At 38.3% G+C, this 215287-nt stretch overlaps 2 protein-coding genes across 11 annotated transcripts; one reads left to right on the top strand and one right to left on the bottom strand.

Annotated features, from left to right (window-relative positions):
- The first annotated feature begins 2696 nt into the window (after positions 1–2696).
- On the top strand, positions 2697–18852 carry CC2D1B (coiled-coil and C2 domain containing 1B). 4 transcript variants are annotated; one of them, XM_057710801.1, is made up of 24 exons: positions 2715–2854; positions 4392–4477; positions 5626–5770; positions 6928–7031; positions 7415–7573; positions 8015–8140; positions 8342–8501; positions 8687–8868; positions 9050–9125; positions 9217–9327; positions 9408–9538; positions 9747–9819; positions 9947–10083; positions 10476–10611; positions 10695–10867; positions 11263–11388; positions 11977–12035; positions 12123–12239; positions 12600–12673; positions 12820–12878; positions 13106–13157; positions 13630–13729; positions 13895–13985; positions 15197–18845. In XM_057710801.1, exons 2-24 carry the CDS (start codon positions 4412–4414, stop codon positions 15323–15325), a joined length of 2586 nt encoding a protein of 861 aa, XP_057566784.1. In that variant the 5' UTR covers positions 2715–2854; positions 4392–4411; the 3' UTR covers positions 15326–18845. The 4 variants fall into 4 exon arrangements, with proteins under 4 accessions (XP_057566805.1, XP_057566784.1, XP_057566799.1 ...); XM_057710816.1 differs by having other exon boundaries at positions 10494–10611; positions 15197–18842; XM_057710811.1 differs by having other exon boundaries at positions 2720–2854; positions 4395–4477; positions 15197–18846.
- Positions 18853–21259: 2407 nt separating this feature from the next.
- Positions 21260–214745, bottom strand: ZFYVE9 (zinc finger FYVE-type containing 9). Of its 7 annotated transcripts, none has more exons than XM_057710762.1 (19): positions 214255–214745; positions 161249–161354; positions 143096–143201; positions 136762–138860; positions 101148–101247; positions 98548–98724; positions 96752–96921; positions 92010–92130; positions 87635–87757; positions 85577–85732; positions 66934–67158; positions 65291–65373; positions 58359–58463; positions 33550–33700; positions 31369–31449; positions 28757–28919; positions 25268–25373; positions 23019–23195; positions 21260–21589 (listed from the first exon to the last, which is right to left on the bottom strand). In XM_057710762.1, exons 3-19 carry the CDS (start codon positions 143163–143165, stop codon positions 21428–21430), a joined length of 4269 nt encoding a protein of 1422 aa, XP_057566745.1. In that variant the 5' UTR covers positions 143166–143201; positions 161249–161354; positions 214255–214745; the 3' UTR covers positions 21260–21427. The 7 variants fall into 7 exon arrangements, 3 of the variants coding, with proteins under 3 accessions (XP_057566745.1, XP_057566736.1, XP_057566755.1); XM_057710753.1 differs by lacking the exon at positions 214255–214745 and adding an exon at positions 192630–192718; XM_057710772.1 differs by lacking the exons at positions 98548–98724; positions 214255–214745 and adding an exon at positions 192630–192718.
- Between the last annotated feature and the right edge of the window lie 542 nt (positions 214746–215287).

Raw genomic sequence — 215287 nt, 5'->3', positions numbered from 1 at the left:
TGCAAGTTAATTCTCATAAACCAACAATGGAACAAACTGACATCTAAAACCTCATGTCAGGTACTGAGAAAAACACATCATCCACGTCATATCCCTGCCAGAAAGGATTGCCCCGAATCTACTGATGAGGAAAATTATCAGGTAAATCAAAATTGAGGGAAAAATATTCACAAAGCAGTAGTTCCTCTTCAAAAATATTCACATCACAAAAGAAGAAAAAAATGGAGAAACTATTCTAAACTAACTAAATAGCTAAGTAGACTATAAGAAACTTGGTTGGGTCATGGATTTAAGAGATACAAACAGTTGTAAGCATTATTATGGACTATTTTCATATTCGGTAATAGGATTATGTAAATGTTAGATTTTGTGAGTGTGATAAATTGTGGTTGTGTAGGAGAATGTCTGTTCTAGAGACTCAAGACATTTATGAGTGAGATAACATCTGCAACTAAATAGCTCAGAAAAAAATACATAGATACACATATTTATAACTGCATGTAAGGATCAGTATCAGAATATTTTAAAGAATTATGCAATAAGAAAAAGGGAAAACGGGTAAATAAGGCATCTACAGAATAAGAAATATGAATGGCCAACAAAATGGAAACACAGTGAAAGGTGTGCAAGTCAAAACACTTTCACATCTATTAAAAAATCTTTCCATGGTGATATGGAACAACTGGAACCCAAATGTCCCATTGATGGTAAGTTTAAACTAGAACAACTTCATTGGAGATAATTTGGTAATATTTAGTCTATACAACCATATGAGCCAGCAGTTCCACTGCTAGGAATATACCCTAGAGAAACATGTATACACCAGGAATTACATACAAGAATATTATAGCACTGTAGTGGCAAGCCATTGGAAAAGTGAATTATTTTCATACTATGCGATAACACAGAGAAATGAAAAAGTAATTATCAATGGATGAAGCGTTAAAAACAAGGTGGAGTAAGAAAAGGAGTTGAAGAATATTTGCAGTGATAACAATGATACACTGTTTAAGGCTTGCAAAAAAAAAAATACTGTGGATTGCTTAAGGATATACACATACAGAGCAGAAATAGAAATGCTCAGGAATAACAAACACCAAATTCGGGAGAGTGGATATCTCTTTGGGAAAGGGTTGCAATGTGAGAGGTGAACAGGTGACTCCAACTGTATTGTACTGGTTTTGCTTCAACTTGTCGTAAGTGCCCATGTATTTGTTAATTCACACAAGAAATAGCAACTATTTATTTATTGCCTACTATGTACCATGCACTGCTCTAGACACTGGAGATAAAGAACAAACAAAAATGTCTGCCTTTATGGAGTTTGCATTCTAGCAAATGTGAAATAGTGTATTTTTGTATATCAAATATTTCATTATAAAATCTAAAATTTAATAAGAAGAAATGGGAGGGCTTCCTAGGTGGTGCAGTGGTTAAGAATCTGCCTGCCAATGCAGGGAATATGGTTTCGAGCCCTGCTCTGGGAAGATTCCACATGCCATGGAGCAACAAAGCCCGTGAGGCACAACTATTGAGCCCGTGCCCTAGAGCCCGCGAGCCACAACTGTTGAGCCCATGTCCTGCAACTATTGAAGCCCACGCGCCTAGAGCCCCTGCTCCACAAGATAAGCCACTACAATGAGCCCTCCCACCACAATGAAGAGTAGCCCCCCGCTTGCAGCAACTAGAGATGACCCATATGCAGTAACGAAGACCCAATGCAGCCAATAAATAAATTTATTAAAAAAAAAAAAAGAAATGGGAGTGAAACTTCCATTTTTATTTATTTTCAACATTTTGGTTTTTTTGGCCGCGCCACAGTGTGGCTTGCGGGATCTTAGTTCCCCAACCAAGGATTGAACCGTGAGCCCCAGCAGTAGGAGCGCAAGGTTCTAACCTTTGGACCACCAGGGGGTTCCCCTAAGTTCCATTTTAAAAATAATAAAGACGGGCTCTTCGGGAAATCATAAAAAACCAATAAGGAGGTGGAAAAGCTCTTTGTCCAAGGAAACTGGAAGATAACTTAAAAGTTTAGGAAATAGGCAGGAGGAAGTGATTTGCAAGTCTTTAGATGGAAATCGCCCCCCCCCCCGCATTGCATTGCATTGCATTGCATTGCATTGCATTGCATTGCATTGCATTGCATTGCACTGCATTGCCCTGCAGGGTAGGGGAGTAAGACCTTAGTGTTATACTGTCTGAAGTGACTTTATAAAGAGGTGCAATGAGCACTGCCTTTCAAATCTTAAGTATTCAACCCGCCTTCTGATCGGAAAAGATGCTGAATGCTTAGGAAGAATATGGTGAGCCTCATTTCCCTTTCTCTAGAGACTGAGTTATACGCGGCACAGAAGAAGATGGTAAGCAGGGAAACCGCTCCTCTAGGGCGGAGCCTGCACCATCCTCACCTCCAAGCCGAGAAGGGCGGGACGAGGACTCGAGGCTAGATACGCGAGCTTGCGCCCGGGCAGCTTCGGAGTGGGAGTGAGGGAGGAAGCTTGGAAGGGAAACTGTATTGCTAAACGGACAAGGACAGGGGGCGCACCTGCTGCGTAAGCTGCTGGACAACCCGGAACCGCCCAGAAACCCTCCCAGAGAGCTTCGCGCTACCTGCTCGAAGGCGCCTGCGCGCTGAGAAGCCCACCCTTGGAGTCACCTGTTGGAGCGGCACGCCCGTTTCGCCTTGCGCATGCGTAACACGCGCCACACCGGCCGTGGAGTCACGTGTGAGAGCGCGAGGCGTGTCCCGCCGGGGCGCTTCCTGTCACGGCTACCTCGGCTGCCCGGTGGCCGCGGGAGGCCTGGGCGGTGCCGGGCGGGTGAAGGCCCGGGTCGGTTTCGGATCTGCCGCGAGGTATGCCGCGAACCCGCCCTCTGGCGAGGGAAGAGGAGGGGACGGCGGGGGAGATGGAGGCGGCTAGGCAGGGCAGGGCGGCGCGTGCTGCCGTGCGGGAGCGGGGCCCCTGGCTGCGCCTCCCCTGCGCACTCCCTGTCCTCCTCTCTCCTGAGCCCGGGCCTGGGTCCAGCACCGGTGCCCCCGGAACCGCAGACTTGGCGCGTCTCGCTCACCCTCTCACTCCATGTCCCCCGCTCAGTTGACCCCGCGCAGTTCACCCAAGTCACTGAAATCTGACGCCTGTGGTCACCCTAAGCGCCGCCTCCTGTGCGCGCACGTCTAGTTAACCTCCGAGCCCTGTTGATTTTACCCCCTAAGTCTGGAATCGGTCCACTTCTCTCCATCCCCAACGCCGCTTCCATGTTCCCTCAGCTTCTCCCCTTTCGTCGAGACCGTTGCAAGATACTCGGTGCCGAACCGGCTTCCAGCCTGGTTTCTTCCTCCTACTTCCTTTCTGCAGCAGGAGGGATGCTTCTGAATCGCCAGCCTGTTCCCATCACGTCCATTGCCTTCAGAATATGCTCAAACTCCTTTCTCTTTTGCCCCTTGCTCACATTTCCAGCTTCGCTGGTACCATTTCTTGTCTGATACTTTACGCCCCGCTAATTCCAGTTTAGTTTCCCTGTGCAGGTCAAGCTGTTGTCACATCAGAACCATTATCAGGTTGTTTCCTATGTTTGGAATGCTGTTCCCCTTCCTCCCCCACAACATCTTTATGACTCAGCATAGGCATCACCTACTCCAAGAAGCCTTTTCTCTGTGTGCTGGATAAGGGGCCGCCCTGGGCACCCATGGTCCCTTGCGCAGCGCTGTGTGGGTTTTGTCCAGTGATGAGGGGCTCTCCACCATGTAATTGTTCTTTGAGGGCTGAAACCATGTCAGAGTCATTCCTGCTCTCCCAGTGCCCGGGACAGTGTCTGATACATACTAGGTCCTAAGAATGGTTGTGAGATCTCTGAGAGAAGCAGAATGCTGAGTTAGATTTCTCTAGAGCAGAACTGTCCAATAGAACTTTATGCACGATGAAAGTGTTCATTATTTGTGCTGGCTGATGGTAGCCACTAGCTGAGGAACAGGATTTTTAACTCAATTTAAATTTAAACATAAACAGCCACATATGTCTACCATGTTTAACAGCACAGTTTTAGAGCCTTTATGAATCCTGCGTAGACTTATACCCACCCTGTACCCAGAGTTACTTCCCTGAATCTGCCTTCTTAGGCCACTCATCACTCAACCTCTTGGGTTTGATCCACATTTGTCAGTTCAGTAACTTTTTACGGTGTTCACACTGCCCCCTTAAACCCATTAACAGGTGGTCCTGTCCCTTCCCTCTTCCATGTTGCTTGCTTCAGTGCTATACTTCCAGGGATAGTATTTCAGCTCTGGGTGTTAAGCATTGCCTTCCTTCTCTGAGCTGGGAGTTTACTAACCACACCCGTTGTGGGCGAGGCTTGTAGGCTGCTCCAGTCTGAGTCTCTTCCACTCCCGACAGCAGGTATCCAGGCTGCCAAGATGCCAGGGCCAAGACCTCGGAAAGGCCCTCAGGGCAGTGGCCAGGGTGTGGCAGCTGCCAAACAGGTATGGATATAGCCTTCACCTTCACCTCTGGGTCAGTCTAAGGGGGAGGGTCTCTGACTACTTCGGCAAACTGTGTCACCTGTGTGGTTTCCCTGTCAGTCTGGAGACTTTGAGCCATGCCTCCTGGAGTTGGCAGAACCCTTAGAGATCCTCTGACCAGCCCCTGCCACACACATGAGGAAGATGAGGCCTGAACTCTCTTGTGTTTCAACCCAGGCGTCCTCTTGCCATATGAATGATCTGGATGGTTCAGGAACCACCAAAGTTTAGGGTGTTCTCATGGGGCCTCAGTGTTCTTATGGGTTCCTCATTTAGGGCCACAGCTTTGCTTGCCCACAACTTGGGCTGAGGCCCAAGTGGGAGACTGATGGGGTCTGCCCTCTAATTTTCTCCCTTTATTTCTTCTGGTGCAAATTCTGAGTCTTCTTAACCCATTTTTATTGTCTTAAAAGAGGCAGAGAAGGGAGGTGGTAGGATAAAGGGCACAGACTCAAGTCACAAGACCTTATTTTAAATTCTACCTCCGCCACTTACAAGGCTGTCTCAGTTTCATCTGAACATGGAGATAAAAATAGGACCTACTTTTACCTAGCGTAGTCACATTTGTAGAGAGAGAAAACAGAATAGTGGTTACCAGGGGGTGGGAGAAGGGGAAAATGGGGAGTTGTTTAATGGGTACAGAGTTTCAGTTTTGTAAGATAAGAAGTGTTCTGTGGATGGATGGTGGTGATGGCTGCACAACAGTGTGGATGTACTTAATGACACTGAACTCTATACTTAAAAATTGTTAAGAAGGTAATTTTCATGCAACATGTGTTTTACCACAATTTAAAAGAAAATAGGACCTATCTCAGGATTATGAGAAGTAACTGAGATATGCATGGAGAGTGCGAAGTACCCTGCCCGGCAGCTAGTGCTGTTATTGTTGTTAATAGTAATAATGGCAGTATGGTCTTACTGTGTTCTTTGTAGAGTCACCAGGGAGATAAGTGGCCCAAGGGGTAATGTTGCTGGCCTCACTTTCCTTTTCTGCACATTCAGCCCCACAGACACTGAAGGAGCCACTGAGCTCCTGGAGACTGGCTTTGGGGCTGGGCTCCACCCTCTGCCTCATTGTGTGGTTCCTAAGAAAACTTCTCTGCTCTCAGCTCGGGCTCTTTGTGGAGTTCAGCCCTGAGGACATGCTGCTGGGGATGGAGGAGACTGAAGATGACGGGGACCTGGAGGCTGAGCTGCTGGCCCTCACTGGGGAAGCAGGGAACACAGGCAGGAAGCCAGCACCCAAGGGGCGGGGTGAGTTTGCAGCCCTTGGTGCTGGGACCAGGTGGGCTCAGGCAGGTGGTGGGGAGGGTCCTCTCCTCACAGCTGGGGGGAGCCAGCCAGATCACCCAATCCTTCTGATATCCATGTTCCTTCTGCAGCGCTCCCACCACGGGGCCATCTTGCCCTGCTTACCGCTTGTGTGATGGGGAGCTCACTCCTTCCTGGACTGCGCCCTCTCCCTTGTGGACAGTCAGCAGCCTGAATCTCAGGCTGACTCAGGTCCTTATCCTTAGCCCTAGCCAGGGTCTGGTATAGACTAGGGGCTCAGCACAGACTGAATTGGGCACATGAGTGCACAGAAATTGTGTCAGATGAATGAATCAGTGGTATCTCCCTCCCCAGCCTGGAAGAGGACAGAGACCTGAAGCCTGGGAGGGTCAGAGGGTCTAAACCAGGAACCCTCAGAGGGAATCATCTCCCATCCCATGTGCCCCTGAGCTGAAGACAAGGAGAGGACCTAGGAAGGGGCTCACTGGTCTGGCAAAACTATGGCCATCACTTCTCTCTCAGTCCAAACCTGCTTTGGGTTTGATGAGCCTGGGTTTGCTTATTGGCTCTGCCATTTACCAGGATTGCAATGTTAGGAAAATTAATAAAGTTCTCAGTTACTCATATATAAAATAGGGATAATATTACCTTTTCTTTTTTCTTTCTTTTTTTTTTTTTTGGCTCGTGTGGCTTGTGGGATCTTTAGTTCCCTGACCAGAGATCGAACCCAGACTCTCAGCAGTGAAAGTGCAGAGTCCTAAACTCTGGACAGCCAGGGAATTCCCAATATTACTTATCTTTCAGAATTATTGTGACGCTCAAATGAATGTTAAAAAGTTGTTATGTATGTGAAAGTTGTAGTTAGGGAGAATGGATAGACACGTCTGTGAGTAACTACCACAGCAAAAGTGCCGAGAAGGGAGCAGCTTGTTGCCTGTTGGAGGGCCTGGAAAGCTTTCCCTGCTGAGGGTCTTCTTCACTGGTTCATTAAGGAAGAGCAGAGGTGGGACTTCGGCTATGGAAGGGAAGGAGTATTTCCATCTGGGTGTGTCTGCCAGTGCAGTGGATTGAAGACCCTCCTTTACTCCTTGGGAACCTTTTCTGAGTTGCTCTGACCCTCTGTGACCCTCTTCCCCCAGCCCCCCTGCCTATGGCCCACATCGAGAAGTTGGCAGCGGACTGTATGCAGGATGTGGAGGAGGAGGAGGAGGAGGAAGGGCTGGAGGAGGATGCAGACTTGCTGGTGCGTCTGCCAGGCTGGTGTCGGAGGGCTTTGTGGTCAAGCCTGTGGAGGTGGCCTTGGGTTTGTCTTTCTGTGTGCTCTGACTTTGAGTGAGTGCCCTGTCCTTCTTTGGCCCTTTTCCTGACTCTACGGTTTCAGATGTTTCTCCTTTGATGTCTGGTCTGAGCTCAGTACTTGGGGATTCTCAGGTTTGGAGGCTTCACTGTTTTCAAGGCTTTTTTTTTTTTTTTCTTAGATTAAAGGAGTGTTTTGGTAAAGGGGACTTTAAGGAACAGTGAATAATATTGGGAAATACTGCTGGGGGAGAATGTCCTTTATTCTCAAGTCCTGTCGTGGGGTATGGTCGGGAGGCTCCCGAGCTCCTGGGACTCGTGTCTCTCCAGACTGAGCTGCAGGAGGTCCTGGGTGCAGATGAGGAGGCTGGGACCCTAGATGGCGATGAGACAGCCAGCCCGGGTGGCTCTGAGGAGGAGAAGGAACAGGAAAACAGTGAACCTCCAGTGCAGACAGCTCTCCTAACAGCTTCAGTCCCAGCACCTCAGGTAGGTTTTGAAGGGGTCCAATTTGCTTTTGTCTGTATCCTTTGTGCCTTCCCGTCCACGTATAACACACGTAGAGCGTGGCTTGCCTAGGAAGGCTGCGGTAACCCTTTCCAGGGTCCTCCTCCAGCAGCTGCCCCAAGCAGAGACTTGAGCGTGAGAAACTCCTTGGTGGCTGCCAGCCTCAAAGGCCTCTCTGTTCTCCCAGACCGCCCCCTGCAGCCATTTCCTGGCCTCTACAGATTGTTTGGGCTTCTGTGTTTGCCTCTGACATGGCTTCTGGCCTCTCCAGTGAGTCTTTGTCTCCCACCTTGAGGCTTTTAGGCTCTTCCTTCTCCTTGAATCCAAGAGCTTCATTTTCTGGGGCAGCTTCCTTGCAGGGAGGGAGCAGCAAGGGCCTAGCAGGCCCTGGAGTGGCCAGGCCCTGAACTGAAGTATCTACAGGCTGGAGGGCCTCAGGGGCTGCAGGCTCTGCTGGAGGATCGGATCCACAACTACCAGGAGGCTGCGGCCAGTGCCAAGGAGGCAGGTGAAGCCGCCAAAGCCAGGCGCTGTGAGCGCGGCCTGAAGGTGGGTTGGTTTCGGGTGGGGAACAGTTGGGAGGAGTGGGGTTCAGGGCAGTGAGGGCAGAGGGTGAGGCACGGGAGGAGCCTGGACCCGCGTGGGGGGAGCCTCCCCACCAGCCTGCGGAGGTGAAGGATCCCTGGCCTGTCTTTGAGCAGGGTCCAGGCCGGGGTGGCTAGCTAAGTTTCTGGTTCTTCTCTCCCTCAGACTCTGGAGTCCCAGCTGGCTGCTGTGAGGAAAGGCAGGAAGATCAGTGAGGATGAGATCCCACCTCCAGTGGCCTTGGGCAAGAGGCCCCTGGTTCCCCAGGAAACAACCAACAGGAGCCTTGAAGCAGAACCCACAGCTGCCCCCTCCACAGAGCCAGGTATTTGGAGACAGTCCCGTCCCGTCCTCGTTCCCATCGTCAGAGCCCGTGACCTGCCTTCCCATCCTGCCGTTGTCCGTCGCCGTCAGTCACTTTGCCCTGGTTCCAGGCTGACCAGACCTGAACGCACGGGGAACCTTCTTTGACCTTCATGTTCTCTCTGCGGACTTTTTGTTTCTCCATAGACACCCCCTCCCAGCCTGAGACAAGCCTCTTGGGCAGCCCTAGTATTCCTGCCTCACCTGATTCAGACCCAGACCCACGGGCCCTGCTGTTGGCCCGACAGAAAGAGTACAGAGTAGCTGCCCTGAATGCCAAGCGGGCTGGAGACCTAGACCGTGCCCGAGAGCTCATGAGGATTGGGAAGGTATGGCATCGGGTTCAGAGGCCCTGTGTCCAACCCCTCATTTCACCGATTGGGGCAGTGACCTGCTCAGGGTCACACAGCGCGACAGCTTCAGTGAGACTGGCCTGAGGGGGAGTTTCTTCAGCCCACCGCCTTGGGGTTCGCTGGCTTATGCCCACACCTGCTTCTCTTCCTACTGCAGAAATTTGGTGCTGTCCTGGAGGCCCTGGAGAAGGGGCAGCCTGTGGACCTGAGTGCCATGCCCCCAGCACCCGCAGGTCAGTATGGGAATGGTGGCGGGAGCCTACTCAGGCTGGGGCTGGCAAGGCACCCCTGCCTACACCTGCACCTCCGCCCTGGGTCCCCCAGACCTGAAGCCCCTCCCGCAGGCGCCCAGGGCCCCTACAGCACCCTCCGACGCGCCCCCAGCAGTGGAGCGAGTGCAGCCAGTGATGGCCGCCGACATCCCCACAGCCCCAGGTAGGACCAGGTGATGAGACTGGAGTAGGGACCTGGGGGGAGGCAGGCAGAGCTGATGCCATCTGCTTTCTCCTTTCAAGTGGCCCCTACTGAGCCACAGACAGTGCTAGACGCCCTGCAGCAGAGGCTGAACAAGTACCGTGAGGCAGGCACCCAGGCCCGGGGCAGTGGGGACCAGCGCAAGGCCCGGATGCACGAGCGTATTGCTAAGGTGGGCCTGCAGCCTCTCTCCTGGGCAGGCTGCCGTCTGTCTGCTCCCTGGTCTTTGCGTCTTCATCTCTGCCTCTCTCTGGAGCTCTTGCTGCCTCAGGGGCTCTTTTTCCTCCTGGGGCTGCTGTCTTTGTCTTCTTCCTGTCTCTCCCCGAGTGGAGCCTGCAGACTGCTGCCCACCATAGGTCCCTCCCTTCCTTCCCTTGCAGCAATATCAAGATGCCATTCGAGCCCACCGAGCAGGAAGGAAAGTTGACTTTGCTGAGTTGCCTGTTCCTCCAGGTGAGTGGGGTTTGGCCTGGGGGCCTATGAGGTCTCTGAGCAGAATGAGGGGAAGGGGAAATGATTCCTCGCAGATCTGTCTCCCCAGGGCTACCCAAACCCTCTCCCAGTTGTCTCTCTTCTACAGGATTCCCCCCTATACCTGGCCTGGAGCCCACTGTGGGTACTGAGGAGGATGTGGTGGCAGCTACTTTAGCAGCTGCCCAGAAACTGGCTTCCGCTGAGGATACAGCCCCTGCAGAGGAAGATGAGGATAAGGACAAGGTTTGGCTGAGGGCCCGAGACTCCAGGGGTTGGTGGGGGGGGGAAACAGCAGATGAGGGGTAAACCCAGACACTGGTGTCCATACTAACAAACCCAGCGAGGTAGATAGTCTTTCTTCTAGTTTATAGAGAGAAAACTTGGGCAAGGGCACCCAGCTAGGATTCAGACCAAGGCAGAGCTAGGTTCAGACCAAGATCTTTCCGACTCCAGAGCCCAGGTCCGATTCCCATTACCCTGCTGTCTCGTGTTGGGAGGTTAGCTCAGAGACACTCCAGGGCCCAGGAGGGAAAGCCGTTCATCTCAGGTCACATTGTGAGCAGTGCAGTGTTAGGAAGAGAGGCTGAAGTCTGGGAACTGCCATGGCTAGGGTGGGAACAGATGGCCTGTGACAGCCTCCTGGGCACCTGCAGGATGAGCCCTCAGTCCAGGCGCCAGTGGCCAAGAAGCCAGCACAGCCTCTGGTCCCTTCATCCCGGCCCCTGCCTGAGCCCAAAGCCTCGAGTTCTAAGGAGTCACTGAGTCCATCTGGTGAGTTGGGGAGAAGAGGGATGGAGGAGTGCAGTCTCTAGTGAGAGGCAGGCACGGCTCTAACCAGTGTCCCCTCCCTCCAGTGCGAGAGCAGCTGGCCCTGCTGGAGGCACGGAAACTACAGTACCAGAGGGCAGCCCTGCAGGCCAAGCGTAGCCAGGACCTGGAGCAGGCCAAAGCCCATCTGCGTGTTGCCAAATCCCTAGAGGCTCAGATCATCCAGGTGCGAGCTGGCCGACCTGTGGACCTTTCCAAGGTGAGTGTCGCCTGGTTAAGTAGCAGGACTTCTCAGGCAGAGAGGTGGTGGTAGGCTTGACAAGCAGACTGTGAACAGGTTGCTGCTTGAAGGAGGTGAGACTTGAATAGGATGTGGTGACAGCTGAGAAAGCCTTTTACTTATGCATCTCTCTGTCCCATGATCCCAAGAGAGGCCAGGGGGGCTGCCTGTGGTGAGAGCTGACCAGGCCGGGCAAGGCCAGTGGAAAGCAGAGCATGGCAGCAGCCTGGGGTAGGATGGCAGGCAATGAGTTTCCATCACTGGAGGTTACTAGAAGCTAGAGAAACATTTAGTTTGGATTCCTGTGTCTGTTAGGCTCAGTAGAGGAATAATCTGACTCTTGAGGCCCCTGAGGGGCCTTGTGACCTGGGCAGGTGCCTTCACCCTTAACGGATGAGGAGGGTGACTTCATCCTGATCCACCATGAGGACCTTCGACTCTCTCAGAAGGCTGAGGAGGTGTATGCCCAGCTACAAAAAATGCTTCTGGAGCAACATGAGGTCAGTAGATTGCTTGTCTGTCCTCCCCTTTCAGTGTCCACAGCCTCACCTTGACGAAAGGCAAGGTAGGATTCAAATTCTAGTTCTTCTACTTACTGGCTGTGTGATCTTGGGTAAGGCACTTCCCCTCTCTGAACCACATTTTCCTCATCTGTAAAATGGGATGATTAATACCTCTCTTGCAGGGTGGTTATGAAGTTCAAACAACAGAGTGGAGGGGGAATTACTTTGAAGATGGGAGGAAGATGTGTTTGGGGAGACAGATGTGTGTGTATATATATGTAAGATATACATATATGTATACTTGGGTGTGTGTGTATCTGAATGGCTGCCTGCAAGTCTGCTTTCTAAAACGATGTTCTATTCGGTTTTGAAGGAAGAATAGGTTTGCTAAAGGAATTTAGGGGAATGGCTATCCTCAGGAGAGGAGACAGCAAAAACTGAAAAAAGTGCAGTGGGACCTGGGAACAGTGACCTTGGGGTATGTGTTGGAGGAGAGGGGAGGAGCTTCCAGAAGTCAGACCTCGAAGGCCTACCTAGATGGGTCCTGCTCTGGACTCTGGAGTGACTCTAAGCCCCTATTTTTAGAAGTGTCTGCTGTTCTCCAAGCAGTTCATGCACCAGGGCAACGTGGCCGAGACTACCCGGTAAGTGCAGGTCTGGGGCTGGAACTTGTGGAGTGGGGAGCAGAAAATGAGCCCTGCCATGCTGATGTGCCCACCTTTCCCTGTCAGGTTTGAGAAGCTTGCTCAGGACCGAAAGAAGCAGCTTGAGATCCTGCAGCTGGCCCAGGCCCAGGGCCTTGACCCTCCCAGCCACCACTTTGAGTTGAAGACATTCCAGACTGTGAGGTGCCAAAGCCTAAGGGAGACCGTGGCTCCATGCAGGGACTGAGCAAGAGGCTGGGAGCCAGGGATGAAGACTTGGGCCCCTTGAGTGAGGCTTCCCAGGCTTGGCCCTGACATAGGCCCTGGGGCTGGGGAGGAGTAGGACATGGTGCCTATCTGTGAGGAGGGGCTCAAAGCTGTGTGGTGACTGGGGAAGGAGGTCTGCATGCCAGCTCTGTTGCTTCTGCTCAGATAAGCTTTGCCTCCCTGGGCTCACTTTCCTCTTGGCCACCACCCAGCTGGGTAGGCAGGCACTGGAAGAGGGGACCTTTTCGCACTGCTCTCCTTCACTTTGGGTTCTTTCTCCTTACTTCCTGGCTCTAGGATCTTCGCAGAACTCAACAGCACAGAAATGCATCTGATTATTGTCCGGGGAATGAACCTCCCAGCCCCTCCAGGTAGCCCTAGAGCCACCCCTACTCTAGGAGGCACTTGTCCAGACACTCCACCCCTGGCCGGTAGGGTGGCACTGGCTCTCCCTCTGCATCAGATGCTAGGCTTCTGGCTACTGTCTCTGACCCTGACTCCTGCTTCTCCTTCATAGGGGTGACCCCTGATGACTTGGATGCTTTTGTGCGGTTTGAGTTCCACTACCCTAATTCGGTGAGGTTCAGGTAGCAATAGAATCCTGTGAACCCCATCTTCCCTTTCAGGGCCCTGTGCTCTATTTCTCCCCATCCCTGGAGTCTGGCTGTAGTGAGGGGTTTGAAGACCCTTGAGCCCATTCCCTCTATGGATCCCTTCCCTCAGCATTGATGTAGCCCAGAGTTCGTGGCCCTGTATCTCCATTTTTTCAAGCTGTCCTGACTTCTCTATTCTCCCTGCTTTAGGACCAGGCTCAAAAAAACAAAACAGCTGTGGTGAAAAACACAAACTCTCCAGGTGAGGACCCACATGAGGGCTGCTTTCTCTTCCCTCTCACCTTCTGATGTATGTGTGCAGCACTTGTGTTTCCAGAGTGCTTTCAGGTGTTATCTCACTTGGTCTTCTCAACTTGGGAGATAAAGGCAGGTATTACTACTACTCCTCTAATGTAGCTGGGGAAGCTGAAGCTCAAAGAGGTAAAGGGAATTGCCTCAGCCCTCATAGCAAGGAGGTGGTGGAAATGGGACTTGAATCAAGGAATCCTGACTCCAAATTCCGATCCTTTCCCAATTTGGTATGATCTGTGTCTAACAAGAACTATCCAAGTGGACCTCAAGGCCAGGACTTTGATACTCTACCTCCCTCTGGTGGCAGTGAATCTGAATTGCAGGCAGAAAGATTGAAATGGGAGGCTAACCCACGGCCAGTTTCCACTTCACCAGGAAATTCTTGGGAGCCAAGTCCCTCTATCTTCTCCTCTTTCTTGCAGAATATGATCAACTCTTCAAACTAAACATCAACCGAAACCACCGGGGCTTCAGGAGGGTGATTCAAAGCAAAGGAATCAAGTTTGAAATCTTCCACAAAGGGTGAGGGCCCCCATCGGTCAGACTGCCAGGGTGGGCTGGGAGGAGGACTGGCTTCTGTTGCTGCTGCTGTCCCTGCTACTACTCAGTTTTCTTGTGCTGCGTTTAGCCAGCTCATTTCTGCCTTCCCTGCCCAGTCCAATCCTCTGCTGACTCTTGGCTTTCCAGATCTTTCTTCAGGAGTGACAAGCTGGTCGGCACAGCCCACCTGAAACTGGAGCGGCTGGAGAATGAGTGTGAGATCAGAGAGATTGTGGAGGTAGGGTGGACAAACTGGAGGACTTGGCAAGAAAAGAGTCAATATTCAGTGAACATCAGTCCCTGTTGTGGGGTTTTTGTGCCCATTATTTAAAAACATCCATAACTGTGGTGTAGAGTATTCCCATTTCACAAATGAAGAGATTCAGAGGGTCTTATAAAATTTCATAGCGGCACCCAGAAAGGAAGTAGCTACACTCTTTCCACAACAACTCTGGGCTACTTAGGTTCCTAGGGATGGTGGGTTAGGGGGCCCTTGGCGGGGCATGATCATGGCTGTCAGCTTGGAACACACAAATTCCTAGGTGTCTGGGGCAGGTTACGATTGAGGCAATTGCCTGGCAACATGATGAAGTGTAGAACAAGCTCTGGACACAAAGCTGATAAGGTATTTCCAGATGAAGGACCCACCAGAACGCAGCTAGTCTGTGTTTAGGAGTCAGCCCCAGATAGCTCCTTAAGCTCTCCTGAACTCACTGAGCTTCACAGGGACTCTTAAGGGCTTTCCCCTGACGACGAGGCAACTAAGGTCCACAGAGGAGAAGGGTGTTCCACAAGCTCACACAGGGCATCGCTGGCAGAGCTGGGCCCTGGCTGGTGCCTTCATAGGCTGGGGCTTTCCCCGCTACATTGCCTCTGCCGATCTGGGGGAGTTCTGAAGTGGGGCCTGCTTTGTATCAGCCCCAGTGAGGTTGGTCAGGCTTTTTGAGCCTGTGGCACTGCTTTGACCTCCAGCTGCCCCCTCTCCTGCACAGGAGGGAAGCAGCATGGTGGGTGGAAAGGCAAGCAAATCCTGGCCTTGCTGCACAGTGGCTGTGTGACTGTTATCATTCACTTCTCTCTGGGCCCTCTCTGTGAACTGAGGGTTTGGGCTCAGTGGTTTTCAGGCTGTACCTTGAAGCCAGAGCACTTCTTCTAGGAGTTGCCATGGGGAATGTGGGGGAAATGAGTGAGCAGAGCTCTAGGTTTCTCACCTCCACTTCAGAGCAGTGGTGTTTATTTGGATTTACGTATTACTTTTTTAATAAGACTTACCTAAAACCACCACCACCAAACAGCAGGAGGATGGGGTTGTCCTGAAATGGAGACTATTGTTGACATGCAAGATGCTTTAGATGCTCTCTCTCCTTGCCTGTGAGCATGGGGAGCTGCCCCCACGCCGCCCCACCCCTTCCCCCTCAGTTACCATCTCCCTCTCCGCGGTCCTCACAGGTCCTGGATGGAAGGAAGCCCACTGGGGGCAAGCTGGAGGTGAAAGTGAGGCTGCGGGAGCCTCTGAGTGGCCAGGACGTGCAGATGGTCACCGAGAACTGGCTGGTCCTGGAGCCCAGGGGCCTGTGAGGTGGGCAGCTCTCTGGGCCCTTAGAACCTCAGTCCCCTGCTCACTGCCTGGGACCCACAGGGACCCTTCCGGTACTCAGTTCATATCTAAGGAGAAAGCCTAGGAATTTGTCATCTGTGAGGAAGACCAAGAGACAAAACTGTTGCGTAGGGCTCAGGCTGAGTGTCTCATGATCTTTAGTAGAACTGGGGAAGGAAGTTAACCTTCCTAGGTCTGCCTTCATGAAACCCTTTCTAAAATCTACGTGTACATTCACTGCAGTTTAGACTTCCTGTGCTTTGTGTCCTTGTGCAACAGAGGGTCAACGTAGGGAGTGGAGTCAGGCCAGCAATTACTCTTCAGCTTTTTCCACTCCAGCTTTGCTGGCTACAGAAGTCTTTGTACATAAAGGAGACGCTGCTACACAAGCACCAAAGACCTCTTAAGTACTTGTATTATTGACCATGGCCCTGGTCTTTCCTGTTGCTGGCCCCTCCACAGGCTTCCACCAAAGCAGGCTGGATTCCAGGATTCCCCCTCCCCCTCCATCTGGGGGAAGGCAAGGACAGCCTCATTGCTCTGCCACGGAATCGTGTAAGCCCTTAACCCCTGTGTAGCAACTGTTTGCAGCTTACCCCAGCCCCCAGTTGCACCATTTCTAGATGTGCCTTTAAAAGATAAAATTGTAAGGGATGGGAGAACTCGAGTGTGGTCTGGACCCCAACCTCCCACCCCCGCTTAGGGTGGGGGCAGGGTTCTATGACTCCAGTTGGTCAGTGGCAGCCTATCCCACACAACTTGGTTTACCCCAGCCCTGCCTGTGCCTGTGCCTTGGTTTCTGACAGCTGCTGCACTAGCCTCCCTGCTTCCCAAAGCTCTCAGTAGAAGTTTGTTCAGGACTGTGTGGTGGGAAGTAAGGGCAAGGTTGTCGTGGGTTTAGTCCATGTACCTAACTAAGACTGAAAGACTGTTATGTTAACTAAGAAAGAAAAAAAATATGTATATATATAGATAGATAGATATATACACACATATATAATGTAACTGATTTTATTTAAGAAACTAGGTCTAATTCATTGTAGGGGATTTACACTCTCCTCACAAAGTAACCAACAAAGTCCTACATAAAAGCCCTGTTGCTCCCTGTCACTTATTAAAAGCCACAGTGGCAGTAACATTTGTTAACTGATGGAAACTGCTGCTGTGGTTTCCTCTTTTGAGATAGGGCAGGGGAAGCCTTGCCTCTTCAGCTAATCACCTAGGGAAATCCCTTAGTTTTTTCCCAAGAAATTCTCCTTTGGCTTTGTTTTTCTGAATGGATGGAGATAATGGAGGAATTTATAGTTGCAATAGATTTAATGTTCAAAACTGCAATATTCTACATCTCTTAGAAATAAACTTTAACACCCTATCATCTTTTTTCCCCCTTTTTTTGAAGCATTAAGTTCAACAAAGCATTCCTGAAGATCATTTCTTAAGGCTCTACGTGAAGCAGATACATTCAACTTACTGATACTATAGTATTGCAAATGCACAGCTCGGGGATTGAGCATGTGTGTGTGCATCTTTTTCTGGGATGAAGCTGGACCATGCTTCCCTGCCCTTAAGAGCAGAGCTTATAGTGGGTAACAGAGCAGGGACAACAAATGACTGTTCTAAGAGCTTTCTGGCCAGTCTTACTTACCTATCAGGGTGAACTACCAAAAATTCCATAGATGTGAGCCTTAACACTTAAATGCATATCTATGTGTCATACAAGCAGCCATTTAGAATGGAAAGGGGTTGTGAGCCCTCATAAGGTGGCCTAGAGCAAAGAGGGGTGGTGAAGAGGGTTCCTGACTCAACCTAGTCTTCCCCTCCGGATTTGCACCCAACTCACCAGTGCCCATTAAGAGGGCCTGACGTTTCCACCAGTGCTAGGAATTTCTAAACTCAGGCCTCTGCTAGAAATTTGATAGGAAGTTTTCTGTGGCTCAGAGATTTCCCATCATAACCTGTTCAGTTTCATTCTGCTTCACTGCCCTTTGGCTTTTTAGAAAACAGAACCTCCAGGCTGAGAGAGGCAACACAAAGCCGCCCACTGGACTTAGAGACTGAGGTTCTTAAAAGGCCTTTGTTGTAGCCACGGCATGCAGGGGTCACTGGCATGGGAGGAGCCTGCCCAGCCTCATCTTGTCCTCAGATTTATTCAAATGCAGCAACTCAGCATCGCAGATTAGTGATTGCAGGCAGCAGGGAACCAGCCACAGCCCAAATCACTTTTAAATTTTAAAATTTCTTTTCAATTTAGTGCAAGGCACACTTTCTTCTGAATTAGTGAACTGAATACAGTATGGAAGAAATTTATCTCATAATCAGGAAGTCTTGCTCACAATTAAAGGGCAGACTGGTTTGTGTTTTATTATTTTCCTTTCTGATAGCACTATTCTGAAACCTGCATTGTTGGTTCCCAATTTTTGAGTGCTTGTTTTCCAAATATTTGTGGGTGGCTCTTAAAAGATCTTGCACCTTAAGTAAAGGCAAATGCTTTTAAGATGAAACTGTGGGGCTGAAACTAGTAAAAGGTAGAGCCAGCAAGCTTGCACCTGGTCCAGTTCCATCACAGATTCTTCCCTTCTCTGGGCCTCAGCTTACTGAGCTCTGAAATGGGTATTATCATTCCTATTCTGCTCCTTATCCCTTCTGGCTACATTACAGTCCTCCAAACCTTTACTGTCATTATTAAAATTACTTTAACATTATTATTAAAACAGAAACCACTATCACATACTTGCTCTACAAACAGTGTTCGGCAGATTGCTTGATTGTTGTCTGAAATGCATTAAATGCATAAATTATTTCCCAGATGACTAGTTATGACAGAAGTAAATTTAGTTGGAATTCTGGGCTCACCAGCATTCAGGAACCACTGTGGATGAGGGAAGACACTAAGTGGGAACTTATATAGGGCAAAGTTCCATATTTCTGCAGCCCCAGAGTCCAGTAGGTGCTCAGGTAGTGTTAACAAAAAGAAATGGAGAAACTACATTGCTTAGCATTTGGTAAGAGTTTAGTAGTTTTTAAAAATTTAATGTTACCAGAATGGCAATTCTCTTCCTCTTTATAAGGATCTCTATATCTCAATCTGAATTTACATTATAGAAGAATCTGCCTTATTTAGAAATGTGATGTTTCAGTTCTATACAATATACAGTGTATAGAAACAAAAATGAAACAAGAGAAAACAGTAGACTAGCCTTGGCTATTTTATGCCCAATTCCACAAGATTTTGCTAAACATAAAGGACATTTTATGCAATTGAGAATGGACCTGACTATGCAGGGCCAGAGTCTCTCCTTAGTAGGAGAATTTAAAAGCTTGCACTGATCCAGAAGATATATGTACAGCTGCAAGATCTACTTAGCTGAGCAGGAAGAAAGATAACTTCTATAGGAAAACAGAACCAAGAGAACTAGCTTATGTGGAAGCTCCAGTGTATATTTAGACCAAACTAGATATTACACCCAAATACCTACTACCCCCGTTAACGTATGTACCCTGTGCCTGTCAGGTCTCGGGGGGGGAGGGGGTGACAGTCCCTGGGCTCAGTTCTTACAAGCTGGTGTTTGGTGGGTACCCATTCTTTTCTTGCCTTAGAAGCTCCAAGTCTACAGGAAAGGGCACAATCCTAGCTCTATATGCAGCCACCATCCACGAGGCCTATGGAGAGGCAGGCGTAGAATGTGGATTCCCCCACAGAAGAGGGATAAACCTAGCTAGACACAATTTGAAGGCCAGGTCTTTGGGCCTCAGAAAACAGCTGTTCCCCTAAGTGTAGTTCCACAGCCTGTAATTGCCAAGTGCTAATAAGCCCAGCTCTAGTCAGTGGGGAGCAGCCTCTCACTGTCTCAGAGCCTGCACTAGCTTCCAGGGGATTCTTAGAGTTGTGCTACCATTGCAGAGGGACCAACCTCTTGCTTGGCTTGGGCTTTTAGAAGATGCCAGTGACAAGGAAGTGAGTTGCCCTAAGGCAGTGTTTTTCGAACTGTGGGTTGTGAAATCTACTTGGTCTGTGACCAAAAAAAAATTCTTAATGGAGAAAATGATCAGAGTGTATCACATATATCATAGGTAAACCAAATCTTGGCTTCTAATATCACTTCCACTTAAAAAGACTGGGACAGGGTAAGCACAAGATGGCCCTGGAGCATCTTGTTAGGCCAGAAAAGGAAGTGTTTAGAAAAATGTTAGGAGCATGTCACAAGGACGTGGAAGCTCGCCTTAAGGGGTTCTGTCAGGCCAAAGCTGAGACCATTTGAGCACCAAAATAATGAATGAGAACCATTCAAAAAGTAATCCCAAGTCCATAATGAAAATTAACCAAATGAATAAGAAGCACTTTTGCATACAGATAATAAAGTGCAACTGATAAAGGTAGAGGAAGTGCTGAAATTGAAACATCGTTTGTAGCCATCATAGTAAAAGACCGATTCAGATAGGACACATCAGAGAATACTAAATCTAAGTGGAAATTTCAGGGAGCAAGATATCTTCATGATTTGAAAGTATCTCTACATGTATTGGTTATTTGTTCCAAGGGGGAAAATATACAGAAGAGGAACAACACCTTGACTAGGTGATGAAAATTTACCATCAATGAGGGGCAGAAAGACATTAAGTGATCCCTGATGTGGTGTCCTAAGAAGGCCACAACATCACTTAGGTAGCATTCTGGCAAGAATGCATAATTCACCTAATTATGAGGAAATACCAACCAAATTCAAAATGAGGCATTTTCTATTAAAAACTGAGTTGGGGGAACCTATATTCACCAAAAATATCAATGACATAAAAAAAGGTGAGTCACAACAGCAACTTACCATGTCTGTGTTATCATGCTGCAAGCTTCACTGGAGGGGAAAGATGCTGTGAAGGACATTATTGGACAGATGCTAGGTTAACGTATCATACCAAAGTTGAGAACTGTCCTGTGGTTATATAAGAGGATGTGCTTATTTTTAGGAAATGAGCATTAAAGTATTTAGGGATAAAGGGCTATGATGTATGCAACTTACTCTTAAGTGCCTCAGTTTTTTATGGAGAGAAAAGAAGAACACTGATAAAGCAAATGAGTTAATGTGTGACCAATAGCTGAATCTGGGTACACCATACATGGGTGGTTGTTTTTTTAACTTGCCACTTTCCTGGAAGTTTAAATTATTTCTCAATAAAATATTTTTTAAAATACCTCTAGTGTAGGGAATTCCCTGGTGGTCCTGTGGTTAGGACTTGGTGCTTTCACTGCTGGAGCCTGGGTTTGATCCCTGGTCAGGGAACTAAGATCCTGCATGCGTGGCGCAGCCAAAAATAAGTAAATAAAATAAAGTAAAATAAAATAAAATACCTCTGGTGTATATTTTAACTAAAAATGTCTTGGGTATTTTCTGTCAGCTTCCACAGAAAGGCCCAATTCAGTGTCTCATCCACTCCGGCAGATCTTGAGAGATCCTGAATGCAGCTCTACTATCCAAGTGACCTCATTTATCCTGAGTTGCCCTTCCTTGGACAGAAGAGAGATAATCCTTTGGGTGTTTGATTCACTTCAATAAATCTAGTAAAAACAAAAAAATCTAATTGTGACTTTCACCTGAAGTCACTGTGATGTAACTGGGACAAGATCACCGTTAAACTGTCCTTTTTATATCAATTCTGTACAGAGTTCAAGACTGATGCTTCATTTTTTATTTCCCCTCTGCCCTCCCACCCCACCCTTGGTGATGGCTATACCCATTTCAGTATTTCTGAGCACGAGACCAAAAGTAAGTCTTAAAACAGAGGAGCAGAATTCTTGTCTAAACAGTAAGAGAAGGGGATTAGCTGCAAGGATAGCGTAACTGTTGTGCAGTAACAGAAGCTGCCCAGATCTTCTTGGTGGACAATGCATAGAAGACTTAGAATTACGGAACATCTGTCCCCCAACCACCCCCTCCCATCCCTGTCCCCCAGACCCCAACTCCCAACCCACCCCACCCCCCATTAATAGTGTTAACAAAAGCTTAATTTTCCAGTTCTAAAGTGCAAATGATTTGGGTATGACTGCTGTTGCAACAGGTCTGAACAGAAGAAAATGAAGTCCTCTCTGTCTATGCGATGTTTTCCAGAATATAAAAGATGAGTTCCATGACGACGGGGCCTTCGCTGAGCTGACAGGCCCCTCCGTGGATCACCGGCACCAAAGCGCTGTCCAGATCATTCATGTACTGTGAGGGCAGGGGCTGGCCATTGCTTCCTGCTTGATAGCCAACCTACACCGCAGAAAGAAGGGGATGACAGGTTACTGGACAGAGAAGATCTCTCCAGAGGGCTGAGGGCCAAGGAGGCTGAGCAGGAAAGGAGATGTCCTTCTTGGACAGGGGCTAGACACTGGCAGTAGGCACAAATTTCTTCTTTTCCCCGAATTGCCAAGTATCATCCTATCATTTATTCATCCTGCCCCTACCACTTGGTAGCTGTGAGACCTTGTGCAAGACACTTAATCTGTCAGGGACTTAGTTTCCCAGGAAGGGCGTGGTGGGACACAGAGAGTTATGGAATGTCAGCAATAACACATAAACCTTTGGTTGTGAAAATTAACTAACTCCCTAACAGCAGGAACTGAACACTTGTTCTTCCATCCATTCCTCCACACACCATTTTCTGAACACTTATAAACATAGGAATTCAAGGATGAATGTAAACGGGGCCCCTGCCCTCGAGAGCCCCACATTATCTAGCAGAAAAATGCTTGTTCTTAAATTGTTTTATGTGAGGTAGTTCTCTCTCCAGCCAGATTATCAGTACCATTTGAGGAAGGACCATAATATCTCATTTGTATTACCCTGACGTGCTTAGTACAGCATTGGGCAAGACCTTTAGTAGAAAACAGCTATCTTGATTGATGACTAGTCAGGAAATGGAGCCAAATATATATAACCTTTCACATTTTCCCTGATAACGACACAACTCTGCATCAAAGCAGGAGCACCGGAACATGTCACATGGATCTAAAATCCAAAAGAAATATAGAGAAATTAAGAGTGCTGGGCCACAGGAGAGAGACACTGGGACAAGAAAGTGGGGGTGGGGTGCACTAGGACTGGATTGTGACTACAAACAGAATACAAAAAGGTTAAGACAGGGAGGGAAGCCCAGCCACAGGAGACTTGAACTGACAGAAAACTAATGGGGAAGTAGTTCAAGTCCTATCCACTAACTAGCATGGAAATGTTGACAGTAAGAAAACCATAAGGAGTGGGAGCTGCAGAGGCCAGTTGGCACAGCCTGCTGTAGTTTGTTTAAGAAAACAACAGGATACGGGACAGCTTGCAACCTGCTCTCTAAAGGAGGCAGAATGATTCCTGAAGGGTGGGGCTTGGGAATCTCAAAGGGTGGCTCCGATGTCATTCACACAGAGGTGGCAGGTCCTCACACACACTTCTTACCCCACACACACTTCTTACCCCACACTAAAAAGAAAAGCCCTTGCAAGACATTCAGGTGAGGAAGCCAGAGTTCAAATGGTTCAGAGTCTGAGCAAGCAGCACGTCCAATGTATTACCAATAGAGGGAAGGCCAAATACTACATCTGGTCAGGCCCAAGGTCCAGAAACTTGTACTCTGGGTTGTGGCAGGAAAACTCGCCGGTCAGAAAAGAGACACTGCCCAAGGCCCACTTCAAAGGCTGGGACTCTTTACCTGATCTGAGTCAAGTGTTACACGTAGTCCCAGCTTAGTCATTCCATCTTCCTTCAGAAGCTTCAGGTGGGGACACAGAGCAAGACAAAAAGCCTTGGCAACATGCTCAGTCAGTCGGCTGTGATCTGCAGGATCACTCAGGCAATTGTGCTGGTCATCATTTTCTAGGAAAAATACCTGTTCCCCAAACAAAAGAGACTTTTAAACTTGTGCCCAGGAGATGTGGGAAGAAATGAGTGCACTAGCTCACATGTGTGAGCACCCTGATTCCCTGAGATGTGCGGGAAGACCTCACACATCGAGGTCCTTGGGCCAAGAAAAGTAGGGCATTGACGTCTTACATCTAAGAAACAGCCTCTGCCTCTCACAGTCTCTGCATCTGCACAATGGTAGCTGCCACCTGCCTATCTCCCTGAAAGCCATGGCCATGGTCACAATGGAATGTTCTACTCAGAACCAGGAAAAGCTTACATTTTGCACTGTGTACTTCTAAAAGGAATCCCTAATATGTGGACAACTTTCTACGGAAATGATCTTAGAATCTAAGAGAACGATCCTTATAGGTCACGTCACCCAACACCTTCATATTACTGATTACTCATAAAAGGGAGGTGACTCGCTCAGGGCCTAGGCCAAAATCTGAGTCTTCTGCCTCTTTTCACAGAGCTTTTCCCACCACACGGCTCTGCCACTGCTGAGGCAAGAGCTGTGTCAATGTCCTTGAAGTGAGCACTGCACTGGGTGCAGGCAGAAGCATCACAGATTTGGAACTGAGACCTGAGTCCTAGTCACATAGAGGAGGGTCATGAGCAAGTCCTTTGGCTTCTTAATGCCCAATTTGCCTCTGTAAAATGGGAAGCACCTCTCCTCTCTGGTTATTGTAAAAATTAAATGATATAAAAGCAAAACCTAAAAGATATAGATATGTAAATACACAGTGTTTCTATATACCAGCCCCTAGCTTACTGCTTAAGCAGCAGCTTATACTAAGAATGCTGCAAGGGGGCAGCTCTGAAGCCCTGTACCGGAAGCACTAGTGAGAATGGCAGCATGAAGTGATGGAAAGAGATCTGGCCCCTGCTCTGCCAACAACCAGCATTAGGCAAGTCACAAAGTCACCCAGTCTCTCTGAGATTTTCTCATTATGTAATTTCTCATTTCTCATCTCCCTACCTCAGTGGCTTATTACTGGGCAGCAAAAAGGAGGGAACAGAGGTCAAACTACTTTGTAAGCAATAAAGACATTTACATGTTCCAGACCCTGCATTACTCAAAATACGTAAATATGCCAAAGGGATAATCATTACAAAGCAAGCAGATAAAACCACTCGGCCACATATAAAAACACCAAGGCTGGTATGAAAGATAAGTCACTTGGAACAACAGCTCAAGAACTGAAGAACCTCTAGTCTCTGTGTTGTCAGGAACCAGCTAGTAAACTTGGGTTACTAGGCACTTAACCTCCCTTGGCCTCGGTTACCTTGTGTGTAAAATGGAAAAGCTAGAAGTCATAGAACTTCTTAGATTTAAAAAAAAAATTAAGACTTTTAAAGCTGTCAGAAATCCTAGAGATCTTATTTAATACTTTATTTTATAGACAAATATGAGGTTCAAAAGAAATTAAGAGACCTCGGACCTACCTGTTTATTTTCAGAAAATAAACTTTCTGATTTGCCTGACATGTACACATATACAGGGTCCCTGGCCTGCTTCTCTCATTCCCAGGTTAGCCTCTAATACAGCTTTCACATTAAAGAACAATACAGTGGAAAAGAGCTCAGGAGTTGGCCAGACCTGGGTTTGAATCAGGACTCTGCCATTACTTATTTACCATGTAACTTGGACAAGTTAGTTTCTGAGCTTTAGTTTCCTTATTGGTGAGATAAGTCTATTTTTTAAAGACTGTGTTATCTAAGTCAGCTATAACTGAGTGCAGTATAACCAGCCCAGCTTTCTGAAGAATCCAGCAAAGATGGTAATTACCCTTCAGAAATCCACCCTTCTTGAGTTCCAATGTGAACAAATCTTTAGAAGCTACTTCACAGGGCAGAGATGTCAGACTGCTACAGGCTGCACTTGGTGCATTTCTTCCCAGTAAGCTAAGACAGACCACAGGAAATTGGAGTATGGAAGGTAAACACAGTTTTTTTTTTTTTTTTTCTCATCTTCCAGAATCAGCCCAGAATCTCTGGGTCAAGCAAAAAGCTGTCTTCAAAGGGGGCCAAGGATGCCAAGTTTCATTTCCTTACCTCTGTCCATCTGATGACTTTTCCATTTGCTTTATACTCTGATCCATGGAATATCTTCACACTTGTTATAGACTCCATGGACTTCCCATCAATGGGACTTATGACACTAAAACAGAGACAAAGGAAAGAGATGGAAGTGGCTCTTAAAGTTAGAAGAATCACTTCTCTTATCAAGTCTTGCTGCTAAGTACACTGGGTGCCTTGCTGAACACATCCATGCAAAACATTACCAAAGAAGAAGCCACTGCACGAAAATGTACAGAACTCTCAGGAAAGGGCCTATGCACTGAAATAATTCAGAGAACACACATATGAAAAAGGAGTCCCGATTCCAGGAGCTGGTTATTTAATGTAAAGAAACTGTTAACTCAAGCCTGCTCTCCTCCTCTAGTATTCCTGCCTTCAGTGACTGTGCAGGCCCCACCCAATACTGCTCTCCCCCTGCTCTGCCACAGCATTCTGCTCCTGACTGTAACAACACTCATCACATCATACTCTCCATATGTTTGCGTATCTGCCTCACAAATGAACTTCCTAAGGGGAGGGTATATGATATACTCACCTCTGTGTGCTATATTTCCAGTTCTGACACACTGCTTGGAATATAGGAGTTTAATAAGTGTTTACTGATTAAAGGAATTATTTGACCAAGTATGTTAATTATGACAGTGCTGGTGTGAACTGATGAACATGCATCTATATTATCTATCACAACAAATTCCCTTTAGTGCTACATTATCACTCCTAGATTCCTGAATAGAAAGGCCACATTTTATGGTCTTGTCCTCTCCAAAATACAGCAAGTATAAATATGTGGAGATACACACTCATTCCATGAGGATTCAAAATAACTGTCACAAAGATTCCAAACTTTTCCTACCAATTTTCAAACCTGTTTATGTTTTTGAATCTCTATGTATAAAAAAGTCAAAATTTAACCTAAACTTGAATATCAGGGATTTGCTTCATTTGACTGAATTAAAATTATTTAAACAATGTCTAATTTAATTTCTAACTCATCAGACAATGTCAAAGATAGAGCAGCCTCAGTTGATTAGTACTCTTTTGAGAAAGGATACCCTGACACTGCGGGACAAGCTGGAAAACATTCAGTCTACACACTACAAACTAAACTCCTGGGTTTGAGAGTCTTCCCTGACTAGTTCTTGTCCTTTTTTCTAAGATGCATATGCTGTAGGAAGGGGCAACCTACTTGTTAGTTACCAATACTTGTGGCATCAGATTTCCAGATTATCAATTTTTTTGTCCTAATAACCATGGAATTGTTTTGACAGATAATATACATGCTTGTTCATCAATTTACATATCTACCTAATAAGCAACTATAAAAGAGAATTAAACACAAATTGATTTTGAAGTTAAATTTTCCAGGAAGTATGGGAAGATAAAGGATTATTTGTAAAGCAGGCAAACACACTCATCAATTTAGCAACTGCTTCCTTTTGTTCAATAACAAAAGTTTTAAAACCATTTAAAAAAAATCTGGTATGCCATGTTGTAAATGCTCTCTATCTGCCTCTGCTCCTGCTAGTCCCTCAGAATGGAATGCCCACTCTGCCATAGCTACTCGGCAAATGTTCACTCATCTTACCAGACTCAGCTCAAGCAGCAGCCTTTCCTCTAGGAAGTTGTTCCTGAATACTGCCCTATCACCTCTACTGAGTTCCTCATTTCTTTTTTATCTTCACTCTCCTATAGAGTTTCCTATGAGCATCTTCCATACTTTGGTGCACTTATTTATAACTATCTTCAAAAGCAGACTGAGTCACCTGTCAGCAAGGACCATGTGGAATTCATTTTCGTATTTTCAGAAGCCCAAACAGAATTATTGCCTGAAGGATGAATGGGAGAAAGCTTAATACAATGAAGTATGACATATTTATTCAATTAATCAGTTTTTAAAGAACCTACTAGGTGCTGGACAGTGTTTTAGGTGCTGGTGACACAGCAGTAAATAAACCAGCAAAAATTCCTGCTCTCATGCAGCTTACATTCCAGGGACAATATAATAAAATAAGTAAAAATATATTGTATATTAGAGAATTATAGGTCCTCTTAAATATAATGTGGGGAAGGGGAATAGGAAGTATTTGGTGGCGATGGGGGAGGGAAAAATTTGTATGGGAGGCTTATAATGTAGTAGGCTGGCTAGGGAAGGCCTTATTGAGAAAGTGACATTTTAGAAAACACTTGAGGGACTTCCCTGGTAGCGCTGTGGTTAAGAATCCACCTGCCAAAGTAGGGGACATGGGTTCAATCCCTGGTCTGGGAAGATCCCACATGTCACGGAGCAACTAAGCCTGTGTGCCACAACTACTGAGCCCACATGCTGCAACTACTGAAGCCTGCACGTCTAGAGCCCGTGCCTTTCAACAAGAGAATCCGCGGCAACGAGAAGCTTGCACACCATAACGAAGAGTAACTCCCACCCACCGCAACTAGAAAAAGTCCATGCACAGCAATGAAGACCCAACTCAGCCAAAAAATAAATAATCAATTAATTTTAAAAAAAAAGAAAAAGAAAAAACTTGAAGGCAGGGAGGGAATAACTTATGTGACTATATAGGAATAGGGTCTAAGCTGAGAAAACAGAAGGTACAAAATTCTAAGGGCAAAAGTACAGCTGATGTCTTCAAGCAAGAAGCCAGGTGTTGCTTCTAAAAAGTAAGAGAGTGGGCAGAAGGATCGTGTAAGGCCTTGTAAGTTGTAAAAGACTTTGGCTTTTACCCTGAACGACACTGGAAGCCAGTGGTGGGTTTTGAGCAAAGAAGTGACATTGCTCTGGCTGCTGTACTGGAAACTGATTAGGCTGAGGGCAGGGAGGAGGCCAAGACTAGAAACAAGGAAATCAATTAGGAGGCTACTGCAATAATGCAGACCAAATGATGGTAGTAGAGGTAATGAGAAGTACAATTCTGGATATATTTTAAAGTAAAGCTAATAGGATTTACTGCTGGATTTAGGTGTAGGGTGTGAGACAAAAGTGTCAAAGATGGCTCCAAGGTTTTAGGTTGAATCATCAGAATAGAGTTGCCATGTACTAGAGAAGACTATAGGATTTGAAGCCCAAGGAGGTGGTTTTAAGTCCTAGCTCTGCCACTTCCTAGCTTTATGGGGTCATTTATCCTTTTGGTGTTTATTTACTCATCTGTAATATAGAAATAACAATACTAGTTGTTATATCAAATGAAACAATATTAGCAAAAGTGTTTTGTAAACCAAAAAAGGCTTAGGTTTTACTATTATCTCAATGACTTTAGAGGGATTGTTTTTTTCATCAATTCCTTCCTGCCTCTTCCTTTCAAAAATATGCACAGAAACTCCTTCAGAAATTAAGCCAAGAAACCAGAATTGTAAAATTCCATGTTATCATACAAAGCAGTCCTTTTTCTTAGGCAGGGCTTTCAGTAAAGTTATAAAACACCAATATAGACAAAACCCAGAAAAGAGGTAGTTCTCTGCATTTACCCCTTGTTGACATTCTTGTCATCCTCCACCCACTGGATGTGGATGTGCTCTTGGGGATCCTCGGCATCTGCCTTGCCACAGGTGATGGTAAAGTCCTTCATCTCCCGCAGCGCCTGCCTCAAGGCATCCATGTTCTCTGCCATGATCTGGACCATAACGCCATCTGAGAATCAGCACCAAGACATACTGATGGAAACAATGCAAAGCCAAGGAGAGGGGAGATGAAACCCCTACCTGGCATCTAGCAAATCCCTCTAGGATTAAATGTAAAACTCTGTTCTGTTTTCTAAAGCTGACAGATACAAAGAGGTTTTGTTCTTTAAGCTGAACCTCTTACTTACTGAAAGTGTTATGAGGAGCAAATGCCAAGGTGGATTCTGCTTAAAACACTTGTCTATTGATCTCACTTCAGGAACAACGAAGTTTGTCCTGGGACCGCTCAAAGGGAAAACTTACACATGGTCACATCCTCTTTTGGACTCACAGAGCATTTTGTTTTTGTGTTTCCACTGCTGCATCTATCGTGCTCTAATCATATTTATTTGCTTGCATCTCTCACCTTACTATGACTGCATACAGTGAATGTCAGTAAATGTTTGTTAAATAAATCACTGGCTAAACAACAGCAGTGGGATGGGGAAATAAATCCATTTATTGACTAGCAGTAAGGCAAACCTACCACATGTGTTTTATGTGGGCGACCATGTAGCCAACAGATGATAACTATTTTGGGCAAACATTGAAATTGAGGGAGAAAGTTGTCACATGCTGAGCAATTACCCTGCTTCGTTGACACAAAATTTTGTCAGCTGAAATAATTTCTAAAGAGCTTCAATAAAAATTTCATAAATAGGCAGCTAATTGCTCTATTGACACACACAGTGAAATGTAACACCTAAGAAATTCTCAACTCAAAGACATAAATATAACTTTTAAATACATTGCTTTGCATCTGTAAGGATCTGTGTCAGTTCAAGTTATCATTTTGACAACACTTAAGGGGTGCTTTTTAATCATCGTGTAAAGACACAGTTTCAAAGGTAGTCAATATTTGATCACATAGGCGTTAACTAGTCATTTAGGACCAAACAACTGTTTAACTCCTAGATTTCTTAATTTCTTAATAGAGTGTTTCTGCTTTGTAGTTAGAGTTGTAAAATTAAGTTGTGAAATAACAGCATACTTTGCTCTTCACCTGCTGTTTTATTAAGTTTACCAGTAAATGAGATCAAAGTCAATCTCTACTAACACTCATAAGATTATCTATGTATTTCAATTAACACAATGGAATCCACCCTCAGGAAGAACTGCTCTTAGGGTGCTGGAGTGAGCTACCATGGAAATGAAAACCTATCACTGTGTGTGCAGACTGTATTTTCCAAAGATGACCACAATATGTCCCACCTCACATGCTTTTCTACAGTGCTACCTTTCCATTTCCCCATCAAGAAATGGAGTCTAACTCCTCTCCCCTTGAGCAAACTTATGACCACTTCCAACACTAGAGGATGGTGGAAGTGACACTGTGTGACTTTCAAGGCTGGATCATAAAAACACATAAAAAAATGTTCTGCCTTGTGCTGGAACACTTGTACTTGGGAGTTCTGAGCCACCATGTAAGAAGTCTAAATGTCCCAAGACTGCATTCTAACAAGTCCAATGGTAAGGACTCCAGTCATCACTCCTAGTCTTTAAATCATCCCAGGAGAGGCCCCAGACATGTGAGTCAACAAACTTTCAGATAATTTTAGCTCCCAGCCATCAAGTAACCACCAACCTTCAAGTCATCCCAACTGAGGCCCCAGACATCACTGAGCAGGGTCAAGTCATCCCGGCATTGCCCTGTCAAGGGCATACCCAGAAGAATCAGTGAGTGTGATAAAATAGCTGTTTTAAGCCATCAAATTCTGGTTTAATTTGTTATACAAAAAGAGTAACTACATCAAAATACAGTGAAGAATAGTTGACAAAGAAAATAAATATCCTGTGATAAATCATAATGGAAAACACTATGAAAAAGAATATATGTATGTATAACTGAATCACTTTGCTGTATAGCAGAAATTAACTCAATTTTATAAATCAACTATACTTCAATAACATAAATTTAAAAAACCAATTTAAGAAAATAAATAGTATACTTGTTAGCCTTTCATTAACTCTCATTTTATTAACTTTTGTCAGGATATGTGTCGGGTCTAATCACAGCAAACCAGCAGCAAACTCATCCCATTCTGTACAACAAATGGTGATTGCAGTATTCTCGATGCACAAGTGGGGCTGAACGTCATCCATATGTTTACAGATTTGCATGCAGTGATATATCTGAACTCAGACTACGTCCCCTTGGTTACTTTACTGCAGAACTCTGTAAAGCCATCTCAACTTTTATGTCAGAGTCCCATGGTATCTCTACCACTTACTCCCTTCTTTGGAGAGCTAGGCACCCTTATGACAGTTTTAATTAGCTGTAGAGTGAGATGCTATTGAATAAACAATAGGAGTCAGAAGTCTATGGCAAAAGTAACAAGGCTTCCTTTAATGTCCCTTATTTTTCAGTTGTACAATTAGGACTGAACTAATGTACATGCAGTAAATAACTCATTCTTTACCTTCCACAATACTGGACTTGGCAAGATATCCTGAAGAGGATTTCAGAGCGCCACTGAACACAAAGAAACTGGCACCAGTCACTAAAATAGCAATAGAAATAGTTCAGTGAAGAAAGACTCTGAGATGGAGGGATTGAAAATAATAATGAAATACTTGGTAGTTGGGAACTCCAACCATCATTGTACAGAAAACAAAAAACACTGATTCTATACACCATAATATACAAGTAACCAATAATTCAAATAATAATGATAGCTTAGAGAATGAGGTTTTAAGATATACTCTCCCATTTATTCAGCGCTTTCTTCAAACAAGAAGCAAGGAAATCTTTGTGATCAAGACTAAGGCTTGGTCTGCAGCTTGTTTTTGTAAATAAAATTTTATTGGAAAACAGCCATATCCATTCATTTACATACTGTCTATGGCAGTTTTTGAAGTATGATGCCAAAGTGTTGGAGACAAAGGCCATAGGCCTGCAAAGCCTAAAATATTTATCATAGACCCATTCACAGAAAAAGTCTGCTGACTCCTGATCTAATTCACTGCTTTTTTTTTTTTACATCAAATATATTTTGAATATGGAGATATGGTTGCCAACTATTTTACTTACCAAGTGGAGCTATTACAAAACCAAAAACCTATTTAAAAGACAAATATCTCTTCATAAAAGAAAGGATATTTAATTATATTTAGCTTTATGAAAACTGTACCACATGTTTTATTTCTCCACATCTTAAATTGGACTTAGCTATTCCAACTTCCGACCCACTGGCCCTAAAGTGTCTCTAATGGGTAGGTCATCCAGCCTTTGTCAGAGACTCCTAGTGACAGGGAGCCCACAATAGCACAAGGCAACTGTCTCTATTTCTGGATAGCTCTCAGTGTCACAGAGTGTGCTCTCACATTGAGCCCAAATCTAGATCCTTGTAGCTTTTACCCGTTGGTGCTGGTTTTGGTCTTTTGTAGCTAGCTATAGAGAGTAAGTTGAATATTATTTCCACATAATAGAAAACCTTAAAAATAGAGATAGCTATTTTTCACCCTCTTTCAATCTATACTTTTCCAGGTTTAACATTTATACTTTATTCAAGAGGTCTTCCTTTGACCTAGTTTCCAAACTTCTCACAGACCTTGAATCATCCTCTGAAGACCCTCTAGTTTTATCAATGGATATCATCAATTACATTAATGATATCCAGAACTTATTCAAATATTATAGATATGATTTGACAAACAGGGAGCATAGTGGATTTATCACCTACCTATTTTAGATATTATATTTGAATATATATGTGCTCAGTACCTTTTGTGCCTTTACTAAAATAAACAACTGATTTTAAAAATATACTGAAGACAATGACCTACAGCATACCTACTAATAAAGCATACTGAAGTAAGCTAATTTTAGCAGATATTCTGAGGGAAAAAAAGATTCATGGTCAAATAAATTTGAGAAGATCTAGGCACTATCCTCCTTTTGGAAAATCAAAACACACATCAGTTTGTGAAAGGCTCTGAAAAGTCCCGCAGCAAATAATTTGCTTAAACTTATTTAACACAGGATTTCTCAGTCTAATATAATAACAAAACTTTTATTTACTTATGTGAATATTTTAAAAAATCATAGAAGCTGATAAGACACTTTAGGAAATGGCACACTGAGCAGTGCTTCTTAAATTCTAATGTGTACTTGAATCACACAGCAATTCTGTTAAAATGCAAATTCTGATTTAGCAGATCTGGGATATGGAGTCTTCACTTCTAACAATCGCCTAAGTGATGAGACCACATTCTGAGTACCACCAAAACTAGAAGGCTTCCTTCAGAATCCTGTCAATCTATTAATTAACATTCTTTGGGTATGGTCATTCAAAAAGCTCTAAATCTACCCAAGCATATTCTCACTATGGGGCCTAGTCTTCTACCTTCATATATCAATGCTGACCCTGTCAGTATTCTGAGGCAGTATTTTCAAGATGCTCCCCTCAATAACAGAGATCCCATTTGCAACTCTCAGTCTGGGTAGTCAACATACTCCTGCAGAATAAGCTTGGAAAGGTTACTTTAATCAAATTGTGGCCACCTGGTGTGACAGTGAGTGTTATGGGGCTAAGATATCCAACTCTCCAGTTTCAGTACAATCTTCCATTCTCATAACCTCAATCAGCTCAAATACTCACCCTTTCTGGGCTGATTGTGAATACTGATAGCCTGGGTCTGATAGTTGCCATCATCATTCTGTACACATACAAGATGAGAATCTGCCTTCTCATTGAAGCAGGCACCTCCTGCCAGGACATGCTCATTGGACTTGTTCATGGCTTTCATCATCTGCAATCAAAGAAGAGGGCTAACTTTCTTATTCTGCCAAGAATGGGCATATTTTGGTGTGTCTGACATGGCACAACTCCTTCACCTTCTCAAAGACAAAAGAGAACATTATTATTTATTAAAGTGACAAAGGAGCTACCAAATAATGAAAACAAAGTGAAAAATCAGTCACTATTAATAAAAATTCAACATACACAAAAATTCTCTCTATAGTTTATAGGTGATTTGTATTATAACCCAAGCACATGACACATTTTGCATTAATTTTCTGTCTTTTTATTGCTGCACTGAACTCAAGTAACTAAAATTAGTTTAGCTAATTATAGTAGTTTCCCCTTTCCACTGGATTCTCTGAGAATATACACTGAAATTCTAAGTCAAAAGATTGTCCCATACTTAAGTGTATCTGCCTTCTTTTTCTACATCCATACAAACAAGTGCTTTCCTCTACAAATATATGAACTCCATTATTTCTTAGTTTTACTAACTTACATTTGATACCTTCAATGAAATCACTTACTGATGTTTTGCTTTGTTCTTATCAAGAGATTTAAGGTGATAATTCTGAACCTAACCTGGAAAAACTCATCAGCCACCATTTTGTATCCAGTAAATGAATCTGAGCTTATACCATCTTGATGCTAAAATCTGGCTTGTGGTTGAAATAGGCTCTTGATAATTTATTTGTTTTTAATTCCAATTTTTTCCTTCATGTCATCATTTATTAAACTTTCTAATCCAACCTTTTAAAACGGCTTTGCTTTTTTGAAACTCTAGTTTAAAACTTTTATTTTGTTTCACTCCCTTCTTCCTCTCACATTATAAACTGCAGTGTGAAAAAGAGCAGATGAGTTTTCTGATACCTTTTATCACTATACTCAAAAAAATTTACTGCAATGAAATTCACATGACATAAAATTAACCATTTTAAAGTGAACAACTCAGTGGCATTTAGTACATTCCTAATGTTCTTCAACCACCACTCTTATCTAGTTCCAAAACATTTCCATCATTCATTCCAAGGTAAAATCCCTTACTCATTAACCAGTTTCTTCCCACTCCCCCCTCCAACCACCAATCTGCATTCTGTATATTTCATATAAATGGAACCATATAATATGTGACTACTGTGTCTGGCTTCTTTCACTTAGCATAATGTTTTGGGAGCTCATTCATGGTACAGCATGTATCAGTACTTCACTCCCTTTTGTGGATGAATAATATTTCATTGTGCTCATACACCACAATTTGTTTAACCATCCATCCATGAACATGTGTGCTATGTCCACCTTTTGGCTATTGTGAATAGTGCCACTATGAAAATGCATGTACATGTACTTCTTATGAGTACCTGTTTTCAATACTTTGGAGTATATATTAGGGACAGAATTACAAGGTCATATGGAAATTCTACGTTTAACTTTTTGAGGAGCTGCCAGAATGTTTTTCATAGTGGATGAACCATTTAAAATTTCTATCAGCAATGTACTCGGTTTCTAATTTCTCTGCAACTTTGTCAACACTTGTTATTTTCCACTGTTGTTTTTTATAGCCATCCCAGTAGGTGTGAAGGAGTACCTCCTTGTGGTTTTGATGTGCATTTCCCTAGTGACTAATGACATTAAGCATCTTTTCAAGTGCTTGTTGGCTATTTGTATATCTTCTTTGGAGAAATGTCTCTTCAAGTCCTCTGGCTCATTTTTAAATTTGTCTTTTGTGTTAAGTTGTAAGAGTGCTTTACATATTCTAGATCTAGAGACCAGATCCTTATCAGATATATAGATTACAAATACTTTCTCCCATTGTATTGGTTATCTTTTCACTTTCTTGTTAGTGTCCTTGGATGCACAAAAGGTTTTAATTTTTATTAAGTCCAATTTATGTATTTTTTTCTTTCTTTACTTTGCTTTTGGTGTCATATCTAAAAATCCACTGCCAAATCCAAGGTCATGAAAATTTACCCTCACTTTTTTTTCCAAGAGTTTTATGGATTTAGGTCTTATTTTTAGGTCATTGATCCATTTTGAGTTAAACTTTGTTTATGGTTTGAAATAAGGGTACAACTTAATTCTTATTACATGTGGATATTCAGCTGTCCCAGTACCATTTGTTGAAGACTGTTCTTTCACCATTAAAGAGTCTTGGCACCCTTGTCAAAATCAACTGGCCATAAATGTGTGAATTTATTTCTGAGACCTTAATTCTATTCCATACCAATGCTACACTATTTTGATTACTGTAGCCTTGCAGTAAGTTTTGATATTGGGAAGTGTGAAGGCTTCAATTTTGTTCTTTTACAAGATTATTTTGGGCTCAGTGGTTAAGAACCTGCCTGCCAATGCAGGGGACACGGGTTCAATCCCTAGTCTGGGAAGATTCCACATGCTGCAGAGCAACTAAGCCCATGTGCCACAACTACTGAAGCCCGAGTGCCTAGAGCCTGTGCTCTGCAACAAGAGAAGCCACTGCACTGAGAAGCCCACACACTGCAAGGAAGAGTAGCCCCCGCTTGCCGCAACTAGAGAAAGCCCTCAAGCAGCAACAAAGACCCAATGCAGTGAATAAAAAATAAAACATTATTTTGGCTTCAGAGTCCCTTGCAATTCCAAATGAATTTGAGTACGGGCTTTCCATTTCTACAAAAAAACAAACAAACAAAAAGGCCACTGGAATTCTGATAGGGCTTGTGCTGGATCTGTAGGTCACTTTGAGTAGTAGTGACATGTTAACAACACTAAGTCTTCCAATACATTAACATGAGATGTCTTCCCATTTATTTAGGTCTTCTTCAAGTTCTTTCAACAAGTTTTATAGTTTTCAGGTTTCAAGTCTTTTACCTTCTTGGTAAATTTATTTCTAGGTACTATAGCAATACAATTCTGAAATATCATCATCTCCTGGTTTGATTTTGTTATGTTTATAACTCTTACAAAGTTAATATTTTAATATATAGCTGTATTGCCAGAGGCATCCAAACAATAAATATTCCTCTTACACTAACTTTTGTCAACCCTTTAAAATAAACCAGTTATATCAGGGTTTTCCAAAGATTACTTTTTGTTTTTAATTTAAAATTTATTTACTTATTTATTTATTTTGGCTGTGTTGGGTCTTCATTGCCGCGCATGGGTTTTCTCTAGTTGTGGTGAGCAGGGGCTACTCTTTACTGTGGTGCATGGGCTTCTCAGTGCGGTGGCTTCTCCTGTTGCAGAGCACAGGCTCTAGGTGCCCAGGCTTCAGTAGTTGTGGCACATGGGCTCAGTAGCTGTGGCACTCAGGCTCTAGAGCAAAGGCTCAGTAGTTGTAGTGCACGGGCTTAGTTGCTCTGTGGCATGTGGGATCTTCCTGGCCCAGGGATCAAATCTGTGTCCCTGCATTGGCAGGTGGATTCTTAACCACTGCGCCACCAAGGAAGTCCCCCAAAGATTACTTTTAAGTAAGTTTTTGCAAATAAGATAAGCCGACTAGAAGATTCCTACTTATGGAAGTCAACAGATAGACTAATTTAGGTTCTCAACTGCAATTTACATTTGTATCACATGAAAAAAAAAGGATACAATCATATACAGCAATTCTAAAAAAAATATACACCCATCATTTCTTCCAAATCATTAGGCTAAAGTGGTTTCTAATTTTGTCTGTGTTGAAATGATCAAAAATATTTTCGGGAAGTCCCTAGTGGTCCAGTGCTTAGGACTCAGTGCTCTCACTGCCAGGGCCCAGGTTCAATCCCTGGTCGGGGAACTAAGATCCTGCAAGCTACACAGCATGGCCAAAAAAAAATTAAAAATAAATATTTTCAATTCAGACATTCTGAATAAATTAGCCTCTAAGAAAATCATTTCCCTGAATGTCAATTTTAAGCCCAATGGGATATTTCTTTAGAAATGAATGGATTTTTTTCTCTTAAAATCATGTTCATTTATATCAAAAGGAGAATTTCCCAGATATGCAACGGATCTTACTGAACATAAAATAAACTTACACTTGTTATATGATGATATAAATATTAGATTTTCCATTTTAGTTGTGCCATTTCTGCTCTGTCAATTCAAATTCTGTAATATCTCTTGATCTATCACTATTGTCACTGTAGTTCAAGACCAATTACCTCTTTTCTTGATATAACAACTTTATAACTGTTTTATCTATAGTCAGTCTCTAGCAGCACTGACTCATGCCACATGTGAAATAAAATTTATATTTTATGGCACAACAAGAAAAATGTAAACATAAAAAATTCTCTCTGCCTTTTGGCTTCCTCTCTTCCCTTTACTGTGCATTGTGAATCTGCATTATGCAGCCACCAAACCTCCTCATTGGCAGAAATGCCTGCTTAAATAACCATGAATGCAACATTCTCCTGGCTCCAAAAAGACCACTTAAAAGATAATATTCCTTCTGGATCTTGTAAGAGGGCCATTTCTTGCAGATCTGGATTGTGTAAACTGTCAATAATACGTCACTCTATGGCACTCTGTCTCAAAAAACTTATAACTGTGCTTTGACTTCTAATGGGCATAACAGTTCGCAGAGCTTTCTGAGGTGCTGTTCTGGGTTATAATCCTCAGTTTGGCTCAAATAAAATTTTTCTTTTCTTTCTTAGACTGACTAATTTTTAGTCTACATAGAATGTTCCCATATTTACTAAAGCACAGATCTGATCACATCACATCTTCCCCACTTTGTTCTCCATTCAAATCACAAGCCCCCTATGCTCTAACCCCAAACCAGCTTTCTTGTCTTGTCTTCCTTCCTACTATATATCCTTACAAGCAGGACTACTTCCTGATGTGCTACCATTTTCCATCTCTGACCTTTAGCATATGCTATTATTTAGCTCCCTTTTCTTCTCCCATATCCAAGCACCTGAAAAAGCTGACCCCAAATAAAGGCTTAGGAAAAACACCAATTCCTGCATGTAGCCTTCTTTAATTCCCTATCAGACACTAATGTGACCACTCCCTTTGAACTGCTATAGCATATTCTTTGTATTTCTTATATGGCATCATCCACATTCAGCCCTGGATCTGATTAATAGCAAGGATTCAAGCCAGACTGCTTGTATTTCAATCCTGGCTTTGCTACTAACTTGCTCTATGTCATTGGGCAAGTTACTTGATTTCTCTGTGTCCCAATTTCCTCCTCTGTAAAATGGGATAATAAAAGTAACTATTTCTTAAGTTATGAGGATTAAATAAATATTAATAAAGTGCTTAGAACAGCAGCAAGAGCATAAGCTTAAGTGTTTGTTAAATAAAATTTGTATGCTCGTCTCCTCCACCCTGCTTATAAAATTGTAAAGCAACCTTAAAGTCAGCAGCAAATAATTCAATTGAGTACATCTTATGAGAAAATGGAATTCAGAACTTTCTAAGAGCTCACAAATTAGTGACAATGACACAGTGATAAAAGGCAGGGAAACAACTTCTGTAACAACAGTATGTGCAAAATAGATAACATCTATGAAGTACCAACCATGAGCCAGGCACTGAGCTAAATTCTACATTGGTCTTATCTCAAAAAAACCATTTTAATATGGCAAGTGAATTAGTACATAAGCTTTATTTTCCTGTGTTTCCCACCCCCTGAGTCTAACCATTCACACAATCATAAAAACCAATTTAAAAAATATATAGTTCTAGGGGAATTCCCTGGTGATCTAGTGGTTAGGACTTGGTGATTTCACTGTTGCGGTCTGGGTTTGATCCCTAGTTGGGGAACTAAGATCCTGCAAGCCTTATAGCATGGCAAAGAAAAAGAAAAAAAAAAAAAAAAAAAAAAAAAGATGGGAAACAGGAAAGAAGAAGCGATACTGTCTGGAAAATGGAGAATTCTAGGAAGGTTTCCTAAAAGGTTTAACATTTGAATTGGCTTTGAAATCAGGTACAGAGGAAGAACACTTTGGATAAAGAAAAAGCATGAGTAAAGGAAGAGAAACAGAACTGAGAAAGGAACACTGAGTTGAATAACAATGGGATAGGTAAAGGAATATCCTTTCCTGGAGATATTTAGGGAAGATACAAATATTTGTCCTTCCAGTTAGCTGGGGTTCACTTGTGGCTAGAAGCTGGCATCCACCTTCCAGGCCTATGAGTCTACATATCATGAGCCATGAACCTTCACTCATTCGTGCAGCAAATACTCAACGAGCATCTAATGTGTACCAGGCACTGTGTTAGTACTTGGTTTATTCAGTAGTGAACAAACAAATCTTCCCTCATAGAACTTATATTCTTGTGTGTAGAGAGGGAGAAAATAAATAAATAAGTAAAATACATTAACTGTTAGACATTGATAAGTGCCATTCAGAAAAATAAAGCATGAAGGAGGACTAGGAGTGCTGGTGGGGTGCCATGTAATATTGGATACTTAGGAGAGGTCTTACTGAAAAGTGAGGGAAAAGCCATGGGAATATCTAAGGAAGAGCCTAACAGGCATTAGAATAGCTGGTGCAATGGCCATGTGGTTGTACATGTTAGCAAGCCAGGCAGTTTCAAGGAACATTAATTAAGGGCAGTGTGACTGAAAGGGAGAGGTATAAGAATTTAGGTTAGACAGGTAGTGGGTTGAGTACAAATGGTATAGAGGACTTCAGTTACAGTTCTGACTGGTATGAAAGATCTTCAGAGAATTTTGAGCAGAGGAGTGACATGATTTGACTTAGTTTTAACAGGATCACTTGGGCTGCTGTGTTGAGAATACCTGATGCGGGAAAGGCTACCAACAAGAAGACCAGTTAGGATACCACTACACAAACCCAAGACTAACTTACACCAAGATTGGCCCAAGGATTGAGAGGTGGTTGGGTTCTAGATATATGTGGAAGGTAGAGCCAGCAGAATTTCCTAACAGACTGGACATAGGATATGAAAGAAGACTTAAAGATGACTCCAAAGTTTTGGGCCTGTTAACTGGAAGGATGGCACTGCCATTAACTTAGGGAAGACTGCAAGAAGAGATTTTGTGGGAAAATCAGGGGGTCAGAATTGAACTTGCTAAGCTTGAGATGCCTATGTAAGTAGAGATGTCCAGTGGGCAATAAGACACTCAAGTTGGGGAGTTTCCTGGTTGCCTGGTGGTTAGGATTCCAGGCTTTCACTGCCCTGGCCCAGGTTCAATCCCTGGTCAGGGAACTGAGATCTTGCAGGGAAGAGAGTCAGGCTAAAGAAGATATTTGGAAGACATCAGTATAGAGACAGTATTTAAGGCCAGGGGACTGGATAGATCACCAAGGAAATGGATAGAGACAAAACTTACAGGGACTAGGCCCTTTGAGTTTTTCAAAATGAGTGAAAAATGGGATCGGAAAGGGGGATGTACAGAGATGGAAATTAACTTGTGGGAAGTGAAGGATGCCAAAGGAGTCCAGGATTTCTTGTGGTGCTTGAACACAATGAGATGAGAGCTGGTGGTCTCAAAGCCAAAAGTGGCAGCAAGCTTGTGAGTGCTGGAAGATAGAGAAAGCCAAGGGTTTGGCTAGGAACAGTCTTCTGAAGCCATTCTTCACCCCTATCAATGGACATGCAGTGACATTGTGTGTGTGTGGTGGGGGAGACAATCTTACTCTGAACATGCAGTGTTCAGCAGTGACCTCCTGCTGTAGTCACTGGAGGGATAGCAGCCAGGGCTCCTTCTTGGGATTCCTTATATTTTCATTTAACCTGTGGTTAAATACTGTCTTCCATGTATAACACTAGGAACAGTTATGCTAATAATAAATGGAACATCATCTCCTTCCTCTGCACTATTTTCCAGAGCACCTTTCACCAACTCCTCTTATTCTTTTGAAAAGAAGACTACCAGTTCCTCCTCCCTAAGAGAAAAGAAATGTATTCCTTGAAGGCCAGAAAATAAAACATCCCTCAAGCATATTTTAGGGCCATCTGTTCTTACTTGTGCTACAATGAACCTTTAAAATTATGCTTTTGTAACTTCACATTTCTCTGAAGAATACGTGTAGCTTTGAACTAAAATAAACCGAAACCCTATTTTAGGATTGTACAAGGAAAAAGAATCTCAAGAGGCCATTCAGCCTAAATTATACAAGATGGGGACTGCATGGATATACAATTTCACAGATTCTCGCATTATATCACAGTTAACACAAATTTCTCTATTTCTCTCTGGTTTTGAGTAGAGAATACAATTTTGTTTCTTTTTGCTTAAAACTTTGACATGAGGTTAACTCTTTGGTTCTATTCCCCTCCATGACGTGATGAAAGTTTGAATGTCCACTACATTTCTTGAAAAATTTTGTGCTTTTAGATATATTTAAAATAATTGACAAAATGTACATAAAGTGTACAATCTGAAAAATTTGGTATGTGAATATACCCATATAAACAGCACTTGAAACCACTCTACTCTGTTCCACCAATCTTGACATACATATTACAACAAAACAATACTGTCTTAAAACAAACAAAAAAACCCAATACTGTCTTGATTAACCTACCGTTAAAATAAGTCTTAACATCAGGTAGTGTTAAGTCTCTGAATTATGTTCTTTTTCAAAGTTGTTTCAGCTAGTCTAGTTTCTTTGCATCTCCATATACATTTTAGAATCAGTGTCTCAATTTCTATTTTAAAATAGCCTACTGGTATTTTGATTGGGATTGCATTGAAGTTATGAATCAATTTCAAGAGAAATGACATCTTAACAATATTGAGTCTTCTGATTCATAAATATAGTGTACCTCTTCATTTACTTCGGTCTTCAATTTCTCTTAGCAATGTTTTGTAGTTTGCAGTGTATAGGTATTGCAGATCATCTGTCAGATTCACCCCTAAGTATATTATGATGCTATCGCATTATTTTTAAATTTCAATTTCTGACTGTCAGTATACAGAAATACAGTTGATTTTTACACAATCATCTTGCAACTCTGATAAGTTCATTGATTAGATCTAGTACTATTTTGTAAATTCTTTAGGATTTCCTACATAGACAATCATGTTATCTGGAAATAAAAACAATCTTACTTCTTTTTTTCCATGTGTATTCCTCTAATTTTGTTTTCTTGCCTTATTACATTGACTAGAAGATCCGCTGAAATGCTGACCAGAAATAAGAGTAGACATCATCTCCTTGTTCCTAATCTTAAAGCACCAATCAATCAGTCACTGTTAGATACATTGTTTTTCATAAATTCCCTTTATTAGATTATAAACGTTCTCTTCTATTTTTAAACTGCTGATATACATATATATGTATATATATAGAGAGAGACAGAGAGAGAGGGAGACATACACATATCTTGAATGGAAGTATGGTTTCATCAAATGCTTTTTCTGCAGCTTTTTCTTTTAATATGTTTTTCCTTTCTATCCTGTTAATATGTTGAGTTACATATTGATTTTTGAACGTTAAACCAATTTATCATTCTTGGAATAAACCCCATTTAGTCATGAAGTACCTTATTATTTTGTGTATTACTGAACTGGATACACTGAAAACTTATGTATTTATGCAACCATCTATGAGGGATATAGGTCTGTAGTTTTAATTTCTTACAATATTTTTCTGGTTTTGATACTAGTGTAATGAAAGCCTCATTACTAGTGTAATGAAAGCCTACATGTAAAAGAATTTCATTCTTTTACATGTAGCTGACCAATTTTCCCAGGACCACTTATTAAAGAGGCTGCCTTTTCTCCATTGTATATCCTTGCCTCTTTTGTCATAAGATTAGTTGACCGTAGTTTATCTCTGGGTTTTCTATCCTGTTCCATTGATCTATATTTCTGTTTTCGTGCTAGTACCATACGTCTTGATCACCGTAGCCTTGTCGTATAGCCTGAAGTCAGGAAGCCTGATTCTACCAATTCTGTCTTTCCTTCTCAAGATTGCTTTGGCTATTCAGGGTCTTTTGCATTTCCATACAAATCATAAGATTTCTTGTTCTAGTTCTGTGAAAAATGCCATTGGTAATTTGATCAGGATTGCATTGAATCTGTAAATTGCTTTGGATAGTATAGTCATTTTCACAATGTTGATTCTTCCAATCCAAGAACATGGTATGTCCCTCCATCTGTTTGTGTTGTCTTTGATTTCTTTCATGAGTGTCTTATAGTTTTCTGAGTACAGGTCTTTTACCTCCTTGGTTAGGTTTATTCCTAGGTATTTTATTCTTTTTGTTGCAATGGTGAATGGGATTGTTTCCTTAATTTCTCTTTCTCTATACACTAACAATGAAAGATCAGAAAGACCTGGGCTTTTCTTTGTGAAAAGGTTTATAATAATAAATTCAACTCTTTCAATGGATGCAGGGCTATTCCAGTTACCTATTTCTTCTTGACAGAGGTATGAAAATTGTTGTTCAAAGAACTTGTCCATTTTGTCCAAGTTGGACATGTATTAGCATAAATGTGTTCATAATATGCCCTGTTGTCTTTTTACTATTTATAGGATCTATAATGATATCCCTCTCTCTCATATCTCATAATGGTAATTTGTGTTTTCACTGTTTTTTAATTGAAGTATAGGTAATTTACAATATTAGTTTCAGGTGTACAACACAGTGATTCAATATTTTTATAAATTATACTGCATTTAAGTTTATAAAATAATGACTATATTTCCCTGTGCTGTACAACATATCCTTCTAGTTTTTTTTATTTTATAGATAGTAGTTTGTACCTTCTTACTCCCCTACCCATATATTGCTGCTCACCACTGGTAATCACTAATTTAATTTCTATATCTGAGAGTCTGTTTCTGTTTGGTTATTTATTTATTTATTTATTTTTATTTTTTTATTTTTTTGGGGGTACACCAGGTTCAATCATCTGTTTTTATACACATATCCCCGTATTCCCTCCCTTCCTTGACTCCCCCCACCTCGAGTCCCCCCCACCCTCCCTGCCCCAGTCCTCTAAGGCATCTTCCATCCTCAAGTTGGACTCCCTTTGTTATACAACAACTTCCCACTGACTATCTATTTTACAGTTGGTAGTATATATATTGTTTGGTTATATTCATTGGTTTGTTTTACTTTTTAGATTCCACATATAAGTGATAGCATTACAGTATTTGTCTTTTTCTGTCTAACTTATTTCACTAAGATGGACCTTCTAGGTCCATCCATGTTGTTGTAAATGGCAGAATTTCATTCTTTTTTATGGATGAGTAATACTCCATTGCAGATAGATAGATAGATAGATAGATAGACAGACAGACAGATAGATAGATAGATAGATAGATAGATAGATAGATAGATAGATAGATAGATAGATATAGATGTAGGTATAAATCTATACCTATAGATAGATACAGATGTAGGTATAAATCTATACTTACATCTATGTCTATATATCACATCTTCTTTATCCATTCATCTGCTGATGGACACTTAGGTTGCTTCTATATCTTGGCTATTTTAAGTTATGCTGTTGTGAACTTTGAGGTACATGTACGTTTTCAAATTACTGTTTTTATTTTCTTCGAATATACACCCAAGAATGAAATTGCTGAATCATATGGTAGTTCTAGCTTTAGTTTTTTGAGGAACCTCCATAATATATTCCATAGTAGCTGCACCAGTTTACATTCCCACTAATAATGTACTAGGATCCCCCTTTCTCCATAGCTTTGCCAACATTTATTATTTACAGACTTTTTTAAAAATTAATTTTTATCAGACTATAGTTGCTTATAAACATTTTGATGATAGCCATTCTGACAAGTGCGAGGTGGTAACTCACTGGGTTTTGATTTGCATTTCTCTGATGATTGGAAATATTGAGAAATGTTTCATGTGTCTGTTGGCTATCTGCATATTTTCTTCAGAACAATGTCTATTCATGTCTTCTGACCTTTTTTTTTGGCCACACCATGCAGCTTGCAGGATCTTTAGTTCCCTGACTAGGGACTGAACCCGGGCCTGACAGTGAGAGCACTGAGTCCTAACCACCGGACTGCCAGGGAATTCCCTTCTGACCATTTTTCAATCAAGTTGTTTGCTTTTTTGATATTGAGTCGTATGAGCCATGTATATATTTTGGATATTAACCCCTCATCAGTCATATCATTTGCAAATATTTTTCTCCTATTCAGGAGCTTGTCTTTTTATTTTGTTCATGGTTTCCTCTGCTGTAAAAAAACTTTTATGTTTAATTAGGTTCCATTTATTTATTTTTGCTTTTACTTCTTTTGCATTGGGAGACAGAGCTAAGAAAATATTGCTACATTTTATGTCAGAGAGTGTTTGGCCTATGTTTTCTTCCAGGAGTTTTATGGTTTCAGGTCTTACATTTAGGTCTTTAATACATTTTGAGTTTATTTTTTTATATGGTGTGAGAAAATGTTCTAATTTCATTCTTTTACAAGTAGCTGTCCAGTTTTCCTAGCACTAGCTATTGAAGAGATTCTCTTTTCTCCACTGTATATCATGCCTCCTTCGTTGTAGGTTAGTTGAACATAAGGATGTAGGTTTATTTATGGGCTCGCTATTCTGTTTCATTGATCTGTGTCTGTTTTGTGCCATCAGCCTTGATGACTGTAGCTCTGTAGTATAGTCCTCTTCTGGCATTGATCCCTTTATTATTATATAATGTCCATCTTTGTTTTCTATTACAGACTTTGTTTCAAAGTCTATTTTGTCTGATATGAGTATTGTTACCTCTGCTTTTTTGCCATTTGCATTTACATGAAATACCTGCTTTTTAAATTGAAATACAGTTAATTTACAATGTTGTGTTTATTTCTGGTGTTCAGCAAAGTGACTCAGTTATACAAATTATTTTTCATATTCTCTTCCGTTGTGATTTATTACAGGATACTGAATATAGTTCCCTGTGCTGTAGAGTGGGACCTTGTTGTTTATTCTATATATAGTAGTTTATACCTGCTAATCTCACACTCCTAATTTATCCCCCTCTTTTAAGTTTATTTTCTATGTCTTTGAGTCTGTTTCTGTTCTGAAAATAAGTTCAACTGTTTCATATTTTAGATTCCACATATAAATGATATCATATGGTATTTGTCTTTCAGTTTCTGACTTACTTTAACTTAGCATGATAATCTCTAGGTCCACCCACGTTTCTGCAAATGGCATCATTTCATTCTTTTTTATGGCTGAGTAATATTCACGTGTGCGTGCATGCGTGAGTCTGTGTGTGTGTGTGTGTGTGTGTGTGTGTGTGTGACATCTTCTTTATCCATTCATCTGCTGATAGACGTTTAGGTTGCTTCCATGCCTTGACTATTGTAAATAGTACTGCTATGAACACTGGAGTGCATGTATCTTTTCAAAATAGAGTTTTCTCCAGATACACGCCCAGGAGTAAGATTGCTGGATCATATGGCAACACTATTTTTAGTTTTTTAAGGAACATCAACACTGTTCTCCATAGTGGCTGCACCAATTTACATTCCTACCAACAATGTAGAGTGTTCCCTTTTCTCCACATCCTCTCCAGCATTTATTGTTTGTAGACTTTTTGATGATATTGTTTGTAGACTTTTTGATGATGGCCATTCTGACCAGTGTGAGGTGATACCTTGTCACAGTTTTGATGTGCATTCCACTAATAATTAATGATGTTGAACATTTTTTTGTATGAAATATCTTTTTCCATCCCCTTACTTTCAGTCTGTGTCTTTAGCTCTGACATGAGTCTCTTGTAAGCAGCATATAGACAAGTCTTATTTTTTAATCCAATCAGCAACTCTTTTGATTGGAACATTTAATCCATTGCCATCTAAAGTGATTATTGACAGATATGTACTTATTACCATTTTGTTAACTGTTTTCTGATTGTTTTTGTAGGTCCTCTCAGTTTTCTTCTTCTCCTTTTATTGGGCTGGGCAAGAATTTCATTCGGGTTCTTCTTAAGCTCTTACAGAAAAACCCAAACGAACTTCTTGCCCATCCCAATAGTTTCTTCCCTTGTGGTTTAATCGTTTAGTGGTATGCTTGCACTCCTTGTATATCTATTGTAGGTTTTTTGACTTGTGGTTCCCACAGGGTTCACATATGCTGATTGCTAACTATGTCTACTTGTTTTAAACAGGTAGTCCTTTAAGTGCAAACACATTCTAAAAGATCTACATTCTCACCACCCCCCAACATTCTGTGTTTCTAATATCATATTTTACAGCTTCATATTTATCCCTTCACTATTTATAGTTGATTTTACAATTTTTTGTCTTTTAATCTTTGTACTAGTATATTTAAGTCGTTGATCCTCAGCCTTTACAATATATTTGCTTTTAATAGGGGATTTTCCCCTTCCTACAGATTTTTTTACTTCTTGATTTTTTTACTTCTTGTTGTAGCCTTGTCTCTTTTATTTAGAAAAGACCTTTTAACATTCTTTTTAGGGTAGGTTTAGTATTGATGGACTCATTGTTTTTGCTTGTCTGAGTTCTTTTTCTGTCCGTCAAGTCTAAATGATAACCTTGCTTATAGAGTATCCTTGGTTGCACGTTCTTCCTTTTCAGCACTTTAAATATATCATACCACTCCCTTCTGGCCCACAACGTATCTGCAGAATAATCAGAATTCTAAAGGCAGCAAGAGTTTTTCTCTTGCTGCCTTTAGAATCCTCTCTTTATCTTTTGCCATTTTAATTATGATATGTCACAGTGTGGGTCTGTTTGGGTTCATCTTATTTGGGATACTCTGTGTTTCCTGTGCCTGAACGTCTGTTTCCCTCTTCAGGTTCAGGAAGTTTTCATCCATAATTTTATCAAATACATTTCTGACCCCTATCTCTCTCTCTCTTCTCCTTCTGGGATCCCTATAACGTGAATATTGGTAAGCTTGATATCATCCCTAAAACTGTTCTCTGTTTTTAAAGTTTGTTTTTCTTTTACTGTTCTGGATGTGTGATTTCCATTATTCTATATTCCAGATCACGTACGCATTCTTCTACATCACCTAATCTGCTGTTAATTCCTTCTACTGTGTTTTTCATTTCAGTTATAGCATTCTTCAATTCTGACTGGTTCTTTTTATATTTTCTAGTTCCTTGTTAAAATTCTTACTGCGTTCATCTATTATTTTCCCCAATTCAGTCAGCATTCTTATTACTAATGCTTTGAACTCTTGATGTGGTAAATTATTTCTGTTTCATTAGTTGTTTTTTTAGGAGTTTTCTCCTGTTCTTTCAACTGAAACAAATTCCTCTGTCTTCTCATTTTGCTTAACTTTCTCTGTCTCTATGAAATTAGGTGGAACAGTTATCTATTCAGGTCTTGAAGGGCTGTCCTTGTGTGTGAGTGTCCCTATACAGTGTGTGTGCCAAGTGGCTTTGGTGGGAGTGCTGGATCTGACATGAGCTGAAATCATGTCTTCCCCCAGGGTGTGCTGGCAGCTATTACCCTGCTAGAAAGTGGGGTTGGAGATGGAGGGGCTAGGAAGAGAGTCAGGTGTGAGCCAGGGGCTTCTCCTCTGCTCAGTGACTACCAACACTCTATTTGGGGTGCAGTCAGGTCCCAAACTGCTGAAGCAGAATCCCTGAGGGTTGGGCCCAAGCTGTCTCGGTTCCCTCTAAGTGTGTGATCTCCCCACTCCCAGCACCGGTTCCCTCACTCCAGAGGGGAGCAGTGCTAGAGCAAGAAGGGCTGGAGTGGGTGCTCAGCATGGGTTGCAGCACGGGCTCTGATAGCCCTGGTCCCAGTCAGAGTCCTGGAGTGCTTCAGATGCTCGGCCTCCATAAGCACCAGCCATGGCTGTCCCCACCCCATTTAGATGTCTTTCTCAGCCCAAGCTGGCTCTGTCTCTCACAACTACACACTTCTCTTGGCTGCAGCAGCCCTTGCCCTAGTGTGGAACTGTGTCATGGAGCAACTGGGAATGGAAAGGGCGCTCAGCTGAGGCTGGGGTGTACACTGCAGCAGTTGTGGGAAACCAGCCAGAGTTCTATGCAGCTTTAATCTCCTTCCTCCACCTTTTTTCACAAGTAGCAAGTGTATGCATGTGCTTCACAAGCAGAGTCTTACAGCCCTCTTGTTAGTCCCACTGGTTTTCAAACCAGCTAAGGTCAGACCCCAGGACTGGGGTGACCAATATGTGGCTTGAACTGCTCTCTCCCCAGGGAGGATCTCTAAGCCCATGTAATACCCTTCCTTTTCTGTGTCCCCTCTAGGGACACAGGTTGACCTGATCGCTTCTCTTCCCTTCCTACCCGATTCTGTGCACCTACCTTAGAGACTTGGTTGTACAAGAATCTTTCTGCCAGTTTCCAGTTAGTTTTCAGTGACAACTGCTCCACATGTTGATGTATTGTTGATATTTTTGTGAGAGGAGGCGAGCTCCATGTCTGCTTACTCCCCCATCTTTCTTGTACTCTGTGTGTTTTCTCTATTTAATCAGTGTGAGTAGAAATATCTCAATTTTATTGATCTCAAGAACTAGCTTTTGGTTTCATTTTTAAAACTGTTTTTCTGCCTTCTATCTTGTGAATTGTGTCTTCATTACTTCCTTTCTTCTGTTTGCTTTGTGTTTTATTTGCTCTCCCTTTTCTAATTTCCTAAGGTAGAAGAGTAGGTCAATGATTTGAGATGCCTTTTTTTCTCTAATTTAGAAGTTTAATGCTATCAATTTCTCTCTAATCACTGCTTTAGCTGCATCCCACAAATCTTGATATGCCAAGTTTTCATTTTTGGTCAGCTCAAAATTTCTAATTTTTCTTTGGGTTTCTTCCTTGACCCATGGGTTATTGAGAACTGTGTATTTTATTAAAGTTTTCTAAATCCTTAATGATTTTCTGTCTACTTCTTCTATCAATTATTGCTACAGGGTTATTAAAACCTCTTAATATACTTGTGAATTCATACTTGTATTTCTGTTTATCTATATTTATCTTTATAATTCCAACAGTTCTTGATTCACGCATTTTGAAGCACTGTTATCAGATGCACAAATGTTTAGGATTGTTATATCCTTTTGATGAATTGATCCTTTTATAGTTATAAAATGTGCCTCCTTATCCCTGGTAATATTGTTTATTCTGAAATACACTTTGATATTACCCTATCCACTCAAGCTTTCTTTTGATTAGTATTACTGTAGTAGTATATCTTTTCCCATCCATTTACTTTTAAACTATTTGTATCCTCATATTTCAAGTGGTTTTCTTATTCACAGCATATGGCTGAATCTTTCTTGTTTATCCAGTCTAACGATTTCTCCTTTTTAATTGAGGGTGCTTAGGTCATTTATACTTAATGTGATTATTTAAATCTAGCATCTTGCCACTTATTTTCTATTTGTCACATCTCCTCTTTGTTCTCCTTTTCTTCTTTTTCAGCCTTCTTTATATAATTCCAGTTTATCTATTTTTGTTGGCTTATTAGCTATACCTTTTCCTAGTAGTTGCTTTTAGATTTTTATTCTACATCTTTAACTTATCTACTTTCAAGTAATATTATACCACATCCTATGTCATACAGAAACCTTACATCTGTATACTTCTTTATTATTTTTTTAAATTTATTTACTTATTTATTGGCTTGCATTGGGTCTTCGTTGCTGCACACAGGCTTTCTCTAGTTGCAGTGAGCAGGGGCTACTCTTCATTGTGGTGCACAGGCTTCTCATTGCATTGGCTTCTCTTGCTGCAGAGCACAAGCTCTAGGCACGTGGGATTCAATAGTTGTGGCTCACGGGCTTTAGAGTACAGGCTCAGTAGTTGTGGCACACAGGCTTAGTTGCTCCACAGTATGTGGGATCTTCCCAGCCCAGGGATCAAACCTGCGTCCCCTGCATTGGCAGGTGGATTCTTAATCACTGCACCACAAGGGAAGCCCCATGTGTATACTTTTATTTCCCCTTTCTTGGAAATACACTTTGTTTCTATGTAAGTTATAAACTCCACAAAACACTTAGTTTTGCTTTAAAGTTATCTTTTAAAGAGATTATACATTTACTTGTATATTTAACCATTTCTGCTGTTCTTCATTACTTTGTATGGTTCCAGATTTCCATTATTTAGTATTCTCCATGAGGGACTTCCTTTGACATTTCTTGTGGAATAGGTAGCTGGTAATACACTCTTTTCACTCCTATATTTCTGAAAAAACATTTTGCCTTCATTTTTGAAACATATTTTTACTGGGTATAAAATATAGGTTGATAGGTTATCTTTTTCAGTATACTTAAAAATTTTTGCACACTGTCTTGTGGATTAAACTGTTTTGATGAGAAGTCTGCTGTCATTCTTATAGTCATTCCTCAGTATATAATGTGGATTTTTTTCTCTAGGTGCTTTAAGATTCTTCTCTTTACCTCTGGTGTTAAGCAATTTGATTACAATGATTATAATGTTCCTTAATGTAGTTTTCATCCTGTTTCCTGTAACTGGAGTTCACTGAGCTTCTTGAATCTACGTGATAATACTTCTCATTAGGTTTATAAAAGTTTTGATCACTGATTCTTCAAATATCTTTCCTGTCAGCCTACTTCTCCTCTCCTTTGGGGACTTCAATTACAGAGTTAGGCCTAACTAACATTCAACATTTCCCACATCTCAATGATGTGCTGTTCATTTTATTTTTCAGCCTTATCTCTGTGTTTCATTTTGGATGGTTCTATTGCTGTTTTAAGTTTTTTAATTTTTTTCAGCAGTGTCTGATCTACCATTAATCTCATCCAGGGTATTTTTCATCTCGTCACTTTTGTTCTTGAAGTTTGATTTGGGTCTTCTTCATGTTTTCCATGTCTCTCCTTAAGAGGAACATACCTTGATTTTGTTGAAGCTTTATTTGAAACTTGTTAGGTAGGATCAGAGCAGCCTAATTTATGGATAATTACATTCACTAGCAATTATTTGTCCCTTTCTTACTCTAGCTCATAAGAATACAAATTATTCCTGGACCTTTAAGAAATGTTCTACATGCTTCTTTCCAGTGTTTTTCTTACATACATGCACTGATTAGTAGTCAGCTGAAGACACAATAGGAACCTCCTGCAGATCTCCAGAGTTCTTTTATTTCTATAATCTATCTTGTAAATTCTAGCCATCATGGGCCTCCCTACATTCTCTTCAATGCAGGGAGAGCTCTAGGCTCAGTTTAGATTCCCCCTTAACTACACTATGGCCTGGAAACTCCAGACAGTAAGGTAGGGTAATCACAGGGCTCACCTCTGCCCCACTGTCCTTTGTTTTTGGTCCCCCCTCCACACACACACATATTTTGTCTTGATATGTAGCTATTTAACGTGGACTGGTATGTTAGTGTGCTAGTGCTGCTATAAAAAGTACTGCAAACTGGTGGCTTAAACAATAGAAATTTATTGTCTCACAATTCTGGAGGCTAGAAATCCAAAATCAAGATGTCAGCAGAGCTGGTTCCATTTGAGGGCTGTAAAAGGAAAGATCTGTTCCAGACCTTTCTCCTTGACTTGCAGACGGCCATCTTCTCCCTGTCTCTTCATATCATCTTCTCTTTGTGCATGTCTATGTCCAAATTTCTCCTTCTTATAAGTCATACTGGATTGGGGCTTTACCTCTATAAAGACCCTAAAATCAGCCCTACAATCAGACGTAATCATTAAAGTGATATCTACGAAAATCGGTTTAGTACAGTGTTTAAGAGTAGGGACACTGGAATTAGAGTTCCTGGGTTTGATTCTAGCTTCAACACTTGCTAGCTCTGTGCCTTAATTTCCTCCTCTGCAAGAAGGTACTTATACTACTCATTTCATAGAGATAGTGCAAAGACACATATGCTTGGTATATATCCTGATACATAATGTACCCTCAATAGATGTTAGCTAATACAATGATCAAAATAATCTCATCATAAGAATATGAGTAGCGTTACCTAGACCAACAGAGATCTTGAATGGCCTTGATGAAGGAGATTAGAAAATTTATATACAATGACTGTTCCATTTATTAAAATTACCACTTCAGAAATACTATCTTCTTTTAGCTTTCTAGACTTAAAGTCTTTCCTTATATGGGAAAAAAAAAGTTGCCTGCCATTTCAGTAAACAAAGAATGTTGCCTGCCATTCTGGTAAACAATGAATGCTGCCAGTCATGAAGTCATCAGCCACTTGCAGCCACTACCAACAGTGCACCTTGAGGGGAAATCAGGATGGAGAAAAACAAGATACTGGCCCTAGATAGCTAAGATGCATATCTAAGGAATAATTTCAATGACCCCTGACTCCTGCATCTTCCCATACATAGAAAAGCACTAAAATCATTAATTTGAGATGTCTGGTTTTTTATGATTAGCAGTAGTCTTTTGATGTTCAACTACATGTTTGTTTGCTTGTTTTTTCCCCCAGCAAAAACTCTTATATACTGACTCCTCCCTCACCTCTTTGGAGCAGCTCCTCAGAGCTATCTGAGAGACTATATCCTGGGCTATAGTCCTCAATAAGGCCACTGAATAAAACATAATTCTCAACTTTTATGTTGTGCTTTTTTTTTTTTCAGTTGACACTTAGAGGCCCCCTCTCTCCACATTTTACATACAGCTGCCAAAACTCAGTTTTCTAAAATTCTACTTTGGTTAATTCACTTTTAGGACCTATAAAATCTCTTTAAAGTCTAGAGTCCTTTGTGTGATTTCTGAAAGCCTTTGAATATCCAGTAGTCTCTTTGTACAACTTCATTTCCCAGTATGCTTTAGCCTCTTCTTCACTAGGCAGGTTGATATCTCCCATCCTCCTTCTGTTTAGACTGGTATCTATACCCCTTTTCACTTATTTTCCACCCTTCACTTTATATGCCTATACATCCTTCACTGTCCATTTCAAATCTTTCCTTCATTTACATTTACATGAATGTTTATAAACATCTACATGGAATGTGCTGTTCTGGCTGTTAGGGATTCAGGCTCAATTAGAAATAAAGCAAATTCCTGACTGCTTCATTCATCAGAGCTCTCTCTTCTTTGAATCTTTAATAAACTTCCAGTAAGCTTCAGCACTTATTTCCACATTACTTTATCTTTTAGTTATTTTTATATTATTATATATCTATATTTTATGTTTTTGTATTTTATATTGTTTATATTTTATTTGTTTCATGTCTTCAATACGTATTTCTTGTGCAGTTACTCTATACTAGATAGACTGCTAATGATACAGTGGTAAACAAGACAGACACAGTCCCTCATGGAATTAAAAGTCTCGTAGAGAAAACAGACACCGAATAAGGAATTACAAATGTAGTATTACACATAGAATGTGTGGAATTAAATGAAAGCCTATATGAAACAAATATGTGGAAAAAATGAAAGCCTGAGAAAATGTCACTTAAACTGAAACCTGAGAAATGAGTATGGGTTATGCAAATGAAGAGTAGGGGAAATGTGCAACAATAAGAAAGTAGTTTGTACAAAGGCTATAAGCAAAAGAATACATAGTTCAGGGAATGATAAGAAAAACTAAAGATACAAATAAAGAAAAATGAATGAGAGGAAAAGTGGAATATTGTGGTGACTGAATGAAATAATGTATAAGAAATTACTTTTTCAACTACTAGACACAACACAATTCAACTGTCCAAGATCATGAGAAATAAGATCACACTGAGTTAAAACAAAAATTGAATTAGAAGGGAAGTTAGTCTGCTAAGTCAAGTAAGAAAACTAAGTGATATATAATTGGTAAACGTTATTGAAAATTAAATGTAACAACTGACAAGAAATACAGTTACTGTTTTTGAACAAAGATTTCTGAACCTGCACAACCATAAACCTGGGAGAAAGAATTCAGATAAAGACAGATAATATGAATGGCAGCTATTGTCATGAATGTCCTCAGTCAAGTACTGAAATAATTATGGGGGCCTCTTAGCTTTTACAGATATACTTGTACAAACAGATCCAATTACCAAACACAAAGTACCATCTTGCAAACACCAAGGATAGCAATGTATGTTATCAACGTGGGAATGACATCTGATCATCTCACTTCTGGACAATAAGCTCCCAGAAGGCAAACATAATATCTGATTCACCTTTGTATTTCATATCACGGAATATATTTAATACACATTTGTGAAATAGAAAAATAACACTTCAAATGTGAGAAATAAAACAAGTTTTCAAAGCATAGCCTCCTTTAAAAACTATTTAGGGCACAAATTACATAAAAATAGTTCTCTTTAAAGATCTGACTCTAGTTTGGTATAGTTTCAAGGCAGGACTATCTAACAGCTAATTGTATTCCAGAAAAAATTAAGCACACATTCGAACAACTATTTTCTAGTGTCCTGAAAAAGGCCATCAGACAGAAAGCCAAGGGGTAAATATTTTCTTCAAATAGGTCATTCCCACATAATAATGCTGAGCCCTGAGCTTATAAGTCCATAAGACATTTTTGTGATTTTAAGTGTATATCAAATATAAAATGTTTATTGAGTGTACAAATGAATAAGTGAATAAATGGCCGAATGAGAAAGGAAAAAAGAGAGGAAGAAAGGGAAGAAAGAGGAGGAGGGAAGAAGTTATTTTATACCAAGATACAGCAGAAGAAGTAACTCGCAAGTTATCACCCTGCCTAACAAAGCAACAAATTTTAACAGCATATCAAATTAAGTTTTAAAACTTCTTTTTAAAATCACATTTACTATCTGACACTTTAGAACCCATTTTAAGAAATTTTTAAATTCAAGTACTACTTCACATGGCAAATAGGCAAGAACAGTGTTTACATAATTCTGTTAATGTATGTGTAGTATGCACAATTTCATTTTAGTTACAAAATACAGCTTAATTCAAGATGCAATTATTAGCTTTCAAAAGCTTATTTAAAAATCATTTTGGGACTTACAGGTGAGCTATGCTTAAACATTAAGTATAGTTAAAAGCAATATATACTTATAGAAAAAGTGAAAAATAAAAGATCCTACCACTAATACTGAGTTGGCCAAAAAAGTTCCTTCAGTTTTCAAGTAAAAATAAAAGACACATTTTTCATTTTCACCAAGAACTTTATTGAACAATGTATTCACTGTTTTGCTCCACTACCTTCTGCTACTTTCCAGGCAACTTCATAATTTCATCTTCCCAAAACTTTTTATCTTTCTGAGCAAAGAACTGTTCCAGGTGCCTTTTACAGTCTTTCAGGGAACTGAAATTTTTTCCATTAAGAGAATTTTGTAAAGACTGAAATAAATGGAAATCTAAAGGTGCAATGTCTGGTGAATATGGCAGATGAATCAGAACTTTCCAGCCAAGTTGTAACAGTTTTTGCCTGGTCATCAAATAAACATGGGGTCTTGCATTATCCTTCCTTTAAAATATATATATATATATATATATATATATATAATTTATTTCTTTATTTGGCTGCATCAGGTCTTAGTTGTGGCATGCGGAATCTTTCGTTGTGGCACAGGCTCTTTATTGTGGTGTGTGGGCTCAGTAGTTGCAGCACGTGGGCTCTCTAGTTGTGGCATGCAGCTTAGTTGCCGTGGCAGATGGGACCTTTCCCGACCAGAGATTGAACCCTTGTCCCCTACATTGGAAGGTGGATTCGTAACCACTGGACCACCAGGGAAGTCCTGGTCTTGCGTTATCCTGATGGAAGATTATACATTTTCTGTTGACTAATTCTAGATGCTTTTCCTTGAGTGCTGCTTCCAGTTGGTCTAAGTAGGAGCAGCAGGTTTTCCAGAAGGTGCTCATAGTAGAGGACTCCCTTCCAATCCCACCACATAAACAACATCACCTTCTTTGGATGAAGAGTGGCTTTTGGTGTGGTTGGTGGTGGTTCATTTCGCTTGCCTCACAATCCCTTCTGTTCCACATTACTGTACAGTATCCATTTTTCATTGTCCATCACAATTTGTTTTAAAAATGGAATGTTTTCGTTACATTTAAGTAGAGAATCACGTGCAGAAATAGTCAAAAAGGTTTTTTCACTTAACGTATATGGAACCCAAACATCAAAGCAATTAACATAACCAAAGATGGGGCAAATGATTTTCAAAGCCTGATTTGGATATTTTGAGTATGTCGGCTATCTCCTGTGTGGCATAACGTTGATTGTTCTCAATGTCTCGATTTGATCGCTATCAACTTCAACTGGTCTATCTGACTGTGAAGCATCATCCAGTGAGAAACCTCCAGCACGAAACTTTTGCAAACCACTTTTGACACATTCGATCAGTCACAGCATCTTTTCCATATACTGCACAGATCTCTTTTTGCATTTCAGTTGCATTTTTACCTTTCTTCAAATAATAAAGCATAATATACCAAAAATGTTGCTTTTCCCCTCCATCTCTAATATTAAAATTGCTACATAAAAATTCATCAATTTTGCTAAGTTTTTTTTTTAATGTATGTTGAGATGACAGCTGTCACAATACAATCTAACAAAATTGTTTCAAATGAAGTTCAAGGCAACTAAGCACTACTAGAGCCATCTTATAAAAAAAAAAAAAAAACGAACTTTTTGGCCAATTCAATATTATAAAGTTAATTTTATACCTCAATCAAAAAGTAAATCTGTCACTGACTGTCAGCATCAAAAGGTCAACACACAACAAATGACACAACCAAAGACTAAATAAATCACAAATTTAACATACTGTCTTTCTGTTATGAAATTCCCTATATGACCTAAGTCATATATTATGAACTTATTTCACTGTCAATTAATTAAACATTTACATGTAATCATGTATTTTTCATCTTTATTTTTGATATTCAGTTATGAAAAATTCATGTTAAATCTTACCTCATTGTATCTGTTGCTGGGAATTTTGATGCTGGTTTTCCGAACTTCCATATCAACCACCAAACCTTGAACTACTGGCAGTGTATACTGGTAATTTCTGAAGTCCTGGGCAAAGCAGATTGAAGTGGAATAAAGAATTCATCAATGGCAGGATTTGATTTATAGTAATAAAATTAGCATACATGAAAATAATGTCAAAATTAAAAGATCTCATTCATTTAAATGATAAGAAAACGTATAATGAAAGCCCCATTGTGTATATTCTAGCTCTCCAATTAGACTGTAAACTCTTACAAAGAAGCAGACTAAAAAGTTTCATATACTATTTATATACAATATTAAACAAATATTTGAATGTTTATTTCATTTTCTGTATTTATTTGTTAACTATCTCATTTTCTGTATTTATTTGTTAACTAACATTTTCTGTATTTATTGGTTAACTATCTCCTCCGGCTAAGGTAAACTCCAAGAGGGTAGCGATGCTCACTTGTTTTGTTCCTGTTATATCCCAAATGCATGGAACATCCTGGGGAATCAACGATTATCTGTAGAGTAAAACACACACACATACACACACCACATCCAGTGTGGCTGAAAAAAAGTGAGCAAGAATGGTAGGAGCTGAGGTCAAAGTGATAGCACGCAGCTAGATTTCATAGGGTCTTATAGGTCACCACAAGGACCTTTGCTTTTACTTTGAGAAGGCTTTTAATCTGTTTTAACGAATCTCTCTGATTGTCTCTGTAAAGAACAGATGGAAAGGGAAGAAGAATAGAAGAAAGGAGATCAGATAAACATAATAAAAATAATTCGGCCAAGAGACAGTGGTAACTTGAACCAAGATGTTAACATTTCAAAAGATGGTGAGAAGTTATCAGGCTCTAGATATATTTTGAAGGGAAAACTGACAGCATTTGCCCTTAGGTTGCATGTGGAATGTGAAAAAAAAAGAGAAGAGTCAAAGATGATTCTGAATTTTATGGCCTGGGCAAATATTATAGAAGACAGGAACTGCCATTTACTGGGATGTAGGATATGATGGGAAGGGGAAAGTGGCAAGTCAGAAGACTGCAAGAGAACCAAGAAAGAATGGTGTCCTGGAAGCTAAGAAAATAAAATGTGCAGATATTAGTAAGTTGTTGGATGGAACTGTGTGAAAATTATCTTCTGATTGCTTCTATTCATTCAGGGAAACTGGGGCTAAGCCATCAGCTGAAACTTAGGAAAGGAGAGGAGGCACTGGAAATTTGAGAAGACATCACAGACAGACAGTCATCTAGGGGAGTAGGAATGTATTATAGACCAGGAAGGATTGCTGGGTAGGTCCAAGAGCTTCCTTAATGGTATTGGTCATCAATCTAAAATGAGATCGGTGAGTATGCTATTCTTTTTGTCTTCATTCATATTTAGGCTTGGATGTAAGTTAAGAATGAATAAAGAATTAGATCCACCCAGGTATAATCAATCGACTTTTGATAAAGGTGCATAGGCAAGTAAATGACAAATGGTACTGAAATGACTGGACATACAAATGCGGGAAAAAAAGAACTTCAAGCAATGCCTAACAATCATAAACAAAAATTAACTAAAAATGGATCACAGACCTAAATATAAAAGGTAAAATGACAAACTTTTTAGAAGAAAACATGGAGGAAAATGTTTGTGATATAAGTTTTAGTCAATAAGTTATTAGATATAAAAAGAATGCTCCATTAAAAAATTAATAAACTGGACTTCAACAAAATTAAAAAATTTTGTTCTATGAAAGACATTGTTAAGAGAATGAAAAGATAAACTACAGACTGGGAAAACAACATTTTAAAATGATACAAATCTACCAAAGGACTTACATACAGAATACATGAAATACTCTTAAAACTCAACAATAAGAAAACAACAATCATATTTTTTAAATGGGCAAAAATCTGAACATTCACTAAAGATATAAAGTGGGAAAAATAAACAAATGAAAAGATGCTCTAAATCATTCATCATGGGAAACATACAAATTAAAATCACAAAAATTAAAACCACTAGACCGTTATTAGATGGCAAAAATTAAAACCAAAAAAGGAGAAATAACAAGTGCTGGCCAGAAAAAAAAAAAAAGGATTCCTGTACCTGATGAATGAAAAATACTCCAGACATTTTGGAAAACAATTTCACACTTCCTTATAATGTTAAACACACAATATGGCTCAACTAACCCAATCCCAGAGAAATGAAAACTAAATATTCACATAAAATTTAATACATGGGTTTTTATATAGCAGCTTTATTCACAGTTGCTGGAAACTAGAAACTCAGATATCCATCAACAGATGAATGAATAAACTATAGTTCATATATACACTCTCAGCAATAAAAATGAATGACCTATTGATACTGAAGGGTACCAGAATATGCCACCCCTAAATATGCCTCTTGTTAATCAGTCTTTGGCCAGTCTAATTTAAAGGGCCCCAGCTGAAGAACCTGAGATGAGTAAAAGAAAGATTTTATTTCCTTCCCAACAATACATATAATAACACAGATTACTCTCAAATGCATTATGATAAGTAAAAGAAACCAGATTGAGAAGGCTACATACTGTGTAATTACTGAAAAAGCTAAACCTATAGGGACAAAGGATCAGTGGCTATCAGACGTTAGGGGTGCACCAGCAAATTTTCTGGAGTAATAGAACTGTTCTGTATCTTCACTGTGACAGTGGTAGTAACACAACTGTATACACTTGTCAAAACTCTTGGAATGTACTCCAAAAATGGTGGATTTTACCATGTATAAATTTTTTAAAAAAATTTTTAAGAAAAAGGTAGATTTAAGCAGGGGTTACATTCTGCCAGGCTACCACAACACAGGGTAAAAGCAAAAAAGGACCTAGAATTATGTAAAAAAGTTATTTTAATGATGAAACCATGGAATCTTAATGTAGATAAACAGAAAAGAGGAGTGACAAACAGTGAATGAAAAGGTGTTTAAATCAATAGATTATAAATCCTGGTAAACTAGAGAGAAAGTGATGATGTAGAGTGAGATGCTCCAGTAAATAATCCAATAAATATTTGTATATGTGAATTGATATAGACCATAAAAACCTTAGGCTGCTGTTGCTAGATTACAGGATAAATATCTCCTTTTCATTCCAAAGCAGATCACAATCAGAACAAAAGACTATCTTGTCAAAAACATGACTAAAAACTAAAGTTATCAAAGAGGGGGGACTTCCTAGGTGGCACAGTGGCTAAGAATCTGCCTGCCAATGCAGGGAACACGGGTTCGATCCCTGCTCCAGGAAGATCCCACATGCCGCGGAGCAACTAAGCCCTTGAGCCACAACTATTGAGCCTGTATGTCGCAACTACCGAAACCCATGTGCCTAGAGCCCATGCTCTGCAACAAGAGAAGCCACCACAATGAGGAGCCTGTGCACCGCAATGAAGAGTAGCCCCCACTCACCGCAACTAGAGAAAGCCCGTGTGCAGTAACGAAGACTCAATGCAGCCAATAAATGAAATAAATTAATTTTTTAAAAAAAGAATAAAGATGTTAAAATGTGTGTAGCTCTTCACAGTTAAAAAAAATAAATTAAAAATAAATAAATAAAATTATCAAGGAGGGACAAAGGGATGGGGGTTGGAATAGTGGGATCTCCCACATTTGTACCTAGTTAGTCAGAATTATGGGAGGTCCGGGGGGGCCCTGAACTTGCAGCTAGCATCTGAAGTAATGGCAGTCTTGTGAAAGACTGTGTCCTTAATCTGTGAAGTCTGGCTTAATTCCAGATAACACCAAAAGTCATTACAGATACAGATGACTTTTGAACAATGTGGGGGTTAGGGGCACTGACCCTCTGTGCAGTCAAAAATCCATGTGTAAACTTTTATTTATAAACTCTCCATATTTGTGGTTCCACATCCAAGGACTCAATCAACCATGAATCATGTAGTACTGCAGCATTCACCACTGAAAAAAATTCACATATATGTGGACCCTCACAGTTCAAACCAGTGTTGTTCAAGGGTCAACTGTACTCAGAAGGGTTTTGCCTTAGTACTGGGGAATAATTATATATTAAACAAAACTTGGTTCCACCTTACAAATATTAAAAATAAGACTCAAAAGGATCAAAATATTTTTTAGATAAATTAACTGCATTATTTGTAACCAAACAAGAATTTTTATAGGAACACAAAAATACCTGGTACCCAGCGAGGTAAAATCACAATATCTGTCATCCAATAAAAAAATGTAGGGACTTCCCTGGCAGTCCAGTGGTTAAGAATATGTGCTTCTACTGCAGGTGGCACAGGTTCAATCCCTGGCCAGGGAACAAAGATCCCACATGCTGTGTGGCATGGACCCCCAAAAATTTTTTTTAAATACCAAGTATGCAAAGAAACAGGAAAATCCAACTCAGAATGGGGGGGGGGGGAATCAATCAATGGCAACTGAGTCAGAACTGAAATGGGTGTTAGAATTACCAAACAAGGACATTATAATACTTAATATAATTATATTCCAGATGTTTAAAAAGTTAAGTACAGGCAAAGAAGATATAGATATACAAAAAGACTCAAGTCAAACTTCTAGAGATGAAAATTACAACAGCTGAAATTACAGGAAAAAAAAAGGATGGAATTAATGGTAGTTTAAGTATTGTGAAGTAAAAGTTTAGTGAACTCTAAAACACAGCAATAAAAACTGTCCAAAATGAAACACACAAAGAAAAAAAATACTGAAAAAGAAATAAAGACAGCATTAGTGAGCTGGGAAACAATTTCAAGCAGCCTAATAAGTCTATAATACTGGAGTCCCTGAAGGAGAGGAGGGGTGGACAGAAAAATTATTTGATAAAAACTATATACCCACAGATCTAAGAAGCTCAGAAAACCCCAAGTGTAAGAATCATGGAAAAAACTGTATCAAGGCACATAATCAAATGGCTCAAAAACAGTAATAAGAAGAAAAATTTCAAAGCAGAGACAGAAGGAAAAAACGTTATATAGAAGACTTCCTAGGTGGCGCAGTGGTTAAGAATCCACCCAATGCAGGGGACACGGGTTCAATCCCTGGGTCAGGAAGATCCCACATGCTGTGGAGCCCATGGAGCAACTAAGCTCGTGCACCACAACTACTGAGCCTGCCCTCTAGAGTCTGTGAGCCACACTACTGAGCCCACATGCTACAGCTACTGAAGCCTGCACGCCTAGAGCCTGTGCTCTGCAACAAGAGAAGCCACCACAATGAGAAGCCCTTGCACTGCAATGAAGAATAGCCCCTGCTCACCACAACTAGAGAAAGCCCATGTGCAGAAATGAAGACCCAATGCAGCCAAAAATAAATAAATTAATAAATAAATAAATCTTTAAAAAAAAAAAGGACAATGACACCAGATGGAAATAACAGATTTATAAAAAAGGAATGACTTATAAAACTACATGGGTAAACCTACAAGAATCTTTCTTATTGTTTAAATCTCTTTAAAAGGTAACTAGAGGGACTTTCTAGGTGGCGCAGTGGTTAAGAATCTGCCTGCCAATGCAGGGGACATGGGTTCAATTCCCACTCCAGGAAGATCCCACATGACGTGGGGGCAACTAAGCCCATGTGCCACAACTATTGACCCTGCTCTCTAGAGCCCATGAGCCACAACTACTGAGCCTGTGTGCTGCAACTACTGAAGCCCATGCTCCTAGAGCCCATGCCCAACAACAAGAGAAGCCACCGCAATGAGAGCCCGCGCACCACAATGAAGAGCAGTCCCTGCTCACTGCAACTAGAGAAAGCCCATGTGCAGCAATGAAGACCCAATGCAGCCAATAAATAAATGAATAAATAAGTTTATTCTAAAAAAAAGGTAACTAAAACTATTTAACTACACATGAGAGAGTGAGGAAATAAGTCCCCCAAAAGCAACTAAAAAAGTTGGGTAAATTTATTTAAAAAAACAAAACAAAACAACCATGTCAGTGTCCTGGAATTAGACCAAAGGCATACAATACACTGAAATGCGTTCATTCATGAAAACTACTGAACTTCAAGTTAGAAGAACAGAGTTCAGTCTGTGATCTTCTTTCCTGGGGCTGCCCCTAACCCTGTCTGGTAGTTCAGCTAAGGCAAGGTAGTTTAAGAAAACAATAAGCTTTGCTGCTTGAAGGATCTTGCTTGACTTGGAGTGTCTCAGTTAAAGTGGTAATCTCAGTGGCTAGTGAAAAGAGAGGACCAGTGGCTCTGTTAGCCTAATGTTGCTAGCCTATTTGGAGCAAGTAATGAGCAGGCAGACTAGCCAGATATTTGACAAGAAGTTCTGGGAATGAGACAGCCATAGGGTACTTCATAGACTCTCCAAATACCCAGGACTGACCTCAGTCTGTGCACATGTGCAGCAGGGACCTTAGAGGGCCCAAGCCAACCAACATTCTTTGTCAACAGGGTAAGAGCCCATGAATGAGCAGAAAAGACATGAGAGAGTCCAGCAGAAAAGAGAGGAATGACGTCTGAATCCCAGTCCACGCAGATCCAGCAGGAAAGTATAGCTGCCTTACTGGCTAGAGGTATTTGAACACAATCTCCGACCAATCTTTGGCTAAACAGTAAGCTATACGGACACAAGGGACACCACAAGGATGCCAGGCTTAAAATTAAAACAAGACACAATGCTGGGTGCTTTAAGTATACACCACTCCTCACAATAATCCTGCAAGGTCACTTAGTAAGTTTACAACCAAGAGCCGGAATCCTGTACTATTTCATTCCAAAGCTCCATATACTTTCCAAAGAAAATATATGTTCTATTCTTTTCATAATAAAGCATAAATCTTCACCTCCCTGAAGCAGCGGGGTATTAACAAAATAATAAAATCCTTCTCTTCCTTCTTTCATACAAACACCAGGAAGAAAAAAGAAAATAAAAATTCCCAGCTTACTGCAAGAAGATTCATGATGGTATGCCCCGTCTCTCCAAACAACGGCTTCCGAAATCTGACACTGAACAGTGGGCAAGGATAAACTATGGAAATGAGAAATGATCAGATTAAGTTTGGCAGCATAAAATTTTGGTAAAAGAGACATCATGTTTCATAAAGTTCTCACAATATAATTGTAATGACTCATTAGAGCATATGAAATTTAGAGCTCAGAAAGTATTTACCATGACAGCATCACAGACAAATTCGGAGTCTTCTACAAACTACACCAGAGTAAGTCTTTTGATGCAGCTGTCTCAAAATGAACTACATGGTCTTAAGAAGCACTCTTTTCCAAACTGGATTAATATGATCCAGGAAACAAGTATCTCTTGATTCCTCTGTGCTCAGCAAGTCTAAAAGAGCTCACTCTTACACAGGTCCAAATCGGGACCCTCCTTAGAAAAGCCAAACAGCAGGTGATCCTATTAGCTGGCTCACTCCTTGAACTTTACGGTTTCAACTGCCTGTACAAGACAGGAAGTTATGTTGTTTCCTCTGCATACAATTCTTTCCTTTCCCTACTTCACTTAGCTGATTCATATGCTTCTTTCACAGTTCACTCCAGAGGTACCTTGGTCCTTCATTTTTGGTGAAGGTTAGAGCCTATCTTCGAACTCCCAAAGAACTTTGTTAACTTTGAACATGTGTTTTGACATAATATAGTACTATAATCATGATTTCTATATGTCTTCCTTACAAAGGTTCCCAAGAGCCTGTAACCATGTCTCAGCCATTTCTGAATTCCAGATTTATTATACATGGTAGGCCTTTATTAAATTCTTATTGAATGAATGAATAAATAAGTGAAAGAATGAAGACCTGTTGAAAACATATAATACACTCTTTTATGGTTTGTAAAATAATTTTTAATGATCTCAATTGATCCTCTTAATAATACCATGAAATATAAAAGGCAAGTATTATTATCTCCAGTTGCAAAAGAAACTGACAATCAGTCAACTTGAATGACTTCACCTGAAGTTACAGAGCTAGTAAGTGGCAGAGTTAAGAACTTTATTTAAGTGGTCTGATTCCTAGACCAGGGCAATTTTGATTAGGTAAAGATTTAAAGTTTAAAATAAAGCTTGCATTTAGGCCTTAATGTCTTTAAAAACAACCACAGCTTAGTTGCACTGCTACAGCCATAGGCAAAGAGACTCTTTTGTTGCTTACTTTACCAGCTGAGTGATCTCTATACCACTAGCTTCCAGTATCTGTTACATTATATAAAATATAATTTGTCATAACTATTTTCCAACCAAGTGACAAAAAATATGCTCAGCATATACAGATACTATAAAAAATAAAGTTACTTGTTAAGTTGATATTCATTTTTTCTGAAGATAATCATGTATCTTATCAATTAACCTATAAAACCAGTAAGTTTACAAGGCAATAAATAATCACTAACTTCATCATTTGTTATTTTGAGCCTTTCCTGTTATAGCCAAAATAAGTAGAGACACTGGCCAAATTTAGCTTAGCTATGCAAAAGACTACTTCTGTTTAATTGTATCACCATGGGTCTCTGAATAGCTCAAGTCTTTGTTTAGTTGTTATGTCTTGGTCATATGGCTTAGAAGAGGGTATTTTTTACATACGTCGATATTCAGCTCCAAGTCTCAACATTAGTCGGATTGGAAACACTTTAGCCCAAGGAGTTTCCCATTTCTGGATGAGAATCCCAAACAAGTAAGGTGGGGTTGGGAGTACTAGGTCTTGCAGTGACTGATAGGTAGACGTCACATATAAGAATCCGCCATGTTCTTTACTGCCAAGGAAACTTTGACTGAAGAAGGAATGTCCCAAGTTGCCCACAACATTCCCTAAAATAAAGAAGTACATTAATTACTATTATAAATCAATCATACTTATAATAATCATTATTATCAGCACTGGGCCAGACACTACCAAACACTAATTTCCAACCTTTCACTATGAAAGACACACATTTATAAAGTTGTTTTTTACATAAAGGGCATTTATTAAATGAAAATTTGTTTTCCAATTTTATCAGGGCTTCTGGTGAGCATAAAATACCTTGCATTATCACACTCTAGTTTGTCTGGCTAAAAGCTAAAAATATTGATGATTAGATTATACAACTTACTGTATGAATTACTTTAGAGGTCTCAGGATAAGAATTATTGCCTCAAATGTTACACCAAAAAACGTTAAGATTAGGTACCTGCTCTCACAGGGTTTACAATCCCAATGAGTAAATAAATTCAATTCATGAACACAATGAATTAGGACATTAAGCACAGCTATATATGAGACATTAAGGGAAGAAAATTTATGGAGAAAGTAGTTCCGCAGATATGATTTATTCTACTTTTGGTTGAGACAAATATGAAACATAAACAATTTAGGGCTTATTTAAATTCATATTAGGGAGTTTTCTTTGTTGCAAATGCACTTAACTAAGCACTTTCTAATTTCAAATATTTTTTGAATGAAACAGTAACAAATCACCCTTCATTACGGAGATGTTTTCCTCAGTTTAGAATTACAAAAGAACTTCCTGACAAGAGCTATTCAATAATGTAACAGCAGATTTGTTCACCAGACATGTGCAAGCTTCCTTTGATACCTCTGAAAGAAATAATAGCAAATACAGAAATCGCCATCAGAGAAATTAATGCTTACTTTCCTTGAAAACTAGTCTATTTGCAGAACAGTTCAATGATGAGACATAGAATCCTTGAGTGAAGTGGAAGCTATGCTGACAGAAGGGACCACAAGTGAAGGGAACACCTCCCCACAAAACCCAGGAACTTTATGGCTGAAAGCCATGTTCACCTGCACATCATCATCTGCCACATACATTTAGGGGTAGTACCCTTGCCCCAGGATTAACAAAATCTGGGGTACTTTCTGGTGGTCCAGTGGTTAAGACTCCATGCTCCCAATGCAGGGGTCATGGGTTCGATCCCTGGTTGGGAAACTAAGATCCCACATGCATGCCTCACTGCGCAGACAAAAAATTAATTAATTAATATTAATTAAATTTAAAAATAAAATAAAATAAATGAGAACCTAGGGGGAAAAAATTCCCAAATCTGGCTTTACATTTAAGCTGCTGGGCCAGATCTATAAAAACAAAATAATCTCCATATCAAGGAAGTAGCATGTTATTTTTTAAAAAATCAGATTTTGGAGTCTCAGAGACATGGGTTTGAACACTAGTTCGATCATTTACTATTATAAGATTGGGGGCAAGTTACTTGACTTCTGTGAGCCTCAATATCTGTGACAATAGGGGAAGATTATACTAAATTTCAGACCTGATGTGAATAAATGATGGAATATATGTAAAATGCCAAATAGCACCTTACACACAGTTTGTTCTCAAAAAATGTTAACTATTACTTTTTTAATGTAAAGGTACATATAATGAATAATCATTATAAAACTTTCTTTGCTTTATCAAAGATTTTAGAGTAAGGTTTTTATAAATTGCCATCTTTTCACCTGAGTTGGGAGGTGAGGAGAGAATAGGAAACAAAAGAGAAAGATTTTTTTTCTCTCCACAATGGAGACTACATCACAGCAGTCCTCTGAAGCTCTAATATGGCATAATGTTTATCTTTCATAAGAATGCCTTAGTGCAGAAATAGAGACACAGATGTAGAGAACAATCATATGGATACCAAGGGGGTAAAGTGGGGGGTGGGGCGGGGGTGTTGCAGTCGGATGAACTGGGAGATTGGGATTGCCATATATACATTATTAATAAGAAAAAAATCAAATTGTACACTTTAAATATATGTAGTTTATTGCATGTCAATTATATCTCAATAAAAGTTCTTAAAAAAAAAAGAATGCCTTAGTGAATACAGCTCAGAGTTTAAAACTGTGTTGGGCTTGGTACTCAAAGCATTCATTCATCATTCCTTTGGGATTTCCGTATTAGAGACTAGAATCTATTACTGGTTATTTTCCCACAGATACTGATAACCTTTCTGCTTCAACCATCTAAAAATCCTCCTCCCCACTCAGTCACACTCAGATTCTTCATTATGTCCCCTTACATTATAAAAATATCTTTTATTATTTCAGTATTTACTTTCTTAAAAATTGAAAAAAATTGGTAGATCTCTATCAATTCTAATGAATGATTTAGTTTAGACTGTCATTTATTACCTCATCTACAAACAAGTAACATTCCATGGGTATACATATTAACAAAAATAAAACACTGGGTATGAGAATTTGATGAAAAAAAGCTTTCATTTGAAGACATAAACTGGAGCACCAACATTAAAAAGAATTCCAAAAGAAGGTGTAAAAGAGAAGTAATATTCAGAGAGAATAACTAAGAATTTTCCAAACTAAAGAAAGAAATGTGTTTTCAGATCAAAAGTACACTTTAAGTACAAAAATTAGCTTAAAAATATTCTAAACACATTTTTTCTAAGTTAATTCTTAGACTGAGATAAACTTTCACATTAAAAAATGAAAGATCAAACTTCATTGTGTTTGAGGTCTATAATTCTTAGTATATTACAAAATTATTAATAAAAACAAAATTCAAAGAAGATGAATGCAATTAACAACATACAAATTAGTAATATAGTGCCTTAAACTTTACATTGCCTTTTGATAAATCTATAAAGTTTACGAAAGAAATTTAAACTAATCAAAAGTGTATCTGAGTTAACCCAGGTGGCCACAATTTAAAGGAACAAAACAAGGAAGACTGCAGAATGAGAGTAGGTGACAAAAAGAGATAATAAAAAGAAAAAGATCTTTGAAAGATCTGAAATTACAGAAACTTCCCAAGTGACCTGCTTGAGTGACCCATGGTATTTCTTTCTCAGGGACCAGAGACTGGGTCTCAGAAACACTCTTAAGCTGACCTAAATAGTATTTTCCCTTGTCTCCAAGTCCCAATGGGAACAGGAAGTCAGGAATAATAAGCACAGCATTTTTATTAAGAGAAGTGTCCTCTCAGGACTCCTTTCCTCCAGGTGCTTTTCTGCCAAATGACAAAAAATGCTTGCTAGTGATATCACACTAATTTACTTACTCCTCCAACTCACAGTTTTTAAATTAAGCCTTCCAATGTGCTGGACCATTTGCTCTAAAGGTTGGTATACAGAGCTGAACCAGATAGATAAAACTCCTGCCCTCACAGAGCTTACATCTTAATGAAGGAAGACAAACAAACAATTTCAGTTAGTAAAGTTAGTGATAAATGTTTTGAAGAAAATACAACAAGGAAGGTAATATGAATGATTGATGGGGGCAGGGGAGAGAATACTTCTTTAGCCAAGAGAGTCAGGGGAAAATCCTTGGAGGAAGAAACATTTGAGGACAGACCTAAATGAAGAGAAGAAATCAGCCAGTAAAGGTCTGAAAAGAACAGCACTCCAGGTCTGGCAAAAGTAAATGCAAAAGTCATGAACTGGAAATGAGTTTGACAGGTTCAAAAGCCACAAAGATGATCAACTGTAGCTAAAGCAAACTAAGGAGTATTAACAGATAAGGTCAAATAGACCTTTAAGGACTAGATTATACAGGACCTTTATAAAACTGGAGTTTATTCTATCGATAACTGCAGTGGGAAGACAATGGGAGGTTTAAGTCAGCTTTAGTTGTGCCATCATATTCATCACTATGTGACTAGGCTACACAAATGTGCTCTCAATTCATAAGGATGAGATTTAGGACACCCAAGGAATAGCTGAGAAAAGATAAACAAGTCTGCAAACATAAAATTGTGAATGATTTAAAGGGAAAAAAATCCATTTTCAAATGTATAAATGATCTAACCTACAAGGTTAATATTTATATTCTGTTCTTATAATTGTCTTCTTGCTTTGTTGTGAAGTTAAATCTAAAAGTTGAAAATCAGTAACAGTGTAAACCTTAATGATTATATAATTATAGTTGATTATTAAATATTAATCAATTCACATTAATATTTCTCTTAAATTAATACTCTTCTTGAAGAGAGAAATATTAAATTGGAAGAATTCACTGAACAATGTACGCAGGATGCAGCACAAAAAAGCAAAGAGAAAAATTATACAAAAGAGCTGTTAAGAGATAATGAAGACTTATTTCAGAGGCTCCAACACTGAAAAGGGGTTCCAAAAATAGACAACACTGGGAACGAAAGAGAAGTAATACTGAAAGAGATAATAATTAAGAACTTTCCAAAGTAAAGAAAGAAATGTTTTCAGATCAAAAGTACACTTTTAGTACTCAGTAGTAAAAATAAAAATAAATCCACATATGTGTACACACATAGGTCCACGGAATAGAATAGAGTCCAGAAAGAAACCCATGCATAGAAGGTAAACTAATATGAATATCTATAAGCAGACAAAAATCAAAAACAAAAAGCACAAAAAATTCTGAAAACAAAACTTTGAGTCTTACCTCATTTCTGGTACAAAAATTACTCAAAATGAATCATCACAGATCTATATGTAAAAGCTATAAGTACACAACTTCCAGAAAAATACAGGTGACCATTTTTGTGACCTTGGGTTAAGGCAAAGATTTTTTAAAACTTCTACTCTTTGAAGGATAGTTAAGAAAATGAAAATCATAAGTCATAGATTGGAACATAATATTTGCAAAACACACTATCTGATAAAGGACTTGTATCCAAAATTTATAAAGTACCAATAACTCATTAAGAAAACAACCCAATTTTTAAACGGGCAAGAAAAAAAAGCTGCAGATGGCAAATAAACCTATGAAAAGATGTTCAATGTTATTAGTCACCAAGGAAATGCAAATTAAAACCACAAAGAGATACCACTAAACACTCATCAGAAAGGCATTTTTTTTTTCAAACAGGAATATCACGTGCTGGCAAGGATCAAGGACAATTGTAATTTTTCATACATTGCAGGTGAACGAATAAACAAACTATGGTACATACATCCATTCAACCATAGGGATGAATCTTCAAAGCACCGTGCTAAGTGAAATAAGCCAGTCACAACAGTGAGATTCCATTTATCTAACCTTCTGGAAAATGCAAAACTACAGGGACAGAAATCAAATCAACAGTTGCCAGGAGCACAGGGTAAGGGGAGGGGATTAAATACAAAGGGACATGAGGCAAGGTTTAGAGATATGAAAATATTATATATCTTGATATTGGTGGTTATTACCTGACTTTATCTGTTTGTCTAGACTCACTGAACTGAATACACATATATTTATATATAGTAATACATGTCTGAAAAGGCACATATTACTGTATATAAATTATACCTCATAAACCCAATAAAAACTCACAGAGAACTTTAGTAGTGGACTTACAGAAAATCAAGGATTAAGAGACAATCCTTAAAGCCAAAGAGAAAACACAAATAACTACCCATTAAAAAAGAAAAAGAAAAAACAAAACAAAACAAAACCTAGATTGCAGGAGATGCCAGAAGATAATGAAGTAATATCTTCAAAGTGCTTGCTAATGGAAGGTAAAAGGAAGAAATGAAGGAATGAGAGAAAGAAGAGAGGAAGAGAAAAAATCTGTTAAGCTAGAATTTTGTAGCCAACTAATTATTCAAGAGTGATGGCAAAATAAACATATTTCAGACATACAAGGACTAATGGAGTTTAACAACCATATATACACTTCCATCAAAAGAACAAATAAAAAGATGTATTTCAGCAAGAAAAGCAAGTCCTAAGGGAAACAAGGGATACTAAAATAGCAGATATGGACAAAATATAATGGCAAATTTAATTAACAATTTTGATTGACCTGAATATTGATATTGATTTTTGATACTGATATTGAAAACTGAATATAACTGAATTAAGTAAAAACAATTTCTTTCTTTTACAAAAGGTAAAACAAACTACAACAATAATAAGAATGGTAAAGGTATTAAAGGAGTAAAGTATGTTTAGGTCTGTGTCATGTTTGGGAGGACAGAAATGCTCTGAGGCAGAATTCTGTCTGCTTCTTTGTGTACATGCCTTGTTTAATTCTGTCCCCTTGCATGGGGAAAACACCTATGAATATGGTGGGTGTCATCCCCATGATTAGGTTACTAAATAACAAACTCCTGAGTTCATTAACAGGGAGATTATAAGAGTGGGCCTGACATATGATCTTTAAATCTAGGTCTAGAGGTCAGAGATTCAAAGCAGGGACACACTCCTGATGACCTGAAAGAAACATCCATGTTGTAAACTATTTATGGAGCCATGAGGCAAGGAAATGCAGGCAGCCTCTAGGAGCAAAAAGTATTCCTCAAACAACAGCTATAAGAAAACAGGGATTTGTAAGAAAGTGAAATCTGCCAACAACCTGAGGAACTTGGGGTCCAAATGAGAAGCCCAGCATGGCTGACACCTTGAGGCACCCTGAGCCAAAGATTCAGCTAAGCTGTGCCTGGACTCCTAACCTATGGAAGCTGTGAGATAATAAGCTTGTGCTGTTTCAAGCAATTAAGTTTGTGGCTTAGAAATATAGTAATAGAAAGCTAATACATACTGAATAACTTAACTGTGTCAAAAAAAAAAGTCATAGTTGAATATTTATGTTGAAAAAATTAAAGGAATCCCAAAGAGACTGCTAAGATAATAGAAACATGGGTGAAAGACATAAACAGGGACATATTTGTCACAGAAGACAAAATACACATGGTGAACAAATATATGAACATATGTTCAGCCTCATTAATAGTTAGTGAAATGCAATTTCAAATGAGACACCGTTTATATTCACCAGACTGGCAAAAATTAAAACTCTGATAATATCAAATGTTGGCAATTCTTACACACTGAAGATGGGGACAGATAGATATAAACTGGTAAACCTCTCTGGGAAACAATTTAACATCATCTAATGAAGTTTAAGATATCCATACCCTATAAACCAGCAATTCTAATCCTAAGTGTACATGTACAAAAAATTTAAGGAACACATCTGAAAAACAGTAAACTGATAAGAAGGGCAAACTATTCATCATAAAGAGAATTAATAAATTGTGGTAAATTTATGTAGTTGGTATAAAATAGTGGCCTGAAAATGAATGAACTAGAGCCATGAAATGAATGCCAGAAACATATGGTGCAGTGAAAAAAGCAAAGCACATAAAATGTGTACAGTGTGATAACATTTGTATAAAGTTTACAAACATACAAAGATACTATAATCCTTAGACATGCAAACATTTGTGATAAAATTACATTAAAAAAAAGCAAGAAAAGCATAATACAAGATTGAAGACAATGGTTACTCTAGGGGTTTGGGGATGTGAAGTCTGGAAGGAAGATAAAATCAGGAAAGAAAGAGACAGTTTCAATGGATTGGTCATTTTTATTTCCCAAATTGGGTATTTTGCTTGTGGGTGGTTACAGCTTGAGCAATTATTAATATACATGTTTATACACTTTTGTACATACCAACTAATTTTTAAAGATAATTAAGGGCATTCAGAAGAAAAGATTGCTTCTATCTGGAAAGATCATCAGGGAAGAACTCATGGAGAAAGAGGTCTTTGATATGACTTAAGAGAACTGACAGGATTCAGACAGTTGGGGTTTTGGGAAATAGCATGAGGCGGCATCGTGATGGCAGGTAATGAAGTAGGAAATCATTAAAGTATACAACAAACCAAGAAATGTTCAGTTTGGCTTCAATGGAAGTATGGGGCGACTACTAGCGGGAAATGAGACTGGAAATACAGGATCAGATTATGTAGCACACTAAACATCAGAGTACACAGTTTATTCTAAAGGCAACATGAAGCCAATAAAGGTTTTTGAGTAAGAGAGGAAAATAACCAGAGATTAACTCCAGAAGAAATAATCTGGTAGATAAAAGTCCCATTTCATTCAAATTCATGTTCTGAATGTCCGTTTGTAAAACATAAGTATAAAACACGGAGGAAGTGAAGGGGAGATGGGGAGAAATAGTATAGAATCTAGAATTTCCCACATCACTACAATAACCAGAAGGCATCCTGAAACTCTCAGAATGTTATTTCTCACAAAATACCATTCTCCCCCTCACTGTGGAAAGCATAGCAATGATGTATGACTGAAAAATTTTATATATACTAAATGAGAAACATACATAGACACACATGTATATACAGACACACACATTATTAATACATGTGGTTTAGATTAAAATCCATAAAAAATTATAAAGAAAGTTCATATAAGGGCTTCTGTGGCCTTCTGAGTGACTTATGGCAGAGAAACCACTAAGCAAGGGATAGAGTATTTAAGGCTCTTACACTCAAGGGAAATTTAATATACAACTTGCTAATTCCATACATTATGCCACACTTAGAAGAAAAATAATGAATTAGGATCATTTTAGAACACTTAAAATATGTTTCCATTTATAAAAAATCACAGTGAAATAATATACTAAGCTTCTACCTTGATTATCTAACCATGGGATTCTTAATAAAACAGGCATAAAATAATAGCACATAGGTATTATGATTATGCCTTTTTAAAAACTGCAATACTATTAATATACACGCATAGGCAACTGACATAATGCAAAGAATACTTTAGTCCTAATTCTGTCACCAACTACGTCTGTGATTTGGGCATGCCATTAACACTTCTAGGTTTCATTTTCCTCATATGAAAAATACAAGAGTTATACTAGATAATCTAAGTTCCCTACTAGTTTCAATATTTTGTGCGCTGTGAAATGATTCCCATTCAAGGAGGGAGTCTTACAGCTCACTCGTTTATGCTATTTGAAACATTATTCACTAAAATATGTATGTATATGCCCTCATCTCATAGGTAACATTTAAAACAGCTTAGATGTATTACAGCCTCACCTTAGTCTTACTTCGTCTTACTATCAGTCCCAAGTGATTTTTGTTTTGGAGTTTTTGCATTTTAATACGATAGTTCAAAATGTACTCTACTGATATATAAAGATATTTTTAAAAAATCAGTAACCGTTTATGGTAAACATATATTTTAATGACTCATGTAATGATTCCATCTTTTCCTTGCTGGTATTTCTTGGAGCTCCATTCATAGATCTAGTCTCTTCACACTGGCCTATCCCATTCACAACCATAGTTTAAAACTATCATGTAAATGCTGGGACTTCCAAATCTGTGTTTTAGCCTGTATCTACCTCCTGAGGTCCCTATCTATGTATTCATCTTCCTTTTACATATCACCATCTGTTGCCATTATTTGAAATTCAACACAATGAACAAAGAACTCTTCTCTCACTCTTCTGCCACATATGCTCTTCTTCCTCTATTCACTGCCTCAATGAATACGAAGTCACTCAGGTGCCCAACCCAGAAATCTGAAGCCAACTTTAACTTCTCCCATCTCACTCCTCATATCCAATTAGTTATGAAATCCTGTTGAACTGAGGCATCACTCTTTTATACCTCTTCGATACTCTTTATTCCCACTGCCATTATGTAACTTGAACCCCGGTAATATCCTAATTTCTTGCTGGATCCTGACAATAGCTTTTTTAAAAATCAATTTAAAAGTAACAAGTGTTGGCAAGGATGTGAAGAAAAGGCAACTCTATTACATTGCTGATGGGAATGTAAATTGGTGCAGGCACTATGGAAAACAGTATGGAGGTTTCTCAAGAAATTAAAAATAGAACTACCATGTGATCCTACAATTCCACTTTTGGGTACTTATCTGAAGAAAATGAAAAAAACTAACTAGAAAAGATATCTGCACCTCTATGTCATTGTACTATTATTTACAACAGGCAAGACATGGAATTAACTTAAGTGTTGATGGATGAATGGATAAAGAAAGCATGGTATATATATATATATATATACACAATGGAATATTATTCAGTCATTACAAAGAAGGAAATCCTGTCATTTGTGACAACATGGATAGACCTTGAGGGCAATATGCTAAGTGAAATAAGTTAGAGAAAGACAAATACTGTATGATCTCACTTATATGTATAATCTAAACAAACAAACAAACAAACAAACATACACTGAACTCATTGATAGAGAACAGACTGGTGGTTACCAGAAGCAAGGGTTGAGGGGTGAGTGAAATGGGTGAAGGCAGTCAAAAGGTACGAACTTCCAGTTATAAGATAAAAAAGTACTGAGGATGTATGTACAGCATGGTGACTATAGTTAACAATAATGTACTGTATATTTGAAACTTGCTAAGAGAGTAGACTTTAAAAATTATCATCACAAAGAAAAAAAATTTGTAACTATGTGTGGTGATGGATGTTAACTAGACTTATTGATCATTTCACTATATATATATATCGAATCACTATGCTGTACACCTGAGACTAACATAATGTATGTGTCAATTAGATCAATAAAAATTTTAAGTCAATTTTATTGTGGTATTATTTACATGCAATAAAAGCTACAGATTTTAATTATACAGTTCAATGAGTTTTGACAAATGTAAACACCCATGTATCCACTATCCCAATCAAGATACAGAACATTTTGGGAGATTGGTTCAAGATGGCAGAGTAGAAGGACGTGCACTCACTCTCTCCTACGAGAGCACCAGAATCACAACTAACTGCTGAACAATCATGGACAGGAAGACAGTGGAACTCACCAAAAAAAACACCACACATTCAGAGACAATGAGATGGTAGGAGGGGTGCAATCATGATAAAATAAAATCCCATAACTGGTGGGTGGGCAACTCACAAACTAGAGAACAAGTATACCACAGAAGTCCACCCACTGGAGTGAGGGTTCTGAGCCCCATATCAGGATTCCCAACCTGGGGGTCTGGCAATAGGAGGAGGAATCCCCAGATATTCAGACTTTGAAGGCCAGTGGGATTTGATTGCAGGACTTCCACGGGACTGGGGAAAACAGAGACTCCACTCTTGGAGGGCACACAAAAGGAGTGTGCACACCAGGATCCACGTGGAAGAAGCAGTGACCCTATAGGAGACTGAACCAGACCTACCTGCTGGTGCTGGAGGGGGACCTGCAGAGTTTGGGGGCAGCTGTGGATCACCAGGGGGATGGGGATGCTGGCAGTGGGAGTTCTGGAAAGTGCTCATTGGCATGAGCCCTCCCGGAGTCTGCCATTAGCCCCGCCAAAGAGCCTGTAAGCGGCAGTGCTGGTTTGCCTCAGGCCAAACAACCAACAGGGAGGGAACTCAGCCCCATCCATCAGCAGAAAAGAGGATTAAAGTTTTACTAAGCTCTGCCCACCAGAGCAACACCCAGCTCTACCCAACACCAGTCCCACCATTCAAACAGCATGCACAAGCCTCTTAGCCTCATCCACCAGAGGGCAGACAGCAGCAGCAAGAACTATATTTCTGCAGCCTGTGGAATGAAAACTACAGTCACAGAAAGACAGACAAGATGAAAAGGCAAAGGACTTTGTACCAGATAAAGGAATAAGATAAAACCCCAGAAAAACAACTAAATGAAGTGGAGATAGGCAACCTTCCAGAAAAAGAATTCAGAATAATGATAGTGAAGATGATCCAGGACCTTGGAAAAAGAATGGAGAAGATGCAAGAAATGTTTAACAAAGAACTAGAAGAATTAAAGAACAAACAGAGATAAAGAATACAATAACTGAAATGAAAAAATACACTAGAAGGAATCAAGAGCAGAATAACTGAGGCAGAAGAATGAATAAGTGACCTGGAAGACAGAATGGTAGAAATCACTGCTGCAGAACAGCATAAAGAAAAAAGAATGAAAAGAAATGAAGACAGCCTAAGAGACTTCTGGGACAATATTAAATGCACCAAGATTCACATTACAGGGGTCCCAGAAGGAGAAGAGAGAGAGAAAGGATCTGAGAAAATATCTGAAGAGCTAACAGTCGAAAACTTCCTTAACATAGGAAAGGAAATAGGCACCCAAGTCCAGGAAACTCAGAGAATCTCAGACAGGATAAACTCAAGGAGAAAAACGCCAAGACACACAGTAATCAAACTGACAAAAATTAAAGACAAGTTATTAAAAGCAACAAGGGGAAAAAGATAAATAACATACAAGGGAACTCCCATAAGGGTAACAGCTGATTTCTCAGCAGAAACTCTGCAAGCCAGAAGGGAATGGCACAATATATTTAAAGTGATGAAAGGGGAAAAGCTACAACCAAGAATACTCTACCCAGCAAGAATCTCATTTAGATTTGACAGAGAAATCAAAAGCTTTACAGACAAGCAACAGCTAAGAGAATTCAGCACCACCAAACTAGCCATACAACAAATGCTAAAGGGACTTCTCTAAGTGGGAAACACAAGAGAAGAAAAGGACCTACAAAAACAAACCCAAAACAATTAAGAAAATAGTAATAGGAACATACATATCGATAATTACCTTGATGGTAAATGGATTAAATGCTCCAATCAAAAGACACAGACTGGCTGAATGGATACAAAAACAAGACCCATATATAGGCTGTCTACAAGAGACTCCCTTCAGACCTAGGGACACATACAGACTGAAAGTGAAGGGATGGAAAAAGATATTCCATGCAAATGGAAATCAAAAGAAAGCTGAAGCAGCAACAGTCATAATCAGATAAAATAGACTTTAAAATTAAGAATGCTGCAAGAGACAAGGAAGGACACTACATAGTGATCAAAGGATCAATCTAAGAATAAGATATAACAATTATAAATATATATGCACCCAATATAGGAGCACCTCAATACATAAGGCAAATGCTAACAACTATAAAAGAGGAAATCAACAGCAACACAATAATAGTGGGGGACTTTAACACCCCATTTACACCAATGGACAGATCATCCAGACATTAATCCAAATTAATAAGGAAACATAAGCTTTAAATAGCACAATAAACCACATATATTTAACTGATATTTATAAGACATTCTATCTGAAAACAGCAGAACACTTTCTTCTCAAGTGCACATGGAACATTCTCCAGGATAGATCACATCTTGGGTCACAAATCAAGCCTTGGTAAATTCAAGAAAACTGAAATCATATCAAGCATCTTTTCTGACTAAAATGCTATGAGATTAGAAATCAATTATAGGGAAAAAAACTGTAAAAAACACAAACACATGGAGGCTAAACAATACGTTACTAAATAACCAAGACATCATTGAAGAAATCAAACAGGAAATCAAAACATACCTAGAGACAAATGACAATGAAAACAATGATCCAAAAACTATGGAATGCAGCAAAAGCAGTTCTAAGAGGGAAGTTTATAGCAATGCAATCCTACCTCAAGAAACAAGAAAAATCCCAAATAAACAATCTAACCTTACACCTAAAGAACCTAGAGAAAGAAGAACAAACAAAACCCAAAGTCAGTAGAAGGAAAGAAAATATAAAGATCAGAGCAGAAATAAATGAAACAGAAACAAAGAAAACAATAGCAAAGATCAATAAAATTAACAGCTGGTTCTTTGAGAAGATAAACAAAACTGATAAACCTTTAGCCAGACTCATCAAGAAAAGAGGGAGAGGACTCAAATCAATAAAATTAGAAATGAAACATGTGAAGTTACAATGGACACCACAGAAATAAAAAGCATCATTAAGAGACTACTACAAGCAACTATATGTCAATAAAATGGATAACCTGGAAGAAATGGACAAATTCTTAGAAAGGGAAAAACTTCCAAGACTGAATTAGGAAGAAACAGAAAATATGAACAGACAAATCACAAGTAATGAAATTGAAACTGTGATTAAAAATCTTTCAACAAACAAAAGTGCAGGACCAGATGGCTTCACAGGTGAATTCTATCAAACATTTAGAGAAGAGCTAACACCCATCCTTCTCAAGCTCTTCCAAAAAATTGCAGAGGAAGGAACACTCCCAAACTCATTCTATGAGGCCACCGTCACCCTGATACCACAACCAGACAGAGATACTACAGAAAAAGAAAATTACAGACTAATATCACTGATGAATTTAGATACAAAAATCATCAACAAAATACTAGCAAACAGAGTCCAACAACACATTCAGAGGATCACACACCATGATCAAGTCGGATTAATCCCAGGGATGCAAGAATTCTTCAATATATACAAATCAATCAATGTGATATACCATATTAACAAACTGAAGAATAAAAACCATATGATCCTCTCAATAGATGCAGAAAAAGCTTTTGACAAAATTCAACATCCATTTATGATAAAAACTCTCCAGAAAGTGGGCCTAGAGGGAAGCTACCTCAATATAATTAAGGCCATATATGACAAACCCACAGCAAACATCATATCAATGGTGAAAAACTGAAAGCATTCCCTTTAAGATCAGGAACAATACAAGGATGTCCACTCTCGTCACTACTATTCAACAATGTTTTGGAAATCCTTGCCACAGCAATCAGAGAAGAAAAAGAAATAAAAGGAATCCAAACTGGAAAAGAGGAAGTAAAACTGTCACTGCTTGCAGATGACGTGATACCATACATAGGAAATCCTAAAGATGCTACCAAAAAGCTACTAGAGCTAATCAATGAATTTGGTAAAGTTGCAGGATAACAAAACTAACACACAGAAATCTCTTGCATTCCTAGACATTAACAACAAAAGATCAGAAAGAGAAATTAAGGAAACAATCCCATTCAGCACTGCAACAAAAAGAATAAAATACCTAGGAATAAACCTAACCAAGGAGGTAAAAGACCTGTACTCAGAGAACTACAAGACACTGATGAAAGAAATCAAAGATGACACAAACAGATGGAGAGATATACCATGTTCTTGGATAGGAAGAATCAACATTGTGAAAATGACCATACTACCCAAAACAATCTACAGATTCAATGCAATCCCGATCAAATTACCAATGGCATTTTTTATAGAACTAGGGCAAAAAGTCCTAAAATTTCTATGGAGACATAAAAGATCCCGAATAGGCAAAGCAATCTCGAGATAAAAAAAGAGCTGGAGGAAACAGACTCCTTGACTTCGGACTATACCACAAAGCTACAGTAATCAAGACAATATGGTACTGGCACAAACACAGAAATATAGATCAGTGGAACAGGACAGAATGTTCAGAGATAAACTATGATCAACTAATCTATTACAAAGGAGGAAAGGATATACAATGGAGAAGACAGCCTCTTCAATAGTGGTGCTGGGAAAACTGGACAGCTACATGTAAAAGAATGAAATGAGAACATTCCCTAACACCATACAAAAAAGTAAACTCAAAATGGATTAAAGACCTAAATGTAAGCCCAAACACTATAAAACTCTTAGAGGAAAACATAGGAAGAACACTCTTTGACATAAATAACAGCAAGATCTTTTTTGACCTACCTCCTACAGTAATGCAAATAACTGGGACCTACTGAAACTTAAAAGCTTTTGCATAGCAAAGGAAACTATAAGACGAAGACAACCCTCAGAATGGGAGAAAATATTTGCAAACGAATCAACAGACAAAGGATTAATCTCCAAAGTATATAAACAGTTCATCCAGCTCAATATCAAAAAAACAAACCCAATCAAAACATGGGCAGAAGACCTAAATAGACATTACTCCAAAGAAGACATACAGATAGCTAACAGGCACATGAAAAGATGCTCAACATCACTAATTATTAGAAAAATGCAAATCAAAACTACAATGAGGTATCACCTCATACTGGTTAGAATGGGCATCATTAGAAAAATCTATAAACAATAAATGCTGGAGAGGGTGTGGAGAAAAGGGAACCCTCTTGCATTGTTGGTGGGAATGTAAACTCATACAGCCATTATGGAAGAACAGTATGGAGGTTCCTTAAAAAACTAAAAATAGAATTACCATATGACCCAGCAATCCCACTACTGGGCTTATACCTAGAGAACACCATAATTCAAAAAGACACATGAACTCAATGTTCATTACAGCACTATTAACTACAGCCAGGTCATGGAAGCAACCTAAATGTCCATCAACAGATGAATGGATAAAGAAGATGTGGTACATATATACAATGGAATATTACTCAGCCATAAAAAGGAATGAAACTGGGACATTTGTAGAGACATGGATGGACCTAGAGACTGTCATACAGAGTGAAGTCAGTCAGAAAGAGAAAAACAAATATCATATATTAACGCATGTATGTGGAATCGAGAAAAATGGTACAGGAACAACCAGTTTGCAAGCCAGAAATAGAGATATAGATGTACAGAACAAATATATGGACACCAAGGTGGGAAAGTGGGGGGCAGGGGAGGATGAACTGGGAGACTGGAATTGCCATATATACATTACTAATAAAAAAAATATCAAATTGTACACATTAAATATATACAGTTTATTGTATGTCAATTATATCTCAATAAAAGTTCTGAAAAAAAAAAAGAAATTATTCTGAATAAAGTATGAGCTTTAGTTAATTAAAAAAAAAAAGATACAGAACATTTATATCATCCCAGAGAGTTCCCAGGGCTCCTCTATAGTCAATTCTAGCACTTGCACCCCCACATCACCCCCAGCAAACACTGATCTACTTTCTATTACCACAGATTCATTTAGCCTGTTTCAGAGAATCAGATAAATATAATCACATAATATGTACTTTTTTGTGTCTGGCTTCTTTTGTTCAGCATTACTGTTTGTGAGCTTCATCCATGTTGTTGCATATATCAGCAGTTTGTTTATCTTTCATTGTTATGCAGTATTCTAGTGCTTATCCACCATAAGTTTGTTTACCCACTGTAACTGCTCTACCTGCTACCAGACATACAGACTTTGATCCATTTTCATACTGCTTCTAGAGTCATCTTTCTAAAACACAAATCTGGTTATGTCACTCATTTCTTTCAATGGCTCCTCACTGCCTGCAGAATAAAGGACAAACTCCTAATCAAGACATTCATGAACCTCCCATGCTCTAGTCCATGATGCCCTCTAAAAACCCATAGAAACATGCAATTTCAATATGTTCAAACTGAGGGGGAAAAAAAGAATGTTTCAAGTAATTTCTGGAATGAAGTTAAGGCCTAGAGGCTCCAGTTGACTTCAAATTAACCCCATATATTTTGGAACTGACACAAATACTGAACAGTAAATACTGAATTGTACTTCACAGGTATCATGTGGTCAGTTTCTAACACAGCATCTTGCCTTAGTGTAATATTTTACCTAAATTATCATAGAGACTAATTAAGACATAAAGGCATAATTTTTTATGCATAAGCTATAATCACATTAAAGATGCAATTTTATATCATGCTTTTATACTTATTTCAAGAGCATTTTCCATAAAAATATTACTCTTTATAGCTAAAAAATATTCTAAAAAAGATGCATTCATCTAAAAAGTACAACACACTCAAACTTTTTTCCTATAGCTGGGCAATTAGTTTGCCTTTAAGTTTTTGTGTTAAATTTAAGTAATGTTATAAAAAACACTTTCATGTAAAAAGTGTATTTTACATTTCAGATAGTTTCTTTGGCATGGAATCCCACAAGGGGAATTACCTGCATTCAGAAAGTATGAATAATTTATTATTTTAACATACTTATAAAACATTATCCAATAATATATGAAAATAATTTTAATACCTTTGCTACCGTCACCCCACCCCACCCCACCTTTGTTTCTCAGAGATAATCTCCTTTACTACTCATTTGTTTTAGTTCTTATACTACTCTTTCCCTATTTATCAACTACAGATATTATTTTTTGACTTTTATCAGGATAAATGAGAACTTGGCTCAATTACACTACTTGTTACCTCCTCTGTTAAATCAGGGGAAGGTTAACTTCGTAATGTCAAATAATACACTTAAATATATTTCCTCTCTCAACTTTTCATAGTATGTCTTTATATTAGTATCCTTAGTCTTTTCCAACTTCTAATAGCCATGTGTTTACTTTCACATTGTCATTAATAATATTTACAATATATTTTGAAAACATAATAAAGTTGTCCATGTTAATGCTTTTTGAAACTTAAAACTTAAATGAATATTTACATTATGATTATATAAATATTGTTATCTGAAGTAGTTATCATTATGCTTCCTTCTACCAGATACCAATACTATGTCCCCTAAGCCCCTCAAAGCAAAATATTTTTACATCATGGTCAATGGATTATCTTACAACACTGATTCTAGCCATTGTAAAATAATAACAACTGCATCACATAAAGTATTAAAATTTATAACTTCCTCAAATCATGCCAAGTTCTAACTTGCCAATAATACCAAAGTCCAATGCTAGGCTTTCAAATTCAAGACTATTATTTTGCATCTGAGTCCAAAGTTTTTTTATCATCTGTAAATGGTGCAGACTAAGTCATAAAGTATCCCCACCTGCCAGAGCATCCCGATAAAGCTGCACAAAATGGTTAAAGATATCCTTCGGCAAACACTTTTCATCCGGTAGACACTGCAGAAGAATGACTATCTCAGACTGACCCACTGCATGCATTCCCTTGGTTGTGAAACACCAGCACTTCCTGTTCACATCTACAGGTGAAATAAAAATACACAAATGAAGACATTCTTCTCAATCCTTACCCTTAAGAAATGCACAGAAATCTTTGTTATAATACACCAAAGAATAAAATAGATCACGCTGTTATAATACACCGAAGAATAAAATAGATCACCAAAGAATAAAATAGATCAACTGTGAACTGTCACTGCACTGAGCCAAAGGACTATTGCAGAAAATAAAACATACTGATGCCTCCTGCTCTAAGCAAACACTTAGAAAAACAATTGGAAGGGAAGTAAAAGAAGTAATAGTGAAAGAAAGTGCACTAAAAACCTTTAACTTCTATTATAAAAAGGTATAAGTAGAAACAACATTCCATTAAAAATGAAAGAAACCAAGCTACGCATCCTTGGCTGTAATGCTTAAAGGATATATTCTGCTATGTATATACACATATATATATACACACACATACATACATACATATACATATACACACACACACAAAATTATTAAATCACTCTACCAAGGGAAATAATTATTTAATTAAAACTAGAAACAAGAAAAAAAAAATAAAAGCCATTATTATAGCCTTAGATTCAGGCTATGGCCTAAAGAAAATATATTTTGATGTACACATTAAATTTAACCTGTGACTGAAAGAGTCTAGCTATTTAAAATTACAGTCCTTCCTGGAAGAATATTCCAGATAATCAGCAAGAAGACTTTACTTGACTTCACCCTATAAAAAGTGATGAAATGGATGGCTTTTCTGGACTAATTACTTCCACTTCTTTACTTTAAGGCTATGGAGAGTCACAACAGCACAAGCTATATGTAGTTTAAAATAATATTCAATCCTTGATACTTTTATTATTTGTACTCCAACACAAGATCCCCAATAGAATTGAAAAAGGGTTCAAATAAAATTATGGATATCATGATGTAAATCAACACTAATAAAAGATCCCTTTCTTTCACTCCATGAATCGTTTCCTTATATACCTTAACAAGAGGTTCCAAATCCAACTGTATTAAGATGGTGCACACAAGGAATTCTAGGTTAGCTATTTTCTAAGTATAACCTAAAAACTAGACATGGTAAATTGAAATTTCAAGCAAATTATTTTAAAATTTGATCCTAGAAGAAAAGGTAGCAAGCATTAGTAACTGGCAAACATACAGGGGTGTGATTAACAAACCAGATATCTGCATTTCATTTATATAGAACCTCTAAGGAATTTAGTATGTTGGTGTTTCTGGTTTCCAAGGACAACTTAAAACAAATCACAGTGGGAACTGGAGGACTGTTCCCCAATGCTTCCTTCCTCTCTCCAAAACTCTGACTATTAACATTCATCCAGGATAAATGAATTCTCTATTTTCCAATATCATACTGGAATCAAGATTATAAGTTACTGTCCCCTCTCTCTCATTCTGATGCCTAAGAAGCTAGTACCAAGAATTGAAAAGTTTCTTCTGAATCCTAATTTATGATGTGCTAAAGTTTTATTATATGTAGTTAACACTTCTCCCAAATGAGGTTCTGCACCATGATTAAAGTTTCTGAGATTTAAACCTAGCATGTAAATTAACCCCCTGGATAATTTATCCACCTCCAGTTATTCTGGAGTTGTGGTGAGTTGTGACTTAGCATATCCATCTCAGGAAGAACTTAACTCACATCAGTTCAAGTTTCATTTGGCTTTCCTCCCTGGAGAAAGCACCTATCTCACCCCTCTGACTAAAAGCAAGAGTCTCAGTCCCACACTTGTCCTTGGGGATATATAATTTTATACAAACCAACTCCTTCAGTACTCAGTTTTCATTAAGATGTGGCTCTATATAAAAATACTTGTGTGTAATGAATTTAAAAGCTTTATTATCTATGACTCAGTATCTCATTTCAATTAAAAAAATTTCTAACTTACAATTTACAATTTTAACCATTGACAACAAATTTGCATTTAAAACAAATACAAGCGGGTCAGGGCCACCATCTTCCAATTGCTGCATTACTGAAATCTGTGATGGTTTCTCTTCCACAGCATAGTCTGTAAGGGGAGAAAACAATGTAAGAGATTGGTAAAAGAGACAAATCAAGGAAGAAATCTGATGGAGGAATGGCCTTACTATCCACAGGAAACAGATAAGCAACTGATTTATAGATAGGGTAAACACAGGTTTATATTAATCCCAGTATCATATTAATAGTGCCCTTTTCATTCTCAAAAGTGATTCAGTCCTATTTGGATGATAACATGGTTATCCTATGTATATACACTCCACACAATGGTTTAGGCCGCAGTCTAAAAACAACTCTTTGATTTAACAAAAATCCTCCCACTATCATAATAATAAATTCACATATTACACATTTTAAGACCAACACAAAGTAATCTGTGATACACAAGGAAGTGATAGGTTCCCTCTAGAAAGGAGGTCTAGGGGTTGAAGCAGAGGGAAATCCTACTTTTTACTCTATATCTTTTTGTATTATTGAGATTTTTTTACCATTAAAAAATCAAACTTTAAAAAAATGCACCCAGACAATAGAAGTATAAGCAACTGGTTTTACGAAACAATTCCTCTAAGTATAAGTCAAGAAAGAGTTCAGTATATGTATCACCAAAATCAGCAGTAAATCATATATCAGATTCTAAGCATGGACAAGTTAACACTTGAGACTGCACAGAACCCTTCCCATTTAATCTTTGTAAACACAGTATGTAATATTCAGCAACACTATTTTGAATGACAGTCATCGTCTCAGCTTGAAGTCAAAATCATGAGTAATAACACTGTGGAATCTACAGATAAGGGAAAGGAATTAAAAACCTGAAAGTTGCATGTCGTTTGGTCTTATATAAAATGTATCAAGGGATAGCAAGACAGAACAAAATAACGCCATTTTCCACTGACCAATAGAAACCAAAATGTATTTTTGAAATGTATACTCTATCAATGAAAATATTTATTGGAAAAAGAAATACTGAGTGACTTTAAAAAATTGTTTTTAATTAATTTTTTCCACTGGAATACAAAATAGCAAAATTCTGGTTAAGAGATAGTAATATGGTTTAAGAAAGTGAATACACAATAGTTAACAAGTTGCTGCTTCTTGGTAGGAGAGGTTTTGACAATTAGATTTAATGGATGTGACTTTTAATGAAAATGGAACCCTGCAATCTTAACTATTTTAACAAGAGAGTAGGCCAATTTAATTTCTTATTAATTTAAGATTTATTAAAATAACCGAAATTTGAAACCTAAGTAGCAAATTTACTTGCAAAAGAATATTTTTAAAGGGTCCTAGTAAAGGAGCAAAGGCATTATATTGCAATACAATTAAAAGAATGCTTAACTTTATATGAAAGTTCATTGTTGAACTATCTGAGACACAAGCTGGATTTTTTATATTTATTTATTTATTTGGCTGTGCCAGGTTTTAGTTGCGGCGCGTGGGATCTTCGTTGCAGCACGCGGGATCTTTAGTTGTGGCATGCGGGATCTAGTTCCCTGACCAGGGATCAAACCCAGGCCCTGGACTGGGAGCACAGAGTCTTAACCACTGGACTACTAGGGAAGTCCCCAAGCTGAACCTGATAGTATGATACATTCAGCCAACACTGCTGAGTGCGTAAAATAGGCCCAGCACCATGCTAGGAGAAGAAGACACAAACATGAATTCAGACTAAAGGAATTCATGGTCTAAGTGAAAGAACAGACCTATAAAATATCTCAATTACAATGAAAAATGTGTTAATATAGTAATGGTCTATAAGAATTTCTACTTGAACAGAGATAACTGATAATTTCTATTTGAACACTACTACAAAGACAGAGGCAGGACTCAGAGAAGTTTTCCATTAATATGAATTTTGCCCCCCCAAAAATAATAAATAAATATGAATTTTGAAAAGTTGAGCAGTTATTCAAGGAGTCTAGCACATAGAAGGGTATTCTAGTCTACACAGAGGAAAGGAAGATAATAAAAAATATTAATTACGTGCCTACTTTGTACCAATTCTCTTGCTAGGTACTTTCAGGTATGAAATCTGATTTATTATTCATAATGACTCTTAAGTGGGTATAGCTACCCAATTTTTTTTTTTAAACTAGGAAAAAGATTCAGAGAGGATAAATGACTTGCCCACTGGATCATACAGCTGTAATGGACTGGTACCAGGATTAAGACTCAGGCTTGTCCAGCTCTGAAGTCCATTCTCTTCCCACTACTCCACAGCATAAGAAAAAGCATGGACATATGAAATGTGAATATTCAGAAAACAGTAAATAATCTATAGTATGCCTGTAAAGTACTAGGGTGTTGGCTGGAAATAAAAATTAGATAAGTTGAGATGAGGTTACAAGGAACACTGTATGCCAAGGTAAGTAATTTATACTGAAGGCACTGGGAACCCATTGAATTTTCTAAGCAAGAACAATATATTATAATATCTATGTTTAAAAAGATAACTGGACCTACAAACTTACAAGCTTTTGCACTGCAACGGAAACCATAAGTAAAACAAAAAGAAAACCTACAGACTGGGAAAAAATATTTGCAAATGATTTGACCAACAGGGGCTTAATTTCCAAAATATACAAACAGTTCATAACAGCTCACTATCAAAAAAACAAAACAAAACAAAACAAAACAAAAAAATGTGCAGAAGACCTAAACAGACATTTTTTCAAAGAAGACATACAAATGGCCAACAGGCACGTGGAAAGATGCTTAACATCGCTAATTATTAGAGAAATGCAAATTAAAACTATAATGAGGTACCACCTAGCACCAATCAGAATGGCCATCATTAAAAAGTCTACAAATAAATGCTAGAGAGGCTGTGGATAAAAGAGAACCCTCCCACACTGTTTGTGGGAATGTAAACTGGTAAAGCCACTATGAAGAACAGTATGGAGGTTCCTCAAGAAACTAAAAAAAGAGTTGCCATATGATGCAGCAATCCTACTCCTGGGCATATACCCATATAAAACTACAATTTGAAAAGATATGTGCACCCCTATGTTCATAGAAACACTATTTACAACAGCCAAGACATGAAAACAACCTAAATGTCCACCGACAAATGAATGGATAAAGAAGATGTGGTGTATATATATACAATGGAATATCACTAAGCCATAAAAAGGAATGAAATAATGTCAGTTGCAGCTACATGGGTGGACCTAGAGATTAACATACTAAAGCAAAGTAAATCAGAAAGAGAAAGACAAATATCATATGATATCACTTATATGTGTTATCTAACATATGACACAAATAAACTTATATATGAAACAGAAACAGACTCACAGACATAGAAAACAGACTTGTGGTTGCCAAGGGAGAGGGGGGTACAGGGAATGGGGGTGCAGGGGAGGGTTGGATTGGGAGTTTGGGACTAGCAGATGCAAACTATTGATATTATACATAGAATGGATAAATAACAAGGTCTTATTGTATAGCACAGGGAACTATATTCAATATCCTGTAACAAACCATAATGGGAAATAATATCGAAAAGAATATATATGTGTGTGTACACACACACACACGTATAACTGAATCACTTTACTGTACACCAGAAATTAACATAACATTATAAATCAACTATACTTCAAAAGAAAAGATAACTGGCACCGATGTGGAAGATTAAATAAAGGAGAGAAAGAATGAAAGCAAGGAGACCAGGTAAAAGACTACGACAAAACTGAGGAGAGATTATTGATAAACCATCTTCTGAAAATGTGCTGACTGGATGCTGATCTATATCTATCAACAAGAAACTTTCACATAAAGATAAGCATTCTTTTGACTGATTAGTAACTTTGCTTCCTACCAGGACTCACTAAAAATATTTTTTAACAAAAACTTGATACTTAGGTTCAGTGCTCTCCAACTATATATACATTTCTGAATGTGTACTGTACTTTAAGACAAAAAGTTAAATTAATGTACTGACTGTATCACGTGGGCCAATACTAGACCATAAGCAACTCTTCAGAGTGTTATGTGCTTTGGGATACAAAGAAAGAACTGCCAATAAGCTACATTTATATTACAATTAAAAATAATATTATATCCTTCCAACAAATGAAACTGATAACATAAAGCATAAATATCTTCTCTTAAAACAATCAGTAACAGCAACAATGCTTTTCATGGCACTGAGTAGTCACCTTTTTTGTTGGAGGAGAGAAGGGCGGTTATCACTTGAATTCTATCTCCTTTCCTTAATTAGAAGGCAATATTTGGTATATATAAATATCCCTGTTTAAATATCTAAGTCCACATACCTCCTTTTACACCAGTGGAGATGAGAATGGGAGGAAGGCCATCTTCAGGAATAAGGTTCATTGCACTGCCAACAGGACTTCCAACCTGAGCTATACTTCCAGAGAATAGAGAAATATCCGTCTAGGAAAAGCAAATTAGCAAAGAGAACATTACAGAGAGTTCAAGACTTTGGCAGAATATAGTCAAGATTACAAGTGGCAATTAAAGTGAAAATTCTGAATTCATACTTTTTTGAAGATAGCACAAGATATTCATTAACCTGTGGTTTCCCAAGGACTGGGTTTATACTATGAAAATGTTTATAATTGTATAGTTTCTCCTTTTGGCATCATCAAATGATAGTAATGAGAGAAAAGTCTTATAACCTGTGTTAAAGCCGTTTTTACCAAGGTTTCTTTTGCCATAAAAGAATATTTTTTAAACTTTCACTGGCAACAGAAACAAAATTACAGTATTATCTCATAATTTCTGAACCTTTACTACATTTGAGTCTACTTAAAGCCTTACTGATACTGCTTTTTCAAAATAACTTTGATAATTGGGGTGATGGTTGTACAACAATGCGAATATAATTTAAAGTGTTTAAAATGGCAAATTTTATGTTATGTATAATTTACAACAATAAAAAAGAAAAAACTTAACTGATAAAATAGTTTTCATTTACTTTGTAATGAAAATAAACTCTGAGTTCATTTTTCTTTGAATTAATATGAAGATCACCTTAACTACTTAATAAAGTATAATGTTGCAAAATACACTGTGAGTGGGGTTAAATCCACTTAATTAACAATTTAATAGAATATGCTCAAATATCTATTAAAATGATGCCTATACACTCTATATTCTTCTTAACTTAAACAAGAAATAGAAGCTTTAAGCACTGTTTACAATAGCTAAGACATGGAAGCAACCTAAGCATCCACTGACAGATGCATGGATAAAGAAGATGTGATACACACACACACACACACACACACACACACACACGTGAGCACACACACACACTGGAACATTAGCCATAAAAATGAATGAAATAATGCCATTTGTAGCAACATGGATGGACCTAGAGATTATCATACTAAGCAAAGTAAGCCAGAAAGAGAAAGACAAATATCATATATCACTTATATGTGGAATCTAAAAAAATGATACAAATGAACTTATCTACAAACCAAAAACAGACTCACAGACTTAGAAAACAAATTTATGCTTACGAAAGGGGAAGGAGAGGGGATAAATTAGGAGTTTGGGATTAACAAATACACACTAGTTTATATAAAATAAATAAACAACAAGGTCCTACTGTGTAACACATGGAACTATATTCAGTATCTTGTAATAACCTATAACAAAAGAATCTGAAAAAGAATATATATATAAAATATGTATAACTGAACTACTTTGCTTTACACCAGAAAGTAATACAACATTGTAAATCAATAATACTTCAATTTTTAAAACAGAAAGCTTTCAAAAAAAGTTAAAGGAAAAGCATATAAAAACTGTTTAACAAGTATAAAAATGTTTATAGCAGCTTTACTCAAAGAGCTGAAGTCTGGAAACAATCCAAATGTCCATCAATAGGAAAATAGATAAATTGTGGTATAGCCATATGATGGAATATTATTAAGCAATAAAAAATATTTATTTTTGATGCACACAACACAGATAAATCTCAAAAAGTATTAGAGTTTAAGAAGCTAGACAAAAACATTATATATTTTTCCATTTACAAGAAATTCAAAAACAGGCAAAATTAATCTATGGTGATACAAGTCAGAATAATGGTTACCTTGCGGAAAAGAGGACGAGAATTGACAGAAAAAGGCCATGAAGGAAACTAGATTCTATAGTTTCTTACAGAAATATTCTACAGAAGAAATTTCTACAGATAGAAAGGTTCTGTGTGTCTCTACCTGGGTGGTGGTTACATGGGTGTGTGTGTCTATATGTATATATAGAGAGACACACATATATGTATGTTCATGTGTTTCCTAAGGATTAATGCTCCTTAAGGACTTTGCTATATATATTTTATACTTCAATAAAGATTAAAACTATTTTTTAAAAAAATATGCCTATGTCTTATCATACATTTTGTCTATACTATCTATAACTTAGGATTGTAAGTTTTAGTGGGTTTTTGCTAAAAATTCTGCAGTTTTCTCAGTACATCATCCTATAAGGAAATTTGGAAAATTTTATTGGCTAACCATTACTGATTTGAAGGCCTAATGGAAATAAAGAAACCTATTCTAACTTGCTATTTAATGATGCATAAATCCACCTTTTAATATCATAAGAAGTGGTCATCTGGCCTCTACTTAAATATCATCTGGGAAAAGGAATTTGCTTCATTTACTGAGCACCTTTTAAGTGCCAGGCACTCTACTAGGTCATAAAGATGAGAAAAACATGTTCAACTCTGGCCTTAAAGAATTTGTTTTCCCTTATTTTACCAGATAAATACTAAAATAGAGTGTTGAACAATGTGAGAGAACAACAATAAATAACTTGTTTTAGTTTCTCTTAAACTGACCTGAACTTTGTTTCCCTATAATTCACTAGAGCTCCCTCGTTCATTCAAAAAATTTGTTTTAAGAACCTATCATATAATTTAAGAGATATAAAAAGTTTCATAGAAAGAAAAAAGCCATCACTGTATAAACAGTATAGTTATAACTGAATTAGGTAAGATTGTCAAAGGACAGTAAAATCACTGGCTGAAAGATTGTAGGGGAACAGGACACCCACAGTCTCAAAGTATCACCCCTCACTTTACTTTTTAATTACAAAGAGGAAAAGCTACTTTTGCAGTGGAGAATCACAGGAGACATCAATTTAACCAATTAGCAAACTGACACTTTTTGATAAGTTCCACTAAGAAATGACCATCACTTACGGTAGTATTACTCTTGCCAAAAATATCTAATCTGAAACTAATCATGAGGAAAAAAACAGAAAAACACAAATTAAAGACTTTATGTCAAACATGGCCTAAATGCTTCAAAAATATTAATGATGTGAAAGGCAAAAAAAAAAAAGTAAGAGAACTATTTTAAATTAAAGAAAATCAAAGAAACGTAAGAACTGAAGGCAATTGTGATCTTTGATGGGATTCTAATTTTTTTAAAAAAGACTTTATTTAATAAAATATATATATATATATGCACATGTGTATAAATGGAAGAATAAAGAATATAATGGGACAATTGGGGAAATCTGAATATGGACTATATATTTGATAATACATAGAACTATATGTTAAAAATCTTTTCATATAATTGTATTATACTTATATAAGAAAATGACTTGTAAACATAAGCTGAAGTATTAAGTGATAAAGTGCAACTAATCCTCAAATGGTTCCCCAAAAAAACCTCTGTGTGTGTGTGTGTGTGTGTGTGTGTGTGTGTGTAGGGGTAAAGTAAATGTGGCAAAATGGCAATTGGTGAATATGGGTGAAGGCTATATAGGTGTACACTGTACTACTCTTGTAACTTTTCTGTGGGTTTATAATTTTTCCACATAAACAACTGGAGAAAAAAAGAATTTTCTTGACAAAGTTACTGTACAGATACAAAGAAGAGTAAGTCATAGTTCTGGCTGTTGTCCTCTGCAACCACAGAAAAATCATCCAAATCAGGCTTAGAAATATTTGAAGACAGTGACATGGTTTAATGTACCTTCACCAAATAGGAAATTTAGCTCTCCATGTCAATAAATCTAATCTTAATAACATGCAATTACAATTACAAGCAAATCCACAAATTATGTAAATTTCTAGAAAAATATTACTGAACATAAATATAAATAAATAGTAACCATGAAAACTTCAAAAGTAAAAACTTTATCCAAACTCTGATCCTCTTATGTTATTTAAAAAAAAAAAAAAAGACAGACACACATGCTTAATTGGAACTAATCACCTTATTATAGTCTTGACCACCATATTCAACAGGGCAAAGAGCAATAAGAAAGGGACCCACTGTACAAAGGATTCTATGTGTATACTTTCCAATTATGTTCCTAGGTGGCTCTATTCTTTCATGGACTCAAAAAAATGCAGCTAATATTTGACCCTTCTGAAAATTAGCCCCCAAACTATGACCAGTATATCCTATAGAGACAGTAAATGTGACAGCACAGTATGAGCTAGTTTCCTTAGGTAAATTATACGAATCTTCCATCCATTAAGTCAGTGGTTTTTCAACTTATTTTTAAGCTTCAGAATCCTTTTTAAAAATCTTACATGGAAACACAACAGGTAGGTCAGAAAAAAGTAGAGATGCTTGGGTTGAAGACAAAGGAACAGCATTCCTCAGCCACTTTCATATTTCCTGGCCCGTCTTCACCACAGCAACTCCCTGGCAGCTACCACAGAACCTGGGGAATATGCTTTGAAAACCAATGTATCAAGGAACCAGGGATCGCTCTAGCACAACCTCTAGCTACAGTGGTAGACTGAGCTCACCTGAGAACAACCTTTAGAAGAATCTCTCTCCTAAAAAAACTTCCAAATATAGAACAAACAAGAATAACGGATTCTGTCACATTTATTTTACACCTAGACACACACACAAGCATGTGCACACACATACATACACATGCACTAAGCTGTATCCAAAGTCTATAGGGTTCCACAGAAAGGTCACTCAACTTAGAAAAAAGGCAAGACAGAGGCAGCACAATGCTTGAGTAATGTAAGTACTCACTTTTAGTTGCTGTTTTGTTTTCTTACCTCTGCTGGTAGGGGACTGGTAGTTGCTGGCTTGACTGGGTCATGTGACACAGCCAGGGTTCCTGCAGAGGAAGTTCCATTCATGGTTAATTTGGCTGCATCAGCAACTTCTCCATTAGGCAAGATTCCATCAGCAAACCAAACTCGTCTCTGCTCTCTGGGCTGAGCCACTTGAGGAGCCAGAAAATAAAACAGGCATCACTGTGACAATGGTAGGGTTTCTAACATCAAGAAGAGAAGGTCACCAATTTCAGATATTCAAATAAATCACTATTTAGCATTTTATAATTATAAATACAATTGTAACTATATAAAAGTGGTTATAAACTAATAAAAATACACATGTAAATATATTCCTTACTTCTATAATTTATATGTAAAGATTTAAAACACTTTGCTTTAAAATATTAAACATGCCTATGATTATGTCACATACTCTGTTCCATACCACTAAGAGAGAAACCAAGGAAGGTGTTTGAAGTGCCTAGGAAATAAACTAATAGAGAAAACATACCTAGAAATAGACATCCACATCTCCTAAAAGTATGAGGTTTCTATAGGTATAAAATATCTGGAAAAGTGATACAGTATTTTTAAAGGGCAAAAGATGCCCTGAAGAATGTTGAAGAATTATTAATAAAAGAAGAGTTGGCACAGATATGTAAGAATTGGGAAGCAAATTGACCAGATCCTTGGCTAAAGTGTAAATGAAGAAGAAAAAGACTGATCTGGCAGTGCGAAAGTAGTCTGCATTTTAGTAAAAGGATGGGGAAAGGCTGGAAAACTAAGTCTGACAAAAGGATCTCTCTAAATCCACTTTTGAAAATCAATTCAAGCAGCCAAAACAAAGAGAGACTAGGGAAGACCAACAAAAACAACAAATGGAGTAAAGAGAATAAAGATTTTAAGAATGAAAGCCTGAGCTCATACAAATACAAGGAGTATGACTAAAGGATGATCTGAAAAGAGGAGGAAATGGGGAAAAGTATGATAATGTCAATAGAAGTTTTTGATCTTCAAAAGGGGAGGAGAGCTATTTAGCAAGGAGAAGGGAATATTGCTAGACAAAAAGATATAAAATTAATGATAGAAGACAGAGTGTAATTATCAAGGGAGACTTCTTGACAAGATCATTTTAAGGAAATATATGATTGTTATTTTTCCTACTGATAAGTCCCTGAATTTACAAAGTGCCTTTCATCTGACAATATCATAATCATAAAGATAGAATAAACTAAGTTGAGCCTGTAGTTTTCTACCTATCATATGATATAATCAGAATTAAAAGTTCTGGATTTTTAAAAGTCTGCATACCTAACACAGTATTTTCATATTTCTACATGGATAGATTAAAAATGAAAAGAGAAAATGGCAATATATATTCCAAAAAGCAATACTAGAAATGGGCTGGTCAAAAAAAAAGAATTCTTATTTTCATCACCTACTAAACTCCTACAAAGAACACTATAGGGTAGGCATGAGGCAAGGATTTTGCAGGCTGATTTCAAATTCTGCAACTCTTTTCAAGTAAAAGCAAAGTAATTACTCTATTTTTAAGTTGGAGAGGGTATTGGCATATTTTTAGAAGTGCCTCCAAAATATCAGGAAACACAATAGTATTCTTTACTTGCCCAGAAATAGTCTCAACACATTTCTCACCTTGTTCTTCCACTTTAATAACCACCCAAAGGGACTTATCTGCAGTGTGTTAAAGACTTGTGATGTAAAATCACATCAGCACCTTTTCAGAGGAACTTGGTGAGGAAAAAGAGAGAGAATAGCACATGATCCCCTACCTTCTGCTCCAGGGTGCTTTAAAACTCCCACAGGTACCATCACAGTGGGAGGTGGAGAGCTCAGGGCTCCTGAGGCCTGAGCTTGCTGCAAGGGAGGGATAGTAGAACAGTATTCAGCAGGATTGTTAGGGTTAGGGCTCTGGCTTGAGGCACTCATCATGTTCTCCCAGGCTTGAGCTAAAGCAAATACAGACACAATCAATGTGAATGGATTACAAAATATGGACATCAAGACCTCCTCAATATTGGATAACTAATGAGTAGTTCCTCCTCATTAACACTCATAGTATGTCTCTCTTCCAGCTAGCGAAGGTATTAAGGAGACAGGTGACTTTATTCAATAAAGGAGACCATGTAGTTAAGTAAACTATTTGGAAGTAACAAATAAGAATTACATGATACTTCTGATACAGGCTGATAGCAGATCCATCTGAGGTTAATGACTAGGCCTCTGGTTTCTTTAAAGGGGACCGTACATTCCCTTAAGAGGGAGTAAAGCAACATTAAACTTAAGGACTTGCAACTGGGATAGCATTTAGACATTTCTGGTGGGCGGGACAGGTTTAATATTCAATGCATTTTATAAAATTCTATCAAAAACCAAAATCAGGAGCTGAAATGGCATAATTCCATTGTAATTTTTTTTTTTTCATTTCTAGATTTTTAGGTTCTTCTTAGTTGAGGTAAAATCTCATTTGAAAAATTCTGAAGCCTAAAGCTCAGGAGAACACATCTCAACATTTTTGTGAATTTTGTTTTTGTGCAATCATTACCTGTGTAAAATTATCCAGCAAAAACAACCATTTCACATCTTTGGTGTGTCTCAAAAGCACAGGACCCATTTGAACATGAAAATGTGCCAATATCATATAAGTGCCATCAACCAATATGAATGATCACAAATGTGTTAAGGTTCTGTATACTCTATAATTTTACTAACTACTGACATATCAACTATTGTTTTTAAAGTAAATAGGATGAAAGATGCTATAGAAATGAAAGGTTTAAATTTTATCTTCTAAGTAATTTTATCTTCAGGTAATATCACATGCCCAGGAATAGAAACAAATTTTTGGAGCATCTTTTTAAGAATCTCATTCTACATCAAAGAATGATCCATAAGATTTTGAATACTTATTGCCTCCAAACTGCAGGACAAAGCTAGAAACAATAGCTATGTTCCTTTGAAAGCACTGGCAGGAAGAGGTAAGGAAGAGAAAAGGAGAAAGGGAGAAAGGGAAAAAGGGATAGGGAACACTGAAAAGCATCAAATTAAATATTCAGTAAAAGACCAGGCTAAGCCATGCGAGAGGTAAGACACTAGAAAAACCAGGAAAAGTAGATTATTTTAGGATCCCCTGTTAAGGGCATCCTTCACTTAACAAAAAGTAAATATTCCATATGAATCCTCTGCCATTTCCTTCATCTTTAGCGATGCCAAGTTAAAAAAAAAAAAAGCTATCAAGTTGGAAGACCTCATCAAATAAAAGAGGTATCGGGTACTGAAATTAAGCAGCATGCTCTTATCTGTGAATAAATATCCAAAAATGAAATCATCACCGAGTGAAATACCCACCATCTGAAAAATGACCCTTAAGAGTAAAGAGAATGAACTCATATTTGATCAAAATTATAAGAATTCAGAAATGGGAGGAACTTGGGTAGATCATAGGAAATTAGAACAGATCAGATTAAATGACATGCAATAGGTTAATAAGCCAGCAACAGGAAAACATCACTATGAGCAACGCAGACACACAGAGCAGGAGGGGCCTTGAGCGGATATGTTTCAGCCTCCAGGAGACACACTATCCTGGTACAAGCAGCAGTGGTGTCTAAGTTCAACATTTTATGTCTATCAGTAACTGTTCTGGCAACCGTACAAAGACCCACTCAAAGAGAAAATACTATACAGCCTGACCAATTTTATTGTATCTCTCTACAAGATTAATCTGGGTTTTTCTGTTTGTTTGTTTGTTTGTTTTGGGGTTTTGTTTTAACTAAAATGCCCTTAGGTTTATTTCCAGTCCTGCAAAAGGTGAATGCTGGATAAGCTATATTTACCTTCTCTTGACCATAGTCTTTTACCACATAAGTAAATTCAAAACCATTACCCTTATAACAAATCTAAGTAGTATTAAGGTGATAACTGATAGAGAAAGGCAATTTTGTATTTCATCCTAGATGCTAAAATATTTAATTTTATCAAGATGAGTCAACCAAGGTGTTAACAGGAATGTATTCTAAGTTATTAACTAGTATTCTTTAGAAAGAGAAAGCTTTCCTTGAAAGGTTTTAATATTTCATCATCCCAGTGAAGAATAGCTCTCTCCCCCCTCTGGACATTTCACAGGAACATTAACAGCCACATAATACCAGATTTCCACAAGAATTTCCATTCTACCTGCAAAACTTACCTGACTTTAGCATTTATTTATTATATTAGGCACGGGAATTTCAAATTTTCAAATTTTTCACTTAAAGTTATGACATTTGGGGTGAGCAACTTGTAGAGCAAAGCGGGAAAGAAACTAGTCTTTTCATTGGAAATCTCTTGTTCTGTCTCAATAACTGTGACTTCAACCTGTTTTAATACTTACCATTCATTAGCACTGAATGGCAGATTACACATACTCTAGCTTCCTTTCTATCCATGTATAACAGTTTACATTTCAGGCTACAGCAGGAAGCACAGAAAACCTGCAGGAAAAAAAGAACATACTAAATTTACTTAGGATCACAGTATAAAGGAAGTAAACCAGTACTGATCAACACTGAGCGATAGGGAACTATACTAATACAACACTAAAAACTTCAATGGAAAATGCAATTGAGGAAGCTGGGTGCAAGACTCAATTTAAAAGCAAGAAAGAGATTAACATGTCTGTCAAAGATAAGGTAAGTGAAATTGTTGGCTGAGAACAAAAATCTTAGCCAAGATTACACAGCAAATACATAACAGGGGAAAAAAATCTAAGCTGCCCATAGGTAAAATTCCTATACACAATATCACATAACATGGGCGTTTAGAATAGTAACATCTGCTATTTCTGTTTGAAGAGGCAATATAGCAGGTGAAATAAACAAAGATTGGGAATTCTGGGCTTTAACTTTCGGGTTTTTTTTTTTACTATCCTTATGTGTGGAATAGTAATCATACCATACCATATCATAGCTGCTTTCACTGGTTTGCTATAAAGGCCAGGAAAGATCAAAATATTCAATTCAATCATAAAAACAAACACAGCCCCAACTATAGGGAATCAGAGCAAGCAACCAAAAATTGGCCATGCCAATTTCTAGCACTTTATTTCCAATTTCCAAGGTCAGTTCCCAACAATCTTACTTTCTTCTTCCTTCTATACCAGACAATAAGAATCTCCTTAGCTCCCTGCTAAGATTTATTTTCTTGAGGACTCATTAGTTCCTTATCACAGAGAGCTTCAGTTCCCAGTAGCGTAAATTTTACTAATCCAGTTTTTACAACCAATAAATATCGTATATCTTACAAAGATGAAACAAGAGATGAGGTCCTATTAAAGACAAACTGAGAGCAATCATCTCCTCTTCTACTAGGTATAATTAATATACCTAGCTAACATGATCACCAATTTACATTTTTCAGAGGCTTCACATTTTCAAAGTAACTCTATGATATAGAGAGAACAGGGGATATATTATTCTTATTTTCTATCAGAGGAAACTAAATTTGGATGGTTCAATGACTTGCTCAAGTTCACAGCAAACTTTGTATGAATACTAGGTACTTTACATACATGTATTATCTCATTTAACCTCATAAATTCTATGAAGGCTTTCATTTATAATTAACAGTTAAATAAACAAATGTGAAGTAAAACTGCTCTGTCATACAGCTAGTAAGTTACATAAAAAGTCTCCAAAGGCTCTATTCTTAACCACTATGTAATACTGCCTCATACTACTCATGTATTTCATCTTGAGACTTAACTTCTCCTTCTCCATCACTATGACCACATCCAGTCAGTCACTAAGTCCTGTTGGTTCTCTCTCTTAAATGGTTCTCCCTATATCTCACCTCTTCCTTTCCATCCTATGCTGCTGCCTTCATTCAAACCTTTGTTATATAAGGCCTAGGAGATGATCATGATCAATTATCTGTTCTCCTAACCTTCAGATGTGTCTTTCCAATTCATCTTTCACACAAATACCAAATGACAGAACTTTCTAAAAAGAAAATTGAATCGTTAATCTTGAAATCCTCCAATAACCTTTCTAATCAAGAGGTAAAACCAAGCCTTCATTCACTCATTTATTCCACAAATATTTGAGCTCTGATTAAGTACTGGACACTAGGCTACCCTACTGGGTGTGGCAGTGAACAAAACAGATATTTACAGTCTACAGAGGTTATAACCTAAAATCAAATAATCACACAAGTGAATGTAAAATTACTTGCTTCAAAAGTACACGCTGAAATAAAATCATGTAATCTAGGTTTTACCTAGATTGGCAGGGTAAGGGAATATTTTATTTAGGAAATGACAGAGATAAAATGTGAAGCATGAGTGAAAGTTTTCTATGCATAAAATGGTACCAAGGAGAGAGACAATAGTAAGCAGAGGAAATACCATGTGCCAGGGTCCCATTAGGGTTAGAACATAGCTCTATCAAAAAACTAAAAAGAGTTATGTGGCTAGAGACCCTGAGAGTTACAGGATGCATGGAATAAGATGAGGCCAGACTAAGCAAAGGTTCTCTAGGTTGTATTACTAGTTCTGGTCTTTTTAATAGAGCAATGGGAAATCACTTAAATATTTCAATAAAGAGAAAGACATGATCAGATCTGCATGGCTACAGCGTGGGGGGAAAATAGACAGGAGCAAGAACAAATTTGGGATGGTTCAATATAAAAAGTCAATGTAATACACATTAACAGAATGAAGGGAAAAAAAGTGATCATATCAACTGATACAGAAAAAGCACTTGACAAAATTCACTGTTTCATAATAAAAACAATAAAAAAAAAACAACAAGAAGTAGAAGGAAACTATCACATCATAGTAAAAGCCATATATGAAAAATCCACAGCAAACATCACACTCAAAGGTAAAAGACTGAAAGCTTTTCCTCTAAGATCAGGAATAAGGCAAGGATGCCTGCCTTCATCTCTTCTATTCAACATGGTACTGGAAACTCTAGTCAGAGTAATTAGGCAAGAAAAAAAAAGGCATTCAAATTGGAAAGGAAGAAGTAAAATTATCTCTGTTTGCAGATTATATGATTTTGTATATGGAAAGCCCTAAAGATTCCACAAAAAATATGTTAGAACTAATAAATGAATTAAGCAAAGTTGCAGGATACAAAGTCAATAAACAAAAATCAGTTGTATTTCTATACATACTAATAATGCACAATCTAAAAAGAAAATTACAAAAATGATTCCATTTAAAATAGCATCACAACTGGAGGACATGGGGTTGGGGGGGGCTGGGGGCGAAGGGGAAGCTGGGAAGAAGTGAGAAAGTAACATAGACATATATACCCTACCAACTGTAAAACAGATAGCTAGTGGGAAGTTGCTGTATAACAAAGGGAGATCAACTTGATGATGGGTGATGCCTTAGAGGGTCAGGACAGGGAGGGTGGGAGGGAGTCATGGGAGGGAGGGGATATCAGGATATATGTATAAATACAGCTGATTGACTTTGCTGTACCTCAAAAGCTGGTACAAGAGTGTAAAGCAATTATATTCCAATAAAGAGCTTAAAAAAATAAAATAAAATAAAATAAAATAGCATCACAAAATATCACACTGAATAAAATATCTGTGTTATATGTAATGGACAAAGGGCTAAGATCCATAACATATAAAGAGTTTCAATAAACTAATAAGAAAAATACAAATTCCTCCAAGGAAAAACAGGCAAAGAGCTCACAGAAGTAAATTCACAGAAAAATTAAATAGCCAATAAATAAAGAGATACTAAGTATCACTAGTGACAAAATAAAAAATAAAAGAATGAAATATTCTATGGTATAGGCAAAGTTAAAAAAATATTATTCAATGGTGGAGAGAGCTTAGATAAAAGAGGAACTTTCTCTCATATCCTGCTGATATAGCATAAATTGGTAGGTTAATTTAACAATATCTTAAAATTTTTAAGTGTTCATTCCCTTTAACTCAGTATAATGCAATTTAAAAAATTTATCCCACCAGAAAACCCACATATGCAAAGAGAGGTATACAAGAATTATCTCTGTATAGTTTGTAATAGCTGAAAGTTGAAAACAACCCAAATGCTCATCAGGAAGAAGAGGAATGGTTAAACTGCAGTATAACCATAAAATGGAATGCAATTCATGCTGTAAAAAAGAGTAAGATAGTCTGTATGCACCGACTGACATGGAAAAGTAACAGCCAAGTTAGGGATGAGAGCTGGATGGAAACAGGGCCTTTTTCTTTCCCTCTTTTTACTTTACATAAAATTTTTAGGTGTTGGATTGGGATCTTGAGTAGAACTTCTTCTGTATTGAAAAAAGAATAGAAGATAAAAGAATATTAATTGGTGTTATGGGTTGAACTGTATCTCCCCCAAATACATATGAAGTCTTAATATTTATTACTTCAGAATGTGACCTCATTTGGAGACAGGGCCTCTACAGAGATACACAAGTTAAAATGAGGTCATTATGGTGGGCTCTAATTCACGAAGACTGGTGGATACAGCATGCCTACAGTGAGAATACCACGTAAACATAAAGACAACCATCTATAAACCAAGGAGAGAGACATGGAACAGATCTTTTCCTCACCATCCTCAGAAGGAACCAGCCCTACCACCACCTCGATCTCGGCCTTCTAGCCTCTGGAATTGTGACACAATAAATTCCCTTTGTTTAAGCCACCCAGTTAGTGGTATTTTGTTGCAGCAGCCCCAGCAAACTAACACAGCTGTGAACTTTCAGAAATAGAGGACTTGTGCTTTGGGAAGATAACCTCAAGAAAGAATGAAAAAAAAAACCCACAAAAACCAAAGATACCTTTTTTTTAAAGAGAGAGCTGGGGGCAGCATAATGCAGTTAAACAGGAAGAACCAAGAATACCCATCCTTGCCAATATCCTGGCTTATCAACCGTGTGGAGGGAATCCTTTATGTTTCCAATGGGACTAGAGAAAGACAAAGTAGTTAGAAAAATGGATAACCTGCCAAGAGACTACCGGGAAAGGTAAAGAAGTGACAGACAGTCAAAGGTATACATTTCTGTGGGACTACCCATGCCACAGAACTACACAAAATCAAGTGTAACATAACAGCACAAAACCACCACTGGACAGTGCCTATGACTGACATATCAATAGGTAGTGTACCACAATATAAAATGAAAGAGAGACCTGGAAACACTGACCATCATTCTCAAAAAGATTATAATGTAATAAGATCCTCAGGTCATTAGAATTAATACCATGGAAAAGATGGACAGAATCTAAGAGATTTGAACCGATTAAGAATGGATTAATAATCCTGGATTTTAAATTACTGCATAATATTGAATTTGCCTAGAAGACCAAGATGAAGTTACCTGCCATGAGCCAGGTTAGTTGGTGTTTCTCAACAAGGGCACTCGTGACATTTTGGGTGGGCCAGTTCTTCACTGGGCAGCATTTTGTCCTATTTAACACAGAACATTTAGCAGTCCTTGTCCCAAATTACTAAATGCCAGTAGCGACCCTAGTCGTGACCACCAGAAATAACCCACCACATTCCAAACATCATCCAAGTATCTTCCCTAGTTCTCTGAACTATAGGCTCAGAATCAGTAAGGTCAGTTCTAGAGATAAAGAGAATTACATGTTTGTACATGTGAACTTATACTGCTGAAATATTATACCCTATAACTTCATTATCACAGTTAATATGATCTATGCATTTATTTAACTTACTCTCCTTTTCCCAAACTAGAATGTAAAGTTCATGGAACAATGAATGAAAGTATTGTAATACTGATATCACAGTGCCTGAAATAACATAGGCACTCGATAAATCTTTATGGCTTCCTGGATTAGTAAAATTATTGCACAAAAAAATATATGAATGGAGAAATAAACATTATTGTGCACTTATCAGGGAAGGGCTGTATCATACATGCTCAAATTCACAACTTTAACAATGACAAACACATTTTAAGCAGTTTATTAATAATAGTGACCTCAAGTTTTATAGGCCAAATGCTTATGAATGACTTTAAATGACAGGATCTACATGACCCAGCTAACTGTAAAGAGACAAATGATGATGATTTATAATATATATGCTATATAATGTTCCGGCAAAATATTGGTTAAAATGTTCCATGTGTGTGTTTACACGTAATTTTCTTTTATGTAGCACTTTGGGTTCCAATCTCAACTTTATCATTCACTAGCCAAATAATTTTATGGAAATAATTTAAAATCTCTGAGCCTCAGTTTTTCCTCATATGTAAAACTGAAATATTAATATCCTCCCTGTAAGGTTTTTATGAAGATTAAATGAGATAATCTATGTAAAATGTAGCTCATTATAGGTACTAAATACACGACAGTGCCCTTACACCCCTTTCCTTTTAAAATTTCCCACTCATGGCTTTCCACATAACAAATCTTACTGCCAAATTTATGAACAAGCTTTATATTTCAGTACTGTTTGTGCCTATTTATACCCCCTGACAATGTGAATAACACTCCACTGCAATTCTTGAAAATTCAAATAATCAAATGCTCACTTATTTCTTTCCAAATTAGAAAGTGGAAAGAATGATGTCCCAAGTCTTCAAAAAGCCCTGTAATTATGATGAAAATAACTCCTTGCAAGAACAAAAAACAGGAGGAAAGTGCTTGTGACTGACCAATATCCAGCCATTGACAAGGACCAGAGAAAGTAATAACTTGTAAAAATTCTTTTAAGTGCAAAAGAGTACTTTACCCTTGCATATTAACAAATACTAAGATCAATGTAATAAGAACTAAAGCAGTTCAATGAGATTTGAACCTTGCCTCTGTCTAAACACCTGCTCCAACTTTACTGTTATCAATTGAAAACAGTAACTATCAGAGTCATTTTAAGAGTGTACCTGGCTACAAAGGGTCCCTAATTAAACCTTTCAACTCCATTTCTAAGTGAGGCTATATAAACAGAAAGTTGTAAGAAAACTCGTATGAAGTTATCAGATTCATATCCTTTACTACACTCTGAATTAATTTCTTATATATCCTGTTATTACCTTGTAAATAACACACTTTTATTGCACTGTAAGGGGGGTGCGGAGGGCGAAGGCGAAGCTGGGACGAAGTGAGAGAGTAGCACAGACATATATATACTACCAACTGTAAAATAGATAGCCAGTGGGAAGTTGCTGTATAACAAAGGGAGATCAACTTGATGATGGGTGATGCCTTAGAGGGCTGGGACGGGGAGGGTGGGGGGGAGTCATGGGAGGGAGGGGATATGGGGATATGTGTTTAAATACAGCTGATTGACTTTGGTGTACCTCATAAGCTAGTACAAGAGTGTAAAGCAATTATATTCCAATAAAGAGCTTTAAAAAAAGTGCTAATTTGTAAAAAGGCAAGCAATTAAAAAATATCCCTATTTTTGTAACCATATTCTGGCCATTTTTGATTTTAAAAAACTTTTATTATAGAAATTTCCAATCATATAAAAGTATACACATAACAGCATAAACCCCCAAGTGCCCATTACCCAGGTGAGGCAGTTATCAAAGCCAATCCTCACCACTTCTCCCCCACTTAATCATTTTGAAATACACTTCATATATCATTTAATCTTTAAATATTTCAGTATATATCTCTAAAACATATGGACTATTTTAACATAACAAAACCATTACCATATCTTAAAAATGAACTATTTCTTAATATCAAATATCCAAGCAGTATCAACATTTTAAAAAGTCACATATATTTCTAAGAGACTTTATTTTTCTGAGCAGTTTGGGGTTCACAGTAAAATTAAGCAGAAGGTATAGAGACTTTCCATATACCCCTTACCCCCCTACATGCCTACCTTTATCAACACCCCCCACCAGAGTGGTACATTTTTTACAATCAATTAATCTACACTGACACATCATTATCACCTAAAGTCCATAGTTTACATTAGGGTTTAATCTTGGTTTTATACATTCTATGGGTTTGGACAAATGTATGATGACATTTATGTACCATTATAGTGTCATACAGAGTAGTTTCACTGCCCTAAAAATCTTCTGTGCTCTGCCTATTTATCCTTCCTTCTCCACTAACCCCTGTAAATCACCAATCTTTTTTACTGCCTCCATAGTTTTGCCTTTCCAGAACATCATATAGTTTGAATCGTACAGTATATAGCCCTTTCAGGTTGGCTTCCTTCACTTAATAACATGCACTTAAGATTCCACCATTTCCTTTTTAAGGTTTGATAAGCTCATTTCTTTTTAGCACTGAATATTCCTTTGGCTGGATGTACCACAGTTTATTATCCATTCACCTACTGAAGGACACCTTGGTTGCTTTCAAGTTTTGGCAACTGTGAATAACGCTGCTATAAACATTCATGTACAGCTTATTTAAAAAAAAAAGACGAGACACCAGAGATTGCTCTCTGTGTGCATGTGTGTACAGAGAAAAGGCCATAAGAGGACACAGCAAGAAAGCAGCTGTCTAAAAACCAAGGAAGAGAATTCTCTCCAGAAAGCCTGCTGGCACCTTGATCTTGGACTTCTAGCCTCCAGAACTGGGAGAAGATTAATTTCTATTGCTTTAGCCGCCCAGTCTGTGGTGTTCTATTACGGCAGCCCAGGCAGACTGATATAGGGAGTGACATTTTATGTGCATTTTATTTTATTTTTTTTAGATTTTGATACTTTAATTTCTTCTGAATAAAAGTCACTTTTTGCAAGCTAGGAAACAGAATCAAACTAAGGCAGTCTTGTCCTCTAGAGATCTAGGCCAATTCTTACAATCTTCAGCAGAATGACATCATAATACTAGGTGCTCACAACAAGGTTATAAACTCTAAATAATAACCACTTATCTGCATTTTTTCCTTAGGAAACAGCTAAAAGTCCAGTCGTTAACGGCATGATATACAGAATACCTAGATCTACAAAGGACAGAATGATCCAAATTATATGCTGGCCAACCTGTAAGTGAACCACATCAGAGCTGGCCAAGGACTGGTGAACAGAGAAAGTGTTTACATTTTGAAAATTTCCTCTGAGGTTTAAGAAATTCCTAGTTGCTGTTAGCAACAAAGCAAGTAAAAAATATTATAGATGCACCACACTGATACTTGATTTTGCCAAGGTCTTCTACTAGAACACAAAGTTAGAGTACGGGGATAAGACACTTAGATATTTTCAAAATAAATTACTTAGTAATAAGAAATCTGACATACTGCATTCTTCCATTTGCCACAAGAACATATTGACAATGAGGACTATTTAAGAGAATGCTCAACTCTAAAAAGGGTGGTGGCAGCAACACTTCACGCTAGATCAACCTCCTATTTTCCTGTACAATGAACATTGCTACTCTTCCATGATACATATTCATGTGGAAAAGCTTGTCAGGTGCTTTTGCCAGGGCTAGGAGATGAGAAATACAGAATGTGCTAATGACACGGTGAGCTGTAAGCTCAGTTAACATCTTTAGGATGGACCCATAAAATCTGGCCACTGTTTTGTTAAACATCTGCAAACTGCAGACCTCCTTAGCCCCTAGCCATCGTTTCTGCTCCAAGTCTTAAAGCTGGGCTCAGTCCCATCTGTGACTCTTTTCTTCAGGGCTGAGGTGGGTGCTAGTCATCAAAGTCTGGAATGTCATCGTAAGAGTATCCCCGGTAAAACTGAGACGAAGCGAGAGAGTAGCACAGACATATATATACTACCAACTGTAAAATAGTCAGTGGGAAGTTGTTGTATAACAAAGGGAGTCCAACTCAAGGACGGAAGATGCCTTAGAGGACTGGGGCGGGGAGGGTGGTGGGGACTCGAGGGGGGGGGGGGAGTCAAGGAAGGGAGGGAATACGGGGATATGTGTATAAAAACAGATGATTGAACCTGGTGTACCCCCCAAAAAATAATAAAAAAAACCAAACAGATGATTGAACCTGGTGTACCCCCAAAAAATAAAAAAAAATTAAAAAAAAGAGTATCCCTGGTAGCCTTTGGATGCATAGTAGGCGATGCGCAGGTGGTAAAATCCTGGCAGGAACACCAGGATGCCAATGATCAGGACAGGAACCGCCCGGTCTGCCCCCCCTTTGCTGATGTAGCCTGCCAGCAGGAGGGAGCCTATGATAATGAGAAAGGCGCCAATCAAAAACAGCACTGTAGCAAGAGCAATGGCCTTATATGGAATCTTAGGAGGGCTTTTCTTAAACTGAAGGTCGAAGTAGCTATCGTCTGTACTAGAGAGCCTTGAATATTTCACTTTACTACTGGGGATTCCAGTAGCCAGGTTCATTCGAGAAGGCATCATAACATGCTGACACGGCTACAGTCGGAGCCCCGGCCCAACCGCCCGCGCGCCGACAGCTTGCTCCTGGTGGACAGCAGGCACGCCGAAGGCCTCATAGCACGCCGTTCCCCTTATGTGCATTTTAAATCTGGTACTTCAGCTACTGTGTAGAATATTCCTTGGAAGGAGGCTGGGATGGATACAAGTGAATACAGAGATAGATTCTTTCAAAAGTCCAGACAAGAAATATTGGTAACTGATTAGGAAAGTGATGAGGACTTGCAGTGAAGTGGATTATTAGAAGTGATTTCAACTGTGAGTGACTACATAAATACATACATACATTAAAAAAAAAAACATTCATGTACAGGTTTTTGTATGAACATATAAGTTTTCAACTCATTTATATAAATCCCTAGGAGCATGATTGCTGGATTGTATGGTAAGCCTATGTTTCTCTTTTTAAGAAACTGCCAAACTGTCTTCCAAAGTGGCTGTACCATTTTGCATTCCCACCAGCAATAAATGAGAATTCCTGTTGCTTCACATTCTCACCATCATTTGGTGACGTCAGCATTCTGAATTTTGGCCATTCTAATAGGTGTGTAGTAGTATCTCATTGTTGTCTTAATTTTCATTACTCTTATGACATATGATGTGGGCGACAATTCATGTGCTTATTTACCATCAGATACTTTCTTTCATGGGATGTCTGTTAAGGTCTTTGGCCCATTTTTAAATTGAGTTTTGTTCTCTTATTGAATTCTTTGTATATTTTGGATAACACTTCTTTATTGTAAATGTCTTTTGCAAATATTTCTTTCCCAGTCTTTGGCTTATCTTTTCATTCTCTTCACAAGTTATTTCACAGAGCAGAAATTTTTAATTTTAGTGAAGTCCATCTTATCAATTCTTATCATGAATTGAGCTTTTGGCATCTAAAATCTCATCATCAAATCCAAGGTCATCCAGATTTTCTCCTACATTATCTTCTATGAGTCTTATATTTTTGAATATTACATTTAGGTCTGTGTTCTATTTTGAGTAAATTTTTGTGTAAGGTGTAAGATCTGTATCTAGACTCAATCTGCTGCATGTGAATGCCCAGTTTGCCCATTGTATTGCTTCTGCTCCTTTGTCAAAGATGTCAACTATACCTCTGTGGGCCTTTTTCTGGGCTCTCTCTTCTGTTCCATTGATCTGTTTGCCTATTCTTTCGCCAATGCCAAACTGTCTTGATTACTATAGCTTTATAATGTCTTGAAATCTGGTGATGCCAATCTTCCAGCTTTATTCTTCTTCAATACTGTGTTGTCTATACCGGGTTTTTAGTCTCTATATACAAACATTAGATTGTTTGTGGATATACACTAAATAACTTGCTGGCATTTTGGTTGGGACAGCACTGATTAATAGATCAATCTATAGAACTGACACCTTGACAATACTGAGTATTCCAGTCCATGAACATGGAATATCTCTCAAGTTATTTAATCCTTTTTTAATTTCTTTCATGAAATTCTGTAGTTTTCCTCACATAAATCTTGTACATGCATATTTTGTTAGATTTATACCTAAGTAGTTAGTCTTGGGGGGTGCTAATATCAATGACATCATGCTTTTAATTTCAAATTCCACTTATTCATTGCTGGTATAAAAGAAAGCAACTGACTTTTGTATTTTAACCTTATATCCAGCACCCTTGTGTAATCACTTATTGGCTCCAGGAGGGTTTGGGTTTTTTTGTCAGTGTTTTCAGATTTTCCACGTAGGTGATTATGCTGTGAACAAAGGCACAAGTTTCTTTCTTTCTTCCCAATCTGTGTAGCTTTTATTTTCTTTTCCTATCTTACTGCCTTAGCTAGGACTTCCAGTATGAAGGTTGAAAAGCAGTGGTAAGAGGGCACATCTTGCACCATTACTGATCTTAGTGGGAGTGCTTCAAGTTTCTATTAATTGTATCAGCTGTCAGTTTTTTGTAGGTGTTCTTTATCATGTTGAGGAAGTTCCTCTCTCTTCCTTATTTATTAAAAGTTTTTATCATGAATGGGTGTTACATTCTGTTGAATGGTTTTTCTGCATCTGTTGATGATCACATGATTTTTCTTCTTTAGCTTGTTGATGTGATGGATTAAAATTAATTACTTTCCTAATGTTGAACTAGCCTTGCATAACTAGGATACATCCCACTTGGTCATGGTATATGATTCTTTTTATACACTGTTGGATTCAATTTGCTAATATTTTGTTGAGGATTTTTGCATCTATGCTCATGAAAAATATTGGTCTGTAGTTTCCTTGTAACGTCTTTGTCTGGTTTTGTTATCAAAGGAATGCTAGCCTCATAGAATGAGTGAGGAAATATTCCCTCTGGTTCTCTGTTCTGAAAGAGATTATAGAGAATTGGTATAACTTCTTCCTCAAATGTTTGGTAGATTTCAGCAGTGAACCCACCTGGGCTTGGTGCTTTCTGATTTGGAAGGTTATTAATTACTGACCCAATTTCTTTAACAGACATAAGCCTATTCACATTGTCTAGCTTTTTGTATGAGTTTTGGCAAATTCTGTCTTTCAAGGGATTGGTCCATTTCTTTTGAGTTGTCAACTCTGGACATACAGTTGTTCATAGTAGTCCTCTATTATCCTTTCAATGGAATATGTACTGATGTTCTTTCTTTCATTTCTGATATTAGTAACTTGTGTCCAATCTCTCTTTTCTTAATTAGCCTGTCTAGAGGCTTATCAATTTTACTGATCTTCTCAAAGAACCAGCTTTTGGTTTCATTGATTTTTCTCTACTAACTTCCTGTTTTCAATTTTATTGATTTCTGCCCTAATTTTTAATATTTCTTTTCTTCTTAATTTGGATTTAATTTGCTCTTCTTTTTTTAGTTTATTAAGGTGGACACTTAGATGATTGACTTTAGAGCTTTTCAAATATATGCATTCAATGCTATATTAGTCTTACACTTTTAATAAAGTGTTTTATTAAGCTTTTATGAATATATTTAAATTTTTTATTTTATTTAGTTTTTTAATATTATATTTGAATCAAGAATCAAATAAGGTCCACACATTATGACTGATGAATTTGTCTCAAGTCGCTTTTAATATATAGGTTCTCCTTCAAAAATGTTTTATTGAAGGTAGTTTCCTGGTGGCCTAGTGGTTAGGATTCCAGGCTTTCATGCCATGGTCCACATTCAATCCCTGGTCAGGGAACTGAAATCCCACAAGCCATGTGGCATGGCCAAAAAAAATATATTTTTTTTAATTTTAAAAATAGTTTATGATACAATGGTTTAAAATAAATTCAATGAAGAAGTTTGAGTCATTTGTCCTGTACTTTCCCACAACCTAGATTTCATTGACTGCCTTCTGTGGTGTTGTTTAATGTGAGTTTCTCTAACTCTGTATTTCCTAAAATTGATTGCAAAATCTAGAAACTTGATCAGATTTGAGTTTCACTTTTTTTTGGCAAGACTATTTCATAGATCCTGAATTGCTTTTAATTGAATCAACATTAAGAACCACTCTAAGAATTAAAAACAGAGGAAAACAGAATAATTATCCAAAATTCTACCAAACAAAATGATCTGTTTTCAATTTTACACGTTCCTCTTATATATATTTTTATGCCCAAGAATAATCTCTATAATTATAAACAAACCATAACTATGAGTTTGCATTTTCTTTTACTCATATATCAACATAAGCCATACAGCCTTATAATAATTATTTTTAATGGCTGAATCAAATTACATTATTATATTTAACTTATCATTATCCAATTTTGGACAGAAATCATTTCAAATGTACTTGCTATTTTAGGTAACACTAAAATGACCATCTTTTTATTACAAATCTTATTCTTGGGAATTATTTCCTCCAAAAGGAATGAATAACTCTAAGAATTGATAGGTAACCTTCCTGCACTGTTGGTGGGAATGTAAAGTGATACAGCTACTATGGAAATCAGTATGGAGATTCCTTAAAAAACTAAAAATAGAACTACCATATGACTCAGCAATCCCACTACAGGACATATACCCTGAGAAAACCATAATTCAAAAAGATACATGCACCTCGGTGTTCACTGCAGCACTATTTACAATAACCAGGACATGGAAGCAACCTAAATGTCCATTAGCAGATGAATGGATAGAGAAGATGTGGCACATGGGCTTCCCTGGTGGCGCAGTGGTTGAGAATCCACCTGCCAATGCATGGGACACAGGTTTGAACCCTGGTCCAGGAAGATTCTACATGCGTGGAGCTACTAAGCCCATGCACCAAAACTACCGAGTCTGTGCTCTAGACCCCATGAGCCACAACTATTGAGCCCACATGCCACAACTACTGAAGCCTGTGCACCTACAGCCCATGCTCCGCAACAAGAGAAGCCACCACAATGAAAAGCCCACACACTGCAATGAAGAGTAGCCCCACCACTCTCCACAACGAGAGAAAGCCCACGCGCAGCAATGAAGACCCAACACAACCAATAAAGTAAATAAATAAATAAATAATTTTTAAAAAAAGATGTGGCACATATATACAATGGAACATTACTCAGCCATAAAAAGGAATGAAATTGAATTATTCATAGTGAGGTGGATGGAACTAGAGTCTGTCATACAGATGAAGTAAGTCAGAAAGAGAAAAATAAATACTGTATGCTAACACACATAGCATATAGCTGAAATCTTAAAAAATGGTACTGATGAACTCAGTGGCAGGGGAAGAATAAAGACACAGATGTAGAAGACAGACTCGGGCCGGAGGGCGGGGGAGGGGAAGCTGGGACAAAGTGAGAGAGTAGCATTGACACGTATACACCACCAAATGTAAAACAGATGGCTAGTGGGAAGCTACTGCATAACACAGGGAGATCAACTCGATGATTGGTGATGACCTAGAGGGGTGGGATAGGGAGGGTGGGAGGAAGGCTCAAGAGGGAGGGGATATTTCACTTTGTTGTATAGCGGAAACTAGCACAATAGTGTAAAGCAATTATTCCCCAATAAGGATCTGGAAAAAAAAGAATTGATAGGGATGTCTTTTTGAATATATAAGCATGCTGGTTTCAACTGGTTTCAAGCATTGATTTAACACTCAATATCCTAATTCGAGTTTTTCAAATAATTTTGTTCTGGTTTAGAAAAACTGTGACCCACCTAGATGAAATGCACAAATTCCTAGGAACACAAAACCTACCAGGGTCTGAGGCAGGAAGAAATAGAAAGTCTGAATACATCTATAGTAAAGAGACTGAATCAGTAATCAAAAACCTCCTAACAAAGAAAAGCTCCAAATTAGATGGCATCGCTGGTAAATTCTACCAAATTTTTTTTGGGGGGGCCATGCTGCACAGCATTTGGAATCTTAGTTCCCTGACCTGACCAGGGATCTAACCCGTGCCCACTGCAGTGGAAGCTCAGAGTCTTAACCACTGGACTGCCAGGGAAGTCCCTACCAAACACCAAATCTCAAACTCTTCCAAAAAACTGAAAGGGAAGGAATATTTCCTAACTAAATCTATGAGGCCAGCATTACTGATACCAAAACCAGACAAAGACACTACAAGAAAACTACAGACCAGTATCCCTCATGAACACTGATGCAAAAAATCCTCAACAAAATACTAGCAAACCAAATTCAGCAACACATTAAAAGAATTATATATTATAACCAAGTGATTTTTTTCCTTGAATGCAAGGATGGTTCAACAAAGGAAAATCAGTCAATTTAATACACAACACTAACTGAATGAAAAAAGATCCACGTGATCATTGATACAGAAAAAAGCACAACAAAATTCAACACCCTTACATGATAAGTACACTAAACAAACTTGGAATAGAAGAAAAGTACCTCAACATAATAAAGGCCGCATATAAAAAACCCATAACTAACATCATGTGCAACAGTGAAAGACAGAAAGCTTTTCGCCTCAGACAGGGACAAGACAAGAACATGCAGTTCTGTCACTTATATTCAAGAAGAATAAAATACTTAGGAGGGCCTCTCTGGTGGCATGGTGGTTAAGAATCCGCCTGCCAATGCAGGGTACATGGGTTTGATCCCTGGTCCGGGAAGATCCCACATGCCACGGAGCAACTAAGCCCATGTGCCACAACTACTGAGCCTGTGCTCTAGAGTCCGTGAGCCACAACTACTGAGCCCATGTGCCACAACTACTGAAGCCCATGAGCCTAGAGCCCATGCTCTGCAACAAGGAAGCTACCACAATGAGAAGCCTGCACACCACAACGAAGAGGAGCCCCCACTTGCCACAACTAGAGAAAGCCCATGCATAGCAATGAAGACCCACTGTAGCCAAAAATAAAATAATTTTAAAATAAATCTTAAAAAAAAACTGAGGCATATTAAAAAAATTTTTTTAAATACTTAGGAATTAATTTAACTCAGAAAATGACAGACTTGGACACTGAACACAATAGAAGATTGATGAAAAAAATTTCAAGAAGAAATGCCTGTCCATGGATCAGAAGACTTAACATCATTAGAATGTCAATATTATCCAAAGTGATCTACAAATCCAATGCAATCCCTATCAAAGTCCCCCAAATTTTTTTTCAGAAACAGAAAAATCTATCCTTAAATTCATTCATAAGGAATCTCAAGGGATGGCAAACAGCCAAAATAATCTTGACAAAGAACAAAGTTGGAACAGCCACAATTGATGGTTTCAAAATTTACTACAAAGCTACAGTAATTGACACAGTGTGATATTAGCATAAACAATGATATAAAGAAGAGAATAAAACAGAAAATACAGAAATAAACTCTCACATATATAGTCAAATGATTTTTGACACGGGTGTCAAGACACTTCAATGGCAAAAAAACAACAGTCTTTTCAACAAATGGTGCTGGGAAAATTAGATATCCACATTCAAAAGAATGAAATTAGACTCTTACACCACACACAAAAATTAACTGAAGTGGGTCAAACACCTAAATATAAGTGCTAAAACTATAAAACTCTTAGAAAAAATACGCAGAAAATGCCTCATGACATTTGATCTGCCAATGCTTTCTTAGATACGACACCAAAAGCATAGGTAACAAAAGAAAAAGCAGGTAAGTTGAACTTCATCAAGATTTAAAACTTCACTGCATCAAAGGGCATTACTGACAGAGTGAAAAAGCAACTCATGGAATGGGAGACAATATTTGCAAATCAAGATATCTGATAGGAATCTGATATCCAGAATATATAATGAACTCTACCACTCAATAACAAAAACCAATACTTTATAAAGAAACTACAGTCAACTTTCTATAAAGATATAATTAAAATAATAAGTTACTATTTAGGTATAACACTAAATACAGTGCTAGGAAACATATTTATTACTTCTAATACTGGTAATTCATTCATTCAATAGATCTTTATTATATGTAATTGCGCAAGTTAGGTGTTATCACCTTTACTTTACAGATGATGAAAATGCCTTGTGCCCAAGATTATGAAGAAGCTAATAAACAGCTGTGAAGTATTCTGAACCAAGGTTTGTTGAGAAATATTGATCTCTTCTGCTCATTACAATGCTCTTAACACCACGATTCAACCCACTTTCAGTTTGAGAAATTACTACCTCTCTGCTTCCCAAGTAGCATAACCAGTGGCTATGTTTCAACACCAGCAGACAAAAAAAAACCTTGAGAAAACTGATCTCTGAAGTTATAAGTAACAGATTACCTCAATGTGCTTGTAATTCAGGGTCTTATAAAAGGTTATTCTGTATCCACCACCAAAATTCCCAAATGTTAAACAAACCTGACTGTAACGCAAGTTATTCAAAAGTAAATTGCAACTAATTTAATATATAACTTTATTTTAAAATAACTTGCCATCTAATAAAATACAAATCAGATATTTTCACCTTTATGAATTAAGTATAAAATTTGCTTTGAAAACATGGTATAAATGCAGACGTTCTTCTCAGAAACGCTAAGAAAATAACATAAAAATCACCATAAAACCTACTGAGTTTTTAATTTTTATTCTCTCCACTACATTTATGGGAAAAAAGCATGAGTTACACAGCCAAAAAACCTTTGGTTGGTTCCTAGTTCTACTCTCTCAGCTTCTTCAACTGTAAAATAGATTTACATAGATTTACTAGTAAAAGTAAACTAGAAAATAAATTACAGAGTATATACTAAATAAATGTTAGCTCCCTTCTGATTCTTTTTTAGCCGGCTGCATAGGAAATCTGTGGTCATAGTCCAGGTGCTGCTAGAGAAGTGGCCCTAGTACTAAGGACCTCGATTTCATCACTCTCTTATTCTATTTTTTCCTAAAAGCACTGCATATTGCTTTGGAGTGTGGACTCTGGAAGTCAAAGAATCTGAGTTTGATTCCTAACTCTAGTTATTGGCTGTGTGATTTTGAACAAGTTACTTAATCATTCTAGGCCTACTGTAAAATGTCGATTACAACACTAGCTACCTCAAAAGGAGTTACATATATTAAATAAGATAACGTAAGCAGCATTTAGAAGTGTCTGGCACACGATAAACACCCAATAAATATTATCTATCTCATTCTCCTTGCCACCACTACCACCACCATCATATCTATCTGCTTCAAGCTACAAAGCATTTGCAGCTTTGTAATTGTTTTGTTACTTATTTCATATACTTTAGCTTTGTCATCTATAGAAATGTGAGCAGTATGTTTTAATAGAGTGGCCATTCTTCTACCTTTTTTTTTGCATCTCTTTGGTTAAAACCAGAACGCTAAGCAATAAATAATGCTCACTGAATGAATCAACGAGTAAACAAATAAATTGAAATGGATGAACAGATGGCAACATAGATTGGCCCTATAGGACTTTTCCTGCTTCCCCAATTGAAAGCGCTTGTATTGTAAAGATAATGTAATAAGCTCAGAATGTCTCCAAAGAAAAATACTGACCCTATCCCATGAAGTCAGGACTGTACTAGTATGAACTGGCTGAAAGTCTGATACAAAGTCTTACAGGGCTATGAAAATTTCAATGATCTACCAGGCTTTACTTTCCCACTCTAAGATAACTAATTCTCTTTTCAAAAACCTTCATCATCTATCTCTATTTCACATTCTCTCAATGTTTATATTTCCTATATGAAGTATGAGCCAAGGATATAAAAATTTCATGCTCTCAGCACTAAATACAAAAATCTACCTCTGTCTTTCCCCACCTTCTTTCTTCCCCTTGTTGAAAATCTAACCTTCAACAGATGCACAGATCCCATCCCTTTGCCCTTAAAATTTTTCTCTTCCTTTGATCAATCCCCTTTTTATCCTAAAACAACTTGTCTAGAGGATCATTCATGGTATTATACAAATACAGTAGTATCTCCCATCCTTAAAATAATTCATCCATAATCACCATCTTCATTTAATAATTGCTCCAATTTTTTCTGTTCTCCCTTACAGTAAAACTTGAAAAGGACATCTCAATCTCCACACTTCTTATTCCATTTTCAACCCATTCCCCAATTTCAACCCATTCTGGCTTCTGTATCCACAGCTCAACTAAGCCTGCTTTTATCAATGACCCTGATGTAGTCAAGTCCAATGGTCCCTTTCCTGTCCACATCTTATTGATCCTGATCAACATTTTACATAGGTGATAATCCCCATCCTTTGACAAACTACATTCTTCTTTTGACTTCCAAGACAACACGTTTTCTTAGTTGTCTGGCCACTCCTTCTCAGTCACTTGTACTGGGTCCTCCTTCTCCACCTGATCTTGTGGCTCAGCCCTGGGCCCTTTCTCTTCCCTCTGTATACTCTTTCCTAGGTGAGCTCATCCATTCCCATGGCTTTTCTCTGTACCTCCTACATGACCTGCAAAGCCCAACATGATCTATTCTCTGGTTTCTTCTCCATACTCTTTTTATGTGACTTCTCTTACTTGCTATACTTTAACCACACTGTATTCTCTTCAGTTTCTTGAATAGGTAATTTCCTACCTCAGAGACTGTGTCCATGATGTTTACTCTTCCCAAAGCATTCTTCTCTCTGTTCTTTGAATGGCTAATTCTTCAAATTTCATGTATCACCTAAAATGTTACTTCTCAGAGGACTTCCCAGACCTTCCTCCCCCTCTCCATTTTTTACATTATCCCCCTTGTTAATTTCCTTCATAGCCCTTATCACAATTTGTAATTCTATGCTTGTTTGCTTTTGGTTATTCCCACTAATCTTTACATGAGGGTAGGGATCATTATGTCATTAGTATAAACTCAGCACCCAGCACAGTGACAGACAAATTACAAGCCCTCGGTGTTTGTTGAATAAACTAATGATCTGGGATTCATTTATTGGTTCATTAACAAACATTTATTGAGCACTTTGTAGGTAGCAGGTACTGCGCCAAATGCTGGGGATACAAAGAGAAATCATAATCATAAGATCCTTACAGACCAATGGGGGAGAAGGACAAGAACAATGGGGGAGAAGGACAAAGATAATACTGTATGATAAGTGCTGTGACATAGGTGAGGCTGATTTTTAGCCAACACAGCTTTTTGAAGGGTGTGAATGGAAAATATTTCCTAGCTTCATTAGAATCCAAGATTAATCCAAAATGTTGATCCTATTTTACTATGTCAGAAGGGTTAAACTCATAATGTTAATGATGAGACAGGACAGACAGGTTCTCAGGCAGAGTATGAGGGAAATTAAATTACCATGCAATATTCTATTTAAAATATCTATTTCTTACTCTCATATCCATTGTTTCCCAACAATAGGTAAGTAAATAGAAAATCAGGAAATAAACATGTTTTGGTTTGAATCTAATAGGAAAAACATATATGACTAATTTAAAATATTTTCCAAAGTCCTTACATCCCTTATATTCTGTATTTGATGCCATCATCCAAAGTCTCAATGTGTTGTATAAAAAGATGTTCTGCTGCATTAAGAGTATTCATTTCTTCCTTTATTCAACAAATATTTAGTAAACACCTATCATGTGAGGATACAGTAGCATTCAAGGCAGAAAAGATGCTTACCCTCTCGGAGCTTTAGACTTGAAATAATAAACATGAAAATACAGAAAAACTGAAAATTCAGTAGATCGTTTATAGAAATGGTAATCAAGAAACAGCTAAATAATTCCATTCAAATACATTATTTATAAATGTATAGTTTAATACTCAGAGATACTTGTGAAAGAATTTAAAGTGAATATGTCTAAGAGAATAAAAAGAACACAGACTGGGAGAGGTATCTGCAAAACACATATCTCATAAAGAACTTAAATAAAAATATAAAAAAGAACTTTTAAAATTCAACAATAAGAAAACAAACAACCCAATTAAAAGATGGGCAAAAGATTGGAAGAGACACTTCAGCAAAGAAGATACACAGATGGCAAATAAGCATATGAAAAGATGTTCATTATCGTCATTAGGGAGTTGTAAATTAAAACAAAAATGAGAAACTACACCTATTAAAATATCTAAAATCCAGGAATTCCCTGGTGGTCCAATGGTTAGGACTCCATGCTCTCACTGCTGAGGGCCCAGGTTCAATCCCTGGTAGGGGAACTAACATTCCAAAAGCCACATGGTGTGGCCAAATAAATAAAATAAAATGTCTAAAATCCAAAATTGACAAGATCAAATGCTGGTAAGGATGTAAGGCAACAAGAATCCTCATTCATTGCTGATGGGAATGCAAAAATGGTACAGCCACTTTGGAAGACAGTTTGGCAGTTTCTTATGAAGAGAAACATAGCTTACCATATATTCCAGTAATCACACTCCTTTACACAAACGAAAAACTTACATCCACTCAAAAACCTGCACACGAATATTTATAACAGCTTTACTTATAACTGCCAAAAATGGGAATTAACTAAGATGTCTTTCAATAGCTGAATGAATAAACAAACCTGTGGTATACCCATACAACACAACACCATCCAGCAATAAAAAGACGTGAGCTATCATGTCACAAAAAGACATGGAGGCTCCTTGACACTGGTTTTAGCAATGACCAAGAAAAACAAAACTAAATAAGTGGGACTAGATCAAAATACAAAGCTTCTACACAGTAAGAGAGACCATTAACAAAATGAAAAGGCAACATATGGAAAGGGAGAAAATGGTTGCAAGTCATATATCTGATAAGGGGTTAACATCCAAAATGTACAAAGAACTCATACAACTCAATAGGAAGACAACAACCAATGTAATTAAAAAATGGGCAGAAGACATGAATAGATATTTCTCCAGGAAGACATATGAATGTCCAAAAGGTATGTGAAAAAGTGTTCAACATCACTAATCATCAGGGAAATGCAGGTCAAAACCACAATGAGATATCAACTCATACCGGTCAGAATGGGTATTATCAAAAAGACAACAGGGGCTTCCTAGGTGGCTCAGTGGTTGAGAATCCGCCTGCCAATGCAGAGGACATGGGTTCAATCCCTGCTCCAGGAAGATCCCACATGCTGCGGAGCAACTAAGCCCGTGCACCACAACTATTGAGCCTGCGCTTTAGAGCCCATGAGCCACAACTATTGAGCCCGTGTGCTGCAACTACTGAAGCTCACGCGCCTAGAGCCCGTGCTCTGCAGCAAGAGAAGCCACGGCAATGAGGAGCCTGTGCACCATGATGAAGAGTAGCCCCCACTCACCACAACTAAAAAGAAAGCCTACGTACAGCAGAAAAGACCCAACACAGCCAATAAAATAAATAAATAAATAAATAAATAAATAAATAAATAAATAAATAAATAAATTTATATTTTAAAAAAAGACAACAAATAAATGGTGGCAAGGATGTGAAGAAAAGAGAATCTTCCACATCATTGGTGGGAATGAAAACTGATGCAGCCACTACAGAAAACAGTATGGAGGTTGCTCAAAAAATTAAAAACAGAACTACCATATGACCTAGAAATTCCACTTCTAGGTATTTATCCAAAGAAAACAAAATCACTAACTCAAATAGATACCTGCACCATCATGTTCACTGCAGCATTATTTACAATTGCAAATATATGAAAACAATCTAGGTGTCCATCAATAGATAAATTCTGGTATGTATTTATGTATGTATGTGTATTTATACACACACACACACACACACACACACACACAATGGACTATAACTCAGCCACAAAAAAGAATAAAATCTTGACATTTGCAACAAGATGGTTGTGACTTGAGGGCATTATGCCAGTGAAATAAGTCAGACAGAGAAAGACAAATACCAGACAAGCTCACTTACATGTGGAACCTAAAAACTACCAAAACAAAACAAAACAACAACAAATAACGAGCTCATTGAATCAGAGAACAGATTGGTGGTAGTTGCCAGAGGTGGGGTGGGGATGTATGTGAAACAGATGAAGGTGCTCAAAAGACACAAACTTGCAGTTACAAACTACGTAAGTCATAGAGTGTAGTGCATGTCACTCTAACTATAGCTAATAATACTGTATTGCATATCTGAAAGTTGCTAAGAGAGTAAATCTTGAAAGTTCTCATCATAAGAACATTTTGTAACTATGTATGTTACAGATGTTAACTGAACTTATTATGGTGATCTGGTGATCGTTTCACAATATATACACATATCCAATCATTATGTTGTACACTGGAAACTAATATAATGATATATGTCAATTATACTCAATTTTTAAAAAAGACAGGGAAGAATCTTAAATGTATATTTCTAAATCAAATATGCCAGTTTGAAAGCCAACATGATGTACAATACCAACTGTAAGACATTCTGGAAAAGCCAAAACTACAGGGCCAGTGAAATGATCAGTAGTTGCCAGCGTTCAGAGAAAGTAAGGGAGAAATGCATAAGTGGGGCACAAGGGACTTTTAGGGTAGTATAACTATTCTATATGATACTATAATAAGATAGATAATATGCATTTATCAAACCCACAGAACTGTACAACACAAAGAACTAACAAAAACTATAGCAAGTATTTCTTTATGAGACTTTTGTTAATAACAATGTATCAATATTGGTTCATCAATTTCAACAAACATACCACATTAGTGCAAGATATTAATAATAGGGTCCACTGGATGGGGGTGGTATATGTACTTTCTGCTCAATTTTTCTGCTGTAAAAAATAGTCAGTTCAATAAGGAAACAATAGTCTTAAATGACACATTAGACAATTTGGACTTAACAGATATCTACAGGACATTCTATCCAAAAAAAAAAGCGGAATATACACTTTTCAAGTACACATGGAACATTCTCCAGGATAGATCATATGCTAGGCCACAAAACAAGACTCAACAAATCTAAGGGGATAGAAATTATATCAAACATTTTCCCAACTATAATGGTAAGAAACTAGAAATCAGCTACAGGAAGAAAAGTGGGAAAAACACAAATATATGGAGACTAAACAACATGTTACTGAAAAACCAATGGGGACTTCCCTGGTGGCACAGTGGTTAAGAATCCACCTGCCAATGCAGGGGTCTCGGGTTCAAGCCCTGCCCTGGAAAGATTCCACATGCCACAGAGCAACTAAGCCATGCGTCACAACTACTGAGCCTGTGCTCTAGAGGCCGTGAGCCAGAACTATTGAGCCCATGTGCTGCAACTATTGAAGCCCACGTGCCTAGGGCCCATGCTCCACAACAACAGAAGCCACTATAATGAGGAGCCTGCACACCACAATGAAGAGTAGCCCCTGCTCTCAGCAACTAGAGAAAGCCCGTGTGCAGCAACGAAGACCCCGCACAGCCAATAAAAACAACAACAACAACAAAAAAAAACCAACGTTATAAGAATCTGCCTGCTAATACAGGGGACACAGGTTCAATCCTTGGTCCAGGAAGATCCCACATGCCACGGAGCAACTGAGCCCATGCACCACAACCACTGAGCCTGTGCTCTAGAGCCTGCAAGCCACAACTACTGAGCCTGCGTGCAACAACTACTGAAGACCGCAGGCCTAAAGCCCATGCTCCGCAACAAGAGAAACCCCCACAGTGAGAAGCCCACTCACTACAACAAAGAGTAGCCCCCACTCGCCACAACTAGCGAAAGCCTGCATGCAGCAATGAAGACCCAATTTAGCCAAATAAATTTATAAAATAAAATAAAGTTAAATTAAAAAAAAAATCAATGGGCCAATGAAGAAATCAAAGAGGAAATCAGAAAATACCTTGAGACAAATGAAAATGGAAACACAATTTTCCAAAAATTTATGGGATGCAGCAAAAGCAGTTCTAGGAGGCAAGTTTTTAGTGACACAGGTCTACCTCAAGAAACAAGAAAAATCTCAAATAAACAACCTAAAATTCCATCCAAAGGAATTAGAAAAAGAAGAACAAATAAAGCCCAAAGTCCAAAGAAAAAAGAAAATAATAAGGAATAGAGTGGATTTAAATAGAGACCAAAAAAAAAAGATCAATGAAACCAAGATTTTTTTTTTGAAAAGATAAACAAAATTGATATTATCAAGAAAATAAGAGGACCCAAATATACAAAATAAGAAATGAAAGAGGACAAATAACAACTGATGTCCCAGAGACACAAAAAATCATAAGAGAATATTGCGAACAGTCATATACCAACAAACTGGACAACCTAGAAGAAATGGACAAACTTTCAGAAACATACAACCTTCCAAGAATGATTCAGGAAGTAATAGACAATCTGAATAGTCCAATCTCTAGTAGTGAAATTGAATTTTCGATTAAAAAAAAAAAACTCCCAGCAAACAAAAGTCCAGCACCAGACAGCTTCACCAGAGAATTCTACCAAACATTATAAAAACAGCTCTAGAGAATTCCCTGGTTGTCCAGTGGTTAGGACTGTGTGCATCCATTGCAGGGGGAATGGGTTCAATTCCTGGTTGGATAACTAAGTCACCACAAGCCACATAGAGAGAGAGAAAAGAAAGAAAGAAAGAAAGAAAAAGAAAGAAGGAAAGAAGGAAAGAAAGAAAGAAAGAAGGAAAGAAGGAAGGAAGGAAGGAAGGAAGGAAGGAAGGAAGGAAAGAAGGAAGGAAGGAAGGAAGGAAGGAAGGAAGGAAGGAAGGAAGGAAAAAGAAAGAAAGAAAGAAAGAAAGAAAGAAAGAAAGAAAGAAAGAAAGAGAAAGAAAGAAAGAAAGAAAGAAAGAAAGAAAGAAAGAAAGAGAAGGAAAGAAAGAAAGAAAGAGAGAGAGAGAGAGAAAAAGAAAGAAAGAAAGAAAGAAAGAAAGAAAGAAAGAAAGAAAGAAAGGAAGGAAGAAAGAGAAAGAAGGAAGGAAGGAAGGAAGGAAGGAAGGAAGGAAGGAAGGAAGGAAGGAAGGAAGAAGGAAAGAAAAGAAAAAGAAACAAACTACTCTAAAAAATTGAAGAGGAGGGAACACTTTGAAATTTATTCCATGAAGCCACATTACCCTGATACCACAGCCAGAAAAAAACACTACAAAAAAAGAAAATTACAGGCCAATATCTCTGATGAATATAGATGCAAAAAATCCTCAACAAAATATCAGCAAACCAAATTCAACAATACATAAAAAGGATCATACTGCATGATCAAGTGGAATTTATTCTAGGGATGCAAGAATGGTTCAATATCCACAAATCTATCAATGTGATACACCACATTAACAAAAGGATAAAATCACATGATCATCTCAATAGATGGAAAAAAGCATCTGACAAAATTCAACAGCCATTCACGAAAAAAAACCAAAAACCTCTCATCAAAGTTGGTATAGAGGGAACATATCTCAACATAACAAAGGCCCTTTATGACAAACTCATGACTAACACCATGTTCAATGGTGAAAAGCTGAAAGCTTTTTTTCTAAAATCAGGAACAAGGCAAAGGATGCCCACTCTCAATCACTTCTATTTAACATAGTACTGGAAGTGCTAGCCACAGCAATCAGACAGGAAAAAGAAGTAAATGGTATCCAAGTTGGAAAGGAAGAAGTAAACCTGTCATGATTTGCAGATGACATGACACTACATATAGAAAAGCCCTAAAGTCTCCTCCAAAAAACTATTAGAATAAATGAATTCAGTAAAGTTGCAGGATACAAGGTTAATAAACAGAAATCTGTTGCTTTTCTATAAAGTACTAATGAACCACCAGAAAGAGAAAGCAAGAAAATAATCTTGTGTAAAATTGTATCAAAAAGGGGCTTCCTTGGTGGCACAGTGGTTAAGAATCTGCCTGCCAATGCAGGGGACACAGGTTTGAGCCCTGGTCCGGGAAGATCCCACATGCCATGGAGCAACTAAACCCATGTGCCACAACTGAGCCTGCACGCTAAAGCCCGTGAGCCACAACTAGTGAGCCCATGCACCACAACTACTGAAGTCCTTGCATCTAGAGCCTGTGCTCCACAACAAGAGAAGCCACTGCAATAAGAAACCCACGCACCACAACAAAGAGTAGCCTCTGCTCTCCGCAACTGTAGAAAACCCATTCGCAGCAATGAAGACCCCACACAGCCAATAAAAATAAATAAATAAATAAATAAATAAATAAAATTATTAAAAAATATAAACGTTACTTATAAAAAAATAAAATAAAATTGCATCAAAAAGAATAAAATACCTAGCATTAACTTAACCAAGGAGGTGAAAGACCATAAAACACTGATGAAGAAAATTGAAGATGACACAATGAAATGGAAAGATATTCCATGTTCATGGATTACAAGAAGTAATATTGTTAAAATCTGTACTACCTAAAGCAATCTACAGATTTAATGCCCTCCCTATCAAAACACTCATGACATTTTTCACCAAACTAGAACAAATAATCCTAAAACTTATATGGAACCATGAAAGAACCTGAGTTGCCAAAGCAATCTTAAAAAAAAGGAACACAGCTAGGGTTAGCAAGCTCTCTGACTTCAGACTATTCTACAAAGCTACAGTCATCAAAATAGCATAGCACTGGCAGAAAAACAGACACACAGATCAGTGGAACAGAATAGAGAGCCCAGAAATAACCCCATGAACTTATGGTCAATTAATCTATGACAAAGGAGGCAAGAATATACAATGGAGAAAAGACAGTCTCTTCAATAGGTGGTGCTGGAATAACTGGACAGCTACATTTATTTTACAGAATAAAATTAGAACACTTTTCACACCACCTACAAAAATAAACTTAAAATGGATTAAAGACCTAAATGTTAGACTGGAAACTATAAAACTCCAAGAAAACATTGAGAACATTCTTTGACACAAATCACAGCAATATTTTTTTGGATCTGTCTCTAAGCCAAAGGAAACAAAATCAAAAATATACAAATGGCATCTAATTAAACTTAAAAGCTTTTTGTACAGCAAAGGAAACATCAACAAAACACAAAGACAACCTACAAAACAGAAGAAAATATTTGCAAATGATATGACCAGTAAGGGGTTAATATTCAAAATATATAGAGCTCAAACAATTCAATATCAAAAAAACCCCAATACAACCCAATTTAAAAATGGGCAGAACACACAAACATTTTTCCAAAGAAGAAACACAGATGGCCAACAAGGCACATGAAAAGATGCTCAACATCCTAATCATCAAGAAAATGCAAAGCAAAACCATAATGTGATATCACCTCACACCTGTCAGAATGGCTATCACCAAAAACTCTACAAGTAACAATGTCAGCAAGGATTTGGAGAAAAGGGAACCCTCTTATGCTACTGGTGGGAATGTAAATTGGTGCAGCCACTGTGGAAAACAGTATGAAGATTCCTCAAAAAATTAAGAATAGAACTAACATATGATCCAATTATCCCACTTTCAGTTATTTATCCAAAGAATATGAAAACAGTACTTGAAAAAGATATAGGGCTTCCCTGGTAGCACAATCATTAAGAATCTGCCTGCCAATGCAATGGGTTCAATCCCTGGTCTGGGAAGATCCCACATGCTGTAGAGCAATTAAGTCCGAGCACCACAACTACTGAGCCTGCGCTCTAGAGCCTGAGAGACACCACTAATGAGCCCACGCTCCACAACTACTGAAGCCCACATGCCTAGAGCCTGTGCTCCACAACAAAAGAAGCTATTGCAATGAGATGCCTGTGCACTGCAACAAAGAGTAGACCCCGCTCAACGAAACTACAGAAAGCCCACATGTAGCAACAAAGACCCAATGCAGCCAATAAATAAAAATAAATTTTTTTTTTAAAAAAAAAGAAAAAGATATAGACACCTATGTTCATCATGGCACTATTTACAAGAGCAAAGATATGGAAACAACCTAAGTGTCCACCAACAGATGAATGGAAAAAGAATATGTAGCATACACACTGACACACATACGTACCCACAGCAATGGATCATTACTCAGCCATTAAAAAGAATGAAATTCTGCCATTTACAACATGAATGGGCCTAGAGAGTATTATGTTTAGTGAAAAGAGTCGGACAAAGACAAAATTCTATGTTATCACTCATATGTGGACTCTAAAAAATAAAACAGATGAATGAACATGACAAAACAGAAACAGACTCACAGATATAGGGAACAAACTAATGGTTACCACTGGGGAGGGGGAGGAGGAGGGGGGCAAGACAGGAGTAGAGGATTAAGAGGTACAAACTACTATTCATAAAATAAATAAGCTACAAGGATGCATGATACAGTACAGGGAAATACAGTCATTATTTTATAATTTTAGATGGAATATAGGGAATTCCCTGGTGCTCCATTGGTTAGAACTTCACACTTCCACTGCCAAAGGCATGGGTTTGATATCTGGTCAGGGAACTGAGATCCCATAAGCCGTTCAGTGCAGCCAAAAAAAAAAAAAAGTATAATCTATAAAAATACTAAATCACTATGTTGTACATCTGAAACTAACATAATGCTATAAATCAACTATAGTTTAACTTAAAAAAAGAAGTCTATTAATTTCTTAAAGTGAGTATGTCCAGGGCTTCCTAGGTGGCGCAGTGGTTGGGAATCCGCCTGCCAATGTAGAGGACATGAGTTCAATCCCTGCTCCAGGAAGATCCCACATGCCGCGGAGCAACTAAACCCGTGTGCCCAAAAAAAAAAAAAAAAAAAAAAAGTGAGTATGTCCAGGGAGCTGCACTAGGGACTAGAGATATATAATAGTAGGTAGAAGACTGCCATCTTTCAAGATATAAATATTACTTTGTTTAAAAAAAAATAGTACCAGGCCTCATCATCCCATCTAAAAATGTGTTTTACTTTCAATTTCAAATTTGAACAGTTATTTTTATTATGATATTTTAATTCTTTAAAGTATTTTTCACTTAAACTAAAAATATGGTATGACATAATTGACAAAATATTATTAAATATATAGTTCTTTTATATACCTTTATAGACAAAATTACTCCTGACTACTGCAGAACTGTAATTCAAATTAAAAGCACAGAGCTAAAAACTGACTATAGTTTGCCATTTTATACATAAGCATATATAGTATTACGTAAATTATATAAAATTATAAAATATTTATGTTATATAAATATAAATTATATAAGATATAACATTTTATAATTACATTCATAAATGATCATTATACATTAAATACCTATGATCCCCAGTGTGTAGAGGAAGATAACTTTCTAGAACTATATTAAAAATTAACCTAGATCAGTTTTCAATATGCCATTTTGACATTATACATGTCATCAAGCTATTTGTTTTAAACTATATGTGATGAAGATCATGTATGCCTAAAAGGATTAGTACTACTGGAAATGAATCAAAAACATAATTGCAAAATAAAACCCCCAATGTAGCCCACTTAAGTGGTACTGTGACAAATAGCATTCCAGTCAAACTGAGATGACTTCCAGAAAACATACTTTCAGCACAGCACATTTCAAAATGTTTAACGGCATATTCTTCCCACAAAGTGACCTTGGCTAATCAAGTATGTTTAATAATAACTTTACAGAGATAGATCAGTGCTAGCACAAACCTTTCCATTTCCTTTTCTTCCTTATTTAAACACAGAAGTTCACACAAGATTTCAGAGCTGCAAGGAAATAAAGTCTATGCAATTCCCTCCTTTTACAGCAGAGGAAACAGAAGCCCAGAGCTGCTTCATAGCCATTCCAGTGTTCTTTCCATACTACCTCTCCTAAAGTTCTTTTCTCTGTTCTGTCTATTCAAATCACCATCTATTCAAACATAGAAAATTCACCTATTTTGAATTGTACTTTTAAAAGTCAATTAATGTGGAAAAAAGTAGTACGTAAACTGGAGTGGTATGTATTAGCGTCACTAAATCTCTCCTCATTCTAGGACTTGGCACCCATATTCTTTTTTTCCTAATTTGTAATTCAAGAGCTGAGAGGTGAAGTAAAACCTAAAATCCTTCTACCTTTGCTAGACTCCCCAATCAACTGATAGCACCAATCACTCAGCATTTTTGGCTTCCTTTAGAATTCCCAGTCCTTTATCACTGTCCAAAACTAATGTTCACTCAAGGACAATGACATATTTGTAGTAAGCAATCCAAATACAGATAAATTTTGTTCCTATGTCCAGTGTAGTAAAAGAGCAAGGGGCTTTGGAGTCAGATAAATTTGTGTTAAAATCCATGTACTCTCATTTATAAGCTCTGAGAATTTAGACAAGTTACTTAACTTTTCTGAGACACATTTTTCTCCCCCGTAACTATATTTCAGAGAATTGTGCTGTTAGACCAGATAAGCCTAGCATAAAGTGGCAGTGTTAAAAAAAAAATGTTAGTCTCATCTTTCACACCAATCCTAAAAAAATATAAAGTTTCTATGCTGTAAGTATCAGTTCAAGAACTTTTACTTTAAAGGCTATTTTTATGTCTACTTGAGTAGACAGAAGAGTCATTAACCAGCTAGATTTCATAAATAACAACCAGCCACATCAGTGACAGTAATTAATAAAGTGTGATAAAGCCTTGTGAATGACCAAATAAGATAAGAACACTTTGTTTTTCTTTTAGAAATTCTTCTCCACTTTCAGTAAACTCTCTTCTATACTCTTAAACTCAATAGCTTTCTTAGGTCTTTGAAGTCAAATAATCAAATAAAAAGGGATCAAAATATTCACGGCAAATGGAACTTGACAGAGGATGAATAAATACAGCCTGCTAGATTCAGTGACTTCTATAGGAAATTAATATGGAGATATAATAATGGTGATCATCTGAACTGAGCAGGCACCTTTCTGGGAAGGAGTTCTCTGTACTTTTTTTTTTTCCTCTGGCCATGCTGCAGGGCTTGCGGGATCTTAGTTTCCCCGACCAGGGATTGAACCTGGGGCCAAGGCAGTGAAAGCACCGAGTCCTAACCACTAGACCACTAGGAAACTCCCCACTGTACTCTTTCTATTTGGCAATTTATCGCCTATCATACAGCAGAAGTAGAGATTATGCTGCTATATGGAACAATTATCTAAATTAATAATGTGTGAAATCATAAAATAAAACCCACATTTGCTGAGCATTTTAGAGCATGACATAGTTTTCCAATTACCAATGAAGACAAGAATGGAATCCAGATGTCCTGATGTCCATTATAATATAGAAGTAAACTGCAATATTTTAACACTTTCATAAATTTAACATAATTAGTTTACATTCTTCTTAATGACATTATACCATGATTAAACATTGTAACAAGTATAATATCTACTACTCATCAGGATCTGGAAATGTGCCTTATGCTTTACTAAATAATTTCCCATGATTTTCTATTAACTACTTCTATATTCAAGGGAATTTTTTCTTGGCCCATTCTCCTGTAAGATGATTTCCCTTTCCCTAATGCTAATTCTCCACCTATGCTCTGCTGTGATCCCATTTCCCTCACATACTTTAGAACTTTGAACCATAAATTATACCCACTTTCTTATATCTTCTTTTCCAAATAGTCACTTTTTTTTTTTTTTTTTTTTTTTGGCTGACAGTGCGACATGCGGGATCTTAGTTCCCCAGCCAGGGATGGAACCCACATCGCCTGCAGTGGAAGTGAAGAGTCTCAACCACTGGACTGCCAGGGAAGTCCCAAATGGTCACTTTTTGTATCATGATTTTCCTGACTCCTTCTGCCATTCTTGGAAAAATTAATCTCTAGTTTCTCTATGTTTCTAAAGCATTCTGTTCATACTGATATTACAAATGAGGATTATGAATGAATATTATGATATTATGAATGAGGAGACATGCTAGGAGAAGCAGTATGACTGAAGGAAAGAGTCCTAGCTTTAAAGGTGGCTCTAGCACTTTCAAGCTGTGTGACACTGGGCATATTCCTTGACCTCTCTGGGCCTCTAATTCTTGATCTGCTCAAATAGGAAAAAAATTAACCAACCATTCTAAAAGATGGTGATGGGGATTAAATGAGAATGAATAGAAAGCACACATAACTGGCTTTTAATATACTATATTATAACTTGTTGTGGGATGGTCAGTTTGTCTACTCAGGTCAGCAGTTCACAATGTTTTTTTTTTTAGAATTTTTGAAAAACTACAGGAAATCCAGATACTCCTCTCCCTGCACACTGAAATCAGTTCCTCTGATTATAAATTCTATGAAGTTAAACATTCCAATTTATATATCTCTGAATCTCCAGTAGCTAGCCCAGAACCTTTCATATGTTAAATGCTTAATACATGCTTGTTATAGTAAAGAGAATTTATTAGCTACAGATATTAAATAAAGAAATTGTTGGAAATAATTGCATAGTAGATATATTAGAATGGAATAAACTAAATTTCTTTTTTCAACAGTAAACATTATTTTACAAAATCACATTGCTTGGGGTATTTTTCTAGCTAAAGTCCATGTATAATTCGATTAATTTAGTATCTAGAAAAACTATACCTATGTTTACAAGCCCCTTTCTTCTGCAAGATCAAGGATTTTTACAGACATTTTCTCAACAATCCTTAGAACATCCCTGAAGAAAATGGAGGTGGAAAAAGAAAAAAAAGATGGAATATGAATCCATAATCCATAAGAATCCATAAATTTATAAATTCCACTCAGCAAAAATTCCATGTAATTCTTCAGCTTATGTGCATTTTGCCACAATTTTCCTTCTGAATCTACAGAAGTTACCTTTAGTCATTACATCTGGATATGCTGGTCTAGAACAAAAGCATTTTTATTACTTGCTTAAGAATGCAAAATTTTCAGAAAGTGTTATACACAGTAAGCAAAATATGCAAGAACAAAAAATGACGACTCTACTCCCCTAACAGAAAACTGACTATTCAGGCTACTGACCATAGCTTTACTTCAGACTGCAAAATATTTAGGAATTAGATACATTATTTTCTTCAAACTAACAGCCCAGTCACAGCTTTAACTACTTTCTGCTTCCCATGAGTTGGTTCGTTTGTTCTAGCACCCTACAGGAGCCCTTGTTGAATGCCCACCCAAAAACCAATCTCCACCTTTTCCTCATTAAGAGAATCCCTTATTAGGGCAACACTGGGCTCAGCCCCAGGGGATGAATCATGATTGATCTTAGCCAATCCTGTTCCCTGTTGTCAGTCATTGGTCTAAATTGGATCTGTGGGCTAGAATTGGGCAATATATTGAAAGAAGTTGCTGGGGATTCCTTCCTCCCTGATAAGAGGGTGGCAAGAGGAATAGGCTCTTTTGCCACCAACCAGTTTCTCTGCACTAGGGAAGTCGTCAGGTTGGACTTAATGCTTAGAGCTGTACCACTATCTTGAGACCACGAAGGGAAGACCAAGAGAACTTCAGTGATCCTGACTCTACACCCAGACATAAGAGTCTCTATTTTTAGGCTTCTTATTATATGAAACAAATGTTACTTTTGTCTAAGTTACTGAGGGCCAGATATTCTGTTCCTTGAAGTTGAAGGCAACCTAATTAATACAGACAGACCAATAAATCAGGCAAGAAGCAAAGCAGAGGTTAATTACTGAGCACTTACTGTTATATGTAATTTTGTTTAATCTTCACAATAGCCCAATGAAAATTATCTTTTGGTTTGTTTTTTATGAAAAACTAAAGCTTAATAAAGTTATATATTTAATAGTAACAAAGCTGAAGTTCAAATCCAGACCTGAAACCAAACCTTACTATTCTTTTAAAAAATACAAAATCCCATTTCACCCTTGTTTACAGTTCTTGTTTAAAAAGACAAACCGGTATATTGATGTTACTAGCTAACAGAATTTAGGGAGAGCTACGGAATATCAATTATTCTTATAAGCTTGTCACAAGGATCTATAGCCTTCAACTCTTTTTTTGTATCAAAGTTATATGAGAGAAAAAACGAAAATAAGTCTGTATGTGTACAGAAAGTTCCAGAATGTCTAGTACAATGGCAAAAATCCTATAGCAAAAACTGGGATAGATTCTAAGTATAATATTCAATTACTCAAGAATTTAAAAATATGAAGTCAATCACAAATATTTTTTAAGTCAAAAGAATAACTTCCTTATTTCAAGCTATTCCATTAACCAAGTATCAATACAGAAACCAAAGTTACCACTTCTTCAGTTCTCATCTATTCATGAAAACTGATTCAGCTTAAATCTTCACAACAACAAAAAGTTATATAAACACCAAGAATCAGAGAGGTCATTTTTCATTTGGAAATTTACTAGAATTGCATGTTCAAAAGCTATTTATAATGTCATCTCAACAAGAAGTATGTTTACCTATATTACCTTTATTAATTTCTAATTGAGCATTACAAAACGCACATGCCAGATTCCTGAGCTGATACACACCACTTACCTTCCCACATGCTCTGCAATGATGCCTCCTTTTGGTGAATGTAAACCTGGCTTCACATTTCATGCAATTTGGAGCCTGAGAATCTGGTACCCACACTGGAGCCACTTCTCCCAGAGTGGTAAATGGCTTTCTAGCAGAAATTCCAAACTGACCAGCTCTGAGATCATTATCTGGGCTTTCTGGAGCTAACGCAAGGCACTGTCTACTGGATATCCCAGACTCATAACTTTCTAAATGTTCCCCATTTGTATCAGCAATAGAGATGTTTCCCAAAGAGGCATTGCATATACTGGTTGCTGAGTTTTCCCCTAATTTTGCTTTCCCAAGAACATCATTTTTGTTTTTAATATTATTTCCATTGTTTGCAGGAAGGTCATTTTGTAAATGATCTGATAATGGCTTTGGAATCTGAAGTTTAAGATTAGAAGGTTGCTTGGGTCTTGCACCACCAAAAGGAACACTGATAGATTGCAGGTTTGCTACTATCTTGGGTGAAGATTGCCCAAGCATTGATGGAACTTGGCTACAGAAATTGTGTAAGTAATTTTTCTTCATTAGGTCACCAGTGCTGTTTAAAAGTAGTCCATTCCCTTCTGTGGCTTCATTTCCTCTCTGCTCATAAATATTGGAGTAGCATTCTGACTTGCTCTCCTCTATTTCCTTTTCTTCTGTTACTGAATCTTCTTTGGAGGGTAAAGTCTTTGGAACAAAACAAACTGGGCTCTGCATTCCATAGGAATCACAACAATTAGACAGTGAATTTGCTGCTGATGTATCCATAACAGTGGAGAAATCGCATCCTTCACTTTCATTCATACAAGTTCCTTTTAAGTCTAGACCTGCTTCTGCCATTCTATCACACTCTCCTCCACTATCATCATAAGTGTCCTCAGGTTGATTCATCTGTAGAAACTTCTCATTTTCTTTATTTACTTGGCTGTCATTCATCTTGTTTCGTTTAGTCAATTTCCAATTAGTCATCTCCTGAGATTCAGAGAAATGCTCTGTCATATTAAGAAGTTCTGTAATGCCAAGAATTTCCTCATGTTTACAACCTTCAATTTCATCAGCTCTAACTTCACTGGGTGCAAGGCAATCTGAAAACTGTTCACAGTTATCATCCCTGCCAGACCCATTAGGCATGTCAGCTTTGAGAAGCAAAGGTAAACCAGACTGGATGGATTCTTCAGTTGTTCTTTCCTCTGCTGGCTCTTTTTTCATCAAAATCCCCTCACTCAAGTGGGAAAAGGAGTTTGGACTCCCTAGATCTGTCCTAGGAGAGCTGGTTTTGCCAGTGAGAACCTCATCTGGTGTAGAGTCCTCTTGCTTTACAGCAGGACCTTCATCTGTTCCCTGGGATGAGATTACTGAATCTAGTGTTAAACTTGTAATCACAGACATGGTGGGGTCTCTATCTATATTTTCATCATCCTGTAACTGTAAAGGCGAACAGACACTGGCTAGATTATCAGATGAAGTAGTACATATATATTTAACAGAATCCCCCTCTGCATTTGGTCTAGTCAATGGATCCACTTGTTTCTCTGAGTTCATATCTTTCTCAGTGGACCCGTTTACACTAAAACTAAATTCATCAGTTTGTCTGTTTTCGTTATCCAGCGAACAGCTAAAAGCATCCATGAGGGATTGACTATTATAATTATTACGATCCTGCAAATCGCTTTGCAATGTCCTTTTATCACAGTTATGCATGACGGCTACGACAAGAACATTCTTCTCATCTGGCAGACAAGCTAGGTTTCCACATTTCTTCTCTCCCACTTCGACAGTACTGCATTGATCATCTCGATTACAGTTCCTCTTAATTAACTGGTCTTCTGCAACTGCATTTTCATCAATCCACATTGTGTTGATCTCTGGATTCAGACTACAGTCCTGTTCATTAGCACAATGGTCCTCTCCCTCTGTATTAAGAGGAGCTGAATGAGCCAGGGAGAAGACTTTCAGTTGTGGCTGTGACTCAGAAACTGTAGGTTCATTCACACTGGCCAGCGCAGAGTTAAATGGCAGTTGGCGAGAAGGGGAATCTAGAATCTTATTCCACTTTGTATCCAATAAAATAGGACAAACGGTTTCATCTGAAAAAATAAATAATAACAATAAATTTGCTGGTAACACTGATAAGGCTAGGACTAAGTTAATCATTAACTACATTTGCAAATATGCTCTGAAATTAAAATATTCCTAGCATATGTGAAAACAATATTTCTAGGATATAAAGCTTCTATTTTTTAGCTAAGTATAAGAAAATACATTTAAGACTGTTCTCTGTATTATATATCACCAAATGGTAATATCTTAGAACATTCTAAACAGCAAAAGAATTCTACCTCAATCTCGTTAACATAATTAAAGTGGCCTGCAGGCTGTACTTTGGGGCTGGGGAGGGGAGGGCAATAATATGGAAGGCCTTGGACTGGCCAAGCACAATATGGGGTAGGGGCTAATCTAAGTTAGAAAAAAATCAGAAAAGTGATGAGGATATAGTAATTGAGAGGGAAGGAAAACAAAGGAATTTTCTGTGGAGACAGAATGCTCTATAATCTACATCAGTGGTCTCCTACCATTTTGGCACCAGGGAGTAGTTTCCTGGAAGACAATTTTTCCAGTGGGGGTGGGTCGGGGGTGGGGGATGTCGTGAGTTAGGGTGTGGATGGTTCAGGCAGTAATGTGAGTGATGGGGAGCAGCAGCAGAGGAAGCTTCGCTGGCTCACCGCTCACCGCCTGCTGTGCGGCCCAATTCCTAACAGGCTCCGGACCAGGGGGTTGGGGACCCCCGATCTACATCATGAGTGAGATGTGGATTACATGGATATACCTCTTGGTCAAAACTGTACAGTTAATATCTATACATTTTAATGTATCAATGTTATCTTCAAAAAACTGTAAACAAAACAAAACAAAACAAAACGAAACAGGGAGTGAGGAGCAAATGAAGATACATAAATGAAAACTGACAGCATGTCAATTACTGTCAAAGTTTGGTAATGGGTGCACTAGAGTTTATTATACTATTCTATTTACTTTGTATATATTTGAAATTGTTCCACAAGAGTTAAATCATATATTGCTATAATATGTGAAAATCTGCTTATAACCATGTCACAATACATTATTAATTAGATTCATGTTTACACTATTACCTGAGGAAATTTGGCAGAAAGTATTCATTTGCCATATTAAAACAACCTTCTTATATTCTACCAATAAGCATAATTTCATTTAATGTTTCTGTTTATTTTTTAATAGATCATAACTATGATGGCTATATTCCCAAGTTATAGTGCTATGTGTACATCTAATTAGAGAAATAAGAATGCACTTACACACTACCTTTCCTGCTTTCTTCCATAGTAAATCTGATAATCACAGCCCTGAAATTATACAGATATACTTTCCTCTCAGCAGCAACATTAATCTTTAATGCTCCCTTAGCACCTTGCTCATATCTCTATTAAAACATTTATTACACTGCAATGCAATGGTTTATCTACCTGACTTTTTCAGGCAGAAACCATTTCTTTCCATCAATATAAATCCTTGCTTTGAATAGCACCTGATATGTAGTAGGTATACAATAAAAATATGCTAAGTGAGTATCTATCATGGCTTGAGGAATATGAGATTAAATGATAGCTCTGGCCTCCAAGGAGTATATAATCAAGTTGGAAAAATAAGAAACAGATACAACAAACATGAATATCTAACTAGCAGTACAAGATAACATTAGTATTCAAAAGCTTTTATGTAGCTGTAGAAAATATATTGAGAGGACAGAGATATTTTACAGGCTGAGGCAGCGAGCTTGAATTCATGGAAGCAGGAGGAAATGAGCTGGGCTTCACAGACAATTTTACATAAGGAAAAGAGGGCCTTTATAAGAGGTGAACAAGGAAAAGTATAGCTCTAAACACAACAATCTGAGAGAAGAATTAAGTAAATCAGTTTGGGTTGAAAAAAGGATTAGTGTAAAAAAGTAATGAAAAGAAGCTAGAAAGGTCGGATTGTAAAGGCCATAAAAAATCAGATTGTGTGGAGAATGGGCTTAATATGCTCTGAGTGTTAAATGTTAAATGCTGGGTTTGCCAAATTTGGGCTAGCAGAGACTTGAGATTTGGTAACATGTACTTCCTTCAAAAAAAAAATCATATTTCCAAGCTGGTTCATGGAAATAAAAAAGAAATACTGCCTCATAAAGAATAGTTAGTAATATTCAAACAGAAATGATCAGGTATTTAAAATTTCAATATTCAACCACCAACTGGGCATAATGTTAATAATCTAATGTCATCACAGTCTGTATGGCACATTTTTCATTTAAAGGAGGAAACTAATATGAAATGAGAAAACACTTAAAAATATATATATACTTGGAAAGGTACCAGGCTGGAGGTGGTAGGTTTGTTTGTTTGTTTTTAATTTATACAACTTTGTTTGTCTGTTATTTGTTTATTTATTTTTGGTTGCCCACATGGCATGTGGGATCCTAGTTCCCTGATCAGGGATTGAACCCATGCCTTCTGCTTTGGAAGGATGGAGTCTTGTCTGCTGGATCTCCAGGGAAATTCACAGAGGTGGTAGTTTTAATGCAACGGGTACTGAGATTTTCAAAAAATAGTTCAAAACAAATGAACAGCATAGTTACAAACAGGCTGCCTTCTGAAATTATTCTCCTTCTAAAGCAGTTATTTTTGGTAAGCAAATACTATATTTCAAATTAAAACGACAACTTTTACTGACTCAACATAAATGTATTGCAAATCAACTATATATAAAATACCCTACTAGAATCTACAGGAGTCGCAAAGAGACTGATGTAAAGAACCAATAATTTTATTAATGAGAGTCAGTGGTATTCTAGAAGGATAGTATTCACATGATTAGGTGTAGCATTTGTGTAGATGACAAATAACTGTGATACAAACAGGGCCAAACCAAAGAAGGGATTGAGAAAACACTTGTATAAATGACTGAAACTGAGAAGACAATACATCTTCCACCTTGATATGTATAAAGCCCACCTAGATCTAATAAAATCCAAAAAGATTAGGTTTCACATTTACATAAATCAGGAGTGAGCCTAGGATTATGGGTTAGCTTCAGGTCATCAGTGGTAAAATATAAGACACAGGCCATTCCAGGTATCCTTCTTCTCACTTCTTACTCCCATGATCCCATATCTCTTTAATGCTTGCTCTAGCATAGACCCAAAACAACGAAATCAAACCTAATTAGGTCTGCTTTTCTGGTGGAAAAGGTCTCATCCTGTTGATGTCCCTGTTCAGGGTGAAAACGGTCACTCAAAACAGTCATCCTAAGTGCTTGCCTCTTCTTATTTTCTGACAATGCGTGAACAATGTTGATTATGACTTTAAAATCAGTCCCTGGTGAATTTATAAAGATGGTTTGTCCCTGAATTAATAAAGATGGTTTGTCCCTCTGGACTGGAATACTGGGGGGAAAAAAAAGAAACTAATCTCTCTTCCAAACTGCTATCAAAGAACAACGTGACTCACCATTGGGATTCTATTTGGAGACTATTACTAAAATCATGGGCTTTAGATGGAAATATATCACTTTGTAAACTTGTTATATGCCATTTGCTGTTAGAAACCAAGAACACCAAGGAAGGAGGATAAGGTGAAAGACAGATATTTAACTGTGGCTTATCCATTCAAGTCATACTGAAAGGTGAATTTAAGGAAAAGGTTTCCCTAAATGAAGTGAATCTTTAGCAGACATTTTTAGATTGGGCCTTGAGAGTACATAGTTTAATTAACCATTTGGCAGATACTTAAAAATACAAATCTTTTAAAATTAGGTTTAAAATATATCTTGCTTTATTGGTCAATCAATATAAAATAAGCTATTTTTCTTAGTTTGGGAAATACAATCACACATTCTAAAGCTTCTCCTGACCATAAATTGGTTGTACAGAATAGAGAGAGTTCAGGCTGTAGTATCATATCATACTGCCTGGATTCTAACTCTGCACTTATTAACAAAGTAACCTGGGGAAGATGTTTTAACCTCTCTTTGCCTCTATCCTCATCTGTAAAATGTAGGTAAGATTTAATTTCATGGGGTTATTTTACAGATTAAATGATATAATCCATGTGAATGACTCAGCATAGTATCTGGCACAGAGTGCTAAGAAAAATGTTAGTTATTCCTCTAAATATTAATATATAATACTACCATCATTAAGGCAACGGACTTGACTTTCTTTTTTTTAAGTACTGCATCCTCTTATAATCCCACATTTGCTACATCATAAATACATTCAAATAGAGTCACCAAAGTAAATTCTCACCTTCGTTTTGTTCAAATTCATCTAACACCTTGTCCAGGTTGTAAGCTTCTGCTTGGAAGTAATTCTCCATCAGTGAGAAAACACCACTCAAGAGAGCTGTTTAAATCTAGAAAATAGATCAAATTTGTATAACATTTCAATTATTAAAAATATAATTTATAGACACTACAACTGATAAAACAGAAATACAAAGGATCATAAGAGACTGCTATGAACAAGTATACGTGAACAGATTGAACAACCTAGAATAAATGGATAAATTCCTAGACATATACACCCTATCAACACTGAACTATAAAAAAACTGAAAATCTGAACAGACCAATTACTAATAAGGTGACTGGATCACTAATTAAAAACCACCCTATAATATGCTCTCTGATGCCAAGCTATACTACAAAGCTACAGTAATCAAAATAGTATAGTACTCACACAGAAATAGAAACATAGATCAATGGAACAGAATAGAGAGCCCAGAAATAAATCCACACTTGTATGGCAATTAATCTACGACAAAGGGAATGGGGAAAAGACAGCCTTTTCAGTAAATCATATTGGAAAAACTGGACAGCTACATGCAAAAAACACAAACTAGACTACTTTTTCACACTGTATACAAAAACAAACTCAAAATGGATAAAAAAGACTTGAATGTAAGATCTGAAACCATAAAACTAGAAGAAAATATAGGCAGTATACCCTTTGACGTTGGTCTTAACCTTTTTTTGGATATGTCTCTTCAGGCAAGGGAAACAAAAGCAAAAATAAACAAATGCAACTACATCAAACTAAAAAGCTTTTGCCTAGCAAAGGAAACTATCGACAAAACAAAAAGTCTACCTACTGAATGGGAGAAGATATTTGCAAATGATATATCCAACAAGGGATTAATATCCAAGATGTACAAAGAACTCATACAACTCAATATCAAATAAATAAATAAATAAATACATACATACATACATACATAAACAAACAACCCAATTTAAAAGTGGGCAGAGGATCTGAATAGACATTTTTCCAAAGAAGACATAAGATGGCCAACAGGCACACGAAAAGATGCTCAACATCACCAATCATCAGGGAAATGCAAATCAAAACCAAAGATATCACCATACCTGTCAGAATGACTACCATCAAAAAGAAAACAGGGGCCTCCCTGGTGGCACAGTGGTTAAGAATCCGCCTGCTAATGCAGGCGACACAGGCTCAATCCCTGGTCTACGAAGATCCCACATTCTGCAGAGCAACTAAGCCCGTGTGCCACAACTAGTGAGCATGTGCTCTAGAGCCCATGCTCTGCAGCAAGAGAAACCACCAAAATGAGAAGCCCACGCACTACAACAAAGAGTAGCCTCCTCACCACAACTAGAGAAAGCCCTTGAGCAGCAATGAAGACCAAATGCAGCCACTAACTAACTAACTAACTAAATTTTTTAAAAAAGAAAACAAATTAGTGTTGGCAAGAATGTGGAGAATAAATAAGGATACACAAGCTTTAAATGACACATTAGACCATCTCAACTTAACTGATATTTATAGGACATTCCATCCAAAAACTACAGAATACACTTTCTTCTCAAGTGCACATGGAACATTTTCCAGGATAGGTCACATCTTGAGTCACAAATCAAGCCTCAGTAAATTCAAGAAAATTGAAATCATACCAAGCATCTTCTCTGACCACAATGCCATGAGACTAGATATCAATTACAGGAAAAAAACTGTAAAAAAAAAAAAAACACATGGAGGCTAAACAATACACTATTAAACAACCAAGATATCACTAAAGAAATCAAAGAGGAAATCAAAAAATACCTAGAAACAAATGACAATGAAAACACAACAACCCAAAACCTATGGGACGCAGCAAAAGCAGTTCTAAGAGGGAAGTTTATAGCAATACAGTCCTACCTTAAGAAACAAGAAAATGATCGAATAAACAACCTAACCTTACACCTAAAACAATTAGAGAAAGAAGAACAAAGAAACCCCAAAATGAGCAGAAGGAAAGAAATCATAAAGATCAGATCACAAATACATGAAAAAGAAAGGAAGGAAACAATAGCAAAGAGTAATGAAACCAAAAGCTCGTTCTTTGAGAAGATTAACAAAATTGATAAACCATTAGCCGCTCTGATCAGGAAAAAAAGGGAGAAGACACAAATCAACAGAATTAGAAATGAAAAGGGAGAAGTAACAACGGACACCATAGAAATACAAAGGATCATGAGAGACTACTACAAGCAACTATATGCCAATCAATTGGACAACCTGAAAGAAATGGATACATTCTTAGAAAAATACAATCTTTCAAGACTGAACAAGGAAGAAATAGAAAGTATGAACAGACCAATCACAAGCACTGAAATTGAGACTGTGATTAAGAATCTCCCAACAAACAAAAGCCCAGGGCCAGATGGATTCACAGGCGAATTCTATCAAACATTTAGAGAAGAGCTAACACCTATCCTTCTCAAACTCCTCCAAAACATAGCAGAAGGAGGAACACTCCCAAACTCATTCTACAAGGCCACCATCACCCTGATACCAAAACCAGGCAAAGATGTCACAAAAAAAGAAAATTACAGGCCAATATCACTGATGAATATAGATGCAAAAATCCTCAACAAAATACTAGCTAACAGAATCCAACAGCACATTAAAAAGATCATACACCATGATCAAGTGGGGTTTATCCCTTGGATGCAAGGATTCTTCAATATATGCAAATCAATCAATGTGATACATCATATCAACAAATTGAAGGATAAAATCCATATGATAATCTCAACAGATGCAGAAAAAGCTTTTGACAAAATTCAACATCCATTTATGATAAAAACTCTCCAGAAAATGGGCAGAGAAGGAAATTACCTCAACATAATCAAAGCCATATATGAAAAACCAAAAGCTAACATCATTCTAAATGGGGAAAAACTGAAAGAATTCCCTTTAAGGACAGGAACAAGACAAGGGTGTCCACTCTCATCATTATTATTCAACATAGTTTTGGAAGTTTTAGCCACAGCAATCAGAGAAGAAAATGAAATAAAAGGAATCCAAATTGGAAAAGAAGTAAAATTGTCACTCTTTGCAGATGACATGATAGTATACATAGAAAACCCAAAAGACTCTACCAGAAAACTGCTAGCACTAATTGATGAATTTAGTAAAGTAGCAGGATACAAAATTAATGCACAGAAATCTCTTGCATTTCTATACACTAACAATGAAAGAGCAGAAAGAGAAATTTAGGAAACTCTCCCATTCACCACTGCAACAAAAAGAATAAAATACCTAGGAATAAACCTGCCTAAGGAGGCAAAAGACCTGTATGCAGAAAACTATAAGACACTAATGAAAGAAATCAAAGACGACACAAACAGATGGAGAGACATACCATGTTCTTGGATTGGAAGAATCAACATTGTGAAAATGACTGTACTACCCAAAGCAATTTACGGATTCAATGCAATCCCTATCAAATTACCGATGACATTTTTCACAGAACTGGAACAAGAAATCTTACAATTTGTGTGGACATGCAAAAGACCCCAAAGAGCCAAAGCAATCTTGAGAAGGAAAGATGGAGTTGGTGGAATTAGGCTTCCTGACTTCAACCTATACTACAAGGCCACAGTGATCAAGACAGTATGGTACTGGCACAAAAACAGAAAGGAAGATCAATGGAACAGAATAGAGAACCCAGAGGAAAACCCAAGCACATATGGGCACCTTATCTTTGACAAAGGGGGCAAGAATATACAATGGAAAAAAGACAGCCTCTTCAATAAGCGGTGCTGGGAAAATTGGACAGCTACATGTCAAAGAATGAAATTAGAACATTTCCTAACACCACACACAAAAATAAACTCCAAATGGATTAAAGACCTAAATGTAAGGCCAGACACTATAAAACTCCTAGAGGAAAACATAGGCAGAACACTCTATGACATACATCAAAGCAAGATCCTTTGTGACCCACCTCCGAGAATCATGGAAATAAAATCAAGAATAAACAAATGGGACCTCATAAAACTTAAAAGCTTTTGCACAACGAAACAAACCATAAACAAGACAAGAAGGCAACCCTCAAAGTGGGAGAAAATACTTGCCAACGAAGCAACGGACAAAGGATTAATCTCCAAAATACACAAGCAGCTCATGCAGCTTAATACCAAAAAAGCAAATAACCCAATCCACAAATGGCCGGAAGACCTAAATAGACATTTCTCCAAAGAAGACATACAGATGGCCAACAAACACATGAAAAGATGCTCAACATCACTAATCATCAGAGAAATGCAGGTCAAAGCCACAATGAGGTATCACCTCACATCGTTCAGTAATGGCCATCATCAAAACATCTAGAAACCACAAATGTTGGAGAGGGTGTGGAGAAAAGGGAACTCTCCTGCACTGTTGGTGGGAATGTAAGTTGGTACAGCCACGATGGAAAACAGCGTGGAGATTCCTTAAAAAACTAAAAGTAGAACTACCATATGATCCAGTAATCTCACTCCTGGGCATGCACCCAGAGAAAACCATAATTCAAAAAGAAACATGTACCGTAATGTTTATTGCAGCACAATTTACAATAGCCAGGACATGGTAGCAACCTAAATGCCCAACAACAATTGAATGGATAAAGAAGATGTGGCATATATATACAATGGAATATTACTCAGATATATAAAGGAATGAAATGGAGCTATATGTAATGAGGTGGATAGACCTAGAGTCTGTCATACAGAGTGAAGTAAGCCAGAAAAAGAAAAATAAATATTGTATGCTAACTCATATATACGGAATCTAAAAAAAAAAAAAAATGGTACTGATGAACCCAGTGACAGGACAAGAATAAGGATGCAGAGAATGGACTGGAGGACACGGGGTTGGGGGGGCGGGGTCAAAGGGGAAGCTGGGACAAAGTGAGAGAGTAGGATAGATATATATATACTACCAACTGTAAAATAGAGAGCTAGCGGGAAGTTGCTGTATAACAAAGGGAGATCAACTCGATGATGGGTGGTGCCTTAGAGGGCTGGGACGGGGAGGGTGAGGGGAGTCGTGGGAGGGAGGGGATATGGGGATATGTGTATAAATACAGCTGATTGACTTTGGTGTACCTCATAAGCTGGTACAAGAGTGTAAAGCAATTATATTCCAATAAGGAGCTTAAAAAAAAAAGAATGTGGAGAAAAGAGAACCCTTGTGCACTACTGCTGAAAATGTAAACTGATGCAGTCACTACAGAAAACAGTGGAGAGGTTCCTCAAAAAATTAAAAATATAACTACCATATAACCCACCAATTCCATTTCTGGGTATATATCCAAAGGAAATAAAATCACTATCTAGAAGAGAGTCTGCACCTCCATGTTCACTGCAACAGTATTTACAACAGCTAAGACAAGGAAACAATCTAATTACCCATCAGCAGATAAATAGATACAGAAAATGTGGTGTGTTTATGCGTGTGCATATATGTGTGTGTGTATAAGATAGAATATTATTCAGCCATTAAAAGGAAGGAAGTCATGGCATATTTGACACCATGGATGGACCTTGAGGGCATTATGCTAAGTGAAATAAGTCAGACAGAGAAAGACAAATATCAGATGAGCTCACTTATATGTGGATTAAAAAAAAAACCAAACTCACAGAAACAGAGAGAGATTCATGGTTGCCAGAGGCAGGGTGTGAGGGGTGAAGGAAATGGGTGAAAGTGGTCAAAAGTTACAAATTTCCAGTTATAACATAATAAGTTCTGGGGATATAATGTACAGCATGGTAAATACAGTTAACAATACTGCATTGTATATCTGAAAGTAGCTAAGAGAGGTGATCTTCAAAGCTCTCATCAAAAGAAAAAAAATTTTAACTGTGAGGTGATGGTTGTTAACTAATCTTATTGTGGTAATCATTTCATAATATACACATTAAATCATTACATCATGCAACTTTAATACAATGTTATAAGTCACTTATATCTCAAAACTGGGAAGAAGTTAAAAGTACAAAGATTTATTAATAAAATATATAATTTATAAACATTAAGTATTCAAGGATAAAATCTGTTATAAATCTACTCATACCATGGTAAAGTATAAAACCTATTTTAGAATATGTCATCCCACTGTACATATTGTAAAATCTTTAAGCTAATAAAGTCTAGAAACCTGTAAGCTGACAGTCATCAAAATGCAGAAGGCAGACATGGTGTACTATAGAAGGCAGACTTGGTGATTATTTCAATAGGATATGCTTCAAAGATAAATTTCAGATGTTGAAAGAGGAATCATTTTCTTTGAGCTAAAAGTACATTTTCTATTAGGAAAGAAAGCTTACAGAATTGTTTTCAAATAGGAAATGACAGGAAAGTTCAAACAAGTAAGAGGTGAGGGATATTAGTTCCAAAATGCTAATGATGATTCTGACTTGGTTATTCTTTTAAAATCTCTTCTTTTCAAGTACCATTTCTTCTTATTTTTCCTTCAGATCTTTACTGCAGTATAATTGCTTACAACGTTGTGCCAGTTTCTGCTGTGCAACAAAATGAATCAGCTGTATTTACACATATATCCCCATATCCCCTCCCTCTTGAGCCTCCCTCCCACCCTCCCTATCCCATCCCTCTAGGTCATCACCAAGCATCAAGTTTATCTCCCTGTGCTATGCAGCAGCTTCCCACTAGCCATCTATTTTACATTTGGCAGTGTATATATGTCAGTGCTACTCTCTCACTTCATCCTAGTTTCTCCTTCCCCCACTTGTGTCCTCGAGTCTGTTCTCTATGTCTTCACCTCTATTCTTGCCCTGCCACTAGGTACCACTTCTAAGTCATTCTTGGTGTTGATCAAAAAACAGCCTGTGGGCATATACACTAAGTGTGTATCAACTACTTAACAGAATGCCAAGAGCACACAGTAGTTGTTAAAAAAATATTATCCCTCTGTTATCATGATCCCCATGCATATCTAACTTTTTGATTTCTCAAAAAGAATTTTTAAGACTGAAAATTCTGGTTGGCTTCTATTGGTATATGTTGAGGCAGATGAGAGGGAAGATAAGATTGCAATGCCTCCAAAAAGTCTGAGTAAGGAAAACATGAAGAGAGGGAAAATAAAAAATATAATATCTTGCTACTACAAACTTTAAGTCAAATATGAAAAGTGGTGAATTTTCTTTGACTTATAATGTTTGTTCTTCTGAGGCATAGAGAAGTGTCAATATTATTTCTCGCATTTTCCCAATAAGAGAACAAGCTCAGGAGATTTAACTGACTAGTTTAAGTACTTCCCCATAATTATTTATTTAGTCAATTTTTCTTTTGGTGGGACAAGCATAATTTTATTTTTTTCCACTAAAAAATATGCTATTGTATTTTTTTAGGTGTACATTCCCTGAGGGATCCCCCTCCCCCAGTTTTATTGAGATATAATTGACATACAGCACTGCATAAGTTTAAGGTGTACAGCTTAATGATCTGACTTACATACATCATGAAATGATTACCACAATGAATTTTGTGGCACAAAACAAAAGAAAAAAAGTTTTCCTTGTGTTGCAGACTCTTAGGATTTACTCACTTAACAACTTTCATATATAACATACAATGGCATTAATTATATTAATCATGTTGTATACCACATCCCTAGTACTTATTTATCTTATAACTGGAAGTTTCTATCTTTTGACCACCTTCATCAAATTCTCCCTCCTCCCACCCTATGCCTCTGATAACCACAAATTTGATATCTTTTTCTATCAGTCTGTTTGTATGTTGTTTGTTTTTGAAGTATAACTGACCTACAACACTATGTTAGTTCCCAGTGTACAACACAGCGATTTATTATTTCTATGTATTACAAAATGATCACTATGATCAACTTTGATTTATTAATTGGCTCCTGTTAGGTAATTTAAGTTTAGGTACACAATCAGGCTGCATAATCTATGAATAGTTTTTCTTAAATATGTTTTTTGTGTCTAATGACTTACAGTTCAAAATCATTTTCATATACATGCCATTTTTTGGATAAAGACTGCATATTTAGACTGTCCAATGCAAACAGATGAATTACATTTCTAACAACACACAATCTAGCACATTTAATATACATCTACAATACTTAGCATTTCATGGTCATTATATGTAAGATATTATTAGTAAACAAACAATGAGATCAACATATTTATAGTGCATCTACTGTATGCAGGGTACTAGAATCAACTGAAGTCTCAGATATCATCTCTAACATCAAGAATCTTATCATTTACTTAATGGTAAACAATGCTAAATAAGAAATTTTAAATAATAATAAATTATTTTAACAACAACACAGCACAAGAAACACAGGTACTACGTAATTAATCTGTCATAAAATTAACAGATAAGTGTAACTAAGTACTGTAAAAAGTTCAAGAAATGAACCAGATCACCAGTCTGGATGGTCAAGAAAGGCATTATTTATGGATTTGAGCTGGGTCTGGAAGGATGGATAAAATTTTAACATATCCCAGATGGGAAGACACAGAAGTAAAATTTCAAACAGAGAGAGACATACAAGAAGTGATCTAGGAATGGACAATTATTGAGGGATCAGTGAAACTGGAGGAAGGATTTATTTACATAGGTAACAACTGGACACAGCTGGAGAGGTAGACAAGTATCATATTATGGAAGCCCTGGAATACCAGTCCGAGAAAGGTATGGTTTATACTTTAAGCAATGGGAAGAATTATAGCATAATGGATAAGAACATGAACTTCAGGACTGTCTAAATTCTAATCCTAGTTCCTAATTCACTTACTAACTATATGACCTTGGGGCAGTTAATCAATTTACCTGTGACTTAATTTTTATCAATAAAACTGAGTAATAATAGTACATACCTAAAGATTAAATAAATTGACATTGGTAACACATTTAAAACACTGCCTGGCACATGATAAGTGCTTCCTGAGTAATTATTTAAGTTTTTAAGCCCTGGAGTTGATCCTTTTATAATAAAATAAATAATCTAGCAGCAGTAATTACGCAGGCTAGTTTTCAGTCCCATCCTCCCTTCCACTAAGATTTATTGAGCACCTATTACATGCAGATACTATGCCTGGTGTGCAGCCACTATGCTTGGTGCTAGAACACCTACTTGAATATACATTTCTTCAATGTACCATGCTCTTTTCCTCTTCAAGATCTTTTACCTAACTGTTTCCAACACACCCCCTCCTTGCCAAAATAACTCTGCATCTTTTAGCTCAAATATTACTTTCACAAGAAGTCTTCCCTAAAAAAGATAATCTCCCCTTATACTCTCTCACAGCACCCCCATTTTTCCCTTTAAAATAATTATCACAATCTATAAATATACACTGGTGTGATTATTTGATTAACGTCAATCTCTCCCACCAGACTGTAGACACCACAAAATACCCACTAGACTGTGTTCACCATGTGATGCCACAGAACCTGATGTGGTACCTATTCAATAAACACCTGTGGAATGAATAAATGAACAGTATAAACAGCCACTCAAGAAGTTGTGTTGAACTCCAATTATAATTATTGATTCAGGCAAGCATCAAAAATGGATGCTTAAAAACTTTAGGTAGGACTTCCCTGGTGGCACAGTGGTTAAGAATCTGCCTGCCAACGCAGGGGACCTGGGCTCAATCCCTGGTCTGGGAAGATCCCACATTCTGCAAAGCAACTAAGTCTGAGCGCCATAACTACTGACCCTGTGCTCTAGAGCACACAAGCCATAACTACTGAGCCCATGTGCCACAACTACTGAAGCCTTCATGCCTAGAGCCCATGCTCTGCAACAAGAGAAGCCACCACAATGAGAAGCCCATGCACTGCAACAAAGGGTAGCCTCCATTTGCCACTAGAGAAAGCCCGTGCACAGCAACAAAGACTCAATGCAGCCAAAAATTAATTAACTAATTAATTAATTAAAGAAAAAACCCTTTAGGTAAACAGTGGGGAAGAAAATATTCACAATGCCTCAAAATATCATTCCACATGTGATTTATTAATTCCAAAGGAGAAAATGTATGTTTACAGTGAAAAGATGCGGTAATCACTACCTTAACCAAATGATCAAGCTTAACATCACCAAGTTTAACAAGCTGACAATATGTATCTCCTGATGTGATGCAATGAGAAGTTTAAAACATCATCTACAAGGTATTCTTCCCCAAATTGTTTAATCTGATTTGAATCATGAACAATTAGATAAATCTAGAATGTGAGGCATTCTATAAGACAACTGTCCTGAACTCTTCAAGAAATTCAGTGTTATGAAAAACAAGATCATTCTGAATTGAGACTAAAGAGATTAAATAACCAAATGCTATGCATGAACACTAACTGGATCCTAGATCAAGAAAATACACATATACACATACACAGCAAAAAAAAAAAAAAAAAGACATTTAAGGGATAATCAGGGGAATTTGGGCTATACATTAGCAATACAATGAATTAATCATTTTCTTGGATGTGATAATGGTATTTAAATTTTGTAGGAGAATGTCCTTATTCTTAGGAGAGGCCTGCTGAACTATTTAGGGAAGTAGTGTTATCTGTAACTAACTTTCAAATAATTCAGGAAAAAAGTATGTAAGTGTGAGTGTAAGTGAGTGGTGAGGCTGGAGGGGGAGAAAAGGAGAGGTGCTCCAGGAATAGGCAAAACAGTAAAAACTGATGAATCTGGTGAAGGATATATGGGTCTTCACTGTACTATTCTTTCAACTTTTCTATAAGCTTGAAATTTTTCAAAAGAAAAGGAAAAAAAGTGTAGTGAGCTTGTGATGGAAACCATTCCTTCCCATTTTAGACAAAACAGATTGTTTTTAAAGAGTTTACACAGTGAAATTCAAAAACAAGAAAGAGAAATATTAACCATTAACCAAGAAGAAATATTAACCATTATCTTAGAAGAAATCAAGCCACAGCAATGAGTGAGAACTGAAGGGTGGCAGTTCACAAGGGTTACAAAACTAGACTGCAACCTTCAGGCCTGGGATTTGAAAGCTAGCAGGTAGGATGGGAATTATTGGCTGTAAACTTCTAGATGTTTCTGCATTAGAGAGGGCCAGACTGGGTTCTCTGCATAAAGCCAGGAGCTGGAGAAAAAAACTGCCCCAAGTGGCCCCAAGACTCAGCAATGGTACAGGATGGAATAGAGTGCCAATAAAATCAACTTTCAGAAATTAGAATTCCTAGCCTGCCCCTCCCTCAGGATTGGTAATGATACTACGTCTTCCCATTCATAAACATAACATGGTTTATCTCTATGCTTGCTCAGCTCTTCTCTTCCTATGACTTGTAATAATGTTTTTAATTTTAAGAAGTCATTAAATATGAGACAGTGGGGAGAGAATCCTGCATGTGTCTATAAAGGTGTAGCACAAGGGAGATATCCATGGTGATACACTCATGCTGTATCTTAAACTGCAATGGTGGTTACACAAATCTACCTGTGATAAATGGGAGAGAACTATATACACTCATGAATACAGCAGCATTATCCATAACAGATAAAAGGTAGAAGAAACAATCCAAATATCTACCAACTAATGAATGGACAAATAAAATATTAATTTCCTGGGTTTTATATTTTCTCAAGTTATGTAAGATGTAAAAAATGAGAAAAAAACTGTGCAAATGAAACTCTACAGTATTTTTGCAACTTTCTGTGAATCTATATTTACTTCAAAATAAAAAGTTGAAAAAATATAAATAAAAGGAAAAATTATTAAAAATTCAATAACAGGGAGCAGATGAAGAGGGAATCTTTGTAAGGGGGGAGTCAGAGCCCAAGTACAGTGAAGCAGATGTCCTTATGTAGGGGTGGCCCAGCATAATGTGTCAGAGCCCCAGGGAGAAGGAAATTGCCTACACAGGACAGCCCACTGTGGGGTGTTAGAGCCCAAGAGAAGTGAGGAAGGCATCCACATGAAGGGGATGGTCTGGCAGAGACAGAGCACAAGTGGGTAAGGCAGCTTCATATGCAGGAGAGGTGAGGAGAGCCGTCCACGGTGGTAGCTCAGAGCCTGAGCAGGATTAGAAGGACCAAGGGGAGAAGACAGTGATAGGACATAGGTTACATGTAGAAAGATGGATCAAATAAGTAACTACATGAAGGGCAATGGGAGCAAGGTTTCTCACTGTGGGAGAAGGGGTTAAAATGCAGAAAAAGAGAAAATTAGAGAGAACCCTGCAGTGCTGGTTTGGAATCTGGGGTATCAGTTTGAACTCATGGACTTCAATAAACATACTATAGCATTAAACATAGTTTCATGTTCAATAAACATAGCAATAAACATATTACAGATGTAAGCGTGTGTGTGTATGTGTACACATATATTCTCTAGTGCTATCCACAAAGAATCTTGGAGCAGCAAATCCTCACCTCAATTCCAGGTAGCAATGAACATAACCAGCACCAGATTTGATTTATAAATATTGTTATTCACTAAAAGGAGCAAGGACTCCATGGAGAAATGTCTGATTCCAAAGCTAGAGCAGAAAAAAATACAAGAACTTTGATGAGGATGGAGAGAAACATGAACTCTCACACATTGATGGGAAGAAAGTAAAATGGTGTGGCAACTTTGGAAAACAGTATGGCAGTTCCTCAAAAAGTTAAACAGTTACCACATGGCATAGCTACTCCTAGGCTTTTACCCAAGAGAAATGAAAACATATATTCAGGGACTTCCTAGGTGGTGCAGTGGTTAAGAATCTGCCTGCCAATGCAGGAGACATGGGTTTGATCACTGCTCCAGGAAGATCCCACATGCTGCGGGGCAACTAAGCCCATGTGCCACAACTATTGAGCCTGCATTCCAGAGCTGTGAGCCACAACTACTGAGCCCATGTGCTGCAACTATTGAAGCCCACGCACCTAGAGCCCGTGCTCCACAACAAGTGAAGAGACTGTAATGAAGAGCCCACGCACTGCAATGAAGAGCAGCCCCACCTCGCCACAACTAGAGAAAGCCTGTGTGCAGCAATGAACACACAACCCAGCCAATAAATAAATAAATTTATAAAAAAACAAAACATGTATTCACACAAAAACCTATCCATGAATGCTCATAGCAGCATTATTCATAACACCAAGAGATGAAAACAACCCAAAGACCTATCAACTGATAAGTGGAGAAATAAAATGTGGTATTATACATTGACAAAAAAAAATATTGACAATATATAATAAAAATACAATATTATATGATAATTAAAGTGGATAAAGTACTGCCATATGCTACAACATAGATGAATCTTGAAAATACGGTAACTGAAAGAGGCAGACACAAAAAGCTACAGATAACATGACTCCATTTATATGAAATGTCCAAAATAGGCACAGAAACAGAAAGTAAATTAGTGGGTTGCCAGCAGCTGGGAGGAACTGGAGGGAAATGGGGAATAACTGCTAACAGATAAAAGATTTCTCTTTGAGGTGAAAAATGTTCTGGAATTAGATAGTGGTGATGATTGCAAGACTTTGTAAAAATATAAAAACCACTGAACTAAAACAAAAACAAAAAACCACTGAACTATACACCAAAAGGGTGAATTTTATGGTATATATGTGAATTACATTTCAATTTTGGAAAAAAAAAAAAAAAAAAAAGGAAGTGTCGAAGAATGATGGGGACCTGTCAAAAGGACAAAGAAATCAGCTCGAAGGAGCTTCCACAGACCAAATCAGAGACAATTTGAGCATCAAAATAAATAATGGTAGCAATAGAGTATAACCCACTGGATAAAAATGAAAGCCATGAGTCTTCAGAACATAAATAAATGAATTCCAAGTGTGATGAGGAATGGGATATTTACACAGTTTCAAAGTTCCTCTCCACAAAAATACTTACCAATTACAAAAAAAAAAAAAGTAACTTCAGGGACAAATCCAGGCAGATGCCACCTTACACAAGTGATCAAAGTGAACATCATCAGTAATAGGACAAACAAAAATCCATGCTTCCTGACAGACTGCAATGAAAAGGACACAGCAATGTCCATACTAGGGGAGGCTGTGAGAGGGCTAGAGGGCGGTGGGGACAGGAGGTATATAGAAACTCCCTGTACTTTCTGCTCAGTTTTTCTCTGAACCTAAAACTTCAGTAAAGTTTACTGAAGAGAGATCAAGATGGTAGAGTAGGAGAATAGTTAAACTCACCTCCCCGAAAAAAACACATCAAAAACACTCTTACAGAGCTTCCTAGGTGGCGCAGTGGTTAAGAATCCACCTGCCGATGCAGGGGATGGGTTCAATCCCTGCTCCAGGAAGATCCCACATGCCGCGGAGCAACTAAGCCCGTGCACCACAACTACTGAGCTTGTGCTTTAGAGCCCATGAGCCACAACTATTGAGCCCACATGCCGCAACTACTGAAGCCCACGTGTCTAGAGCCTGTGCTCTGCAACAAGAGAAGCCACAGCAAGGAGGAGCCTGGGCACCGCAAAGAAGAGTAGCCCCCTCTCATCTCAACTAGAGAAAGCCTGTGTGCAGCAAGTGTGCAGCAACGAAGACCCAACACAGCCAATAAATAAATAAATTAAATAATTAAAAATATATATATCTTACATGTGCAATAATTCTCACTTAAAAACTGGAGACTGGCAGAAAGACTCTTGGCGGTAAGAAAGATCCACGTGGAATCAGGCAGGAAGGGAAGAAAAGTGATCAGGTCAGCACCTGTGCCCCTGGGAGGGGACTCAGAAGAGGAGGGGGATTTCATGGGTGGAGAACCTTCCTGGGGAGTGAGTAGTTTGAGCCACAAATTGGGACCCCCCAGTCATGGGGTCCAACACCAGGAAGACAAGTTCCCTTGGCCGGTTGGAGAGCTGGTAGGACTAACAGGAGGGCTCCTCCCAAGGAGGAGCGCACGCACCCTTGTTCACTCCCAAAACGGAGTGGGGAGGGTGGATTGAAACCGCATGGAGCACTGGCCGGTTTCCCAACTAAATGCAACATGTGACTCTAAACTCGGTCCTCTTGACATAAAGGACATTTTTTGCACATCTGGCAAAACCTGAGTAAGGTCTGATAATTAGATGGTGGTAATGCATCAATGTTCATTCCCTGATGTGATGGTTGTATTGTGGTTATGTAGGGGAATGTCCTTTTTTGTAGGAAACACAGTTTCAAAGGTGGTAGGGGATGCAGCTAGCAACTTATTCTCAAATGATGCAGAGAAAAAAACTTCTCTGAACTATACTTGCAAATTTTCTATAAACTTGAAATAGTTTTTTAAAAACTTTAAATGTACTAAAACTGTCATATTTTTAATTTCCAGGGCACTTTCTTTTTCTGATCCTTTTTATGACATCTTGAACTTATTTCATGGATATAATTTCTTTTCTTACCTAATTACCTATAATTCGGTCCGGCTTTTTTTCTTTTTCCCCAAACCTCCTTCAGTTTTCCGTATTATTTCCTCCAAATTCCTGTTTTGTGCTTTGATCTGCTTTCCCCAAATGCCTAACACTGAACAAATGAAGTACTAAAAGCTAAATGGAAGCTCTGCATGTGTGGCTTCTCAACTGGGAGGCTTCCACTGCATGGCAACTGGGTGGGAACACAGCTATTTCATTGGGAGACCTCCAAATGTCAGTATACGTAGGTCTTTTCTTTGGACTTCAGAGACGAGTCACATAATCTCCTGTAAGCGGGTACAGAGATGTAATACCAGAGATGTAATCAACATCTGAAGGAGGAGTAGAGGAAGGGGTGAGGGGAAGGCTCTCACTTTATAGGATTTCCCTTTATCCTCCTGCTTTTACTTTGGTACCTCATCCCTTGGTCTCTGTTATGTGTAATGTCCCCAAGTATTGATCCTCTTTAGTTTCATCTTCCAAGAAAAACCTGTGGTCTCCTGAGGACATGGGAGAGGAGCAGTCTTCTGACTGTATAAGTTGGGCCTCTCCAAGGATTTAAATCTTATGTGAGGATTCTTTACCTGCCTTAGAGAAGCATCCATCTCTTATTCAAAATAGAAGTCACTAAATATCACATATGTACAGCTGACCCTTGAACAACATGGGTTTGAACTGCGCAGGCCTATCTACATACGGATTTTTTCAACAGCAAATATTACAGTACTACACGGTCCATGGTTGGTTGAATCCACGGATGCAGAACCTCGGATATGGAAGAACCATGTATATGGAGGGCTAATCATAAGTTACATGCAGCTTTTCCACTGTGCAGAGAGTCAGCGCCCCTAACCTGCATGTTGTTCAAGGGTCAATGGTACATCTCAAAGAGGAATAATGTTATTACTTAATTCATTACAGTTTCTTCCTGAGGACCTTTTCTTTTTTACTCTATTGACCAGAGTCCTTTTAGACACTGTCTTGAATCCCAGTCTTAAGAGTCTGACTTTTACAGCACTTTTCTAACTGCTCCTTGTATGTCTCCTTCACTGTTACTTCCTCTTTATGCCATATACTAATTACAATGAACATGTGTGCATCCATGCATAAGACATTACTGAGCATCTGCTACATCCCATGCACTGTCTTAGTCATTAGGGTACAATGACAAATAAGGCAATGTCCTTGAGGTGCCCAATGTTTCACAGAAGATAGATGAGTAAACTGAAAATATGAAACACTGTGGTATGCACTAATTGAAATAGGCACTGGGTACTAAGGAGCCAAAGAAGAAGTCAATCCAAATCAGATTGAGGCAGGGGTATATTACTTGGGGTAGAGTGGGCTACTGCAACAAATACTCCAATAATTTATTATTGCTGACTAATTATTATTGACAGTCTTTGCAGTGGGTTGAAAACTTCCTAAAGAGGAGATGCCTGAAGAATAAATAAGATTTTGCCAGATGAAGGCAGACAAAGGCACTCCCTTCTCACACTCACATGTGAGAAATCTAGGGGACAAGAAATACCTTGCCAACTACAAGCCCAGAAGTTTTGGTGAGGAAGGTACTACTGCTAAGTGCCTTAGGAACTCAGTCTCTTGCCACACTGTCAGACCTAGGCCTCTCTCCTCAAAGCAAAATCAGAGAACTCAGCCAGAGTATGCAACACTCCATGAGTGAATGGCATAATTAGTTCCTGAAATCAATCTCACCCACATACCCTTCCCCCCTACCACCAATTACTACCCTTTAAATAATCATAAGACTTGAAAGAAAGCAAAGAACATCTCTAGTCAGGAAAAAAAGTCAATGATTAAGGAGTCTTGCTCTACAAGAATTAATAAAATACTTCCAATTTTCTGCTGGAAATGACTGCTCTTCACAACTAGTCTAAACGTACAAAATAAAATAACTGAATCTGTATTTCTGATTCCTCACCCCAAAATAAGATTTCATTATTTAGCATGATTGACTAACAAATATTAATGACATTAATTGGGTAGATATACCACTATATTCTCTAAACAATATTGCTCAAGTCCATGTTCTTTTTCATGCTGAAATTACCTTTCTGTGCTCAAGGTAGAAGTTGACTCTAAAAGGGAGAAGCCAAGCACTGGTAGAGAAATTAGCATTTTAACATAATTCAACAGGAATTTAAAATATCATTTTTTTCTGGACTTAAGTCAAATCTTTTTTTTAAAAAGAAAAATATTCCTGGGTCTTCCTTGTTGGAGCAGTGGTTAAGAATCCACCTGCCAGTGCCGGGGACACGGGATCGATCCCTGGTCCAGGAAGATCCCACATGCCGCGGAGCAACTAACCCTGTGTGCCACAACTGCTAAGCCTGCGCTCTAGAGCCCACGAGCCACAACTACTGAGCCCAGCCTCTGCAACTACTGAAGCCCACATGCCTAGAGCCCTTGCTCCACAAGAAGAGAAGCCACTACACTGAGAAGCCCCCACACCACAAGGAAGAGCAGCCCCCACTTGCCACAACTAGAGAGAAATCTAGCGCGCAGCAATGAAGACCCAATGCAGCCCAAAAAACCAAAAATAAATAAATAAATAATATTAAAAATAAATAAATAAATAAACAAACAAACAATATCCCTGATTTAATAAGAGAGAATGTTATAAATGAAGCAAGCAGCATACATATACGTGAGCATTATTTTCTACAGATATACCGGTTTTCCCAAGTTCCACCTCTCTTAAGAGAAAGAAGATCACTGGTTTTCTTACCTTTTATCCCTTACACACGTGATAAGGAACAGACTTCTCTGTGCTTACTCATGATGTTTGCTGCACCACCAGCCAGTTCTGCTGTTTCAGTACGCTCCGTTTGATTCTAAAGAAAAAACACATTTCTCATTACATTTGCTAAAGCAATAAGCCTGGATTTTCTTCATATCAACTATCATAGCCAGACAAATAAAAGCTATGAGACTTAAATAATAAATTACAATTATATCTTCAGATTCAAAGACCTGGCCAGCACGGAATGCAGCAGCAGACACATTATACTGTCTAAAAAGGCCCAAAGTTAAATGTTTCAATGAACAGTCAAGAATTTCTGCACACTTCTTATTTTCAATGAGTAATACAAAGTAAAAGATCAGAGGCAGGCACTTTCTATCCAATGACTATGTTAATTCATAAAAATACTACTTATTTATATTTCAATAGGCCCTCTAAGAATCCAAAGCTAACAAAACTGTCGCTTCACAAGAATGTCCTCTGTTAGTGTGATTTTTTTTCTACACATACAGAAATCTTTAAACTGAGATTCAAAAGATTCCTGCTGAGACTTTTTATTGCTAAACAACTGTTTTTCCTCCAAATGGAGTCCCTTATAATTTCAGCCCTCCTCCACTGCTTAGAAGCAATGGATTAGCAGTTGAAACTAATCAGAATAAAACTAAGTATCTCATACTAGCTGTATAAAATATCTAACCTATAATCACAGCATTTTCAAAACAGGAGAGTATCTCAGACATGATCTAATAAACATCACAATTTTTTTTTAATTTTCTTTTATGTGGACCATTTTTAAAGTCTTTATTGAATTTGTTACAATATTGTTTCTATTTTATGTTTCGGGTTTTTTTGGCCGGGAGGCATGTGGGATCTTAGCTCCCCAACCAGGGATTGAACCTGCACCCCCTGCATTGGAAGGTGAAGTCCTAACCACTACACCACCAGGGAAATCCAAACATCACTTAATTTTAAAGATAAACTGAGGTACCAAAAAAAAAAAAAGTTTCCTGACATTATTACAAATGTAATTCTACTATCTGATGTGAAAATAATGTGCTCACTAAAACAATAAGCAAGAATTCTAAAAGGCTGGAAATCCAAGTTTTCAGAGAATAAAAAATATGGAATGAAAATCACTGATAAAAGATTTTCCTGTCTTGAGAACCTGAAAAAATACATACATGCTTTATACTCTGACTGAGAAGAGCTGTTGATGCTAAGAAACAGACATCTATCAAATAAAGGACTAAACTGTATCAGAAGTATGAAAAGGTTATTATGGGATAGAAGTTCCAAGGTCAAAATGAGAATAAAGCCAAAGTAATACCTCTAACACCTAGCTAAATAAAAAAATTTTTTAAACAAATAAACTATAAATTCAAAGTCAAACTCCGAGTATATGTGTCTATTTTAACCTGTGAGCCAAGTCCAATAAGATTATGTAACTGTCTCAGAAATTATGGGTCTTCCTTCTGGAATTAGATCCCTTTGACCTTCTAGCCTCAGCTGGCAGTCTCAAGCCTGGTTAAATCCAACTGTCTACCTACTCCATATATTCCCCTAAGCAGCTTAAATGTAGCTAAAGGAAAATCACAAAAGATGATGACTCCTCTCAACTTTACATTTATGTCTTCACAGTGCATCTTCCTTAGTTAAGCTACTTTCAACCCGGTACCTCATCTTCACCTTTTGATATGCCTGGAATCCCTCAATTCAAAGCTTTCACAATTCAATTCTACCAGAAAATAAACCTCTAGTCTCCTGCAGGACAAGGAGGAAAGTTACTTGACTACAAAAGACAAGGTAGAATACCTGCAAAATTAACCACTTGTAGCACAGACTTCCAACCAATCTCTTCAACACCACACCTCACCTATGCCTTTAGTGATCCCTCCAGCCTCCATATCACAAGACTCTTTAAGGTTCTGTGGGGGTACAGACTTGCTTCTCATCACATCTCCCTCTGCAGGCAAGCAACTTATAGAATCTTTGTCTTAAAAGCTTTCTTTACTTTTTCCCTTTTCTATAGCTTATTTTAAATTTTATTTTCTTAATTAAAAAATTTGGTACAATTTTTAAAGCTTACTTTCCATTTACAGTTATTACAAAGTATTGGCTATATTCCCTGTGTTGTACAACAATACATCCTTGAGCCTATCTTACACCCAATAGTATGTACCTCCCACTCCCCAACCCCTATATTGCCCCTGTCTCTCCCCAACCCCCTGCACTGGTAACTACTAGTTCATTCTCTGTATCTGTGAGTCTGCTTCTATTTTGTTATATTCTCTAGTTTGCTGTATTTCTGAGATTCCACACATAAGTGATATCATATAGTATTGGTATTTCTCTGTCTGACATTTCACTTAGCATAATGCCTTCCAAGTCCATCCATGTTGCTGTAAATGGCAAAAATTGTATATCTATACCACATCTTCATGCATTCATCTATTGATGGACACAGGTTCCTTCCATACCTTGGCGATTATAAATAACGCTGCTATGAACATTGGAGTGCATGTATCTTTTCAAATTAATGTTTCTGTTTTTTTCAAATATGTAACTAGAAGTGGAACTGCTGAGTAACATGGAATTTCTATTTTTAGTTCTCTGAGAACCCTCCATACTGTTTTCCACAGGGGTTACACCAATTTACATTCCTACCAACACTGTAGGAGGGTTCCTTTTTCTCCACACCCTCTCCAACACACATTATTTATGTTCTTTTCAGTGATAGCCATTCTGACAAGTGTAAGGTGATATAATATTATTGTTTTGATTTGCATCTCCCTGACAATCAGTGATGCTGAACATCTTCTTCATGTGCCTGTTGGCCATCTGTATTTCCACTTCGGAAAAATGTCTATTCAATTCTTCTGCCCATTTTTTAATCAGATTGTTTGTTTTTCTGATGTTGAGTTGTATGAGCTGTTTATCTTTTCTCCCATTTGGTATGCTGTCTTTTCATTTTGTTGATGGTTTCCCTTGCTGTACAAAAGCTTTTAAATTTAACTGGATCCCATTTGTTTACTTTTCTTTCCTTTACTTTAGGAGACAGATCCAAAAAAATACTGCTGTGATTTATGTCCAAGAGTGTTCTGCCTATGTTTTCCTCTAAGAGTTTTGTAGTACTCAGTCTTGCATTTAGGTCTTTAATCCATTTTAAGTTTATTTTTCTATATGGTGCTAGAGATATCATTATTATGATATCAAAATATCATTATTTTACATGTAGTTGTCCAGTTTTCCCAGTACCATTCATTGAAGAGACTGTCTTCTCCACTGTACATTCTTGCCTCCTTTGTCATAGAATAATTGACCATAAGTGCATGGGTTTATATCTGGGCTCTCCATCTTTTTGTTTTTTTAACTTTTTATTTATTTATTTATTTTGGCTGCATTGGGTCTTGGTTGCTGCACATGGGCTTTCTCTAGTTGTGGTGAGTAGAGGCTCCTCTTTGCTGTGGTGTGTCGGCTTCTCACTGCAGTGCTTCTCTCATTGCAGAGCATGGGCTCTAGGTGTGTGGGCTTCAGTAGTTGCAGCATGCGAGCTCAGTAGTTGTGGCATGCAGACCCTAGGGCATGAGGGCTTTAGTAGTTGCGGAGTGTAAGCTCAGTAGCTTACATGTTGGGGGCTCTAGGGCACATGGGCTTCAGTAGTTGTGGCTCAAAGGCTCTAGAGCACTGGCTCAGTAGTTGTAGTGCACAGGCTTAGTTGCTCCATGGCATGTGGATCTTCCCAGACCAGGGATCAAACCCATGTCCCCTGTACTGGCAGGCAGATTCTTAACCACTGCACCAACAGGGAAGTTCTTGGGCTCTCCATCTTGTTCCAATGATCTATAAGTCTGTTTCTGTGCCAGTGCCTACTGTTTGGATTACTGTAGCTTTGTAGTATATAGTCTGAAGTCAGGGAGGCTGCTTCCTCCAGCTCCATTCTTCTTTCTCAAGACTGTTTTGGCTATTCAGGGTGTTTTGTGTTTCCATACAAATTTTAAAATTATTTGTTCTAGTTCTGTGAAAAATGCCAATGGTATTTTGATAGGGATTGTACTAACTCTGTAGATTGCCTTGGGTGATATGATCATTGTAACAATACTGATTCTTCCAATCCCAGAACACAATACCTCTTTCCATCTGTTTATATTGCCTTCAATTTCTTTCATCAGCATCTTATAGTTTTCCAAGTACAGGTCTTTTGCCTCCTTAGGGAGGTTTATTCCTAGGTATTTTATTCTCTTTAATGTGATGCTAAATGGGATTGTTTCCTTAATTTCTCTTTCTGCTATTCCATTGTTAGTGTATAGAAACACAACAGATTTCTGTGAATTAATTTTGTATCCTGCAACTTTACCAAATTCATTGTTGAGCTTTAGTAGTTTTCTGGTCGTGTTTTTAGGATTTTCTGTGTATAATATCATGTCATCTGAAAACAGTGAGTTTTACCTCTTTCTTTCCATTTTCTATTCCTTTTATTTCTTTTTCTTCTCTGATTGCTGTAGATAGGACTTCCAAGACTGTGTTGAATAAGAGTGGTGAGACTGGGCATCCTCATCTTGTTCCGCATCTTAGAGGAAATGCTTTCAGCTTTTCACCATTCAGTATAACATTAGCTGTGGGTTTGTCATATATGGCCTTTTTATGTTGAGATATGTTCCCTCTATGCCTGTTTCATAAATGAGTGTTGAATTTTATCAAAAGATTTTTCTGCATCTATTGAGGTGATCATATGCTTTTTATTCTTCAATTTGTTAATGTGGTGTATTACACTGATTGATTTCTGGATATTGAAAAATCTTTGCATCATTGGGATAAATCTCACTTGATCATGGTGTATGATCCTTTTTTAAAAAAATTTATTTATTTATTTATTTATTTATTTATTTATTGGCTGCGTTGGGTCTTCGTTGCTGCACACAGGCTTTCTCTAGTTGCTGTGAGCAGGGGCTACTCTTCATTGTGGTGCGCAGGCTCCTCATTGTAGTGGCTTCTCTTGTTGCAGAGCACGGGCTCTAGGCATGTGGGCTTCGATAGCTGTGGCACACAGGCTCAACAGTTGTGGCTCATGGGCTCTAGAGCACAGGCTCAATAGTTGTGGCACACAGGCTTAGTTGCTCCATGACATGTGGAATCTTCCCAGCACAGGGCTCGAACCCATGTTCCCTGCATTGGCAGGTGGATTCTTAACCACTGTGCCACCTAGGAAGCCCTGTTGAGGATTTTTGCATCTATGTTCATCATAGTGATACTGGCCTGTAATCTGTGTGTGTGTGTGTGATATCTTTGTCTGGTTTTGGTATCAGGGTGATGGTGGCCTCATAGAATGACTTTGCAAGTGTTCCTTCCTCTGCAACTTTTTGGAATAGTTTCAGAAGGACAGGTGTTAACTCTTCTCTAAATGTTTGGTAGAATTACCTGTGAAGCCATCTGGTCCTGGTTGTTTATTGGGAGTTTTTAAATTACTGATTCAATTTCAGTACTTGCAATTGGTCTGTCCATATTTTCTATTTCTTCCTGGTTCAGTCTTGGGAGACTGTACCTTTCTAAAAATTTGCCCATTTCTTCTAGGTTATCCATTTTATTGGCATATAGTTGTTCATAGTAGTCTCTTATGATCCTTTGTATTTCTATGGTGTCAGTTGTAACTTCTTTTTCATTTCTAATTTTATTGATTTGGGCCCTCTCCCTTTCTTTTTCTTGCTGAGTCTGGCTAAAGGTTTATCAATTTTGTTTATCTTCTCAAAGAACCAACTTTTAGTTTCATTGATCTTTTCTACTGTTTTCTTAGTCTTCATTTCATTTATTTCTGTTCTGATCTTGATGATTTCTTTCCTCTACTAACTTTGGATTTTGTTTATTCTTTCTCTAGTTGCTTTAGGTGTAATATTATGTCATTTATTTGAGGGTTTTTTCTTGTTTCCTGAGGTAAGTTTGTACAACAAGCTTCCCTCTTAGAACTGCTTTTGCTGCATCCCATAGGTTTTGGATCATTGTGTTTTCATCTGCCCCTAGGTATTTTTTGATTTCCTCTTTGATTTCTTCAGTGATCCATCAGTTGTTTAGTAGCATATTTTTTAGCCTCCATGTGTTTGTATGTTTTACAATTTTTTTCTTGTAGTTAATTTCTAGTCTCAGAGCATTGTGGTTGGAAAAGGTGCTTGACATGATTTCAATTCTCTTAAGTTTACCAAGGTTTGTTTCATGGCCTAGCATGTGATCTATCCTACAGAATGTTCCATGTTCACTTGAAAAGAATGTGTATTCTGCTACTTTCAGATGGAATGCTCTATACATATCAATTAACTCCATTTGGTCTAATGTGTCATTTAAGGCCATGTTTCCCTATTGGTTTTCTGTCTGGATGATCTGTCCACTGATGTAAGTGGGGTGTTAAAGTCCCCCACTATTATTCTCTTACTGTCAATTTCTCCTTTTACGTCTGTTAATATTTCCCTTATATATTGAGGTGCTCCTATTTTGGGTACATATATATTTACAATTGATATATCTTCTTCTTGGATTGATCTCTTGAACATTATGCAGTGTCCTTCTTTGTCTCTTGTAACAGTCTTCATTTTAAAGTCTCTTTTCTCTGATGTAAGTATTGCTACTCCATCTTTCTGTTATTTCCATTGGCGTGGAATACCTTTTTCCATCCCCTCACTCTCACTTTCAGTCTGTATGGGTCTTTAGATCTGAAGGGAATCTCTTGTAGGCAGCATATACATGGGTCCTGTTTTTGTATCCATTCAGCCAGTCTATGTCTTTTTTTTTTGGCTGCACTGGGTCTTTATTGCTGTGTATGGGCTTTCTCTAGTGGCAGCAAGTGGGGACTACTCTTCATTGAGGTGCATGGGCTTCTTATTGCTGTGGCTTTTCTTGTTGCAGAGCACAGGCTCTAGACACATGGGCTTCAGTAGTTGTGGCACATGGGCTCAGTAGTTGTGGCTCGAGAGCTCTAGAGCACAGGCTCAGTAGTTGTGGCACATGGGCTTAGCTGCTCCATGGCATGTGGGATCTTCCCAGACCAGGGCTCAAACCTGTGTCCCCTGCACTGGCAGGTGGATTCTTAACCACTGAGCCACCAGGGAAGTCCCAGTCTATGTCTTTTGGTTGGAGCATTTAATCTGTTTACATTTAAAGTAATTACTGATATTTATGTTCTTGTTGCCACTTTATTCATTGTTTTGGATTCATTTTTTTAATTTGTTCCCTTTCTTCTTCTCTTGTGATCTGGTCTTATCTTTAGTGTTATGTTTGAATTCCTTTTTCTTTTTTATGTGTGTCTCTATTATAGATTTTTAGTTTACGGTTACCATGATGTTTTTGTATAGGAGACTACATATACATGCTTGTTTTAAGTTGCTTATCTCTTAATTTCAAATGCATTTTAAAAACCGTGCATTTGTATTCTCCCTTCACAATTAGTTTTTGATATCACGTTTTACATCTATTTGATTTGTGTATACCTTTTTATTGTGGATACAGATGATTTTACTACTTTTGTCTTTTAACCTCCCAACTAGCTTTGTGTGTGGATAATATATTAACCTTTACTGTATGTTTGCCTTTACTGGTGAGCGTTTTCATTTCATAATTTTATTGTTTCTAGTTGTGGCCTTTTTTTTTTTGCCTAAAAAAGTCTCTTTAACATTTGTTGTAAAGCTGGTTTGGTGGTGCTGAACTCTTTTGGCTTTTGCTTTTCTGTAAAGCTTTTGATCTCCCCAGGTAGAGTATTATTGATTTTAAGTTTTTCTCTTTCATCACTTTGAATATATCATGCTACTCCTTTCTGGCCTACAGGGTTTCTGCTGAAACTGATAGCCTTATTAGGAGTTCCCTTGTATGTTATTTGTTGCTTTTCCCTTGCTGCTTTTAATATTCCCTCTTTATCTTTAATTTTTGTAATTTTAGTTACAATGTGTCTTGGTGTATTCTTCTTTGGATTCATCTTTTATGGGACCCTGTGCTTCTTGGACTTGGATGACTGTTTCCTTTCCCAGGTTAGGGAAGTTTTCAGCTACTATATTTTCAAATATGTTCTCGGGCTTTTTCTCTCTCTCTGTTCCTCTTTCTGGGACCCTATAATGCAATAAAGTCAGTGGACTTTTGGCATCATGGGACTGCTTTTTGGAAGGAACAAAAGAAATTCAGTAAATGGATACATATACAGCATAAAAAGCAGTATAAAATGCCTTAAATACAAGTTCAAGATACACAGAAAAAAAGAATTCCTTCAATATTCTGTTCAATGTCACCTCCGAAAGTGAAATTAACAATTAATCACTTAATTCTTTATGTCCTCAAAATACATTTATATCAATAACACTTTTCACATTACATGGTAATTTTTTCTTTTATAAATCTGTTGCACGCCACTAAACAATAAGCCACTCAAGGCAGGAAATCCTTTTCATTCATCTTTTATGCCAATACCTCAGCAGAGTGCTTGTCGTATAGTAGGTATTAAAAATATGTGGGATGATTTAACCAAGTATAGCATATAACACACTCCCATTACAAGGATTCCAAACAAATAGCTCCTAATTTTATCCCTCTCCTTCTATTTCTACTACAACTGCCTTAGTTTAGGCCCTCATTTGTTCTCTCCCAGATTGGTTCAATAGTTTCCAAACTAACGTCACTGTCTCCTTTTGTCTAGAAAAAAATATCCTTTCATAGTCTTACCAAAACAGCTATCTAAAAGAAAATCAGATTTTATTATTCTTCTGCTTAAAAATCCTTAAATAGCTCCCTATCTCACCTATTTAACGGACATATCTCTGAATGTCACAATGATGGGTCTTCATTTGCTACCACATACACTACGCAGGTTGACTGTGCTTTCCTACCTAACTGAATGGATCCCCTTCCTTCTCTCCCCCAAGAATAAGTGTACATTTTTGGTAGTGTAGATTGTGTAGGTTTTTGCTATGCCCTCTTTAACCCAGGGCATAGCACATAGTGCTCAACAAATGTCTTATGAAGAAGTTAATCAAATGAAACTGATAAAGTTCATACTTAAGTAATCAATCTCATGATGAAGATTTCTTCCTCCCTAAGAAATATTTGTGAATGTGTGTGTATTGTAGGAGAGAGGGACAGTAAGCAAATACAAGAGAGAAACAAAAAAAAACAGAAATTTTCTAGTAGGAAAGAGAAAAAGTGACAAGGATTTAAATAATTGGGAAATAGTATCATTATTATACAAACATAGGCCCTTTAATGTAATAATTACCCTTCCAGGGATTTATCTTAAGTAAATAATTAGATAAATAGAAAAGATGTAAAATAAGTTTTAGATTGATGATTAAAATGATAAATAGTGAGAAAAATCTAAATGTCAAGTAGGAGTATCAATTTACAAAATGGTACAAATGGTAAGACTCCATATTTGTGGAAAAACTTAAAAGTCTTTAAAAATATATACACTAAAATATAATAGAGAGTCTCAATAGTGTTTGGCTGGTTTACATTGTATTCAAGCTTATCCACAGTCCTCATTTTTCTTAGGATGAATGTATATTTTTGTTTAAAAAAGGAAAGAGAACTGAGCATCCATGAATTTCAATTAATAAAAACCCAATTTTTACTTTCAAATATGAAAACTGAAAAAGGAAGGAAATAGAAAAGACAAGTATTTTAAAAGATCATGAGATTATGTCCCTGGGATGTACAACAGATGATTAAAATTTTAATTATAATAAGGGGAAGTGAAAGAAGTATCATCTAAAATTAAGAAATCAAGACATTTTTTTAAAATAAACCTATAGGAAAAAAATGACAAGAATAAAGATGATATTTAAAATATATAATACAAGCAATTTACAAGAATCTCCAATGTGGGCTTGTTTACAACAGAAGAGATTTATTAAGGTAATAATTTCCAAAATCCTGGCCATAGGTTTAAAAAAAGAAAAAGAATAAACTAGAAAATATTTTTCTGTTAAATAATGTTTCCTGTCATGTCTCTGATTAATATTATTCACCACAGAACAAATCCAGTATCTGCTTAGTAACTAAACTTCTTAACAGCATTTCTTTCAAGAAGTATGACACAGAGTTAAACTCAATATATACAAAATTACATTCAAAATCCCAGAGTCCTCTTTCTTGGTTTCCTATCCTTGTAGGTGTGGCAGATTATATTTCCAAAGATGGGGAATTGCTGCAGTATCTCCCATCCCACATGATCTTCTTACAAGAGTGGTAAACTCTATGCCCCCTTCCTCTAAACCTGGACAAACCTTCATGACTTCAACTAATAGAGCAAAACAGGAGGGACACAACTTCTAAAACTAGGTCATAAAAGGTAATAGTTTCTGCCTGTTTCTCCTGGGATCATCAATCTTTGAATCCAGTAATTATGCCAGAGAGACCACAGGGAAGGGCCACATGTAGGTGATTTGGCCTATGAATCTTCACATATGTAAATAAGCAAATCTCAAGATGACCCTAGCCCCAGCCACTGTCTGACTACAGCTTGATGACTTTAAGAGAGAACCACTTAGCTAGTCCAGTCAATCCCTAGAACTACAAGAGAATTAAATTGTTGTAAGCCACTATGTTTTGGTGTAAATTATTACATAACAATAGATATATGTAACAGTACATTAGTAATTTGATACTCTTGAACCCAATCTTATATAAATATTCTAGAAAAAAGGGTAAGAACCATAAGAAGAACAGGCAAAAAAGAAGATCCCTGACAGCAGCTTCTCCTCTATTGACTTACTTCCCTCCAGTTCCAAATTTACATATTCTAGTCAATAAAACAGCCTCTGGCCTTGTTAGACTACAGTTTAGAAAACGTCTTATTATTCAAACAAGAAGCTAGGTAAGGGAGGGGGTCTTACCTCCTTCTCTAGAAACTTACCAAAGTTTTCTTCCAAACATATAGTATTCTACTAATAAGAAAAGAGTTTCGGTAAATGCATTTCTTCATCTCTAATTTTCTAGTGCCAATTTAGTACTCCTTATAGACTGGCACCCTGGGAATTCATCCATCTATCTAGCCAGTTCCTTAATTAGTCTATGCATCATAATTCACCTGGCTCACCAATCCTAAAACTTAAGTGCCATTCTAGATACTACCTCTCCTTCTCCCCCACGTCTACATTCACTCTAACACTAAGTATTGCCAATCTTGCCTTTTAAATTTCTCATACCCATCCACTACTTTATACTCCCAGGCCATATACCACACCATTGACATCTTTCTGTTGCCCAGATTTTTGCAAGAAACCTAACTAGTCTCCCTGCCCCCCATTTTGTGTCCATCTAGCCTAGTCTCTACCCAAATAAAAAAAAAATCTGATTATATTATTTTCATACTTAACACCATTCAATGGTATTCTATTGACCTTAGGATAAAGTCCATCATACCTCTATAACATAGCTTTGTTGAATTTGGTTTCTGCTTACCTCTCTGGTATGAAACCTTCTCTTTATTCTCAAGTTCTTGCTCTATGCACTGATCATCCTGATTAACTGAACTTCCAATTCTCATTATTGCTCACCTCCATTCCTCAAAACAGGCCTTCTTACTGATATATGCTACAATATGGATGAACTTTGAAAACATTATGCTAAATGAAAGAAGCCAGTCACAAAAGACCACATATTGTATGGTTCTATTTATATGAAATGTCCAGAATAGGCAAATCCTTAGAGACAGAAAGCAGATTAGTGGTTGCCAGGGGCCAGGGAGAGGAGACAATAGGGAGTGAGTGCTAATGGATATGTGTTTCTTTTTGGGGTGATAAAAATGTTCTCAAATTAGGCAGTGGTGATGGTTGCACAACTCTGTGAATATACTTGAATACCACTGAATGTGTACTTTAAAAGATAGAATTTTATGATACGTAAGTTATATCTCAATAAAACTCTTAGGACACCTGATTCACTTTGGTGTACCTCAAAAGCTGGTACAAGAGTGTAAAGCAATTATATTCCAATAGAGAGCTTAAAAAAAAAACTATTAGGAAAAAATAGGCCTTCACACACTATTATTTAGGCCTGGAATAATCTGCCCCCACCACTATTACTCAACTAATTCTTGCTTATCTTTCTTATCCTACCCTACACATCACATCTTCCATGAAGCCCTTCTATTCTAGGCCTAGGACAGGTGCTCCTTCTTTCCATGCATCTTTCATTTCCTCTATGACAATACTTACCAGCTGAACTACGAATTTTTTTAACTGTTTGTCTCCTCTTTCCAGGCTATTGAGGTTTTCTAGAAAAGGGACTACTTCTGATTCACTGATCACTATATCCTGTGTGTGTGTGTGTGTGTGTGTGTGTGTGTGTGTGCGTGTGCGCGCGCGCGTGCGTACGGCACATCTGGCACAGAGTAAGCGCTCACTAACCACTTCCGATCCAAAGTAAAATAACTAAAAGGGTAACTTTCAAAGCACTTCCACCTACAAAATTTTTCCATAGGAAGGATCCCAAGAGTTGTGTTGAAATTGCTAAGGCTCTAATTTACTTACTATTTCAAAGTTTACTAATGCCAATATGAAATTACTAGTTTGCATACTGAAGTTCAAACTTAAACTATGTTTTATCAGGGCTTTCTATCCTAATCACAACTTTGAACAGCTTCTAGTAGTTTGATGACTCACCTCTAGAGAAAAAAAAGGTGTGATTCAAGGGTATCTATAAATGCAATGGCATACCTAGAAAAACTGGGATCGGAATTTCAAATCAACAATTACCAATATGTTAAAGACTTGCTTTTCTGATGTTTAATCCAAATGAACATTTTTATGAGCATCAGTGGAGTCTGATGAAAGAACGCTAGTGCAAGACTCTGGCAAATCCAAGTTTGAATTCATGCTATAGCATTTAACAGCTATTGCTCCTTTAAGCAAGTTACTTAACCTTTCTGAGTCTCAGTTTCTTTTTACTTTGTATGAACACTATACTTAGTAGGATAGTTTTAATAATGAAGACTGTATTTATATAAAGTGTCTTCCTTAGGTTTCATATTTAAGTGCTCAATAAGTGGTGACTATCATTATTCATCACCAAAAAACAATCTGTGTGAAAGAATTACAAAAGAAAAGCAGAATGTTATTTGAACCATAAAGCTAACCAGTGGCCTGGTTTATTTATACAATTAATAATCCATTACGGACACTGGTCTCAAGTGATCAATTCAAGTTTTAACAATGAAAAGAAACACAGGAACAAAAAAGTAACCTGACTGTTCAACTTTCTGAAGAGGCTAAGTATATATGATCCTATAAAAACATGCTTTGAATACAAACAACCTCACTCATAGTGGCAGAAAAAGAAATGAGATAATCTTTGAAAAGAGCTTTATTCCTGCAGATCAAGACCAAAGTACATTAAGAAATCAAGATGTGGGAAGCTGACATTATGGCTATACCACATTCACACAGGGTTTCAATTTCCAGGATATCAATCTGGCATCTTTCACAAACACTGAATTCTTAGTCAAGAGCTATTAGAACCAGGTAGTTGCTTTCTCATAGTACACACTGAAAAAAAGCAGAGTTGAACAAATATTGGGAAACGTGATAACAGGTGTATCAAATATACATATGCACTGAAACCTCTAGAAAAGCAACCGATCTGAGATTGTCACTAAAACAAGTAACGCATAATTCTCAAATCCAGAGTAATAAGACTCAAGACATAAAAATAAATTTGTGTATATATGGTATACTATTCAGATATACAACATCCTTAAAGTAGCAAATAGACTGTTCATGACTGGAACCACTAATTCACACTATATTAGCCCAAGGCCATATCTTTAATTTTTAAGCAGTAGATATCTATCAGATTATCTTTACCACTAGAATTCTAGGATTGCCTGCCTCTCACCCCGTACACCCCATATATTCTTATTGCAAAATAAAACCATATTCTGCAGAAACCAATCAACTAGTTTATTAACCTGGTGTGGGCTCCTGATCTAAACTAATGAATTACAGACTCTTCTACACTATTCCTAAGAGACACAACTGTAATCCCTGCCTTTCTGGGAGATATCCTAGTATCCTTATAAAACTCCTCTTTTCCTTAAAAAAGCTCCAATTGGTTGCTTTAACTTGCAACAAGAATCTTAACAAATATATCACAACAGAATGATATAAATTGAGACAAATGACATCAAAATCAGTTTCAACCTTAGTCACATACTGAAAATTTCAAAGATCAAACACTAGCTCAGATATTCTATGATCTACAGTAGATAATAAGAGATAAATTCATCGGGGGGAGGGTCTTATTTTTTAGATCACTGTAGGTAGTAGATTGACAAGGAGATATAATTTGTACAGCACAAACTGTATGTACCAAAAGTAATAACAAAAGTTTGTGTAAAGCAGGGTTATAACTCACTATTAATCCAGTCACTACAAGTGATATATTTCATGTACAAACTACCAACTATTGAAAAACCAACCAAACAGGTATGTTGGTAAAATTGTTTACCTAACCACCTGGAGCAAAATTAAATACTATGCTTGCTCCTGTCTTGACAACTTTGGGGGGACATTTAGAGCACTGTATTTTATTTTAACAATCTCAGATTTAAGGGGAAGCTGAGACGAAGCGAGAGAGTAGCACAGACATATATATACTACCAACTGTAAAATAGATAGCCAGTGGGAAGTTGTTATATAACAAAGGGTGTTCAACTGGAGGATGGAAGATGCCTTAGAGGACTGGGAGGGGGAGGATGGGGGGACTCGAGGGAGGGTGGGGGGGGGAGTCGAGGGAGGGAGGGAATACGGGGATATGTGTAAAAAAACAGATGATTAAACTTGGTGTACCCCCCCAAAAAAATAATAAATAAATTTAAAAAAAAAAAAAAAAGAAGAGCAAAACCTGAACTATATCAGCCAAAGCTTGGGATAACTGAGTTGGATGAAATAAGTCCATGCTCAAATTACTTGTACTATGAACACTACAATGTTATTTATTAATAACAATCCCAAGAAAATCTCTAACTATAGGTGCTCTCCCAGTTCTATCTTTGGCTCCCTTTTCTTCTAAAGTCTTCAGCTACCATCTCCATGTGAATGACTCTCAGGTTTCTCTAACCCTCACCTCTCACTCAAATTCCAGGGCCACAGCTTAACCTACCTGATATACAATACTTCTCCATTTGAATGCTCCACTACACCTCAAATTTCAAACAGTTAACCCCTGTTAAGAGGTTAACTGTTCAAGAGGACTGTTTTTCTTTTCCTTTTTTGTTTTTCTTGGCTACACCGTGTGGCATGTGGAATCTTAGTTCCCTGACCAGGGATCAAACCCGTGTCCCCTACATTGGGAGCTTGGAGTCTTAACCACTGGACTCCCAGGGAAGTCCCAAGAGGACTATTTTCTCAAAAGAGCTGTCTACTCTCAATGTCTGTCCTTCACCTTCCATGCATGCCCCACTCTATTCTGGCTTCTTTCCCCATCTTAGCAACATTCAATTATAGTAGATCACATCCTCCTTTTTTATGAAACCATTCTTCCATGACTTAGGTGACATTAAAATTTCTGATTTTCTCCTACTTCTTTGACATCTCCCTCTCACCTTCACCCCGACTCTCTTTCTTCACCCAATCTTTTTTTTTTTTTTTTTGGCTGTGCAGGCTCTTTGTTGTAGCACGCAGGCTTCTCCAGTTGTGGCGTGAGGGCTTAGTTGTGGTATGTGGGATCTTAGTACCCCAACCAGGGATCAAACCTGGGCCCCCTGAATTGGTAGCATGGAGTCTTAACCACTGAGCCACCAGGAAAGTCTCCACCCAATCTTTAATGTTGAGATTCCTCAAAGTTCTAAACTCAGTACTCTTCTTTCCTGATTTATATTCTTTTCCAAGGGAATTCTATCTACTACCATTGCCTCAAACACTACCTGTTAACAAGTCCTAATTTCCTTTTCTCTACTTCAGACCTCTTTTCTGGGTTCTAAACCCATATATACAAGGGCCTATTTAATGTCTCTGTATCTCACAGACATCTCAAACTCAACGTGACAATCTACTCTCATAACAATCAATGCTGTTTCTCCTCTGTTCCCTATGTCATCAACTACCCAGATACTCATGATATAGTCATTCTCTATCCCTCCTTCTCCACGATGGTCATCATCAACATTCAATCATGTCCTAACATTGATAAAAATCCATTTTCTCTGTCTACAACCACTACTTTGGTCCAAGCCACTAGTATACCGTATCTGGATTACAGAAATAAACTTTTCAATGTTCTTCTCAGAGTACTTTTGTTATCTCCCCCAATTTATTCTTCACTCAGCAGTTAAAGTAACCTTTAAAAAGAACTAGCCAGGGGTCAACAAAGAAATCAAAAGAGAACTTTAAAAATACCTTAAGACAATGGCAGCCATGGGAAATTAATACACCCTTACTGATGAGAAGGTCACAAACTAAGAAAGAATGAGACATTTTTATACCAGGCACAGTGTGGTTCAGAAGTAGTGTATTTCTTTCTTTTTATTTACGTTTAATGGCATGAAAATGATGGCTATTGAAGAGCAGCATGCATGTTTCCTTCCTCTCCAAAGAGTAATGGTCCTGAATGCTGGACCTAGAAGCTTTCATTTCATGTAAGTAAAGGATCCTATAAGAACCTGGGTGAACCATAGCAGGTGGCTGTGTTTTATCAGCAATTGCTGTAGGTAGTATCACTGTTGTTTATGCCACAGATGCCAACATCTCACGTAATTTGTTGAAAAAAAATACCTTAATACAAACGAAAATGGAAATACAACATACCAAAATTTATGGAATGCAGCAACAACAGTTCTAAGAGGGAAGTTCATAGCAATAAATGCCTACCTCAAGAAATAAGAAAAATCTCAAATAAACAACCTAACTTTACATCTAAAGGAACTAGAAAAAGAACAGACACAGCCCACAGTTGGCAAAAGGAAGGAAATAACAAAGATCAGAGTGCAAATAAATGATATAGACACTAAAAGACAACAGAAAAGATCAAGGAAACTAAAGCTTGGTCTTTGAAATGATAAACAGAATTGACAAACCTTAAGCTGCACTCACTGAGAAAAAAGAGGACTCAAATAAATAAAATCAGAAATGAAAGAGAAGACATTAAAACATGCCACAGAAATAGAAAGGATCAAAAGAGTTTACTATAAACAACTGTACACCAAAAAATTGGACAATCTAGAAAAAATGGATGAATTCCTAGAAACATACAACCTTACCAGACTAAATCATGAAGAAATAGGAAATCCAAATGAGGGCTTACCTGGTGGCTCATTGGTTAAGAATCCGCCTGCCAACGCAGGGGACATGGATTTGAGCCCTAGGCTGGGAAGATCCCACATGCCTAGAAGCAACTAAGCCTATGTGCCACAACTACTGAGCCTGCACTCTAGAGCCTGCGAGCCACAGCTACTGAAGCCCGCAGGCCAAGAGTCCATGCTCTGCAACAAGAGAAGCCACCAGAATAGGAAGCCCATGCACTGCAATGAAGAATGGCCACTCCACCCCCCACCCCCCCGCCCCGCAACTACAGAAAGACTGCTTGCAGCAACGAAGACCCAATGCAGCCAATAAATAAAAAATAGAATAAATAAATTTTAAAAAAAGAAAGGAAATCCAAATGGACCAATTACTAGTAAGAAGATTAAATCAGTAATTAAAAAAACCCTCCCAACAAAAGTCCAGTGTCAGTCACATTTAAAGAAGAATTAATACCAATCCTTCTCAAACTCTTCAAAAAAAAAACAGAAGAGGAGGGAACATTTCCAAATGCATTTTATGAAGCCAGTATTACCCTGATACCAAAACCAGACCACACACCAGAGGAAAAGAAAATTATAGACCAACAACCCTGATAAACACAAACGCCAAAATCCTCAACAAAATATTAGCAAACCAAATTCAACAATACATTAAAAGGATCATACAATATGATGCAACGATGCAAGGATGATTCAAATCAATATGATGTACCATGTTAGCAAAATGAAGGATAAAAATCATATGATTATCTCAATAGACACAGAAAAGCATCTGACAAAATTCAACACCATTCATAATAAAAAAAAAAAGTGGGTATAGAGGGAATGTACCTCAACATAACAAAGGTCATATATGACAAGTGCATAGCTAAAATCAGGAACAAGACAAAGACGTCCACTCTCACCACTTTTAGACAACATAGTATTGCCTAGCCAGGGCAATCAGGCAATAAAAAGAAATAAAAGGCATCCAAACTGGAAAAGAAGAAATAAAACTCACTATTTGCAGATGGCATGATATCATATATAGGAAATCCTTAAGACTTCAACAAAAACTGTTAGAATTAATAAATGAACTCAGTAAAGCTGAAAAATACAAAACTGGTATACAAAAATCGGTTGTATTTCTATATACTAATAACAAACTACCAGAAAGAGAATTTAAGAACACAATCCCACTCACAATTGCATCAAAAAGACTAAAATACCTAGGAATAAATTTAACCAAGGAGGTGAAAGACTTGTACACTGAAAACTACAAGACAATGATGAAAGAAACTGAGGAAGGCACAAATAAATGGAAAGATATTCTATGCTCATGGATTAGAAGAATTAATATTGTTAAAATATACTTACTACCCAAAGCAATCTTCAGATTCAAAGCAATCCCTACCAAAATTCCAACAGGAATTTTCATAGAAATAGAACAAACAATACCAAAATTTGGATGGAACCTCAAAAGATCCCAAATAGCCAAAGCTGGAGGCATCACACTCCTTGGTTTAAAATTATGTTACAAAGCTACAGTAACCAAAACAGTATGGTACTGCCATAAAAAGAGGCACATAGGTCAATGGAACAGAATAGAGAGCCCAGAAAGGAACCCATACATATTTAGTCAATTAATTTATGACAAAGAATGCAAGAATATACAACAGGGAAAGGATAGTCTCTCCTATAAATAGTACAGGGAAAGCTGTACAGCTACCTGAGAAGAATATAACTAGACTACTATCTTACACCACATAAAAAAGTTAACTCAAAATGGATTAAAGACTAGAATATTAAGACCTGCAACCACAAAACTCCTACAAGAAAACACAGGTAGTAAATGCTTTGACATCAGCCTTGATGATGATTTTTGGGATCTGTCTCCAAAGCAAAGGAACAAAAGCAAAAATAAACAAGTGGAACTATATCAAACCACAAAGTTCCTGCACAGCCCAGGAAACCATCAAAAAAATGAAAAGGCTTGTAAAAGCTCAAAGAAAATATTTGCAAATCATATATCTAATAAGGAGTTAATACCCAAAATACATAAAGAACTAATACAACTCAATAGCAAAAAAACAATCCTATTAAAAACTGGGCAGAACCCAGCAATCCTAATACTGGGCATATACCCAGAGAAAACCATAATTCAAAAAGACACATGCACCCCAATGTTTACTGCAGCAGCATTTACAATAGCCAGGTGATGGAAGCAACCTAAATGTCCATAAACAGATGAATGGATAAAGAAGATGTGGTACATATATACAATGGAATATCACTCAGCTGTAGAGAGGAATGAAATTGGGATTGCTGTAAAGACTGTTGTGCCTGCCACAGAGAAAGTACTCAATAAAGTTTTCTTATCATGATTACTTAAATTTGCTCTTATCAACTTTTATTTTTGCCAATGAGAGATGTAAAAACACTATTCCAATATTTAATCACCATTTCTCTGATTACGAGTAAGACAGACATATATTTTTACCCCTTTTATTTTCTATTCTGTGATCTCCTGTTCAAATCCTTTGTCCATTTTTTTCTTTTGTGATGTTTTTTACTTTTCTGAATGTGACTGCTAAATGTGATATAAATATTTTCTAGCATGACACCTAAGCTCTGACCCATAAGCTATCGAGTTTTATTTGTGGCCAAGTCACAAGAATAGTAGTACTGACTACTATTTTGCTAAGAGAATTTCACGTCCTGCTCTCTACTTTAAAAGATTTCTGATTACTTAGAGGAAGGAGGTAAGAAAATACTCTCCAGACAAAGGAAAGTATAAGCTTAAGGCATAGGGATAGTTTCTATTTCATTCACTCTTGTTTCCTCAACACCTGGTACAGGGTCTGACACATAATAAACTCTCGATGAACAAGTATTGTTTCAATGAATGCAAAATTTCCTTACTAGGTTACAAGCTCCTTGTGGGCAAGGATGGTGCCACACCCATGTCGGTATCACTCCACAATGCCTAACAATGCTTTTACACAGAGGAAGCACTCAAATGTTTTTACTGAATAGATTGCTATCTCTGTACCTGCATGAGAGCAGCTGAGGTAATCAATGTAAAACAGCAATCCCTTCCTTATATAAAGATTACACTCCGATTTGCAGCTGCAGATAGCTCTGTATGGAGTACTGTGTTGTTTGGGTCACTTCGTCTTAAATTCACTGCTGTTTCAAGTCTCTGTTCTAGAAAAAAAGTGTCCCTAGCAGTTACTGTGCCACGAGTCCATGTAGGTGCTGCTGAGACCATGTCTGTGCAATGTTGCTCACGTTTTAGTCTCTCTCTAAAGCATTCTTTCTCAATGTGTTATTCAGGAATAAATCCATTCCAGCACACTAGACACAGCTGTTTGGGCCTCCTGATTCCTCTTCCCACATGCCCTGCCTGGTAGAGCTCTGCTTTGCTAAGTGCTGCTAGACTGGTTACTTTCCAGAATACCACTCTCGGTGATCTAGGCTTATAGTTACATGTGAAATAGTGAGACAACATGGCATTATGGAAGAAGTACAGGATCCTTGGAGCCAGATGACCTGGGTTTGCATACTAACTCAGCCATTTACTAACTATATAACCTAAATATCCCTAAGTCTCAGTTTAACAGCAATACTATCTAACCCACCTGGGTCATAAGGCTGCATTAAGAGTTATAAAATTAGATTAAAATGCAGAAATATCTTATAAAGTATTCTACAAATATATTTGCTACTACTATATGAAAAAGGGCTCAAAAACTCAGTAAAAAGGATTCCACCAGAAAATTCACTTCATGAGAGCAAGGATCATGTCTGACTGGGTCATGGCTGCATCTCCAAAGCTGGCATTTTGTTGAATGAAAGACTAAAAGAATAAGAGAAAATGAAAAGAGCACTCACCAGTGACCTTTGTTAAATTAATAAATCTCTGAGTTTCAATTTGCTCACTTGTAAAGTGAGAACAATATCACCCATGTCAAAAGATTGCTATGAGGATTAATAACAAATAATACAATATAACATAATAGATAATTCTCTATTTCCTTCTTCCTCCAAAGCCAGATATAGTTTAGGATTAGGTTGTACAAAAGGTACTGTTAATAGGTTAATAATAATGGGTACTGACTCAAATTATTCTAGGGACAGTCAAGGAACATTACACTATCATCGACCCTTTAATCTCAATAAAAATTAATACTAGCTAGTCAGACAAAGAAAGATAAGTATCATGTGAAATCACTTATATATGGAATCAAAAAAAATGATACAAATGAACTTATTTACAAAACAGAAATAGACTCACAGACATAGAAAACAAGCTTATGGTTACCAAAGGGATAGGAGGGAGGGATAAATTAGGAGTTTGAGATTAACAGATATACACAACTATATAAAATAAATAACAAGGACCTACTGTACAGCACAGGGAACTATATTCAATATCTTGTAATAATCTATAATGCAGAAGAATCTGAAAATATACATGTATATACACACACACACATATATGAAATTGAATCACTTTGCTGTACACCTAAAACTAACATAACATTGTAAATCAGCTATACTTTAATAAGAAGTTGTTTATTTTGAAAAAAAAATCAATACTGGCAAGTTCATTATTAAATACTTTATCTCTGCTATGTTTAAACTGCTTCAGTTCACTCTGACTCACACACACATAAACCTTTAAAATGAACCACTGTCCTAGTGAAGTTAAGTCTTCCCAGAGACAAGTGCATCTTTATGTAACCTAGACAAAATAACTTACTACTAGTCAAAATCATTTAAGCATCAAAGCCATATCAAAACAAATTCCATTTATTGGTCACAGCACATAAAGTGGGAACAATAATTTGAGATACCAATAGTGTTCACATACATAAGCATCCAATCCATATTATGCATCAGAATTAAAGCTAGAGTACCTAACAACAGAGCCCCAAAATACATGAAGCATAAACTGACAGAAATGAAGTGAGAAATAGACAATTCAACAATAATAGTGGTATGTTTCACTAGCCCACTTTCAATTAAGGATAAAAACTCAGGGTAGAAGATTAGCAAGGATACAGAAAGCATGAACACTTGTATGCCATCTAGACACACAATGTATGCCATCTAGACATACAAGAGACATTTACAGAACACTCCATTCAACAAGAGCAGGATATACATTCTTCCCAAGTGCACATGACTAGGTGAGACCTTACCTTAAGCCATAAAACAAGCCTCAATACATTTAAAAGAACTGAAATTGAAACAGGAGGAAAGGGGGCAGGGTACAACCTTTGAAAGAATGACATAGCCCAAGGACATGACATAAACTGATTAGAACCAAATGGGTCCAAGATGGCAGAGAAGCCGACTTCCACTAGACCCTGAGCCTCAGGATATGCTCATTGTAACACATCAGCAAGTTAAATGACACACCCACAGGCACCATGACAATTCCAAGGCCAGACCATAAGGATCAAAAACTGGGTGGTAGCCCAATTCCTGGAAATCCCCATCCTTTCCCCAAAATAGCTGGAATACTCCTCCCACTCATTAGCCTATGAAATTACCCACCCCTACAAAAACTGACAACCCCATACCCTGGTGCCTTTCTCATCTTCTGAGATGGCCCACACTCTGTCTGTGGAGTGTTTCTCTCTAAATAAATACACTTCTTACCTATCGCTTTGTCTCTCACTAAATTCTTTCTGCAATGAGACATCAAGAACCCGAGCCTCAGTAGGTCCAGACACCAGGTTAGTGATTCTAAATTAAAACACTGTGAGTTCAAGGCACAATCAGGGTTTTGTCTGGGTTTGAGTCCCAGCATGTGGGTTCAAGTTCCAATCCGAGGTGCACAGTTTCAAAATCATACAAAGTATGCTTTCTGACAACAATGGAATGAAATTAGAAATCAATAACAGAAGGAGATTTAAAAATATGTGCAATTAACACACTAAACAACAAACATCAAACAATAAATCACAAAGAAATTCAGAAAATACTTTGAGATGAGATGAAAATACAACATATCAAAACTTATGGGATGTAGTAAAAGCAATGATTAGAGGAAAATTTATAGCTATAAACAGCTACATTTTTATTATAAAAGGTAAAATTACAAATAATAACTATCTTCAGAAACTAAAAAAAAGAGGAGCAAACTAAATCCAAAGCAAGCAGAAGGAAGGAAATATTATAATAAAGATTACGAAATGGAGCATGACCCTATGGGGCCCTCCCAGGTACAAATCTTTTCTGTGTCCCCCATTTCTTGTTTGTAGGAAATAGATTTCATTCAGCCTCCTTGGGCTTCCCTGAGTTCCAAAGGGCAGATTTAAACAGCTGCTTATCAGGGAAGGGAGGGAATGCAGAAGGAGGAGCAGCCAAGAAACAATAGTGCAGCTGTGGGGCAGGGTCCTAGTTCCTCCTCAAGGAATATACCATAACAACACCTTTGAGTTCCTCTGTAGGAACTAAAGCCCCCACCCTAGCAGAGTATGGTAACTTCAAGCTAAGCACAAGATTCCTGGAACACCACTCTGTTATCTTACCACCAATCAATTAGAAGAAAGCCTGCACACAGTGGATGACAACAAAGACTCTGGCCCCCTGCCCAAATGATTCTCCCTTTAAAAACTTTCATGGTCGACCAGGATCTTTAGAGTTGGTTTTGGAGTCCTCTTTCTCCCCTGGTTGTTGACCTCCTGAATAAAGCAGCCATACCTTTTCAAACCAATACCTGCCTCTCCAATATTGGCTTTTAAGCAGCAGGAAGCCAAACCTGAGTTTTGTAACAATTAGAATGGAAATAAAGTAGAAAAAAGATAGAGAAAAATTAACAAAACCAAAAGCTGGTTCTTTCAAAAGATGACCAAAATCAACAAATCTTTAGCTAGAATGACCTAGAAAAAGAGAGAAGACTGGAGTTACTAAAATCAGAAATGAAACTGGGGACATTACTACTGACCTTACAGAAATAAAAAGGATTATAAGAGTATACTATGAAAAATGTACACCAACAAATTAGACAACCAAGATGAAATGGACAAATTCATAGAAACAAACTACCCAAACTGACTCAAAAAGAAATAGAAACTCTGAACAAACCTATAAATTAGTTGAAGAGGCTGAATTATTAATTTCAAAACTTCACACAAATTAAATTTTTAAACTTGCTATCCAAGGCCAGGGGGTTTCACCAGTGACTTCTACCAAATGTTTAAAAAGCAAATAAACATCAATCTTTCCCCAGAAGAGAACACTTCTCAGTTCATTCTATGAGGCCAATATTACCCTAATACCAAATCAAAGACATTCTAAGAAAACTACAGACCAATATCCCTTATGAATATAGCACACGAAAAATCCTCAACCAAATACTAGCAAACCAAATCCAGCAACATATAAAAAGGATTATACACCATGAACAAATGAGATTTAGTCTACTCATGCACGTTGGTTTTGTTGCAGGAATCGATCCCACAAGAAACCAAGCACCACACTCGGAGGGTTGGAGAACTCAAGTTGATTGACCCAGCGGACCCAGACAAGCTAACACTCCGAAATTCTGGGCCCCGTTCCAGGTGAATTCTCTCCTTATACAGGTTAAGACACATAGCTACAGTTGGCATTAATTGATTGGCTACTCGGTTTCCATAGATTTCAGGTGATTACAGAGCGCGGGAGTTGCTAGGGGTTACATGCAAAGGGTTTTCAAACAAAGGTGAGCAGGGGCAGGGACAGAACATTCTTTTACGTTCCAGTTGATTGTTAAAGTATTTTGTCCTCACTCTAGTGCAGCAAGCAGGTTTTACAAAGCAGAGCAGGCATAAAGCTATGAACTCCAAATTTTCCTCATCATTCCCCCCTCTTGACACCCCTAAAAATCTTTATAAGGCGTCAACTTCTTGATCATCTAGGCCCATGGGTTGATAACCCCTCAGGGCCAGAAGGTGTATGGTTGGTGGCTCTCCTATTCGTAGTGGCTTCAGCCAGGCTGGAAACCACTCTTATGAATAGCGGTCCATGTGATTCCCTGACCTGATCTAGTCATGCAGATGCACGGAGTACATGAGGGGTCCATCTTGTTTTCTAATGCACTACAGCTTGGTAGGATATAAATCATTATTATACAAAACATTTGATTCCACTTAATTCTACTACTTTTGGGCAGATTATAGCCAAAATGACCTCTTGTGTTTGGCCTATAGAAAGCATCAAGGCCAGTGGTGTAACTAGTCTCTACAAAGCAGGGTGTCATCATAACCCTGATTTTCAGATGTCCCTCATTGAATTCCTCAAGCTTCCGCTGTGAGTAGACCAGTCAGCCCTGGAGTGACTGGAGCAGGGCTGAAGCTCTTAGACGACTTGGTTGTCTCCGTAGGAAGACCCGAAGTGCCTGGTTCGGATGAGCTTTTGCTGTCCAGGTCTCTCGCCCTTCTAGAAGTGCTGCTTTCTTCACCAGGGTGTGGTGGATCCACGGGGTAACTCCTGTAACTTTAACAGCAGTAGGGGTCTCCAGGATGACCGTATGAGGGCCAGTCCAAACTGGCTGAAGTGGTTGCTTCCTCCAGTCTTTTACCCATACCTCATCTCCTGGCTGACAGGGATGAACCCAACTGCCCAAAGGAATGGGAGTCCTTTCTAGGGCTTCTCGGGTAATATGCCAAAAGACCTTTCCCAGGGCCGGGAGGTGTCGAGACATCTCCAGGTCAGCTAGTTGTTGGGGGTCTCCCTTGAGTCTCCCTACCACTGGGGGGGAGTCTCCCATACAAGATTTCAAAGGGAGAATAGCCTGAGGACCTCGTGGTGCACCAGGCTCGGAGCAAGGCTAGGGGCAGCATGTCAATCCAGGGTAATTGGGTCTCCTGACAGAGTTTAGCTAACATAGTCTTAAGGGTCCAATTCATGCGCTCAACTTTCCCTGAGCTTTGTGGCCTGTAAGCAGCGTGTAGCTTCCATTTGATTCCCAGTGCCTTGGACAAGGTCTGGACTCAGACACAAAGGCTGGCCCGTTGTCAGACCCTATGGAGAGAGGTAGCCCATATCTGGGAATTATGTCTCTTAGTAGGGCCTTGCCTACCTCTCGTGCTCGTTCAGTGCGTGTGGGGTAGGCCTCAGCCCATCTCGAGTAGGTGCAGACTATCACGAGCAAATACCCGTAGCCCTGGCAAGGCTTAATTTCAATAAAGTCCATTTCTAAATCTTCACAGGGTAACATTCCAACTATCTGTACCCCAGGGCTGAGTCTTGGTCTTTGGCTGGTATTGTTTCGTGCACAAGTCACGTACCTAGCACTGATCTGGGCACACAGGGTTGGGAGCTTAGGAACGAAATAGTAGAGGCTCAGTAGACTTTCTAAAGCAGTTTTTCCTAAGTGAGTTGTCTCGTGGTGTTGCTTTACTAGCTGAATGGCTACAGTACTAGGAACAAAGAGTCTTTGGTCCGGAAGCTTCCACCAGCCTTCCTTCCCCTTAGTTCCTCCCTCATTTAAAGCCCATTGATCTTCTTCTATGGTATATCTCGGGGACAGGGGCAATTCCGGTGCTAACAGGACCATAGAGATTGGCTCAGGGCCTGATGTGGGACTCAGTTGGGTCGCTGCCTCCTTGGCTGCCTGGTCAGCCAACCGATTTCCTTTGCTGACTGGATCAGTCCCTTTCTGGTGGCCTTTGCAATGGATGACTGCCACCTGGGAGGGCTTCCAAATTGCCTCTAACAACTGAAGGATTTCTTCTTTGTTTCTTTCTTTTCCCCCTGCTGTTAGTAGTCCCTTTCTTTGTAGATGGCTCTATGTACATGTAAAGTAGCAAAGGCATATCTTGAGTCTGTGTAGATGTTGGCTTGCTTCCCTTCGGCATGCCTGAATGCCTGAATGAGTGCCCATAGTTCAGCCCGTTGTGCTGACCACCCCTGGGCAAGGGCTCAGCTTTTATTGCATCTGTTGTTGTTATGGCATAGCCTACTTTGTGTTGTCCTTCCTGGACAAAACTGCTTCCATCAGTAAATAGTTCCAATTCTGTCCATTAGGTCTGGCCTGCTCAAGTAGATTTCATCTAAAACCTCTTCACAGTTGTGATTGGGGTTCCCGCCTCCACAGGTAAGAAGGTGGCTGGATTTAATGTCTGCACAGTCTCAAGGCAGACCCGTGGGTTTTCGCAGAACAGTCCTTGATAGTCAATCATTCTGGCGTTGGTCAGCCATTTATGCCCCTGGCTGTTCATCAGCGCAGTAACAGCGTGGAGAACATTTACATTTATATTTTGCACCATTGTAAGCTTGTCTGCTTCCCTGACCAGGGCCACTATAGCAGCTAGCGCCCAGAGACATGGTGGCCATCCCGTGGCCACAGGATCCAGTCATTTGGACAGATATGCGACTGGGCGTTGCCATGGCCCAACTGTTTGTGTGAGGACCCCCAATGCAGTATGATTTCTCTCATGCATGAAGAGGTTAAAGTCCTGTGTCACATCTGGCAGCCCTAATGCTGGAGCGCTGGTTAAGTGTCTTTTTATTTCTTTGAAAGCTTTTTCTTGTTTAGCTCCCCACTCTGGGGGTCCCTACCACATCCTTCTGTGGCCTCGTATAGCAGCTTGGCAATTTCAGAAAAACCCGGTATCCAGATCCAACAGAATCCGGCAGCCCCGAGGAATTCTCAGACCTCTTTCTTAGTGCTTAGCCAGGGTATTGAGCAGATGGTTTGCTTCCTTTCATGTCCAAGCACCCGATGTCCCCTTGAGATGACGAACCCAAGGTATCTGACCTCCTGTCTGCAGATCTGAGCCTTTCTCCATGACCCTTTGTACCCTGTGTTGGAGAGTAGGGCCAATAGGGCTTTGGTGCCTTTCCAGCAGTCTTCTTGGGTGGAACTGGCTAGCAACAGGTCGTCTACATACTGGAGTAGGGTGCAGTTCAGATCCTCTCCGGGGAAGCCAGCAAGATCTGTGGCCAGTACTTCACCAAACAAGGTAGGCGAGTTTTTGAAGCCTTGTGGCAGTCAGGTCCAACTCAGCTGTATCTTCCTCCTATTGTGTGGGTCTTCCCACTCAAAGGCGAATAAGGGCTGGCTTGCCGGTGATAGCCAGAGGCAAAAGAAGGCATCCTTGAGATCAAGGCAAGTGAACCAGCTTGCTTGGGTGGGCAAGACGCTCAGGAGGGTGTAAGGGTTTGGGACCACTGGATGGACGGTGACTACTACGTTATTGACAGCACAGAGGTCCTGGACAGGAAGGTAGTCATTTCCTCCAGGCTTCTTGACTGGTAAGAGCAGAGTGTTCCAAGGAGACTGACATTCGATCAGAATTCCAGCATCATGCAGGCACTGAATGTGGTCCTGGATTCCCAGACATGCTTCTCGCGGTATTGGATACTCTGCCTGACAGGAGTGGCCCCTGGCCTTAGGTCCACAATGTGTGCATGGGTTTTGGCCAAACCTGGGGATCCCTTCTCTGCCCAGACAGCGGGAAATTCTTCTAGCAGGTTAGTGGGATTTGTCTGTTCCCTCTCTGAAGAGTAGAGATGCCATTCATCTTCTCTGGGCATGGTTACAGCCATCACCAGAGCTAGTTGGCTCCCCAGGGTGAGGCTTGTGGGTTTCCCGGGGGGCAAAAGTGATCTGTGCCCCCAGCTTTGTCAGCAAATCTCTGCCCAGCAAAGGAATGGGGCACTCTGGTAAGTACAAGAATTCGTGAGTCACCAAGTGGCCCCCAAGCTGACACGAACAGGCTTTACAGAATAAGCGAGCAGTCTTGTCTCCTGTAGCCCCAATGATAGTTGCTGTCCAACTTGTAAGGAGAGCCACAGGTGTGGTCACTACAGAGTGTTCAGCTCCAGTGTCTACCATGAAAGTCACTGATTGGCCCCCAATTTTCATTGCAACCATTGGCTCCTGGGGGGCCTAGGGTCAGGGAGTCCAGTTTTCCCTATTCTGACTCTGTTCCAGCCAGGCCAATAAGGTCTTGGACGACTGGCTCAGGCTGGTACTTTTCTCTGATTATAGGACTGAACTTCTTTGACCCTTCAGTTGCCCCGCTGCGGTGGGAGCATTCATTTTTCCAGTGCCCGGTTTCTTTGCAATAGGCGCACTGGTCACAACGTAACGTTGGTCTCTTCTTGGCTTCCCCTTTCCATGGGGGAGCAGCCTGCTTCACCAGACCTGGGTTCCCCAGTGTGGCGGCCAGCAGGGACACCTCCTGCTTAATGAGCTTGTCAGCCATCTTTTGGGCTTCTTGGTCATGATTCCAAACACCGTGTTCATGACTTCCAGCAGTTGGGTGGCATTCATCCCAGTGAAGCCCTCAAGTTTCTGAGGCTTGTGGCGGATGTCAATGTGAGACTGGGCCACAAACGCTGCATTAACCATGCATTGATTCTCGCGCCTCAGGGTCAAAAGGGGTATACACCTGGAACGCTTCACATAATCTCTTGTAGAACTCCATAGGTGATTCATCTGGCTTTTGGTGCATTTCTGTCATCTTGGACATGTTGGTTGGTTTCCTAGCTCCTGCTCTCAGCCCCTGCAGCAAGGCTTGTCAGTACTTGTCAAGAGAGTCCTTCCCATCCGGGGTGTTGAAGTCCCAGTTGGGTTGGACATCTGGTGCGGCCCCCAGGGCCCAGGCTGCTGGATCTATCATACCAGCCAGTGCCTGCTCTTGGAGCCATCTCCGAGCCTCTGATAGAATCTGGCAGCGTTCCTCGGTGTTGAAGACAGTCAGAAGGAGATGGCAACAGTCATCCCAGGTAGGTTGGTGGATGTGAAAAATGGACTCAAGGAGGTCAATCACTGCTTGCCAGCTGAGGAGGTCGGTAGTACTGAAGAGCTGATAATAAAGGACCAGGCGTCCTGGCTGGACGGAGCCATCCTCATTGACCTGAGGGCCTCTCTCAAGGGCATCTACAAGGCTGTGGGCTGCTGCGCTGGTTGGCTGGCCAAGCAAAGCCACCGTGGACTTGAAGGGGGCTCTGGATTTGGAGGTGGTGGAGACACAGAGGGCAGAGAGGATGAGGAGGCTGAATGGGAGCTGGTGGAGCTGTTGGTATACAGGGCGGAGGCAGAGGGGCTCTTCTTCAGGGTCCTCTTGGTGGATAACCTTAGCCGGTTTTTCTTTACTTTTTCTCAAAGCCGGTTGGGCTACAAAGATCCTACACTGTCCCTGCTTATTCACGCAGAGCCGAACCCAGGGAAGCAGCTGAACAGCAATTTGTAACCAGGAATCTATGTATGGAAACTGGTCTGGGTGCCCAGGGGTCCCTGTCACCACTCGGTACACTGCTCTAAAGGTAGGGAGATCCAGGGTACCCTCAGTAGGCCATCCCACCCTGAAGGTGGGCCACTCCAGCTCGCACAGCGTGCGGAGCTTTCCCGCAGTCATCCTAACACCATAGTCTCTGGAAAAACCTTTCTTAACGTTTTTCATCATACAATCCAAAACAGTTGGCTTTGAGGAATTTCCTCCCATCTTAACAAGTGCAACCTGCTTCTTTAAACACGAGGGAGAAGGGAAAACCCAATATACTGGCTCAGAAGGTTAGCTGAGGAAAGGGGAGGATAATCCAAACTTGTAGGGGATAGTTTTGATGAAGTGCTCTAAAGCAAAGGGCACAATTTCCAATTATTTTTTCCTCCCCATGTATCCCACCCTGTGTCAATGGCACAAAGACAAACAAGGATGGGTGTCCCCTCTGAAGAGGAGACCACTCAGGTGCCCACCTGTCCACATCTCTGTGAGGAGCTTAGGTGCCTCTTAGCTTTGGCAGGTGGTATAGAGTCCTGACTTGAATCTGACTCGCAGGGAGGGACTGGGCGCCCAGAGGCAGATACTGCCCTGAGCTATATGAGGTCACCACGAAACCACAGGTTAGGGCCCACTAGGACTCTATAGCCACAAAGGCTGTGGAGCCACACAATCATCCTGGAACGAGCATGAACCAGGGCGCTCACTCACACACACATATTCAGACCAGAGTTTATTACAGTGCCTCCCCACTCTGGGAAGGTCCCTAACTGGTGGGTGCCTCCCCGCTCTGGGAAGGTCCCTAACTGGTGGTCTTCTTACCAAAGACCTTAGGAGGTGATCAAGCTCCTCTTCCGTCCAGAGATGGGACCTGACTGGGTTCAGTGCCCCAGGGCCTTACCTGGTCCTGCGACCGTTCCTGGTGAGTTGGTCTGTCCCTCCAATGAGCCCGTCGGGGCCCGGCCATCCGGAGAGTTAGAGCATCAGTCTGAAAGAGAACCCGGAATACCGTCGGGTGGCACACCTCCTCATAAACCCCGCAGCTCCTTTGCTCTGACCCAGCCGAGTCACCAGTCCAGTGGCTCAAGGGGCCAGCATGCTTGGAATCTTGCTGGGGCCTCCAAAATACTGCAGGAATTGATCCCACGAGAAACCAAGCACCACACTCGGAGGGTTGGAGAACTCAAGTTGATTGACCCAGCGGACCCAGATGAGCTAATGCTCTGAAATTCTGGGCCCCATTCCAGGTGAATTCTCTCCTTATACAGGTTAAGACACATAGCTACAGTTGGCATTAAATGATTGGCTACTCAGTTTCCATAGATTTCAGGTGATTACAGAGCACGGGAGTTGCTAGAGGTTACACACAAAGGGTTTCCAAACAAAGGTGAGAGGGGGCAGGAATAGAACATTCTTTTAGGTTCCAGTTGATTGTTAAAGTATTTTGTCTTCACTCTAGTGCAGCAAGCAGGTTTTACAAAGCAGAGCAGGCATAAAGCTATGAACTCCAAATTTTCCTCATCAGTTTAATATACAAAAATTAATCAATGTAATACACTATATTAATCAAAGAACAAAAATTACATGTTCTTTTCAATACGCACATTTGACAAATAGAGTATTTGACAAAATCCAACACCCTTTCATGATGAAACTGAGGAGGACCCTGCAGGGCTCCTGGGCACAGAAGCCTTTTTCCATGTCCCCCATTCCTGGTCTGTAGGGAACAGCCTCCAGCCTCCTTCACCTTCCCTGAGTTCCAAAGGGTAGATTCAAACAGTTGTTAATCAGGGAAGGGAGGGTATGCAAAGTCAAGGGAGGAGCAGCAGAGAAACAATAGTGCAGCCTTGGGGCAGGGTCCTGGTTCTACCTCAAGGGATATATATAACAATATCTTTAAGCTCTTTATAGAACTAAAACCCCAACAAAGAGAAGATGAAAAAAAAATATATATATATATGTACATATATATTTTTTTGGCTGAGCTACATAGCATGTGGGATCTTCCCAACCAGGGATCAAACACATGCCCCCTGCATTTGGAGAGCAAAGTCTTAACCACTGGACCACCAGGGAAGTCCCTATATATAAGAAATATATACATATATTTTAAAATATTTATTTGTTTGTTTATTTTTGGCTGCAATGGGTCTTAGTTGCAGCACACGGGCTCTTCATTGCGAGGCACAGGTTTCTTTCCAGTTGTGGCATGTGGGCAGGGGCCCCCAGAGCATCTAGGCTCTGTAGTTGCAGCACACAGTTTCTCTAGTTGTGGCACATGGGCTTGGCTGCCCTGCAGCATGTGGGATCTTAGTTCCCCAACTAGAGATCAAACCTGCATCCCCTGCGTTGGAAAGTGAATTCTTAACCACTGGACCACCAGGGAAGCCCAAGGATATTTTTTTTTTTAATTCTTGCAACCAAAAATAAAAAGACAAATAGCCCAATTAAAAACAGGCAAAGAATTTGAAAAGACATTTCTCTAAAGTAGATATGCAAATAGACAATAAGCGCATGAAAAGAGGCTCAGGTAATTAGTCACTTGGGAAATGCAAATCAAAATGACAATGAGATATCACTTCACAACCACAAAGATGGCTAGAATCAAAAAGACAAAACAACAGCAAGTGTTGATGAGATGAAGAAATTGGAACCCTGATACTTTGCTGACAGGAAGGTAAAGTGGTGTAGCAGCTTTGTAAACCAGTTTGGTAGTTCCTCAAAAAGGTGAACATAGAGATAACCATATGACCCAACAATTTCACTCCTGGGTAAAGACTCAAGAGAATATGCCTACATAAAATTTATACATAAATGTTCATAGCAGCACTGTGTACAGTAACTAAAAAGTGTTAACAATCCAAATGTCCATTAACTGATTAATGGATAAATAAAATGTGGTACATGCAATGAAGTATTATTCAGTAATAAAAAGAAGTGAAGTATTGATACATATTACAAACATGGATGAACCTTGAAAATATTTTGCTAAGTGAAAGAAGCCAGATGCCACTTATATGAAATATCCATAATAAAGAAATCCATATAGATAAAAAATAGACTAGTGGTTGCCAGGGACTGAGGAAGGGTGATGAAAGGAAACAGGGAATGGGTGCTAACAGGAAAGGAGTTTCTATGGGAATGATGAAATTGTTCTAAAATTAGATAGTGGTGATAGCTGTACAACTCTCACCACTGAACTATATGTTTTAAATAGGTGAAATTTTATGGTATATACACTATAATTCAATAAAGCTATTTTTTAAATAAAACTAGAAATAACCATTATTTCTAATCTGCCTGATTTTTAATATGCATGCTCGGCCATGTCTATCAATCTACCATATAAAAGCCATTGAAATGAATCTTCAATTAACAACCAGTATTCCCAGGATTTCCCTAGTGGCACAGTGGTTAAGAATCTGCCTGTTAAGAATCTGCCTGCCAACACAGGGTCACAGGTTTGATCCCTGGTCCCAGAAGATCCCACATGCCATGGAGCAACTAAGCCCATGTGCCACAACTACTGAGCCTGCACTCTAGAGCCCAAGAGCCATAACTACTGAGCCCCCGTGCTGCAACTACTGATGCCCGAGTGCCTAGAGCCCATGCTCTGCAACAAGAGAAGCCACTGCAATGAGAAGCCAGCGCACCGAAGAGTAGCCCCCTGCTTGTCACCACTAGAGAAAGCCTGCACGGAGCAACGAAGACCCAATGCAGCCAAAAATAAATAAATAATTAATTAATTAAAAATGATAAATAAATTTATAAAAAAAACAAAAAACAAAAATACTAACAACCAGTACTCCCACAATAAATTCATTTTAAGGGCTACAAAACTATTTTCTGTACAAAATTATAAAACTATTAGTTTTAATGAAATCATATTCTTCAAAACATTCATCAAATGCCAACTATGATAAATGCTGAAGAAACTAAGCAATTTTATGTTTAACAAAGGATTTTAAAGTGTTCAGCAAAGCTCTATATTAAAACTTCCAACTCAATAAACAGCATATTTTACTTGTTTGATTTGCCAGGGACTAATACTAATTGTCTAACAAAGCTAATAAGCAAGGAGTTTTAAACATTCCTGAACAATATTTTCCAACTTGTAATTTCATGAAAAGTACCTACACTAAGCATTGATAATTTTGTCAGAATGAGGCTCTCTGCATGAATTTACAATCTTTTAGCATGGTGTGACCTTAGAGAAGTTGCTTAACTTCTTTTTACCTGTTTTTTAATTCCTGCTAAATGGGGATAATAAAATTATCTGCTGTAACCCTTTATTTGATTGCTATGAAAATCAAAAGAGAAAGCACTCTGTGAGGTGCAATTACTTCCTAAATGAAAAGGCCAGACAAGTAGATGCTTAAAATATCAAACACTTCTTAAGAAACCTGGGGGGAAGAAAAAAGAAACCAGGGGATGGGCATGTGGTGCTGTACTAGAGGGAAGCAGACCTAAAGGTTCTACTTCCCCAAAACAAAAAATAGTATATCAATGGATTTATAAAGTTTTTAATCAATTCTTTTATACTGAACATTAGTAACTCCTTAAATCTAAAGGATCATTATCATAGATAACCTTCCTAGACAGTCAAGAAAGAACTGTTTTCTGAGCAGGACAGAAGGAAAAAAAAAAAAAAAAAGCTGACTTCGAAATTACTTTCCTTAAAGCTTTTAAAGTAGTTAAGTCACAAAAATGTCATGCTGACCTATTTAATGTTACTTTTAAAATACTACAAAAAATATTTGATCAAAAGTAACACTTTTTCCAACACCATTCTAAGCAATCTAAAATAAGAACCCCATGCTAGGGACGCATCCCCACTTGTCATTAAAGAAACACCAAAAGGACAACCAGAAACATGAAATAACCTAATTTAAAGTTGCCAGCTAGAAAGTTATATTCCCAAGGATAAAAACTGTATTAAATTACCTGACAGTTGCATGAGTTTATAAAACTCCATGAAGTGTTGTCCGCAGCCCCATTCACTCCTACTTTACTGTCTTTTTTTTAAATAAATAAATTTATTTATTTATTTATTTATTTATTTATTTATTGGCTGCGTTGGGTCTTCAATGCTGCACATGGGCTTTCTATAGTTGTGGCGAGTGGGGGCTACTATTCATTGTGGTGCGCGGGCTCCTCATTTCAGTGGCTTCAATAATAATAATAAAAACTATTTTTGTAAAAGAAAAAGCTCTGACAAGCTTGAAGACAAAGCTGAAAGAATAACAGAAGAGCGAAAGCACCTAACAATAAAGGAATTCTGAAAGCAGGTTCACAATTTTCAAAAATTTAAACACATTTTCTGGGTAATCTTCACAGTAAAAGACAACTCATAACTGGTAAGGAAGACACTGGTTTATATCAATTATATCTTTGAAACATCCAGTATACTAAATATGAAGGCTGACGGCAGATAACTTAACAAATACATATGATTATGAAGCTTCAAAGTGGTGGTGGGGTGGGGTGGGGAGACCACTACTACACCTAAATACCAAAAATAAAGCTTATAAATTCAAAGATTGCTGAAACTCATCCAGAGTGAGAGTGGTACATCTGAAGGTTTAGGACATTTCCTTCCCTTGGATACAAACAGAAGTCTTATCTTCTTGTCCAGTCTATGAATTCATCCAAGCATATATCTACTCAAAAACATATTTAGGAAGTCCCTGGTGGTCCAGTGGTTAGGGCTGCATGCTTTCACTGCCAAGGGCCCAGGTTCCATCCCTGGTCAGGGAACTAAGATTTCACAAGCCACATGGCATAGCCCATGGAGGGGGGAGAAAAAAATATATATATGCCAATATTTACCAATTACCCACTATGTATGCTCAAGAGCTATTATAAGAGTTCTGAAAATAAGAAATTTCCAGCCCAATGAAGGGAGGGGCTACAATACAATATAATCCACGACAGATAGGTATACAGAGGCGCAGCATTTAGTTCCGCTGAGAGAAAGTCAGAAAGATCCAAAAAGATATTTGAGGTGAATGCGGAATCTGAGGAATAAGTCTGCTGCAGAAGTCATTCTTCTTAAAATATGCATGTTGACTTGTGTAGGCTGGTCTTCTGTTGTTATTTTTTAAAGTCATGTGTAATTAGAAAATCTTAAAAATTGAAAGTATTTTATCTAAATAAGCATATGTGTAACAAAAGACTGGTCCTGAAAAAGGAAATTCAAGTGCATAAGCGTCTTAATTTTATTAATTTTAGATAAATGAAATAAAAGACAAAAGTACTAACCTAGATCTCAATTCACTCATCTCTCCAATGAAGGAACTAGCCTAGAAAATCTCTAACTACTCTCTGACTTCTAAAATTGACTTTGAGTGTTCTATTTGTTGCTGGTTGCTGTTCTAATAAATTTTAACAAAAATATATCCCAAACATTCATAATTAGTCTAGCCAACTGGAGATTAATTTATCTCCCAATACACACATTAATTAATTTTGAAACCAGTCTACATTCCAACAAGCACTGAGTGTCTACGCCCTCTGTCTTTTCAACTTCTTCCTCTAATGGTCTATAAATATCTTCAGATATCTTTTAATGACAGGTATCTTTTAAGCTTTTAATAGCAAGCATTACAATCTCTCCTTCAACTCTACATTCCCCTCCAGTTATTGCCTTTTCACCTTCCCTTCATAGTCAAGTGCTTTAAAAAAAAAAAAATCACTCATCTACTCTCTCTTCAAGCCACTGAAGCTCTTCTAAATCCATCAATGACCTTCTAATTGCCAAGTCCAATAGACACTTTAAATCCTCATCTTAGTCTATCCAGAGGAACCAACACAGCTGACCACTCCTTTATTTTAAAACTCTCTTCCTGGGCTTCCTAGGTGGCGCAGTGGCTGAGAATCCGCCTGCCAATGCAGGGGACACAGGTTCGATCCCTGCTCCAGGAAGATCCCACATGCCGCGGAGCAACGAAGCCTGTGCGCCACAACTATTGAGCCTGTGCTTTAGAGCTCGTGAGCCACAACTATTGAGCCCAAGGGCTGCAACTACTGAAGCCCACGCATCTAGAGCCCATGCACCACAACAAAGAGTAGCCCCCACTCACCGCAACTAAAAAGAAAGCCCGCGTACAGCAAAAAAGACCCAACACAGCCAATAAAATAAATAAATAAATAAATTTATAAGGAAAAACAAAAAACAAAAAAAAAAACTCTCTTCCCTTTCTCCTACAAAACTTGATAGTACTTTCTACTGATTTTCCTCCTCTGTCTTTTCCTTCTCTGTCTCCTTTTGTGGGCTTTCTCCCTGTGTGTCTCATAACTATGATTTTTTATCCAATCATGTTCTCAGACCTCTTCTCTCTTCACTGTACTTGTTCTCACTGGATGGTCTCATTCCCTCTAGTGGCTTTAACTAGTTCTCCCTAAAACCTAGTATACCTCCTATTATACCTCCTATCCAGAAGTAAAGGTTTCATCATACATTCAATATCCCAAGGCCAGACACCTAAGAACCATTCTCCTCATCAACTATGTCCAAACAATCCTAACAATTCTAACTCTTAAATACCCCTACATCCAACCTTTCTTCTTTATCCCAGATGTTATTACCCTAATTCATACTACCATCTCTGGCTTAGATTTCAACAATTTCCCAAGTGGTATACCTGTATCCATTCTGATCCTCCTCCAACCCATCCTCCACACTGAAGCCAAAATAATTGTTCTAAAAGCTCAATGACCAATTAGTCTATTATTTTAACTCTTCATTGGTTTCCCCATACCCTACTTAAAAAAAAATCTAATTCCTTTAAATACTATATGAGGGGACTTCCCTGGTGGTGCAGTGGTTAAGAATCTGCCTGCCAATGCAGGGGACATGGGTTCAATCCCTGGTCCCAGAAGATCCCACATGCCACGAAGCAACTAAGCCTATGCACCACAACTACTGAGCCTGTGCACTAGAGCCTGAGAGACACAACTACTGAGCCCACATACTGCAACTACTGAAGCCTGTATGTCTAGAGTCCATGCTCCGCAACAAGAGAAGCCACTGCAATGAGAAGCCAGTGCACTGCAATGAAGAGTAGCCCCCACTCGCTGCACCTAGAAAAAGCCCCGGCACAGCAAGATGACCCAGTGCAGCCATAAACAAATAAATTCACTTATTTATTTATTTATTTACTAAAAAACCAACAACAAAAAAGCTAGGTAATCTTATTAAGTAAAGTTCAGGCTGCTTTAAAGTATCCAAGCACAAAATGGGATGAGTTTAGATTACTCTAAGTGTTTTTAAAGTATGGTCCGCAGACTCCAGGAGATCCCCAAGACCATTCAGGAAGTATATGAGGTCAAAATTATTTTCATACATATATTGAATCATTATGCTGTACACATGAAACTAATGTTATATCTGAATTACATTTCAATTAAAAAAAACATTTTCAGGGACCTTCCTAGTGGCTCAGTGGTTAAGAATCTGCCTGCCAGGAGACAGATCAAGATGGCGGAGTAGGAAGACGTGAGCTCACTCCTTCTTGCAAGAGCACCGGAATTACAACTAACTGCTTAACAATCACCGACAGAAAGACACTGGAACTCACCAAAAAAGACACCCCACATCTAGAGACAAACGAGAAGCCGCAATGAGACGGTAGGAGGGGCGCAATCGCGTTAAAATCAAATCCCATAAATGCTGGCTGGGTGACTCACAAACTGGAGAACAGTTATACTGCAAAAGTCCACCCACTAAAGTGAGGGTTCTGAGCCCCACGTCAGGCTTCCCAACCTGGGAGTCCAGCAATGGGGGGAGGAATCTCCAGAGAATCAGACTTTGAAAGCCAGCGGGATTTGATTGCAGGACCTCCACAGGACTGAGGGAAACAGACTCCACTCTTGGAGGGCACACAAAAAAGCGTGCTCACCAGGACCCAGGGGGAAGGAGCAGTGACCCCATAGGAGACTGAATCAGACCTACCTGCTGGTGTTGGAGGGTTGCAGGCAGAGGTGGGGGGCGGCTGTGGCTCACTGAGGAGACAGGGGCACTGGGGGCAGGGGTTCTGGGAAGTGCTCATTGGCATGAGCCCTCCCAGGGTCTGCCATTAGCCCCACTAAAGAGCCTATAAGCTCCACTGCTAGGTAGCCTCAGGCCAAACATCAAACAAGGAGGGAACACAGCCCCACCCATTGGCAGACAAGCAGATTAAAGTTTTACTGAGCTCCACCCACCAAATCCGATTAAAGTCTTACTGAGCTCCATCCACCCAGCCCTACCCACCATCAGTCCCTCCCATCAGGAAGCAAGTTCCAGCCTCCTAGGTAGCTTCCTCCACAAGAGGGCAGACAGCAGTATCAAGAGTATCAGCAGTATTTCCTTCTGTGGAACTCAAAACCATAGCCACAGAAAGATACAGAAAATGAAAAAGCAGAGGACTTTGTACCAGATGAAGGGACAAGATAAAACCCCAGAAAAACAACTAAATGAAGAGGAGATAGGCACCCTTCCAGAAAAAGAATTCAGAATAATGATGGTGAAGATGATCCAGGACTTTGAAAAAAGATGGGATGCAAAGACTGAAAAATTTACCAAAGACCTAGAAGAATTAAAGAGCAAACAGAGATATGCAACACAATAACTGAAATGAAAAATACACTAGAAGGGACCAATAGCAGGTTAACTGAGGCAGAAGAGAGAGTAAAGTAACCTGGAAGACAAAAGGGTGATAATCACTGATGCGGAAAAGAATAAAGAAAAAAGAATGAAAAGAACTGAAGACAGCCTAAGAGACCTCTGGGACAACGTTAAATGCACCAACATTCGCATTATAGGGGTCCCAGAAGGAGACGAGAGAGAGAAAGGACCCGAGAAGATACTGGAAGAGATTATAGCTGAAAACTTCCCTAACATGGGAAAGGAAACAGCTACCCAAGTGCAGGAAGTGCAGAGAGTCCCAGGCAGGATAAACCCAAGGAGAAACACACCAAGACATATAGTAGTCAAACTGACAAAAATTAAAGACAGAGAAAAGTTATTAAAAGCAACAAGGGAAAAACGACAAATAACATACAAGAGAACTCCCATAAGGGTAACAGCTGATTTCTCAGCAGAAACTCTGCAAGCCAGAAGGGAGTGGTGTGATATACTTCAAGTAATGAAAGAGAAGAACCTACAATTAAGAATACTCTACTCAGCCACTATGGAAAACAATTTGGAGGTTCCTTAAAAAACTACAAATAGAACTTCCATATGATCCAGTAACCCCACTACTGGGCATATACCCAAAGAAAACCATAATCCCAAAAGAAACTTGTACCATAATGTTTATTGCAGCATTATTTACAATAGCCAGGACATGGAAGCAACCTAAATGCCCATCAACAAATGAATGGATAAAGAAGATGTGGCATATATACACAATGGAATATTACTCAGCGATAAAAAGGGATGAGATGGAGCTATATGTAATGAGGTGGATAGAACTACAATCTGTCATACAGAGTGAAGTAAGTCAGAAAGAAAAGGACAATTATTGTATGCTAACTCACATATACGGAATCTAAAAATGGTACTGATGAACTCAGTGACAAGAACAAGGACGCAGATACAGAGAATGGACTGGAGAACTCGAGGTATGGGAGGGGGCGGGGGGGTGAAGGGGAAACTGAGACAAAGCAAGAGAGTAGCACAGACATATATATACTACCAACTGTAAAATAGATAGTCAGTGGGAAGTTGTTGTATAACAAAGGGAGTCCAACTCGAGGATGGAAGATGCCTTAGAGGACTGGGGCGGGGAGGGTGGGGGGGACTCGAGGCGGGGGGAGTCAAGGAAGGGAGGGAATATGGGGATATGTGTATAAAAACAGATGATTGAACTTGGTGTACCCCAAAAAAAATTAAAAAAAAAAAAAAAAGAATACTCTACTCAGCAAGGATCTCATTCAGATTCAATGGAGAAATCAAAAGCTTTACAGACAAGCAACAGCTAAGAGAATTCAGCACCACCAAACCAGCCCTACAACAAATGCTAAAGGAACATCTCTAAGCAGGAAACATAAGAGAAGAAAAGGACCTACAAAAACATAAACAAAACAATTAAGAAAATGGTAATAGGAACATACATTATCAATAACTACCTTGAATGTAAATGGACTAAATGCCCCAACCAAAAGACACAGACTGCCTGAATGGATACAAAAACAAGACCCATATGTATACTGTCTCCAAGAGACTCACTTCAGACCTAGGGACACATACAGACTGAAAGTGAGGGGATGGAAAAAGATATTTCATGGAAATGGAAATCAAAAGAAAGCTGGAGTAGCAACACTCATATCAGATAAAATAGAGTTTAAAATACAAAATGTTACAAGAGACAAGAAAGGACACTACATAAAGATTGAGGGATCAATCCAAGAAGAAGAGATAACAATTATAAATATATATGCACCCAATATAGGAGCAGCTCAATACGTAAGGCAAATGCTAACAACTATGAAAGAGGAAATCGACAGTAACACAATAATAGTGGGGGACTTTAACACCCTGCTTACACCAATGGACAGATCATCCAGACAGAAAATTAATAAGGAAACACAAGCTTTAAATAACACAATAAACCAGCTTGATTTAATACATATCTACAGGACATTACATCCAAAAACAGCAGATTACACATTCTTCTCCAGTGCACATGGAACATTCTCCAGGATAGATCACATTTTGGGTCATAAATCAAGCCTTGGTAAGTTCAAGAAAATTGAAATCATATCAAGCATCTTTTCTGACCACAATGCTATGAGATTAGAAATCAATTACAGGAAAAAACTGTGAAAAACATAAACACATGGAGGCTAAACAATATGCTACTAAGTGACCAAGAGATCACTGAAGAAATCAAAGAGGAAATCAAAAAATACCTAGAGACAAATGACAACGAAAACACAGCGATCCAAAACCTGTGGGATGCAGCAAAGGCAGTTCTAAGAGGGAAGTTTATAGCAATACAATCCTACCTCAAGAAACAAGAAACATCCCAAATAAACAATCTAACCTGACACCTAAAGAAACTAGAGAAAGAAGAGCAAACAAAACCCAAAGTTAATAGACGCAGAGAAATCATAAAGATCAGAGCAGAAATAAATGAAATAGAAACAAAGAAAACAATAGCAAAAATCAATAAAACTAAAGGCTGGTTCTTTGAGAAGATAAATAAAATCGATAAACCTCTAGCAAGACTCATCAAGAAAAAGAGGGAGAGGACTCAAATCAATAAAATTAGAAAGGAAACAGGAGAAGTTACAATGGACACCACAGAAATAAAAAGCATCATAAGAGACTACTACAAGCAACTATATGCCAATAAAATGGACAACCTGGATGAAATGGACAGATTCTTAGAAAGGTATAACCTTCTAAGACTGAGTCAGGAAGAAATAGAAAATATAAACAGACCAATCACAAGTAATGAAATTGAAACTGTGATTAAAAATCTCCCAACAAACAAAAGTCCAGGACGTCACAGGTGAATTTTATCAAACATTTAGAGATGAACTAACACCCACCATTCTCAAACTCTTCCGAAACACTGCAGAGGAAGGAACATTCCCAAACTCATTTTACGAGGCCACCATCGCCCTGATTCCAAAATCAGACAAAGACACTACAAAAAAAGAAAACTACAGACCAATATCACAGATGAATTTAGATGCAAAAATCCTCAACAAAATACTAGCCAACAGGATCCAACAACACATTAAAAGGATCATACACCATGATCAAGTGGGGTTTATCCCTGGAATGCAAGGATTCTTCAACATACGCAAATCAATCAATGTGATACACCATATTAACAAACTGAGGGATAAAAACCACATGATCATCTCAATAGATGCAGAAAAAGCTTTTGACAAAATTCAACATCCATTTATGATAAAAACTCTCCAGAAGGTGCGCACAGACGGAACCTACCTCAACATAATAAAGGCCATATATGACAAACCCACAGCAAACATTGTTCTCAATGGTGAAAAACTGCAAGCATTCCCTCTAAAATCAGGAACAAGACAAGGATGTCCACCCTCGCCACTACTATTCAACATAGTTTTGGAAGTCCTTGCCACAGCAATCAGAGAAGAAAAAGAAATAAAAGGAATCCAAATTCGAAAAGAAGAAGCAAAACTGTCACTGTTCGCAGATGACATGATATTATACATAGAAAATCCTAAAGATGCCACCAGAAAACTACTTGAGCTCATCAATGAATTTGGTAAAGTTGCAGGATACATAATTAACACACAGAAATCTCTTGCATTTCTATACACTAACAATGAAAGATCAGAAGGAGAAATTAAGGAAACAATCCCATTCACCATTGCAACAAAAAGAATAAAATACCTAGGAATAAACCTAACCAAGGAGGTAAAAGACCTGTACTCAGAAAACTATAAGACACTAATGAACGAAATCAAAGACGATACAAACAGATGGAGGGGTTATACCATGGTCTTGGATTGGAAGAATCAACACTGTGAAACTGACTCTACTACCCAAAGCAATTTACAGATTCAATGCAATCCCGATCAAATTACCAATGGCATTTTTCACAGAACTAGAACAAGAAATTTTATGATTTGTATGGAAATGCAGAAGACTGTGAATAGCCAAAACAATCTTGAGAAGGAAAGATGGAGTTGGTGGAATCAGGCTTCCTGACTTCAGGCTATACTACAAGGCTACAGTGATCAAGACAGTATGGTACTGGCACAAAAACAGAAATATAGATCAATGGAACAGAATAGAAAGCCCAGAGATAAACTATGGTCAACTAATCTATGACAAAGCAGCCAAGGATATACAATGGAGAAAAGGCAGCCTCTTTAATAAATGGTGCTGGGAAAACTGGGCAGCTACATGTAAAAGAATGAGATTAGAACACTCCCTAGAACCATACACAAAAATAAACTCAAAATGGCTTAAAGACCTAAATGTAAGGCCAGACACTATAAAACTCCTACAGGAAAACATAGGAAGAACACTCTTTGACATAAATAACAGCAAGATCTTTTTTGATCCACCCCCTGGAGTAATGGAAATAAAAACAAAAATAAATAAGTGGGACCTAATGAAACTTCAAAGCTTCTGCACAACAAAGGAAACTATAAGCAAGACGAAAAGACAACCCTCAGAATGGCAGAAAATATTTGCAAATGAGTCAACAGACAAAGGACTAATCTCCAAAATATATAAACAGTTCATCCAGCTCAATATCAAAAAAACAAACAACTCAATCAAAAAATGGGCAGAAGACCTAAATAGGCACTTCTCCAAAGAAGACATATGGATGGCCAAGAGGCACATGAAAAGCTGCTCAACATCACTAATTATTAGAGGAATGCAAATCAAAACTACAATGAGGTATCACCTCACACTGGTCAGAATGGGCATCATCAGAAAATCTACAAACAATAAATGCTGGAGAGGATGTGGAGAAAAGGGAAGCTCTTGCACTGTTGGTGGGAATGTAAATTGATACAGCCACTGTGGAGAACAGTATGGAGGTTCCTTGCAAAACTAAAATAGAGTTACCATATGACCCAGCAATCCCACTGCTGGGCATATACCCAGAGAACATCATAATTCAAAAAGACACATGCACTCCAGTGTTCACTGCAGCACTATTCTCTATAGCCAGGACATGGAAGCAACCTAAATGTCCATCGACAGATGAATGGATAAAGAAGATGTGGTACATATATACAATGGAATATTACTCAGCTATAAAAAGCAAGGAAACTGGGACATTTCTAGAGACATGGATGGACTTGGAGACTGTCATACATAGTGAAGTGAGTCAGAAAGAGAAAAACAAATACTGTATATTAACACATATATGCGGACTATAGAAATATGGTATAAATCTACCGGTTTGCAAGGCAGAAATCAAGACACAGATGTAGAAAACAAACATATGGACACCAAGTGGGGAAAGCGGGGAGGGTTGGAGGGTATTGAATTGGGAGATTGGGATACCAAACTGTACACTCTAAATATATGCAGTTTATTGTATGTTAACTGTATCTCAATAAAAGTTCTAAAAAAAAAAAAAAAGAAAGAAACTGCCTGCCAATGCAGGGGACACAGGTTCGATCCCTGGTCCGGGAAGATCCCACACGCTGTGGAGCAACTAAGCCCGTGCGCCACAACTACTGAGCCTACGCTGTAGAGCTGGCGAGCCACTAGCTCAACTAGAGCTAGTTGAACCCACATGCTGCAGCTACTGAAGTCTGCATGCCTAGAGCCCGTGCTCCAAAACCAGAGAAGCTGCCGCAATGAGAAGCCCGTGCACTGCAACAGAGTAGTCCCCACTCGCCACAACTAGAGAAAGTCCGTGCACAGCAACAAAGACCCAGTGCAGTAAAAAATAAATAAACCATTCAAAAAATTTTTTCATAATAACAGATATGATAGATACAATAGCTTAGTATGCCTTTTTCACTGTATTGACATTTGCACAAGTGCAAAAGCAGTGGTGGGTAAAACTGTCTGCACTTCAGCACACATCAACGCAGCAACACCAAATTTTATTAGTAGTCATATTCTTCACTGCCATGCATTCTCAGTTTAAAAAAAAAATGCCAGTTTTACTTGATCGATGAAGCAATAAAAATTAATTTTGTTACACCTCAACTCGAGTAAATTTCTTTTTAATGTTCTGTGTGAAAAAATGGAAGTATGAATAAGGCACTTCTGCTGCATACCAAAGTGTGATGGTTGTCTTACAAAAACATTTGCACAATCATTTGATATGCAAACCCAACTAGCCACTTTTTCCAAGGAACATACTTTAAAGAAAAGAGGGAATTAAAAAGAGCATGAACAGCAGATGGAGATTCAAAGAGGATATAGGTTAAGCAGAAGATATGCTTCCAACCCTCCAATAATTGATAGCATAGCCTAGAATTCAGCTGGCAGCCTCCAGCTACAGTCCCTTCAGGATCCCTAGCTCTCAAGCTGAGATCACTCCCTTCCTGGGCAGCTGATCACAGCATGGCACTAAGGCCTGGCCATTTCTGTCAAATACAGGATTCTCTAATGAAGAATTTTTGCTTTGGAGCCCTCTGTCAGATCTGAATCACACTCTGAGGCTCTCCCTACTGATTCTGTTTCCTCCCCCCTTTCCTTCCATAGGAGTCAACCTCCTCCCCCTTATACTTCTTGTATTCCTAATAACACTGTCCTGACATCTGCTTCCAGAAGAACTCAAATTGGCGCAGCTGATACCAGAAATGGACTGAGAGAGCAGAAGTTAAGAATGGGGTTTGGAACCTAGATCACTTACTGTCCCACTGGCAATAAGGATCTCATCCTGGGTGGTATGTGAGGCACGGACAGTCCCTGGCATGAGCTGGTGGCCCAAATGTTAAAACCTTGGGAACAGTGCTAAAACTTTCTTGGGATAATATTTCCAAAGAGGAACACTCCATGTGGTGTAATGACTGTGATGTCTGAAAAGGGGAACAATACAAATAAGAACAATGGAATTGGCTGGTTGTTAGTTGTACAGACTCCCTAGAAAGGGCCGCTACCAATTGGAAACGAAGTGTGAAAGCCAGAGGGCTCTCTGGTAGCTCACAAAGAAGTTCTTCTTACTTATAGTGAAAGAGCAGGAAAAGACAGTTAAAGGTTGAAATGCTTTGAAGATGACTCAATGCTCAGTCAGGGCAGGTTTATTATGCTAAGGTCAGGGTCCTGGTCTGGAAAACATGGAAGCCTGAAAGATGGGGTAGGGACAACTAAGATGGTTGCCCCCAAAGATTCTGATTCTTCAGACTCCTCTGCACGCTCAGAGTCTGCAGAGATGATGTTGGCACTTCCCACTGTGCAAGAATGCACTTCAGAGGTCTCTCACCTGCAAGGCAACAAGAGCTCCCCTCAAGATCTGCCCCCACCTCCACTCGTGGTTGCCACGATAATAATTAATGTTAACCCTGTTAAGGACATCTTGGGCCTGATAAGGGAGAAAAGAGACAACACCCCAAAGTTGCTGCAAGAATTAGCCAGCACATATCAGCAGGATCAGCGGGGATACACACAATGCTGGATTTTGAGAGTAGGAGACCAAATCAAGGAGACCAAAACATTACTAAATAAGGTAAAGTTTTATTGGGAGGTGGAGGGCCACTGTCTCAGAATGTGGGGATTACCTGTGACAAGGACTTAGGATTTGGTAACTCACTGCGAGGGTGGCTCCTAGAAGCCTGGAAAAAATGGCCCACACTGAATGACATTGAAATGCCTGAATTAACATGGAAGGAAATGGATAATGGGATTAAAGTGCTCAGGAAAGGGGGAATGCTAGGGTCGATATATTATGTGAGGTCAGAAGACCCACCAGACAATTATGTTCCATAAGAGGGCCCATCAGACACACCACTCACCAAGGCCATCAGGAATGCACTGGTGAGACAGCATTAGCACCACCAAGAAGTTAAGTGATGGCTCTCCTCTATAGTAGAGGCTGTCACAGAGATTGGTTCATTGATGATGGCGATGATGGGGCTCTGAAGCAACAGCAGCCAGGTGGTGGCACTTAAAACCAGAAGCTAGTGAACCACACTATCATCATGACTTGCAAGATAGGAGACAGTCATATAAAGCCTGACCCACAGGGAGCCGTGGAGTGAGTTAACAGAACTTGGTGTCATTACAGCAAAAGAGACAGGCAATCAACAACAGTGCTGCTTATTAATATATACACAAACAAAGCAAGAAAGCAAAGCAAGAACAGATAAGCACAAGACTGAGAGTGGCTGTCTCAATAAAAAGCTACTATCCCTTGCCTAATTCCTGGACCTGAGCCGGTTTTCAGATCCAGACCCACAGGCTTAAAGAGATGGATGGATCCCCAGGAGTAAGGACCCTGCAACAAATACTTTTATACATATATTTAATGTATACACACACACAGAGCCCCCAATACAGCACTATGCCTCAAGCTGACCAACTGGCTAGATGACAAGCTGACCACATTGTACTACTTCCTCTCGAAAAGGTCAGGGATTGATCTTCACAAGTATTCAATACTTATTCCAGATATGGCTTTGTCTTTCCTGCCTGTCCTCCAGCCACAAAACTGAAAAAGGGTTCACGGAGTACCTGACCCACAGACATGGAATCTCACATAACATAGCAATCAATCAAGGGAACCACTTCACAGTGAAGGAAATATGGCAGTATGCCCATATCCATGGGATTCAGTGGTCTTATCACATAACAGCACCATACAAAAGCATCCAGCCTTACAGACTATTGGAGTGACCTACTAAAGACATAGCCAATGTACCAGCTCGAAGACAAGAATGGTATGCTATCCTCTAGGATTCAGCTTATGTACTGATTCAGAGCTATGTTCCCAGTTGGAAGAACACACGGCTCCGAGAACCAAGAGGCATAAGCAGAAATGGCCCCCACTTACCATCATCCCCAATGATCCACTGGAGGACTTTTCCATTCCCAAAATACTGGGCTCTACAAAGTTAGAGGTCCTAGGCACGCTTTTGCCAGGAGACATATCAAGGATCATACTGAACTATAAATTACAGCTGCAGCCTGGGCGTTTGGGACTCTGTGTATCCTGGGACCAGGAGTCAAGAAGAATCACCGCAATGGCAGGGTTAATTAAGCCTTATCTTCAGGAGAAGTAGGGCTGCTTTACATAATGGGATCAAGGGGTATATGTGGAATTCAGATGACCCATTTGGGTACCACTTGATATTCTCCTGCCCAACTGTGACTGTGAACAAAAGCAACCACTCCAGCCTGAGAAAAACATGGTTCTCAGACCCCTCAGAAATAAGGGTTGGGTCATTCCACTAGACAAACCACCAAGAACTTCAGAAATGATAGCTAGTGGCAAGAATTCCGACTGGATGGTGGAGGAGACAAAGAGAACCACTGTGACCCTGAGACCAGCTACAGAGATGGAGGCTGAAGCCTGTCTCACTAACCTACTTCTTCTAACTTACCCATCAGGAAGAGAGGTCCATGGAAATGGAGGAGCTGCTCTCAGAAAATGTTTAGAAACATAGATGCACGCAGCATAAGAAAGGGACTGTGGCAATCACTTCAATCTTCCTTCAGAAAAGAACTTGCATTCAGGTACAAGGAGTACAGTTAGCTAACAGCATCCAGCTGCAGCATATCAGAATTCATCTCAGCTTTCCAATGGAAGCCACACTCTCCTTGGGCAGCTCCTAGCCAGTGACTAAACACAGTGGGTGTACTAGAACCTGGCTATTTCCTCCTAATGCAGGACTCCTCTACTAGGCAGTTTTTGCTCTAGAGCTTCTTACTGGGTTGGCCAAGATTTTTTTTTTTTTTTCCAGACCTGCATCACAGACTGAGGCTCTCCTTGGTCAGTTCAGCTTCCTCTCCCTTTCCCTTCACAGGCATTCTATTACCTACCCCCATAAAAATCTCTTGCACTAGCAACTCCATCTCAATGCTTCCCAGGGGACCAAACAACACACTACGTAATTAAGTGTATTATGGATCATCTCATTTTTTGGCTCTGCTGAGTTTTCATTGCAGTGTGCAGGCTCTTCATTGCAGGCTTCTCTTTAGCTGTGGCCCAAGTGTTCAGTAGTTTCAGTGCACGGGTCTAGGTGCCCCTCAGCATGTGGGATCTTAGTTACCCAACCAGGGATGGAACCCGTATCCCCTGCATTGGAAGGTGGATTCTTAACCACTGGACCACCAGGGAGGTCCCTGGATCACCTCATTTAGTCCACTAAAGTATTATTGTTATCCCCTTTTTACAGATGAGGAAACTGAGGCACAGGGACATTAATTAACTTGCCCAAGATCATAAGGCAAAAGCAGTGAAACTAAAATTTGAATCCAGGCGGTCTAACTCCAAAGTCCGAGCTTTTAATTACTATGACAGGGAAGATGTTATCTTGTCAGCTTCAGATATTAAAATGAGAGTAAATATTCTGTATAATTTTAGAGAGGAAAACAACAAAAGGACAGATATTAAAGAAAAGTAGATCTTTAAATAAATATAAAAGAAATTTTCTAATAATCAGCAGTAATCAACAACAGAATGAAGTCCTTCAGGAAGTAATGAGGGCCGATCACCAGAGGGTTCAAATAGCCATGGATATTGTGAGGGTAAGGCTTTATAAAACAGATAAAAGTTGACCTAGATCAGTAAAAGCTGTACTACTAAGTATTATGTGGAAAAAAGGGTTCCACAGCCAATTAGTCTGGGTAATATACTGCTAAATAAAGTGAAACAAATTTCTTTGCTTTTACTCCTCAGTTTTTAAAATACTAATGTGCAGTTAAAAATCTCTACCTGAGGGATCTATTATGCTAAAAAAAAAAAAACCCCAAATTTATTGTATTTGACTAAAGAACACTTCCTTGCTCCTGGTCGAGGATGATTTCTTTGCTAAGTCAAGATTCACTGATCCAAGGACTCGGGCAAAGCTAACAAGGAAAAGTATGACAATTTTCTAGCTGGGTTACAATTTTCTAGCTGGGTAACAATTTTTGAACCAGTCGAAACATCACCTGATTACCTACATGTCAATATTAGCAACTCTAATACCTCCAGGATGAGTAGGCTGCATAAAAGTTTTGTCACTAAAATGCATTTTATCCTTTTTGAATACAAAACATTCCCTCTTTGCTTTCTCAACAAATTCTCTGAAGATCTACAACAATGGGTCCATCATTTTAATTACTGAATTCCCACTTTATGAGCAATAGGAAAGCTTTGATTATTTCAAGTGTGCTAGTGGTGATCTGGTTATTTTCATATAACACAGCTTTATATGCATTTTTCACAAACACAAACACATCATAAGAATGAGCAGAAGAAAGAGAATAAAAAGTAGAAAGGGAAGAGGCCTCAGTCACAAATTATTCACCCAGCTAATTTCCAGAGCTTTTGTGTTTTTATTCAGAAATATATTCTCTTTATTCATTACAGGCAAAACTTTTATCTAAATTACAATTCCTTGGTCTTGATTCTCCTATCTTCCTCAGCCACCACCCACAGTCCACTGCCCCCCGTTCTGTTACTTCATTAATGACAGTTAGTCACCACTGCCTAGAGTTGTCCACATGCCATAATCTTTTCATTGAGCTCCTCTTTAGAAATATTGAACAGAATACTGAATGTGGATAGGGCCTTAACATCTAGCCTACCACTCATTTTTAGATCAGAGAAATGAGGTCCAGAGATCAGTTATTATACTTATCTAATACACATATATTTATCACAAAGCAGGCATTTATCTATTGATACTTCAAAACTAAGTATATAAAAGTGGAAATTCCCAATATGTGCACATACACATCTTTTTTTATACAAATTGCTACATGCCAGTAACATACCTCAAAAGGAAATAGCCACCAAAATCAATCAACGAAAGTTGTGCTCTTCTAATCTGAATACTTCTAAAGCACTATGAAAATCTTATAATAAAACAAATACAGAACACACAGGGAAGTTCACATGAGGAGAAAGAGTGTGGACTTTGTAGTCAGAGTTATATGGTTTGAATCATGGATGTGGGCTTAGGAAAGTCAATAAAACTCTCCAAGTCTCAGTTCCTTCAACTGTAAAACAGTCATGATACCATGGGTATTATAGGATCATTTTAAGAATTATAAATGAAACACCTACCAGAAAGATGGCATACTGTTGACAAAACTTTTACATTACACAAATAAGTAATAAAAGACAAAAGAAATCAAGAAAAATGTTTTAAACATGGAATCTTGGGAGGATTGGCTAATGGGGCACGCAGAAACAAGAGTGAGGAATGATTAGGTTGGAACCAGACCATGAAGGGCTATGCCAGAATAAAGAATCTTAACCTTGTTTTTTAACTACTGAGCAGAAATTTCCAAGAGTGACCGCACAATAATCTCAAAAATAATTACTTTAGCTATCAATTAAAAAAAGAAAAAAGAAAAAAAACCAGGGACTTCCCTGGTAGTCCAGTAGCTAAGACTTCGTCTTCCAATGCAGGGGGTGCAGGTTGGATCCCTGGTCGGGGAGCTAAGATCCCACATGCCTCTGGGCCAAAAAACCAGAACACAAAACAGAAGCAATATTGTAACAAACTCAATAAAGACTTTTAAAAAATTAAACAAAAAAAAAAAAAAAAATGGGGCAGCTATTACATCACCAGAATCACAAAAAGGTCTAGCTGATGTATGCTGAAGTTTTAAATTTTTTCTCAAACTGGCAGTGTTTTACTTCAATTACTTTTTAGAGGTTGTTTCTCTCATTCAATTGAAAATTAAAAATGAAGACTAAAACTTACATAAACCCTGATGGAATATTTTCACAAAATTTTGATACTGCTTGCTCTTTATTTTAATAAAGTGAATTCTGAGCTGAGCTCTGCTGTGTTTTGAAATAATGATAATAACATATCATTTACTCTTTCTTCATTTTAATAAAATGAATTCTGGCAGATAAACTACCATGAGAGGTCAGAAAAGAACTGTTACAAACAGAAATGCTTACCTTTTCATTAATCCCAACAGAAAGACTCCAAAACTGCTGTTTCTTTATAACTTTATATAGAAATTGTGGCATCCAAACCAACTGTAAGATTGTGTAACAAACCAGTTATACAATCTTGTATAACTTTCAGCCCACTCAGTTCAAAATCAGCATTAAAAGATCTAAAAGTGATCACAATCAAATGGGAAAAAACACTGCAGCTGATCCACTGTATGTAGAATGAAGGCCCCAAATGCATTCTGTTTACTCAAACAATGATTCCCTGCAGGATTTCCTAACTAGTTTGAAAAAACTTTAGAAACATTAGCAAGTCATTATTGCTGACTCTGAACTATGTCCTATAAAACCGCATAAAAAAGCTTTAATACTCTGAATGGGAACAAACAATAGGGGACTATATTACATATAAGAATAAAGAATTTTAATCAACTGTACTCCAATATAAAATAAAAATTTTTAATAAATTAAAAAAATAAATTAGAAACATAAAATCATAAAAAAAAATTAGTAATTTTGACTAATCTGTATTTATACAGAATTATATATCATGGAGGGGTAAAGACAGTCCTTAAAATCTGTCAGACCTGAGTGCTCAGAAATGTTAATGGGTAAAAATGCAATTTGACTCTAACTTTTTAGAAATGTTTTATATAACTTCATATAGAAATTATGGCATCCAAAGCAACTGTAAGACTATGTAACAAACCTAAGTCTTAAAGGAAAACTAAACCTAAGTCTTACAATTGCCTTTTGTTAAGAAATATTCTTAGAAGGCAATCTTTTAGTTGAAGTTCCCATACCACAGTTTCCATCACCACCCCATGTGGTTAACCAGTTCACTGTTTACTAAACAAGAAACTAGAAAGTTCACAGCATTTATCCTTAGGCCAAAAAACTCCTTATCATCAAACAATCTGACAATTTATCTGCAAGTAAAAGCTTCAACAATTTTACCTAATGACTGTAAATAAAACTTATAAATACAGCCTTACCTTACCACTTCACACCCACTAGGATGGCTATAATTAAAAAG

The sequence above is a fragment of the Hippopotamus amphibius genome, chromosome 1 (assembly GCF_030028045.1).
Source record: "Hippopotamus amphibius kiboko isolate mHipAmp2 chromosome 1, mHipAmp2.hap2, whole genome shotgun sequence".
Lineage (NCBI taxonomy): Eukaryota > Metazoa > Chordata > Mammalia > Artiodactyla > Hippopotamidae > Hippopotamus > Hippopotamus amphibius.
Note: the sequence above shows the minus strand (reverse complement) of the source record. Positions and strands in the feature narration are given on the sequence as shown.

Bases quoted from the DNA above. Each gene is read 5' to 3' on its own strand.
- ZFYVE9 (XM_057710762.1), bottom strand. From the start codon at position 143,165: ATGGAGAATTACTTCCAAGCAGAAGCTTACAACCTGGACAAGGTGTTA. The intron at 28,920-31,368 runs GTAAAGAATGAG...GCTGATTCTCAG, and splicing joins CAAGTCCAGTATTGTGGAAG to ATGGCGTTATGGTCCAGATC. The intron at 21,590-23,018 runs GTAAAGAGTCCC...TCTGCGGTGTAG, and splicing joins TAACACTTGACTCAGATCAG to GTTGGCTATCAAGCAGGAAG.
- CC2D1B (XM_057710811.1), top strand. From the start codon at position 4,412: ATGCCAGGGCCAAGACCTCGGAAAGGCCCTCAGGGCAGTGGCCAGGGT. The intron at 9,820-9,946 runs GTGAGTGGGGTT...TCTCTTCTACAG, and splicing joins TGAGTTGCCTGTTCCTCCAG to GATTCCCCCCTATACCTGGC. The intron at 10,868-11,262 runs GTGAGTGTCGCC...TGACCTGGGCAG, and splicing joins GACCTGTGGACCTTTCCAAG to GTGCCTTCACCCTTAACGGA.